General features: G+C 38.4%; 29 protein-coding genes, 2 long non-coding RNA genes and 4 pseudogenes across 41 annotated transcripts in view; 16 read left to right on the top strand and 19 right to left on the bottom strand.

The window, feature by feature from the left end:
• Positions 1-4,580, top strand: part of LOC126604835 (LRR receptor-like serine/threonine-protein kinase ERECTA) — a 7,239-nt gene extending 2,659 nt beyond the window's left edge. The window contains exons 9-27 of one of the 2 annotated variants that reach the window (XM_050272150.1): positions 76-147; positions 244-312; positions 417-488; positions 597-668; positions 873-944; positions 1,087-1,158; positions 1,243-1,314; positions 1,394-1,465; positions 1,623-1,694; positions 1,770-1,841; positions 1,922-1,993; positions 2,104-2,175; positions 2,303-2,371; positions 2,477-2,548; positions 2,640-2,713; positions 2,863-2,991; positions 3,081-3,431; positions 3,526-3,896; positions 3,987-4,580. In XM_050272150.1, coding sequence (XP_050128107.1) covers positions 76-147; positions 244-312; positions 417-488; positions 597-668; positions 873-944; positions 1,087-1,158; positions 1,243-1,314; positions 1,394-1,465; positions 1,623-1,694; positions 1,770-1,841; positions 1,922-1,993; positions 2,104-2,175; positions 2,303-2,371; positions 2,477-2,548; positions 2,640-2,713; positions 2,863-2,991; positions 3,081-3,431; positions 3,526-3,896; positions 3,987-4,364 — 2,305 coding nt within the window. In that variant the 3' untranslated portion in view covers positions 4,365-4,580. The remainder of the gene's footprint in view (positions 1-75; positions 148-243; positions 313-416; positions 489-596; positions 669-872; positions 945-1,086; positions 1,159-1,242; positions 1,315-1,393; positions 1,466-1,622; positions 1,695-1,769; positions 1,842-1,921; positions 1,994-2,103; positions 2,176-2,302; positions 2,372-2,476; positions 2,549-2,639; positions 2,714-2,862; positions 2,992-3,080; positions 3,432-3,525; positions 3,897-3,986) is intronic. The other variant, XM_050272151.1, reaches the window with a different exon arrangement.
• Positions 4,581-6,718: 2,138 nt separating this feature from the next.
• LOC126603769 (myosin-15-like) lies at positions 6,719-20,556 on the top strand. The gene is made up of 38 exons (XM_050270726.1): positions 6,719-7,094; positions 7,199-7,345; positions 8,033-8,178; positions 8,305-8,467; positions 8,801-8,859; positions 9,358-9,514; positions 9,774-9,923; positions 10,027-10,163; positions 10,525-10,671; positions 10,767-10,868; positions 11,266-11,323; positions 11,411-11,512; positions 11,959-11,996; positions 12,088-12,214; positions 12,298-12,471; positions 13,076-13,207; positions 13,533-13,642; positions 13,943-14,003; positions 14,089-14,266; positions 14,383-14,588; positions 14,868-14,987; positions 15,073-15,171; positions 15,634-15,855; positions 16,249-16,388; positions 16,587-16,698; positions 16,857-16,904; positions 16,992-17,081; positions 17,250-17,420; positions 17,672-17,815; positions 18,016-18,192; positions 18,785-18,910; positions 19,113-19,183; positions 19,279-19,378; positions 19,464-19,520; positions 19,606-19,662; positions 19,779-19,859; positions 19,942-20,024; positions 20,144-20,556. Exons 1-38 carry the CDS (start codon positions 6,975-6,977, stop codon positions 20,265-20,267), a joined length of 4,536 nt encoding a protein of 1,511 aa, XP_050126683.1. The 5' UTR covers positions 6,719-6,974; the 3' UTR covers positions 20,268-20,556.
• A 102-nt stretch (positions 20,557-20,658) lies between these two features.
• On the bottom strand, positions 20,659-21,918 carry LOC126603768 (protein OXIDATIVE STRESS 3 LIKE 1-like). The gene is made up of 2 exons (XM_050270725.1): positions 21,435-21,918; positions 20,659-21,328 (listed from the first exon to the last, which is right to left on the bottom strand). The coding sequence occupies exons 1-2, from the start codon at positions 21,704-21,706 to the stop codon at positions 20,854-20,856; spliced, it is 747 nt and encodes a 248-aa protein (XP_050126682.1). The 5' UTR covers positions 21,707-21,918; the 3' UTR covers positions 20,659-20,853.
• A 3,894-nt stretch (positions 21,919-25,812) lies between these two features.
• On the bottom strand, positions 25,813-28,491 carry LOC126602055 (endoglucanase 16-like). The gene is made up of 6 exons (XM_050268867.1): positions 28,040-28,491; positions 27,645-27,854; positions 27,339-27,539; positions 27,170-27,247; positions 26,919-27,068; positions 25,813-26,598 (listed from the first exon to the last, which is right to left on the bottom strand). Exons 1-6 carry the CDS (start codon positions 28,256-28,258, stop codon positions 26,011-26,013), a joined length of 1,446 nt encoding a protein of 481 aa, XP_050124824.1. The 5' UTR covers positions 28,259-28,491; the 3' UTR covers positions 25,813-26,010.
• Positions 28,492-29,618: 1,127 nt separating this feature from the next.
• Positions 29,619-33,709, bottom strand: LOC126605958 (fatty-acid-binding protein 2). 2 transcript variants are annotated; one of them, XM_050273412.1, is made up of 11 exons: positions 33,428-33,709; positions 32,305-32,879; positions 31,990-32,197; positions 31,812-31,887; positions 31,609-31,711; positions 31,303-31,371; positions 30,776-30,812; positions 30,621-30,695; positions 30,483-30,534; positions 30,240-30,284; positions 29,619-30,089 (listed from the first exon to the last, which is right to left on the bottom strand). In XM_050273412.1, the coding sequence occupies exons 2-11, from the start codon at positions 32,772-32,774 to the stop codon at positions 29,992-29,994; spliced, it is 1,233 nt and encodes a 410-aa protein (XP_050129369.1). In that variant the 5' UTR covers positions 32,775-32,879; positions 33,428-33,709; the 3' UTR covers positions 29,619-29,991. The 2 variants fall into 2 exon arrangements, with proteins under 2 accessions (XP_050129369.1, XP_050129370.1); XM_050273413.1 differs by lacking the exon at positions 33,428-33,709 and adding an exon at positions 33,190-33,410.
• Positions 33,710-36,625: 2,916 nt separating this feature from the next.
• LOC126605936 (guanine nucleotide-binding protein alpha-1 subunit-like) lies at positions 36,626-40,846 on the bottom strand. 3 transcript variants are annotated; one of them, XM_050273390.1, is made up of 14 exons: positions 40,484-40,846; positions 39,858-39,962; positions 39,672-39,744; positions 39,306-39,343; positions 39,138-39,227; positions 38,898-38,969; positions 38,600-38,707; positions 38,353-38,454; positions 38,136-38,191; positions 37,705-37,839; positions 37,487-37,580; positions 37,310-37,369; positions 37,144-37,223; positions 36,626-36,996 (listed from the first exon to the last, which is right to left on the bottom strand). In XM_050273390.1, exons 2-14 carry the CDS (start codon positions 39,942-39,944, stop codon positions 36,819-36,821), a joined length of 1,173 nt encoding a protein of 390 aa, XP_050129347.1. In that variant the 5' UTR covers positions 39,945-39,962; positions 40,484-40,846; the 3' UTR covers positions 36,626-36,818. The 3 variants fall into 3 exon arrangements, with proteins under 3 accessions (XP_050129347.1, XP_050129346.1, XP_050129345.1); XM_050273389.1 differs by having other exon boundaries at positions 39,858-39,994; positions 40,503-40,846; XM_050273388.1 differs by having other exon boundaries at positions 39,858-39,994; positions 40,484-40,845.
• Positions 40,847-43,873: 3,027 nt separating this feature from the next.
• On the bottom strand, positions 43,874-46,156 carry LOC126605347 (uncharacterized). Of its 2 annotated transcripts, XM_050272720.1 has the most exons (4): positions 45,275-46,149; positions 44,410-44,508; positions 44,239-44,306; positions 43,874-44,093 (listed from the first exon to the last, which is right to left on the bottom strand). In XM_050272720.1, the coding sequence occupies exons 1-4, from the start codon at positions 45,917-45,919 to the stop codon at positions 43,979-43,981; spliced, it is 927 nt and encodes a 308-aa protein (XP_050128677.1). In that variant the 5' UTR covers positions 45,920-46,149; the 3' UTR covers positions 43,874-43,978. The 2 variants fall into 2 exon arrangements, with proteins under 2 accessions (XP_050128677.1, XP_050128679.1); XM_050272722.1 differs by lacking the exons at positions 44,239-44,306; positions 44,410-44,508 and having other exon boundaries at positions 45,275-46,156.
• A 2,384-nt stretch (positions 46,157-48,540) lies between these two features.
• Positions 48,541-49,386, top strand: LOC126605351 (uncharacterized). Its single transcript, XR_007616923.1, has 2 exons — positions 48,541-49,052; positions 49,154-49,386. It is a non-coding gene; the product is annotated as an uncharacterized LOC126605351 (long non-coding RNA).
• Positions 49,387-57,185: 7,799 nt separating this feature from the next.
• LOC126605344 (serine/threonine-protein kinase RIPK-like) lies at positions 57,186-59,469 on the top strand. Its single transcript, XM_050272718.1, has 5 exons — positions 57,186-57,904; positions 58,175-58,310; positions 58,398-58,537; positions 58,756-58,879; positions 58,969-59,469. The coding sequence occupies exons 1-5, from the start codon at positions 57,506-57,508 to the stop codon at positions 59,373-59,375; spliced, it is 1,206 nt and encodes a 401-aa protein (XP_050128675.1). The 5' UTR covers positions 57,186-57,505; the 3' UTR covers positions 59,376-59,469.
• A 2,183-nt stretch (positions 59,470-61,652) lies between these two features.
• Positions 61,653-64,731, top strand: LOC126605350 (G-protein coupled receptor 1-like; annotated as a pseudogene).
• Positions 64,732-66,926: 2,195 nt separating this feature from the next.
• LOC126605346 (disease resistance protein RGA2-like) lies at positions 66,927-67,954 on the bottom strand (annotated as a pseudogene).
• Positions 67,955-69,327: 1,373 nt separating this feature from the next.
• Positions 69,328-72,803, top strand: LOC126605345 (G-protein coupled receptor 1-like). Its single transcript, XM_050272719.1, has 9 exons — positions 69,328-69,608; positions 69,987-70,018; positions 70,122-70,291; positions 70,497-70,591; positions 71,173-71,274; positions 71,374-71,430; positions 71,643-71,786; positions 71,944-72,014; positions 72,167-72,803. The coding sequence occupies exons 1-9, from the start codon at positions 69,426-69,428 to the stop codon at positions 72,270-72,272; spliced, it is 960 nt and encodes a 319-aa protein (XP_050128676.1). The 5' UTR covers positions 69,328-69,425; the 3' UTR covers positions 72,273-72,803.
• A 305-nt stretch (positions 72,804-73,108) lies between these two features.
• On the bottom strand, positions 73,109-73,883 carry LOC126605348 (copper transporter 5.1-like). Its single transcript, XM_050272723.1, has one exon. The coding sequence runs from the start codon at positions 73,732-73,734 to the stop codon at positions 73,276-73,278; it is 459 nt and encodes a 152-aa protein (XP_050128680.1). The 5' UTR covers positions 73,735-73,883; the 3' UTR covers positions 73,109-73,275.
• Positions 73,884-76,151: 2,268 nt separating this feature from the next.
• On the bottom strand, positions 76,152-77,950 carry LOC126605349 (uncharacterized). The gene has a single exon (XM_050272724.1). It carries the CDS (start codon positions 76,852-76,854, stop codon positions 76,438-76,440), a length of 417 nt encoding a protein of 138 aa, XP_050128681.1. The 5' UTR covers positions 76,855-77,950; the 3' UTR covers positions 76,152-76,437.
• Positions 77,951-80,621: 2,671 nt separating this feature from the next.
• On the top strand, positions 80,622-89,606 carry LOC126601090 (pentatricopeptide repeat-containing protein At4g33170). Its single transcript, XM_050267757.1, has 7 exons — positions 80,622-81,011; positions 81,635-82,493; positions 82,748-83,195; positions 83,294-83,364; positions 83,864-83,988; positions 84,393-84,693; positions 86,439-89,606. Exons 2-7 carry the CDS (start codon positions 81,720-81,722, stop codon positions 89,568-89,570), a joined length of 4,851 nt encoding a protein of 1,616 aa, XP_050123714.1. The 5' UTR covers positions 80,622-81,011; positions 81,635-81,719; the 3' UTR covers positions 89,571-89,606.
• A 14,480-nt stretch (positions 89,607-104,086) lies between these two features.
• Positions 104,087-114,807, top strand: LOC126605342 (endoribonuclease Dicer homolog 3a-like). The gene is made up of 25 exons (XM_050272715.1): positions 104,087-104,340; positions 104,426-104,615; positions 104,719-104,832; positions 105,362-105,496; positions 105,610-105,679; positions 105,848-105,912; positions 106,036-106,167; positions 106,269-106,421; positions 106,804-106,933; positions 107,341-107,446; positions 107,523-107,715; positions 107,807-107,967; positions 108,120-108,338; positions 108,435-108,685; positions 109,105-109,376; positions 109,485-110,014; positions 110,092-110,186; positions 110,763-110,989; positions 111,080-111,289; positions 111,396-111,872; positions 112,074-112,343; positions 112,807-113,133; positions 113,517-113,751; positions 114,161-114,272; positions 114,409-114,807. Exons 1-25 carry the CDS (start codon positions 104,249-104,251, stop codon positions 114,605-114,607), a joined length of 4,965 nt encoding a protein of 1,654 aa, XP_050128672.1. The 5' UTR covers positions 104,087-104,248; the 3' UTR covers positions 114,608-114,807.
• LOC126605343 (uncharacterized) lies at positions 114,781-118,584 on the bottom strand. 2 transcript variants are annotated; one of them, XM_050272717.1, is made up of 10 exons: positions 117,740-118,584; positions 117,530-117,615; positions 117,270-117,378; positions 116,866-117,137; positions 116,558-116,689; positions 116,220-116,342; positions 116,004-116,132; positions 115,644-115,861; positions 115,395-115,548; positions 114,781-115,305 (listed from the first exon to the last, which is right to left on the bottom strand). In XM_050272717.1, the coding sequence occupies exons 1-10, from the start codon at positions 117,966-117,968 to the stop codon at positions 115,087-115,089; spliced, it is 1,671 nt and encodes a 556-aa protein (XP_050128674.1). In that variant the 5' UTR covers positions 117,969-118,584; the 3' UTR covers positions 114,781-115,086. The 2 variants fall into 2 exon arrangements, with proteins under 2 accessions (XP_050128674.1, XP_050128673.1); XM_050272716.1 differs by having other exon boundaries at positions 117,270-117,372; positions 117,524-117,615; positions 117,740-118,583.
• A 2,714-nt stretch (positions 118,585-121,298) lies between these two features.
• On the bottom strand, positions 121,299-152,181 carry LOC126602484 (3beta-hydroxysteroid-dehydrogenase/decarboxylase-like). 3 transcript variants are annotated; one of them, XR_007616134.1, is made up of 13 exons: positions 151,834-152,181; positions 151,648-151,737; positions 151,338-151,471; positions 151,073-151,243; positions 150,826-150,951; positions 150,311-150,390; positions 149,982-150,180; positions 149,550-149,655; positions 149,228-149,402; positions 148,952-149,108; positions 148,708-148,774; positions 147,991-148,227; positions 147,835-147,946 (listed from the first exon to the last, which is right to left on the bottom strand). XR_007616134.1 is itself a non-coding variant. In XM_050269366.1 (12 exons), the coding sequence occupies exons 1-12, from the start codon at positions 152,063-152,065 to the stop codon at positions 148,082-148,084; spliced, it is 1,683 nt and encodes a 560-aa protein (XP_050125323.1). In that variant the 5' UTR covers positions 152,066-152,181; the 3' UTR covers positions 147,835-148,081. The 3 variants fall into 3 exon arrangements, 2 of the variants coding, with proteins under 2 accessions (XP_050125324.1, XP_050125323.1); XM_050269366.1 differs by having other exon boundaries at positions 147,835-148,227; XM_050269367.1 differs by lacking the exons at positions 147,835-147,946; positions 147,991-148,227; positions 148,708-148,774 and adding an exon at positions 121,299-121,350.
• On the top strand, positions 125,999-129,105 carry LOC126605571 (probable flavin-containing monooxygenase 1). The gene is made up of 5 exons (XM_050272977.1): positions 125,999-126,481; positions 126,869-127,109; positions 127,614-127,792; positions 127,906-128,255; positions 128,509-129,105. Exons 1-5 carry the CDS (start codon positions 125,999-126,001, stop codon positions 128,843-128,845), a joined length of 1,590 nt encoding a protein of 529 aa, XP_050128934.1. The 3' UTR covers positions 128,846-129,105.
• On the top strand, positions 129,202-132,845 carry LOC126605569 (dehydrogenase/reductase SDR family member FEY-like). The gene is made up of 9 exons (XM_050272976.1): positions 129,202-129,340; positions 129,930-129,997; positions 130,250-130,575; positions 130,798-130,918; positions 130,999-131,116; positions 131,216-131,352; positions 131,604-131,705; positions 132,207-132,299; positions 132,503-132,845. Exons 1-9 carry the CDS (start codon positions 129,202-129,204, stop codon positions 132,590-132,592), a joined length of 1,194 nt encoding a protein of 397 aa, XP_050128933.1. The 3' UTR covers positions 132,593-132,845.
• A 139-nt stretch (positions 152,182-152,320) lies between the features above and the next one.
• LOC126602483 (DNA cross-link repair protein SNM1) lies at positions 152,321-156,228 on the top strand. 2 transcript variants are annotated; one of them, XM_050269365.1, is made up of 10 exons: positions 152,321-153,192; positions 153,275-153,418; positions 153,523-153,921; positions 154,085-154,148; positions 154,353-154,570; positions 154,667-154,780; positions 154,945-155,050; positions 155,240-155,451; positions 155,717-155,820; positions 155,935-156,228. In XM_050269365.1, exons 1-10 carry the CDS (start codon positions 152,515-152,517, stop codon positions 156,077-156,079), a joined length of 2,184 nt encoding a protein of 727 aa, XP_050125322.1. In that variant the 5' UTR covers positions 152,321-152,514; the 3' UTR covers positions 156,080-156,228. The 2 variants fall into 2 exon arrangements, with proteins under 2 accessions (XP_050125322.1, XP_050125321.1); XM_050269364.1 differs by having other exon boundaries at positions 154,085-154,570.
• A 1,320-nt stretch (positions 156,229-157,548) lies between these two features.
• On the top strand, positions 157,549-160,759 carry LOC126602485 (3-ketoacyl-CoA synthase 10-like). The gene is made up of 3 exons (XM_050269368.1): positions 157,549-158,007; positions 158,656-159,284; positions 159,839-160,759. Exons 1-3 carry the CDS (start codon positions 157,579-157,581, stop codon positions 160,428-160,430), a joined length of 1,650 nt encoding a protein of 549 aa, XP_050125325.1. The 5' UTR covers positions 157,549-157,578; the 3' UTR covers positions 160,431-160,759.
• Positions 160,760-172,503: 11,744 nt separating this feature from the next.
• On the top strand, positions 172,504-175,506 carry LOC126606059 (probable flavin-containing monooxygenase 1). Its single transcript, XM_050273528.1, has 5 exons — positions 172,504-172,986; positions 173,373-173,613; positions 174,130-174,308; positions 174,423-174,772; positions 175,089-175,506. The coding sequence occupies exons 1-5, from the start codon at positions 172,504-172,506 to the stop codon at positions 175,429-175,431; spliced, it is 1,596 nt and encodes a 531-aa protein (XP_050129485.1). The 3' UTR covers positions 175,432-175,506.
• Positions 175,507-176,054: 548 nt separating this feature from the next.
• Positions 176,055-178,562, bottom strand: LOC126602486 (uncharacterized). The gene is given in 3 exon segments (XM_050269369.1): positions 176,055-176,103; positions 177,327-178,537; positions 178,539-178,562. Coding segments are annotated over 3 exon segments (1,284 nt in total).
• Positions 178,563-200,829: 22,267 nt separating this feature from the next.
• LOC126606051 (disease resistance protein RGA2-like) lies at positions 200,830-201,764 on the top strand (annotated as a pseudogene).
• Positions 201,765-204,167: 2,403 nt separating this feature from the next.
• Positions 204,168-205,724, bottom strand: LOC126604483 (E3 ubiquitin-protein ligase AIP2-like). Its single transcript, XM_050271757.1, has 3 exons — positions 205,179-205,724; positions 204,594-205,009; positions 204,168-204,478 (listed from the first exon to the last, which is right to left on the bottom strand). Exons 1-3 carry the CDS (start codon positions 205,549-205,551, stop codon positions 204,329-204,331), a joined length of 939 nt encoding a protein of 312 aa, XP_050127714.1. The 5' UTR covers positions 205,552-205,724; the 3' UTR covers positions 204,168-204,328.
• Positions 205,725-206,343: 619 nt separating this feature from the next.
• Positions 206,344-209,107, bottom strand: LOC126604482 (F-box only protein 13-like). Its single transcript, XM_050271756.1, has 2 exons — positions 208,730-209,107; positions 206,344-207,855 (listed from the first exon to the last, which is right to left on the bottom strand). The coding sequence occupies exon 2, from the start codon at positions 207,828-207,830 to the stop codon at positions 206,583-206,585; it is 1,248 nt and encodes a 415-aa protein (XP_050127713.1). The 5' UTR covers positions 207,831-207,855; positions 208,730-209,107; the 3' UTR covers positions 206,344-206,582.
• A 1,877-nt stretch (positions 209,108-210,984) lies between these two features.
• On the bottom strand, positions 210,985-216,222 carry LOC126604846 (ubiquitin carboxyl-terminal hydrolase 18-like). The gene is made up of 11 exons (XM_050272161.1): positions 215,646-216,222; positions 214,825-215,029; positions 214,628-214,716; positions 214,340-214,425; positions 214,081-214,243; positions 213,832-213,955; positions 213,225-213,382; positions 213,008-213,092; positions 212,365-212,577; positions 212,164-212,225; positions 210,985-211,978 (listed from the first exon to the last, which is right to left on the bottom strand). Exons 1-11 carry the CDS (start codon positions 215,903-215,905, stop codon positions 211,273-211,275), a joined length of 2,151 nt encoding a protein of 716 aa, XP_050128118.1. The 5' UTR covers positions 215,906-216,222; the 3' UTR covers positions 210,985-211,272.
• A 16,546-nt stretch (positions 216,223-232,768) lies between these two features.
• Positions 232,769-237,599, top strand: LOC126603683 (histidine kinase 5-like). Its single transcript, XM_050270620.1, has 11 exons — positions 232,769-232,915; positions 233,332-234,194; positions 234,366-234,422; positions 234,556-234,783; positions 234,874-235,174; positions 235,262-235,392; positions 235,490-235,892; positions 235,990-236,093; positions 236,187-236,993; positions 237,094-237,273; positions 237,371-237,599. Exons 2-11 carry the CDS (start codon positions 233,475-233,477, stop codon positions 237,494-237,496), a joined length of 3,057 nt encoding a protein of 1,018 aa, XP_050126577.1. The 5' UTR covers positions 232,769-232,915; positions 233,332-233,474; the 3' UTR covers positions 237,497-237,599.
• Positions 237,600-237,847: 248 nt separating this feature from the next.
• On the bottom strand, positions 237,848-238,637 carry LOC126603704 (splicing factor 3B subunit 6-like protein). The gene has a single exon (XM_050270657.1). It carries the CDS (start codon positions 238,505-238,507, stop codon positions 238,133-238,135), a length of 375 nt encoding a protein of 124 aa, XP_050126614.1. The 5' UTR covers positions 238,508-238,637; the 3' UTR covers positions 237,848-238,132.
• Positions 238,638-245,222: 6,585 nt separating this feature from the next.
• Positions 245,223-250,835, bottom strand: LOC126603687 (glutamate receptor 2.8-like). Its single transcript, XM_050270624.1, has 5 exons — positions 250,555-250,835; positions 247,106-248,448; positions 246,721-247,033; positions 246,175-246,581; positions 245,223-245,954 (listed from the first exon to the last, which is right to left on the bottom strand). The coding sequence occupies exons 1-5, from the start codon at positions 250,829-250,831 to the stop codon at positions 245,454-245,456; spliced, it is 2,841 nt and encodes a 946-aa protein (XP_050126581.1). The 5' UTR covers positions 250,832-250,835; the 3' UTR covers positions 245,223-245,453.
• Positions 250,836-263,632: 12,797 nt separating this feature from the next.
• On the bottom strand, positions 263,633-264,384 carry LOC126603705 (splicing factor 3B subunit 6-like protein; annotated as a pseudogene).
• A 345-nt stretch (positions 264,385-264,729) lies between these two features.
• Positions 264,730-270,520, top strand: LOC126603697 (uncharacterized). The gene is made up of 2 exons (XM_050270651.1): positions 264,730-265,303; positions 270,351-270,520. Exons 1-2 carry the CDS (start codon positions 264,797-264,799, stop codon positions 270,489-270,491), a joined length of 648 nt encoding a protein of 215 aa, XP_050126608.1. The 5' UTR covers positions 264,730-264,796; the 3' UTR covers positions 270,492-270,520.
• A 569-nt stretch (positions 270,521-271,089) lies between these two features.
• Positions 271,090-272,491, bottom strand: LOC126603715 (uncharacterized). Of its 2 annotated transcripts, none has more exons than XR_007616355.1 (3): positions 272,388-272,491; positions 271,961-272,042; positions 271,090-271,147 (listed from the first exon to the last, which is right to left on the bottom strand). It is a non-coding gene; the product is annotated as an uncharacterized LOC126603715 (long non-coding RNA). The 2 variants fall into 2 exon arrangements; XR_007616356.1 differs by having other exon boundaries at positions 271,096-271,147; positions 271,961-272,027.
• A 1,779-nt stretch (positions 272,492-274,270) lies between these two features.
• On the bottom strand, positions 274,271-278,154 carry LOC126603685 (glutamate receptor 2.8-like). The gene is made up of 5 exons (XM_050270622.1): positions 277,846-278,154; positions 276,133-277,469; positions 275,747-276,059; positions 275,201-275,607; positions 274,271-274,980 (listed from the first exon to the last, which is right to left on the bottom strand). Exons 1-5 carry the CDS (start codon positions 278,120-278,122, stop codon positions 274,408-274,410), a joined length of 2,907 nt encoding a protein of 968 aa, XP_050126579.1. The 5' UTR covers positions 278,123-278,154; the 3' UTR covers positions 274,271-274,407.
• Between the last annotated feature and the right edge of the window lie 1,729 nt (positions 278,155-279,883).

The following is a 279,883-nucleotide window of genomic DNA, read 5'->3' as shown; positions in this document are numbered from 1 at the left end:
ACCTTAACGAATGTTATATTTTCTAGTACAGAAGATAGTTTAACAGTCTAATGCTCTTTCCCTACTATTCTTTAGTGATGTGCGAAACAACAGTTTGACCGGTAGCATTCCTCAAAATATAGGGAACTGCACTGCTTTCCAGGTTTTGTACGTATCTTATCTCACATTCTCACTAGTGAAGACATATTTCTACTTTGCCGTAGTTTGGTTATTCAAATATGTTTCATCCCTTTTGATTGGCAGGGATCTGTCCTACAACCAGCTAACTGGAGAGATTCCATTTAATATCGGGTTCCTGCAAGTAGCCACCTTGTAAGTGATTGGAATTTTCTTTGAGATTCCTCAAATCTTTGATATGTCATAAAAAATTTCAATTTTATTAGTTTATCAAATGTTGGTCTCCTTGTGCTTGCAAGATCATTACAAGGTAATCAACTTTCTGGGCCAATCCCATCTGTGATCGGCCTAATGCAGGCTCTCGCTGTATTGTAAGTGCTTAATTGTATACTTCTGAAGCTTGTGGAGTTTTAACAAGTCCCCTATTTTTCAATTTATTTTACATTTTGTGGCTTATATCTTCATTGTCTCCATTCCAGGGATTTGAGCAGCAACGCGTTAAGTGGATCGATCCCTCCTATCCTGGGGAATTTGACTTATACAGAGAAATTGTAAGTATGTTGGCGTATGTCTTCATAAATTTCAGATCATAAACCTCCATCTAATGAGCCACAAATTATTAAAATTTTTCTATCAATACATTTGTGTATTTATTGGGCGTTAAGTTATGTGGTTATACTTTACTACTTAACACCTTATTGAAGAAAGTACATGTTGCTTGTATGCAAGTTCTGACTCCTAAATATTCTGTATAGGTATTTGCATGGTAACAAGCTTAATGGATCCATTCCCCCAGAGCTTGGACAGATGACAAAGCTACATTATTTGTATGTGAACTTTCTTACTGTCCCTCCTGAATGTATTTCTTTCATAGCTACTGATATGGACTGTTTATGCATCTCTTTTGTAGTTATTTGCACATATGATTTTTTGATTCGATGTATGGTCCCATTTGTTTTGTGTATGCAGGGAATTGAACGATAACCATCTTACGGGATATATTCCACCTGAACTTGGGAAGCTTACGGATTTGTATGACCTGTAGGTTCTCTTGCCATGTTTCTTTTAAGTGAGAACGGTGTCTGCATGCCTTAAATTTTGAGTTACTGATCAACATCCTTGCAGAAACGTTGCGAACAACCATCTTCAAGGGCCCATTCCTGATAATCTTAGTTCGTGTACAAATCTGAACAGCCTGTAAGCATATAAACCTCAGTTATTAGTTTGCTTGATCAACTGGCTTAAGTTGCTCATCCCTAATTATTTCTGATATCAGCAATGTGCATGGGAACAAGTTGAATGGAAACATTCCGCCTGCTCTTCAGAGGCTCGAGAGTATGACTTATCTGTAAGTTCCATCAATATAAACGTTGGTTTATGGTTAAAACATGCTCCAGTTTTTGTTTTACATTTATCTTTCATGTTCACGTCATGAAGTCAGGTATTATGAATTAAGGTTTCTGTCCCATTGCTCTGATGAGAAAAAACTTATTTATCATTTTCAGAAATCTATCCTCCAACCATCTTCGTGGCCCAATTCCTATCGAGCTGTCTCGGATTGGTAACTTGGATACTTTGTAAGCATCAAATGTCCTAGTATTTTTTTCCCGTGTTCCTTTCTTTTAATAACGTATGTGATTAATTTCGCACAGGGATATTTCAAATAACAAACTAAGTGGAACCATTCCTTCATCACTTGGGGATTTGGAACATCTTTTAAAGCTGTGAGTTCAACTGCTTGATTTTTGTTTGCAATGGTTTTTCGTTTCTTTTTATTCTGACACCTGATGATATTATGTGGTAGGAATTTGAGTCGAAACCATTTGACGGGATTTATTCCAGGGGAGTTTGGTAATTTAAGGAGTGTTATGGAAATGTACGTATTTGGTTATTCGTTAGATACGTAATTTTAATGAATTGAATCGATAATCTGTTCTATTCTTTCTGCTTTTTCTTACATAAACTCAAAAGCGTTTGCTTTTGCAGAGACCTTTCAAGTAATCAGCTCACGGGATTAATTCCTCAAGAGCTCAGTCAGCTGCAGAATATGAATTTATTGTAAGTTTCCATGTACCGATCTCTATAATTTTGTCCAGTAGTCATTGAAAGAAGTGTAGAATGTTACTGTATACGTCACTAATTTGCATATTGATTTTCTTTGCGTCGTTAATGCACAATATAACAGGAGATTAGACCACAACAATATATCCGGGGATGTGGTATCGCTGATAAACTGCTTCAGCCTTTCTGTATTGTGAGTCACTTCTAAGCATTCGAATTTCTATTTTTTGTGTTCAATCTGATGGCAGGGTTGTGCAGCTTTTATTTTGAACCACTAAATATCGCTGAATCCTCGCAGAAATGTATCTTACAACAACTTGGCAGGCGATATTCCCACGAGCAAGAACTTCTCAAGGTTTTCACCAGACAGGTTAGAGATTCTGACTATATTTCCGAAATTTCATAAACATTTAGCTTAATTTTTTCCCCCATCTTTGGCTGATGTAACCTCTTGTTTTCAGTTTTATTGGAAACCCTGATCTTTGTGGCTATTGGCTCAATTCTCGATGTCACGAGTCTCGTCCAACGGAGCGAGGTAAATATGGATATCCAGTGGCATGCTGAGCTTCAAAGATAACTGATACAGTTTGGACCACAATTTGACGTGACTGACTACATAATCTGCTATTTACTTTAGTATGAAGAATTTTCACTTTTTCTCCTATCTCCCTTCTTCTTTTGCAGTGACACTATCTAAAGCTGCTATCCTGGGAATCGCTCTTGGTGCCCTTGTGATTCTTCTCATGATTCTTGTTGCTGCATGCAGGCCATATAATCCAACTCCCTTTCCTGACGGTACATTTGACAAACCAGGTAATTTCCCCGTAAGATAATTATTCTGTACTCCAACACTTACAGTAGTAGAAACTTAAGCTAATCAATTGCATTTGCTTGTGAAATAGCAGTTAATTACTCAACTCCGAAGCTGGTGATCCTTAACATGAATATGGCACTTCATGTATACGAGGACATCATGAGGATGACCGAAAACTTGAGCGAGAAGTATATAATTGGTTATGGTGCATCGAGTACAGTGTACAAATGTGTTCTGAAAAATTGTAAGCCAGTGGCTATCAAGAAACTTTACTCGCACTATCCTCAGTGCATGAAGGAGTTTGAGACTGAACTTGCGACAGTTGGAAGCATCAAGCATCGGAATCTGGTGACCCTCCAGGGGTACTCCTTGTCTTCCTCCGGAAACCTTCTCTTTTACGATTACATGGAAAATGGCAGTCTCTGGGATCTCCTTCACGGTAGGTTCACACGTTTCTTAAATGTTGCTGGCCTGTTGGTGTTACAAAGTCCCTAATTTTAATTCCTTGTCTACCGAATTTTTTTTACATTCAGGCCCTTCCAAGAAGAAAAAGCTCGACTGGACAACTCGTCTCCAGATTGCTCTTGGAACAGCCCAAGGGCTTGCCTACCTGCATCATGATTGCAGCCCCAGAATCATACACCGGGATATCAAGTCGTCCAACATTCTACTGGACAAGGATTTTGAAGCTCATTTAACTGATTTCGGCATTGCCAAGAACTTATGCCCCTCAAAGACCCATACGTCTACTTACATAATGGGCACGATTGGCTATATAGATCCTGAGTATGCGAGAACGTCACGCCTCACTGAGAAGTCCGATGTGTATAGTTACGGCATTGTTCTGCTGGAGCTGCTGACAGGAAGGAAAGCCGTAGACAATGAATCCAATCTCCATCATTTGGTAGGACACATTATTTCTTTTCTTGTATTCTCACAATGCATTCAAATTGAACAATTTTTCTCACATAATGCTTCATATAATTTGACTCAGATATTATCTAAGACGGCAAACAATGCTGTCATGGAAACCGTAGATTCTGACGTCACGGCCACATGCACAGACCTCGGAGCAGTAAAGAAGGTTTTCCAGCTTGCCCTTCTGTGCACAAAGCGGCAGCCAACAGACCGGCCAACAATGCATGAAGTAACTCGAGTGCTGGGGAGTCTCGTGCCTTCCCCTGCACAACCAAAACAACCAGCCTCCGCCAACCCACCATCGACACAACACCCGTCTGCCAAAGCGCCGTGCTACGTGGACGAGTACGCGAATCTCAAAACGCCGCACATTCTAAATTGTCCATCCATGAGCACCTCAGATGCCCAGCTGTTTCTCAAGTTTGGAGAGGTAATTTCTCGGAACAGTGAGTGAAAAATGAAGCATTTGAAGAGAGGAAGAATTATTATATGATGCTACATGTCATGAAAACATCTGAGAAAAATAGTAGTGGGAAAGTAAGGAGGCTCAGGGGATTGAAAACTGTGTACAAAGATTTGGCTTTCAGCTTGTTTGTAAGTGAAAAGATGGGCAAAATATGAACAACCTTTTATTAATAGCTTTATAAAGTTCAGTAGCTTTTTCGTTTTACCTTCTTGTTCAAGCGAAATTCCAATTAAGAAACTTTGTTTTACCTTCTTATTCAAGCGATATTCTAATTAAGAAACTTACGATAAAAATCAAAAGTTTGATATGGTTTGAAAGATGATTGTTTAGGTCAATTTTCCGTTCTAATTCGAGGGTGGGGAGTACCCATTTTTCGGAAAATATGGTCGGATACTGTTTTAGTCACTAAACGTGTATACGTGAGTATGGTAACTTTGACTTAGACTTGCCCGACCGGGGCCCATCAGCGTAAGGGGCCGGAGTGGGGGTCACACAGGGTCAGGTGCACCAGGGTAAAATTAGCGGGTGGTCCTGCGGAGGTGCATTATATGCCTGGCGACTGCCGAGCAATAATGCAGTCCTTGAGAGGACAGTGTCAGTCTGAGAAGTTGAAAACTCCGAGCAGGTTTTGCCTCTTACCATTATTGATGGTGCAAATTATTTTTTAATATTTGAATTGTGGGTGGTGAAAACTAACGGAAGGATGAAAGTGAAATCTCGGATAAGCAACGGGGACTTGTGCTGCAATTTTGCCTATAATGTTGTGAACATTATGCATCATTGTTTGTGGGCATTATTTTTGGGGTAACATGTTATCAAGAAGGATTATTTGGTCTTAAACTTGAGATCCAAGACTTTTTTAGTATGGAGAAATTATTGGATCCGAACGCTCGAACCTCGTGAACCATCCAGCCCTCCTCATAAAGAAGATGGATGGAGTCCTTGGTATCTAATCTCTAATCCCATCGAACGCCACATCTCCGACCCCCTTTGAGTCAGATGCTCTACATGGGCGTCAGTACACATGAATCTCTCATGAATGTGAGCTTTGAACTCTAAATCGGAGACCTGCAACCCCAATTGGTCCTCGTACCCTACATTTAAGATCTCAGAAGTTGTAATGAAAAGAAATTATCTTGAATTTAGGATCTTGAAAGTTAAATAAAAAATGATCTTGAAAGTTCATTAGTTGAATCTCATCATACTTAATTAATTGGTTAACCAAAACAAGAAAAAGATCTATTCTAATACTAATTTATCATTTAAACAATTTTCATTACCTCCAGACACATTAATTCTACAAGGTTTTGGGCCACCTGAGGCCCGCCATCAACATATGATTCTACACGGGCCTTGGAAAATGTCGGCCCACAAATAATCATATTTGTTAAATTTTTAGTAAATTGCTTTTATGAAAATAAAATAGAAAGTGGTCTTCCATGCAGAGGAAATGGTTTTACTCCTTTGTTTGAAAATATTGGGGACAACGGTAACAAGGAAATAAATTAAAGTTTGTTTTATTTTCCAATAATACCCTCCTCCTTATAAAGAAAATATCAAAAATAAAAATTTCAATAAATGCTTTCATAGGCAAGGGAATTTAAATCCTAAGAGGGGATAAGGGTTTCAAAATTCCCCCCTCGATTGGATTTTGAAATCCATGTACCATGTCTAGCCCCTAATTTGCAAACCAAGTTGGCTTCAAGAGGTGCATAATTCAAGTTAAGCTACACAAGGCATCCATAATTATTTAAGCATCGAACTCATCGTCTAAATGAGCTAGACTTGAGACTTCAAACTTAAAAGTAAGAAGAATAGCACTACACTGTAGTGTTAGTGAATATGATGACAAATAGTTATTGAATTTTTATCTTAATTCAGTCTTCTTTGTTTTATTGTAATATGCCCACAATAAGATAATATGGTAGTTTTATTCAACTCCGTTGTAGTTTAACTTTGTTTTAAAAAACATATAACGTCTTTAGCAAGTCAAGATAGCAGACAGAAAATTAAACATCTTGTAACTCGATTGATCAAGAAAATTACCTTAAAAATTCGAGTTGGATTCTCCTACACATCATTGCTTGTTTAGAAATAACAAATAAAATCAGTAGACGGATATGTCAGTTAAAAAACGATTTTTCTCGGAAATGAAATTGAAAGATTGGCAAAAAGTAATTTAAAAAACGGAAATTTCGTAACGTCTCTCACTGTAATACAGGGAGAAGCTGCCCAAAACAAAAAAACTAAAACGGCCAAACTTCCTCTCTCTCTCTCTCTCTCTCTCTACCTGCCGCGTCCAGAGTCATTGGAGGGTGACGTGTCGAGTACGCTATATAAACGTCCACAGTCATTGGAGGGTGACGTGTCGAGTACGCTATATAAACATATTTCGGACTCCTACTCTGTAGCTGTTAGGGCGGGAACCCAAAATTTTCACCCAAAACTCTCTCTCTCTCTCTCTCTCCTCTCACTTTCTCTACGTTGTCCTTCTCTGTTTCTGTCGACTTCCGCTCTTCCGCCACTTGTCGTCTTCTCCACCGAATTCTAGGGTTTCTGACTTCCCGTCACTAGCTCAAGGTATCGGTTTCCGCCAAGATGAGCCTCCGCCGGGGCTCTAAGGTATGGGTCGAGGACCGGGATTTGGCCTGGGCCCCGGCTGAAGTCGCCGACTGGAAGGGGAAGCAGCTTCAGGTCGTCACCGCTTCCGGAAAGAAGGTGCACTGAAACATTTGCCCTCGGTTTTTGTGTGTAAATTACTGGCTAGTGTGTTTGAAATTTGGGTGATTTTTGTGTTGACTGTGGGGGTTTTGGGTGTGTAGGTTTTGGCGTCGCCCGAGAAGCTGTTTCCGAGGGATGCGGATGAGGACGAACATGGCGGAGTGGACGACATGACTAGGCTGACGTATTTGAACGAGCCGGGTGTGCTGTATAATCTTCAGAGGAGATACGCTCTCAATGAAATATATGTGAGTCGATTTTCTTGTGCACTTGGTATATTTGGAGTGTTACGGCTAGTTTAATTAAAGGGCTTTCTTTATTTGCGTATCAACTGGTGTTAATTGTGGACTAACTTAAGGTTTCTGGGCTTCCCATTTGGCGGAGTTCCAAATTTTATGGAAGTTATGTGCCACATTGTGTTTATGTCATCAAGGACTGATGATGACTTGTTACTCTGTTGATCGGTTTAAATGATTCAGAATTTTTCAAATTGACTATTGATTGTCTCATTGATGGCTTCCACTTGGCGTGCTACTGGTTTTCCGTTACCCCCTAGATGAGGCTTAGCAGTCAATGAGTTGACGCGAATTGGCTTATTCTAGAAATGTTAATTATAACACAAATAAATCCTTGGTTTCAACTGTTGAGTTGGGATGACTGAAATTGTCTGCTGTTAAATTTATAGGAAAATGCTCATATTGAGTGTTATAATGGATTTGGTTATTCACTTGCCATGTTTGGCTCCTTCATTTCCAGATGAGATAAGGATAAATGGATGATATCATAAATTGCTGTAGAAAATGCGGTACATTGAATGTTTATGTTTCCATATGGGATATACAAAAGCTTTTCCTTTTACATTTTCATACTACTAAAATTGGTTTACGGCACCTACTTTTGGAATTGAAGTGATTGTTTTCTTTTATTGATGGTAGACATATACGGGGAGCATTTTGATTGCGGTTAACCCATTCACAAAGCTTCCCCATATATACAATGTCCATATGATGGAGCAGTATAAGGGAGCCCCATTTGGTGAGCTAAGCCCCCATGTTTTCGCTGTGGCTGATGCATCTTATAGGTATGTCAACTTTATGATTATTGAGTCTTGACCTTGCAACTTTATGATTATTGAGTCTTGACCTTGGTTGTATATTGCTATTCGATTGAATGACTCAAGTTAGTTTCTCTTGATTTTGTAATCTAGAGCAATGATGAATGATGGACGAAGCCAATCAATACTGGTCAGTGGTGAAAGTGGAGCTGGAAAGACGGAAACGACGAAACTGATTATGCAGTATCTTACTTATGTAGGAGGCCGAGCCGCTGGTGCTGGTGATGAGAGAACTGTTGAACAACAAGTTCTTGAAGTAAGTTCAACCTCTATTCAAACAAATACCAACTCTGTATAAGAGTAGCATAAATTCACACTGTTATAGATAAGGTTTTTTCATTTTTGCCATTAAATTTTGGCAGCGAAGAAGTTATGGTTGAGGTAAATTTATTTATTTATTTATTTTTTTTTTCCGGGACCAGTTTGGTCTTTGTCGTTGTCCAACGCTTGGGAAAAGGATTTGATCTTCTTCATTTTTACTGAGAATATTGGTCAACTCAGTGTTCTATATATTTGTTAGAGTTTGTTTTTGAATTTTTTATCTTGTTGCTTTAATGTGTCACTGATTTTTTTTTTGTGCATGGCTCAGTCGAATCCCCTTTTGGAGGCATTTGGTAATGCAAGGACTGTTTGGAATGATAATTCAAGGTGTGCTATATGTTTATTCTTCTCCTGAAGTATTACTAATTTGATATGTATAAATTTGAAATTCTCACACTTTTTGTTGAGTTTTATGTATGCTTTCTTGATGATAGAAGAATGGGGTAAAAGTTATGATGGTTAATTGAGAATGAAGGGCAATGCAGGAAGAGCATGGCATAATGAAATGAACTAGGTCTTGGCTCTTAGTATAAAATAAACGCCTTGAGGGTAATTATTGCTGGATGATGTAGTAGTGGTTACAGAATATCATTACTGAACTTTTTCTGCCCTTTCAAATAGGTAATAGTATTCATTAATGAACTTATTTATTGTATCAAACAATAATTAGGGTTATATTTATTGTAATCATTAATCAGTTTAGTAGTATATGATTAACTACTTTGTATATCTTTTCTGGCAATTGCTCTGATATCATGTCAATTTTCATTTTAGTTTTGGAACTAAAAATGATATTCCTTCCATTTTCATGCTTCTCTGAGGCAGTCGTTTCGGCAAGTTTGTTGAGATCCAGTTTGATGCAAGCGGTAGAATATCTGGAGCTGCAATTAGAACTTATCTACTGGAAAGATCCCGTGTTGTTCAGATTACAGATCCTGAAAGGAATTACCACTGTTTTTACCAGTTGTGCGCATCTGGAAAGGTACTCTTTGTGTCTTTGATTGGATGGATTTATCACACGGTTACCATTTTAAATATCTAAGCATCTGTAGTCATTTAGCTGTTTATCACCGAGTGCATGTGTTTTTCTTATGCATCTTAGGATGTTTCAAGTTGTGTGTGCGTGTACGTGTGTTCTTGCACCATTTCTATGTATCATCGTGGTTCACATATGATCATCAGTATTATGTACTCTATTGAAGCTTATGGATATTGTTATTTGGATGTCTCTATATGTGTAGGATGCAGAGAAGTACAAGTTAGGCCACCCAAGCCACTTCCATTACTTAAATCAAAGCAAGACGTATGAACTTGCTGGAGTGAGCAGTGCAGAAGAGTATACGAAGACAAGAACAGCAATGGACATTGTTGGTATCAGCCGTGAAGATCAGGTTTAAAACTTAATCCAAGTAGATGGCGCTTTAAGATGAATATTTTTTTTTCCTTCACTTCCACTCTTGGATGTTTCTGAGATTCATTTTTCTACCTTTTTAGGAAGCAATATTCCGCACCTTAGCTGCAATTCTGCATTTGGGGAACATTGATTTTTCTCCAGGGAAAGAGCATGACTCTTCAGTTCTAAAGGATCAGAAATCAAACTTTCATATGCAGATGGCTGCTAATCTTTTCATGTAGGTGATTTATGTAGCTTGAACTTGAACTTTTACTTTCCCCAACTAACTTTGAACAAACTGAAGGGTTAATTTTAATATCCTGTCGGTTTCTCTAATACTTTATGAGTGAATATTCAATTCAGAGATTTTCTTTGTAATTTACTGAGGGGGTATCTTCATGGAATATTTAATGCAATCTGTGCATATTATGAGTCAGGAGATATTTCTCTGGAATACCTCCTGTAACTGAATCATTCAATTGCATTTTGTGATAGGAACATGCTAAAGAAAGTTCCTGCCCAAACTTTATCATGAATATAATTTGCATTCAATAATTTAACTTAGAGTTGCTTGATACAATCCAAACTCGTACAATCAGGTGTGATGTGGACCTCTTATTAGCAACACTGTCTACTCGTACAATCCAAACTCGTGAAGGAGTTATTGTTAAAGCTCTCGACTGTAGTGGTGCTATTTCTAGTAGAGATGCATTGGCAAAGACTGTTTATTCGCGGTTGTTTGACTGGTATGATTTCATCAACAGTCCCTTTAGGAACTTTATTTTCTTCACTTGTCTGGGAAGATCTTCTCTACCTTATTTGGGTTCGGATATTTTCACAGGCTTGTTGATAAGATTAATACATCTGTTGGCCAAGATGTGACTTCCCAATTGCAAATAGGAGTCCTGGACATTTATGGTTTTGAATGCTTTAAGGACAATAGGTAAAATCTTTACCCATATCTATTTCCATTAAAATATTATGAGTCTTAAATTTGGCATTGGAATACTATCTAATTGCCGTTGAAAGTTTGAATAGTAAATGGTCATGTTGCTCTGAATTTTGCTTGAATTGTCCAGAGGTTCTATAAATCTATTATAAATTATTTGGTATCATGTGTGTTTTTACATCTTGTTTGTCACTGTAATTCATAAGGTGATTGGACTTTTGACATCCCAACTGATCTCTCTACTTAAGTTTTACTCTTTCATCCTATATCATCATTGTTACTATTATTGTTTTATTTCTGTCTTGTCAAAAGTCAAACTCTAGTCTTATTATTATTAGATTATCCTTGCGTTTGTACATTATTCCTCTGGTTAAGTTATTCTTTTCCACAGTTTTGAGCAATTTTGCATTAACTTTGCAAATGAGAAGCTGCAGCAACACTTTAATGAGGTCAGCGTTGAATATTTTTTGAAATTAATATATGATTTTATGCAATAATTAGTCATTGTATTCTAACTTCGTTCCCACTTGCTCCAGCATGTGTTCAAGATGGAGCAGGAAGAGTATAGCAAAGAGGAAATTGATTGGAGCTACATTGAATTCATAGATAACCAAGATGTTCTAGATTTGATTGAGAAGGTTTTGCCTCTGTCTCCCATTTTTTTTTTGGACAAATTTGTATGAAAAGCTGCAAAGCCATCTTCTTCTTTGCTCCGTTTTAGTATATGAATATGATTTTAAAAGGATAATTGGTATTCTGGATTGATTTCGTAGTAGCATGTGTGCAAGGAGTGGACCTAATTTTAGTCGTATTTACGTGCTAAGGAATGACCATGGTCCGGAAGTTCTACATATTTTCTGAACTAATACATGATTGAAGCTACCACCCTGCTTTTAGGAAAAATGCATGACGGGCGTTTGTGGTCTGACTTTTGGTGGTTCTATAGTATGACAAAAGCTGAAAATAACTGTTTTTCTTTTCATTTTTAATAACATTTTGCCTACTGTTATTTTCCATAGTGTTCTGTTTTTATATGCCTTGAGAGGCCTGCGTGGACCTTATGTTCTCACTCATTGGTTTGCAGAAACCTGTTGGGATAATTGCTCTCTTGGATGAAGCTTGGTACAAATAAGTTCACTATAATTTGGTGCGTGTTACTCTATATGGTATTTTCTGGAGATTTATCCTTATCCTGATTTTCTTATTTTTGCAGCATGTTCCCAAAATCGACACACCAAAGTTTTTCAACTAGGTTGTTTCAACTTTTCCGGGCCCACCCAAGGTTGGAAAAGGCAAAATTTTTGGAAACAGATTTTACCATGTCCCATTATGCTGGAAAGGCATGTTATATGTCACTACATATTTGTGTGCAGCATCTTGATATTGAATCATTTATAATATAGTCTATTCACTTCTTGTTCAGGTTACTTATCACACTGATACCTTTTTGGATAAGAATCGTGATTATGTTGTCGTAGAACATTGCAATCTGTTGTCTTCGTCCAAATGCCCTTTTGTTGTTGGTCTTTTCGGTTCACTACCTGAGGAATCTTCAAGATCATCCTATAAATTTTCTTCTGTGGCCGCTAGATTTAAGGTACATTCCATCTCTATCCTTTCTGTGATGTGTTGTTTTTTGGTTGCAACTGCTTAAAAGACTACAGAAGCTGATACTCAAAAAGATATTAATAGGAGAGGCTCCTGCTGGAGATTTTTCTCTTATCTCTGTTTTATGCGATGATAAACTTTGTTCAAGAAACTTGCACGAGATCATTAACCAATCCAATTGACGGTTCAGTGAAGAAAAAAAATTGTATGTTGTTTGCTGTTGTGCAGGATTTTGGGCTTCAACTTATCTTTCCACAAATGAATGTCAATTTGAGGATGTCATTGTTTTCTGATATGGTCTTAGATTTTGTGTAAATAGCATTAGGTTGAATCTCTACCTTTCTTTTCCTCAGACAGATGCGTCCAACAACATCCTACTTGTTGGATATTGTTCGGATAATACTTCATGATGTGGTTATCATTTCTGCTTGTATTCAACTGATCATTTACTTTGACCTGTATTGGGAATTATTACTGCCTTCTAAGATTAGCCTATTTGCGTAATGTACCTCCTGAAAGTTTTGCATTTAATTACTTGTTTGATGGTCTTTAAGCTGATAATTCGCCCCTTTCCTCTGTTTTGGTTATTGTAGCAACAACTTCAAGCACTGATGGAAACCCTCAATTCAACAGAGCCTCATTACATACGCTGTGTTAAGCCGAACTCATTGAATCAACCACAAAAGTTTGAGAATCTGAGCATCTTACATCAGTTACGCTGTGGGGTAAGTGCGATCAAAATTTTTAAGTTTCTTTTATGTTGGATCTGTTGTCATACACAGAAAAAGCCTACTTTTTTTCTTTTAGGTTTTAGGTTAAATTAAAAAAACTTTGAATTTTCATTTAAGAGAGTACTTGAATGATATTTGAAATTTAAAGAGTTTATATGCGAACAAAAAATAAATAATAAAAGAAGGAAACAATTCATATATATGGATTTTTGTTATCTTCGTACTTGTTTGGTTTCTGCTCTCACCCGCATTCGCATTGCGTAGTGTTTCTTATCGAATGTCATATTTTTTACGCTAATGATTCTCTTATTCCGCTTAGGGTGTTCTAGAGGCTGTTCGGATAAGTCTGGCAGGTTATCCCACACGTAGAACTTACGCAGAGTTTATAGATCGATTTGGATTATTAGCTTCTCAATTCATTGATGGAAGGTGAGCTACATTCATAGTGCTTAATCTTGAAGACTGCCTAATAAATATTGAAGATGTTCTGAAATATTTACTTTACATTTTATTCTCCTGCAAACTGGTGTTGCAAACTTTAATCTGCCTATTATTTTGAAATGGTTAGCAAAAGATGCTGTTCTCTGTTTTGTTTTGTTTTGATTCTAACTTTCTAGTTCTGTTTTATTCTTCAAATATTTTTCTTTTAAGTCTCTGAAGCAATTCCTTTTTCTCCCTTTCCTTTGTTCTAATATCTTTTGTCCTCTTTGCTTCTCTATGCTTATGCAGCTATGATGAAAAATCACTAACTGAGAAAATTTTGAAAAAGTTAAAGCTAGAGAATTTTCAGGTACGAATCCTACGATCCAGTAGGATGGTATTCACATCATATTATTGCTCACTGAGAATTTGACAAGGTTGTTCTTTCCTTGAAGTTGGGTAGGACCAAAGTATTTCTTAGGGCTGGTCAAATTGGTGTTCTGGACTTCCGACGGGCTGAGGTTTTGGACAATGCTGCAAAGCGCATTCAATGTCAATTGCGAACGTTTGTTGCTCGCAAAGATTTTGTCTCCAAACGGGCTGCTGCATTTGCAATCCAAGCTTTTTGCAGAGGTCAGATGTTTCTGCCAGACTTTCATCAGAAATGCAAATTCTTATCACCAACATTTTCTTCAGATCCATTGTATTTTTTTTGTTTTGTTGATGTTTGATGTTTATTATGGTTGAAGGATGCCTTGCTCGAGCGCTGTATACTTTAAAACGGGAGACGGCGGCTGCTATTTTAATACAGAAACATGTCCGAAGATGGCTATTAAAGTGTGCTTATATGGAATTATATTCAGCTGCTACTGTCATACAGTCCAACATTCGTGGTTTTTCAATTCACCAAAAATTTTTGCATGGAAAGAAACATAAAGCTGCCACCTTGATTCAGGTAAACTTATTTCATGGACTTTTGCTGTGTAATAATTTGCAGTGGGCAAGCATGTAGAGTGCTGTGTTATGATTCTTTTGTTAGAAATTTAGGGTGTGTTGGAAATTTTTTATATGCGGGTGGAATATTTTTAGGAATAGCAATATGTTATTCATTATGAAGTTGGGTTCTATTTGTGCATAAATGTATTTCTTCTTTGTAATGATTATCTGGCTGGTTGTCTACTTGATTGTCACTGCCACTTCGTTTCTGTTTTGACATAAAGTATGTACTTGTTAGGCTCGGTGGAGGATGTGCAAGGTTCGCTTGGCATTCCAACATCACCAAGCTTCTGTTGTAGCAATACAATGTCTTTGGAGGCAAAAGTTAGCAAGGAGATTGCTTCGAAGGCTTAAACAAGTGAGTCAGTTATATTGCTGCTCCTGACGAAACAATATGCATGAGAATTTCTTTATATGTTTATTTAATTATTTTCATTTTGCAGGAGGCCAATGAGACCGGTGCCTTGCGTTTAGCTAAGGGTAAACTCGAGAAGCAGTTAGAGGACCTCACATGGCGGTTACAACTTGAGAAAAGATTACGGGTATTTTTTTGGCTGTGTTAAAATTTGTGTTGGTTGGTTTGTGGATTCATCCGTTAAAGTATTAGGTGACCTGCTTTTGGGGCACTTCTGTTATTACTCTGCTTGTGCCATATGTATGTCAATAGAGTTTGTAGCTAATTGGCAATATTATGGCTCATGGACTAATGAAGGTTTTGACCTTACCTCCATAAAATAGCTTCAGCACTTGCCAATTTCTCTTGATAAAAAAACTGTATATATCGTGAGTTCCCAATTATTGATTCCAATATATCACTTGATACTTGTAATTTGCTTTATATGCTTGTCACGTTTCCTCAGAAAATCATTATAAAGGTGTTTAGGTGCTTTTGTGTAAATTATTAGTTTCAACTTAACCTTATTTCTTTTGGTTGAGCAACTTGACAGACTGTTGTATGGGTGCATAGAAATTTCTTTTCTTACTGCAAGCTGAACTGAATGCAGATATCGAACGAGGAAGCTAAGTCAATAGAAATTTCAAAACTTCAAAAAGTGTTGGAATCCTTGAGTCTTGAGTTAGATGCATCAAAGTTGGCTACAATTAATGAGTGCAACAAGAATGCGGTGCTTCAAAATCAATTGGAGTTATCAGTGAAAGAAAAATCATCTTTGGAAAGAGAAATCATTGGAATGGCCGAATTGAGAAGGGAAAGTGCATTTTTAAAAGTGAGTCTTCTGATGTTTATTAAATTTATGTTCTTAGGTCGGTTTTACTTTGTGGGCTTTTGTAAGCTGCATCTTATCTACTCAGAAATTATATATCTCTCAGGCAGGAAATCTAGAGACACGGTATATAATTAGTTGAATTCTCGAAAATTTGATAAATACAAAGTTACAAACTCATTTTTTCACTATTTTTTATTCATTTTAAACTTTACTTTGCTTTTCTTGACCTAAACAGGTATTTAACATTTACTGAAGTCTATTCTCTCTTTTTCTTAGCATGTCTTACTTTTTGAGAGTGTTTTTTCTTTTCCTCTACACTATCCCTCCCAACATTTGGGGATGGTTAAGACATTTGCAGTGTCCTTTGAAAATTTCCTTATTTGTTGTTTCCAGAGCTCTTTGGATGCCTTCGATAAGAAGAATTCAGCTCTAGAAACTGAACTTCTCAAGGCTCAAAGTGACAATACAGACACCATTCAGAAGTTGCAGGAATTTGAACAGAAGTGCAACCAGCTCCAGCAGAACGTAAAGAGGTGTTTTTCCGAAATTCATAATTATCTTTTGAGTGTTTATTTCAGCCTTGTTAAGTAGTTTTAGACATCGGTTTTAGATTTGTTTATCACTTCAAATATGTTTTCTTCAGATCGATTATGCTACAATTCAAATATGTTTTCTTCAGATCGATTATGCTACAATTCATTGATAATTATTATATTGTATCTAAATTACAGCCTTGAGGAGAAACTCTCAGTATTAGAGGAGGAAAATCTTATCATGCGACTAAAGGCCCTTAGTGTGCCTGCAAAGAGCACTCGGCGTGGTGTTGAAAAGTCGGTTCCAGAGGTAAATGATTATGTACAAGCGACATACAATTAAAGGGTTTGATCTAAAAAGTCGGTTGAAAACCTCTTTGTATGCATTCTGATTTTACTGGTGTCAAATTTTGTTGCTTCATAAAATCTTATAACATAGATTTATGGTATTTTTTTTAATGTAAACAGAAAAACTCTGGTGCGCTTGTTCCCATCACTGACCAGAAGCCTATATTCGTAAGACAGGATCTCTCTCTCACTATGATTTATTTTTCATCTAACCGTCACAGTAACACTTCTTCATGTGTCATACCATCTATGCAGGAGTCATCCACACCTACAAAAATGTTTGCACCTTTTTCACATGGCTTGCCAGAATCACGCCGATCAAAGTTAGCGGTTGAGAGGCACCAGGTTTTGTCCCTTATTGTTTATTTGAACCTTAGCTTTAAATTTTGGTATTCACTGAATCTTCTTATGGACTGTAACTGCGGTTATCTTCACAGCACCATAAAGTTTCTGTCATTTCCATTCTACGTAGTTGGGCTTATAAGTTTAAGCATGTCGCTTTGATATGTACAGGAGAACTATGAATTCCTATCAAGATGTGTTAAAGAAGATTTAGGGTTCAAAGACAGCGAACCATTGGCAGCTTGTATCATATACAAATGCCTTCTTCAGTGGCATGCCTTTGAGTCTGAGCGTACAGTTATTTTTGACCATATAATTGAGGGAATAAATGATGTTCTGAAGGTAATTTACTTGCTTCTGTCAATTTTCTTTGGGCTTGTGATTTTGTTTCTGCTTAAGGCTCGAACTGATGTTTTACTGGCTTATGATTTTGTTTCTGCTTAGGGCTTGAACTGATGTGTTACTGTACCTGAAATAAATTATGTGGAGAGATACATATATTATGTAAAAGCTATTCTCGATCAAATGTGAAATAAACTACTTGCATAATGTTTTAGAATATTTGAAAAAATTCTGTATGGCCATTGTTTCAGGTTGGGGATGAGAACATAACATTGCCTTATTGGCTGTCCAATGCCTCAGCGCTTCTATGCCTTTTGCAGAGGAATTTACGACCAAATAGTTTCCCAGCAACTCAACGTTCTGGGTCTTCTGTTTTAGCTATCAGGATATCACAAGTAAGTTATATAATCAAATGATGGGCTTGTTGAATATATAGTCTTTGTATACGTAATTGTTCGACCAAAAAATAATCTCTTTTGATCTCCTTTGAACTTTACTGAGTTCCACACTCATGATGAGTTTATCATGTCGTTTGCTTTACTTTCAATATTTCATTGTAGTTTATTAAATGTCCTCCCCCCACTTTCATTTTCAGGGACTGACATCTCCTTTCAAATATATTGGCTATGAAGATGGTATGTCACATCTTGAAGCAAAATATCCAGCTATATTGTTCAAACAGCAGCTAACTGCTTGCGTAGAAAAGATCTTTGGCTTGATGCGCGACAGTTTGAAGAAGGAATTGGCTCCGCTCTTGGGCTCATGCATTCAGGTGAATCTGATTGAGTCTGATCTGCTTAAGTATTCTAAGTCAATGTATGGGTGCAATTTCACGCTGTGACATATGATGACTTTTATTTTACTATTGTTAGCATTTGGAAAAATGGTAGTTGGTCCAGAATGTTTGTGTATTCATTTAGTGGTTACTTGCTATAGTTTAGTTAATTTAAAGCAACGAGACAACAGAGAAATGGATGAATTTGAGTTTTCCTTCGTTTTTAGTTGTGATACACCATTGGGGATAGTGAAAATCATTTAACTCTTTTGCTTTGAATCAATCACAAGCATTGACCTGCCATTAGCAAATCTAAGCAAGAACCCATACGTCAGTTGGTACTTTAGCCTTCCCAATTATAGGAAGGGGGAAAAGAGATGGATGGTTGCACAGCTCACTCACAGAGAGGATTTACCAAAAAAAAAAAAAAAAAACCCTGAAGATTCCCACTTCCAATTTCTTTTAGCTGATATTTGATTTTCACGTCTGAATGCTATCTTTTGGCTATTCGGTTTTGTTTTATTTGTGTTTGATTGATCTGCATACTATTTTGACTAACATGTTACGAAAATTCATGGCAATTTATTAGGCACCCAAAGCTGCGCGAAAGTCATCTAGATCCCCTGGTAACGCTCCTCAGCAATTACCAGGAAGTCAGTGGGACAACATAATCAAATTCTTGGATACCCTTATGAGTCGGTTACATGGAAATCATGTATGTGGGACATTTTTCTGATTTGTTTCTTTAGATCTACATTGCTTTCTTTCGATCTAAATAACCAATTTCCGTTAGTTGATGTCAAAGCTTCATATCTGAGATCATGTAATTGTTTGCTAAATTGAAGCTTAATATTTATTCCATAGATCCCCTTTGTCGACTTTTTCTTATTCATTTCTGACCTAAACACTCTGCTTAGGTACCTTCATTTTTTATTCGCAAGCTAATCACACAGGTCTTCTCTTTCATCAATATGTCACTTTTCAACAGGCAAGAGTTTATTGCTGTTCCAGTTTTTCATTGCTAATAAAATGACATTTGCAATGGTTTATGTATTGACATCGACCTTTTCTTTCCCTGAGCAGTCTACTGCTGCGACGCGAATGTTGCACATTTTCAAATGGTGAATATGTAAAATCAGGTCTTGCTGAACTGGAGAAATGGATTGTCAACACTGGGGAGGAGGCAAGTTTATAACTACGATGCTGCAAGTGTTTTCTGTTTAAACGAACTTTATAGGTTTGTTGGTCTGACTCTTTGTACAATGCAGTATGCCGGAACCTCCTGGCACGAGCTAAATTATATCAGACAAGCTGTTGGTTTTCTGGTATAAGCTAAAGCTATTTCTTTGATTTTTTAAAATGTATAATTTATGAAAAGTTATGAACCGTTTCTGTGTGCGATTGGTATAGGTAATACATCAGAAGAGGAAAAAGTATCTGGATGAAATTAGGCAGGATCTTTGTCCGGTATGATCCTCTTGCATGTTTATTTGTCTCAATTTTCTCTTTTTCCTATCACTGGCTTCACAAAAAGTATATTTGAACTCCGAAATTAATTCATTGACATTGTGATCAATGTTCAGGCGTTGACTGTCAGACAAATCTACCGAATAAGTACTATGTACTGGGACGACAAATACGGCACTCAGAGTGTGTCCAACGAGGCATGTTTGCGTATTTAGTTTTGTTGTTGTGCCATCAACTCTGATTAGAGTCCCATTGTTTTCTGAACGTCATTGCTTGCAGGTGGTTGCTCAAATGAGGGAGAATTTGAACAAGGACAACCAGAATCTAACTTCCAATTCATTCTTGTTGGATGACGATCTGAGGTAATCTGCTTCTGTTCCAATTATCTGGTCTTATTTGCACGCGCAACAAGATATCGCTCTTTGTATGATAAAAACAGAATAGCAAACCTTACCCTATTTACTTCACTTTCTGATTGCAGCATTCCATTCTCCACAGAAGATATTGATAAAGCGATTCCTCTAATCGATCCTTCTGAAATCGAACTTCCATCTTTCTTGTCTGGTTATACTTGTGTACAGTTTCTTGTCCAGCCCCAGAACTAAATGGTGTGCGAAGCTCAAGGGGTCGCGGTGTAAGCTTATGTCGGATGGATGTAAAGGGAAATGTCTTTTACGAAGTTCGGCAAATGAGCAGCAGTCATCTAAATATTAAGAGGGATGACTCGTTACATTGGTCGAATTTGTTAATTAACTTTTCGGGGGTTTTAGGGTTCATCCAGTCAGTTGCAGGTTTAGGGGACGAGTTCAGCATCGCGTTCGCGTCCATGTTATGTAAATAAGAAAACGCAGTCGTTGATAATTAATTATTAATGAGTGTTGATTCTTTGTAAAATTCGTGTGCGCGAAGTAGTTGTGGTAGCTGGGTTTTTCTTCTTAAGAAAAGATAATGTTAATTGTTTGAGGAAGATCGGTGGAGACGGAACGCGTAACAGAGTGCAGGCGTGAACGCCGTAATATATGGTCCTTTTAATCATTAAACGTATGTACAAATAACATCAGATACTTCAAATTGTTCTACCCTTGCACTCTCAATTTAAAATTAGACAAGAAAAAAACCATATCTCCTGACAACATCATGGCAAACTCCTCCGATGCAGGCAAGAACACCGGCAAGATTCAAGTTAGGTTTCTACACGTTCGGTTTAGTGGTGGCCGCCGAGAATCGCGAACTATTTACAGTAGTAGCGGTGGTACATTCTTGCAGATCAGCCAATGAATACGATCTCCAGGCTGCATAGCTTCCTAATGGACAGGCGTAACCCGGTGGGAGAGGCGGCCGCGGCGACGTTGGATTTGAGCTCGAATTGGAATCCTCGCTTGCGCTACTAGTACTGCTTTCCGAGCAGCTGCTTAACTTGACAGCCAAAGCCAATGCGCTTCGACTGGACGGAATCAGTCTCTTTGAAATTCCGCCGCCGTTGCTTCTCAGCGGGAAGGAGGTTCGGTTCTTGTCCCACATGTGACTGGAAGCAAGGACGTTCCTGCGTTTTCGGGTGTAGGCATTGTCTGGTTTTGCAAGCTCCTTAATGTTGGAAGAAGATGAAGCTTCTGCTAGACTCGTAAAGGACTTGGATTTGTAGTTGTAGTATTTCGAGATCCCTCTCCTGCATTTATTCATAATTTCATCAATCAAATCGCACTCTGAGAAACCCCAATATACAAAAGTAAAAATTGCAGTAAAAAAAATGAGAAAAGGGTTTAACCGCTAACCTCACGGGTAAAACTTCCTCGAGCTCGTTCATCATATCCAACGGACCTTTATACGAGCTCTGAGCCTCGTCATTTTCGCCGCCGTCGTTGCTCTCCGATCCATCGTCGCTGTTCTTCCCAATCGACGACGAACTCGAAGAACAAACCGTAACCTCACCGGCGGTAACTCTCCGGCGGTTTTCCGGCGAATCGAAGATCAACCCACCTCGCGCGAACCCAGACGACGGCGCGACGCCGATCCTGGCGGCGGCGCTATTCAATGCGATCGACATTAATCACAAACGCAATCTAAATCTCACAAATCAGGGGAAAAAAGGATTTGGGATTTCAACGGAGAAATGGAATTTGGGACTTCAACGGAGAAATGGGATCGATGAGCGACGGCGGATCTTGAGATTGATCGTCGAGAGCGCGTTAGATTTGCCGGAGAAGGAGACGCATGGTGTTTGTCTTATCATATTCTTTGTTGTCTGTGCATTAATATTTTGTATATATAGCTTTGGCCTAATCGGATAAATGGTCCCCGTGGTCAACAGGTATTCGGATGATAGCCCCTGTGGTAAAAAAATTCGGATTTAAACCCCTGTGGTCTAAGTCTGTTAGGATTTATGCCCTTCGGTTAAATAATGCTGACGTGGTTGCCACATATATGCCACGTGGCAAAAATAATAATTTTTAAAATACCTGAATTAAAAAAAAAAAAAAAAAAAAAAAAAAAAAAAACGCAGAAACCCAGAAAATCCCCCCCGCCCTCCGCCCTCCGCCCTCCGCCCGTTCCCCCACCCCGCCGGACTTCTTCTCCTTCTTCTTCTTCTTCTTCCCGCCGGAGACCAGCTCCCCCCCCCCGACGGAGCCCTCTCCCCGCGCGACCCTCCTCCCTCTCCTTCTTCCTTCTTCTTCTTCTTCCCGCCGGTCTCCCTGCGCGACTTCTTCTTCTTCTTCTTCTTCTTCTTCTTCTTCTTCTTCTTGTTCTTCTTCTTCTTCTTCTTCTTCTTCCCGCCGGAGACTAGCTCCCCCCTCGCCGGAGCCGTCTCCTCGCGCCCTCCTCCCTCTCCCTCTTCCTTCTTCTTCTTGCAGATCCGGTTTGTTTGTTTTTTTTTTTTTTTTTTTTTTTTTTTTTTTTTAATTCAGGTTTTTTTTAAAAAAAAATTAAAAATTATTATTTTGCCACGTGGCAGCCATTTGGCAGCCACGTGGCAGCCACATCAGCATTATTTAACAGAAATGTTTAAATCCTAACAGATTTAGACCACAGGGGTTTAAATCCTAACAGACTTAGACCACAGGGGTTTAAATCCGAATTTTTTTACCACAGGGGCTATCATCCGAATACCTTATGACCACAGGGACCATTTATCCAATTAGGCCTATAGCTTTAAGGCAGTTGAGATTAACAGGATGGATATGCCTTTGATTAATTAGTGCTTGATTATTTGATTAGGAGAGGATAATGCTCCTAATTAATTATTATTATCAATTTATATTATAATTAGTTTAAAAAATGATGGCAGTGCACAGCCAAGGCCAGCAAAGACTTTAGGCCTTATCCTCAATCCCTTTGCCAATTAAGATGTACCTTTCAATATTTTTTCAATGAGCTGTCATCCTCTGCTTCACATCCTATTCTACTTCCAATGTTTCCATCTCACTTCCTTATTCTTTACATTTTCTCAATCCTTTTTTTCGGTTTTTCTGATTTTCGATTTAATAAATCAAAGATGAATTTAGATTTTAACCACTAAACAATAACATAATATGAATATGTTTAGTATCGTCACATTATTTATTGTGCAAATTTAATTATATATATTTTGTTTTCACATGTGATATTGGTGAATGAGAAGATTAATTTTTGTATGAATTTGATTATTCTGACATTATTATTTGTATTGTTAATCTTTTTAGTTGATGTATGATTATTACTAACCTTAGTTGGTGAACTTTCGAACTTTAAATTTTCAACTTCAAACTTCAAAAAAATTTTGAGCCCTTAAATCCAATCGAATAACACTAAAAAAAAAGTTTAAATAGTCCTTTTTTTATAGATAAAGTGGCCTAAAAAATACATATGTTGAAGAAATCGGCCTCTAAGACCATCTCAAGTGGTTGGGTTAAAAACCAAATATTTTAGCCTGGAAAATTTAGCTTTTAGCCCAGAAACAGTTTTTCTGCTCTAACCATTATAGCCTAAAATTTTAACCCGAGATTATTAAAGAATGAACTTAGGCTTTTTTTTTTGTTAAATTAATTTTTTTTAAATAAATATGTAGACTATCGTAAATTAATTTTATGAACATTTTAATCTAAAAAAAATTTAAATTCCGATAAATATTGAAAATTTTAAATTCTGATTTCTGGGCTAAATTTCGAGGGGAATCTGGTCTTAATTTAGCATTTAGCATTTAGCCCAAATTTTTCCCTTGGGTTGGAGTGGGTTTGGGGGGAAATTTTGGGAAGTAATTTGACTTTTGACCCATCATTGGAATTGGTCTAAGCGGTTGGAGAATTTAAAAAAAAAAAAATCAGTTAAGATTTATTTTCCAATAAATAAAAGCTCAAAAGGATTTTTATTGGTTGAGAAGATTTGAGCCCACGAAGACAAGGGTACACCGGATCGAAAGGAAAGTCCGTTTCCCTGTAGACATCAGCGACTCGGGGCGCCATCCGATAAGTACCTGCCCGAAACCGCCCATAGTTTCCGCTTGCCTCGTCACGTGGAGCCTCTAGAAGCTCACACGTCGTACGTGGTCGGCCCTAGGGAGGGAGAGACATTTTATTCACTTTAATTTAGGTTTATGTCGGTGAATGACGTGGCAACGTGAAAAGCAATTGGTCCTCCTCCTTCTCCTTCCCCTCCTCGTGAGTCGTGACTGGTGAGGCTTATCCAAACCGGGGTGGGACCCGCCCACCATCTAATCTCTATACCCACCTTTCGAAAACGAATTCGGATAAGATATTGCTTTGTCCACCCACTTTGACAAAGTTAATTAATCCTAAGGGTAAACATTTTTACTTTGCAGGTGGCTCTTTATTATAGTCAGATGTTGAATTTTTGTACGACGGACGTGGGTTTAAATTTTAATCTAACATATAAGTTGGCAAAATTTATCTTTATTATAATCAAATGTTGAATTTTTATACGACGGACGTGAGTTCAAACTTTAATCAAACATATAAGTTCGACAAAATTTATCGCTTGATGAAAAAGAAAAATATTTTTACTTTATTTCATTATATTTCTTTTATCTTTAATTTTCGATGAATTAATTCGTACGCGTACGGATTTAGATTTGGATGTCTGATTTTGTGATTTATCTTCCAAGCATCTTTCTACCTAATTAAGCTAATTAGATGGTTGGTCAGAACGTGTTAGGGAGATAATCCAATGATTAAAAATTAAAACGGATTTAAACTTTACTTTTTCTTGTCGAGAAAGGCATCGGTTGAAATGATGATGTTCCTTGTTGTGGCATCTTGGCGATGCTTGCGGACAATGATGGAGTTTGTATATATAGTTACTTTTTGTTGAGGTCCATGTCAATCAAGGAGATTAATTAATTAATTTATTGAAATATTTTATATCGATCGGATTTTTGAGATAAGAGTTTAAATATTTTAGCTCCATTTCAACTAATACTGAATTTTTTTTATAAAACACCACACATGACGGATAACGCAGGTGGTAATTACTAAATTTGAGATAATATATGTGTTGTTGAAAGTTGACATTTAGTTTGTCTCTTTGACAGTTACACAATAACAATGTATCTTATGTAGAATTAAAAACTTATATCAATTAAAGACCAAAGAGAAGAAAGAGAGACAAAAACAAGTCCAGTTTTAACCCAATTGAGCATGTCATATTGCTTCACAGCTGTGAGATGGGGAGCATTTTTGCTCACTATCATAAACTATGGTGTATGCTCACCATACATCTAATCAATTGACACGTGTCATTTCATTTAATCTTGGTTAATTTTTTTCAAAATTGAAAAACTAACATTTAATGTGAAAGTTAACTATAGTTAAGTGAAATGACACGTGTCAATTAATTAGATGTATGGTGAGCATACACCATAGTTTATGATGGTGAGCAAAAATGTTCCCTGTGAGATGAGGTTGTTGTTATGGAGACTCGATTGTTACACCAACTTGTTCAACACTATTTTGATTATCCTTTATGAAAGAAACATTAAATTAATAACTTATTAGGTCAGTTGATTAAGTTAATGTGTTTCTCTCTTTTCTCTTTTAAGTTCTATCCTATAATTACCATATAGTTTGGATAGTTTAAATTTCCTTTGTCACTTATAAATAAAATAAAGGAAAATATATCAACCATTAGTTGAGAGTTTCCGAAGGAAGAGAACAAAAGAAAAACAGTTTAATAACTATTTTATATAACCATTTTTCCACCCCTCTTTTTACAGCTTTCTCTCAACAAACGGTACGTTTTGGGTTTCCAAAAGTTTACATTTAAATCCCCAAAACCTCTTCCTTTCGTAAAAATATGTAGCACTAGATTGGGATTAGGGTTTTGGGCAACACGTATCATAGGCCGTGCATGGTTCTTTTCTTAGACAGCAAGCTTCGCCAGCGGTCCGACCGCGAGCGAGTTCACGTAAGTGCATGGCTCGGTATACGACGACGCCCAACGTTTGTCCTCGAAATTATCAAACCTATCGGGCCCCCCGACGATGGCACCAGTCAACTCATTAGGGTTTGGCACGTCCTTCTTGAACCAGTTCACGAAGCTCATGGCGCAGTTAACGATGCCGTTTTCCCCCTTCGGTACCGAAGCTCCTCTGTGGTGGGGCTGTTGGGGCGCGTTGGGTCCGAACCCGACCATGTAGGATCTTCCTTTTGGGTTCTCACCCAACAAGTAGTCCATTTGCTTCTTGGCAAAAGCGAGGAGGGCGCCTGAGTCCAACTCTTTGCCTCCGCAGTTGACTTTTTGGTTGTGCTGGGCGAGGATATCGCTGTAGACGGCGAATAAGTGGGCGGTTCCGGTGACGTATTGGGTGTTGGCTCCGTCTCTCAAGTGGATCATGCCGCCCGGTGTCATTGTGACTTGGTTGTAAGGACTGTCGGGGATGTTTGAGCAAATGTAACTGTCAGCACCGTTTTTGTAGTTCTCTAGGGATTTTTCACCTTCAAAGAACAGCTGCAATAATACACAAAATAAAATTTTCAAATTAGTTGTATTAGCTAGTATTGTTACTTTTACGATCATGATAATGCAATGTGTAATGTGTTGCGAAGAAATCTTGTTTAGACAGTAAGACCTAGTCTCGGATCAGGTTGACTGTCTAACTTATATATTTACAAAGGAAAGGTGGACAGTCCGACAAACGAATCAAGTAGACTATCTAACTCATGCATTAAAAAAGGAATGGGTCAGACAATTCATCCGGACACAAGAACTTTCCATGCGGTACAGTGAATTATCCGTTAAGATGGTATAATTTATTTATAAATAAGTACCTTGGCCAGGAGGACTTGTGCTCCGGCGTATTTAAGGTCCCAGCTGAACTCAGACACGGTGGCGCTGATGGCTTCTTCCTGAATGTACTTGAGATACAAGGGCCTCTTTGTGGCAATGTACAACCATGTTGCTGCCCACAACAGCTCATCCTACATTTTCCAACAATTCAATTTTGTATTAGTACGAGAAAAAACAGTGAACAAGTTAAACTAAATTTGGATTTCAGGGGGAGAGAGTTGAAGAAAATTACATTATAGCCAGAGTAAGAGCAGTAGAAAGGGCACTCTCCATCGTAAGTTCCCTTATGCGCCTTAGCCATTTGAAAGAGCTACAAAGACAAATAACGTTAGAAGAAATTGACATATGTAAACCCGTTCTTTTTGTGCATATATATGTTACGCCTAAAAAATAATACGTACACGTTTGGCCTTGTTGAGTAGACTACGAGCATAGACACCATCTGTTTTTCTGAACACAATTGAAGAGGCAGCCATGGCGGCTGAAGTTTCAGCTGCAATTTCAGTTCCGGGTGTGCTATCATCAATCTTCAACACTGTTCTTGGTGTCTGCATATCTTCTGGTCTAGTCCAACATTGATGGTCTTGATTTGGGTCTCCAACCTTTAAGAATTTGATAAATAATTAGCAATTTAATTATACATGCATCACCACTAATTACTTTGTAGTTTTAAAAGTAAGGAATACCAACTTAATTAATTCCTATACCTGAACGTATAATCTGTTTTTTCGAGTGGCTTTCAGAAAATAATCAGTGCCCCATTTGATGCCGGCAAGAACATTTTCCAGTTCTCCAGTAGCTTCGAGCTGTTGCCTGTAAAACATGGCAGCCCACGACAGAGTTGTGACGGTGAATGCCATCGGAAGACCGTACTTGACGTTGTCTCCGGCATCATAGTATCCTCCGGCAAGGTCGACCTGCGTTAAAAACAAAGTTCAAAATACAAAAATTTAAACAAAAGTCGAGAAATTATTGTATTTGACCGTCGTACATGACTCGCTCACGTTAATGTGACATGAGGTGCATTCATGTCACGTCACATGTGATGGTTAGATACAAACGATAATCTTCAATCATAGAAAGAGGGGGGAGAGAGACGAACATTTGCTTCTTTTCCATCGTCGAGGGCGGAGTCGCCTCTCCATGCAGGTCTATGATTGGGAGGGAGTTTCCCTGATCTTTGAGCTTCAAGGAAAATAATGGACTTGGTGAGAGCGTCCTTGTAATTAATACCAGTGCCATGAACGCTAAGAACAAGTCCTTGGAAGAGAGCAAGGCATGCCACAACAGTGGCGGCGACGCCTCTTCTTCCACCAAACATTTCCTTACAAATTTTCGAAAACTCAGATCCCAAAACACTTCTGAGAAAACCCAATTTTACAATTGAGAAAGCTGAAAAAAGAAGGGATGGGATGAAGAAGCCCACAAATGCTGTACTTTAATAACCAAATAAGTAAGGAGGGGAGGGGGGAAGAAGAAGAAAGTGTTTGGTTGTGTTTTGCTGTTTGGTGGTTAATTTGTTTTGGAAAAATGGTAATTTTGTGAGGTGGTGTTTAACTGGCTCTGGTTAATCAGTTTAGGTTTATGATGGCGGGAAAGTTGAGAGGAGTTGAGTCAGGTTAGAGGTTTAGAGAAGAGAAGCTAATTTTGTGTGTGGTTGTGGGATTTTGGGTGGAAGAGGAAAATTGTGGGGTTGGAATTAAACATTCTTAACTTAAGGTTTTACTATACTTGAATATACGGTAGATGTGTAATTGGTTTGGTTGGTTTTTTGTTTTTTTGCTAGCATTAGAGGGCTCAAAATAGTAAAACTAGCATCCATTTTTTATATGGTAGTGCTATCCACACCCCTCTTTACCTTTCACACACTCTTCTCAATTTCCAGCCGTCTGATTGAATGAATTGAAGAGTATCAAAGAACAAAAATTGACAAGGAGTGAGTAGAAGGTAAAAAGAAGTGTGTGTAAGAACCTAGTTTTGGTGTAATTCCACTCGTTTTCTTCTTATTTTTCTTCCCTCTCCTTGAGGTTTTCTTAAGTTTTGGAGATTTACTTCTCCTTATCGTAAGCTTATATAGGATTCTAGGAATCAAGTTACAGGGGAGTTTGAACTTTGACATAAAGGAATGAAGATATGTTTTAACTGACGGACCCAACTTACAGAAATTTTAAAAGGAATATAATTGTATGAAAAATTAATTTAAATTATGATTTTACCAATCTTCAATTGGTTTGAGGAAGGCCAATGACCTAATAGCTTAGTGGTATCTCTCTAGTTCCTTGCATGATGAATTCAACTCCTCGTTAAAAGGTGTAAAACACATGTTTAGTGCTTCCATATTTGATGTGACGGCAACCTTCAAATTTGACAAAAATTATGATTTATGGAGAATTTAGCCCATGAGAGGCACATGTAACATGATGGACGGCAAAGTTTCGACTGAGATGGTTCACTCCAACTTGTTTTGTACAGTGGTCTTAAGTTCAAATCTTCTTTACCTAGTTACTTGAAAATGCTCGAGTTTGAGTTACTGTATAATTATATTATTACTTTTGTATCGTTTTGCATGTTGATCAACCAGTGATACCGGCATAAAACCGTAAACCCAAACAAGACCCCTTTCCACCAAATAGAGCAGGGATGAAGGAAATAAGAAGTCAAATGGAAAACCGAGAAGCATGTAGTAAAAATATGTATATATCATTAAGAAGAAACCAAACTACTCTCATGGGATACTTTCAGTAGCTACAATTCGAAACTGATGATTTTTCTTCTAGGGACTTGTCATCTAACATATGCTAAGCTACAAAGAATGGCACATTCCGTAAGAAAATAATCGCTGTTCTAGAAGCCGGTGAGACCCCAGCCAAGCCTTAAAACTTTTGCAGCAGGCTCTGATTGCTCTTGTGAGGCTTTCCAGTCGAATCAACGTCTTCAGCATCTGGCACTGCTGAGCTTCAGTGCGTGTGAACAAAAAATATGGCTGAGCAGTAAGCAGTTTCACCGGATTGGCAACCACTTGCCCTTTAAAAAGTTAGACAAGGGAGCCACATTTCAGCAACTTTGAATAATATTGGCGACGTTTCTGCCAATCTCTTCTTTTGTTTGCTCTGACACGGGCACAGCACCCAGGTACATGTCAAAGAAGGCCCCTGAGAGTACGATTTTGGGCATTAGAAATCTATCCCCGCAAAAGTATATGACTGGATCCTCTTCACCATATTCAGACATGATGAGATATAAAAATGTACCATGGAGAGTATCAAAATAAAACAGATGGTTCAGAAGGAAAATTCACTTACTGCATAGATCCTTGCTATGGACTGCTCCAATCTGATTACCTTCAACTGCAAAATTTCAAACAAAATACTAATCGATCACCAAATTTTAACTTGAAAATTAAAGCATTAAAAGCATGTAAACAAGAAATGTGAAAGGACGCGTGGAACAGTTTTAGGAATGTGAAAGGACAGTTCTCGGGTCTTGTCAAGTGTGTATACTTTGTGCTCAATTTGACATTATTTGTTTAAGCAACCACCACTCACTTTTAGTAATTAAGTTTCCATCAGCTGTGCGTTGGAAATCAATTGTCGTTCCCTGAAATATTCGAGAATGTTAATGTAATTCAGAGAACAATTGGTATAAAAAAGGAATACAAGAGCAATAATGTAATATAGTATTACCACTGGCAAAGGAATATCTTGTGTGAAATTTGAACCAAATGTTCTTATGCAATGAAAGTCAGTCTCTGGGTTCACCTAAAAGAACCAAAGGACAAGAATTAGCAAATACCAGAACAGAAACAAAAAGGGAGATTCTAGAAAGGGAGATGATTTACCTTCACCAATCGAGCTCGAAGGGATTTCTCAAAGGCACTGCATCCAGTGTAATCAAAAGCACATAAATGAGAATGATCAACACTTAATTCCAATTTTCAACATTGTTGTAACACATATCTACTAGGACACCTAGCGAGGAAGGAACAAAGCTAAGCAGAAGCTAAGCTCACGTAACGCATCAAATTAACTTGCAGAATCAGTTTTTGGGCTTTAGATAGTGAATGAGTGCATAACTTGTAAAACTTCTAGCTTATAAATGTAATGCCTCACAACAACAGCTGGTTAAGCGTCAAGTTCACTCAACTCACATTCACACCACCCATTTGAATGTGAACTTATCCAAGCCACTATGAAATATGGAGCTAACTGAGATGGTCTCCTAATAGTGATAACAGGAATTATGAATGTTTGAGAACAGTAATCATAACGAAAAAGCCTCAAGAATGTCTCTTATCTCAATTAAAATAGAGACATACAAAACCCAATTAAATATCAAAGGGTATGCTGAAACAAAGATATAACTTACTCTCTCACAGTATTGATTTTCATCCCGTTGCAATTAACCACAAGCCTAACTGTCATATCAATATCCGCCCTGTAGGCAAAATGGAAAATGCAATAAGTAGCAGCAAGTTAACCAAATCCATGAAACTTAGCAGCAGAGCCAATAAAATTAATTTAACAGTAACAATATGATGACTCATATGCTAACTCAGCTTGGAACGAAATTGCAAAAAAGAAACATAAAGTATTTAGCATCTATGGATTAGATCCAGAAAAAAATTTAAATTTCACTACACCGTGTAGCATGGATCATGATATTTTTCAATACCTGAGAAGATCTTCATAGAAATCATGGCACTTGTTTAGTTCATCTACTGAAATGGAAGCATATTTTTGCCCCAATTTCTTGCAAACAGAGTGAGGATGGATATCTACATAGGAAGAATTGATACATAAATAAGAGAGCAAGTAAGGTACTGGATGCAAAAAGTAATGCAGATCGGAAGTAATATATAAATACTAATAACTTACAGAACCCAAATGCATAGACCTTCAGAGATTTTATTTTGATTATTGTCATTGTTTTGGATCCAGTTCCCACAAGGACCTGCAACAGTACACAATTTCGATATTAAATCATAATTAACTGAGAAGAACTGAACATAAACATGGCTGCCTTGCACTAAAGAACAAAAGTACAAACACCAACCTCTGAACTTAAACTGGAATTACTCTCCCTTGTCAAAACGTCGTCCAAAATCATAGGAAACTCAGTGCCAGTAATAGGTTCCACTGCATGTCTTCTCCAGTTCAAGTTGGGAATTGGTAATCCTGCACATCTGTGGTGCCCAACCTCACAAGGCCTTTGATCCAAGACATCCGTAGTCTCCAATGGAACAGCTAGTACATTTGAAGATCTGGTGGTAATAACAAATAAAAAGGTATGTAATCAACACCAAAAACAGAACAGATCAGGAAATTTTACACTTTAATCCACTCCCTCGTGAAGGGTTTAAAGACTTACAAGCTGCCGAAAGGAGGTACAAGTCCAGCAGCTAACGAGAGCAAGGGATGTGAATGTAGCTTTTCAGCTTCTCTGTGTAGTAATTGCATTACAAAAGCCGAAATCTTTCCAAAAACCACTGCATTAGCAGATTCTCCTCTTGATGCAAATCCAAAGTCAAATCCTCTAAGATTATGTCGACCAGAAGTAAAATGTTTAACTTGTGGGTAAGACGTGGAGCTTCCAGGTTCAGAATCATGCAAATTACCCTCTATATCTCTAGTAGCATTTGTATTGGGTCCACTAGAGAAGAAGAATAGTAAAGAACCAGCAAGTTTAGAAATGTGGTTAAATGCTCCTTCAAGAGCTAAACTTCCGGGAACATGAAAGTATCTACACCGTTTCAATGAATTATCGGCAAATGAACTAAAATGTGAATTGTATGGAGACCCTTCATCGAAATCCATGAACCCGAACCGCTTAATCCTCATGTTTTGTTATGTCCTAAAATCCTAACCTAATTGGCACTTAAAACTTCATCAACACAAAAATTGGGTTTAAGATATAAATCAAGACGGATACGATATGTTATACACCTGCAGAAATTCAAAGGGCAGTTCAGAAGATGAAAAAGAAAACATTCATACGTAACAATATTAACAATAAATGCAACAGCAATTCCATTGAAAAAGAAAACATTCATACGTAACAATATTAACAATAAACGTTCATAAACATTGTCAATTTATATAAACATTTTCAATCAATTCCATTGATATAAAGCACATAATTCGATATTAACGGGTACAATTCATAATTTAAGTCCCAAATTCCTAACCATTAGTTTCAACATTCAATCAAAACAATTTGATAAATTATGACAAATTAATGACAGCAATTTCACACCTTTAATCAGATGTCAATTAGTTGTTCTTGGAAAGAATCACAGAAAATTGGAAAAGGGAAATGGGAAAGCGAGGAAATGCAGGCAAATGGATTTGGGAAAAGCACTTTTCTTTGGCATTCGCTTTTGGCTTTCATGCTTTCTGCGTTTGCTTTTCCTCATTTTTCTCAAGAGTCAAGATCCAAACAGAAAATAAAAAGCACCCAGAAAAAAGAAAAGGAAAATCACAAGATTAAGAACCTGGGATTGCAACAATCGAGCTTCTGGGGCAAAATATCAATTGGGTTCCGTTTGATCTTCGGTGCTTCTTCTGCATTCAAAAAGTCGGGGTTTTTCTGCGAGATTTTTGTGTGTAGTTTGTGTATTTTTAAATTCCGCAAGAAAGTGGGGAGAGAAAGGAATATGCTTTGGGTGCGAAATGCGAACAAGTCACAGTCGATGAAAAGTTTTCCCGGGTCAAAAACGGTAGGAACCACTCTCTTATGAGAGTGCCTAACCATCTAATTACCTACTTGTTATATGATTATATGATCCAAGTTTGTCTTTGCATCTGCCAAAATAGGCTCCTGTAAAACCCCAATGTAGAGTCTTCCCCTTATTTGGTGTCCTCAAATACATAAACTAATAACATGATACATAAGTTGAGGTGAATGGGGTAGGCTCAGCGTCATAATGGGCTATTAATAATTTGGTACAAATTAGCATTTGGACTTCTCACTTACAAGTAAAGAGGAATACTACTATACCTGTTTGGGCCCAAAATAGCAGTTTGGGCCGAGGGAGGTATCACTTTCGGCCCGGGAAGACTACGGCGAGAAAGTCATGGGGGCTTCAGCTCATGGGCTTCTAGGCCTAGATCGGTTAAATCAGAGTGCAAGTCGAGTCCTAATACAATAGGGACCCTCGACGAGATCAGTAAAACTAGAAGGCGAATCCGGCTCAGTTAAGGACTAGATTCGTAGTCCTAGCAGAGGTAGGACTGATTGAGGTAACGTTAATCCGGAGAAGGAAACCTAGTTCGAATAGGATTAGAACTCGGGCTCGGTGTTCTGCTTCTATAAATACAAGACATTCAGCAATGGAAAAGGCCCCACAAAATCAATACAAAATTGCCTTGCGCAAACTCTCACAACTTGAGATCTTTTTCTTTTCCTTTTTTCGCTGACACATCTTCCGTTGGCATCAACAGCACTGTGGAAGCAACCGGTGATATCTTAAGTCAGCATAGATAGCTCTGTCACCGTAGAGTCGGTCGGTCTCGCAGTATCTTCCGTTGGCATCAACAGCACTGCGGCGAGAACGGTCGATTACCTATCCAAGTCTCGGTCGAGAAGGGTTTTCGAATCCTTGTTGGTCGAGGTCATCTCATTAGCCTTCTCGGCGAGGTGAGGTGTCACAGTTATTACATTCGGCACATTGCAAGCCGAATTCGGTTCGTGAACTTTGTAAGAAATAGCAGCCTTGTCTTCAGGCTCGAGAACCCAAGAGGCCGAGACGTGTTCCTTTCTCGGCCGCAATCGCAAGACGCAGAAGTCAGTAGCGCGACCCAACGCAGCATCATCAAATTTACTCCTCGGCCGAGCCTCGGCCGACGAGTTGGCACGCCCCGCAATCACCGAAGGACGTAGTTAGCTTAGAATATACTCGGCCTGCGCGCCACGTAGGCTTTGTAATTTCTAGGGTCAACAATACCATAACACTAGGTGACATCTCTTTTATATTTAGATAAAATATGTACTCCTTTCATCGTTTTTCAGTGAACAAATAAAAATTCAAGTTTCAAAAGAAAATAAAGGAGATTTCTTCACTCTTTTTCACTTTCCATATACCATTTTTAATTATGTTGTTTGGTTTATTTATTTTTTGAACAAACTATATTATCTATATTGAGAGGAGGGACTTGATAAGTTTGGTCTGACAATGAGCTAACAATAATAAAGTTCAAATTCGTCATTGCACAAGAATCGAACTAAAACCATACTACTAAGTCAAAAAATTAAAAATTAAAAAAAATTCAGTAAAACCATTTTCCAAGACAAATTGGAGCATTTTTCTGTTGGACGGCAAGTGAATTTTCGGCTAGCGGAATGACGCTTATGTCCTTGGGGAGTTAGTGCCAAAATTGTCTGCGACCTTCTGTATTCTTCGCACACGCGTGTTCAAATCCCAGTTGCCGGGCAGGGTCGGCTGACGAGATCCCTTTTCCTTTCAACAATTAAATAACTACCTCCCAATAAATTGGGAAAATGATCATCGCCGAATCCTTTTTATAAGGATCTGTGAAATAAATCAATCACGTTTGTTCATCGTATATCGTACGGTTAGTTTTTGTTAGATATTATTTATATTTAATTTTAAATTTTAAATAATTTTTTACCTCACGATATACGATAAACATATATAATTGATTGATTTCGGATCCCCACATAGAGGATCCAACAAGGATCCTTTTCCAATAAATTGGAACAAATACAGAGAACTTGGGGAATTATGAAAAATAAAATATTCTTTAACTACAGTTTTGGATTGGACTTGTGGATGTTGAGAGTTTTTTCATATGCTTAGAATACAAGTGAAACAGTATTATTGTTATCCAATTAGAGTAACACTTAAAAGGAAATTTAATTATATAATGACATGTGATGTTCGGTCCATATTCCAGGCACAAAAAATTTCTCGTGTGTGTCACATAAAATATTTTCAAAACTTTGTTCCTTTTTCGAAAAACAATCAATGTGCATGGATGGCAAAGTAATAAAATCCTAATACATGACCATGCAACGAGTAGTAAACTCAAGCTGTTCATGTTTGAATTTTCATAAATAAAAGGGCATGTGTTGTTTCAAATTCTCATCATGCATTTGAAGCTAATGTTTCGTGAGATTGTTTTGTTTCTCAGATAGCGAACTATTGATTCTATGTAGTCTTTGGTGATGAATTGACCGCAATGACTTTTTCGTGAGATAAAACTTTGTTTTTGTCGTATTTAAGCACAAAATACAGTTTTGGTAAGAAAAATGCTTGCCAAGCTTTCTTGGTGGGGTCTTTTTCTGTTGAGTCTTTGACCAAAATACGAGTTGGAATTATTTGGTCGGAATCTGCCTGCAGCGTGCTACAAGCAGCTTACAACTACAAGTCTCGAAGAATCATATGATATTTGATAAGTACAACATATGATATGACACAACTAACTTTGTTTTGTTTTACTTTATTGGTAAATGAAATGAAATGGACCTCCTAATTACGTCATTAACCAACTAATTCCAGTGGCATCTGCTAACCTCCTGGTAATAAAAAAAATGAGAACCAATGATATTGATCTTCAAAACTACATGGGAGGGCCAAAGACGTGTTTTTCTTTTTTCTATACAAGCGTTACGAGGGAGGGAAGAAGCGAATCGGGACCTCCGGCATTCTCTTAACCAACTCAGCTATAAATCATTTGCAACAATTATTTTTATATATTAATATATTATAACAACTGTTTTTGACACTCGTTAAGTGGAACAGGATTTTAATTGACATATAAAAGCTAAAAATCAAGGAATCTGATGCTTGTGCTCAAGATGTGATGTCCTTCAAAATACAATCTTGTGGTTTGGCCGTGAAATCTGGTGTGTCCCCTCCCCGGTCACAATAAACCGGCCTCGAAGAGATTTCTCCGTCTCAACGTCTCGTCCACGAGCTTGAAAGTCTTCTTCACGAGCTTCTGATCAAGGGCAGTGGTTTTGTAGATCTTAAACACCCGGTCTACGCGATCAGGGGCCGTGCTCTGGAAGTACAATTCCTCAAATTTCTTCTTCACATACCTGAATGCAAACATTTACGATGTTTAGGTTTCTCGTTTATATTAGACAGTTTGCCAGAGTCTTCGGAGGGTTGTTAAAGCTAAATACGTTTGAGTATTTTTCCTTACTTCCAAAGCAAAGGACCACAATAAAGATGTATATGCTTACTCATATGCATGTTCGATCTCTTGCTTTCCTGTTGAAACCGGCTGGTAATCTTTGAACCACTCGCAGACGTTAAGTGGCGCCTACACAAGGAAAATTCAACAGCCCTTACCGGATGTTAGTTTGTTGTCAATGATGAATAACTGTACAGTGATGTACTAATGCTTACATTTAGAACTTTCTTCTCGAATATATCAAACTTGTTTAAAAACAGCATGAACGACGTTTTCTGCACCAAAATATAAAAGAAGAGAAGATGAAATGTTAAAGAGCCAACTGGGTTGGAAGAAATCTGCACAGCCGCACATGCGACATACGGGCACAAGAAAATAGAAGAAAATAAAACCTCAAAACACGGTTGCTTCAAAACCCACTCAAAAAGTTCCCTTGTCTCCATCATTCGATTCTTGCTTTCATCCTCAAAGAGTGTTTGATCATACCTGAAACACAATTGACAATCGAGAATACTTCAGCTCAGCAGAGGTCTATTTGAAAAAAATCATCGCTACCACACTGCATGCAAATGATGATATAGTGGGTAACTGAAAGAAATGATGATCTTACTCGCTAAGGGCAGCACAAAATATTATGGCTGTAACGCCTTCAAATAGATGGATCCATTTCCTTCTCTCATTTCTCTGGCCCCCAACGTCAAAGAGTCTATATACTTCCCCACTTCTCTTATTTTCTCCAACAGGGCTGCAATCATAGTCATTAATGAGTTGTTTGTTCGAAATTTTCAACCGCTCTATAAATGAGTTGCACAACATAGAAATTTATTGAAAATAAATGCATCATTCTAAAATGTGCACACGTCATTAGAAAATCATGAACTCGATTAAATTCTAAGGGCACCCCTAGGTTGAATTTCTACAAGTTCAAGAATCATTTGATTTAGAACTGATCATTGGCACCAGTACAGCTATAAATAAAATATCATAGTTCCAACAAGAAGTCGTGACAAGTCTTTAAAAAGTAAAAAACAGAATAATTACCTGAACTGGATCTCTACGACACCAGTTGTACGAACTCTCGCATGAAGAACATCCTCCTGCAACACAAAAAGTGCTACTTTAGAGCTACACATTTGTAACATTTCCACATTAATGCAAGAAGTTCTTGCCATGCTCAAGCTACGAATCAAATACATATAAAATATTCTGGTGCTTTATTAAATTAAAACAATGAGTTACAATTGTGAACTTTAGGTACCTTGGTTGGAACGTAATCTGGGTCAGCTAATCTTTGAAGATTTTCCATGAAATAGTGGGCACAGTCAGGAACTTGGAGTTCATTACCACGAGCACATGTTTCCTACAATTGTAGAGAAGGGGTGCTTCACTTAGAGCATTGGACAAAAGGCAGAAGCAAAAGCAAAAAATATCTTCTGGATTTCAAACACTAGGATCGATGTCAAACAAGTGGTATATGTCAATCAGTTGCATGAAGTAACAGCTACCTGAATTGCTGCATCTTTCCAAAGAGTCTCTATATCCTGTGCAAGCTCTTTAGTGAGACGTGGATAATCCAATTTGCTGCCAATTGTTGATAGTTTCTCTCCAATTTCCTAATAACGAATCCAAATTTCAGAAAACACTCAAGCAAAGGACTGAACAAACCGAATCTCGTGCATTAATTTCATGTATAAATCAAATGTCATAAACAGTTAAACCAAATTCCATCAAGTATTATTTGCTAAATTAAAAAACAACACGAGAGAAAGCGATGTAATAGACAATCAAAAGATGAGCTCCAACCTTATTTTCAATGGATATTTCAAACGTTTCTCTGTCATTCTGTGCAAGCTCCTTTGACCCATCATACAGTACCTATTCAACCATATCATGCATACGTTATATAGAAGCATTACATTCAGATTCTTTTTCTCTGAATACAAATCCACAAGATGTATTTTCTTCTATGAAGAATGGACTCTAATACTCCTTGTATAATGCAGAAAGGGAAATAACCAACACACCCTTTCAAGTATTGCGTACTTTTATGGTCTGATATACGTTGGCGTGGATGACTGAGATGTAGCTCTTGAGCTCTGACTCTTCAAATCCAGTTTGAAACAAAAGCTTTATCTGCAAATAGATCATATGTAACAGAAGTATAAATATTTACATTGTTACTTAAATAGAGAAGCGTATACAATATCTTACCTGCTTAAAAATTGTGGACTTCCCTGACTCCCCAGCACCTTAAAAAAATAGGTTGACCACATTAGTTGTAGAAGTGATAACCATGGTTAATGAGAAAATTAAAGCTGAAATTCTCAAAATGACCAAGGTATAGATGCAGCAGGTGCAAACTCTTTTAACATCAGACAGAGTTACATATCAAAGTTATATTTTTTACCTCCCCAAAATTGGAAATCATCGCCTCACAAACAGTACAACACGTACATATGCTACTCTCGGTCATAAAAATGAAAGTTTGCAACCGTACAAAGCTCAAACTAGTAAGTGCATGATTGTTGAGCATGGAAATCATAAAAGGTAACAAGAAACCCATGAAATTTTATGTACCAAGTAGGAGAAGTTTCTGAATATGCTTTTCGGCCTTTGTTTCTTGTTCAATTCGCCTTTCAATTTCTGCAGTCTGTAAATACATGCATTGACAATAAATTAGAGCCTGATCGTAAATGCAAAGTTGCTCCAGCAACTCTTGGTTAATAGCATTACAAAGATTGTATTCAATCATGCGTAATCCACCTGAGCATTCTCTTCATTGTCCTCTTCGTTGTAATGCTTGTTTCTGCTGCAGAGTAATCCCATATTTTCTATCAAAATAGACAGCATATACGGTGCACGAGTCTTCTGCACGATGTGTTGAATGTAACTTCAAATCCCTTCATATCAAATTGACCCAATCACAAACCTAAATGTCAGGGGGGGACTATATAACACGGGCAGAAACCTCAAAACAAAACATGGCAATTAAGACACAATGCCACCGTCGATATGAAATTAAGAACAACCCATCAGCCAAGTTAGGCAAACTAGATAATTAGTTAGCAAATATTAACTCCAGATTTGCATTTGATCTACCTTTGAATTGACAAATATTTTACTGTTTTCCTAAGAGTTTAGCTGGACACAAACAAATCACCCACCAACTAAAATATTCACATTTCACAAAAATCAAAGATTTCGAAAGCAACCATCAAAGAAAACTAAATCCAAAAACAACCCAAAATTATATTCAAACTAACATCTCAATCCAGTCCGGCAAGATCAAAAGCAGAGATCTGTTTTCCAAAAAAAAAAAAATCCCACAAAGCAAAAGGCAGCAGAAGAACAATACAACACATAAAGTACGAAGCTTTAAGTAAGCTCACCCGATGAAAAAGAAACGACCTTTCGTTTATAGGCTGTGGAGTTTCGCAGCGAAGCCGCAGCAACAGATTGAGCTGAATCGCAATCGCTTTTTGTATAAGTACTTTTGTGTTAAACGTGGACAATAAATGGTGACTTTGGGTGTGTATTTAAACTAAAATTTTATTCAAAACAGCGCAGAAAATTGGCTAAAACTTGAAAGCAATGAATGCTGTGCGATTTGTATATAAATGTATGAACAGTGTTACGAGGAAGCGAAATGGGTTACGAAGTGTTTGGCCAAATCTGAAAACAAAAACAAAAGAAAAAAGAAAGAGCGCCGAAAGCTGCAAAGCTCTGTTTTTCTTCTCGGTTGATTCTTCTTTCTTCTCTCTTCTCTCACACTTCTCGGTCAAAGTTTGAAAAGGCAGGCCCCAATTAAAAATTAAATTTTGGGTTTATTATTTATTGGATTTAATTTTTCATTAGAAAAAGGATATTCTAATTTTTGGAATTTTTTAAAAAACCATATTATATTCTTGGGGGAATAGACGGTCTGTTGTGTTGACTGAGCTACTAATTTGTTTTAGATTAATAAAACGTCTACTTAGTACTTACTTACCAATAATACAGTTCAGTATCATTCTTTAGGTTTCAGATTCATCTCACATGTGATAATAAATGCTTAATCTGGTTGAAATCGATATTTAGTTATGACTTATGATTAATTTATTATTTAGCTTAGCATCGTCTGATTCATAAAATAAAATATTTTTTTCTTTTGAAACATAACGCCATTAAATAAATACAAAATAAGGCTAAATTGTATGTAAAAGTCCCTGATCTATACCACAAGCTTAGTTTTCGTCTCCGAACTCTACTAATGGTCCTTTTCTTTTAACTCCGTCAACTTAAAAGTTGATGGATAAAATAAGAACTTCATCTTAAACTAACTCGTGACATATTTATAGAACTTTGTGCTTATAATCGGAACTCCTTAAGAATTGACTAAACAATCTTAATTTTAATTGACTTTTTGTTCATTAATTAAAATACCCACTTTACCCCTTAAATTAACAAAAAAGTTGATAAAAGTTATGAAAAATGACCACAAGTACAACACGGGGCATAACTCGAGAAAAAGAGCAACTATTAGCAAACTTCATGGATCAAAATTAGAAGGGATAGTATAGTTTAAGGATCCTTGATACAATTTAGCCAATAAATAAATAAAATGTGTATATTTTAGGAGTTTGGTTTGGAGTTAGGGACAAGACCGCCGGCTGCCACCAAATGGTGGGTCATGGATTCATATGGGAATGCTTCATTGCTTCATGTGTCTGCTACTTGCTACTCCCATCCTTGTCAATGTCGTCCCTAAAAAGATTTGTAACAATTATTTGCTTTTTTAGCATATTATATGCCAGCCTATCCAACATCCATCATGCATGCATGGAATACAGGTGATACAACTTATTGTGTTCAACATCTTTGTTTATTATTTTTGTCCACGGGGCGAGTAAAATTCAGATTCCATCAAATATCGAGAAGAACTCATTTTTATACGACGGAAATTTAAAATAATTATGCATCGAGCTCCGTTGAAATATTGTTAGTCTGGTACATCTTGCTGAACATGCATAAAAAATGAATCAAAAATGAAATTGGGCTCACTGAATGATAAAGAGTATTGAGCCCATAGTGGGGTTGGGAATAAGCCCATACGTTTGCTGGACTGGTATACCTCTCACGCCATTACCGGGTACAATGGCCCTTGGGTATCAAGGAGCAAGGAGTACGAGTAAAAAAAGTACATACGTGCAAGAAATAAAATATTTTATGCCCAAAAACTCATATCTAAGAATTATAACATTTATTAAGGATAAATAAATAATCTTTTTTTTTTTAACTACACTTCTATTAAGTAAGTTATAAAATTGGTCTAGTCCCAATTTCATATATAAAAGTTTTACTGTACTTGATGTAACATCCCACATCGTTCAGGGGAGTGGATCATCTAAGCCTTATATGTATATTTCCATCTCTACCTAGCAAGAGGCTTTTTGGGAACTCACTGGCTTCGGATTCTATCGGAACTCCGAAGTTAAGCGAGTTCGGGCAAGAACATTCACATGATGGGTGACCCCTAGGAAGTTCTCATGTGAGTTCCCATAAAAAAAACTATGAGGGCATGGCCGAGGCCCAAAGCGGACAAAGGGAACAATATCGTGCTACGGCGGAGTCGAGCTCGAGATGTGATTGTTGAAATAAGTAAGCTAGGTGAATTAAGGTAAAATAATATATCAGTCGAAGTCACCTGACGTGATATGTACGGCTGAGCCTATAACTCATAAACAAACTCCTGCACACGAGTCAAAACCACCGTATGTGGTCTGTACGACAAGCTAGGTGTAAATAATTACGCTCAAGTGCTACGATCATGTGAAGGTTGTGCGAAGTATCGCAAGTTACCTACGAGTCAGAACCACCTAATGTGGTCTGTACGATAGGCTGGCACCTGCCTTGGATCCAAGGTGAGTGTATGGTGCGAGAGGTGAACGATCACGTGAAGGCTAGGCCCTGGCCTCGGGCAGAGCACTAACACTAGGGTGCAGGATAATAAGCATTAAATTTATCTCGACACAACCACATACACTACCATCACTATCATCAATATAAATATATACTCACCTGGTGTTTACCTAAGCGTCTGCATCGCCAAACAACAATATGCATAACTATAATAATGTATATACTAACATGTAATGTAATTGACATGGCAAATACTTGGTTTTCACTGTTCTCAAGCATGATTTCTATAAACATATATAATATTATTTTATGGGAAATTATACGGATTTTACGGTGAGAGGTTATTATTATTTTGGAAAGATAAATGATTTTAAAAAGCTTTATTTTTGCCCACTCACATTTTCGGTTTTGCGCCCCTCTAGGTTTCAGCTGCTGAAGGTTCGTATCAACGAGGATTCATGACAATTCTTTGTATAGGTGGCTACTTCTGACGGTATGATTCTTGCCCACACTACTGTATTTTACATATGCTCTAACATCGCATGTGAAATAGGTTCACACCAGCTCACCGCGCACTCTGGTAATTAGACGTTTTAGGTTTAAATTTATTTATTCACATTTTCCACATCATTATATTTTATGGTTTCGTCACCTTCTAGATGTCGGTCAGCACAGCTCGATTTTGAGTCCTAGTGGACATTTCGGGTCGGGGTGTGTCACTTGACGTCTAAGGTCAATTAATAGTAATTTAAAATTGTTTGGTAAAAATCTGTTTGGTAAAAACTGAAATAATCACCAAACGAGTTTTCAATTTTCAAAAAAAACAAAAAAAACAAAAGCTGAAAATTATTTGCAGTTTTTAATTAAACTAAGAATGTGTGTTAAGGCAAACATATTTGTATTTGTATTTCAAGTGATATGGAGTATTGTACTTCTCCAGTTAAATATAATATAACAGTTTCAAATCCTCCAGGCCAAAAAAATATTCAAGAGTCACACAAGAAACTTTTTACAATGTTGTTAAATTGAGCGGGATTTTCAACTTGGGGTACATGCGCTGTGTTCTTTATCACTTCCAATTTCGTTTTCGGTCCAAGAAGCCTGCATTGTTCGGAAAAAAAAAAAAAAAAGTTAGATAATTAATCAAGAACCCTAATGTTAATTACTCACCAGAACTACCAATTAAACTGGTTAATTATTTATAGATAAAATTAATGATAAAAATGCTGAACTTGGTGACACATACTCCTTGAGTTCAGTAGCCATCTCCAAAGGAAAGATCTGGTCTTTCTCTCCCCACACTATCAACACCTCCTAGAAACCAAATTGCAATATTAATTAAGTAAAACTGATTTTCCAAACCCCTTAAATTAATTAATATCAAATTACGCACAAATTAATCGATATGTAATATGACCTTGTTAGGAAGAGGAGATATGTTTGGTGTGTCTTCTCGTCCAAGAGTGAGTCCCTTTAGAAGCTCCATCTTTTCTTTTCTCTTATCAGAGTACAATTTCTACATTCAACACTATTAAGTTACAGGTCTATTACATGTTTTCACTGTATACATGAGTGATTTATAACCGTAAATACATATCATTCTCGCTATATTATTTATGCATGAATGATTTTTAATCATAAAGACATGCGGATATCTTACCATGAAACTCATATGCATCAATGACCAGAACTTCATCAGGCACAACTGCACTCACACTAACATTTTCTCTCTTAATTGAAGATACTTGTAACAAATGTTTGTCGGATATGATATGCAGTTACGCGTACAATAATTGATTACTCAATTAATACCCCTAGCTAAAATCAAGACTAAATTTGTTATTAACTACTAATTAAGCATTTGTCATAGGTCCCATCTAATCTAATCCCACCTAACTTACCAAGATTGAAGAAAAACACGTATCTATACGTATGGACCACATGACACATCCAACAAAATTCATTTGCCGTCCATATTAAACAGACAACTATAATACCAAGAAAAAGAGGTGTAACGGTGACTAATTACTGTATATAAATCTGAATTAAATTCACAATTAAACTAGTAACACTATTTAGACACGTAATGTTGATGTGGATCCACATGTATTAGAGAATGTATTATTAAGTTTTTTGTGCAAAAATGCTATTAAGTCACACAAAATCAATGTAAAAATGCTATTAAGTCACACAAAATCAATGTAAACGTGCCCATATTGATTAGAGCATTGTGTATCATATCTGTTTTGTGTGTCTAAATGACATTATTCATTTCTACTTACATGTATTATGTCGCTTAAGAAAAAGTCGGGAATGATGTCGAGCCGCCGGGCCATGGCGAGGGTGAGTAACTTGTTGAGCTGAGCCGCCGTGGAAGGCAACATGAGATCTTCAATCTTTTCCAACTTTGCCCTCTTCAAGAGCGCCTCGTGATCTCCTCTCCTCATGTTAACCCCAGAGCTGGCAATCACCGCCTTCTCCACTCTCTCCGGCCACATCCTCGCCAAGTGGTACGCCACAAAGCCGCCGTAGCTCGTCCCCATCACACTAAATCTCTCCACGCCGACCTTCTCCATCATCTTGGCGACCGAGGATGCCTGAAAGACCTCGGTTCGCTCTGGGGATCCGGTGGTGGAATTCCCGAAGAAGACAAGGTTGGGGACGTAGACGTTGAAGTGGGGGGAGAAGAACTGGACTTGGTTCCGCCACTGCCACATGGCGGCGGGGCCAAAGCCGTGGATTAGAACGAGTGAAGGTTTTTCGGGGTTTTGGGTTTGGTTAGAAAGTTTAGGGTTGGGACCCCAGAAGTGGAGTGTGGTTTGATCATTGTCGAGTTGTAGGGTTTGCTGGGAGAGGCCGGAGCCTGCAAAGCAACGGCGGACATAGATGGCGTATAAGGAGACGGGGCTGAGAAAGAAGGGTAACATTTTAGGAGTTTTTGATCATGAGAGAGAGAGAGAGAGAGAGAGAGAGAGATTAGTTCTTTCTGTTTTTGAGGTTGTTTGGGTGGTAAGGTATATATAAATCACAGCTTATTACTAATTTATCCTAGAATATGAGCTTTTGCACTAATTTTGGAAATTGATTGGTGAGAGAATAAAAAAATTTTACCGTGAAGATAGTGTGTGTGTGGGTGTGGAAATTATATGTTGGGTGGTGCTTTTGGGGGTTGGTTTGGTTGGTTCCCTTTCGTGGGTGATGGTGATGCACATGTACTCTCTCATCAGCCAACTTCCACCAAATTTTGGTGCGTCTTAATTAGTTAGGGTTTTTTTAATTTGTGTTATATTTCAGTAGTGAATCTTGGCGTGACCCACATGATCAAATTCACACCAAAATGGCAACTTCATCAAATTCACATCAAAGGACAATTATACAAGATATTTTGTTGCATTTAACCGTACTATAGACACATACACGTGAATCTTCGAAAGCATATACACGCTCACATGTGGTTGATCTTAGCAGGGATAGCATTTTACAATATATATGAGCTAGACTATGTCCTTCTCCAATCCCTAGGTTTATGTGTGAGGCGATTAAGCTTTAATTTATCGTATTTTATCAAGTGTTTCATCGCTTACATAATATACATAAAACATTCCATTATATGAACTTAAGAAAGTTGACTGGCAGTGTGGTTGTTTAAATCCAAATTGATACGTACGTGCATTATTACCATTCGTTCATGCATATTTCCTCGTTGCTCAACTCTGATTGTTTGTTAGAGCAGGTCTTCAAATCAATGATGAATGAGAATAAATTTTATGTGTTGTAGGGTTTATATATGTACTCCTACCAATACTTTGATAAATCGAGTGTGGATTTTGGTCCAAAGAATTTTGAAAACCTCAATTAGTCTTATTACATGTACTTTAATAAATAAAAAAAATATATATATATATATATATTTATATTTAAGAACCAAGTCGCTTATTTTTTAACATTTAATTGATGATTTAATGTGTGACAAACTAAGAGCCAAATGTGGTCGACATATGGCAACAACCCACTATGACTTAATTCTGAGTCTCGAAACAATATGGGTTCTGTACACCTACTGCAAGTTTGAATTCGAATTTAGTAATGGAAAAAGGAAGAACAGGAATCAAGGGATGGTTTTGACCAAATCAAAGAGAAAACCTAAACCGATATTGCACGCAAGGAACTTATACATTACTTGTTTTTCTATACAAAGATTTCAGTTATGTGTAGCTACCACGACTCAAATCGTTTAACTTTGTGGATAGCGATTCTTAATTGTCAACTTATTATGAGCATTTTGCGTGTGATTAGTTCTGGACAATAAAATCTTATGTGACTCACAATGAATCTTGCATGAATTGAATTATGCAGGTCTAATTCTAGCATTTTCTTTGTAAAAGTGTAAGAAAATCGTTTCTTTAGATCATATAACTAAATTATTCTTGCAACTGGTTTAATAATTTGTGGCTTATTATTTTCGGTCCAATTCCCTTGCACTGCATTGGGTTTAATCCAGGTATAACTCATACGAAGTTGCGGTCCAAATGATAAGTTATAAATCATTTAATCATTAATTAAGGGGCTTATTATTGTTTGTCTGCTGTGAAATCCATAGTTTTATATTATTATGTGGTTGGCTGTAGGTTATGAGAGACTTTTCAGTGTGTTGGCCGGTATACTAAAAGTCATAATACAAGTGGTTATAAATTTTATTTAATTTTTATTGACCTAAACTGATGTATAAAATGTCATGAATTAGGTGATGTTAGAGAGATTATCTACTTGAATCATATTTTTTAGATTACATAACGTGACAATTGATGGTTGGAATCCTTCTTTAATGATTTAAATAAAGAATAGTATATATATGATAACTTTTTTAATGTGTAAATCGCACAAGTTCACTAATTTAGTTCATGAAAGTAATACATGCTTAATTACTTGAAATAAAAAAAAATCATGAAAGGCGGACAACACCTGAATATTATATGTAGAATTTACTTTATTTTTCTTCTAATTCTTTGTTTATTATGATGTGTAAAATTAAAATGAGAATACGACCGGTACATCAAAAGTCGTCAATGCAAGTGCTAGATGCTCGTGCACTATCATTTCAAAAAGCATGCACGCGAGGAGTTTGGTAAAATTCCCACGAATTAGTGTACAAGTTGCATCTGGTAGATTGATTTGTTCACCCCCCTTCCTCCCTTTTGACCATGAAATCTGGTACCTTTCCAGTTTTTACCTTCTTCATCAATTAGCATCCATGGTTCGACTATGACTCCATGAGATCAGTTGCGAGGCATATGCTAATTTTATTAGCCCTTTTTTAATAAAAAAATTTCGCAGCATTAGAAATTTTTTATTCATTTTAAAATAAATTATACAAAATTATCTTAATTATGAATCGAACCACAATCTCATACCTCATATTTTAAAAATTAAAATGTCATACTTTATTTTATGAATTTGTTGCAATGTTAGACTTCGGTCAATTTTTCTGTTAGCTTCTCTATTAAATGCTGACGTGATTTGAAGTTGATCCTACTCCCTAGACCAATTAAATTTAAAATTTAAAATCATTTAAATATTTATATAAAAAAAATATGTGACCCAACCCTTACAATTAAAAATAAAATCACCCTTCTTCCTCTTTCAACCCAAAACCTCGCCCATCTCCTCGCGCCCCATCCTCACCCATATCCTCTGCAACTCCCACCTCTCTCCCAGAGACACCACGAGTTTTCTCTGCAACTCCCATCTCCTCTGCCTACAAGCAACGCCAAACCCCATAAACCCAGCTTTTCTCACTATTCACACCCACCCAGTAAATCTCGTATACAAAATTAGGGTTTTGTACATTGATCGCCGACGAAATGACCGAAAAGACGTCAGAGCGAGTGACCTACCTGCACGGCGACCTCGACCTCACAATCATCGAAGCCCGCTACTTTTCCTATGTCGATCTAATTGTAGTCATGGGCATGAGTTCCTTAGTCAAAACCTTGGCAATTTGAGGCACCTTTGTGCTGGGATTTAGTAGAAGATGAGTAATAGGTGGACTATTGGCTAACGGTGAGAAGGATAGTGAGATTTTCTTGTTCGAATTGGATTTGACGAATTTGGGTTTTCAAAAAATTTATCTGTTTTTTTTTTTTTTTTATGAAAATGGACAGAAAATTTATCTGGGTTTAGGGTGGTGGTGGTGAGGCGGGTGAAGGTCATGGGGATGGTGGCGAAGGGCGATTTGCAGTTGCAGAGGAGATGGGTGAGGTTGGGGTGCCCGGAGATGGGTAAGAACGATGTCGTCGGGTAGAATGTGATGGAAGGGTGATTTTATTTTTAATTGTAAGGGTGGGTCCTACATTTTTTATAAAAATATTTAAATGATGTTATTTTTAATTTTTAATTAATTTCTTAATCCTAGGGAGTGCGACCGCTTCATGCTCCTTTAGCAGAGGAATTAATAAAAAAACCTGATAGTGATTTGATATTACAATAAATATGAAATTGTAATTTTAAAAACATGAGAAGATTGTGGTTTGAAATTATTAATCCTTGAATTAATTCAGCAATGTCGACATGTGTGAAGGTAAGTATTAGGCGAATTTTTTTTTTTTAAATTTTAACGAAAATCTTTTAGTTTTATTTATTTTAACGAAAAATTATATTTTTATATTAAAAATTAATTCTAATAATATTTACTTTTTTTTATTTTACCATTTTCGTTAAAACTCAAAATTTTCAAAATTTTTTTATTAGTATTTTCCTTTTTTTTCGGTGAAGATACTTGGTGTGGAGCCAAAAATATTCACAAGGCGACACGTGGATTTTTGGACAAAAAGGACAAAAATACCCTTGCAGTACAACGAGGTTCCTACACGCAAGCAGCGGGCAACCCTCTTTCAACCAAGACAGAAGTGCCCAAAATAGGTAACAATTCAAAGTCCATCTCATCAAATCCTATCTACAAGGTAATTCCCAAACACATTCCTTTTAAATTATGCTAATTGGCTAATTAATGGGTTTATTGCCTAATTAACCCATTAATTGTCAATTAAACCATCCATTATATCCAAGTAACCACAAAATACATCAAATTCAACCCTAAAACACCACATGGCCGGCTATCCCCATTCAAAACCTAATCCATCACTTTTTCTAGTCCATTTGAATATTTTTCATACGTTCTTATTATTAGAATTTTTTACTTGCAAAGGTTCTTTGATAAAACGTATAAGCAAAATATAATGGCTAGAAATTTAGAAAATTCCACAAGTGAAAATTCTAATGTTCAAGAAATAGGATTGCGGAGATCCGTGAGGCTAAATGTGACAATAAGTGGAGCAGCACCACCACCACGAGTTTCCATCATGGGAACTACCACGGTGGCTACCTCGGTAGCCACCCGTGGCGAGGTCCATGGTGCCTTCACCACGGCTCGAGCCGTGCCATCCAAGCCTCGCATTCGCTTGCATCACATTCTAAGCAGCCTGCTCCTGCCAAGCAACCTGCTCCCGTCAAGCAACCTGCTCTCGCGGCCCAGCATGCTCCTGCCAAGCAGCCTGCTCTCGTGACCCAGCCTGCTCCCGACGAGCAGCCCACTCCCGTGGCCCAACCTGCTCCCGCCAAGCAACCTGCTATCGCGGCCCAGCTTGCTCCTGCCAAGCAGCCTGCTCTCGTGACCCAGCCTGCTTTCGACGAGCAGCCCACTCCCGTGGTCCAGCCTGCTTCCGTCGAGCAGCCTACTCCCGTGGCCCAACCTGCTATTCCCAAGCAGCCTGCTCTCGTGACCCAGCCTGCTCCCGACGAGCAGCCCACTCCCGTGGTCCAGCCAACTCCAGTCGAGCAGCCCACTCCCGTGGCCCAACCAGCTCCAGTCAAGCAACCCACTCTCACGGCCTAGCCTACTCTCGTGGCTTTCCAAGTAGCCCAAGTCGGCCCAAGACTATCTCAACCATCTGGACCTAGCATCGAGCCGGGGGCATTCTCACCATATTTTTTCGCGGATTTGACATTTCCCAACTTAAATCTCGCGCCCGGAGTCTACCACCCTTCCACTGCCCAATGAGGCGCATTCCTTCCAAGCTCTTCCAATCCAAATGGCGAACAACATTTGTCTCGACAAGTCATAGAGTTGACGAGCGCCCTTGCATAACAGACAACCTTGGTGAATCAACTTTTGCAACGCATCGGGATCCAACGTGCCCCGAACGAGGTATCCCGAAGTAGGATAAGGGCAGACAGACCTTTCCAGCAGCGTCCCAGAAAGCAGCCACTCGACCAGCCACGAGCCAAACGTTTGGGCAGTGTACATTCCCGTCTTAGCGCGCAGATGAGCATGCACTCTCGATTAGGGCCACGAATGAGCATACATTCACGGTTGGGGTCATACTCAGATAGTCAACATGAGCAACCTTCCAGGCAAAGTGTCTATTTGCGGCTAAGCCCACAAAGAGCATCATCCACCTTACATCAGAGTAGGCAGCACGACGGACGAAGAGAAGCAGTCACTCAATCCCGCTCAAGTTCAACCAGCAGCCTGCGAAGAACTCGCTCGCCTGCTAGGAACGCACTACATGCACTGCATTCGCGACATAGACGAGCCAAACACATGGAAGAGTAGCCTAGACCAGCAAGTCATGGCTGGGGGCAGCCGAGAGCTCCGCTACCCCAACAAAGGCAAATTCAGGAAGAAATAGAGGGACTATTGACCAAGCGATTGCATGATTTTCAACGCAACGAGGTCACCGACGAGGCACTACGACGGAACATGACCAACATAAGCAGGTCACCCTTCACGGACGAGATCGAGCAGGCAGAGCCTCCACGTGAGTTCAGCATGCCACATTTCACATCTTTAAAAGGGGATGAAGACCCGGAGAGACGCTTAAAGCGCTACCGAACCGCAATGATCCTTTATCGAAACAACGATGATCTCATGTGCAAGATATTCACCACCACTATACAAGGCGAGGCGCAAGATTGGTAAGATTGGTTCTACACCCTGCCGCCATAATCCATCCGGAATTTTTACGAACTTTCTTTGGTTTTCACCAAAGAATATTCATCTTATCGCTCGATCAAAAAGAAGTCTGACCATTTTTTCGACGTCAAGAAGAACCCAAAGGGAGTCGATTCGCGACTATGTAAGGAGGTTCAAAGTAGAGAAGGCAAAAATAGTCGGATGCAACGACTCGATAACTAGAGTAGCCTTCCAAAAAGGACTTCCAGCAGACCACCCACTACTCGGAAAATTGATCATGAAAGAAGATCTAACTCTGGCAGACTCTTTTGCTTTGGCAGAGAAGCATGCACTTTGGGATGAGGCTTCGGCAATGCACATTCAAGGACTTGAAGAAGTACCCGACATCACATCCCTAGAAGCAGCGGAGGACTTATTCGCATGTTTGACGGTATCTAAAGTAGCAATAAGCTCTACCATCTTGCGAGAATAGATGGGGGCCCGACTACCTGTATTCTACAGTTCATAAGCTCTCCTCGATGCTACTAAAAATTCAAAAGCTAACTTTGGCGATAATTGTTGTAACCCAAAAGCTTAAGTTTTACCTTCAAACGCAAGCAGTCATCATCATGACGCACTATTCCGCCGAATCCAAATCGACGACGATAAAGGCGTAAATCTTGGCAGATGCAAAGTTTTTTTACGAACGCAACAACTCGGCCCAACGATTCCCCGAAGGCAGCCAAGCACACTTTAGCCATACCTGCTCCCTCAATGGAGATTTCTGGCGTTTGCATGTCGACGACGCATCCAACTACGAAGGCTCGTGAGCAGCCGTGGTTCTTGCCACCCCAGACGTTTCAATGCTCAAGCAGGTGATCACTTTAAGCTTCAAAGCATCTAACAACGAAGCAGAGTACGAAGCCCTACTAGCAGGCCTTCGAATGACAAAAGACTTGGTGGTGAAAAAGCTTTCCATTCATTTCGAGTCCTAGCTAATCACCAGCCAGACTACCAGGGGCAAAGGCATGATGATCATGGCAACCGACTACTTCACCAAATAAGTAGAAGCAGAGCCCATGACGATCATGGTTCAAACGGACATAGAGCGCTTCATATGAAGAAGTATCATTTGCCGATTTGGCATCCCTTAATCCATTATCACCGACAACAGCCCGCAATTCGTGGGCAAAGATTTTACGAAGTTCTTCAAAAAATATGGCATCAAGCAGCACATATCTACGCCAAGATATCCTCAAGGCAATAGGCGGGCCAAAGCATCCACTAAGATGATCCTCGACTGCCGCAAGAAATCCCCCACCAATAAGAAAAGAAAATGGCCAGACGAACTCCAAGGATGTCTATGGGCATATCACACAACCAAAAGACGAGCAACCGAAATGAGATGGCCACAAGCTTAAATCTGGAAGAAGAGATGCGCGAATAGACTATCACTCGCATTGTAGCCTACCAGCATCAACTCCTCTCAAGCTATAACAAAAGGGCCAAGATCCAGCAGTTCCAGCCCGGAGATCTGGTCATAAGAAAAACCTTAATCACTGCCAGCAAAAAAGGCTCCAAAAATATGGATCCCATATGGGAAAGTCTGTACAAGATCAGCAGAGTATGTGGCAAGAACAATTACACCCTCGCCACCATAAAACGACAAAAAGATCGAAAAACAGTGGAACGCCTACAATATGAGGAAGTACCATGTGTGACCTTTCGCTACATCAAAGCCCGAAGACTCAAGCAGCTCGACGGGCACTACCTCACCAGCCGAGGATTATCCAGTTGTTATGCAGTTCTTACCTTACATCTAAGTTCTCGTTCGTTTAACTCGTTTTTCAATGAGGAATTCAGAAGTAATCACGACTTGGCTTGGCTGCATGCTTACAACAACTGATCACTCATGCACTTCAAAAGAAGACTGCGCATTTCTTAGGGACTTACCGCAAGAATTGCGCCCCCTGAGATACCAACCATGTTCTCCAGTGCGAGAGGGTAAACTAATTGCTCTCCAACGCGAGAGGGTAAACCAATTCCCCGACACCCACATGGGTTAGCTCTCCAAGAACGGGAGGATAAACTCTACACTCCGAATATCTAGACGTGGATGAGCCAGGTTGCCCTAGTATAACTAGATGCACGATGGCTTGCGCCAGGATTCCTAGAAGTAGCCGCAATAGTCTTTTTCAAGGCTTAGCTAACTGAAGGATTTTGGGTCTCTTGGCCTAATCTGTGGGGAATCAGGCCGTAGAGACGGAGAGGGCACATTACGCAGTACATCCGATAGACGGCTACCCTGGAATCCTAAAGCTGCTACCGAGTGCACTAAGGTAGCCTACGGATTCCGGAAGACTGCCTACGGCTTGCCCTTCGAGCAGTAAAGCCGCACTAGACTTATACAACCACACATTCTTGTGAAAGGTTAAACAAGCTAGCACGCATATACGAAGTTTTATCCACTGCTGACATGCTACGTAGTCGATAAGCTTCACCTCTGCCAAGCGCAGAACAACCTACACCAAGTCCTAAAGTGTTGTGATACTTGCTACGCAACCTACGGAATTGGAGAAAGTCAAGGTTAACAGCCTAGTGGTTACGCGGACTTGTCTGCTTCTGTAAGTAAGGCATCCGGCTGCCAACCCAATGGCTAACAACTTTGCAAAGTTCTACACCAACACCTACGGCTGTATAGGCTACGCGAGCTTGTCTGCATATAAAAAAGTAGCATGCTTGCCACTGGTCTATCAAGTCTAAAGGTTAGGGCATGAACAAAAGAAGCAAAAATGAAGAAAAGCTAAGGAAAACATGTTTATAAACGACTAGCAAATGCCGAATGAGTTCAAGCAAAACAAGAGCTACAAGGAAAAACAAAGAAAATCTTAAAGGCTACCTAGATGACTACATTTTAACAGCCTGGACATCCCACGACTATTTGGTCGCCACACCTTCAGCAGCCGCGAAGCTCTTAGCAGCGGCATCACCCCTGACTGCTCCAGCCTGGACACCAACTTCTCCAACTACTTCACCAATACCAACATGGACACGTTGCAGCTCATCCACTTATTTCTTCAAACTTTCGTTGATCTTCAGTACACCTTGAAGTTCCAACACTTGGGGTTCAAGCCTATCGACGATTATCTTGAAGTGGATCATTTGATTATAAGCAGCAATCAACTTTTCATCCTTTGCATAAGCAGCGAAATAAGTCTTTGGTTTTTTCTCAGTCGGCATCTCTTGAGCAGGCAGGGAAGATCCATTTTCCCACCTTCACTTGCAGCAGGATCCACAACGGTGATTGGACGAGCCAATGCATCTGCCTTGATCCTATTCACCTCTTATTTTGGGAGCATCCCACGTTTCTCCTGACGAAGAGAGTTAAAGTAGCCAACGCCATTCGTGCTACCCAGCAGGGGAGTTCAACCCAACATTCCAGCAGCTCATGAGGCCCGCAACCTCTTCATTTCTCTCAGTCACCTGCCTAGCTCGCATCATGTCCAAAAGCCCAAAAAGACATGAGCCATGTGACTCGCCTAGCACTGCGCCACAATCCGTGGCCTCAGCCATACAAGCTGTCATTGGTTCTAGCCAAGTCGAGCAGCTTAAAGTAGTTGTCCCTGCCACAATACCTCATCGGCCCATGCCGAGCCGACTCTTGGCCCATGCCAGCCGACGTGCCGCACCACCCCGACGGCTGCCCCGAGGTTGCACCATCCAAGAAGAAGACAAGGAAAATTAATTTTTTCTTACCTCAGTGCGGCACGAAGAAGACGAAGAAAGCAACGAAAGACGGTCATTTGCACGGGCAAGATGTAGAAGATTGCTAGAGGAGAGGGAACAAATATCCTCTAAGCTATCTCTCTCTTGTAGGGTAGAATAAATCGCTTTCCAAAGTTGATTTAATAACCCATTTAAGGTGGACTTAAATAGGCTTTGAGAGAAATTTATTTCCCTTTCCTAGAAGGATCTAATTTCCTATTAAAGAGAGAATCTACATCAAAATAGGAAGCAGTCATAAGTTTCCTAAAGCAAGAAGATCTCTACACCTGCTGCCCTTTTCTACGAGCAATTCAACAGGTGTGGGGGCATTTGTGGAGCCAAAAATATTCACAAGGCGACACGTGGATTTTTGGACAAAAAGGACAAAAATACCCTTGCAGTACAACGAGGTTCCTACGCGCAAGCAGCGGGCAACCCACTTTCAACCAAGACAAAAGTGCCCAAAATAGGTAACAATTCAAAGTCCATCTCATCAAATCCTATCTACAAGGTAATTCCCAAACACATTCCTTTTAAATTATGTTAATTGGCTAATTAATGGGTTTATTGCCTAATTAACTCATTAATTGTCAATTAAACCATCCATTATATCCAAGTAACCACAAAATACATCCAATTCAACCCTAAAACACCACATGGCCGGCTATCCCCATTCAAAACCTAATCCATCACTTTTTCTACATTTTTTCACCATTTCTTCCTTTTTATTAGCCAATTAATTCTATAACCACAAAAATATTTCCTTTTATGTTTAATTAGCCAATTAATTGGCTAATTAAACCAAAATAAAACCTAAACCAACCTAGCCCTATAAATAGGCTCATAAATAGGCAAAAATTCCAAAATTCTCTAAACACTCTTTCTCTCTAAATTCTAACTTTGGCATCGGAGGTTCTTCGGCCAAACCCCCCCCATTCATTGTGGGCGCGTGAGGCTCTTGGCCTTAACCTAAGGTGTTAATTGTTTTGTAGATGCAAAATTGTCCAAGATCAAGGAGGAAGAAATTTGCATCCACACTTGACCATTTTTTCAGTTCCTTCCTGCATGTCAATGCTTATCTGTACGTATACAGTTTTTGGTTTGTTTTATATCGTTCGTCGTGCACATGAGTTTTCAGTTCGCCCAAAAGACATGTTTTAGTTCTACAAAGTATATTGACGAAATACACATTTGGTATATTTGCACTCCAGCTGGCTGAAGCTGATCTTGACCCGCTAACACCTTATTAACCAAAATATATAATTCAGCACAGCCAATTAATCACACCTACCCCCACTGGACATGATAATGAAATTGATAAACAAATATAACCCCATATATAGGTTTTAGATTAGAGCTGAAAAAAAATTGAGGTTCCATTAATATTAATATAGAGACTGGCTTAACTACTTATAATCAAATGTAAAATCTCTGTTTGTTCCGATCTGGGATTGGTACTTTCAACACGCCCAACTACTTATGGCCATTTTATTATTGAAAAAAATGAGAGTTTTAAACTGTAACTTGTTTGGTGCTGCTGTAGTTTGTGCTGTTGGTTCATAATTTTCTAAAAGAAGTTAGTGGTGTACAAGTCAAAAAGGTAGGCAAGTGATTATAGCCGTCCCCAACAAAATACGAAGATGTGCAGATGGCTTGGTAGAATATATGCATGCACATATATATATGTATATGTACATGTATATATATAAGCAGCCTTCACATTCATATATACATAACAACTTCCTCATCATTACAACAAATTAATTAATTTCCAAGTCTTTTTTTTTTCTCAAGATATATGACTGAAAAGAAAATCCTCACATGGAAATGCATCATCCCAGGCTGTTACAAGAGCACTACAGATCCAGAGAGCCGCCTGCAGCAGCCAGTTCTTAAGCAAACCCCATCACTGCAGAAGAGACTCTCCATCTCGGATATAAGCAATGATCTGAGCTCGGCTCTCTTTGCAGACGATCTCTCCAACCCCCTCATCAGCCTCAACCTTCACGTGTTTTCGCTCGCGGAGCTTGGAGTTGTCACAAGAAATTTTTCATGGAGTAGTCTGATCGGGGAAGGTGGGTTTGGACCCGTGTTCAAAGGGTTTGTTGGTGACAAGGTTAGGCCTGGATTGAAGGCTCAGCCTGTGGCTGTCAAGCTGTTGGACTTGGATGGTTTGCAAGGCCACAAAGAATGGCTGGTTCGTTTCCTACATGTGTATATATTGCGCGTCAAAAATGATTTTTGCACTCTCATTTCTCCTACTGTCCTTCTTTCTTTTTTCTTAACTTTATGATTGAATAAAATGAAGGGAAATAACGGAAAAAATAAAGGGAGGAGAGTGTTGATAAAGGAGAAACTGAGAATGTGAAAATTACTACACTTAACGTTAACGTTTGAATTTCAAATGACCATAATGGCCTTCTTCATATAAATGGCATTGCATTTTTTTCTTTCTCTTTGTTTGTAGGCAGAAATTGTATTTCTTGGGCAGCTGAGGCATCAAAATCTTGTGAAGCTGATTGGATATTGTTGTGAAGACGAGCACAGGCTCCTAGTTTATGAATACATGGCAGGAGGAAGCTTAGAAAATCAACTCTTCAGAAGTGAGTTGTTTTTCCATTTTTTCTCGATAAATTTGTGTTAATTAATCACCTGCAAAAAGTTTGTTTAACAAGTACTCACAAATGCAGGTTATTCTACTCCTCTGTCGTGGTCGAAAAGAATGAAAATCGCCGTTGGGGCAGCGAAGGGCTTAGCGTTCCTCCATGAAGCAGATCACAAGCCTGTCATATTCCGAGATTTTAAGACTTCGAATATTCTGCTGGACTCTGTATGTTCTTCTTTCGGAGCTCCCTTACATCTTGCCGAAGTTATGTGATCTTTTTCACTTCTTTTTCCGTGCTACATAAGTCGAAAAAAGTCCAACACAACTAACCAAAAATCGAAAGTGACTTGATCATCATAAATAATTGGACGCATTCAGGAGGCTCATTCAAAAACTGCAAAGTTGTAAGGTTGAATTTTTGAATCAATTTTTTACCCTTCCAGGATTATACAGCTAAACTTTCGGATTTCGGGTTAGCAAAGGACGGTCCAGAAGGAGAAGACACACATATAACTACACGTATAATAGGGACACAGGGGTATGCAGCCCCTGAATACATCATGACAGGTAAGCCAATCACGTTTAGTACTTAATTAGTTGTTTAGACTCTCATAAGTCAAACTAATCAAGTTTAGTACGTACTTAATTGAATACAGGTTGCTTGACGACCAAGAGTGACGTCTATAGTTTTGGAGTTGTTCTGCTAGAGCTATTGACAGGTAAACGGTGCATAGATAATACCTGCCCCAGTCGTGAACAGAAACTTGTGGAGTGGGCAAAACCTCGCTTGAAGGATAGGAGAAAGCTCGACGGGATTATAGACCCAATGATGGAGGGACAGTATTCGATCCGAGGGGCTCGAAAGGCGGCTGCATTGGCTTACAGTTGCTTGAGCCACAATCCAAAGCAAAGGCCTAGGATGAGTGATGTGGTTGTGATCTTAGAAGGTCTTCAAGACTTCGATGAAGGGTTAGTTGTCAGGCCATTTGTTTATGTAGCACCAAATGAGGAGGATAGTAATAGTAGCATCAAAAGTATGATAACAAGTGAGGCAAAAAATTAGGGCAAAGAAAATTGGAAATAATTAATACGAAAAACAATTTGTATTGATTAAAAGAAAAAAGAAAGGAATTCAAATATATTATACTTTGTAATGATGTCACATCCCGACCCGGACCCCCATCACATCCGCGTTCGACTCCGCCGTAGCACAATATTGTCCATTTTGGATCCTGACCACGCCCTCATGGTTTTGTTTCTGAAAACTCACACGAGAACTTCCCAGTGGGTCACCCATCATGGGATTATTCTCGCGCTAACTCGCTTAACTTCGAAGTTCCGATGGAATCCGAAGCCCATAAGCTTCCAAAAAGTTTCGTGCTAGGTAGATATGAGAATATACATATAAAGCTTACAAGATCCACTCCTCTGAACGAAGTGGGGTGTAACAAATGAACACTGTTTGGCTTTTTTATAGTAAGAAAACTGCAACTTTACAAGTTGACATATATGAGTGACCCGTACAAAACCTAAAGTTTATGTACTCGTTCAAAACACAAAACGAAACACAAAGGGAAAAGTTTAAGCACTCGTGTCAAAATAAATATTGCTTGGCTTCTTTCATTTAATGAGTGTCATTCTTCATGACATGCAAATTAAAAACTGACATAAATACGCACTAAAACCACTCGTTAAAAATGTGAAAAAATTTATGCATATGTGTCAAACTGTGATTCGTAATAACAAAAAAATACTTTTTTTCTTTTTCCAAACTGTTTTTAAAAAGCGGATATCATGTCTATTAAAACTGTGATTCGTAATAACAAAAAAATACTTTTTTTCTTTTTCCAAACTGTTTTTAAAAAGCGGATATCATGTCTATTAATGATCCATGTGGTTGGATTAAAGAAATGAAACACTTGATTGATAATAGACAGAAACCTAATCCAGGTAGACTCCCAAGTTCCAACACCAATATTATACAGCCCCACTTTCTCCCTTTCTGATTACGTCCTCACAGTAATCTCAGGAATTTCAACAACTGCCCCAACGAAAATTTGAAAACTATCCATCTTGAAGAGCGAATTTTCAATGTGACGTGAATACGGTTCGATAAATTAAGTATAATAAATTTATAAATCAAGTATAATAAATTTATAAAAGGTTTTTCCTACGAGCCTAACTTCAAAATCTTTTAGTATTCACTATAATATAAAATAAAATAATTATAAAAATGAGCATGTCTTATTCTGAATGTTCTCTCGTGTAGAATTAAGTTAACAGCGAAAAAATTAGTTAGAAATTATTATGGGTATCCTTCAGTAGGACAGAATATTCTTTGAGGACTAAATTGAAGAATTGGTTAACTGCCACTTTATGTGAGATAAAAGCACTTGAGATGACATTTCTTTGAACCAGTGTTTAAAATATCAACATACTAAATATCAATATGATATCGGTTGTTTTCGATGAAATTGATGAAAATTTAAAATAAAACTTTAGGATAGTCAAACATTGGTTTGGACGAAATATAAAAGTTTCTCTGATATTTAACATATGTTAGAAATATTGACGAGTATCTGTCCATTTAAGTCTAAACACTGTCAGGTAAAGTTTAGACTTCACTTCGCATTTCCATATTGTTCTTTGATTTTTTGGATATTTCTGTAGAAATATCGACCGTTTCGAATAAATTTTAAACAATACTTTGAACAAAGTTTCACATGGTATATATTCCCTTTTCAGAAGTCTAAAATGGTGGAATTTCGGGCTCGTTTGGCTATAGTAGAAAACACTTTTGCTCATAAGTGTTTTTACTATGTATTTTAGGAAAAACTTGTTAAAATGTTTATTCAAAAGTCAAGTGACTCCTTGAGAAATATCTAATAGGTTTTTTCTTTTTTCATGGAGAAGAGCATCTACTAGGCGATTTATCTGAAAACAGTCTCACACAAGGTCATTAGAAGTGGGTATGCATGGAGTTTTTTAATCCGCACAAGGTTTTTGTTACAAGTGTTTGTGGTAGAAGCAAATTGACACTTTTAAAAGCATTGAAAGTGTTTTTCATCTATAATTTTTCTATATGACGAATCATAAAATATTTTTGTTTGACGGTAAAATTTTTAGTTATTTTGAAAACAGTGTTAAATAAGACGTAAACATAAACATGATATAATCATAAAAAACACTAGTTGAAAATTAGAACACCAAAAATGGTCTCAAGAAAATTGAATTTGACACATTAGCCATCATGAATCATGTTGGATACAAATCAATAACGCTCCAAATTTGTAATTAAACATGTAACAAACAACTCGTATCCTTCGCCCGTCACACGAAATTAAAGCAGCAGACCCCTATACCGACCACTGCCGTCAAGACTCAAAATACGAAAACGGAGCGTTTTGAAGTTTCTGTATTCCGAGAGAATGAGGGCGAGTATTCGAAATTTAATTGGCGCGATCGAGAGAGAGTGAAAGAACAAAAATGGCGGCGACGGGGCAAGTCGCCGGAGGTCTGACGGCCTACGATCGCGAAGTCTTGACGGCAGTTAACGCCGGAGAGGCGAGCCTCTCGTTTGTCGGGTCGGGGTTCATCGTCCTCTGCTACGTCCTCTTCAAAGAGCTCCGCAAGCTCTCCTTCAAGCTCGTCTTCTATCTCGCGCTCTCCGTACGCCATCTCTCTCTCTCTCTCTCTCTAAACTTTGCTGAAAATGATAAGAGTTGATTGCGTTGTTGGATCTGATTGCTCGATTGCCGGTGACATGGTGTGTTCTGTTTCTGGAAACTTGTAAAAACTCGGAAATTGAACAAAGTCTATAAAACTTTGGATTTAATTTCTTTAAAATCGCTAGAAAAATGGGAAGCTCTTAGCTTTATATAATGGATTTACCTTGATGACTTGAGCCTGAAAGATTCAAGATAAATTTTAGGGTTTAGGGCTTTGTTGTTCTTCAGTGTTTAACTTAAATTTTGAATAAAATGGAAGTTAAAAAAAAAATGGAAACTTTATTGTTATTGTTATTTTGGAATGCAGGATATGCTTTGTAGCTTCTTCTGGGTAAGCTCACTTTTCCCTCCCAGACAAGTGCATTTGGATAATGTAACAATTTTATCTGATTCGGGGTTCTAAGTGATTATAAGGTAAGTTGCTTTCGTGCTCAGGGATCCATCCAGACAGTACTTATTTCTTCCTTGTAGTGTCTTTCTTATGGACTAACACTATCGCTTTTACACTCCACCGCACAGTTGTTAGACACAAAACTGATGTTGAAGATATGGAGGCAATGTTTCATTTGTATGTTTGGGGTATGACATTTTTACCTGTTGCAAAAGATCTCTCGTTTTACTTTAAGTGATGTAGAGGTAGCTTCTTCTTCAGTTCCTCCGGTGAGAGATAGAAAAAGGGTTTTAGAGAAAGGAGTTATTTCTACATGCTAAATTCTGTTTTCATTATGTATAATTTGTGAAGCTCATTAGAGTTCATTTGCTTCTTTTTCTCCTCTTCACTGGTACTTCATTAGTTGTGACAGTTGTGTGCTCTATTGGGAATAACCATAGCCACCTAGGTACATGGTGTTGGTCACAATCAGGGCGTACTGGAAAGGTAAGGACGCAGTACCTATTAGTTGCGATGTTTTAGTTTCCTAGACCATAGGAATTTCTAGAATTCTTTTGCAAAAGAGTTTGTCGTGTGCTTATTATTGTAGTGCACCGTGCTTATAAAAAAAATAGAGGGGAAGTGAGGATTTTTTTATATGATATGTGGGAGGATTTTTACAGGGGGGAATGTGGAAGCTGCTGTCATCGATACTATATTTATCGATTTGTTTGCAATATACCATAACTTTAGATTAAAAATGTATAACCAATGATAATGGAGTAAAATCTATGCCCTACTCATGGTATAACTGCATGAATAACAATATCTACACTGTGTTGTATATTCTAAACAAGTTTTATCTGTACAAATCAAAGCATCATTTGTACTAGAACTACCTCAAGTCATTATTGCACAATTCGGTCATTTGGAGTTCTGACTATAGCTGCCTGATGTAATTAAGTTTTCTTCACTGAGCTCTGATTTTTCCACCCATTTTTACAGGCGCTTAACCTCATAACATTTCACATGCCACTTTGGGGTGCAGTTCTTTACAATGGTTTTTACATATTTTCAAGTGATAAGCATGCTGGAGAATGCAAGACATGTATGTATTGGTGCTATCATATATTTTTTCGGACAAATAATTCCACTCACTTTTACACTTGTTGAGATCATTATTCTGGTTCAGAAATTATAGATGGCGGGTGGCATGTCATATTTGGTTTACCAATCAGATTCAAGAGCAGAAATGAAGGTGTATTGTGCTGCAACTGGTTTCCTAGGGTGAGACTCAAACTGTGTTATAGACCATTTAAATGTACATTCAATAGCAGTTCATGTCAATTGTTTTCCATTGCTTTCATTCAACAGGCTTTGAACCGGTGGGGGTACTATCCACTTATCCTGATAGGATCATGGGCTTTTGGCACAATCAACCGCATTCATGACTTTATTGAACAAAGTCATAAAATGTTTTGGCTCTCAGTTCTTGATGTTGGGACAGCTGGACTCACGGTATCTTGCTAATTTTCTATGGCAAGTTAGTACCTTTTTCTGGTATAATGGGCATTTTGTGTTCCAAAGAACATTGTTCATGCATAATTGTGGTCTAGTTTACTAGTTTTTTTTTTAATTATCCTTATGAAATCTTATTACTTTTATACTTGTTATAGGACCTGTTCAACTCCCTGTGGCTTGAACTCCTCAGTGCGACGGGCAATATATGAAAGATTGGATTTGTAAGTCACGGTTGTTTTGTGTTTTTTTTTCCAATATCAATCTCTCGATAGTTAAGATCGGATTTTATGGTGATCATTGTTGTTGAGTTTTAGTCTTTTAGATATCGGGTTTAGGATGCATTGTTCTTAACTGAATGGTTGTGTTTGGAAACCATTAGGTTTTGGCCAGACAGGCTTAAAAGATGGTTCCCCAACAGTTCAGAGTTTAGGAACCAACAGCTAAGGGGTGAACTAGTGGCGCTGAAAATTGAAGATCCGCACCAGCAAGTTGGACGTATTTTGAGTTGCCCATTTTTTCAACATTATCTCATTAACTTAACCGAGGATGGAATGAAGAAACAGAAGAGGAGCACAGCAAGGTACGTCAGTACAGAGTCGATTGCGCTCCTCTACATGGCAATTCCGATCTGACTAACATCTTCAAATTCCACTTGTTCCATATTAGGACTGATTGAAATTGTTCTGGTAGATTTGTCCCTAGATGGTTTGGTTAGAGTAGAATTTCGTGCAGAAGCTGTGATTGTGCAAAGATGGAATTTTACCTGTAGAGAAAAGTCTTGATTGATCTTTGATTAGGAATTTCACAATGTTGTCCCAAGAACAAGCGTCGACAAGAGATACATAGAGGATGGGGTTGGCGCTTCTTACCTGAGCCAACCTGCGTCATTATCAATCGATCAAAGAAAAGGTGAAAATTGATCCCATTTTTTACCAATCTCTAGTAAGCTTTTGCTACGCAATTATTCCTAAACTCACTTTCTTTTTAGATAAACTTAACTTAGGTATCGAGAGCTATTGGCCAAACCCTACACTCTCTGGGTGCGTCTTTGGTCGTTGATCAAAGATGTTTAATTGTTTTGTAGGTATAAATTCGTCAAGAATGAAGATGACAAATTTTTGCACTTAACACCCAAATCTTAGACGAAGTATTCCTTGTGCTTAGAACTCAAGCAACGTGTAAATTACAAACAACATCAATAATACAAGATTTTTATAACAAGCAAATGCAAATTAGCAAAAGCAAGCTGCAGCATTTGTAACTGTAACATAGATAAATGCGTAAATAAGATAGATAGCTTAGTTACCAGATTTATGATAAGATTTTGATGTTTGGAATGCGAGAAATCTTGGACCTCTCATCTCCATTGCCTTGTTCAAAACGCTCATAAAGAATTGGACAAAACTGAATAATAAGCTCTTGCAACGGCGTTTTGCAGAGGAATTCTGGCAGTGTTTTGAGGAGTCGACAATGCTCAATTCTTAAGGAGGAAAGGCATGGCATGATTGAAATGTCAGAATCCTCTTTGTTTCACCCTTCCATGCCTACTTCCCACTCTTCCAACGCATTCATGTGGTGAATTTCGAGTTGTTTCAACTTTAGGAAAAATGAGGATGATGATGATGATGATGAAGATGATGATTTCAATGACGTTGCATAATCTTGGTCTACTATTCCCAAAAACTCACCACCAATCTTTTCACCTTTTGCATTACCCACAAAGTCAGTTCTTCAAGATATGGCAATTTCCCAAGAGGAGGCAAAAACTCACAATTATTCCACCAAGTGAGAGTGATGATTCTTAAGTTGTGTAAGGACATCATCCAATTGGGGCAGGTGGTGCCTGAATGATACCAAATTTCTAAAGATTCCAGATTTTCGTGCGGTCGTAAGACATTCAGTATTTCAACAGTGCTTCTTTGTTCTCCTCCTCACCACAAACCACAACACACTCATCAATTCTTTTCAATTTCTTTAATCTACGAATCCCTTTTGGCAAGTACTCCAGCGTATAACAGCAATCAACATAAAGGTGCTTTAAGCTAATCAACCTTCCCATGTTATCAGGTAGTTTTTTAAGTGAATCGCAGTAACAGAGGCGTAAGGTATACAAATTGTACAACTCACAGATACTGTCAGGTAATGTCTTCACATGATTCCGTGACAAATCAATATGCCTCAAATGTATCAATTCACCAATTTCTTTTGGGACTTCACTTATGCCAATGTTACTCAAATTTAATGTCCTGAGACATTTCAGTTGTAAAATAAAATTGAAATCTATGGTCATGGGTTGAAAAATGAGTGGAAGAAAAAGAAGAATTGTGATTGTACGCAGATTTTTGAAATTGTAATATGCATTAGAAGGTGGGAGTGGGTCATTATCTTTCATTCTTAAGGTCAAATGGCGAACCTTTTTACTCATAACCTCTATTTCATTGCCAACACCCTCAACATCGATAATCAAACATTCATTATTGGTGAGAGATTGCACAAAATCGTGAACAATATCATGCATCTTGCAACTTCTAATTTTCCCACTGACACTATCTTTCACCAAATCTTGAAAAAAAGATCGTGCTACTAAGTTGTCAAAAAATGCTTCACCAACTTCTCTATCTTTATTCTCTTTTGAATTAAGATAATCTTGTGCCATCCATAGATCAATCAATTCATCTCTTTGAAACTCATAATCTTTAGGAAAACTAGCACAATATAAAAGGCAACATTTAATTGACGGGGCCAAATCATAATAACTAAGTAATAGCGGTTCGAAAACTTTTTGCTCCACCTCTTCTTGATCCCATATCTTACCATTCAAAACATTTAGCCATTCCCTCCCTATTCTCTTGTTGTGCATGAGACTACCTAAAACTTTTGCAACAAGAGGCAAACCCTTACATTTTCCTACAATTTTCTTACTAATATCTTCAAACGCCTTAGACTCATCTGCTCCTCTACCAGAAAATGCCATGTGATTGAAGATTGACAAACAATATTCTTCACTCAGCTCTCCCAAATTAATCATGTCACTTGCTGCTCTCATCATATCAACAACCTCATGCTTTCTCGTGGTCACCAATATTCTACTACCATGGGCACCACTTTGGATTAGTGGTGCTCTTAAGAGTTCCCACTTTTCACTTTCGTTGCTCCACACATCATCTAGGACAAGGAGAAACCTTTTGCCTTCGATGGATCTTGACATGCATTGCAAGGCATGATCCAAATCATTTAAACTTGGGGCATCATCACCACTTATGGATTTGGCAATCTTAACCTCATCAAAGGGGTCTGAGACACAAACCCACACTCTCTTTTCAAAATAGGCTTTAACTTTGACATCATTATAAACTAGTTGGGCCAAAGTTGTCTTTCCCATTCCTCCCATCCCTAGAATAGGGATGATAAGGAGCCCCCTCCGATCACTCAACAACTTTGTTATCAGAAAGTCTTTTTCCTTTTCTCTACCAAATACCTCTGACACGACGACAAAAGACGAAGTCTGCTGTCGATCACGTAATTCTTGAATGACTCTTTCTATGTGTTTAAACTTATACCTTTTTCTTTGCTCATCAATCGCACTTAGGCTACCATTCAAATTTTTATCTTACTCGCAATGTCATGATGAAAAGTTACCTCTCTGGCTTTGCGAAAACAAAAGTAACTACGGGAAACATAGAGAGGTACCTTTTTCTTCTTCTGCTTGTTAGGAACAACATTTTCACCTTCTCGTTCTTGCTTCTCAACCTGCTGTCTCAGCATGTCAGTGTTCCACTCGTCCAACATGTCCACCATCTCGAAGGATATGTCCTTGAGCTGATCCAACCAGGTCCTCACACTGGCCTCCTTGACTTGCCTTTGCTCTGCATCTTCGAGAACGGCTTGAATAGCCTTGAGATTGCCAGCAAATTCTTCAACATCTTTCTTGGCATTCAAAACAAGTTTCACCTCCCCGTCAACGTACTCATACACTGTTGAAGCCAGCCGATCCAGTAGCATGGAAATGATGCCGTCAGCCATTTTTTTCAGCCTCAAAAATTGGTTGACAGTGGAAGAATAAATGATGAACAAGAAATGCAGGATGGTTTGCGGCATTGCCTCTCTTCTATCCAGCTGATATATACATGATGATTCCAAGTTAATCAAGCAAAATAAAGGAAGCTTAATTATGTGATGATTCCAAGTCAATCAAGTCAAGTCTAGGAAGCTTGTATGATGATTCCCAAGTCGATTAAGCCTTACCATTTAAGAAAGACAAAGCGTTCAATTATTATTCAAGTTGACATATATGTGTGAATCCATAAGAATACAAAATATAAAGTTTCTACACTAATGAATATTGTTTGGCTTTGTTATCTGCAATGAGTCATTTTTTATGACTCGCAAATTATTAATTGGCATATACTAAAAATGACTCGTTAAAAACACAAAACGAAAAGTTTAAACACTTGTTGTCATAATAAATATTGCTTGGCTTCTTTCATGTATGAGTGTCATTCTTCATGACATGCAAATCATAAACTAGCATAAATACGCAATGAAGTCATTCGTTGAAAAATTTATGCACATGTGTCAAACTGTGGTTGGCTACAAAAAAAAAAAAATTCTATTTTATTCACAAACTATAGTTAAAATAATGATATCATGTGCATTAATGATCCATCTAGTTGGATTAAAGAAATAAAACACTTGATTGAGAATAGACAGAAACCTAATCAGGAATTTTAACAACTGCCCCAAACAATTCCTTGCTTGAAAACTGTCCATCTCCAAGTGGGACCCTAACTTCAATATTTTTTAGTATTTACTATAATATTACTTAGAAATTATCATGGGTTTCCTTCATAAGACAGGAATATACTTTTGAGAACTAAATTGAAGAATTGGTTAACGACCAGTTGAGATGACAAACAACCATCTAATAGATGTTTTTCAAGGAAAAGTATCTAATAAGCAATTTTTCCAGAAGCAGTTCTATAATTTGTAAGTGCTTTTAGTTTTTTGGAAACGCAATTAGAAAGTGTTTTAGTCTACCTAAAACCAATTCAAACAAAATTATTAAAAATAATTATGCATGAGCTTTTTGGTTGGATTGGACCACGTTTTTGTTAAAAGCGTTTCCGATTGAACCGCATCCAGTGCTTATCTAAAAGCATTTGGAAAATGTTGTCTGCCTATAACTTTTTCTATCAAACAATATTATAAAATATTTTTATTTTAATATAAGACTTTTAGTCGTTATAAAAACAATTTAATGGGCCTCAAACATGAACAGAATGCAATTCAAATTGACAGATTTGCCAACGGGAATCATGTTGGATACAAATCATTACGGGTCTAAATTTGTAATTAAACACGTAAAAAACAAGTCATTTCCTTCGTCTGTCACGTGGAATTAATGCAGCAGACCCAACAAGCGACCAAAACACAGTACGGAGCGTTTTGAAGTTTCTCTGAGGCCGAGTATTTGAGACTCTATTGGCGCGATCAAATGGCGGCGACGGGGCAAGTCGCCGGAGGTCTGACGGCGTACGATCGCGAAGTCTTGACGGCAGTTAACGCCGGAGCGGCGAGCCTATCGTTCGTCGGGTCGGGGTTCATCGTCCTCTGCTACGTCCTCTTCAAAGAGCTCCGCAAGTTCTCCTTCAAGCTCGTCTTCTACCTCGCGCTCTCCGTGCGTCCTCTCTCTCTCTCTCTCTCTCTCTCTCTCTTAACTTTGCTGGAAAATGATAAGAATTGATTGCGTCGTTAGATCTAATTGCTCGATTTCCGGTGGCGGGGTGGGTTCTATTTCTGCAAACTTGTAAAAACTCGGAAATTGAACAAAAATCTACAAAATTTTGGATTTAATTTTTAGTTGAAAAGCGCTAGAAAAATTTGAAGCTCTTGGCTTTGTATAGTGGATTTACCTTGATGACTTGAGCTTGAAGGATTCAAGATAAATTAGGGTTTAGGGCTTTGTTGTTCTTCAGTGTTTAACTTAAATTTTGAAGAAAATGGAAGTAAAAAAAAAGGCTGGAAATTTTATTGCTATTGTTATTTTGGAATGCAGGATATGCTTTGTAGCTTCTTCAGCATGGTTGGGTAAGCTTACTTTTCCCTCCCAGACAAGTGCATTTGGATAATGCAACAATTTTATCTGATTCGGGTTCTAAGCGATTATAAAGTAAGTTGCTTTCGTGCGCAGGGATCCATCCAGAGGATTTTTCTGTTACTTGCACGGCTACAGTACTCATTTCTTCTATGTAGCGTCTTTCTTATGGACTACCACGATCGCTTTTACACTCCACCGCACAGTTGTTAGACACAAAACTGATGTTGAAGATATGGAGGCAATGTTTCATTTGTATGTTTGGGGTATGACCTTTTTACCTGTTGCCAAAAGATCTCTCGTTTTACTTTTAGTGATGTAGAGTTAGCTTCTTCTTCTGTTCCTCCGATGAGAGATAGAATAATGGTTTTAGAAAAAGGAGTTATTTTCTATATGATAAATTTGGTTTTCGTTATGTATAATTTGTGAGGCTCATTAGAATTCATTTGCTTCTTTTTCTCCTCTTCACAGGGACTTCATTAGTTGTGACAGTTGTGCGCTCTATTGGGAATAACCATAGCCACCTAGGTACATGGTGTTGGTCACAATCAGGGCGTACTGGAAAGGTAAGGACATAGTACCTATTAGTTGAAATGTTTTAGTTTCCTAGGCCATTGGAATTTCTAGAATTCTTTTGTAAAAAAGTTGGTCGTGTCCTTATTTTGTAGTGCACCGTGCTTTATGAAAAATAGAGGGGAATTGAAGATTTTTTTATGATGTCTAGGAGAAAATTTGGAATGTGGAAGCTGCTGTCATCGATGCTGTATTTATCGATTTGTTGGCAAGATACCATAACTTTAGATTAAAAATGTAAAATTGTTAATGGAGTAAAATCTATGCCCTACTCATGGTGTAACTGCATGAACAGCAATCTCTACACTGAGACTAAGTTGATCATGAAGATTTATCAATGTTTTAATATGTCGTAGTTCTAAATTTTGATAGCTGTATTTCATTAATTCTTGATATATGTGTTGTAGATTCTAAACAAGTTTTATCTTTACAAATCTAAGCATCATTTGTATTAGAATTTAGAACTACCTCAAGTCATTATTACACAATCCGCTCATTTGGAGTTCTGACTATAGCTTCGTGATGTAATTAAGTTTTCTTCTCTGTGCTCTAATTTTTCCACCCATTTTTACAGGCGCTTCACCTTGTAACATTTTATATGCCACTTTGGGGTGCAATTCTTTACAATGGTTTTACATATTTTCAAGTGATAAGCATGCTGAAGAATGCGAGACGTGTATGTATTCATTCTCGCTTGCATTTATTTTTTTCGAACAAATAATTTCCACTCACTTTTACACTTGTTGAGATCATTATTCTGGTTTGGAAATTATAGATGGCCGCTGGCATGTCAGATCGGACTTACCAATCTGATTCTAGAGCAGAAATGAAGGTATTTTGTGCTGCAACTGCTTTCCTAGGGTCAGACTCAGACTGAGCTCATATATATATAGACACAGAAATGTGGAAGTTTTATATTTATGATGTTTTAGTGGTCTCAGGTTTCATGTACGTTAGATTGTTTAACTGTACATTCAATAGTTTCTCTTTAAAAAAGAGTACCTTCAACTGTTCATCTTAATTGTATTCCATTGCTTTCAACAGGCTTTGAACCGGTGGGGGTACTATCCGCTCATCCTGATAGGATCATGGGCTTTTAGCACAATCAACCGCATTCATGACTTTATTGAACCAAGTCATAAAATATTTTGGCTCTCAGTTCTTGATGTTGGGACAGCTGCACTCATGGTAACTTACTAATTTTCTACGGCAAGTTAGTTTTTTTTTTTTTTGGTACAATGGTCAATTCATGTTTCGAAGAACATTGTTCGTATCTAAATGGGTTCTAGTTTATTAGTTTTTTTATTATCCTGATGAAAATTTATTACTTTTATACTTGTTACAGGGCCTGTTCAACTCCATAGCCTATGGCTTGAACTCCTCAGTGCGACGGGCAATATATGAAAGATTGGATTTGTAAGCCACAGTTGCTTTGTGTTTTTTTCCAATATCAATCTCTCAATACTTAAGATCGGATTTTATTGCGATCACTACTGTTGAGCTTTAGATATCGGGTTTAGGATGCATTATTCTTACTTAAGTGAATGGTTGTGTTTGTAAACCATTAGGTTCTGTCCAGACAGGCTTAAAAGATGGTTCCCCAACGGTTCAAAGTTTAGGAACCAACAGCAAGAGAGTGAACTAGTGGCGCTGACAAATGAAGATGAGCACTAGCCAGTTGGACATATTTTGACTCGCCCATTTTTTCGACATTATCCCATTAACTTAACCGAGGATGGATGAACGGAAGAGGAACGAACACAGCGAAGTACATCAGTGCAGAGAGTCGATTGCGCTCCTCCTCTCCACGGTAATTCCGATGTGACTAACATCTTCAAATTCTACTTGTTCCATACTGAGACTGATTGAAATTGTTGTGGTAGACGGGTTGGTTAGAGATGGCTTGGTGTAGAAGTTGTGATTATGCAAAGGTGGCTTTGTCAAGTTTGTACATTTTATGTGTAGAGAGAAGTCCTGATTTGATCGCTTATTAGGAATTTCATAATGTTGTTCCCAAACTTTCTTGGCTTGTGTATTTGCCTGTATTGTGACACGTGGAGTATCGCTTATGTAGAGAGAAGTCTTGATCCAAGGAAGGCTCAAGATTGACCTTCGCTTGTATTATGACATATGGACGGACATGAAAAGGCATATCCTTTCTTGGCTTGTATTATAACACATGAAGTATTTGCTTGTATTGTGACACGTGGAGTATCTGTTTGAATACTGGGTACTTCGAAAAATCTCTCCGGAAAACGTACTATAAACCCCGGTTGCGTGTGTTATTAACGACTTAGTTTCTGTTTGGGCTTCAGGCCCACTATTACCAAACGACAACAGAAGGCCGAAAACAACAATTAAGCGCGACGTCTTCATCCCCGCTAAAACCCGGAAAAACTGACCAAAACCCGCCGGCGCCAAAACCACAGCCCCGCCGAACGACGGCGTCGCCACCAACATCATCAGCACAGCACAGCCGATCTGAAAATTCAAATTTGAAAAGAAAAAGATGAACAAAATGAAAGCAGATCTGCCGACTTAACATTAAATACAAAGCAACGCATAAATTACAAACAACCACAATCATACAAGATCAGACAATTACATGTCGATAGAGACATATGGCTAATCCTTTCGAATCGTATCTAAAAAATATCCAAATCCACCCAAAAAATTTCTAAGCACACGCACACGGATTATCAGTCTCCACAACCGCACCCACCACGTCATCGTCCCCACTCCGAAACGCCAAGTAACCAATCGCCAGCCCCACAACGATGGCCACGAACACTCCGCCGTTAAACGACATGATCGCCAGCATAATCATGTACCCGATCGCCGAGTTGACTCCGAAAAGCATGCTCTCCGCCAGCCGCCACGCCGAGAACCTTCCTCCGGCACCGCCGAGCTTGGCGGCGAGCAGCGGGGTCCGGATCGGCGAGTCGGACTCCGATTTCGGGGAAGACGAGGAGGCTGCGCGCTTGATCCGCACCCGCAGGTTCTCGAGGTACTGGTAGAAGGCCGGGACGATGAGGCAGGCGAGCAGCGTGAGGGAGTAGCTCGTCCACGTGTTGGTTTTCCACGAGTCAAAGAGGAGCGTGACCTGCCGGCTCCAGTAGAAGGTCATGTGCATCATCTTCTCCGATTTCTAGAGAGAGAAAGCGAGAGAGTTTAGAGGGAGAAAGTAGGAGCAGCAGAATTTTGGGGGGATTTTGGAGAAGAAAACTTGCGAGAGGCGTATGGGTAAGAAATTTACAAAAACAAAAATTATTGGACGGAAATTTCGATCCGTTTGGTGCGTAGTACAACTATATTGTTTGGTACCAACGTGCGTTGGATGTACCCTCGGAGTTGTTATTATTTACGGTTTTATCTCTGTGGGTATCTGGAGTCCGTTATTTTATTTTGTGCATGATTAGTGTCTCGATACATTGTAACAGTGGGGCCCCGCTAAACATGGGTTAAAAACGAACCCCCAGCGAGAATGATTTTGACCGGTTGTTGTTTGTTTTTTCATTTTTCATTTTTCATTTTTCATTTATTGCAATATTTTGGTTGGAATTAGTTAATTAATTATAATATCGATTTGGGCTTGATGGCAATTTTGTCCTCAGCAAAAAACCCAAATTGCAGTACGAGGGTCGAAGATGCTAAAGACTGTACTGCAGACGGTACACTTTACGGAACACCCCAAACAAAGGCCCAAAGTAGTTTCATTTCATCCTCTCTCTCTCTCTCTCTCTCTCTCTCTCCCCTAAGCAAAAAACCCAAATTGCAGTACGAGGGTCGAAGATGCTAAAGACTGTACTGCAGACAGTACACTTTACGGAACACCCCAAACAAGGGCCCAAAGTAGTTTCATTTCATCCTCTCTCTCTCTCTCTCTCTCTCTCTCTCTCTCTCTCTCTTTAAATGTCAGTTTACTAATCCGTAATTAAATTAAATTGATCAGGAATTAAAATAAGGTGGAATCAGAATCGGATTCTTATTTGAGTTGTTTACTAAAACTATCTGGAATCGGAGTAGGAATGATGTTGAGTCCATATAAGTTGTTTACTAATTCACTTCTATATGAATGAAAACTAGGTTGATTACTGTATTGCCCTTACATAAATAAATTATTTTCATACTAATTAATTAAATTTATATAATAAAATTCATCATATAAAAATATGTAAATAGGTTTTATTTATTTATTAAAAGATGGCATAATGAGAGTTAAATGAAGGACAATGTTGGGATAATCAGAAACAAGTGAGGACATAATTGGTAAGAGAAATTCATTCCAAATTCCTCAAGTGTCAAGGAATTGAAATACCTCTCTCATGTAGGGAGTCCAATTCCTCCAAAATTAGGAGTTGGATTCCTTAATGCGTGTGGATCCCACATGTATTTTGATTCTCTAAGATTACTTAAACAAAGGTGTCTGTAATCGAAATCTATTCCGTAAATTAATTCTGATTACGGGTACGTAAACGTGTCATAATAGACAAGAGAAAACAATTATACTTATTCATCTTATGCGAGTTAAATTTTATAATGAACTAACTATAATAATATCATTTAAATTCGTTTTTTAGAGGAGAATCAATACGATTGTGTGGTAGGATTTTATGATTTGCACATGCGAGTTTGGTTGGTTCGATGCAATTATTTTCAAGGAATATCCACTATCCAAATCTTCCATCATGAAAAACAATACCTTAAGCGAAGCCGTAGACAAGGATAGCACTCCATCGTTTATCCTTCCACTTCAATGATGATTTCTTCCAACAAATCAAGGTTGGGGGCCCGCTAAGAGTGTCGTTAGGATTTATTTTAGTCTTAAAATTGTATATTATTATGGAAAATAATGCTCCAAGCCTACATGAGTACAACCACCAATCCACCCGGCATCAGATGACCATGCTTAACTCATACCCAATGACCATCAGTTCGTATATCGTTATCATCACATGACTTATTATAATTTATAATCAAGGGACATGCTATCGACACATTTATTTTTATTTCTCATACGCTTCTTGTTAATTTATATCGTTTAACATTTTTTAACTCTTTCGATTCGACAGTCGTAAATTAATAGGATGAATGAGAAGTAAAAAAATATATATATGAATAACTCATCCCTATAATCAAACATTGGATATAGAAAAGTAATTGAATGAAAACGCGAGAAATAAGTACATAATTGTATACAAACCATATACTCGAGAGCCTCAAATCACCACGTAACAAAACCGACCAAAATACTCACTTTGCTTGGCCACAGAACTTACACTCCAATGCACTCTCTTGTATCTTGTGATTCTAGTTTAATTACCAAAAACAAACAAAGTGTTTTTAAAATGATTGAAGACGTTTGTAAATAAAATGTCTTTTTTGTTTCCAAAAATATTTTAAGTGCTTTCTTAGGGTTCACTTGTATTTTTACTAAGAATTTTGTTCCACCAACATTTATATCAAAAACTATTTCAATCATTTTAAAAGCATTTCCGCACATACTCTAATTATAAAATGTGAAAAAAGAAAATAACATATATGTAAAGGAACTTGGAGAAAGAAGTTGTACATGTAGATTTGATAATATTAATGAATACGAATGGAAAACTTGCTCTCTCCGTCCCTACTCAATCTCAATGTCTGTCAATTATCAGAACTAATCCACAACATTAATCAAAACAAAAACCACTTAAATCTAATTAATCAAGTCAAAAAATAAAAAATAAAAAATATTCTTACCGTATCAGTTGAACCAATCCCACTAATCTCATCACTAATCCTTATTATTAGTTTCTCAGTCAACTCCTAAACTCCATTAATCTTGCTTCTCGGGCAATCAATCTCCCTGCGCCTTCCCCACCGTCGCAAAGCAGCTCTTTGACCTCACCATCCCCGGCCGGCAGCCACCCAGTCTCTCCCTCCTCTGCGAATCCTTAGTCCGCCGCAACAGTTGCTTCATCGCGGATATAAGATATTCCGTCGGCTTCGCCGGAGGACTCGACATCCGGAACTCCTCGCAGAAGCTGACGTGCCGCTTCATCGCCTCCTCCGTGCTGATCTTCCTCGACGACCTCGAGTTCTCGTCCTTGATCGCCTCAGCGCAGAGCCCGCAAATCCACCGGTCCTGGTGCCTCTCCTTCACCGTCGCTACGTATGCCGGCGTGCACTCCTCCGTCAAACCGCAGCAGTAGCACTTCACCTCCACCTCCTCCTCGTCCGGCTCCGAAATCCGTTTCGCCTCCGCCGACTCCATAACAACAAATGCTCTCGATAGAAAAAAAAAATTGGGAATTTGAACAAGCAGCAATCAAACAATTTTAAAGTTTTAATTATGTAATTAATCAATGCGAAATTTGAAAGTTTGAAACTTTTCCGACGCGATTTTTTACGTTACGGCGAGATTATCTCAGAGACTTGAAAATTTTACTGTGAGAATTTGCAGAGTGGCTTGATTGGCTCTGCATTTGTCGTGAACTGTTTCGGAGCCGAAACAGAACACTTTTCGGATTTGGACTCCGAAACCGAACACTTCTCGGATTTGGATTCCTGATTTTTGGATTCCCAATTCCCGAATCAGTTTGCGTGTTTCGGGGCGCGGTAAATTTCTCAGTGGATTTGGATTTCGGGTTCAGTTTCGGGCCTTTCGTATATGTTTCGTCAATTTGTTACTGCTTAGTTTCGGGGTAAATACTTGGGAAGGATGACATTAACTTCCAGCACCTGTATTCAAGGATTTCGTCCATCGATTTTCAATTTTAAATTCTATTTTAATTTGGGAGGTCAATTTCAAAGATCGTTTCTAATAAAACCCTAAATATAAACGTATCTATCCGCTGGTATTTTTTAACTCAACTCTTATCGAAACATTATAATTAAAAAGCATATTACAATTGTTGACTAGCTAGTTTTGTGTCACATCCGGCTCGAACCCCCACCACACTCCGGGTTTCCCTCCACCGTAGCACGATATTGTCCGTTTTGGGCCCTAACCACGCCCTCACAGTTTTGTTTCTGAGAACTTACATGAGAACTTCCCAGTGGGTCACCCATCCTGGGATTGCTCTCAGGCGATCTTGCTTAACTTCGGAATTCCGATGGAACCCGAAGCTAGTGAGCTCCCAAAAGACCTCGTGCTAGGTAGCTATGAGAATATACATATAAGGCTTACAAAATCTACTTCCCTGAATGATGTGAGATGTAACAATCCACCCCCTTAGGAACCCGAAGTCCTTGTCGGCACACATTCGGCCATGGATTAGCTATGACACCAAATTGTCACATCCTAACCCGAGCCCCGTCCACATTCCGAGCTCAACTCCACCGTAGCATAATATTGTCCGTTTTGGGCCATGGCCATGCCCTCATGGTTTTGTTTCTGATAACTCATACGAGAACTTCTCAGTGGATCACCCATCATAGGATTGCTCTCACGCAATTTCGCTTAACTTTGGAGTTCCGATGGAACCCGAAGCTAGTGAGCTCCCAAAAGGTCTTGTGCTAGGTAAAGATGAGAATGTAAATATAAGGCTTACAAGATCCACTCCCTATAAGATGTGGGATGTAACATTTTGTATCTTGATGTACTTGTCAAAATCCAAATACACCAATTATCATAAAATAAAAAACTAACCAGCTGACATTAATTACTGTTTATTTAGTTCTTTGATTATTAGGAAAACTAATGAAAATGGCTTGAAAACTTTGAGTTTTAATGATAATGACAAAATAAAGGGTAAAGTGAATAGTACCAGGATTGACTTTTTAGTGTAAAAATGTGGTTTTTCGTTAAAGTGAACAGTACCAGATGCTTTTCGTTAAAGTTCCCTTGATTATTTAGTTTAAAGACCATTCCAACAAATAAAATTATATATTAAAGCATAAAATAAGATTTGCCAACATGAATTTAAATTCAAGTACTTGGAGAATTAATAATTGATATTTTGATAATAAAAAGTTATAAGCTGTACTCTAGAGATGACTATTTAGTATTCAACACTATAAGGGTGCGTTTGTTACACCGGATTGTCTTGGACTAGACTAGCTGCAGAGATTAAGCTGGATTGACTTAGACTAGACTAAACTGGACTAGCTTAGTGAAGCGTTTGGTGTAGTGTCGGATCAAAAAACATGATTATGAAAACCCATTCACAACAAAGCAACCATCAAAAATTTTCCCAAAAGAAATTAAATTCACACAAAAATAATCAAAGTGGATTTTGCGAATAAGGATATAAAATGTACCAACAAGAACAAATAATGCTAAAGTTGTATACCAGATCAAGCAAAAATATACACATTTATACAAACTCAGCCAAATATATATGTGTGTGTGTGTGTATATGCAAACCCATTATACCGAACGATGCAATTGGTCATTTCATCTTAAATTAGAAAGAACCCACCATTTTAAACACCATCACACTAAACAAAACATTTTCAAAAATCTGAAATTTCATATTATATTTACCAAAAAATAAGTAAATCTAAGAAAAATTAGGGAGGAGATCTGATGCATACAATTCTTGCGTCTCTTGAAGACGCGTCTTTTTATCAATTTTTGGTGCCTAGATGGCCTTGACGGCCAACATCATCTGAATGTTAGCCTCCTTTTGAGACAGCCGAGTCGGTGATGTGGCGGCGATAGCCATCGTTGAGACTTTGATAGAGAAAGCGGGAGATAATCTTTAGAAGAGGAGTGGGTGGCGCCAACAACAATTTCACACTCGGATAGAGCAGACCCATCGGTGGGTGGTAATCGAATTTTGGAATTTAGGTGGTGGGTGGGGCTGTTAGTGCAAAGATAGAGCAAGGGAGAGAGAGGAATATTTGTGCGGGGAAGGATTGTGAGGATTTGACGGCAAGGTCGTGGAGCAGGAAGAGGACACGATGCGAGCAGATGAAGCAGACGACACGAAAAGCAAAGGTCTTAGCAGTCCACTTCGTTTTGGGGGGTCTAGCTAAGACCCTCTAGTGAGCTTTCTAGTCAGGACGAGTCCCACCTAATTCCACTAATATTAGTCCTTGTGATCAACAAACACAATATTGCACTAATTTTTAGTCCAGTCTAGTTTAGTCCCACTTAGTAAGGGCAAACAGACGCCCCCTAACTCGACTAGAAAATGACAAAAATAAATGGGTTTCAGTTGACTATAATTATGCTCAAATCATAATCGCATCAACTAGTTTTGGTCAACTCAAATATAACACGCTAAAATAGAACTTAGTTTCATCATTTCTTTATCATGTAACGTGTTAAAATCGTGCAGTGTTGGATTTGAAATAAACAACATAGTTTATAATCAATCAAGTTAATCACCACAGTGTGACTTAGTGTTTAGGAATGAATTTCAATATTTATTTCACAGTGCACTCCTAAACCACCAACTAGTCAATTTTTCATAAAAAAAATAATTTTGTCGGGTTAGACCTAGTTTGGGAGTGAGATGCTTAAAAAAAAAGCACCCATGAAAAAAAGCTATGAGGGTTTTAGGTGTTTGGTAAACTGAAAAAAAATGGCTTATTTTGGAAGCTGCTGTGAGAATAAGCTGAAATCAAAGGAAAAAGCTGAAGCTGCTATTTGTAGCTTTGGAAAACTGGCTTTTTTTCAAAGCACACGGAGCTACAGTGCTTCTTTAATGAAAAGATTCACTATTAGACTGTTTTTTTTCCCAAAAGCACTTTTACAAAAAAGTTTACCAAACACTGATTTATTTCACAGCCGCTTATTCTCACAGCACAGCTGCTTATTCTCACAGCAGCTTTTTTTCAAAGCACAGCAATACCAAACCAGCCCTTAATCTCATGTATCGTGTCAACACGAACCCAACAACCAAACGCGAATTGCCAAGTCTCTTGAAACAAAGTCCTAACCATTTTTCAAAATTGACACTAACAATAAAGAAAAAAAAAACTAAAATATAGAGCTAAAAAAGTTGTGCTCATCCCCTCCTCCGAATCCCAATTACGTCAAATAAATATTAAAATAAAAGCAATAATGCGTATAATTTGGACAGAGATAGAGAGAGAAAGTAGAGAGAGAGAAAGTGGAGAGAGAGAGGTCAAATCGAGTGGCGAAGGGTTTGGGTTGTCCTTTCCAAGTTTCTGTGGTGGTGGAAGTGGTGATATTTCTAATTAGCCCTTTTCTTTTTCTCTTCTATCTTTCTAGCCCACAGAGGGTTTCAAACAAAAACACAGAGAGGAGAGAGAAACTAGATAGAGAAACCAGAGAGAGAGAGAGGTAGCCTTGAAAGCTTGAAGATAATACAGGAGACACAGCTCTCCAAGCTCTCCGTACAAAACCCCCAAATCTTCGATTCTCTCTCTCTCTCTCTCTCTCGAACTTTCTCTCTCCTCTTTTTTTTAGTTGGTGTAATCTTTAGCCGATGGATCCCTTCGATTTGGTACGAAAAGGTATACTCTTGCTACTTCATTCAATCGGATCTTGAGCTTCTTCTGTTCAATTTTGCAGCTTTATTGTTTTCGTTTCTCTAATTATTATTTTATTTTTATATTTAATGGCGTTGAATTTGTTGAGATCTATTGAATTTGGTTGCTTGAGTCATTAGGGATTTGGTTGCTTGAGTCATTAAGTAGTCATGATTTATTGTTTATTTTTTAATCTTGATTTTTGTCTAGATTTTGCAGTGGAAAATAGTAGTAGTGTCCAAATCAGGTCTTAATTAATTGAGCTTTGGATACAATTAATGTCTGAGATTTTATTTTTTGTGTTATACTGTGGCTCTGAAAATTGAACTTTTTTGTTTGATTTTTTAATCAAATTGAATTTAGGGGTTTAAGCATGTTTTTCTGAACAATAATTTAGGTTTGTTGTATATTTGAAAATGGTGATATACGTATGATTTAATTCTTAAAAGAAGTAGATTTTCTCTTCCTGTTTTGATATTATTCTCGATTGCTTTATAGCTTAACTTTTCGCAGAGTGTGACGGACTCGCTGAATTGCGAGTTGGTTTTCAGGAAGGGGAAGTTTGGGGTCAATGGACTAATTATAACACTTGATGGATGGTTTTGCAGGGTTTGGTTGAAGCTTAATGTAAATCAAGTTGATTTTTTATTCAAAGCTGTTGTAGACTTCTAGTTATTTCCATTTCCGTAAATAATGAGCTTGTCCAAGAAAGGATCCTTTACCAACGACACCAAACTAAGCACTGCAAACAAGGCAACTGCATTGAATCCCAATGCAGCAGAGTTTGTTCCCTTTTCCCTCAGATCCCCATCATCTGGAAGCACCAGCGCAGCTCAGGTCACAACAAAGTTTTCTTCTTCTGGAACATTTGGAAAAGCAGTACTAGATCGAACAGAATCTTCCACATCAAATAATTCCGATGATGAGGCGCACCAATATTGGCGCCACCAGCTCCCTGATGATATTACCCCTGACTTTAAGGTCATGGGAGAAGATGAGTCGCAAGGCCTTGGGAACCTCTCTTTAGCGGGTTTGTCCTTACACGAAGATGTTGAAGCAACACGGTTTCCTGCCTCTACGGGCAGTGGATACTTATTAAACGAGTCACATATTAATGGCAATAGCTTTTCTGAAAAGTTGAGAGCTTCTGCACCTCCCTTTGGGGGGGAGGATCTTTCATCGGCCAGTTTCCTTCATATGTCACCTAAGCCTTGGGATAAGCAGATTCTGAACAGCAATCAGTTTGTCAGCAATGGTCAGGAGGAGTATCCGTATGATGGCATGTCTAGACACGGGTTCATGAATGATATGTTGGGTGAGCATGCAATTGTGGAAGGTGCGGATATTAACCCTGCTGAGTTTTTGGCTTCACAGTTCCCCGGCTTTTCTGCTCAGAGCCTTGCTGAAGTTTACTTTGCCAATGGTTGTGACTTGAACCTGACTGTTGAGATGTTAACTCAGTTGGAGGTATGCTTGTGTCTGTTATTCGAATTAAAGAATAGGTTTTCGGCCCTCGAATCAATGCAGCTTGCATGCCTTCTGTTACATTGGATTGTTGTCAATTAATAGTTCTCTTTAAAGTTAAATATTGTGTTTTTCAAAAAATCTAGTCTAAGAAAACATGTTTATGAAACTGTTCATGCTAATTCTGTATATACTATATATCCTTTTCATTGTGTGAGTTGAATTGTTTGATGCGATATTTTTGTTTTGAATTGTAGCTTCAAGTTGATGGTGGTTTTAATGAGAATCTGAACTCAAAGACCTTGTCAGTTCCTGATCTTAGCTCAATGGACTTCCCTGCACTTACACCAACAGATGGTCAGCATGGTCATTCAAAATATGCCGGAGATGATGATTTCCAAAGTGGCAATCCTTATCGATCTTCTGACAAGGACAACATGCTTTTGTTCAAGTCTAGCTCATCAATTCCTACTAGAGGTGCAATAGATTTTGCTTCAGCTGTCAGGAAATTGGCGACCCAGGATTCTGGATGGAAGTATGAGAGAAACGGTTCTGCTGATGCTGCTATTGGCTCAAGCAGACGTTCCCAGCTTTTGAATAGCACTTACAGTACTGGACATGGAAGAGGCATGTACAGCGACAGGTCACAGAATCGTGGTTCACCTCGGACTGCGCCTGTTTGGCTTGAAACTGGAGATGCAGTTGGTAATGTCCCTTGGTCAACCAAATTACTTCTGTTTATGTCTATTTAGTTGTGGACATCCCTCTCGATCTATATGTTTTTAACATTGTTGAGGTGACAGCAAATATGTATTCTGATCTGCGGGATGAAGCTCGGGACCATGCACGCCTACGTAATGCATACTTTGAGCAGGTTTGTACTTGATGTTCTTAAATGGTCTGTTTCTGTAAACGCGAGTCCCTTTCTGCCACATCCTTCTTACTTTACGTAAAGAGTGAAGCCTTAAATTGGTTAAAAATTGTGTTGGTGCGGCATATGGACATCTTGGTAGATTTAATTTTCTGTTGTGATTTGAGTTGACCAGCAATGCTGTTTGGCTAAGTTTGATGTCAACATTGAAAATCAAAATATGTGGCCAAGAAACAAACCACAGCAGCACATGGGGGGTGTGCACCTTCCATGGGTTTGAAACAAATGTGTATATAACCGATAGGTATTTGTAGGAGTGTTTTTCCTACATGATACTGTCATGCCGGCATGGCACTGCAGTTTCATGTTTTTCCTTTCTACTATGCATGTTGAACGTTGAGCCACATAAGATTTGTGGGTTCACTCCAATCCCTGCTACTAATTTTTCACATAAAGTTGCTGTGAAACCAAATTTACCCTGATTGTTCCTATTAATAAACAGGCACGGCAAGCATACGTTGTTGGAAACAAGGCTCTAGCAAAGGAGCTGAGCGTTAAAGGACAGCTGCACAACATGCATATGAAGGAAGCTCATGAAAAAGCTCAAGAGTCTATATATCGTCAGAGGTTTGTTATCCCCCACTATTTGTGGTTCGTCTGGGCAGAGGATGCCCTGAGTATTAATTTTGTCGTTTGGATAAGATTGAAATTTTAGGGAATATATGAAAATCGTGTTTGACATTTTACCACCTCCTGAATTTGGAGTTATTTTGATCTGAGAATGGTTCTTAGCATCGATGTTCTGTGTTTGTATGAGACAACTTGAACAAGGGTCTCGACGAGTAGAGTGCTACTTACTCATACTGAGCATGAGTTGATAACGGAGTTAACCCTGTTGACCTATTTCCTCATTCAACGTCAACGACCTTAGTTTTCATGTTTATTTCTTGTTTTTTGGTAAGTTAATTGGTTGTCTTTTTTTTTTTTTTTTTTTTTTTCTTCTTGTTGCGTACCGTTTTCTGAAAACACAGGAACCCAGTTTCTCCAGAGATGCAGGGCAATGGGAGGTCACAAGAGAGGATGATAGACCTGCACGGGCTGCATGTAAGTGAAGCCCTTCATGTCCTGAAGCACGAGCTGAGCGTGTTGAGGAACGCTGCCAGAGCAGGAGAGCCTGGTATTCTGGTTTATATATGTGTGGGAACTGGCCACCACACCAGGGGCTCTCGCACACCGGCAAGGCTCCCAATAGCTGTACAGCGATACCTACTCGAAGAAGAAGGCATTGACTACACTGAACCACAGCCAGGGCTGCTCCGAATTCTGTTATACTGAGCCACGAAGATGACGTGTGAGGTATAGTTTTTTAGCACAGCACAGTCCGTGAAGCCGTAGTCGTCATAGCGATTCTTGTATCTGTACATGGGAAGAAAACAAGTTTAGTCCAAGTCTGAAAAACGAAAAAAACAAAACAACAAAGAGAAGGATCGGAAATTTAGAGGGAAAAATTCCGACAAAACGAAAAGAAAAAAAAAAAGAAGTTGGAGTAGTTGATCGAGGGATTACGTTTTCTGTAGCCAAAATGATCCTAAATCTTTTGCCTTTTTTGTATCTTAAAATTTTATTTCTTTGTTAAATTCCTTTTTGATCCTCAGATGTAACTGATAGAATTGAATTACATGATAGAACAATTCACCTTGCCAGTTATACCCTGTGCTATTCTGAATGAAACTACATGTTTCCCCATCGATCTGGAGCGGTTTTTTAATTTCCCTTTTCCGGTTCCTTTCCCGGCTTACCGGAGTTCGACCGGCTTCGTCAGCTCTGTACCTCTTGACAAGCGAAATCTTCACATCCTTTCTAAGGCATTTTTTATTCCTTTTCACTTGGAAGTGAAATGTCCTAGATTCGAATCTCGTGGATGGCGAATTCGACATCAAATTAGGCTATCTATTGAGTGGCTTAACCAAATTTCTTTTTTTTAGTATGAAAATATTGATGTATCAAAAAAAAAAAAAACAACAAAACAACCAAGCTCTAAAGTTTTAAGTTGTGACACAACCATACCTCCAATGAAATTAACTGATGCTAGCAAGTAAATCGACAATAAGTCGTATGCAAATTATGGTTTAGACCATCACCAACCGAAGGGTTCAGAGGGTCAAAAGGTCGAAAATAGTCCGAAAACTGTTTTCAATCTAGAGTTAGGCCATATGGCTTGTGGGCCCCACGAAATCTGAAAGGGCCAAAGGGCCAACCGATTGGCCCAATCCAGCCAGCCCTAGGCTAGCCCAGAAATTCTAACATTCCTGTCAGCTAGCCGTTATTTTTGAATTTTTTTTTACAGTTTTTTATTTTATTTTATTTTTTACACAATTTTTTTCCTATAACTTCTATTTTACAAAATTTGTTTTATATTTTTTTCTAAATTATGTTTCATATATTTTTTAAATTCTATTTTTTTTCCTATAACTTCCTAAGCCATTATACAACATTAAATTAAATTAAGTAACATGAAACAACATTATACAACATAAAACTTAAACGCATACTCCATGTGACGTCACTTAGCCGTTGAATTTGAATTTAAGTTGTAGTTTTTAAATAATAAATTATGTTTGGCCCTATGACCCTCAGTTGGAGACGGTTTTTTGTGACAGGGCTAAAACGAGCCCTATGGCCCTTTGGCTCTTGGTTGGAGACAGAGGCAAATATGATCCGATACTGTTAATTAAAATATTAATTTCTTAGAGTGTTAGATGGTTAAAACTAATCCTCTAGGCAGCCTTCGGTTGGAGATGACCTTAGTGCTTCTTTATTGTTGGTGAGTGTTTGAGTTTTATTTTGAGTGCTGCTATTCTCACTCTTTTGTCTTATTTTCCATTCCCTTTAAATTAAGACAATAAAATGAGTCTAACAGTCAGAGTTTGTAACTTGTATGCAAATGAGTTAGTCCGGTTGGTCATGAGATATGCGCTTGCTCCTCTTGCACTTGATTTCGAAATCTCTAAGTAGGTGATGGGATATGTTTGTCTTATTTTCCCTTCCCTTTTTATTTGTGCATATATTCGTGAAATAAATACTGGACACCTCTGAGTTATGTCTTCCGAAGTACAAATACCAGAATCTTGAGTTTCGGAGGGAAAACCAGACAATGCAACCAAGTAACGATAATGCAATTGCAACCCCACCTCCGTCCCAAATCCATTTCCCTCCTCACCAATTCTCCACACCCACTATCTCTCTTCTCTCTCTTCGCCTTCTCTTCTCTTTCCACTCCCCTCTCTCACTCCTCTCCCATCTGCCCGTCTTCTTCTTCCTCCTCTCAATGGTTCTCCGTCCTCCGCGCTGCCATTGCCGCCGCAGACTTGCCGCTCGGGAAGCGCGTTCACGCGCTGATTATAACCTCCGGCGACGACCCGGGCCATTTCTTGACCAACAACCTCATCACCATGTATTCCAAATGCCGGTGTCTGTCAACCGCACGCCGCGTGTTCGATAAAATGCCCGGCCGAGACCTTGTCTCATGGAACTCCATTCTAGCGGCCTATGCGCAGGCTGCGGGCTCTGATGCTGACAATGTTCAAGAGGGTCTTGGCCTTTTCCGGCGTCTTCGTGAATCTGTTGTTTTTACCAGTCGGCTCACTTTGGCGCCGGTTTTGAAGCTGTGTTTGCTCTCAGGGCATGTTTGGGCTTCAGAGGCGGTTCATGGGTATGCTGTTAAGATTGGATTGGAGTGGGATGAGTTTGTTTCTGGTGCTCTTGTGAATATATATTCTAAACTCGGACGAATTAAGGCTGCCCGTGTGTTGTTTGATGGGATGATGGAAAGGGATGTGGTGTTGTGGAATACAATGCTTAAGGCATATGTGGAAATGGGTCTCGAGGAAGGACTTTCTTTCTTCTCTGCTTTTCATCGAAGTGGATTCCGTCCTGATGATGTTAGTGTGCGCTCTGTTCTCAGTGGGATTGACAGAATTGATTATTTTGAAGGCAAGAGGCACATGGAGCAGGTTCAAGCATATGCAATGAAATTGTTTTTGTATTATACTAAGTCGGAATCTTTGGACATATATTCATGGAACAAGACATTGTCTGAGTATGTTAAAGCTGGTGAAAATTGGGCTGCTGTAGAATGTTTTATAGATATTGTAAGATCAAAAGTAGAGCTTGACAGTGTAACATTAGTTGTTATTCTGTCTGCGGTTGCAGGTGTAAATGACTTGGACTTGGGGAAACAGATTCACGGCATTGCTTTGAAATCACATTTTGATTCTGTTGTTTCTGTTGCAAATAGCCTTATCAACATGTATTCAAAGGCTGGTTCTGTTTATTCTTCAAGAAAAGTGTTCAATCGCATGAAAGAAGTGGACTTAATTTCCTGGAACTCGATGATATCATGTTGTGCACAAAGTGGTTTAGGAGAGGAAGCGGTAAACTTGTTTATGGGCTTATTACATGATGGTTTGAGACCTGATCAATTTACTATTGCAAGTGTTTTAAGGGCTTGCTCCTCGCTTGAAGAAGGGTTGTCAGCCAGCAAACAGATTCATGTTCATGCTATAAAATCCGGCATTGTTGCTGACAGTTTTGTTTCGACGGCTCTTATTGATGTTTATTCTAGAAGTGGAAACATGGAGGATGCAGAGGTCCTCCTTGGAAACAAACTTAAATTCAATCTGGCGTCTTGGAATGCAATGATGTTCGGATACATAATGAGTAATGACTGTCACAAGGCATTGGACCTTATGAGGATGATGCACGAAGGTGGACACAGGCCGGATGAGATATCTTTAACAACTGCGGGTAAGGCTGCTAGTAGCCTGGTAGCTTTGGGACCAGGAAAGCAAATTCATGCTCATGCCATAAAAACAGGGTTTGTTTTGGATTTATGTGTTAACAGCGGAATTCTAGATATGTATATCAAATGTGGAGACATGGGAAGTGCACACACAGTTTTCAATTACATCCCTGCACCCGATGGTGTTGCATGGACAACTATGATCTCAGGATGTGTAGAAAATGGAGATGAAGTGCTCTCTCTTTCTATATACCATCAGATGAGGCAGTCACGAGTGGAGCCTGATGAATATACCTTTGCCACCCTTGTCAAAGCCAGCTCATGTTTGACAGCATTAGAACAGGGAAAACAGATACACGCTGATGCTATAAAGTTGGATTTTTCCTCGGACCCTTTTGTCGCGACATCACTTGTTGACATGTATGCCAAGTGTGGCAACATAGAAGATGCTTATCGTTTATTCAGGAGGATGGATGTTAGGAACGTCGCCCTGTGGAATGCCATGTTGGTCGGTTTAGCTCAGCACGGAAATGCTGAAGAAGCACTAAGCCTTTTCAGAGTCATGAAAATGAAGAACATCGAGCCTGATAGAGTTACTTTCATTGGAGTCCTTTCTGCTTGCAGCCATTCTGGTTTAGTTTCCGAAGCTTATGAGTATTTTTCTACAATGCAGAAAGATTACGGTGTTGAACCTGAGATTGAACACTACTCTTGCCTAGTTGATGCCCTTGGCCGTGCAGGTCGAGTCCAAGAGGCAGAAAAGCTGATAGCATCAATGCCCTTTGAAGCTTCTGCCTCAATGTATAGAGCCCTTCTAGGTGCTTGTAGAGTTAAAGGGGACACCGAAACTGGAAAACGAGTTGCAGCACAGCTCCTGGCCATGGAGCCATCTGACTCCTCCGCCTACGTGCTTTTATCCAACATCTATGCGGCTGCCAACCAATGGAATGTCGTAAATGATGCCAGAGCAATGATGCAGAAACAGAATGTAAAGAAAGAACCCGGTTTCAGCTGGATAGACGTGAAGAACAAGGTACATTTGTTTGTGGTAGACGATAAATCCCATCCACAAGCAGATGTCATACACGACAAGGTGGAGGAGATGATAAAGCGAATCGGGGAAGAAGGGTACGTCCCGGATACGGAGTTTGCACTGGTGGATGTGGAAGAAGAGGAGAAAGAGCGGTCTCTGTACTACCACAGTGAGAAGCTAGCAATAGCTTATGGACTCATAAGCACTCCTCCGTCGGCCGCCATTCGGGTGATAAAAAACCTGAGAGTTTGTGGAGATTGCCATAATGCAGTGAAATACATATCAAAGGTTTATCAGAGAGAGATTGTTTTGAGAGATGCAAATCGCTTCCATCGGTTCAAGGATGGAACTTGTTCTTGCGGTGATTACTGGTGACATTATAAATTCAAAATTCGTTTGTTTATCAATTAATTACAAGTTTTCTTTAAGTACTTTACAAACATTAAATTTTAGGGTTTTGCAAATTCCGTACGACTACCTTCACTTCAAGCAAATTTCGTATGAAACCCTTACTATTCGAAATGTTTATTTTTTAAGTTCTTATTTATAGATAAGCTTTCCTTCATTTCCACGACAGAACCTCCACCTTCTCGCTGTACAACCTGACAGAAGGAATACTTCACATGGTTTCTGGCACTTGTATTATTTATTGCATGCGTGTATTAAACTTGTATATAAACCATGCTGTCAGTACAGCAAGGGTTAAGGACATTATTATTATTTATTGCATGCTTGTAAACTTATATAAACCATGCTGCCATTGCAGCAGGTACAGTAGTGAGTAAGCTTGATTATTCATCAGTAAAGACCATATTATTCATTGTATTGAGCCCTACCGTCTAACGACTCGATCCACCCTTCGTTTTATTTTTTTTTCTCACGCTTCCATGGCTGACGAAAATGGCACCTCCTCCCAGTCCACCATCACCACCCCGCCTACCACCAATCCCTTCCATCCTTTCTCCACAGTGGTCCATATTAAGCTTGATAGATCCAACTACCCACTGTGGTTGGCTCAAATTCTCCCAATTCTCCGAAGTCGAGATCTGATGGGATATGTGGATGGTACCTCGGTGTGTCCTCCAAAACACTTGCCTGGTATCACCACTGTCAATCCACAGTATGCTGCTTGGGTCCAACAGGATCAAACGATCCTTAGTTGGATAAATGGCTCCTTAACTGCTTCTGTCTTGTCTACTGTGGCCAGCAAGAGGACTGCTCGCGCCACTTGGGAAGCCTTGGAGCAGAGGTATGCCTCGACTTCCCAAAATCGAATTTTGTTCCTGCGAAATGAATTGTTGCAGACCAAGAAAGGTGATCTCTCTGTTGCGGATTACCTGGATCGCATGAATGCGATATCTGATAACCTAGCCCTAGCCGGGCAACCTGTCTATGATGATGAACTTGTACAGATTGTGTTGAACAATCTAGGACCTGCATTTGAAATGACAGTGAGTGCTGCTCAAGCTCGGGATACTCCCATTACTTATCCCACACTTGAGTCACTACTGTTGACCACTGAACGCCGAATGGTGGAACAAGCAGCTTCCTTGGCCGAGACTGCATCTGTGAATGCCTTTGTTGCTGCTCGCGGTCGTGGCGGTGGAAGGTCGAGAGGAAATGGGAGAGGTGTGTCTTCCCCCAATCGTGGCATTCCATTCAATCCCCGAGGTTACAACCCTCGTCCCAACCATCAGCGTAACCCGCCAAATGGTGATCGTCTTCCTTGTCCCGGTGAGCGCATTGTTTGTCAAATTTGTGGCAAACCAGGTCATCCTGCCCTTGATTGCTACCAGCGAATGAATGCCGCGTATGAAGGTAGGATTCCTACAAAAAAACTTTCAGCTATGACCTCCTCTCCTAATACTCTGAACAAGCAACAGAATTGGCTTCTGGACACCGGTGCTAATGCACACATTACTCCTGATCTTCACAACCTTATCAACCCTAAGGAGTATACTGGTAATGAAACTATTGGAGGTGTAGGTAATGATTCTGCCATCCCTATTTTGCATTATGGTTCAAATCAATTACGTACTAAAGCTTGCTCATTTAAATTAACCAATATTCTCCACTGTCCCACTGCTTCTCAACATATAGTTTCTGCCCATAGGTTTACATTAGATAACCGATGCTACCTACTAATATTTCCATATTTTTTCCTTGTTAAGGACCTCAAGACCCGGAAGACGCTTTTCCGAGGGAGATGTGAGAATGGGTTATACCCATTTCAAAGTGGCAGTGGACAACTCCAGTATCCCATTTCATCATTTGTTGGAGTCCGGTGTTCTGTGAAAACATGGCATGCCCGTCTAGGTCATCCGTCTCATTCCATCATTAAGTTTTTAATTTCAAAAAAATTAGTACCAATTCATGGTACTTCTGATGTTAGTTTTTGTGAGACTTGTCCCTTAGGAAAGAGCACTAGATTGCCTTTCTATGCGTCTGAGTCTGTTTCTCAATTTCCTTTGCAACTGTTGCATTCTGATGTGTGGTCTTCTCCAGTTATTTCTAATGAAGGTTTTCGTTATTATGTTTTATTTGTGGATGACTATTCTCGCTATTCTTGGACTTTTCCTATGAAAAACAAAAGTGAAGTTTTCGAAATTTTTGTTAAATTTAAAGCTTGTGTTGAGAAAATGCTTAATCTTTCCATTAAAACATTTCAATGTGATGAAGGAGGTGAATATAAGAGTCGTGCATTTCAAAATTTCCTTAGTACAAATGGTATTTCTCAACGATTTTCATGTCCTTAACATCCGGAACAAAATGGACTTGCCGAAAGAAAACATCGACACATTGTTGAAACAAGTTTGGTTATGCTTTCCCAATCTCACTTGCCCAATCGTTTTTGGTTTGATGCGTGCTCAACTGCAACATATTTGGTGAATCGAATGCCCACAAAACTTTTGTCTCATGTGTCACCGTATGAGAAACTGTTTAACAAAACCCCAAAGTATGACATGTTGAAAGTTTTTGGTTGTCGATGCTTTCCTTGGTTGGTACCCTACACAAGCAATAAACTTCAACCCAAATCCAAATCTTGTGTTTTCTTAGGATATTCACTCAATCATCAAGGCTATAGGTGTTTGGATGTGTCCACACGACGAGTGTACTTGTCACGCCATGTCCTATTCGATGAGGACTCCTTCCCTTTTAAGGGACTCACATCTTCCTCTGCAGACGTCATTCCACCAGGTAACCATGTGTCCCCTGAACTTTTATTAACCTTTAATATGCCTGCTAGGTCAAGTCCTTCCCCACCCCACGCATCACCTTCTCCATCAATTACTTCCTTTCAACCTCAACCAACCTCTACCCGTGACCGAACATGTCCTTCAATCACTACTCAGTTGCAACTGATGCGAGAATTACTTGACACACAAATTAAACCCTCTTTTTGACAATTGTAGTATAGATGTAAGTAGGGTATCGTTCTAGGCCGGGGATTAGGAGGGATTGCTAATCTATTCTAAATTAATTTAAAAATATTAAATAAGACTCAAGGACACAAAACTAGGCTAAAAACTCTAATAACTCGAAACACACTTAAAATGACTCAAAATAATGAAAACAATTAAATTATACACTAGGAACTGAAATGGACGGAAATTAAATTAAAAGACTAACAATAAAGAAAACTAACTAAATAATATAATTTAATAATGGATGGGTGTTTGGTTTTGATGAAAAGTAAATTAAACTTAATTAAATTACAGAATTGACAAAAACATAAAATTAAGGTAAAATGATAAATGACGGACTAGCTAGAGGGTTCTTCTCCACACATGTTATACTTGCATACAAAATGATTTCCAGTTGTTCATTTAATAAATTGTAAATTTCAATACTCCAGATTAACCGTGAACAGCACTTTTTTAATCTTCAAGTTTTCCTTAAGTTATTGAATTGGACGGGAAAACGCATACAACAATTCAAAACATTCTTCAAAAGTCCCCTACGTGAAAAGCACAATAGAGATACAATCAAAGATCATTAAACTTTGTGAAAACTATAAGCATTGACGAGGCATTCGTAACTATGAAAAGCATGATACTCTTGCCAAGAATTTACTTAACGTGATTGTGACTAGCAACCTTTACTACTTGTGAAAATAAGTTCATAACGATTAGGTGAAATTCACTTATATTCTAGCATCAAATTCATGCATGTAAATTAAGCGTGCACTCTCAACCAACATACACAAATCAGTTTTTATACGAACGGATAAGTAAATTGAAATCACAACTTATGAAATCACAACCGAAGGTAATCAATTCATATTACAAATATATTCATGGCTTTGAATTAACCTCTAGCCAAATTAAATTTAGTTACACATTATTAAAACAAAAATAAAATAAAAGTTTGGAAAGATTTAACCGAAAGAGAGTGAAGCCTCTGCTTCTGTGCTACTGCTGCCCCCCCTGGACTCTCCCCGCTGTCTTTCCCCGTGCTCACCTTTTCTCCCCTTGCTCACCTTCTTTTCTTTCAGCTGTCAGTACGTGCTGACCTCTGACCTGCCTCTCCTCCAATCCCGTGCGCTGCTCAACTGCAAAGGCAGCTTTTCTTTTCTCCTCTGTCCGCGCCTCACTTTGCACTCCCCTGTCAGTTCTCTCCTCTTTCTCTCCCTCTCTCTATTTTTCTTTCTTTCCGTGCCTTCTCTCTCAAGCTGCCAAATGCAGCGCCTATCTCACTCTCCCTCCTGACTCCCTCGCTCAAGCTGCCAAATGGCAGCCTTTCTCTCCTCCTTACGTCAGTCTCAGCTGCCAAGGGCAGCCCGTACCTCACATTTCCTCCTGACCCTTTGCGCCCCGTTCCTTCCTCTGACTGTCTCGCTGACAGTCCCTCCTATCTCTCCCCTATTCTCTTTTCTTCGTCCTTCTGCGAGCTGCCCAAAGGGCAGCTCCCTTCTCCCGCTCCAAGACCCCCCTCTCTACATACCTCAGATTTCCTTTTATTTCCTCCCCTCTAATTATCCTGCTTTCTTCTTTGGATTCCCTTTGTCGCAGTCTTCTCATTTCCTCTTTCTCTCGCCAGCTGCAAAGGTTTTCTTTGTCTGCCTAATCTCCCGCTGCCCTCCTTGGATTCCTCTTTCAATTCTCCCCTTAGCTGTCTTGGGCAGCTTCTTTTTATTATTATTTTTTGCTTGTCTTTCAACATATAGACATAGAGAGGGACAAACCTTGTTTATAAAATGTAAATTAATATTATCATGTGACAATAAAAGGTAATATTGCATAACAGATCCTATAAACACAAAAATAACGTAAATAGCTCAAAAATATAAGGAACTAACCAAGAAAAGACGAGTGAATTCGAAGTAAAAATATATATAAATATGATCCGATCAGCAACCTGAACAAAATAACTCCCTAGCCCAACCTCATTCTATTTCTACGACCCATTTGTCTTCCTCGCCCATCCAATCAATCTTCTCATTGCCACCCACCCTACCCTCAAATGAGCAAGTCACGGTATCCACAGAACCGATACCAATGGTGCCTGAACCTCAGGGCAATCGTATGACCACACGTTCACAGTCAGGAATTCACAAGCCCAATCCTAAATATGCCATGCATGTCACTGTTGACAAGTTTCCTCTTGAACCCAATTGTTTTAGTCAGGCTGTGAAGTCTCCAGAATGGAGAAATACTATGGTTCATGAGTTTAATGCGCTGCAGCAATGTGGGACATGGACCTTGGTTCCGTTTCATCCCAGCATGAATTTGCTTCCTAATAAGTGGGTTTTTAAGCTGAAGCGACGTGCAGATGGCACGATTGAACGTCATAAGGCGCGTCTTGTGGCAAATGGGTTTCATCAGAAAGTTGGTGTGGATTACACAGAAACATTCAGTCCTGTTGTGAAACATACAACTATTCGGCTTGTTCTCAGTCTTGCTGTCTCAAAAGGTTGGCATGTTCAACAGCTTGATGTCCAGAATGCCTTTTTGCATGGGTTTTTACGTGAAGATGTATATATGAAACAGCCTTCGGGGTTTACTGACAAGCAATTTCCCTCTCATGTTTGTAAGCTTCAGCGGAGTATTTATGGTCTTAAGCAGGCACCGAGGGCGTGGTTTGAGAGATTCTCGGACTTCTTGCTCCAACTTGGTTTTCAGGAATCAAGCTGTGATTATAGTTTATTTGTCTACAGTCACTCCGGTGTTTACTTAATCCTTCTAATCTATGTGGATGATATTTTAATCACTGGCAACAGTCCTCATCAAATATCTAGGTTGATTAAAAGGCTCGGCACCTTGTTCTCGATGAAGGATTTAGGACCCCTTAATTATTTTTTGGGTGTGGAAGTCAAGTATGATGGCACGACTATGCATCTTTGTCAAGCAAAGTATGCGTTGGACTTGTTGTCACGTACCAAGTTCACAGATGCAAAACCAATTTCAACGCCTGCTGTATCTGGTCAGAAACTCAGTGCACATGTTGGTGATCCGTTCGAACACCCCGATCTGTATCGGAGTGTGGTTGGGGCCCTACAATATCTAACGGTTACACGTCCTGATTTATCCTATGCTGTTAACCAAGTCTGCCAGTTTATGCATGCCCCCACTACTCATCACTGGATGGCGGTGAAACGGATTCTTCGTTATTTGAAAGCCACACCTAGTCATGGTCTTCTGTATAAACCAGGCTCGGCACAACTTTCAGCATACTCTGATGCGGACTATGCGGGGAATCCCGATACTCGACACTCTACTGGAGGATTTTGTATTTATCTCGGCTCCAATCTTGTTTCTTGGAGCTCCAAGAAGCAGAAAACCGTGTCTCGGTCGAGTGCTGAGGCCGAGTACCGGCAGTTAGCCTACACAGCCGCCGAGCTTTCATTGTTACGTTCCTTGTTCAAAGACCTGCAGTTGTATCTTGTGTGTCCACAGATATGGTGCGACAATGTCTCTTCAATTGCCCTTGCTTCTAATCCTTTGTTTCATTCACGGACAAAGCATTTGGAAGTTGATTATCACTATGTTCGAGAGAAGGTCGTTCGTCGTGAATTACAGGTTAATTATATTTGCTCGCAGGATCAGCTCGCTGATATCTTTACCAAGGGCTTGTCTTCGTCTCGCTTCACATTATTAGTGTCCAAGCTACCCGTTGTTTCCCCACATGTTCGCTTGCGGGGGGGTGTTAGATGAAGTCATGAATCCACGTGACTCCAAACCCTAAAGAAAGGTCCAAGACAGAACCTCCACCTTCTCGCTGTACAACCTGACAGAAGGAATACTTCACATGGTTTCTGGCACTTGTATTATTTATTGCATGCGTGTATTAAACTTGTATATAAACCATGCTGTCAGTACAGCAAGGGTTAAGGACATTATTATTATTTATTGCATGCTTGTAAACTTATATAAACCATGCTGCCATTGCAGCAGGTACAGTAGTGAGTAAGCTTGATTATTCATCAGTAAAGGCTTTGGTGTATTTAACACAATACGTTGAAATGAAGGAAAGCTTATTTATTGATATCCCCGATAAGCTACAAATATGTACATATACATGAGTCAAATAAACACACAAGAGGGAGCCTTCACAAAGGTTGCTTAGGAGAAGTCTCAGCAGTCGGTAGAGCCCCAGAAAGAGAAGGCACCGGAGGGGGATCATTTGGAGCCTTAGTACTGGACAGAACCCTAGAAGGAGGAGGCATCAGAGGTTGATCATTTGGAGCTTCATTACATGGTACAGCCCCAGAAGACGAAGGCAATAAATGCCTTTGGAACAAACCCACAAATCTTTGATGATCAAGTAAAACCTGACCATCAGTTTCCTTCATCTGGTCAAGCTTCCTCTTCATGTTTGTAGCATAGTCATGTGCGAGCCGGTGCAACTGTTTATTCTCATGCTTGAGCCCCCTAATCTCCTGTTTGAGAGTCATCACTTCAGCCGCCAATGATTCAACTTGGCGGGTTCGAGCAAATAGGCGTTGGGCCATATTAGACACAGAACTTGCACACTGAACACTGAGAGCCAGCGAATCCTTAACAGCTAACTCATCAGACCGTTTGGAAAGTAGTCTGTTATCTTTGGGAGTGAGAAGGTTCCTGGCCACCACCGCAGCGGTCATATCATTCTTCATCACGGAATCCCCAACGGTAAGAGGACCAGTAGGGGAGACGAAGGATAGGCGCCATATGTTGTCTGGAGAAGGCGGGGCTGCCTCTTCAACAAGGTTCAAGTCAAAAAGACGGTCGGAGGGGCCAGACATTTTCAAAGGTGTTGAAGAGAGAAGAGGTCGGACAAATCAAGATCTTAGAAGTGCAAGAATGAAGCTTCTACTGGTGGAGATTCAAGTGTGCTTTGGAACTTAATGCCAGCCCCTATAAAAATCTGCACTCGACGGAGCTTCAGAAATCGAAGAGGCGTTTGCTTTCTCAAAAGCTGGGCTGCTTAGAGATCACGAGGGTTGATCTCAGAAATCGAAGAGGCGTTTGCTTTCTCAAAAGTTGGGCTGCTCAAAGACCACGAAGGCCGATCTCAGAAATCGAAGAGGCGCTCGCTTTCTCAAAAGCTGGGCTCCCCAGAGACCACGAGGGCCGATCTCAGAAATCAAAGAGGCACCTACTTTTCCAGCCTTGTCAGCACCTGTCACACGCACACTCAGCTTTGCGGAAATTATGGGCATTCTGTCAAAGACTTCTGGGGAAGTAGAAAACACATGAATCTTACTGTTCAATCACCCACTTCCCACACGCAACAATAGCTCATGGGTACCACAGATAACTTTGCCAAAGTTCTCTGCCAAAGTTGAGCACATGAAGCTTGCAGCTCCCACTACATCGCTCTGACCAAGAAGGGTAAAAGAATAGCAAAGAAACAGCACCAACAAAGTTTAGACCTATAAATTTTGAAGGTCTAGCTACCATATTATTACCCACAAGGGTAAAGGAACAGTACCACTGCTGGATAATTGGAAAGTCCCTGTGTGTCAACCTCTGTGCTTCGTGGCAAGGTAGACTAGCAAACATACCCAACCTTTACTCACATTCGAGAAAACACTCCCAATAAGATTGCTTGCTCCAAAATCGAAGAGGCACCGTCCTCCGAATCTCAAGAGCCAGACTCCCAACATGACTACTTTCTTAAAAATCGAAGAGAGGGTAAAGGAACAGTACCATTGCTGGATAATTGGAAAGTCCCTGTGTGTCAACCTCTGTGATTCGTGGCAAGGTAGACTAGCAAACATGCCCAACCTTTACTCACATTCGAGAAAACATTCCCAACAAGATTGCTTGCTCCAAAATCGAAGAGGCACCGCCCTCCGAATCTCGAGAGTCAGACTCCCAACATGATTACTTTCTCAAAAATCGAAGAGACACTGCTCCCCGAATCTCGAGAGCCAGACCCCCAGCATGATTGTTTTCTCAAAAATCGATGAGGCATCGTTCTCTGAATCAATCGAATAGGCGCTCGCTTTCTCAAAAGCTGGGCTGCTCAGAGACCACGAGGGCCGATCTCAGAATTCGAAGAGGCACCTACTTTTCTAGCCTTGTCAGCACCTGTCACACGCACACTCAGCTTTGCAGAAATTATGGGCATTCTGTCGAAGACTTCTGGTGAAGTAGAAAGCACATGAATCTTACTGTTCAATCACCCACTTCCCACACGCAACAATAGCTCATGGGTACCACATATAACTTTGCCAAAGTTCTCTGCCAAAGTTGAGCACGTGAAGCTTGCAGCTCCCACTACATCGCTCTGACCAAGAAGGGTAAAAGAATAGCAAAGAAACAGCACTAACAAAGTTTAGACACATAAATTTTGAAGGTCTAACTACCATATTATTACCCACAAGGGTAAAGGAACAGTACCACTGCTGGATAATTGGAAAGTCCCTGTGTGTCAACCTCTGTGCTTCGTGGCAAGGTAGACTAGCAAACATGCCCAACCTTTACTCACATTCGAGAAAACACTCCCAACAAGATTGCTTGCTCCAAAATCGAAGAGGCACCGTCCTCCGAATCTCGAGAGCCAGACTCCCAACATGACTACTTTCTCAAAATCGAAGAGAGGGTAAAGGAACAGTACCATTGCTGGATAATTGGAAAGTCCCTGTGTGTCAACCTTTGTGCTTCGTGGCAAGGTAGACTAGCAAACATGCCCAACCTTTACTCACATTCGAGACAACACTCCCAACAAGATTGCTTGCTCCAAAATCGAAGAGGCACCGCCCTCCGAATCTCGAGAGCCATACTCCCAACATGATTACTTCCTCAAAAATCGAAGAGACACTGCTCTCCGAATCTCGAGAGTCAGACCCCCAGCATGATTGCTTTCTCAAAAATCGAAGAGGCATCGTTCTCCGAATCTCGAGAGCCAGATACCACAGACCACTTTTTCAAAGTGCTCTGACAGAGTTAAAACATGTGAAACTGGCAGCTCCCATTACCGTGCTATGACCAAGCAGGGTAAAGGAATAGCATTACTACTTGTTGTTAGGGAGACTCCTATATATGTCGACCTCCATCCCCAACGGACAGGCAGACCTGCAAAAATGCTCAACCCTTCATCATATCTGAGAGGGCACTCCGAACGAAGCCTTTCGAAATATTCAGCTTTCTTTCCCCCCGATAATACCTCTGCAAACAAGCTATACTAGAGCAAGAATATCTCATATCATCAGGGTTAAAAGCAAGAGTATCCCATATCATGCTTTTGTTGGAAATGTGCCCTAAAGCCAATCATGTGATGATACTTTACGGACATTTCACATGTTAAACTAATCTAGTTTTACATATAAAGGGCATATATTATTGTTTGAGCTGTCTCATATAAATGTTATATGCTTAAACGATAAAGTCCAAGGAATATGTGATTGGGAGAATGTAATCTAACGAAGTTAGATTCATGAGACCATTCTTTCGTAGACACATCCTAAATGTTCCTGATCATAGGATTGTCAATTGGGCATTGACAGTCCGTAAAGATCGGTACGTACTATGTCTTCTCTCAGGGAGAGTGATTAGTCTCGAGTCATTGGTGTGTGTGACATCAAGACAAGTACGTAGGTGCTCAATAGAGAATGAGTACACTGAACGTGATCAACGAAGAGTTCTCATATTCCATGTCACATAAGAACTCATGGTTGGGATAATGCAAAGTAGTCCTTTGACCTGAGGCATCACAGTTGTCTTGTGGTTAATTCCTTGATCTTTGATTATGTCAAAGTCACCCCCTCGGGGTGTCCACGGCATCGTTGGGGTTAAGCCACTTAGCTATGGAGACAAGTGAATGCGCAACAAGGGATCTCTAACCTTCAAACAGTTGAGGGAGAATACTCTATGATATGATTTGGAATCTCTGGCCAGAGTATGAATGAGATTAGGGAATGCGTTCCAAATCACATTTAAGGAAATCATATAAGCACACGAATCACATTGGATAGTAGACATGAATAAATAAACTATCATACCAAACAATGTGGTCAAGAGTATTAGATTAGAGAAGGACCGTATTGCATTTGTAATCCCGAACTGAATAGGTTCTCTAACCTCTTCTGATTAGCTTGGGTAACCATGATATGCTGCTAGGTGTCACTCATGGTTTGTGGAAGCCCTAAACGTGTGTAATCACTAAAGGGAGAATTGAAAATAGTTTCAATTCACAATCGATGTAAAATGGTTTTAATCGCCCACTACCTCGCTAAAAGGAACCTAATGGATCGCACACCGTAAAAGGTAGAGATTGGAGATTAAACGGAAATGAGTAAGAATGATTAAATGGTTTAATCATTTATTTATGGCAAGGATTAATTAATATGTTAATTAATCAAACGAATAAGTTCGTTAAAGACTTCGGGATAGTTTTGGACCTTAAGGCCCAATGAGCTTCGAACGTCAAGCCCATTAACTTAAGTTGTATGACAATTTAATGAATAAAGATTCATTAAAGCCCAAAAGCCCAAATCCCTTTAAATGGCCGGCCATATGTGTATGAATTAGGGTTTTGGTTGTTTAGGTCACTTAAAGAAGTGACTATATAAATGATTTTATAGCCAAATATTCATGAAGTAATTAAGGGTTTATTTTGGGGGAAAATTGGTGAGAATTGTCTCTCCATTTTCTCTCTAAAGAGGCCAACACCTTGGAGGGTACATCTAGCAATCCTACTACTCCAAGGTCACTCATTTCTTCTACAATCAAACCTTGGTGAAGAGACTTAGAGGTTCCCTATTTTGGGAACTTGGAGAAACCTATTTTTCCATCCAAATCCATGGATCTAAGAAGCAAGGAATGAAGGACATATCTCTTTGGGTGATTAGCCTTTGCTTATGCAAAGAGGAATATACAAATGTAATAATTTCAACTCACTTTGTTTTGAGTTGATTATTGGTTCACCAATCTACTAGGCTTTGAATTTCATGGTAATGTTTTGTTTTTGAGTGCATGCAAGCATGATTCCGCCTTTAATTGTTAATTGCATGCTATATGATGTTGCTCAAATGAACATGTTTTTCAAAATAAATCCTTCAGCTTTTTCCCTGTCTTTTCTTTTGGCCTTGTTTTTACCTGCAAGACAAGGAGAAAGAGAGCAATCAGTCAGCACTTGGAATCAAGCTTCCAGCCAGGAACTGACTGCCTGGAACCCCTTACCTGATTACTTACCTGGCATTGCTCTCGAGTACTCATCTTCAACATCTTATGTTTCCAGGGAAGATTCCGCATCTGCTTGAGGAACAGATAGGGCAAATGCGAAGGATACAAGGAAGCATGTGGAGACAAGCGTAACAGCACACGTGCCGATACATCTATTACTCTGTCAAAAGCAAAAGTATCCCATATCAGCAGGGTGGAACGTACTCTAGATTTGATGGACTTGTTTTGACCCTCAAATTCTTCAGTCGGCCTTATACTCTGGAGGAAACCAGAAAACCCTCCAGCTCAGTTCAAGAATAAGCCTGTGGAAAGTTACTTCTTCAAAAGCAAAAGTATCTCATATCATCTCTTCTCATTTTTCTTCTCTTTATCCTTCATGCTGCTGCAAGATGGGGAGAAGGTGAACAATCAGTCGGAGCTCTGATTGCTTACCTTGTCTGTCACCTCTTTCAGCAGACCTCCTAGCTCGGCGACTTGGGGGACTCCTACTACATGGTTTGTATCGCGCTTGACCAAGCCTGAAACTACAAGTAAGCTTCAAGTGAAATTGATACATTACCTTGTGCATCTCCACCAGTTAAAGATACCACCCCTGGATGGAGGAAGAGTACTTCCAGAGAAGATGCCACATCTACCTATGAGACAGATAAGGCAAGTCAAGACGACACCACACTCCGATACTTAGAAGTTTCGTGATTACGAGATCTTTCTCCCACAATATTTCCTAATGTCATTTGTACTAAATCATTCACTTGTACTCACTAAAGGAGAGCTTGAACCTATGTACTTGTGTAAACCCTTCACAATTAATGAGAACTCTTCTATTCCGTGGACGTAGCTAATCTGGGTGAACCACGTACATCTTGTGTTTGCTTTCCTATCTCTATCCATTTATATACTTATCCACACTAATGACCGGAGCAATCTAGCGAAGATCACAAAAAGCGACCGTTTTCGCTACCTAGGATCTATCTTGCAAGAGAACGGAGAATTAGATGGAGATCTCAACCATAGAATACGAGCTGGATGGAAAGAGTGCATCCGGCGTGTTGTGTGACCGTCGTAGGCCACTGAAGCTCAAGGGAAAATTTTATAGGACGGCAATAAGGCCAGTGATGTTGTATGGCACAGAATGTTGGGTGGTGAAGCATCAACACGTACACAAAATGGGTGTAGCGGAGATGAGGATGCTTCGTGGGATGTGTGGGCACACGAGAAAGGATAAGATTAGGAATGAGGATATCCGAGGTAACGTAGGAGTAGCCGAAATTGTAGGAAAGATGAGATAAAATCGGCTCCGGTGATTTGGACATGTGCAAAGAAGGCCGACTGACGCTCCGGTTCGAAGATGTGACTACGGGACAGAGGTTCAGGGCCGAAGGGGTAGAGGAAGACCTAGGAAAACTTTGGAAGAGACTCTAAGAAAAGACTTAGAGTACTTGGATCTAACGGAGGACATGACACAAAACCGAGCGCAATGGCGTTCTAGGATTCATATAGCCGACCCCACTTAGTGGGAAAAGGCTTTGTTGTTGTTGTTGTTGTGGTGAAATTTCCATGTTTTATTATTATTATTTTTTGAATAAACGATAATATCTATTAGTGGGAGAGTGGGCTAAACTCCACAATGAGTTAGTAATAATGTTGTTTAAATTTGCTTTTAGCGAGAATCGAATCTAGACCTCTTACAAGTAAATAAGAATATTATTGGACCATCAATTTATGATTTTATGAACATAATGTTCGTCAATTTCTTTGAACTTAATTAGATACCTCAAACGTTTAATTTAACTAATATTTACTTCATCAGGTGATTAAAATATTATGCTTGTGACGCAACAAATAAAAATCCTTTGAACTTTGAAAATAAAATAAAATAAAAATCAGGAAAACTAATGAAAAGGGTTTGAAAACTTTGAGTTTTAATGATAAGGACAAAATAAAGGGTAAATTGAATAGTACCAGAATTGACTTTTTAGTGTAAAAATATGATTTTTCATTAAAATGAACAGTACCGATGCTTTTCGTTAAAGTTCCATAAAAATCCTTTGAAGTTTTCTGTCCCCGATTTTCCCACCAAATCCTGTGGAGGGCCCGCACTGGAAAGCGGTCACCGTCATAACAATTTCCTGAGTGACTTGTCCTGTCAACTAAAGCGCGGGACACCACTAACTCACAAGACGACACCGTCTAATACGAGGTCGTCTCCCGCTACGTAACCGTTGGCGGATTTTAGCAAAACCCGCACAGAGCTGCGAGAGACAGAGAGTACAGAGAGTGTCAGCTCTCCACTGTACGTTACTCTGATGAAGCACTTAAGAGAGAGTACCATATTGCTTGGGCTCACTATTTCCGTGTTCTTCACCTTCTCCCCCTCTTCGTCTGCCATTGCATTCTCGGCTGGAATCCGAGTCAGAATCAAAGGACGGAGCTTTTCACGGAATGGAAGTAGAAGAATCCAATTCCAACCCACTCGATCATGCCGCTGATGATGATCAGTCACCGCAATCTTCCAAGAACTTCAGTCCCAGAAGGTCTCTCTCTCTCTCTAATCCTTTCTCTCTCTAAATTTAAAGGCTTGTTTTCGACGATGTGAATTTCTCCGGCCTGAATTTTTAGGTATCAGTCGGAGGTGTACGAGGTTGCGAGGCGAAGGAACACGATAGCGGTGCTGGAGACCGGTTCCGGGAAGACGATGATAGCTGTGATGCTCATCAGAGACTATGAAGGCTGCCAAACTAATAATTCAAGTGGTGGTGCCAAAAAATTGATCATCTTTTTGGCTCCAACTGTTCATCTTGTTCACCAGGTACTATTTCCTAATTTTGTTCCTGTAAATTTGTGCTTTTTATGCAATGTGGCTCGTTGGTGGTCTTGTAACCCATTGGGATTATGTGTTCTTGTGATTGCAGCAATTTAAGGTTATTAAAGAAAGCACAAATTATAACGTAGGAGAGTATTATGGTGCGTTGGGAGTTGATTCGTGGACCATGGAGCGCTGGGAAAAGAAAATGAATGAGCATGATGTAAGTTTTCTTTTTTTTTTTTTGGTCGAAAGTTTTCGTCTTTTTATGGATTCACTGCAATGTATCACACATTGAGCTAAAGAGTTTGAAGAGAACAAAACCGGATGAAACAAAGCCACCAATTGGCAATTACAAGACAATGGGAAAAAACTAATTAAGTACATAAATCCATAACACAGAACAAGATGTAAAAAAGGGTAATGTTCTAAGTGTACTTTTTGGTTCATGTTGATTGTTGAGTAATATTGAAAACTATCACAATCTGTATCAGTTTACTCTTCTTTCCAAGGATTTGAGCCTTCTTATCTTTCTAACTAATAACATGACATTATTACATTGTTTACTTACACTATGTAAACTAGAATTCTCGAAAGATTTGCATTCATGTTGATAAAAAATATTTGCATTCATGCACAACATGTGATAGTCATGTTAGATTCCTTGAAATAAAATAGTTTTCTCAATTTTTTTTTTTTTTTGGCAGAGGCTATTAAATTAATGCATATTTGTTTTATATATTATCCTCTAGGTGCTAGTTATGACCCCCCAGATTTTTTTGGATGCCTTAAGAAAGGCATTCTTGAGTTTGGAAGCAGTATGCTTGATGATTATTGACGAGTGCCATCGGGCTACTGGAAACCATCCTTATACAAAGATAATGAAGGTTAATTTCACTTTTGTGGAATTTTTTCCAATTCATTTTTTGTTATGCATTTCGTCTTCTTTATATATTTTATAGTCAAGGGTCATCTTGACAAATTGTTTGTTGTGGTGAAGGAGTTTTATCACAAGTCTGGTAATAAGCCAAAGATTTTTGGCTTGACGGCATCACCTGTTATAAAAAAGGGTAATCTATAGCTATTGTTTATTATTTGTGCTCTCTCTTCTTTCAACCCGTTGCTGTGGTTTTTGTATGTCTAGAGGATCGCTTTTTTTTCATGTTCATTGTTGAGTCCAAACCTACTGTTATTATAAATCTTATATGTGCATATTTATATACAACATTGTGTGTTAGGTGTCTCATCCACCAAGGATTGTGAGGGCCAGTTATCAGAACTTGAAAGCATTTTAGATTCTCAGGTATACACAAATATTCCAGTTAGATTACTATAAATATATCAGTTACTGATGGTGATTTAGATTACTATACATATATCAGTTACTGATGGTGATGCTTTAATATCATTAAATTTGCTTACACAGATTTATACTATTGAGGACATAACAGAGACGGAAGTATGTGTCCCTTCTGCAAAAGAAACTTGTCGATTTTATGGCCAAGCATGGTTTCTGAGTTCGGATTTGAAAGAAAAGATGGAAGCCTCTTGGTCCAAGGTATTTCTGCTGTACATGTATGTTAACAAATTTATCGTTCATTGTTACCTTACTTTCATGTGTCAAACTTGTGTGAATACTAAAAAAACTTCCATGTACAGGTTGATGCTTCATTATCAAAGTTGCAGGTATCAGTAGAAAGTAATCTGAGTGACATGGATGATAAAATTAAGACATTGCAGAAACGAATGTCTAATGACTACACAAAGATCTTGTATTGCCTTGACGAGCTTGGTCTCATATGTACTTACGAGGTATGACTAAGTATAATGCATGGATGAAGGGTGGTTTTTCTAGGAAATAAACAACCGATTGATAGTCACCCTCAGACTTTTATACAAATTCAAGCAGGTCTAACTGCATGATGGTGAACCTTAATGAGCTTCAGGTCACGCCAAATAGTTACTTCTGATACACATGCTGTTAGCCTGTGACAAATTATTGAGGCTCGGTGCTTTTTATGACTCTGATTATAAGCACTCTTATATAGCCATGTACTGAGAGTCTCAGATATATCATATATCTTAAGATGGTAATGCAGCAGAAAGGTCACTTTGGTCTTCTCCAATTCTAGTTTCTTTATGGTCTTTCCTTCTGGTTCTAATTATGAGAATATATAACCTTATTCTCTTGTAGGCTGTTAAGATCTGTTTAGAGAATGCTCCGAAATGCGCGAAGGCGTGTGAACTTTATAGAGAGGGCTCTTTGCAGTGCAGACGTTTTCTTGAGGAAGTGTTTGGTATAATTAGGGAATCGTTTCTGCATGGTATGCAATTCTGTAGCTATCTATCATAACTCTTTTTTCAACTTCTATGCCACTCAGGTCTAACTTTATGTATTAAAAATCGGCTGTTAATAATGTAGTGAAATCTCTCTCTCTCTCTCTCTCTCTCTCTATATATATATATATATATATATATATATATATATATTTATATCATGTCTTTCTCTCCGTCTCTCTTTATCTTTTCTGACACTTTGTTATCTGTTCAAATTAATAAGGACTTAACACTTTGCTCATTTCTGATAGTGTTTTATCGTTGAGATGCTTGAGAGTAGATGAATAATGCCTTATTTTGCCGACATACTTTTTGTCACCATATAGTTTTGATGATGCCTATAACTTTCAATTCTGTTTTAGTAAAATGAGCTATTATTTCCTTCTCTCGTCAGGTTCTGAAAATTTCTTGGATTTCGGGTTTGACCATTTGAAGGCAGTAGATGTGGGCTACGTATCTCCAAAATTAAATGAACTTGTTCAAATTTTTCGTTCTTTTGGGTAAGACAATAACTTTGTTGGTCAAATTTTTCATATCATTGCAAAGTTGCTTATCATCCATAATTTTTTATTGCAGAAGATCTAGGGAAGTGCGGTGCCTCATATTTGTTGATAGAATCATCACGGCTAAAGTGATTGAAAGATTCATGAAGAAGGTTACTTCTTTGTCTCATTTTACGGTTTCCTATTTGACTGGAAGCACTACATCAGTTGACTCTCTGGCGCCAAAAATACAAAAGGAGACATTGGAGTTATTCTGCTCTGGGGAGGTATATGATCTTTTATATTGTAGGAAAGGAACTGATTCATGAGAAGTTTTGACATTGGAAACCTGATACTCAGTTGACCCCTTCTGGATAGGTCAATTTATTATTTGCTACTGATGTAGTTGAGGAGGGAATTCATGTTCCGAGCTGCTCCTGTGTGGTACGTTTTGACCTGCCAAAGACAGTGCGTAGTTACGTCCAGTCGAGGGGACGGGCTCGGCAAGATAACTCTCAGTTCATCACAATGCTGGAGAGGTGAGGCCATGTCTTTATTGTTTCACTTTATCAGCATATGGGTAGTGGATATATATAGTGTGATTGTTCAGTGAGTAGAAGATTTTCTCTATAGGTGTCCCTATTGTGTGTTTATCAAGTGTACTTATTTTCTGAATATTCATAAAGTACAGGGGAAACAAGAAACAAAGGGATCAACTATATGAGATTGTCAGGAGTGAGTTTTTGATGACAGATACAGCTATGAAAAGAGATCCTGAAGCATGCATTTTGAAAGCATGTCCTTTGGAGGAAACAAATGTATATACTGTGGACTCCACTGGAGCATCAGTCACTGCAGATTCTAGTGTCAGTCTTGTACATAAATATTGTGAAACGCTGCCAAGGGATAAGTATGCATCTGTAAACTATTCACTACTGTTTCTTGAATTTACTGGTTAAAAAAAAATTTAATTCTTATTGAACCCTTATTTGATTACCGTGTTTAGGTACTTCACTCCAAAGCCAACTTTTCATATCTCATATCTTGGAGAGTGTTACGAGTGTAAGATCACATTGCCTCCAAATGCAGCTTTCCAAACGTTAGTTGGCCCTGTATGCAAGAAATCTTCTTTAGCAAAGCAGCTTGTCTGCTTGGAAGCGTGTCAGCAGCTACATCAAAATGGTGCCCTGAATGACCATCTTCTCCCAGTCGTTGATGTGCCTGATGTGAAAAGAAAAGAGCAAGCTTCTGGTGCAGGTACGTTGTTCTGTACATAATATTTGAGAAAATCAGTGTCTGAGTGTTCGCTGATGCACAATGAACTTAAGTTGCTTTTTATGAATCGGTCATTCTTTGATTTATGTTTATGAATAATCACTTTCTATTTGTTTTCGATTGTGGCTCAAAGTTAATAACTGTTCCTTGGCCTAATGCTTGGTGTCATTTGCTTTGAAATTTAACTGCTGAATGATATAAACAGGGCTGCCAAAACGTTTTGGTTATCAAATCTGAATTCACTCTCTAAACCAGCTTTATCATCTCTGTCTTACTGCATCTTGATTTTTGTTTTGGCACCCCATATTCCATGTGGCTATGTGCTGATGCAGTTTCTGTTCCTGCTTTTCTTTTTTGGTTTTCATCTTTGTAATATAAATAATTGTATTTGGTCTTTAAAGGAACTACTAAAAGGAAGGAACTACATGGTACAACTTGCATTCGTATGCTATCTGGAACTTGGGGGGAGAAACTTGATGCTGCCATTTTTCAGGCATATAAGTTTGACTTCTCCTGTAACATTGCCAGTGAGTTGTATTCTGGATTTATTCTTCTCATTGAGTCGAAGCTTGCTGATGATGTGGGGAATCTCAAATTGGACCTTTACCTGATTTCGAAAACAGTTAAGGCTTCTGTTTCTTTCTGTGGGGAGGTTCATTTAGACGGGGAACAGGTACATCTTAAGCATTTGAACTCAAATTTATGTTTTTTCTTTGTTGTACTCACTGGAACTAGTATCTTTTTGGGGTGGTACTTACTGGAACTAGTATTTTCTTAACAGATGGAAAAAGCAAAGTGCTTTCAGGAATTTTTCTTTAATGGATTGTTTGGGAAATTGTATGGAACCAAATCAGCTCGAAAACGTAGAGAACTTTTACTGGAGAAAGAAACAAGAAAACTGTGGACCCCATCGTGCTTATATTTGCTTCTTCCAGTTGAGACATTGAATGATTCAAAAGATGAATCTTGGAGAATAAATTGGGCAGGGATCAATTCTTGTGTTTCTGTGGTAGAGTTCTTAAAGAGAAACTCGTCTTTGAGCAGTCACCAGTGTAACGTTGACACAGGGAACTCAGTTCCAAGAACTGTATCATCTGAGACTGAGTACAACAGTGCAGGGATAGTTCACTTTGCTAATTGCTCTGTTGATGTAAAAAATCTCAAAGATACGGTGGTGGTGGCTATCCATACTGGAAGAATCTACTCTGTTGATGAGGTTATGAGTAACACTTCTGCTGAGAGTCCTTTTGATGTAAAGAAAGACAATGTATCATCACAATATACTTCATTTTCTGAGTACTTCAACAAAAGGTAAGTTATTTTATGCCTTGTGTGATGTTTCAGTGATATTACTGTACAGTTTTCTTAATGATGCTAATTCTGTTTAGATACGGGATTGTGCTCCGGTATCCTGGTCAGCCTCTGTTGCAACTGAAACAAAGTCATAATCCGCACAACCTTCTTGTGAACTTTAATGGTGAAGGTTTGTTGATTTGCATGCTTGATCTTTTAGCAATATGGCTTATTCCTTTTTGTTAAGCACCCATTCTATAATTTTCAATTGTATCTTCAAATTTTTTCATGAAACTGTTGTTCATGACCCTTCTATTGTATCTCCCTATGTTATAACATTGATTGAAGGAGAAAATTGGCCTAACAGTGCATATATGTATTATGTACTCAAGTGAAAATACTATCTCAGTTTTGCATCTTCAACTCCCTCTAGTTATTAAAACTTCAAATCAGACAGCTGCTTCCGTGGTTTCTTGCAAGTAATGGTACTCGATATTATTAATTTATTATGAAGTATATTGTTTGAAAGTTGTGGTCGTGCGGGTAGTGGGATTGGGTGTTTGACTTATTGAGCATGTGGTCCTTCTACAATTATATTAATAAATCTATTTGATGCATGTTGTTGAAGAGTAAATGGAGATGACAAAAGGTTGTGGGTGTGAGTAATTGACTCGTTGCAGTGTTAGTTACGTGCTGTTGAAGCTATGTTGGCAATACAATCTCATTTTTTATGTTTGGTTGCTAATATTTTCTCTCAACTGGGCAGGTGGTGGTGGTAAGACATTGCAATCTGGCGTTGTTATTGGAAAGCAGATTATGTATGCTCACATGCCGCCTGAGCTTCTAGTTGCTATTGGTATCCCAAGAGACGTTCTAAAGTCATGTTATTTACTACCATCGTTGATTCATCGCTTGGAGTCCTTGATGCTAGCCAGTCAACTTAGAGAAGAGATAAATTATCATTCTAGCAGCTTTCGGATATCAAGCTTATTGGTATGTCATCCTTTTAGACTCCGTGACTTGACCATTTATCTTTCTAATAGAGTAAAAAAACGATTTATCTGAATGTGTTTTTGTGATCAGATTCTAGAAGCACTTACAACACTAAGATGCAATGATGAATTTTCTATGGAGCGCTTGGAATTGCTCGGTGATTCGGTTTTAAAATATACTGTGAGTTGCCACCTCTTTCTCAAATATCCCAAAAAGCATGAAGGACAATTAACTAGTTGCCGCACCCTGACTATCTGTAACTCAAACCTACATAGATTGGGCATAAATCGCAAGTTACAGGTATTTCCCTTGTACTACATGCTATCTATGCTTATATGTATTCACTCAGGTACTGATGTTCAAGGCTTCAAGCTCTTGTAATAATGGCTTTGCATTTTTTTAATAGGGATACATCCGTGATTGTGCGTTTGACCCATGTCGTTGGGTTTCTCCAGGGCAGATTTCTCTACGACCCATTCCTTGTAATTGTGGAGTGGAGACTTTAGAAGTACCCGTAGATGGAAAATTCCAAACTGAAGACCCTAAAGTTGTGGTTGGGAAGAGCTGTGATAAGGGCCATAGATGGATGTGTTCCAAAACAATCTCTGATTGTGTTGAAGCCCTTATAGGAGCATACTATGTTGCTGGTGGATTGCCTGCTGCAATTCATATGATGAAGTGGCTTTATATTGATGTAGAACTTGAGCCTTCCTTGGTTGCTGATGCAATTACTATGGCGTCTCTTCATTCGTACACCCTGAAAGCTAATGAGATTGCAATCATGGAGTCAAAGCTTCACTATGAATTTTCTACCAAGGGTATCTTACTTGAGGCCATAACACATGCATCTGATCAAGAATCAGGAGGTGGCTACTGTTATGAGGTATGCTGAGAGTTCTATTCCAACAACAATAAGAAGGAAAATTGTTGTGAGCTTGGAAACAGAAATTGACCAATTAATCTACTATGAAAATGAATGTTTGATAGATTATTCATTTTACCTAGAAGTAATAAATTACCAAGTATAGAACAAACAGTGAAAATTCCATATATTTACTATTCTTAACTTCTTGATTTTCAACAGCGACTAGAATTTCTAGGTGACTCTGTGTTGGACCTGCTTATTACAAGGCATCTCTATCATAGCCACACAGATATTGATCCAGGCGAGTTAACTGACTTGCGTTCAGCTTCTGTTAATAATGAAAGTTTTGCACAAGTTGCTGTTAGACGTGATCTTCAGCAGCATCTACAGCATGCCTCTATGTTACTTCTAAGTCAGATAACAGAATATGTGAAGTCTCTTTCAGAACCTGACAGTGGTACCACACTTCAAGGCACAAAGGGTCCTAAGGTAAGATCTTGCTCAATGTTAACTGTTTTTCTCTTCAATAGTGTTGAAAGATTAGCTTGAGCTTTTGTTTTCAGGTTTTTCTAAAAGACTGATTGTCTGCTTGTTTTTGGCTGCAATCCTTTTATCTTTATTTGGTTCTTTCAGCATTCTAATTTACAATTTCTGTTCTAGCGGGGTGCTTTTGTATACTTCCCGCGTATTTTAGCCATAATTCCTCTTCAAGTAAATAATTTGCCGTGACTAAAAACTATCATTGCTTTAGAGTTTAAACTATGTGCAGTTCTGTAGGTTCCTTGACTGTTAAGCTCTCCCCTTAGCTTGATACTTCATTATTATTGGTAGGCCACCTTTTATATAAGGAGAAGCTTCCACCCTCTACCAAATATCATCACTTTGTTATCCTTGTTAATATAATTGTTTATTACTATATATTGTTTTTGTGATCTGAATAGTATCTCTGCAGGCTCTCGGAGACATGATGGAAAGTATTGCAGGGGCAATTCTAATTGATACCAAACTTAACCTTGATGAAGTGTGGAGAATATTTGAACCATTATTATCTCCAATTGTGACTCCTGACAAACTTGAGCTGCCTCCACTACGGGAGCTGATTGAACTATGCAACTCGCTTGGGTACCATAGAAAAGAGAAGTGTACCAATAAGGGTGAGATGTTTCATGCCGAGCTTACTGTGCAGCTGAAAGATGTTCTGTTGACTGGAGAGGGGTGCAATCGGACTAAAAAAGGTGCAAAAGGAGAAGCAGCTCGTCGTTTACTTAAAAAACTTGAGGTTTGTTGGTTCTCTAAATGTCTGTCTGTCCGTTATTTGGTCGTGGGCCTGAAAATGAAAAAGGGATTAAGAAAAAAATGAAATTGATTCTAATATTTGTTGTAACTTGATCTCAATTTTGGAAATTTGGGCTCACATTTCAAGCTGAGGCTCCGGGTTTTGGGATTTCTGGGTTCTAGGGTCAAAACCAGGGGTTCATGAGTTCTAGGTTTGGAATTCTGGGGCCCGGAGCTACTGTTTGGGGTCCAGAATTTTTGTTCACGTACCTTGGTTCAGATCTGAGGTTCCAAATTGTTGTTAACGAGTAGTCTGCTGCATCTCTCTGATTGTTAAGTTCCCATCACTAAATGTTGTTAAAGCTCTACTGTTTTGTTATGGAACAGGAGAAAGGTTTTTCATTTTCCAAGAAGAGGAAACTTGATGCTGACCAAGTAGGCGATTCAACTTCCCGTGACATCAACCATAAGGTCGGCGACCAAGTAACTGTCAAAGATTCTTCAGGGGTAGTGGTCTATAAAAGGCGAAAGATAACTGAAGTGCCTCTTGCTGCACAGACAACTGGAGTTTCTCCTTCAGTAATTGACTGGAAAACCTCTAGCCCCAACAATGCCGCCCCAGGTTTGCACCATTTTATCGTTCTCATTTTCTCTAGTTGCATGATTGAGTGCTTATACACTCTACCTACTTTTACTCTCCTTGCGAACCTCGCTTGTACTCCCTATGGGCTACGACTAGAGTCTAGAAGCTTGATAACCTCTTCCTGTTTCCTTTCAAACGGGTGAAATGCGTTCCAATTAATGTTCAAAACTGTTTTTTCACAAATGAAATGGTGCATTGATGAATCACTGGAATGCAAAAAGCATTTGTTTTTCTTAATCTGCTTCATGCTCGCTGACAAGATCACGGGAAATTGCTTTAAGTGGCTTCATTTCTGTAGAGATTCGGATAGGAGCCTTGGCTTATACTATGTTATTATCAAGCAATACTATCATTTAATCGTGCTGCGGCTGCGGGTGCTTTTATGCAGTCATTGAAGCAATCAACATAAAGAAAGGAGGACCTCGATCTGCTCTTTTTCAGCTGTGCAAGAAACTGCAGTGGCCAAAGCCGGATTTTCAAATAACCGAAACTCAGTCAAGGTTAGTCCATAACCAACTCCTACAAATCTACTAACAAATTGTGTTTTGTTGATTCAAGATTCTAGAGAACTTGGCCACTACAAAATTGTGTTTGAATTATTAACTTTTGGCCTCACAACCGTCTTTCTTCCCGTAGAACTCCAATCAGATTTGGTGAAAGCTCAACCAAGTACTTCAACAGTTTTGTCGCACAAGTAACCTTGCACATACCCAACTCCGGCATCATTGACTGCTCAGGAGATGCTAGACCCGATAAGGGGAGTTCAGAAGATTCTGCAGCCGTCGTCTTGTTTTACGAGCTTCAACGGCAGGGAAGAGTTATAATTGGCGGGTGATGAGACAACATATCTATCTTCTGCTGGCTAGTTTCATAATCACAGAAATCGAAGGGTTGGGTAATTTTCGAATCCACCATCCCAGTTATCTTTCGACTATACAAAATGATAGTAAGCGTAGCAACGATACGTAGTGTATCAGACTCTTTTCATAAAAGAAAAATCAATCAAGGTAATGAAACTTGGTATTTTGGGATAAATATGTATCAATTCATATGTTTTCTTCGGTAAAGTTAAAAATGTTGAGGAATTCACTCACCCAAAATCGTTATGCACACAAATTTTATACATTTGAAGTAGCTATAAACTCCTAAAATCCTATTAAAAAAAACGAGTGGAAAATTTGTAGCAAGACGGTAGAAGTTTCGAAATCATGGCCTTGGAGTTCTAAGCCCTCGAGTTCGAGCTCCTTCAAGAGTTTGCCATATCACAAAACATGCTCTCTCGACTTGCAACAAGTGAGGGGAAGAAGATGATCTTTAGGCTCCAATTAACAGCTCATACACATTGCTGTTGTTGTCTCCGTTGACGCGCTTCAACATTTCAAAACTTTTACGACTGCCTAGAAACTCAATCCGCCTGAAAATTGCATACCCGCATTCTGCTGTTTCTTTACTGGAGTACACTGATCGGAGCCGATCAGCATGCCTTGAGTCGGTGTGGATTGCAGCCTCAATTTCATGGGCTGACATGTTCTCCTGCAATATAAGTACACGAGACTAAACGACCCTCCCTTCATTAAGCCGATGACAGAGGATTCTGAGAGGGGAATGTCTTTATTTTGTACCTGATAAAATGTATAGATATGATCCAACACTTGCAAGCATGTAAACCCGTTGTCGCTGAAAAATGTCCTAGAAGATGGCCCCATCTCAGCAAATCGATCGACAGGGAACAGGATGGTAAGAAAATGGTTTTTGAATATCAATTCACATTTCTCACTGCATACAAATACATAAAAGAGAGGTGTGAGATGATATAACATTTGGCAATCATTTTTCGTTTTTGGGAATAGGAAGGAAGAGAGTTCAATAACCTTTCCTTGAGCGGCGTAGTTATGTTTGCAAACGACGCTTCTGAATCCTTGCCATCACCTTTTGCATCGAAGAATACAGATGCATGATGTTCACTACCATCTTCAGCACTTACACTCTCGGTGTAGATTGAAGCCGTTGATGTTGGTTCAGAAATTGACCAGCAGATTGAATCCAAAAGGCTGCTGGGGGTTATTGGTCGCATTGGAGTTTGGCAAGTCTGCAAGAACAAAGCACATAAATAAGAAGGTTTACTGTGAAAAACTTTTCGCAACAAATGTAACGAATTCACTTATGAGGCACTAAAGAAGAACCATAGATTGATCAAACACCACAGAGAATCAAACAAAATTAATCATTACCTGCATACGAAGACCACGACGATTTCTAACCCCAGTTTTAGCAGAATTCACAATCTGTAGTCTCTTTTCATGGCTTGCTTTATTTCTATAAGCTTGAACATCTTCGGGGACTTTTCCCTCATCAGTTCCCTGTTAGATAAATAAAAAATACTGTTAAAATATGAACTTATAGATACCAAAATTATATGACTACTCATCCATCGTGTAGAAAGATACCCCATCTGCAATGCCATTCTGCAACTCTTCAAGCATCGTACCAACTTGCCTGGCCAAATCTGCAGACATGTGCACAAGCCGTTGCACATACTTCTCTTTGGCCGTTTTCAAAACCCACAGTGGCTGCGATACATCAAACACCAAATAAATTTCATCGCATACAATAAATACACAGAGCACTCCCTAATCTCAAACATTGCAAGTGATTTCATCAGCTGTCTACGATACAAGGACAACCAATATGAAGACAGCCAAAAAGTTATTGTCGTATAAGCGCTTGCTGATTCAAGTAGCGCTTGCTGATTCAAGTAAACCAGAGAATGCCTTGCAGGACTCACTGTAACAATATTGCTAGAGTGGCCAAGATATTTACGGCTTGAAGACCCTTCACACACTACATGACTGGCTTTGCAACCAACAAACCATTGATCTACAAATGTGGCACCCTCTCTACGAGCAGCCTCGGTAACCTACCAAACAGACACAATGATAAACGTTACAAACTGAAAGACAGGTTTACCCTTATCTATTTTTTCTGGCATTGGAAAATACATGTCACTAGTAAATCTTTCTTTTAAAAGTAAAACAAGGATAACAAACTTGTGTTTTGAAAAAACAAGCAACTTTTTCCTAGAAATAACTTTACCTTATTAGACAGTTCAGATGAAATGTCTAAGTCGACATAAATGGAGTGACCAGACAAAGCAGAGTGACTAGAGTCAGTACTTCTGATAGCCTCCCTTCCACGAAAAGATACACGTGGTTCGTCATTCGTGTCCAATTGCTTGGCTCCACGAACACCAATAGGCAGACAAGAATTTTCGGTGCCACTAAACCCAACGAGCCTATTCAACTCATCCAAACGCATACCATTCTCTCCAAAACTCTTGATACTGTAAAGTGATTCACTCAGCCTCACTGAAACAGACAAAAGCAACTTGATTTAGATTAATCAAGTAATATGTACCAATACCAATGGAGCGTTTCTAGCCAAACCTATGTAAAACTTAAGAAATGAAGGTAGCATGTATATAAGATGGTCTCTCTTACCATTCTTCCTTACACTATCTACAAACCATCCAATGGTAACAATAGACAGACCATTTTTTGATCCATGTTTCAGAGCATGCTCAAACTTGTGTCCGCCGAAGCTGTAAAACTAGTTAAAGATTGCACTCAAGCCTTGCAATTTACATAAACAATAACACCAAATGTATCAAAACATTGATTAATTCCTCCCCAATATACTAATATACCAAAAACAAAACAAAACAAAGTACTATAATTTCGAATATCAAGGATATTTGGACCACCAAATGAGTACATTGAGGATGCAACTGAGAGCTGTACTGGCCGCCTAATCTCTCAGTCGCTTCCTTGACTTGTTTCCTTGCTTCTGCCAAAACAACATGACAAATATGAACAGCTACAAATTAAATATATTATATATATTATATATAAAAGCACTTTCATCACAGAGAAAATTAGCAGGCAGAAGTTAAAACTTTGTCTTCTTTTACCCTTGGATAGACCAGTAACGCAGATAACAAGGCCGGCGAAGGGTCCGCCGCCTGATCGAGCTACCGCCTCCGATCCAATAGGGGATGCGGCCGGAGATGCAGGCTCAAATGGTTGCAGAGCTTTAGAGGAAGGCGATTGAGATGGTAACCCAACAGACAGCCGAGAGCAACCGTGGCTCTTCACCACTTCCACTGTCCCACCCCCACCGCCACCACCACCACCCCCCATTACAAATTCACCATTACCCACCAAGTCTCCATTCGACTTTCCGATAAAACAATTACAAAATTAACATTACAGACGGTGAAATTAACACCAGCGTTCCATGAAATCAGAGAAAACTCTGAAAAATCTCAAAAGGGTAATTAAAGAAAAGGACAACGAACAAGAATTTGATTGGCGCGCGGGAAAAGAAAAGGGTTTCTTAATGAAGTGAAGATTGATCAAACCCAATTGAGAAATGGAAGAAATGATGCGACCCAGAAGCAGAAATCGAAGAAAGACAAGAGGAAAAGTTTGCAGAGATGGAGGAATAAGAATCGTATTGGAAAGGGAAGAAGATAAAGCAAACAAAGTGGCAGGCAGTGAGAGGAAGAGAGACAGATTCAGAGAGGCTTTCGAAAACGAAACAAATGGAATGACTGAATGAATCTGAAAAAAGATGGATTCTTTAGAGACAGAGAGTGCGAAAGCAGAGAGATTTTGAATTACGGGCTGTTTGTGTGAGATTTTGAGATTTTAATTACTTTATTTGCCTTTTTTTTTAACAAAAAGAGTGAAGAGAAACGGGAGTTGCAATGCAAGTGAATTCAAAGTGCCAGACAGGCTTTGGTCAAACGCTTTATGTTTCCTCTATCGGGCCTGTGATTTTGTTTTATGGGTTTTGGGATTTTCAGTATCTGAAATGTTACGGTAACAGTATAATACAAAAAATTTAGTGTTTGATTGATAATTTTGTGCATTGAGGCCACAAATACGTACGAGAAACGTTAGTCTTGCGGAAAACAAAATCCCCACAACAGTGTAGTTGATTTGCTTAAAATGTCTTTATTTTGTCATCTATGCGTAGTAAATTTATGTCGAAGTTTCAATTTGAAACTTGAAATATCAAAGAAAAGATAAATTCTCTTGTAACAAGATGCACCAATTATTTTTCTTAACTTAAATGCAAATGTTGTTCATTATTCATGGGGACACCCGATTGATCCATACTCATTTTAACTTGCACTAGGCTCTAATAATGCCGTAGTCTCAATCAAATGGACAATCCCACCCTTTTTTCATGCCCTTCCATGCCTTTCTGTTTGTGTAGTTACGGTTAAACCACGTCAACATTTTATATTACCATTCATTTTTGTCTTATTATCTTTATAAAAAAATAATATAAAATGTTAACGTGGCTTAACCATAACCACACAAAACAGGAGGGCATGGAAGGGTATGGAAAATTAGAGGGCAGACAATCCTTGTCCCAATCAAATAACCAAGGCAAGTAGTCCAACGGTACAGTGACCCTCTTAATTGTGACGAGACCAGTAACACGTGTTGACAACGAGATCAAGCCAATTAAGACGATATATGATCATCAAGTGTTGTGTCTCTATACAAAATTAGCCTCTAATTATTAACGCATCAAAATAGTTATCATACAAACTCCTCCATCTCTTTACCTTTCTTTATTAGAAAAGAGGGCAAGATGGTTGCAAAGGGCAGGATGATTGTTAAGCGTTAGTAACAATTTTCTTACCCTGTTAGTGTTTAACTTTCTTGATGTGCAAATATAAGTTAAGTCACTCAATCTAGACAATATGTCCGTCTCTTTGCACCTGAGTTCGAATCTTTTATCTAAATAACTTACTTTCGGCATTAGACATTTTGACAATATATCCGTATCTTCGCACCTGAGTTTGAATCACTTACCTGAATTTCGATATTAGGACCTTGGTGGGGGATACCACAAAGTTGTATATAAAAACTTAGGCACAATGCATCACAATTGCCAAATGGTACCACAATTGAAAGAAACAATGTGGACATTTTATTGAAAACTTAATAGCTGTCGTTTCTGATGTCAATCATTTTCCATGAATTAAATGACACCTTTGGCTTTGGGTCACCAAAAAGTTGACACTTAATTTTTTATGGAATTAACTTGGCTGCTGAACAATTCAGCAGCTATTTCTACTTATACCTAATTTTGTCTAAATATGTGTTCAAAATTTGATTAAAAAAATCAAAATTTGAACACGTGTTCATCCGGAATTGGGTGTGACTGTTAAAAATTCAACAACCAAGTCTTGTTCATTTTTTATTAACTAAACTCTAATATGAAATTAATTTTAGAGATGTAACATGCAGCCAAATAAATAATCTCACGGTTGACTTGACTCCGTGATGGCAACCTCTAAGCTAAACAATTAGCCACGTCATTATAATTTTGACTATAAATTATTTATGGTCTTGGATGACTGTGTTCTTATAAAACAAAAATAAAATGAGTATTAGAATCAGTCGTTTACACTTGAAAACTAATCCTAACTTATGGGTTCCACAAAAATAACGGCCAAAATCAACTTTTGTGGGCTCATGCGCTACTAACCCTAGCATTTAAGCTCAGAAAGTGACATTACATAATCAATAAGATAACAATAAATGAGAAACTAAATACAACGTCAGGTAAAGTTAAAAGTTTGAAAATTACAAGATGTGTCAAAAATAGCGAGAAACTACATCAATACACAAAATCATACAATGTAGTTACAAAAAATAAATCAAATGGGATCTTTCTTCATTTCTTATATTTTTCGAGGGATGTTCGGGTTGAAGAAAAAGAAGTAAATACAGGGCATAACAATCGTATCAAACACCGCAATTCTATATCGATTCTCAGGCAAGCAGTGGCAGGTAGCTATCAGCAGTCAGTCACTCAATCTCCTTGGATGTAGAGAACTTTTTGACAACATCAGATTTCAATTTGCATCCACGAGAGATAGCTTCTAGGACCATGTCATCAATTTTTTGCTCCTCCTTCTCGTACACGTAGAAAACTATAAAGGCAGAGGGAACTCGTGGAACAATAAGAGAACAAAGAATCTAAGAGTCAAGGTGGAGCAAATCGAACTTTTTGATGCAACTACTAAAAGAATGAGTAATGCCGGTCCAATGGAATATAAGAGTACCCCGTGACCGATCCAATCAAGTCCGTACATGGCTGAAATATAGCGTGTAAGAATATCAAATGATGGGTTCTTTAAAATTTACACCATATCAAGCTGAGAGCCTGAGACTAGTACCAACAGTTTCTCCCAAAAACAGGAAATTGTAAGAAATTTAAATATTATAAATTAAATGTCCTAAACATTGGTTTGTTCGTTAATTACCCAAACCATTTTTTCACTCCCAAAGTTCCTTCTATTTTGTGCATGAATTTTAATGTTTTTCTATATAAAATTGGACAGACTTTTAGAATGTCAGACCTTAATATTATTCAAAGTTCAAATGAACTTCCGATGCCTCGAATTTTATGAGTGAGTGAAATGGAGGAGAGACACCTATAACATATAAGTTATGAAGTGAAAACGCTCCAAGGAAGCTATAGGGTGAGAACAACCTACAACATCACCAGTAAATATAAAGTAAACGTTAAAAAAGAAGAGAACAAAGGAAGAGAGATGCAACTCTATAACTTACTAGCATCACTGTAAATAAGTTGCAACGCGTAACAATTCCGTAATTAAAATTGCATGCACACACATTCTTGCATCACTGTAAATACATTAGGAAATACTAGTACGGTGGATATGGCAAAGACTCATCCCCGTCAACAATCCCATGAATCCCATCGAAAACAACACTCGGGGAGCTAGTATAGATTAGTCTCTTTACTTTGAGCTCAGTACAAGCATCAATCAAATTCTGAGTTTTTTAACAAAATCAAAGCAAAGTTTCAAAAGAAAAAAAATAAAACTTAAAAAAACCCCCAAAAAAACTCAAGGATCAAGCATCAATCATATCCATTGACTGAACCCGAACTACGAAATTATTTACTGAACTAAAAACTAAACTTATAAAAAACAAGAAGCAAAAAAAGCACAAATCTGATTGTATACCTTCTACATTAATGACCGAGTGGTGGAGCTTGTAATTGTTGATGGACAAATTCGGAGCCGCCATGCGGAACACAACCTCCGCACCTTGTAACGCTACAAGATTGAATGCATAACAATAATGTCTACGTATTCTGGTGCAAGTTCGATCTCAATCAGCACCCTCTCTCCAACATTTATTTGACCCACTATTGTTTGTCCAATAAAAAACAATTTCTCGCTTCTTCATTTTCTTGGAAAAAGGAACAAACTGATAAACAATACCTTTTGAACATTGTAGTAGCTGACCCAAGACATCCTCTGGTGATCCTACTCCTCGTGTTTCATGCACATTCTTGGACTTGAATATCTGGAAATTGTTAACAAAGACCAAAGGTTCCTTGTTTTGAAAATTAAACCGAGGAAGGGATCCTGGAAGTTTAATTAGCAAGTGGTTTAAGGTCAAAATTACAAATAAAAACACGTTAGTTTCTTTGACGTAGTTTTTTATTTTATTTTATTTTTTTGAAGTTTCTCTGACTTTAGTATTAATTAATTACAATATTTGCATGCTCAACTGAATCAGGTAACCCAAAGGGCCATCAAACCAGAATATATTATGTGAGAATTATCAAATTTTACGTATATTTTTATGCAAATTCTACGTATATTCTCAAGTCAAATACCTGTTTACTAGTGGGTTATATTTTATTTTAAAAAAAAAGAAAAAAAAAAAGAAATTCAAGTTCTTAAATCTTGACACAGTCGCATCGTACTGGACGGGACCATATATATGGTTGTTGAGAATCCAGGCTAAATGAATTCATATTCGAAATTTAATAAATGGGGAAGTGAGAAAAAACATATAAAATTTAAGACAGAGTACTAGAAGCCTAGAAGATCGCCAATTTCTTACGCGATTGGTTGATTTTTAGCTACGAGAAACACCGAACACCACAATTGATTTGTCAAGTAATTCCAAATAATAACTTATAGAGCTTAGTTTGAGACGAATTCCAGACCTTTATCTCACACGGCAGGCCTTGAGTTCGATTTTTGGCGCTGGTGAATCATTCAATGGTTGCTGGGAAGGTTGAAATGTCTCTGCGAGTATTTTTGGCTTCCGAAAAGATAGACCGTCGTGGCGAAACCATTCGTTGATCCCTCTTTAAGAAGTGAAAAGTACTCTATATATTATGTGAAAAAAATTCCATGCCACGGTTTATGATAGCTAGGGGCCATTTTTGTTTAGACTTGAGTTTACGAACAAGAAAAAGTTATGTGATTAGTTTTATGTTCGACATAAATCTATATGTTGTTTGATTGATAATCTATGGCATGTAATTAGGTGATTTTTTTATTATTTATTTAATATAAGAGTTATTATTTTTTTTACAAACAATATAATATTTTACATTGAATTTCTCTTAAGTACGGAGAGAAGGATTTAACTTAGGTGTAGATGGGAGAGCACATTAAAAGGTCGTACCCAGTGCACAAGGCTCCCGCTTTACGCAAGGTCTGGGAGAGGTGAATGTCGGCTAGCCTTACCCCCATTTATGGAGAGGCTGCTCCCAAGTCTCGAACCCGAGACCTACCGCTCATGGGCGAAGGCACTTGCCATCGCACAAAGTGCGACCAATTTGGTTGAGCCTATTTTTGTATTTATAAGATAAAACTATTGCATAACCTCAATTTTATTTGTTAACATAGTTGATTATTTAGGGATGTAAATTTTGTTGTGAATAGTTCTTTGTGTGTTCTCGATGTGGTACATGAGGAAATTGCTTCTCCCGGTCTCTTGATGAAAGGTTTGCAAAAGAATCATTAGCCCATTGACAAGTCTGTGAGGCTCTTAGGTAGATTACATGAATTTTTCTGAAAGACAAATTTCGGATTCGTCATTATCTTTTGGGAATAGAAATACAAAGTTTTTTTTTCACTCTATCGTGAAATTTGAAAAGTTTCAAGACAATATTGCTGATAAATTAAAATGTTAACTCTTGACTTAAAAAGGTCTCATGCTTTCTCAAGTAGGTCCTTTACAGCTTATTATCACGTCTGTCTTTCGGTGTCATAATTTTTTTCCAAAAATTTTCTTGTAGCCTTTTCAAATTCTACTAAGAAACTTTGGGTCATTGTGGTTTGTACTTTTGTATTGAGCGTTTGGTTTTTCCGTAATCAGATTTGGTTTGAGGACAAGTCTGCTCCCTTGAATTATTTAGTTAAGGTATAAAAGTTTACTCTTAGAGCTTAAACTTCTACTTCTAATTAAGTACACCAAAATTTGACATGAAATTTAAAATTTGAAGGATTAATCTCTAAAACCTAAGCTCTAAATAGTAATTCTACACCCTTAAAAAGTATAAAGCTAAAAAAAATTGAGTAGAAGTGAGAGCTTGTCGAAGCTTAAAAGAACAAATATCTTATATTGAGAAGAATTTGGAAACAAATGCACTTGAAGCGAGTGTTCAATGTTCCTAACAACCTTTTACATATGCATGAGTAACTGTTAACCGTTGATTAGTCTAAGATCCATGCCGTTCTTAGATGTACTTTACCTAACAACAGTGGAGTGTTGATCTGTGGGGCCAAGGCAACGCTCTACCCGTATGGCAGATATCGATACTCAAATATTGGCATGTGGTCTAAGCCGCGGCAAAATTATTCGTACTCGCTACTAAGACTCCTGATGATTAGTGAACGCGGCCTTATACTGAGTACTAATAAAAAAAATTAATCATTCAATATGAACTCTTAATTTGTTATTAGCCAATAAGTGCATGCACTTGTAGCATAAAATCACTGATACACGAAGAGTTCAAATAATTTCAGTTAATTTGGTGAACTGATCAGATCTCGATTTAACTATACGTGCATTGACCTAAATTGATTGTCATTTCATCACAAACGCCCACACATGCATGGTCAACTTGTATCCATGGGAACACAAGGAAGTCAAACCACGGTTATGCTTAACTAATCCCATATAAAATTACGTTTCTCCATTAGTGAATTGATTTTTTTCCCTAAAATAAAATAGAAATGACAAATAATGGCTCGTAAGTCAAGTGGTTAAGAGTAGTATTTATATACTCAAGAGTATGTGTTCTAATTCTTAATTTTGTGGTTATGTGTCATATTCCCTAATATTGTTCATAACATAAATGAACGATACTACAAAATAACTTATCAAATTTTCATTTCCTTTTGATCTAACACTAAGGTAGTGGTTGTTAGAGAGAATTAGCCTGGATATGATTACTCACTATATTAAAGGATTCGAAAGAAGAAACAACTTCCATATGTCTAAGTTGAAGGTAAAAAAGTATTCCTACTATTTCCCACAAGAATAGTAGAATTATACTAAAGAATAACTTTTTCTTCTTGAGTATCTTCAACTTAGACAAAATATTGGCATTGTCATCAATTTTTCCTTCAAAATATGTTTAAGATAATGAATTATCATATCCAAGTCAATCCTCTTAACAAACACCATCTAAATTTCTTATAGCATAATTACTATTCCAGCTTACACAAACAAATTGAGAAATGAAACCGGGCTTATAATTATTAAAATCAAGTGGTATAAGTTGAGTGCAATGGAAAGTAATAAGATATTTGTTTCAAAATTTAATTGTGCAAGATTACTATTTTAGCTGTACATTATTACAGTAGAAATTCGTTTTTAAGTATTGAGTATTTTTTTGAAAAAGAGATATTTTAAATTATTTTTATTTATAAATAAAAAATTCGAACTCAAATGCAAGAGAGCGGCTATACTATCTTAACAAGTAATCTAACTCAAACATGCAACTACTGGGTAGTCTTTTAATAAAGCAAAAATCATTGGTTCATAATTGAAGACAAAGTTAGAGATGAAATTTTAACCACTGGGGTTTGAAGATACAGATATAAAATAATATACAGATATTGAAATGGACTAAGTTATGAATCTACACCAACAACATTTTATAATATAATATAATACCAATATCGATAGTAGTATACAAGGTTAGTTGAAGAAAAAGTCAGCCTTAATCTCTATAAATCGGCCTCATTTCTCAAGTCCATAACACATGCATATTATCGATTACAAAGTATTCATACATACTTTTTTCCTTTAGCCACCTTATTGTTGTCCTACTTAGCCAGCTATACCAAATTTACGAAATGGCTGCTGCCAACGCCCACCACCTTCACTCAGTATCAAAAATTGGGATTATAGGGGCTGGTATTAGCGGAATCGTCGCCACTAAACAGCTTTTAGGACACAATCCGGTGGTCTTTGAGGCCACTGATTCCATCGGGGGTGTTTGGAAACAATGTTCTTACAATTCTACGAAACTTCAAAGCCCTCGTTGCAATTTCGAGTTTTCTGACTACCCTTGGGCTGAGAGAGACAATTCATCTTTCCCTTCTCATGTAGAGGTTTTGGAGTACTTGCATGGCTATGCCACACACTTTGACCTATTGAAACATGTCAAGTTTGAGTCCAAAGTGGTGGAAATACGTTATGTTGGTGGTATTGATGACCATCAAACCATCACCCAATTTCCCATGAATTCAATCTCCGGGGAGTATGGTAGCCTTTTGAGTGGCCATCCTGTTTGGGAGGTTGCTGTTCAGATGTCCAACATTCCAAACATCATTCAGGTTGTTTTTTCTGTAGATTTGATTTTACTCAAGTTTTAGTCATAATGTTCACACATAATCCTTGATTAATTCTCTGAAAACAAAGCATGACTCTTAAATATGATGATATCCGCTATCAATATGAACTTCTATATATGTATTAAGTAGTTAAGCATTAGTATTATAGGTGATCAGTGTTGTACAATCATATCCAATTCATTGATCACATTATTGTTGATTACATCTCTCACATGTTTAACGTAGTATTCATTGAAAATTTTATGTACACATAATCCACCTTATGCTAGTAAATGTTACACATAAACATGTGTAACTTTTAGTTATTAAGCCTTGGTAATATTCGTTAGTTCTTAGCTAATTGTTCGTACTTTATTTTGGACCTAGCAGTGGTATGCATTCGAGTTCATCGTAGTTTGCATTGGGAAATATGGAGACATACCACGAATGCCGAGTTTCCCGCGCAACAAAGGTCAAGAAGTATTTCAAGGCAAAGTCTTGCACTCCATGGATTACTCCAAGCTTGACCAACGAGCAGCTCGTGAGCTCCTCAAAGGCAAGAAGGTTGCAGTTATTGGCTACAAGAAGTCAGCTATTGACGTGGCAGTTGAGTGCGCAGAGGCAAACCAAGGTATATATAAAATAGAAAAATCTGATCCGAAATCTCTAATCATATTATTAAATTCCAAAAACATTACAAAACCTAATTAACAATGATGCCGGACCCCATATTTCTTCACTTCAGGAGACAGATATGGTCAGCCTAGTGGGAACTGTCAGTGTGAAAAGTAACATAAGCAACATAGATTATGTACTAAACTCAGTTGACCACACGTTATCCGTTTTACCGATCGTAGCTTAAGCACCTATTTAATTACCCTTACCCATAATGAGCATCAATTTATAGTACACCATGACCACTTCAGATAAAATAAAATCATTGTAACAATATTAATATGGATGCGTGAAACAAATTTGTGATATCTATCGACATTTAAAAGAGAAATATTACAAAATAAGAGCTAATTAGTAATTTTTGTTTCATACAATGAAACGAGCTTATTCAATATAATGCTCTAAATCATTGAAACATGACATTTTGGTTTGCTTTCTTTTTTATTGTGGTGAATTCAAGGACCCGATGGGGAGGCATGCACAATGGTGATAAGGACTCCACATTGGACAGTTCCATCTTACTGGATTTGGGGGCTTCCATTTTTCCTTTTTTTTTCGACAAGGTCTTCTCAATTCCTCCACGAAAGGCCAAACCAGAGCTTATTCCGAGCCTTGTTTTGCCTTCTTTCATCGCCTATGGTAAATTCCATGTTTCTTAACACACTAATTTAACACCCTAGTACTACTCTTAATTATATATGTATTGCTAGTTATTCGTTTACTAACTATATTGCTACTTGCTTTTTAACCAGAGGATGATAGTTTCCAAGTTCATAGAGTCGTACTTGGAGTGGAAGCTTCCCCTTGTGAAGTATGGACTAAAGCCTGATCATCCATTTTTGGAGGACTATGCTTCATGCCAGATGGCTATTTTACCCCAAAATTTCTTCGCCGAGGCAGACAAGGGCAAAATATTGTTCAAAAGGTCATCGAAGTGGTGGTTTTGGAGCGGAGGAATTGAATTTGAAGACAATAACAAATTGCAGGCTGATGTTGTGCTTCTTGCAACTGGCTATGAGGGAAAGCAAAAGCTCCAATCCATATTGCCTGAGCCTTTCCGCCGCCTCATGGTTGACTCCTCTGGCACTATGCCCTTGTATAGGTGAACCCTAATTACTTGTCAAATATTTGACATGTTATATATTTTTTCTGCTAACGTGACACACTCCATTTTATTTTAAATTGAGATTGTATTGTTATGTCGTCAAATATGTCAAGCAGTATGAACAAAAACAGCTTTAAGATTAAACCAAAGTTGTAGGTACCCTTATATTTTTAACTGATTACTCACAAGTGGTAGTGTGTACATATAAAATATGTAACTAATTGTATAATGATTGTACATGCTATTTCAGGGGTACGATTCATCCATTGATTCCCAATATGGCATTTGTGGGATTCGTAGAGAGTGTTTCTAACCTGCAGACAGCAGAGTTGAGGTGCAAATGGCTAGGAAGATTGGTTGACAACAAATTCAAGCTTCCCACTGTCCAAAAAATGCTTGAACAGATAGGCAGAGAGATTGAAGTGATGAAGAAGACGACCCGATTTTACAAGAGGCACTGCATTTCAACTTTCAATATCAACCACAGCGACGAAATTTGTGAAGAGATGGGATGGAAATCTTGGCGGAAAAGTAACTGGCTTTCAGAAGCTTTTAGCCCCTATAACAGCCGAGACTACCAAGAATAAGATTAAAACCGAAACATGCAATTTGCACTACAAAGTGGGCGAAGTTTGTTTTAAAGCGTCAATATCAGCTCCCTTTTAAATTTTATTAAGTAATTAACGTAGCTATTCGTACGTTCGGGGACTTCGGCTCTTAAGCCTCCCATATGCTGGTTTAAGCATTTCTTTTTCATATTCACGTTATTCATAGTAAAGATGTGTTTAGCTGTTTGTTCAATAAAATAATAAAATTAAGCTTTTGTTATTATATTGCTATATACAAATCTCATATTGTTCAAAAAAAAAAAAATCTCATAAATCATTGGCTCACATAGTGCCCATGGAAACCAAATCTTCTAAATATCTTATCATACAAGCGAATGCAGAGTGATTGGTTGGAGAAGTTTCGGCTAGAATTCAGGCAGGAGCAACACTCTTGGGGAATTCAAGGTTGGCAGCCCAAAGCTTGGGAAAATACCATTGAAGCCAAAGCTGAATCATCCAAGTTGACCTATTCAGGTTGGTTTCAAATGGTTCACCTTTGGTAATCTCATACAGGAGATGATAGAGATGAGCAAGGAGAAGGGGGCTCGTTGCCACGTCATCAAAGTTGTGCAAAGCTTCCACTAGAGAGATCCATTCAACTTTCACTCCGTTGGACTTGTTTGGGAAGACATGTTTATTGAGCCACTACAGGAGAAAGTACATATGCTCTTGGTCCTTGTTGGCGTTGAAAGAAGAGGGACCAAACTCCTTCTTGGCAAACGGGATAAAACTCGTGAAGGAAGTTCCATAACTCTTGAAGGTCGCAGAGTTATACACCAATTAAAGAAATGGGGTAGAGCTGCCTGAGCTCTCAACGGTCGGGCGAGAGGGAGGAGCCCAATTGTGGGTAACATCCACGATTCTACCCGAGGACCTTAGCCCAAAGACCTGCGCCATATCCAGGATAGTTGGGGATATTAGACCCATCCTAAAGTCAAAGGTATTCGTGCCCGAGTTCCAGAAGATGATGCCTGTAGTGAGAAGTTCAGGCTTAACGATCACGGTGTTCTTAGAGAGCATTATCAGCTCATAGATACCGTTGTTCATCCATTTTTGCTTGAAGGTTGGCTCGAGCTCATCTATCCATTGTGTCCATCCTTCATCCTTCATCAGAGGGAACCCACGACGATGGTTTGACCATTTGGATGAGGAGATACCTGATTCGGCCAAAAATGGGTTCGGGGTGAACCATTTCTCCTTGGGCATGTTGTTTTCAACGGCAACAGAGACCCGAGAGGTCCATGTAGGTCCCAAGGAGTGCACTCCTCTCTCCTTGAAGAAGAGTTTGTTGGAAAATATTAGTATTTAGTTTATTTAAATGTTTAGTTTTCTAGGCTTAACCCGTTAGCATTAGGGTTTTGATTTCTTACATTTTAGGATTAGGGTTTAGGTGGGACTCGCTCGGATTACACGCCTCCTTACGAGTTCTTAACGAAGAACCCCAATTTTGGGCGGACTCGTAAGCACGGAGAGAAAACCGCGAGGATCCCCAACGTCCTGTTCGTCCTCATCTCTGCGAGGATCCCCAACGTCCCTCGTCCTGCTCGTCGCTCGTCGTCGATCTTGCCCTGCTTCCTCGTCGTCGTCCTCCTCACCCTCATCGACGAAAGCTTCTCGTTGGTGCCCAACCCCATGCCTTTGCCTCCCATCAACGATCTCACTTGCATTGTCACTGGATCCACCAGCGGCATCGGCCGCGAAATCGCCAGGTCTCCTCCTTCTCCTTCCTTCAAATCTCCAAACATTGACGATTTCAGTTTTCTTGTTAGCTTGTTTGTTTAGTATAAATAAATCAACTCAATTTGCAAGATTGCATTGGGACTTAGGGGTCCCACCGTTTGGTTACTGAGAATTTTGATAACCTGGTGCCCATTTCTCAGTTTCAATTGTGAATTTTGAATTAGTTTTGCTTAAACATGAAAACTGAACAGGCAGCTGGCGGAATCAGGCGCGCATGTTGTAATGGCGGTGAGGAATACGAAAGCAGCTAATGAGCTGATCCAGAAGTGGCAAAATGAATGGTCTGGAATGGGGCTTCCTCTCAATATTGAGGTAACTTATTAACAGGGCCAACGCTAATATCTACATTTCATTAATTATATACAAACAATACTATTGTTTAACTTTAATAGGTAATGGAACTTGATCTGCTTTCATTGGATTCTGTTGTGAGATTTGCCGAAGCATGGAATGCTCGTTTAGGACCTCTCCATGTTCTTATCAACAATGCTGGGATATTTTCAATTGGAGGTTGATCGCTTTGTTGACATTTTTACCTGATTTCAAATGTTCATCCCTTCAGAATCTGATCGGTCATTTGCTGGACTACTCTGTCTTTGGTGTGTTCAGAGCCGCAAAAGTTTTCTAAAGATGGTTACGAAGAACACTTGCAAGTGAATCATCTGGCTCCAGCGTTGCTATCCGTCTTGCTATTGCCTTCCCTTATTAGAGGATCTCCGAGTCGAATTGTTAATTTGAATTCCGTTGTAAGTTCCATGGTCATCATGCATAAAATTTTACACTCTTCTGCTTTTGCTTTTCTGGGTATATATGATATATATAACATTCGCACACCTACGTACACACACATGGAAAGAAAAACTAGTTGGCATATATGCTAACTAGTTGTAGATACATCCTTAGGTTTTTAGATTGGCACTATAAATGTATTTCACAGTTTGATATTCTTGTTTTATTGTTATGTTAATCTGAGAATGCTCGTTCTTTCTTTATATAGATGCATTATGTTGGCTTTGTTGACACAGAAGACATGAACGTTGTTTCCAGGAAAAGAAAATATACAAGCTTAGTGGGTTACTCAAGCAGCAAGTTGGCACAGGTGGTCTTGAAAGTCTTTATTGTTTGATGGTTTCCATATTTTAGCTGGAACAAGCTTGTAAGAGCTACAAGCTTTTCTTCCTATCCATCTTTGTGGAAATGAATTCAGGTCCTCTTGATCTGTAAAGTTTAACTACTTTGTGCGATATATATATATATATATATATATATATATATATATATATATATATTTGAAATACAGGTGCCTCTGTCTTTATTTAGATCTTTTTAGTTACTTGGACCTGTACATTGATCAAGTGCTTGATGATTGGGTGCTATAATCTGCTTGTGTTTTTTTTTTAATTTTGTTTTAATTTTTTTAATTTTTATGGTTTCAACTTCTGCTTTGATCTCTCTTTTCTATTAGTTTGTAAAAGCTGGTCATCTATTACCCAAGGCTGGACACTTGCACATAATTAAATGTCAATTAACTGCGGTGGTATGTATATAATTTTCGAAGCTAAAACAAGACTACTCTAACCTAGTCGTATATGGATTGCAGATTATGTTTAGTAGTGTCCTACATAAGCGGCTGCCTGCTGAATCTGGCATTAGTGTAGTGTGCGTTTCACCTGGAATTGTCCAGACTAATGTTGTAAGTATCTTGACGCGTTCCCCTCCCTTCCTTGTTATCTCGAAGAAGGATGTGCCTTCAAGGTTTCTATATGAAAGTTCTAATTGACAGTCTTGCATGTTATTATTTTATGTACCTTGAAGATTTTACGTTCAAATATTATTTACATATACAGTATAGTATATTGAATTTTATGTATCATTTTGGATTTCAATTAATTACAGGCAAGGGATCTACCCAGGATTGTTCAGGCTGCGTATCATCTAGTACCTTATTTGCTGCAACATTCACTACTTTGCTGGCGGCCGTCGTAAGCACCCCAGGCGCCGCCGCTGGTTTTCTGTTAAATGGGTTTTTTTCTTTATTTGAGTTATTTTTGTTTTTGTGGGGAAGAAGATTGGTAGATGATGTGGTCCAATCTGGGAACCAATGCATTTTCTTAAACGGCTGAGATTGAAAGACTGATTTGGCCTGGTAGAGCATCCAAGTAAAAATTTGGGTGTGTAATCTGTGTGTGTGCATCTGTGTGTGTGTGTGTGTAATCTGTGTGTGTGTAAGTGTAATATGTGTGTGTGTATGTAATTTGTGTGTGTATACTCTGTGTGTGTGTGTGTGTATGTAATCTCTCTCTCTCTCTGTGTAATCTGTGTGTGTGTGTGTGTGTAATCTTTGTGTGTGTGTGTGTGTATGTATGTAATCTCTCTCTCTCTCTCTCTCTGTAATCTCTGTGTGTGTGTGTGTAAGTGTAATATGTGTGTGTGTGTGTGTGTATGTAATATGTGTGTGTGTGTTTGTGTAGTGTGTGTGTATTGTGTGTGTGGGTGTGTGTGTTTGTGTATTGTGTCCGTGTGTGTGTGTGTGTGTGTGTGTGTGTGTGTGTGTGTGTGTGTGTGTGTGTGTGTGTGTGTGTATTGTGTGTGTGTGTGTGTGTTTGTGTAGTGTGTATGTGTATTGTGTGTGTGTGTGTGTTTGTGTAGTGTGTGTGTGTATTGTGTGTGTGTGTGTGTGTGTGTTTGTGTATTGTGGCCGTGTGTGTGTGTGTGTGTGTATTGTGTGTGTGTGTGTGTGTGTGTGTGTGTGTATTGTGTGTGTGTGTGTGTGTATTGTGTGTGTGTGTATGTGTGTTTGTGCAGTGTGTGTGTGTGTGTATGTATGTATGTATGTATGCAGGGTGTGTGTGAGTGTATGTCCGTGTGTGAGAGTGTGTATGTCCGTGTGAGTATGTGTGTGAGTGTGTATGCAGTGTGTGTGTGTGTATGCAGTGTGTGTGTGTGTGTGTGTGTATGTATGTATGCCGTGTGTGTGTGTATGTATGCAATGTGTGTGTGTGTGTGTGTGTGTGTGTGTGTATGCAGTGTGTGTGTGTATGCAGTGTGTGTGTGTGTGTGTGTGTGTGTGTGTGTGTGTGTGTGTGTGTGTGTGTGTGTGTGTGTGTGTGTGTGTGTATGCAGTGTGTGTGTGTGTGTGTGTGCAGGGCAATCAAACCGGAACTCAAGAAAGTGTTCGTCCAAAGGCTTTTAAGCGACAACCCAAACGGATGAGGATTTTGGCTAATGTTAACATGGATGTATTTTATTAATGTTAACATGGATGTATTTTATTAATCATACAATCTTATGTTATGGCTTATAACTTAGCTTTGCACTAGTATTTTGGCTTATGTTAACTAGCCATTTTGTAAATTAAGGAGATTTATTTTGGCTAATGTTAACTAATGTTAACTAAGATTTTCTAAATTATGGAGATCTTCTTATGTACTTGTATTTGTTGAAGTTGCATGTATTGGGCACTATTATTTTTCTTATGTTGGGTGATAGAGTTTAAACCAAGCTACATTTGCAAATTAAACCCAATTCTATTAGCAGGTAATAGAAACAAAACAATTGTCAATTTTTTTTAAGATTCATAATATACATGGCAAAAATATGCTCCAATTAACCCATATCATGAGATTTGTAGCATTACTCTATTACACAATGGCAAAAATTTGTAGTCCTAGTCTAAGCAAACACAAATCTGGTGAACAATACTGTTTTTCTTATCCTGCTTCTTAGTCCGACATTACACCAAACGCTTCACTAAATTAGTCCAGCTTAGTCCAGTCTAAGCCAGTCCAGCTTAGTCCCGGCAGCTAGTCCAGTCCGAGACAGTCCGGCGCAACAAACGCACCCTTAGGGTTTTGTAGCCATTCTGGCATTCTCAGTTAGTTTAATAATATTCCTATTATTTTGTTAATCTCGTTCGTTGCGCACTCTGATATTCAACTTGGTATCAGAGTGGGTTCAATCCGTTCTCGTTTGTATCAATTTGTTTGTATCAGTTTTGTTTCCGTCATCTTCCGCTGTTTGTGTTTTTGTTTTAGATTTGTTAGTTGGTATTGATTGTTTTCAAGAAAAAAAAAAGGAAAATAGAAAGGATCCTGCTGTTGCTGTTTGTTTGCACAGAAGAAAAAAAAACAAGGAAAACAGAAAGGTTTTGCTGTTTGTTCGCATGAAAGAAAAAAGAAAGAAAGGAAGGAAATGATAGAAAAAAAAAGCAAAAAGAGAATGAAAAAGAAAAACAATTGTTTGTTGTTAGTTTAAGGTCCACGGGCAACAAGAAAAAAAATGGTTAAGTTTGTTTTTAGGTCCACACGAGTTGTTGGCCTGTTTGGGATTTTTTTGTGACCGTCATTCGAGTACTTTGAATTGTGACCACTTGAGTGATAGTATTTGTGTTTGTTTGTTTGTTGCTACAATTGAGATATGAAAATCTCGTCCGTTTAGTGACGGGTTCTTTCCATACTCTCAACACTAGCTAGTTTAAACCAGAACCAGATTGCCAGCCAGAATCAAGTCAAGTCAAGAATCAAGAATCAAGAACCAGTTTGCCAGTCAAGTCAAGTCCAGTCAAGTCAAGTCAAGTTTGCATGCCTACCAGTTTGCCTAACAGAGCCAGTCCGCATCTGCTTGTTTGCAAACCCATGTCGTATACCACCATGAGTTTGACAAGGGGTGTTAGAAAATATTAGTATTTAGTTTATTTGAATGTTTGGTTTTCTGGGCTTAGCCCGTTAGTATTAGGATTTTGATTTCTTACATTTTAGGATTAGGGTTAGTTTATTATAAATAGCATGCTTGTTATTCATTTGAGAAAAAGTTATTCACAATGTAGTCTCTTAGGGTTTTGTAGCCGTTCCGGCATTCTCAGTTAGTTTAATAATATTCCTATTATTTTGTTAATTTCGTTCGTTACGCACTCTGATATTCAACTGAGTTCAGTATGAAAGCCTGCCCGAGGGCGATGCAGACCGTTAAGCAGGGAATGACTGAATGAATTTGAAAAAGATGGATTCCTTATAGACAGAGAGAGCGAAAGCAGGGAGATTTTGAATTACGGGCTGTTTGTGTGAGATTTTGAGATTTTAATTACTTTATTTGCCTTTTTTAACAAAAAGAGTGAAGAGAAACGGGAGTCGCAATGCAAGTGAATTCAAAGTGCCAGACAGACTTTGGTCAAACGCTTTATGTTTCCTCGATTGGGCCTGTGATTTTGTTTTATGGGTTTTGGGTTTTTCCGTGTAGATGTCACAGAATTAGTATAATATGAGAAATTTAGTGTTTGACTGATAATTTTGTGCCGTGGGGCCACAAACATGTACAAGACACATTATTTTGAACATAAATTCTTCGAGTTCTGCATTGTCATGAGGAAAAATAAATCCCCATAACAATGCTTGATTCGTTTAAAATATCTTTATTTTGTCATTTATGTGTAATAAATTTCTTTCGAAGTTTCCATTTGTGATATGAAATATCAAAGAAAAGATAAATTCTCTTGTAACAAGATGCACCAATTATTTTTCTTAACTTAAATGCAAATGTTGTTCATTATTCATGGGGACATCCGATGGATCCATACTCATTTTAATTTGCACAAGGCTTTAATAATGTCGTAGTCTCAATCAATTAACCAAAGCAAGTAGTCCAACGGTACAATGACCCTTTTAATTGTGACGAGACCAGTGACACGTGTTGATAACAAGATCAAGTCAATTAAGACGATATATGATTATCAAGTATTGTGTCTCTATACAAAATTAGTCTCTAATTATTACCGTGTTAGTGTTAACTTTCTTGATGTGCAAATATAAGTTAAGTCACTCAATTAAGACAATATGTCCGTCTATTTGCACCTAAGTTCGAATCTCTTAGTTGAATAACTTGCTTTTGACACTAGACATTTGGACAATATATCCGTTTCTTTGCACTTGGGTTTGAATCTCTTACCGAAATTTCGATATTAGGAACTTGGTGGGGGATACCACAAAATTGGTGGGGGATACCACAAAATTGTATATAAAAACTTAAGCACAATGCATCGCAATTGCCAAATGGTGCCACAATTGAAAAAAAACAATGTGGACATTTTATTGAAAACTCAATAGCTGTCGTTTCTGATGTCAATCATTTTCCATGAATTAAATGACACCTTTGGCTCTGGGTCACCAAAAAGTTGACACTTAATTTTTTATTAACTAAACTCTAATATGAAATTAAGTCTAGAGATGTAACATGCAACCAAATAAATAATCTCACGGTTGGCTTGACTCCTTGATGGCAACCTCTAGGTTAAACAATTAGCTCATTATAATTTTGACTATGTTGTAAACATTCATAGTTTAAGTATGATTGTGTAAATCTTAGATAAGATTTGATTCTAGTTATCCTTTCCTATTACAACTTGTATTACTTGGAGGAGAAGGAATATCTTCTCTCCCTTTACTACTATAAATAAAGGCACAATGTAGGAGGGATAACAACACACACATTCCCCTACAATTCTACAAACACACATCTCTCTCCTCTCTCTCTGCCGCCGGCCCTAGTCCCTCTGTCAGAAAAAATAGACCACAACACGTTATCAGCACGCTCTTCACGCTGTGCTTAGAAGAATTTAAAGAGAATTTATTCGTCTACAATCAGGGGAGTATTACGTTTCAATTATTTTTAATTGATTAAATCTTGATTTTATTGAATTCATATATTGTTATTGATTCAATTTATTTTTCTTCTTATGTTGAACGTGATACAAGCTTGAAGATGAAAGCCGAAATTGAAGAAATAATTTTTCTGCATCAAACCAGTTCATCTATATCATCACGCAATCAGGTTCTTTCTAAACAACGGCTTTTAACTAGATATTTTGCAAGCCCTGATAGCATGAACATTCACCATGATGCATGACCCAACTTTACGTTTAACGTATTTTAGATTCTACATAAATTGTGTATGCTTCATAATCAAAATTGCTACAATTATGTGAATTTGATATTTGTCATGAATTGAATCCTACATATGTACATGCATTGAAACTATTATTTGCATATGCATCAACGTAAATATGTGATTCATTAACATTATACATGCATATAATATAATTGAATTGAAAAAAAAAAAAAAAAAAAATTCTGGGCTCGCCTGGAACGGCCTGAGAAAAAAAAATATATATATATATTTTAGGGCTGCACACAGCAGCCCATTCCCCTCTTCTCACCCCGTGGGCCTGTAATCCCACCCGAGGGTTCTTGGCCTATATTTTTAGGCCCCGAGATTTTATCATTTAATTTTTTTTTAAAATAATATGGGTTTTTATATTTTCACCCACACTTTAATTTGGCCCCGAAGACCAAAAATAAATTAATTCACTTATCATTATACAATATCTCTGCATATATTCTTTGCATATTTGTTTGCATATATATTTGTGTTTGCCTGCAGGAATATATGAACCTGAAGTTCATAATTACTTTGAAACCCGAAGTTTCTTCTAAACATGCCTTGTTAGAAAACCCGAAGTTTTCACTTAAATATATCACCCATGAAAACCCGAAGTTTTTCATGCAAAATTAAACCAATACATGTCTATTAGAACCTGTATGTTCTACTCCTATGTGAATGGATTGATTTTTCTCCATTACACTAACCACATCTTGTCCATCTATTTTGATAGGACCATGTCGAATTTGAACAAACTCGACTTCACCGCTTTGGAGGTTTCTGGAAGGAACTACCTCAAGTGGGTTCAAGATGTGAAGCTCCACCTCACTGCAAAGAACTTGGGTCCTGCTATTGAAGAAGCAACAGATAAACCTGTTGGCGAGGCTGAAAAAGCCACTGCTATGATCTTCATCCGAAGATATATCCATGACGCTCTACAAACTGAGTACCTTGCTGAGGAGGATCCACGTGCATTATGGGTCGCTTTGGTTGATCGTTTCGATCACCAAAAGGACATATTCTTGCCTGAAGCAAGACACGACTGGCAGCACTTGCGCTTCCAAGACTTTAAGTCTGTGAATGAATATAATTCTGAAGTTTGTCGAATCCGATCACTTCTCAAGTTTTGCAATGAAACTTTGACTGAAGAGGATCTCCTGGAGAAGACCTACTCGACCTTCTCTGCTTCTAATATTGTCCTGCAGCAACAATATAGAGCTCAGAAGTTCACTAAGTTCTCGGATTTGATCTCTGTTTTACTTCTTGCTGAAAAGCAGAACCAGCTGTTGATGAAGAATCATCAAGCTCGACCTACTGGGGCTACTGCTGTGCCTGAAGCACATTATAGCACTCATCAGCACCCAAAACGCCAAAAGAGGCGTGGTAAGGGCGGCCAGAAGCCATCCCACCAAGGTCAACAGAGCCAAGGCCCATCCAAGGGAGGAAACAAAGCCCAGAAGCGCCCAAACCTCGCTCCCCAGGCCCCGAACTTCAAGAATAAGGGCAAAGCACCTGCCACAATGAATGACGATATGTGCTATCGTTGTGGTTCCAATGACCATTGGTCCCGTATTTGCCGTGCTCCCAAGAAGGTTGTGGATGCATATCATTCTCGTCGTACGAAGTTTGAATCAAACTTCCTGCAAGTGGACGAACCGGAGACTACAAAGATGGAAGTTTCTGATTTTCAGGAGGATACCACTCCTATGGAAGATTAGAATCTTAGACATAGACTTATTTTTCAGTTAAAATAAGACAATTGGGGCCGAATTCCACCTTGTGGCCGAACCCCACCTTGTTTTTTGGTTGATTTTGAACAATTTTCCTTTATGTTTTGGATTATTAGTTGGCGATTTATTTTGGATATTCAGTTTTTTCCTTGAATAAATGAAATTATTTTGAATTGATACTTGTTTTTATAAACTTTTATGCATGTGACCGATTCAAATTAATTTTTCATTCTAGGTATGACTGGTGGGAAAGTTAGTTGTCTGGCAGATAGTGCAACCACGCATACTGTTTTGCGTGAACGCATCTATTTCACTAACTTCGTACCTAAGAATGCACCTTTGACAACCCTCTCAGGCCCATCCAACCTAATCGAAGGATACGGTAAGGCACGTATAATGTTGTCCAATGGTACAATTTTGACCATTGCTGAGGCACTCTATTCTCCACGTTCCGGAAGAACGTTACTAAGTTTCAAGGACATTAGAGATAACAATTACCACGCTGAAACCCACGTAGAAAACGGAGTTGAATTTCTGTGCGTAACTTCCTACGAATATGGCCAGAAGCGTATTCTAGAGAAGATGGAGCGTAACCCGAGTGGTCTGTATACTACGACCATACGCCCCATAGAATGCCACTATGTGGCCGGCCCTACCACAGGGACCGCGCACGAAATTACACTTTGGCATGATCGTTTGGGACATCCTGGACGAATAGCGATGCGCCGTATCCTCAAAACTTCACACGGGCATCCACTAACCCGAAGCTTAGGTTCGATCCATGAAATTGCATGTCAAACATGTTCTATGGGAAAGCTTATTACTAAGCCTTCTTATGACAAGATTCGTTCGAATCCTCCCATTTTTCTACAACGGATTCAGGGGGACATTTGTGGACCGATTCAACCTCCCTGCGGACCATTTAGATATTTTATGGTTTTGGTTGACGCTTCTACACGTTGGTCACACGTGTGCTTGTTGTCCACAAGGAACGCTGCATTCTCCAAACTGTTGGCTCAGGTTATCAAGCTCAGGGCTCACCACCCTGATTATCCGATCAAATCTATTCGATTGGATAATGCTGGAGAATTCACATCTAAAACTTTTGATGACTATTGCATGTCGGTTGGGGTTGAAGTTGAACATCCTGTACCCCATGTTCACACCCAGAACGCCCTGGCAGAGGCTTTCATTAAGCGTTTACAAATGATTGCTCGATCGTTGGTCATACGTACCAAGCTCCCGATCGCTGCTTAGGGCCATGCAATATTGCACGCAGCAAAGTTGGTCCGCCTGAGGCCTGTTGCGACACCACCATTTAGTGCCCTTCAGTTGGTCACCGGATGCGAACCCGACATATCGCATCTGCGCGTTTTTTGGTTGTGCGGTCTATGTGCCGATCTCGCCGCCCTTACGTACAAAAATGGGGCCTCAGCGAAGGATGAGAATCTATGTCGGATATGATTCTCCTTCGATTATTCGTTACTTAGAACCTTTGACAGGCGATCTGTTTACCGCTCGTTTCGCGGATTGTCACTTCTATGAGACAGTCTTCCCGTCGTTAGGGGGAGATAAGAACGTCAACGTTCCTAATGAACGACGCGAATTATCGTGGACGACTCCCACTTTGTCTCATTTAGATCCCCGCACCGCTCAGTCTGAAGCTGAAGTGCAGCGCATATTAGATCTCCAGAGCATAGCTCAGAGCATGCCAGATGCTTTCACCGATCTAGCGCGCGTGACAAGATCACATATTCCAGCTGCGAATACGCCTGCAAAGATGGATGTACCAAATGTACGACGGACTACCCTCCTGGAAGCCCGGGACGCCAATTCTGGTGATCCACGTACATTAGCGGCTAGCCAATCATCTGCCCCTACACAAAAGCGTGGCAGACCCCTTGGTTCAAAGGATTCACACCCCCGGAAGAGGAAAACCACGGCACAAGGTCCTGAAGAGCCTACCGTGAATCCGACTATCGCTTACTCATTTTACCCAACTCATGAGGAAATTCTAGATTATGGAAGCGTCCTTGAAGAGACGAATCCTCCTCCCGAGAATCGTGAGATTTCGGTCTATTATGCTAGCTTAGATGATGTGTGGCGTAGAAATGAGATGATTGTCGACGATGCATTAGCATTTGCAGTAGCTACTGAGATCATGTTGAGCGATGACATTGAACCGCGTTCCGTTGATGAATGTCGACGTAGAGCTGATTGGTCAAACTGGAAACAAGCAATCCAAGTCGAACTTGATTCACTTGCGAAACGTAAGGTGTTTGGACCTGTAGTTCCTACTCATCCACATGTGAAGCCCGTTGGCTACAAGTGGGTTTTCGTTCGGAAGCGTAATGAGAAGAACGAAATTGTGCGTTACAAAGCTCGTCTTGTAGCACAAGGTTTCTCACAACGCCCCGGGATTGACTATGACAAAACTTACTCACCCGTTATGGATGTGATTACTTTTCGATACCTTATCAGTTTGGTAGTTTCCGAAAAACTGGATATGCAGCTGATGGACGTAGTAACCGCGTATCTCTATGGGGATCTTGATACGGAAATTTATATGAAAGTTCCCGAAGGACTTACATTGACTGGTTCAAATATTTCCAAACCCCGGAACACGCTCTCAATTCGGCTGAGACGTTCACTATACGGTTTGAAACAATCCGGAAGAATGTGGTATAACCGTTTAAGTGAGTATTTGACTAGTCAGGGATATGTGAATAACGAACTATGCCCTTGTGTGTTCATTAAGAAGTCACATTCCGGATTTGCGATTGTTGCAGTATATGTCGATGACATGAATCTCATCGGAACTCCTGAAGAGCTCGCGAGAACTGCTTCGCACCTGAAGTCGGAATTTGAGATGAAAGATCTAGGTAAGACTCGATACCGTCTCGGCCTCGAGATAGAGCATTGTTCGGATGGAATCCTAGTACATCAATCGAACTACACCTAGAAGGTGTTGCGCCGTTTTAATGAGGATAAAGCGAAGCCTTCGAGTACTCCTATGGTCGTTCGTACGCTAGATGCAAAGCGAGATCCCTTCCGTCCGAAGGAGGATGATGAAGAGATTTTGGAGCCTGAAGTTCCTTATCTAAGTGCGATAGGCGCTTTATTGTACTTAGCTCAATGCACTAGACCCGACATCTCCTTCGCTGTTAATCTTTTGGTAAGATACAGCAATGCACCAACACGCAGACATTGGACTGGCGTGAAAGACATCTTCCGTTACCTTAAGGGTACTACGGATTTGGGCTTATTCTATCCCTACGAATCCTCGAGTGATGCCGCACCCTATGCTCATCGGGTTGATTCTCGCCTTGTTGGTTATGCCGACGCTGGATACTTATCTGATCCGCACAAGGCGCGTTCTCAAACGGGTTATGTCTTTACCGTTGGAGGCACCGCAATATCTTGGAGGTCAACTAAACAGACCTTAGTTGCCACTTCGTCTAACCATGCTGAAATTCTCGCCTTACATGAAGCAACTCGGGAATGCTTTTGGTTGAGAGCAGTAGTGGGCCATATTCGAAGCTCCTGTGATCTTCATCCCGCCGTTAATGCCCCGACGACGATTTTTGAAGACAACGCAGCTTGCATCGAACAGCTCAAGAAGGGTTACATCAAAGGAGACAACACCAAGCATATTGCGCCGAAGTTCTTCTTTACACATCAACAACAAGAGCATCAGAAGATTGAAGTCACGCAAATCCGATCACAAGACAATCTGGCCGACCTCTTCACCAAATCACTACCGAAGGCGACGTTTCAGAAGCTTGTTCATGGAATTGGTATGCGTAAACTTTATGAGTTGTAACTTTGCTATTTCTCTTTGGAATTATGTCAAACTCAGGGGGAGTATCTTCTAGATACTTGCTTGATCTTAATGTACTCTTTTCCCTACGATTAGGAGCATTTTTCCCACTGGGTTTTTGCTACCTAACTAGGTTTTAACGAGGCACCCACCTTGGGCTGGTCATATCCCTGATGACGTCCTGTAGACGTTTCTTTTGACTTTGCATTTCTCACGCATTTTTCCTTAGACTATGGATTTTGTCCCTACTTGGGTTTTTGCCATAGCCTTAGGGTTTTTTAGTGAGACTTACTACTTATGCAAGTTCCTACCTTATTGAGAATAAGCGTTGTTCCTTGGAATCAATGCCAACGAGTCGACTTCCTCAACTTCTGCATGATGCTGAATCTACCTTGAGTATTTACCCACTCAAGGGGGAGTGTTGTAAACATTCCTAGTTTAAGTATGATTGTGTAAATCCTAGATAAGATTTGATTCTAGTTATCTTTTCCTATTACAACTTGTATTACTTGGAGGAGAAGGAATATCTTCTCTGCCTTTACTACTATAAATAAAGGCACAATGTAGGAGGGATAACAACACACACATTCCCCTACAATTCTACAAACACACATCTCTCTCCTCTCTCTCTGCCGCCGGCCCTAGTCCCTCTGTCAGAAAAAATAGACCACAACAGACTATAGATTATTTATAATTATGGATGACTGTGTTCTTATAAAACAAAACTAAAATGAGTAATAAGATCAATCGTTCACACTTGCAAGCTGATCCTAACTTATGAGTTCTGTTGATGCACAAAACCGGAGGTCTTGGAACAACGTAAATCCGACCATGAATCTGCAAGAAAGTAAATAACACAAGATGTATCATGGTTCACCCCAATGTTTGGGTTACGTCTACACTGATATTGTATTTCTGAGAGAGAGAGAGAGAGCTCTGAATATGAGAGTGAGGGCTTTGAGAGAGCTTAGAGCTTAGGGGAGTGAGGAGGCTTCTGAGCCTTTCAGTTTGTGAGGGTGAGGGCATCCCCTTTATAGAATAAGGGTTCGCTCTTCAATACAAAAAATGATAGGCTAGAGTTGGTGCTCGCGGCGAGGCGGTTGCTCAGCTGGCGGGGATGCTCTCTAATGATGGTGAGGGAGTCCCTTTTATAGAATAAGGGCTTGCTCCTCAATACATAAGTGATGGGTTATGAATGATGCTCGCGGCGAGACGGTTGCTCAGCTGGCGGCGATGCTATCTAATGAAGGTGAGGGAGTCCCTTTTATAAAATAAGGGCTCGCTCCTCAGTACATAAATAATGAGCTAAGTCCCCCAAGTATTTTTTTATGAGGCCCAATATATGGTACATAGTGTAGTCCCCAAAGTCTTCGGTCAATAGAGTCTGTTGGCTGGAGACTTCAAATTGAATCCATGTATGGGCCGAAGTGGCGGTTGTTCGGATGCGGTATTTGCATACCCTACACTGAAGCTTTGTAGGTGAAGCTTTGCAAGTGAAGCTTTGAAGTTGGAGCTCTGTAAATGAAGGTTTTGAAGCTAGAGCTTTTGTAAATGAAGCTTTTGAAGCTGGAGCTTTGTAAATGAAGCTTTTGAAGCTAGAGCTTTTGTAAATGAAGCTTTCGAAGCTAGAGCTCTGTAAATGAAGCTTTTAATGCTAGAGCTAGAGCTTTTGTAAATGAAGCTTTTGAAGCTGGAGCTCTGTAAATGAAGCTTTTGAAGCTATAACTTTTGTAAATGAAGCTTTCAAAGCTAGAGCTCTGTAAATGAAGCTTTTGAAGCTAGAGCTTTTGTAAATGAAGCTTTTGAAGCTAGAGCTCTGTAAATGAAGCTTTTGAAGCTGATTGACGTGAGTGATGCTCATGAATGTTTATGTTGATTGACATGAGTGATGCTCATGGATGTTGACATGAGTGATGCTCATGAATGTTGACATGAGTGATGATCATGAATGTTTATGTATGATTGATATGAATAATGCTCATGAATGTTTATGTATGATTGACATGAGTAATGCTCATGTATAATTTGAAGTACTGGGCGTACTTTTGATCACCTGGTTGGCGATAATAGAGGGCTTGGCTCTTTTGGGCATATGGGCCTTCGCCCTCCACATAACATTCCCGTCCATTATTTTGGGCTTGCCGTTTTTTTTTAAATTTTTTATTACTACCCTCTAATGGGGTTTATGCAGATGTCTGCAAAAGATAAGAAAAGTAAATTACATCACTTTAAAGTAAGGAAACCTTATCTTCCTCATAGGTCTTCCCTTTCTTTTTCTTTTGCATTGTCCCCCATGTGCTCTCGATGAGAGCCTCATTTTTTCTTTTTCTTAAATATTCTCACAGCCCACGTTTAGCCCATCTTCTGGTGAAAAGCACGCCTTCACTTGCAGGACCCATGTGCAAGACCCACGTTTAGCCCATTTTCCAGCCAAAAGTGAAGACGATGTGCAGAGCACCTTCGACGGAATTCGATGTGCAGAGCATCTTTTCTGACTTGAAAACTCTTTGATAAAGTCCTCACTGATTCGACAACCCACATCCCCCTTTTGATATTCCCAAGAGGTATGAAATCGAGGAGGTTGAGGGCAAGATCAGAATGAGCGTTTAATCTGGATAATATGTCATCCGGGTCAGCTGGGAAGTAGGTGTCTCGGATGAGGTAAAGAGCTTCGGCAGCTCTTGCTGCTTTGCTGAATTCTGACCGACTCTGGCTTCTACATGATGGTATTGCTGCCAGGGCGGGAGACTTGTAGCGGCGTCGAGATGAGCCAGACTCGGTTTGGGCCCACCGGAGTTGGGTGGCGGCGGTCGCAGTCTGGTGAGGATCGAAGTCACAAATAAGTCTATTAATCACATCTCTAAGGTAGAGCCCTTGGGGAGAGGTTACAGGAGCTTTCATGAAATGCGGGTGTTTAAGTTGCCGATTTCAAGAGAGATAGTAAACCACAGGAACTTTGCGGTTCTGATGGTACCTGGGCGACTTCTCAGTCCACACTTTTGCCCTATTCGGACTCACTTGGCTATACTTCTTCATTCTACCCTCCATTGCTTCCTTTGTTTTCTGAAAAAAATTAAAGCTTTTGGGTTTTGGGTCGATTAACCGGATTTTCTCGCGGGTCGCCCGGAAGTCGTATGGGGTTTGGGATCCGAATCCATGGCAGATAAGAGCTGGCCACCGAGCCATGCACCGCCATCGGGGCTGACGGACTGCTCTGTTATTGCGACCTGAACATCGGGGTTCTTGCTGAGCTTATAGGCCCATGAGAGCTCGGCGGAGCCAGCACAGACTAAGACGACGCCGGTGTCAGCGTAAGTGATCATGTCAGTCATGTAGTGCCTGGTCATCTCCCTGGAGACGATGGATTCCTTGATGGGGTCGAACTTGAAGACGCTCAAGTCGTACGAGGAGTTCAAGCCGTTGGTGGACGTGGAGACGGAAAGGCCTCCGTTGCTAGCAGGAGCCGCCTTGGCTAGCTGAAGGCGGACCATGGGAGCGCCATGGAAGGGGAGTCAAGGAAGGAGGGCTTCTGGATCTTGGTGGTGAAGCTGGAGTCGCAACACTTGGCGCAGATAGTGAAGCCGAGTCGGCCTTTGTGGTCTGATACTTGGTTTCCATTGTGAAGTCACGGCCTATGATTATGGAAGTACTTGGTTTGTGGCTGCAATATGCTAATACGAGGGGGAGAGAGAGAGACAGAGACAGAGAGAGAGGTTCTGTCTCGGTGGATTTGTAGATCTGGGTCCTTATCTCCCCTAAATATCCGGGTTCTCCTCTGCCATTCTGTAGGTGTTTGGTTTCTTGGATTTTGCAGATTTTGCAGATCCACGCTGGAGGTGAAAAAGTGAGAGAGAAACTGACACAGCTTTTCGTGTCGTTTCCCACAAACGGCGCCAAATGTTGATGCACAAAACTGGAGGTATTAGAACAACGTAAATCCGACCGTGAATCTGAAAGAAAGTAAATAACACAAGATGTATCGTGGTTCACCCCAATGTTTGGGCTACGTCTACACTGATATTGTATTTCTGAGGGAGAGAGAACTCTGAATATGAGAGTGAGGGCTTTGAGAGAGCTTAGAGCTTAGGGGATGTGAGGAGGCTTCTGAGCCTTTTCGGTTTATGAGGGTGAGAAGACCATTTTATAGAATAAGGGCTTATCCCCTTTTTACATATTTGCCCATTCCATTATTACATAATTACATTTGAGTCCCTCGAGTATTTATACGGAGACCTTAAGTATGGTACAAACAGTAGTCCCCCAAGTCTTCAGTCAAGAGAGTCTTTTGGCTGGAGACTTGAAATTCAGTCCATGTGTGGGCCGAAGTAACTAGATGTCGTCTTGAACTGATACTTGATATGAGACAGTGCTCAAAGTGAAATGATGCTTAACCAGAAGTAGCACATGTTGCGAGGCTGCTCTGTTTGTGGCTTATGTTGCTTTGGTTGGCTCGACTTGTGGCGTTTGAGGGTGAAGGAGTCCCTTTTATAGAATAAGAGTTCGCTCCTCAATACAAAAAATGATAGGCTAGGTCCCTTAAGTATTTTTTTATGAGGCCCAATATATGGTGTGCATCAACAAGTTCCACAAATATAATGGCCAAGATCAACCTCCGTGGGCTCGTGCGCTACTAACCCAAGCATTTAAGCTCGGAGAGTGACATTATATAATCAATAAGAGAACAATGAACGAGAAACTAAATGTAACGTCAAGTTAAAAAGTTTAAAAATTACAAGATATGTCAAAAATAGCGAGAAACTAGAGCAATAATACACAAAATCATACAATGTAGTTACAAAAAATAAATCAAATAAGATCTTTCTTCGTTTCTTATATTTTTAGGGACGTTCGGGTTGAAGAAAGAGAAATGAATACAGGGCACAACAATCGTATCAAACACCAGAGAAATGAATACAGGGCACAACAATCGTATCAAACACCGCAATTCTATATCGATTCTCAGGCAAGCAGTGGCAGGTAGCTATCAGCAGTCAGTCACTCAATCTTCTTGGATGTACAGAACTTTTTGACAACATCAGATTTCACTTTGCATCCACGAGAGAGAGCTTCTAGGACCATGTCATCAATTTTTTGCTGCTCCTTCTCGTACACGTAGAAAACTATAAAGGCAGTGGGAACTCCTGGAACAATAAGAGAACAAAAAAACTAAGAGTCAAGGTGGGGCAAAATCGAACTTTTTGATGCAACTACTAAAAGAATGAGTAATGCCGGTCCAATGGAAAATAAGAGTACCCCGTGACCAATCCAATCAAGTCCGTAAACGGCTGAAATATAGGGTGTAAGAATATCAAATGATGGGTTCTTTAAAATTTTAGGAAAACTAACGTAAACTCCCAATACCAACGGTTTCTCCCAAAAACAGGAAATTGGAAGAAATTTAAATACTATAAATTAAAAGTCCTAAACATTGGTTTGTTCATTAATTACCCAAACCAATTTTTCAGACTCCCAAAGTTGCTTCTATTTTGTGCATGAATTTTAATGATTTTCTCTATAAAATTGGACAGACTTTCAGAATGTCAGACCTTAATATTATTCAAAGTTCAAATGAACTCCCGATGTGTTGAATTCTGTGAGTGAGTGAAATGGAGGAAAGATACCTATAACATATAAGTTCTGAAGTGAAAACGCTCCAAGGAAGCTAAGAACCAATAGAGTGAGAACAACCTACAACATCACCAGCAAATATTAAGTAAACATCAGAAAAGAAGAGAACAAAGGAAGAGAGATGCAACTCTATAACTTACTAGCATGTGCATTCTGCACCTCTTCCGTGAACTTATACACTGTCAAAATAATATATAGCTGGAAGCACAAAAGAAGATGGGAACGGCAGAGAAATACCTTAAGGAACAATATCCCGTCATATCCCTTGGCAAGAGATTTCAAAGTTTTAACAGATGCATTCCATGATGAAGCCAGAGACTTGGCAATTTGTTGCGATGTCTCTTCTGATAAGCGGAAATGTGATGACTGAAGCTTCTCAATTTTGTATCCTAATCTGGAGCAGTGAAATTGTTGTTAGTAGTCAGTTTCACTTAATAATGAGAGCTGAGGAAAACAGCAGCTTTCAAACAAAGAAGCTAAGGAATATAAATACAAGAAGGGCATAGGCAATACATCTTTTCAGGTAAACCGGCATGAGTGAACACAAATACTGAAGCTACCAGGAGCACCTTTGAAAGCATAGTAATAATTGTAGATTCTGGTACAATGAAGTTGTAGTAGATTGCAATCAAAACAATTAACGCCTTCAACGTCTGTTTTTTATCCTTCCATAGTAATGTGTCAGCTACTGTCAAAACCACAAGTGCAATACATGAGTGCACATATACTGTAATTTCGCACATACTGAGTCAATCATAAGGATGTCATTATGCCTGATTTTAGTCAACTTATAAGAAACATCAAAGTAAGATGAGTAGAAACTGAGGATTCGTACCCCTTCCGCTTCCAAGATATATTGACGCTTTAGATGGTCCTTCTCTTTTCGGTCGATGTTCAGCCCTCAAATGTGGGTACGCCTCAATTGTCCTCTTCAGACCCTCCTGAAGAAAGTAAATAGCAGAGTGTCACAAGAAAGCACCTTATCTAGAATTTGAACACAAAATGTACAATGACATGATGAGAGTGCTTAGACCTTTTTAATTCCGAAGTGCTTACCAATAAGAGATAAAGTTTAACTACACATTCTGTATTCCAATATAGCACAAACAACATCCTAATCACAGGTTCAAATGTTCAAGGCGGTGAAGGTGTGAAAGAGAAAAATATAAATGTTGGACGCTCTGCCAACTGGAGTGCTAAGTGCAATTCTCTTGTATTAAGTTATTACCAAAGGACTTATCACTCTTTTTATGAAAAAATACTGAACCTGAAGTGATATGATGGGTGTGTAGCCGATTCGATCCTGAGCTTTCGAACACTTCAAAGATCGGGTGCAAGAGAGGAGTCTAATTCTTGAAGGCGTCAACTGTGGAACCTTCATCCCATATGGACCTAACAGCTTATATGTCAACTCCACCATATGTGCAATTGGCATCACAACAAAGGCAGGGATTTTTATTCTTGGCCTGCAAACAACATTCATTCAGGGAAAACAAAAGAGAATGGACATTGAACAATCACTATATTAGGCATTGAGGAGTACAGTGATTACATTTAAGGTCTGCTTAAAACGAAAGGATTACGAAAAGTGAGTACCTTTCATAGCCAAGACCTTCCAGAATAAGTGAGACAAACTCCCAAAACTTGATAGGTTCCATATTGGTTATAAAATATGCCTGCAAAAGCAGTATCATTTTAGGCCTTTAGCTAGAAATGCCACAATCTGTCTCCGTATAGTTTAGCTTGACATCAATCAGACATGCAAAGTAAGTTTCAAAAGCATGACTATCCCATGTTTTAGAGCAAATTCAAGGTAACAAAACGTGAAGGAATGACTCAGTAGAAAAGATGCATCTTATTATTACATCTACAGTCAGATTATTCAATGCATCTTTGAAAGTTTATTTCCCCAGAAACCTTTGCATCTCCCGTGAACTTCAGAACATGTATCGAACCAGTATCCAATAAATCTTTCTTGTGGTACTAAATAAATCATGGCAGTTGAATAATTCAATCCTATTTCATCATCTATTATACATTTATACTTTAACACCACCCACCCTATCTTGTATTTATCTCAGGTGTCAAAAAACTTAATAATATATTGGTACCTGCCCCGCAGCTTTATCTGCAACCTTCCCTTCTGATGCAAGAGCTCGCTCTGCACATATATGCGCGTGTGCCACATTTTCAACATATGTGAAATCATAAATGTTGTTGCCATCACCAATGATGAACTGTTCAATTGAAATAAAGAGGAGAAACAATGAGCATCAGATATTGTGAAAGAAGGACTTAACTAATAATGGTGTAAGGGAGATGCAAGAAAAAAGCAACAGGGACCACCAACTTACTTACCTTGGATTTCCATGTCCTGGCATTAACAATCAATGACGGAACCAGCAACCTATCGCCAGGTCCAAAAATGCTGCTAGGGCGAATGCAACAAGTGAGAAGCCCCTTAACACCATTTGCCTTGATGACCAATTCTTCCCCTTGGGCTTTCGTTGCAGAATAGAAATCATTGTGCTGAAATAAGTTGCAACGCATAACAATTCCGTATTTAAAATTGCATCCGCGCACATTCTTGCATCACTGTAAATACATTAGGAAATACTAGTACCTTAGGTGGATATGGCAAAGACTCATCTCCGTCAACAATGCCATGAATCCCATCAAAAACAACACTCGGGGAGCTAGTATATATAAGTCTCTTTACTTTGAGCTCAGTACAAGCATCAATCACATTCTGAGTTCCTGAACAAAATCAAAGCAAAGTTTCAAAAGAAAAAGAAAAAAACTTTGCATAAAACCCCAAAAAAACTCCAAGGATCAAACATCAATCATATCCATTGACTGAACCCGAACTACGAAATTATTTACTAAACTTATCAAAAACAAGAAGCAAAAAAAGCACAATTCTGATTGTATACCTTCTACATTGACCGAGTGGTGGAGCTTGTAATTGTTGATGGACGAATTCGGAGCCGCCATGTGGAACACAACCTCCGCGCCTTGTAACGCTACAAGATTGAATGCATAATGCAGAAAATCAAATCACGCACACAAATCAGCCGCCATTGATGCAAACTCAAGACTGAGAGAAAAAGAAAGATGACCTTGAAGAACTTGGCTCTTGCTGCGGAGGTCGAGGGACACGTACTGGGCGCGACCGGTGCTCAGGGCTTCGGCTAGAATGCCGTTTTCTTCGGAAGGTTCTAGATCAACGGTGGAGCCGAGGTCGGCGATTCGGACCCGGAACACATCGCATCGGATCAGCATCTGGACCAAGTGGCGCGCCGCGAAGCCTCGGCCTCCGGTGACCACGCACCATTCTTCGTCGCCGGACATGGCAGGAAGATGGCGGCGATCGGTGGAGGTGAAGGTGACGAGGATCGGAGAGAGAGTGGAAGTGTCACTGTGTGAGATAGTCAGCAAAGAAGGTGAACAGAAATTTACGGTGGGAGTGAGATGTAAAAGATGGAAAACCAGAGGAATCTACCTGACGGTTAGACCCGCCAATCTGCCCAACAGAAACTTGGGCTTTTTTTGGGCTTAGTTCAAAAATTAAATTGGGCTTTTCTGCTGGGCCCAAATTTTGACCCAAATTTGCTTGCTTTTCCCTCCCATTTCCATTGCTCCAAACAAATTTCAAATTGCTCCCCCCAAAAATAATTCCTTTCAGCTTTTCTGCTTCCACATTACATTTACTGGGCAGATTACAGAGAACCCACACATTCTCTCGACGGAGTGAGAGCAGTGATAGGCACAGAATACTCAACGGAGAAGAGGAGCTAAACATGTCCTCAAAGTCGCAGCCTTTCTCTTCCACCAGGTTCAACTCCATGATCGCCGCCGCCGCCGCTGACGACGACGACTTTCAGATCCCACTCACCCAAACAGCCACAGCTCCCAAGCCTTCCAAAAAGCTGAAGCGCTCCAAACCCGTCTATCGCGGCAAGGAGAATATTCCCCCCAATTGTTTAGGCAGCAAAGACTCGACTTTGGAGCAGACCCAGGGTTTCAAATCCTCGATTTTCGAGGACTGCAGCTTGGATTCGATACCCGCAAGCTTCGATTGCGGGACCCTCGACGGTGGCGGTCTCGCTTCTTCTTCTGCGTGCGTTGACGAGGAAAAGGAAAACGAAAAGGGGTTGAAATCAAAAGGGGGATATCTGTGCAATTCAATCGAATCTAGGTTAATCAAGCCTCGACCCGATTGGGATTTCGGTTCGGGTGATGGCGAAAGCCAGGATTTTGAGGAGCTCGATGTGCTGCTGAAGCTGTGCGATCGAGCAGAAGGAGGAGAGAGTGTTGGCGTCAATGGAATGGAGGAAGGGTTTGGAATTGTGGAGGACGAAAATGGGGGTTTGGTGCTGTGTCCTCTGTGTGGGGCTGACATTTCGGATTTGAGCGACGAAGAGAGGCAGGTCCATAGCAATGAGTGTCTTGACAATGAGGAAGTTCAAACGCAAGATGTAAGTATAAAGTATTAATCTTTTTGAAGATTTTGGCTATTGATTGTGAATGCTAATTGTGGTAGTGTTTTGCTTGGAGCAGGCTCCGCGTCCCGATGAGGAAAGGGAGCATCAAAATTCCGGGCAAGTTCTTGAGTGGCTGGGCAGCCTGGGATTAGAGAAGTACAAGGATGTTTTTGTTCGAGAAGAGATTGATTGGGACACTCTACAATGGCTCACAGAAGAGGTATAGAACGTAGGATATGTCTGCCTATTAACTCACCCTTTTGGTTACTTGATTTGGATTTGGATTGAATTTCTCTTTCTTGTTGGTTTTTATTTGCTGTGAAGGATTTGTTTAGCATAGGCATTACTGCACTTGGTCCGCAGAAGAAGATTGTGCATGCCCTTGCTCAACTTAGAGAAGGTGCCACTACTACTACTACTAGTTCAACAGAAGCACAACCAAGAAAAAAGAGAGCCAATGGAGTCGATATGCCCAATGATGCTTCAGAAGCACCAGTTAATGATGTTAGTAAAACAGCTGCAAACAAATTGATCACAGATTACTTCCCGGGATTTGGAACTGCTAGGAAGCAAGTTTGCACCACCTCTAGAGAACAGCAAAGGGTAGAAAAACGGGTGTCAGGTTCTGGTCAGAAACGTGGTGTGGCGAACAATAATGCCACAAATCGGAAACTCAGGGATATTCCCTCATGGTGTTGCATACCAGGAACACCATTTCGAGTGGTAAGAGGCCTTGCAGGCGATTGTGAATGTCACTGTGTACTACACTTTTTAGTATGTACTATGTATTGTTCTTCAGCTTTAGCATAAGTTATGGTGTTTTCATCCTCTTCATTTATAAGCCTGAGGCTGATTTTCTGACAAGTTCATTTGTTCCCATTTGCAGGACGCTTTCAAATATCTTAGACGGGATTGTTCGCATTGGTTTCTAACTCACTTTCATATGGATCGTAAGAATGCTTTTTCTAATTTTTCCATTTATAACTTATATTTAATCTTGCTTGTTAGTCCGGAAATGTACCTGATTTGGAATGATGTTAGTCCGGAAATGTACCCCATTTGGAATGATGGAAGCCACTACATAGGGCTAGTTATTTGCAGACCTTTGTGGGTCAAAGTTATCTGGTTCGATATGATTGCATTTGTTACTGCAGATTATCAAGGTCTAACGAAGTCCTTCTGTCACGGAAAGATTTATTGCTCCTCCATCACAGCTAAGCTTGTAAATATGAAGATTGGCATTCCATGGGACAGCATACAGGTTGTACCCATCAACCAAAAGATGAATATTGCTGGTATTAATGTGACCTGCTTGGATGCAAACCACTGTCCTGGTTCGATAATTATACTTTTCGAACCACCTGCCGGTAAGGTGTGGTCCAAACTTACCTTTTAACCTCACTCCATGGTATTCTTGTTTTCTTTTCTATGTTTGTTGGATAATGGTCCCGGTTCCATGTGTATCTAGGCTGTTCTGCATACAGGGGACTTTCGCTATAGCGACAGCGCAGCAAGCATGTCTTTTTTGCAAGCATGTTCTATCCATACTCTCATCCTTGATACCACTTATTGTAATCCACAGGTGAGCCAGCCACATAGAATACGGCATATGTTATGAAGTTCATGTCTTTCCTTTATCCCCTTTGAAAATAGATTGCTCGTCATTTTGTTGTTGGAAAGTATATACTGCATACTACAAATTTAGAAGCGAAGTGACGTTTACTCTCATTTCATTATGCTTTGCAGTATGATTTTCCAAAGCAGGAGGCTGTAATACAGTTTGTCATTGATGCCATTCAAGCTGAAACTTTCAACCCTAAGACTCTATTTCTGATCGGCAGCTACACTATTGGTAGAGTTCACTGCTTATCTCGTTTCTATCTCCCTTCCTTTTGCTTTTACATATCCATTCCAATGTGTTGCTCTATATCATTGGATTACTCCATAAAGTGGTCATTGTATTTCATTTCTGTTATCTCTTTAACCCCCAGCTCATTTATTTCTGTCTCCCCCCATGTGTTTTGTCTCCATTTTGCAACAGGAAAGGAACGACTTTTTTTGGAGGTTGCTCGTGTGCTCCGGAAAAAGATTTATGTTAATGCAGGAAAGCTGCATACATTAAAATGCTTGGATTTTCCTGAAGAAGATATGCAGTGGTTTACATTAAACGAACAGGAAAGCCATATCCATGTGGTCCCTATGTGGACACTTGCAAGCTTCAAGCGACTGAAGCATATTTCCAATCAATATTCGGTGAGGGATTTACCCTTTTCCTTATTATGTTACCTTGGTATGTAGACATATCCAGAGAAATGTGTTTTTGAAGAATAAATGTAACTCATGTAGATATATAATGAAATTTTTTACTCTGAGATTTGTGAAGTAGCATCATATCATGAACTTACATTTCTCGATTAAGCTACCCTTTCCATGATCTCGAATTCCACTTCATATTAGGCCAAGGGCAAGACTAAAGTTTCGAAGTGCTTAACTAGTTGCTTTGTTCTTTAACTCTCAGAGTCGATTCAGCCTTATCGTTGCTTTCTCTCCAACTGGTTGGACTTTTGGTAAGGGAAAGAAGAAGTCCCCAGGAAGAAGATCACAGCAGGGTACCGTTATAAGGTGACATTTCCTTCTCTGCTACAATACTACATTGCCTCAGATGAAACTTTTGACTATATCAAACATTACAGAGTAGTGATTCTCGCACTCCCGCTTTCTCCTCTTGCACTGCAGGTATGAGGTGCCATACAGCGAGCATTCCAGCTTTACAGAACTCAAAGAGTTTGTGAAGCTTGTTTCTCCTGTGGAAATAATACCTAGTGTGAATAATCACGGACCAGATTCTGCCAAGGCCATGGTTTCCCTGTTGTCATCTTAAATTTTTATTTATTTTATTTCCCACTAACTTTACAAATTTTGTAATTTTACCCTCAATAGTAATGGATAACGTGATTTGTATTAGGGCTCTAATAATGGAACTTCTGGTTGTGCAAAGGTCCCATGCGTAATAAAGAGAGGTTGACAGTAGGGAACCAAGAGTTGGTGTTAGTTCTAGCATTCAAGACAAGTCATAATTTGGAGTCTTTGTTGTGATTATCGCATAATTACATAGTCGTGGTGTTTTATATATTGATACTAAGTAAAATATGAGAAATTGTTTGATGTGAAATCCCACTTCCCACCTCAAGTTATTAATCTAAATGTTATAACATGGATGGATGACATGTTTAATATGTTTTGGACTTGGGATATAGTATTAATAAATAGATTCACTTGTTATAACATGAATAAATTATTAATATCACATAGTAGTGAGACAATCACATTCGAATAAATTCTCCGCCAACTTATATTGTAACACATAACTTAATAACACCAAATAATAACGTGATGGTATCACTCAAAGTGTTTTTAAGGTAGAACTTTGCTCATTGACTACCAATATTAAATACAGATTGAGACGCAGCACCAATGAATTTTGATCAACACATTAATATCGTTGCCCCATTTGAAGGAAGAACAAGTGAGTTATCCAACCGAATGAGCATCTTCAGCAAACTTTACCCATATTCCTCTTCTTCTTTTTTTGTCGAGTCTAGTAATTGAATTCTTCACGAATCCTCTTAAAACTACATTTTGAAGATGCAATTCTCCAGACTAAACTGTTACTGCATCTGACTATTATTAATATTACACTCGACATTAACAAGTGATACATGAAGAGTCATTTTCTATGATTTTTCCCACCGATATTAACAGTTGTAAAGAGGACTTCACTAATTAAGCATTCCATTAACTTCTCGTACCACAGATAAATATAATTAAATGGTGATGACCATGGTAGATGAATAAAATAACAAGCCTCTCTTTTGAAATTTTTTTTCGATGTACCGAGAACACGGCCTGATTACCGGTACACTTAAAAACTTCTCCTTTGGTGAAGCCAGCTAATGGCCTTGAAGGGCAAATGCCCCCTTCCCTCAACTACCTTCTTTAAGTTTCCTTTGTTTTTGACTCATTAATATTCACAAGAAACACAACAAAGTGTGTGACACTATCACTCGCATCATCTATAACCAGAACCAATTAATTTTCCATGTTCACCAAAAAAAAAAAAAAAATGTTAATCAAATTTTTTACAAAATAGAGTAAACCAAGAAGAAGAAGAATTGGAATTGCACACTCCAAAAATTCCATTCCATTATTGTAAAAAAAAAAAAAAAAGGAATATGCAAAGCTCTTAAAAGCTCTCAACTAATGGTTGTTCGAGTTGGTTCTAGTTGGCGTTTGCATTAACTATTTTCCACCCACCACTTTTGATGCTCATATATATTAACACTCCTTTCATCTCTCTCACAAACCAATCCAATCCTGTCCATGCCAATCCCACCCACCATGGCCAGTGAGCAAGATCTCCTGTCCACCGAGATTGTCAACCGTGGGGTTGAGTCGTCCGGCCCCAATGCTGGCTCCCTCACGTTCTCCGTTAGAGTGCGCAGGCGGCTGCCGGACTTTTTACAGTCCGTAAACCTAAAGTATGTGAAGTTAGGGTACCACCACCTCATCAACCATGCCATATACTTGGCCACCATCCCTGTGCTTGTGCTGGTTTTTAGTGCTGAGGTGGGAAGTTTGAGTAGGGAGGAGCTGTGGAAGAAGCTTTGGGATGATGCACGTTATGACCTAGCAACTGTGCTAGGGTTCTTTGGTGTTTTTGTGTTCACTTTGTCTGTTTACTTAATGTCACGCCCTCGATCCATCTACCTCGTTGATTTCGCTTGTTTTCGGCCTAATGACGATCTTAAGGTAGGTTTTTGTTTAATTAATGGATTAATTAGTAACTTTTTCAATGACTTATTTGCATTGGTTTTCCATGTGTGTGTATATAATATATGACTTTGACGACTTAATTTCAACATCTAATCTTTCATGGTTTCGTTGATTATGTATGGTGGCAAGTTATAATCATTAATTAAAACATTCTTATATTTGTGTTTTTTTTTTGTTGATTTTATGTTTTTTTGGTTTAACTTTTTTTTTGATAGGGGAAAACATTTTTGGATTTGATTTTTCTTCATTTGACAGATTCACGAGACTTGAACTTTAAATCTCTAATAATTAAAGCAAATACTAAATTTCGCTACACCTGTCAGAATATTTAACTTTTATTTCCATAATTAGCTTATTTTTTCCTTAATAAATTAAAAAAAAAATGTGTTTTGTAATTGAAGTTGAGATGAATCTATTATGTTCTCTCGCTGGTAGCTATATATTTCAAAATAAATACATGGGATATATGGTGCTTTTTTTATGTCCTTGGTCATTTGTAAATTGGAAAGTAATCTCAAATTAAATGATTGAATTGTAATTATAAGGGGGTCGCGCGCAATTTATTTATTACTGCAAATGAAAGTAATTTATAAGTATATGTTACTTTGTGATATTCTTAATTAGGTCTCTAAGGAACAATTCATAGAGGTAGCAAGAAAATCGGGCAAATTCGACGAGGCGAGCCTAGAATTCCAAAAGAGAATTCTAAACTCATCAGGCTTAGGAGACGAGACCTACATCCCAAAATCCGTCATCATGTCGACTGAAAACACGGCAACCATGAAAGAAGGCCGAGCTGAAGCCTCAATGGTCATGTTTGGAGCACTCGACGAGCTCTTCGAAAAGACTAGGGTCCGTCCGAAGGACGTAGGAGTCCTAGTAGTAAATTGTAGCATCTTCAATCCCACACCCTCATTGTCTGCAATGATCATAAATCACTATAAAATGAGAGGCAACATTTTGAGCTACAATTTGGGTGGAATGGGGTGCAGTGCCGGAATCATAGCCGTTGATCTGGCTAGAGACATGCTTCAAGCCAACCCTAATAATTATGCTGTTGTGGTGAGTACTGAGAGTGTGGGGTATAATTGGTACCCTGGTAGTGACAGGTCGATGCTCATTCCGAATTGCTTTTTCCGAATGGGATGCTCCGCTGTGATGCTCTCCAACCGCCGCCGCGATTATCACCGTGCCAAGTACAGGCTGGAACACATTGTTCGGACACATAAAGGCGCTGATGATCGGAGCTTCAGGTTTATCAAATTTATTTATCTTGCTTGCTGATTAATATGTTTTTACACTTGCATCACAAGTCATAATACATTTTAATAGAAGCTTTGAAATTTGGGACCCAAGTCCCATAAACTAATTAATCTTTCGTCCTAAGAAATGATACAGAGGTTTAGAGATTTGGATCTGCATGTCACAAAAGTGGTTCATGGACTAGCATTAATAGGTGTCGTTGAACTTGAACTTGGCCCATGACAGATAATATTTTGGTTCAATATATTAATCATTTTTGGGTACGAATTAGATGACATGACAAAAGGAGAGGACTCCGCTTTTGGACGTACTAAGAAAGAAATGTATGGCATCGGGTACCAATTGGTACAATACTCATATATCATAAAGATTTGATGAACATTTGGTAAATATTGTATTGGCTGATTTCGACTCTGTTAAAAACATATAATATTGGTATTCCCCAATAAAAATTACGTATACACCTTAATTTATTTCATTAGATAGGTGAAGTGTGAATTAACTTTTTTAGGTTTTGACCTAACCACAACATGTGATGCAACAGGTGCGTGTACCAAGACGAAGATGAACAAAGATTGAAGGGGCTGAAGATCAGCAAAGACCTAATTGAAATTGGTGGTGATGCCTTGAAAACCAACATCACCACTTTGGGGCCGTTAGTGCTGCCTTTCTCTGAGCAGCTCCTCTTCTTTTCCACATTAGTTTCAAGGCACCTGTTTTCCAGCGAAGGCACTTCGGAGTTATCTTTAGCGTCACGCAAGAGACCCTACATTCCGGACTTCAAGCTGGCTTTCGAGCGCTTTTGCGTGCATGCAGCGAGCAAGACTGTGCTCGACGAGCTGCAGAGGAACCTCGAGCTGAGTGAGGAAAACATGGAGGCCTCTAGGATGACGCTACACCGCTTTGGAAACACGTCGAGCAGCAGCATATGGTATGAGTTGGCTTATTTGGAAGCAAAAGAGAAGGTGAAGAGAGGAGATAGGGTTTGGCAGTTGTCATTTGGTTCTGGATTCAAATGCAACAGCATCGTTTGGCGGTCGATGCGCCGCGTTAGGAAGTCCTCGAGGAATCCATGGCTTGACTGCATTGAAAAATACCCAGTGAATCTCTACGCTAACCTTGGAGATGCATGCTAAAGAGAGGAGGCCTAGGGTTGTATTAATGTATTTATCTGGTGAAAATGCTGGAGTGACTCTATAAGTTTCCCTTTTCTTTTAATTTGCTTTTGTTTTTGTTTTTCAAATTACTTTTTTTTAACCGAAAATAATTATGATATTGGCAAGTGGGGACTTTTAATTTGTAAAGTGTTTAATTTGTAAGTATTTGAATGTTTATAGGCTTGCAGTACTTCTGCATTTCTTTGTGGATCAGTGTTATTTTTGCACTGCTGCAAAGATTTTCAGATAGTAATTTGGAGAATATGCAAACCTTGAATTATTGTGATAAAAGTTCCTTCTGAGTTCTATTTTTGCATGCATTAAGTATTATAGTCAGTTCTTCAATTTAATTAACTTACTTTTTCTAACAAGCTGTCAACACCTTTCAAGTATTCAACATCCGAAGCGTTACCGTTAAAAAAATTATGTTTGCTTAATAAAAATTGGAGAATGAAGGAATAAGAGAACATAGAAATAGATGAAGGAAAAAGAATAAGATTAACTAGTTTTTCTACTTGATATGATTTTAATTTTAAGATATTTGATTACAAATAAGTTATCTCAATTCATATTCTCGGCAAGTAAACATACCCACGTAATAAAAGGAGCCTTTTGATGTAGACTCAGTCAACAGCCCGTATTTTAGAGAAGACCCAAATTAAATATTTTTGTAATTAATAATGTCCGTTGCATTTACTATGTTAGGGTTTAATGTTGAAAGGTTGCAATGGCCGTCATAAAAACTTGAATACATAAGAAACAATTTATCGGTCATAAACCTATTGTTGAGGTGGAATAATATATCTATTAAACAAAAAAAAACCCAAAAATCATTAACACATGGTCAATTGAAACCTTACGGAGGTGAGCAATGTTGACTTATATTAGGATTCCTATAATTGTGGGATTCCTACTGTAATTGGTTTCCTAGTTTAGGATGTAATTATTCTTCCCTTATTCTTTCCCATATCTGTATAGGGTTGTATATATACCTTGTTTTGATATGAAAATAAAATATCATTGAAAAGCATTCTTTCTTCTTGGCACCAGAGCCGAGTTAGAAAAAAAGGAAAACACCAAACCCTAACTGGGTTTGGATTTGCCCGTGACTGTTCAATTGCAGCGAGCAAGAAATTGTTGCTGCCCGTGTCTCTATTCAATTGCAGCGAGCAAGAAATTGTTGCTGCCCGTGTCTTTATTCAATTACAGCGAGCAAGGAATTGTTGCTGTCCCTATTCTGTCACTTTGTCCCGCTGCCCAGTTTCTGTTGTCAGTCAATTACTGGGTCCAGATTCCAATCAACACTGCTGCAGATTTTAGGTGATATCGACAGGAAGACTGATGACTGAAGAAAAGGGGACCGGTTCTCAACTTATTCCCGCTGCTGCCCCAATTATGGTGCAGTCAGAGAATTCAAGCTTTAATATTGGTATGGTTTTGGATGAAAAGAACTATGATTTATGGGCTCCTCTCATTCAAATCCATATTGCTGGAAGGAAGAAGATGGGATATCTTCGTGGGTCTATCAAGGCACCTAACGAAGACGATCCTAAATATGATGATTGGTTCTCTGAAGATCAAAAGATTAAGAGTTGGCTTTTATCTTCAATGAAGCCAGAGATTATGAAACGGTACATTCGGTTGTCTACTTCGAAGGAAATTTGGGACTCTCTTAAAGCAGCCTACTTTGATGAGAATGATGAAGCTAGAATTTATTCGTTGAATCAGAAGGCATCACGGCTTCGTCAGAATGGCCGGCCTTTGGCTACCTATTTCGGGGAGCTAACTGAGATTTTCCAAGAATTGGATCACTTTAATAAAGTATCCATGGAGTGTGAAAACGATGTCAAAGCGTTTCAAAAATCCACTGAGAGACAACGAGTCTATGGGTTTCTTGGTGGTCTTGATGATGGGTTTGATCAGGTTCGTGGAGAAGTGCTGAGGAAGGATCCCCCGCTTGGCCTTCAAGCTTCTTATGCATATGTTCGTCGAGAAGCTGATCGAAAGGAAGCAATGAAGACGGAGGCTGACAAGAGTGAACCTGCTGCCATGGCAGCAAAGGCCCGTGGACCATCTTCTTGGTCGAACCGAGACGGATCAGAAAACAAGTCAGGACAAAATCGTCATAGCCAGACAAGCCGGGATCGTCCCCAAGGTAAGTGCCCACACTGTGGCATGACAGGACACTCAAAGAGTCGCTGTTTTGAGTTGATTGGATATCCTGAGAATTGGGATAAGACACGTGATCCTCGGTGCAACAAATCTCGAGCCTCCATTGTCGAAACCAAGAATGATTTGGATCAGATAGCGGACAAGGCATCTGCCATGATAGCTGCGGCAGGAAGTGATGGTAAGGCACTCAGTACTTCTATCTCTGTTATGAATAATACATGGATAATTGATTCCGGAGCTACTGAACATATGACTTGTGATTCTAGACAGGTTCCATCACTAAAAACATCCACACAAACCGAGGTCAATGTTGCTAATGGTAATGCCGTCCCTGTTATTGGGGAAGGCGTTGTTTCCCTTTCTGATACCATGAAACTTGACACTGTTCTTGTGGTTCCCTCTCTAAATTATAATTTGTTGTCTGTTGCTCAAATAACCCTTGCCTTACATTGTTTGGTTATTTTTTGGCCATATTTTTGTGTTTTTAAGGACATCCGGACGCGGAAGACGATTGGTTATGGTATTAGAAGAGGGAAACTTTATTACTTGGAGTTGACCACCAGTAGTTCTAGCTTGCTGACTCAAGCTCTTTCCGTTGATGATTCTCAAGGGGTTACTAATAAAGTGTCAGACATCTGGATGTGGCACCGGCGACTTGGGCATGCTTCATTTGGTTATCTGCATAAGTTATTTCCTAGTTTGTTTGTCAAGACTGATGTTTCTCAGTTTAAGTGTGATGTTTGTGAAATGGCTAAGAGCCATCGAACCTCTTTTCCTCCCAGTTTAAATAAAAGTACTGTTCCTTTTATGATTGTGCATTCTGATGTATGGGGACCGTCAAAAGTAGCCACTCTTGGTGGTGCTCATTGGTTTGTTACTTTTATTGATGATTGTACCCGCATGACTTGGGTTATTTTGTTAAAGTCAAAGAGTGAAGTTAGTTCGGCCTTCCAACGGTTTCATAAAATGATTGCTGTACAATACAACAGGAATATCCAGGTTCTTCGCAGTGACAATGGGGGAGAATATGTTAATATGGAACTTCGTTCATTCTTAGAGTTGCACGGTATTGTTCATCAGACCACGTGTCCGTATACTCCTCAACAGAATGGGGTTGCAGAAAGGAAAAATCGACACTTGTTAGAAATGGTTCGTGCTTCCCTACTTGCGGCACATCTGCCGCTCCATTATTGGGGAGAGGCACTTACGTCTGCAACCTATCTTATTAATCGCCTTCCATCTTGGACTCTTGACTTCCATACGCCATTTCAGGCTCTCACATCTCAGACTAGCAGCCCCCCGACTCCCAATCTTCCCCCACGGGTCATCGGATGTGTTGCGTTTGTTCACCTCCATCCACCTCAACGGAAGACTAAACTTGAACCTAGAGCTCTTCGTTGTGTTTTTTTGGGGTATGCTACTACTCAGAAAGGGTATCGTTGTTATCATCCTTCGAGTAAAAAGATGTTTATTACTCAGGATGTGAGTTTTCACGAGAATGAAATGTTCTTTGGTTCCTCCCCGTCCTCACTTCAGGGGGAGTACTGCAATGATGAAGTTCTGACTCGCGATGATAGGGACGTGTTGAGCTTGGAGTACACGGCTTCTGGGGAAGGGCAGCAGCCCACGGCACCTAGGGAAGGGCAGCAGCCCGTGTTTTCTGGGTTTAGTCCTACCGAGCAGCCTACTGAGGAGCAGCCAACACGTCAGGAAGAGGAGCAGCCCACGGGTCTCACGGGTATTGAGTTGGAAGATGAGATGCAGCCGCCCAATTGCAGTGAAACAGAGCAGCAATTACAGCATGTGTCACGAGATACTACTTCTCATAACCAATCGTCTTCTACACCGGATGCACCTCCACTTCGTCGCCTTCCAGAGCGTATTAATAGAGGTATTCCCAAACCCACTTATGAGGCAGATCCTGAGTGTAAACACAAGTATTCCATGAGTGAGCCAAACTCTGATTCCAGAGTGAGATACCCATTAAACCATTATGTGTCTACCTGTCACCTGTCAGAATCAAATAAGTCATTTGTATATCAATTATCTACTGTATCTATTCCTAACAGTGTGCAGGAGGCTTTAGCAGATTCCCGCTGGAAAGATGCAATGAACGAAGAATTGAGATCGTTGAAGAAGAATGCTACCTGGGACATAATAGACTTGCCAGCCGGAAAGAAAACAGTGGGATGCAAATGGGTTTATACAGTAAAATATAAAGCCGACGGAACGATAGATCGCTTTAAAGCAAGATTGGTGGCAAAGGGGTATACACAAAAATATGGCATTGATTACACTGATACATTCGCACCAGTGGCAAAGATCAATACAGTTCGTGTTCTACTGTCCTTAGCAGCAAATCTGGATTGGCCTTTGCAACAGTTCGATGTAAAAAATGCTTTCCTCCATGGAGATCTGACTGAGGAGATTTACATGGATCTTCCACCAGGGTGCAGTGATTCGGACAGACGGAAACAAAAGGTATGTAGGCTCAAGAAATCACTGTATGGATTAAAGCAGTCTCCTCGAGCCTGGTTTGGTAGATTTACCAAGTCCATGAGGGCATTTGGGTATATACAGAGTAATTGGGATCACACGTTGTTCCTGAAACACCAGAACGGAAAGGTTACGGCTCTAATCGTGTATGTGGATGATATGGTGGTTACTGGTGATGATCCTATTGAGCAAGCAGCCTTGAAAAGTTATTTGTCCACAGAGTTTGAAATGAAAGATCTTGGTCCTTTGAAATATTTTCTTGGGATTGAAGTATCAAGAAGCAAGTCCGGGATATTTCTATCACAAAGGAAGTATGTTCTTGACCTGTTGGAAGAAACCGGTATGACAGCATGTAACCCGGTGTCTACTCCTTTGGCCGAAGGAATGAAGTTGGGTATAGATCAGAACCAAGTACCGGTTGATAAAGGGAGGTATCAAAGGTTAGTAGGAAGATTAATGTACTTGGCTCACACTAGGCCTGATCTTGCTCATGCCTTAAGTGTGATTAGTCAATATATGCACAATCCAGGAGAACAACATATGAGTGCAGTTATGAGAATATTGAGTTACTTAAAGGGAAGCCCTGGTAAAGGAATTTTATTTCGGAAAAATGAGCATTTCAGAATTGAGTGCTATACGGATGCTGATTGGGCAGGGTCGACGGATGATAGACGCTCGACATCTGGGTATTTCACCTTTGTTGGGGGAAATCTAGTAACGTGGAGAAGCAAGAAGCAGAATGTCGTATCAAGGTCAAGCGCAGAAGCCGAATTTAGAGGCATGGCACTCGGTATTTGTGAACTCTTGTGGCTTAAGTTTCTGTTGCAAGATGTGGGGGTTAAACAAGATCTACCTATGAAGTTATTCTGTGACAATAAAGCGGCACGGGATATTGCTCATAATCCTGTGCAACATGATCGGACCAAGCATGTAGAGGTTGATCGGTTCTTTATTAAAGAGAAGCTAGATAGTAAAGTAATTGAGGTTCCTCCCATAGGAACGGATGACCAAGTAGCAGATATTCTCACGAAGGCGGTTTCTAGTAACAAGTTCTCCAGATTTCTAGACAAGTTGGGCATGTGCAACATCTATGCACCAACTTGAGGGGGAGTGTTGACTTATATTAGGATTCCTATAATTGTGGGATTCCTACTGTAATTGGTTTCCTAGTTTAGGATGTAATTATTCTTCCCTTATTCTTTCCCATATCTGTATAGGATTGTATATATACCTTGTTTTGATATGAAAATAAAATATCATTGAAAAGCATTCTTTCTTCTAGCAAATCTTATCTACATCACCTCCCCGATAGGTTTCAAAACCTATATATTGACATTACCAATAGATTTGGTATCAAAGCCATCCACATTACCACTACAAAATAATAATAATAATAATAATAATAATAATAATAATAAGTATTTTGCGGACAATATACCTACACATTTGATATTAAGCTCATCCACATTATCCATATATAAGATTTAAATATAAAAAAATTTAAGCTAAAAAAATTAATTTGTTCCACATAAATAACACTAAATTAGAAAGATGATGGACAAAATAAAATAAAATATAGAGGGTAAACTAGGCATGAAACAAAATAACAAATGAGAACCCTAGCTATTAAGTGACCTCACAATCTCACTATGGTAAGTTTTTAACATTGAAAGTTTCGACAAAAAAAAGGGTTTTTAACATAGAAAGATAGTAAAAAAATGTGAATTTTTCCTAAAACATTCCAATGAAATTGGGTTGATATCAACTTAATGGAATTATGGCTAACGGTTCTAATGCGACCCTCTTCACAATTAACTACCAAACATTGGATTGGATTAAACTAATCTGATCCTATTACTTATCCTAACCACCAAACAAGCCTTAAACGATAAACTGTTATGGACTTTGTTTCTGGTATGAAATTATTATGAGCCTCTACTTTTTGTTAGCATAAATTTAGGCCACGCACTTATTGCAACTATGTGATTAGTTCCCATACTCAACAAGCTTAGGCCATGCCAAAAGCACCTATTCAACCTAACACCTCCCACATATCATAGTATAAAACGGGAGTTTTACTACACTATTCCGACACTTGCATCAGAAACCTTAATCCACCACTTGAAACGGTACCATGGCAACTAAAACTTGGCTCATCACCTTGATTCTAAGCACCGTTTTTGTAGTTGGTGCAGTAGGTTCACACTATAAGGACACCAAGAGCGAGAGACTGAGGTTGGAAGCTCGTGACGCCATAACATTAACTGTCAATGAAGTTACCAACACCCGAAAATTTGTCAACACCATTCCCCGGCTCAAGACTCTACAAACCATCGACACACCAGTGCTAGTTGATTGTGTAGTGGGCTTGATCAACGACTTAAGTGATACACAAAGCGTGCTTAAGAGGCTTCGACATCTTAATAAACACACATCCATCACAACAGATGCTAATTCTTTGAAGAATATGGTGATTCACTTTGGAAGGTTCGATAATATGTGCCAAGCTGCGCTGAGAGATGTCGATCGGACCATCCTGACGATGCTGAGCCAGAAACTTGACGACGTCAAGCTGCTTAGTGATGATGTGATTCATAAGGTTTCTCAACTCAAGCTTAATAATTGATCATTGTAATGCAGCTATGTAATACAATAAACTGATGTCCTCCTAATTAATTGTGATCATAACGTTGGTTGAGAGTTCAATTTACAGAAAAGGCTCACGTACGGCTCACAGTCTGTTGGGCTATAATAATTTAACCCTAGACCGGTCCAAGCTTGATCTTACATTAGAGTGCATGTGCACCAATAGGAAACAAATCATGCATTAATATGCCTCCCATAGTGGTAGACGAAAGTTGTCAATTTGGACTTGATTTGTGAACGGAATCAGGTACGGTGATGAAATTGATAATAAAACCACACTGACCAAACTCAAGGCAATCATACGTTAAAAAGTTACCATAATTGTTAAAAGAAGGACACAAAAGAAATAAAGGGATTTTAATAGCCGTAAAGATTCTAAGAATTGTCTCATGCTGAAAAGCTACAAAACCTTGTAAGACCTTATAAAGGGATAAGTCACTCCCTCCTTTACCGATTGGTTCTAGGGTTGGACACTTTTTAGCAAAAAAATCCCTTAGTTATAAGCCGTTAACTTGTTTTGGTAGGGGTGCTAAGTAGTAAGACATCAATTTTTGTTGATTAGTTCGCAATTAAACCCCAAAAACTTATCATTGATCACCAACTAGAGCCTACACAATGAATCCGTTTTTTTCTTCACTAAAATCATTATAATAAGGGCCAAAACCATGAAGCAAAGATCAATTTAATATACAAGCGGGAAAATGAGGATTCGAACTCAAAATCTCAAATGTAAAGGAGAATACGTTTAACCAACTAAGTTACAAATTATTTGATGCAAAGATGATGACATTGATAAACAACTTCTCTCTTCTGCATATGACACTTTACCGCAATGCTGGATAACAATAATGCATACGTACTCTGCAGGTTCGATACCTACCGCCCCCTCTTTAACATTTATTTGACCCACTATTGTTTGTCCAATAAAAAACAATTTCTCGTTTCTTCATTTTCTTGGAAAAAGGAACAAACTGACAAATAATACCTTTTGAACATTGTTGTAGCCGACAGACTTGGATTGTCTACCCTTCCCATCTCATACCCTTCTCATGTCCTCCTATATTCTATGGTTACGGTTAAATCACGTTAACATTTTGTATTGATTTTTTTATAGATATAATAAGATAAAAAGTAACGAAAATATAAAATGTTGACGTGGCTTAACTGTGACCACAAAAATAGAACTGCATGGAAAGGGTATAAGATGGGGAGGGCAGACAATCCAAGTCCGACCCAAGACATCCTCTGGTGATCCTACTCCTCGTGTTTCATGCACATTCTTGGACTTGAATATCTGGAAATTGTTAACAAAGACCAAGGGTCCCTTGTTTGGAAAATTAAACCGAGGAAGGGATCCTGCAAGTTTAATTAGCAAGTGGTTTAAGGTCAAAATTATAAATAAAAACACGTTAGTTTCTTTGACGTAGTTTTTTTTTAAGTTTCTCTGACTTTAGTATTAATTAATTACAATATTTGCATGATCAACTGAGTTAGGTAACCCAAAGGGCCATCAAACCAGAATATGTTATGTGAGAATTATCAAATTCTACGTATATTTTTAGGCAAATTCTACGTATATTCTCAAGTCAAATACCTGTTTACTAGTGGGTTATATTTTATCTTAAGAAAAAAAGAAAAAAGAAAAGAAAAGAAGAAAATCAAGTTCTTGAATCTTGACCGCACAGTCGCAATGTACTGGACAGGACCATATATATGGTTGTTGAGAATCCAGGTTAAATGAATTCATATTAGAAATTTAATAAATGGGAAAGTGAGAAAAAACATGTAAAATTTAAGACAGAGTACTAGAAGCCTAGAAGTTTGCCAATTTTCTTACGCGATTGGTTGATTTTTAGCCACGAGAAACACCGAACGCCACAATTGATATGTCAAGTAATTCCAAATAATGTCTTTATAGAGCTTTAGGTTAGAGATGAATTCCAGACCTTTATTTCACACGGCAGACCCTGAGTTCAATTTCTGGCGCTAGTGAATCACTCAATGATTGTCGAGGAGATTGAAATGTCTCTGTGAATCTTTTCAGCTTCTGAAAAGATGGACTATCGTAACGAAACCACTTGCTAATCCCTCTTTAAGAAGTGAAAAGTACTCTATATATTATGCGAAAAAATTCCATGCCGCGGTTTACTATAGGGGCCATTTTTGTTTAGACTTGAGTTTACGAACAAGAAAAAGTTATGTGATGAGTTTTATGTTCTACATAAATCTATATGTTGTTTGATTGATAATATATGGCATGTAATTAGGTGATTTTTTTTACATTTAATATAAGAGTTTTCTTTTTTACAAACAATATAATATTTTACACTGAATTTCTCTTAAGTACGGGGAGAAGGATTTAACTTAGTGCAGATGGGAGAGCACATTACTCTAACCAATTTGGTTGAGCTCATTTTTGTATTTATAAGATAAAACTATTGTATAACCTCAATTTTATTTGTTAACATAGTTGATTATTTAGTGATGTAAATTTTGTTGTGAATAGTTCTTTGTGTGAACTCGATGTGGTACATGAGGAAATTGCTTCTCTCGGTCTCTCTGATGAAAGGTTTGCAAAAGAAACATTAGCCCATTGACAAGTCTGAGACAAATTTCGGATTCGTCATTATCTTTTGGGAATAGAAATACAAAGTTTTTTTTCACTATATGGTGAAATTTGAAAAGTTTCAAGACAAAATTGTTGATAAAGCAAAATGTTAACTCTCGATTTGAAAGGTCTCATACTTTCTCAAGCGGATCTTTTACAACTTATCATGTCTATCTTTTGGTGTTACAATTTTTTTCCAAAAATTTTCTTGTAGCCTTTTCAAGTTCTACTAAGAAACTTTGGTTCATTGTGGTTTGTACTTTTGTATTGGTTTTTCCGTAATCAGATTTGGTTTGAGGACAAGTCTGCTCCCTTGAATTATGCCAAGGGTTGGCTAGTAGCTTGGTTTTGTGAAATCAGCTTTATTGTATTTCTCGAGTCCTAGTTCCTCAAAAAATAGTTGATTGTTTAGTTAAGGTATAAAAGTTTACTCTTAGAGCTTAAACTTCTACTTCTAATTAAGTACACCAAAATTTGACATGAAATTTAAAATTTGAAGGATTAATCTCTAAAACCTAAGCTCTAAATAGTAATTCTTCACCCTTAAAAAGTATAAAGCTTAAAAAAATTGAGTAGAAGTGAGAGCTTGTCGAAGCTTAAAAGAACAAATATCTTACATTGAGAAGAATTGGGAAACAAATGCACTTGAAGTGAGAGTTTCCTAACAACCTTCTATATATGCATGAATAACTATTAACCGTTGATTAGTCTAAGATCCATGCCATTCTTAGATATATTTTACCTAACAACAGTGGAGTGTTGATTTGTGGGGCCAAGGCAACGCTGTACCCGTATCCGTATGGCAGATATCGATACTCATATATTGGCATGTGGTCTAAGCCGCGGCAAAATTATTCGTACTCGCTACTAAGACTCCTGATGGTTAGTGAACGCGGCCTTATACTGAGTACTAATAAAAAAAAATTAATCATTCAATATGAACTCTTAATTTGTTATTAGCCAATAAGTGCATGCACTTGTAGCATAAAATCACTGATACACGAAGAGTTCAAATAATTTCAATTAATTTGGTGGACTGATCAGATCTCGATTTAACTATACGTGCATTGACCTAAATTGATTGTCATTTCATCGCAAACACCCACACATGCATCGTCAACTTGTATCCATGGGAACACAAGGAAGTCAAACCACTGTTATGCTTAACTAATCCCATATAAAATTAGGTTTCTCCATTAGTGAATTGATTTTTTTTTCCAAAAAAAAAATAGAAATGACAAATAATGGCTCGTAAGTCAAGTGGTTAAGAGTAGTATTTATATACTCAAGAGTATGTGTTCTAATTCTTCATTTCGTGGTTGAACGATGCTACAAAATAACTTATCACATTTTCATTTGCTTTTGAGCTAACACTAAGGTAGTGGTTGTTAGAGAGAATTAGCTTGGATATGATTACTACTATATTAAAGGAATTTTCCAAAGAAGAAACAACTTCCATATGTCTAAGTTGAAGGTAAAAAATTATTCCTACTATTTCCCACAAGAATAGTAGAATTATACTAAAGCATAACTTTTTCTTCTTGAGTATCTTTAACTTAGACAAAATATTGGCATTGTCATCAATTTTTCCTTCAAAATATGTTTAAGATAATGAATTATCATATCCAAAGTGATATTTTAAATTATTTTTATTTATAAATAGAAAATTCGAACTCAAATGCAAGAGAGTGGCTATACTATCTTAATAGAAAATTCGAACTCAAATGCAAGAGAGTGGCTATACTATCTTAACAAGTAATCTAACTCAAATATGCAACTACTGGGTAGTCTTTTAATAAAGAAAAAAAAATCATTGGTTCATAATTGAAGACAAAGCTAGAGATGAAATTTTAACCGCTGGGGTTTGAAGGTACATATATAAAATAATATACAGATATAGAAATGGACTAAGTAATGAATCTACACATTTTATAATATAATATAATACCAATATCGATAGTAGTATACAAGGTTAGTTGAAGAAAAGGTCAGCCTTACCCTCTATAAATAGGCCTCATTTCTCAAGTCCATAACACATGCATATTATCGATTACAAAGTATTCATACATACTTTTTTCATCTAGCGACCTTATTGTTGTCCTACTTAGCCAGCTATACCAAATTTACGAAATGGCTGCTGCCAACCCCCACCACCTTCACTCAGTATCAAAAATTGGGATTATAGGGGCTGGTATTAGCGGAATCGCCGCCGCTAAACAGCTTTCAGGTCACAGTCCGGTAGTCTTTGAGGCCACTGATTCCATCGGGGGTATTTGGAAACACTGTTCTTACAATTCTACCAAACTCCAAACCCCTCGTTGCGATTTCGAGTTTTCTGACTACCCTTGGGTTGAGAGAGACAATTCATCTTTCCCTTCTCATGTAGAGGTTTTGGAGTACTTGCATGGCTATGCCACACACTTTGACCTATTGAAATATGTCAAGTTTGAGTCCAAAGTGGTGGAAATACGTTATGTTGGTGGTATTGATGACCATCAAACCACCACCCAATTTCCCATGAATTCGATCTCCGGGGAGTATGGTAGCCTTTTGAATGGCCATCCTGTTTGGGAGGTCGCTGTTCAGATGTCCAACAATCCAAACATTATTCAGGTTGTTTTTCTTGAAGATTTGATTTTACTCAAGTTTTAGTCATATTGTTCACGCATACTCCTTGATTAATTCTCTAATAACAAAGCATGACTCTTAAATATGATGATATCCGCTATCAATATGAACTTCTATATATGTATTTAGTAGTTAAGCATTAGTATTATCAGTGATCAGTCTTGTACTATCATATCCAATTCATTGATCATAGTATTGCTGATTACGTCTCTCACATGTTTCATGTAGTATTCATTGAAAATTTTCTGTACACATAATCCACCTTATGATAGTAAATGTTACACATAAACATGTGAACGTTTACGTATTAAGTCTTGGTAATATTCGTTAGTTACTAGCTAATTGTTCCTACTTTATTTTGGACCTAGCAGTGGTATGCATTCGAGTTCATCGTAGTTTGCATTGGAAAATATGGAGACATACCAAGAATACCGAGTTTCCCGCGCAATAAAGGTCAAGAAGTATTTCAAGGCAAAGTCTTGCACTCCCTGGATTACTCTAAGCTTGACCAACGAGCAGCTCGTGAGCTCCTCAAAGGCAAGAAAGTTGCAGTTATTGGCTACAAGAAGTCAGCTATTGACGTGGCAGTTGAGTGCGCAGAGGCAAACCAAGGTATGTATAAAATAGAAAAATCTGATCCGAATTCCTAATCATATTATTAAATTTCAAAAACATTACAAAACCTAATTAACAATGATGCCGGACCCCATATTTCTTCACTTCAGGAGACAGATATGGTCAGCCTAGTGGGAACTGACAGTGTGAAATGTAACATAAGCAACATAGATTATGTACTAAACTCAGTTGACCACACGTTATCCGTTTTATCGATCGTAGCTTGCTTTGAGGCTTAAGCACCTACTTAATTAGCCTTACCCATAATGAGCATCAATTTATAGTACACCATGGCCACTTCAGATAAAATAAAATCATTGTAACAATATTTGGATGCTTGATACAAATTTGCGATATCTATCGACATTTAAAAGAGAAATATTACAAAACTAGAGCTAATTGGTAATTTGTTTTTCATACATGCAATCAAGTGAGCTTATTCAAATATAATGCTCTAAATCATTGAAACGTGACATTTTGGTTTGCTTTCTTTTTTACTGTGGTGAATTCAAGGACCCGATGGGCAGGCATGTACAATGGTGATAAGGACTCTACATTGGACAGTTCCATCTTACTGGATTTGGGGGCTTCCATTTTTCCTCTTTTTTTCGACAAGGTCTTCTCAATTCCTCCACGAAAGGCCAAACCAGAGCTTATTCCGAGCCTTGTTTTGCCTTCTTTCATCGCCTATGGTAAATTCCATGTTTCTCAACACACTAATTTAACACCCTAGTACTACTCTTAATTATATATGTATTGCTAGTTATTCGTTTACTAACTATATTGCTACTTGTTTTTTTAACCAGAGGATGGTAATTTCAAAGTTCATAGAGTCGTACTTGGAGTGGAAGCTTCCCCTTGTGAAGTATGGACTAAAGCCTGATCATCCATTTTTGGAGGACTATGCTTCATGCCAGATGGCTATTTTACCGGAGAATTTCTTCGCCGAGGCAGACAAGGGAAAAATATTGTTCAAAAGGTCATCAAAGTGGTGGTTTTGGAGCGGAGGAATTGAATTTGAAGACAATACCAAATTGCAGGCTGATGTTGTGATTCTTGCAACTGGCTATGAGGGAAAGCAAAAGCTCCAATCCATATTGCCTGAGCCTTTCCGCAGCCTCATGGTTGACTCCACTGGCACTATGCCCTTGTATAGGTGAACCCTAATTACTCGTCAAATATTTGACATGTTATATATTTTTTTTCGCTAACATGACACACTCCATTTTATTTTAAATTGAGATTGTATTGTTATGTCGTCAAATTGTCAAATCTGATACAAACCCATTTTATTAATAGTTGAGATTGACAATACAATTTACATAACATGTCAAGTAGTATGAACAAATACTGCTTTGAGATTAAACCAAAGTTGTAGGTACCCTTATATTTTTAACTGATTACTCACAAGTGGTAGTGTGTACATATAAAATATGTAACTAATTGTATAATGATTGCACATGCTATTTCAGGGGTACGATTCATCCATTGATTCCCAACATGGCATTTGTGGGATTCATAGAGAGTGTTTCTAACCTGCACACAGCAGAGTTGAGGTGCAAATGGCTAGGAAGATTGGTTGACAACAAATTCAAGCTTCCCACTGTCCAAAAAATGCTTGAACAGATAGGCAGAGAGATTGAAGTGATGAAGAAGACGACCCGATTTTACAAGAGGCACTGCATTTCAACTTTCAGTATCAACCACAGCGACGACATTTGTGAAGAGATGGGATGGAAATCTTGGCGGAAAAGTAACTGGCTTTCAGAAGCTTTTAGCCCCTATAACAGCCGAGACTACGAAGAAGAAGATTAAAACCGAAACATGCAATTTGCACTACAAAGTGGGCAAAGTTTGTTTTAAAGCGTCAATATCAGCTCCCTTTCAAATTTTATTAATGTAACTAGCGCAGCTATTCGTATGTTCGGGGAGTTAGGCTCTTAAGCGCCCCACATGCTGGTTTAAGCATTTCTTTTTCATATTCATATTATTTATAATAAAGCTGTGTTTAGATGTTTGTTCAATAAAATAATAAAATTATGCTTTTGTCATTATATTGCTATATACAAATCTCATATTGTTAAAAAAAAAAAAAATTCTCATAAATCATTGGCTCACACACAGAGAGCAGCCCATGGAAATTAAATCTTCTAAATATATTATATGATGCAATAGCCCTGAAACTTACAAAAACTGAAGATTTAATTGAGGAAAGATTTGTAAAAGTTTCCAATATATCAAGCCAATAAAATTGATAAAGGCATACTCCTTTCTTACTCCATTATTTTACTCTATGGCCTGCCTAATATATTTTTTTGCAAGCCTTAATACTCAAAGGTGAAAAGGAGACCGAAAAGAAAAAAAAGTATTTAAAGAATTAATAAACAAAAAAAGAGCCAAAGATTTGATTAATAAAAACACATCAATCCTTGTCATGCTCAGGCTAACCACTCCCCGTCAACACCTTCAATTTCTCCAATGTCCATGCTACAAGAAAATGAACATTAGTTAAACTTATCAAATTGCGTTTTTTAATTGTACGGCCATGTAATAATATGGATTTCACTAAGTAAAAGTAACAACCAATTATTCAAAGAAGTGAAAATAATTTCTCTAATTTAGTCAAACTAAGGGTAATGCTAGATACACGAAAATTTTAAACTAAATTTGCAATTAATGTGTCGTCAATAGGAAATAAGCATGTTAATCAACATTTAAGTAATAATTCAATAATCAACAACCACATCAAATGATTTATAAAGTTTAGTTTAAAATTGGGTGCATTTTTGCTTACCGCCATAAACTATGATGTATGCTCACCATACACCTCATCATCTGACACGTGTCATTTTACTTAACCATTGTTTTTTTTTTCTTTTCAAATTGGAAAATAAATATTTAATATTAAAAGTTAATCAAAATTAGTTGGAAAGACACGTTAGATAATGAGGTGTATGATGAATATACACCATAGTTATAATGATAATAAAAATATTCTTTAAAAATTTAATTGCCCTAGCATTACCCGTCAAACTAATGCAGCCATCAAAGAAAAAGCCTATGACTAGCTTACATGGGCATGTAGACTTGAACAAAAATTCCATTGGGCTAAGGCTCACAAGTTTGATAATTTTATGCCCTTGTGCTTTACGTTCATTTTTTTTATACAACAATATTTTATAATACAGAGTAAAAAATAAATTATTATCAAGCTTATTATTTACGAAATTCGAGTCTAACTCCTCTTATTTAATACTTTTATACCATAATAGTAAGTGGCTTGAAAAATTTCTACCATTTCTCGCTCAAACTGAAGGCCTTAACATACTCGTACTTTCATAATTAAACTCACACAGCTCTCGGCAAAGCTTTTTTGGTCAGAAGGGAAAAAAACCTCTCAATTGATCAAGCTGACTAGAAAAATGAAAAAAGCGAAGCTGATGAGAGACAACAAAACCCGTGGCAACAACACGTTCTCTTCGCCTCCCTCGTATTTTAATGGCTAGCTCTACGAATGACAGCAACTTCGATCCAAAAAAAAAAAAAATCCAATTTACTAATTTTCAGAAAAATCCAAGATGGAACAGATTTTAATCATACAATCACTCACTCACAATATTTTCAATTCAGAAGAAAAAAAAGAAAAAGAAATGGAGATGAAAAGATAAAAACAGTTTTCCGAGTTTGCAAAAAATCTGTTGGGTTCTTACCAAGGCAAGGCAGGATCTTGAAAATAGTCGCCTGAGTAGCAAGCATTCAAATGATCATTCTGAAAACAGCTCTCATTTGCATTCAACCAGGCTGGAAGTTCCATGACTTCATCAAACGGATGGTGGTATCCATCGCCATCGTCCTCATCCTTCACTTGTGGGCCCCCACGGAGCTCCACAGCCTTCAAAAACTTAAACCACCATGCTGACGTGACCAAGTTCATGGTGTCGTTCCACTCCATCTGGTGCTGCTCCCCTATCGATCTGATCTCCGCCATCTCCTCGTCGTCGATTGCTGCATGCATGCCATCTCCGCCATTGATTGTGATAACCCCAGCGGAGTCAACAGCATCAGCCACCGCAGGAGCATCCTCCGCCTCAATATGGAAAGAGGAAGAGGCTCCTGCAGCTGAGAGAATTTCAGGATCGGTAGTGGCAGCAGAGAGAGTGGGGGAAGAAGAAGACGAGGGAGACGAGGCGGAGGTGGAGAAAATTGACGGGCTGTTGGTGTTGTGGTAAAGGGTTGTGTTTATGTTGTTGAAATCTTGGAAGTTGAGGTTGAGGCCAAGGGTTTGGTTTGGAAGTGTGAAATCAAAATTTTCGTAAGGTAGTGGAGGTGCAATTGTGGAATGAGTCCAAGAATATGGATTTGAATATTGACTTGGGTTTGGATATTGGAACGAAAAATCAGATGAGAAGGGCGGAGTTTCCTGATAATTTGACGTGCTTGACGGGTAAATCCCAGGGTTTCTCCTCAATTCGATCCTTGCTTCTTGTTCGGAGCGAGGTCGGGATTGTGGCTCAAGTGCTTGTTGGTCTTGTTGTTGCTGTTGTTCACTGGCTTGTTTCATAGCTGCCCTATGAAACTTGAGAGCAGTAACAATCTCTCTCCTAGCCTCAGCCATGTTCAAAAGCCTCTCTTGGTAGGGCCTGCTGGTGTGGAGTCTCCGCCTCACTTGTTTTTTGTGTTGTTGAGGCTGGTGGGGTTTCTGGGTTTCTCCAAATTTTTTGATGCCAAATTTGGCAGTGTTGTGGCTTGAGATACCATCGCAGCCCAGTGCGATGTCCTGGTTGGGATTCATGGGCTCTTTGGTTCTTGAAGAGGTGAGTTGTTTCATTAGGCTACGGATGTAAGCACCAGAGAGATTATGAGGCTCCTCTTTGAGCTTACTGCGTTTATCTAATTCCATTAATTGTTTGGTTTTTTAGTTTTGAGGATCGACTCAGCTGCCTCATCTCTCTCACAAATTTTAGCTGCAAATAGTGGGAAATGTAGGAGGTGGGTGGGTTGAGTGAATCATGGTGTTTTCCTAAATTCTGAAGAACAAAGTACACACTGTACAGATAAGCACAGGTTGATCCGGAGAAGTCCGGAGGTGCTCTTGGGTGTTATAAATAGCTGGGGACAGTCTAGTGTTTTTAAATTTTCTTGGATTTTTCTCTGATTTGGCAAACCTCTCATTTGTTACAGTTTTATTAAGGATAAATTAGGTTCCATCCTCGTTTTCTCTTTTCCCATTAGTTAAAAGGTAATTGTTATTAGCATTCCAAAAATCTCATTTGGCACTCCAAACTTTCTATAATTAGAAAGGAAAATACACTTGTGAGAAGTGTAGAATGAAATTTTTGGAGTGCTAATAACAATTCCCTAGTTAAAATATGATATCTTTTTTTTTCAAGGTCTTTTGAATTTTATCCTCGTCACTACTGAAATATTAAATGAGTTATATATAATGCAAGTAATTTTTATTAACACTTCAAAAATTTAGTTGTGTACAATAATTCCCTAATGCAAATTAAGCTAGTAGGTCAAGATGAATTTTTTAATCTTAAGTTGTATATTTATTTTCGTAGGGTAATGCTAGGAATACCAAATTTTTAAATCAAATGACATGGTTGTTGATGATTGGATTGTTAGTTAAGTATTGATTAACGTGTTTATATCTTATTAGTGACACATTATTTGGTTTATAAATTTGGTCTCCTAGCATTATCTTCTTTCTTATTACTTGACATAATGTGAATAAAAATAGACACTAAAATATTTAAAAATAATAATAAAAATACAAGGCACACTCCACCACTAAATCGTCATAACAGTACTAAAGAAATCACAAATGAAGAAATCAATGGAAGCAAGAAAGGCTCGAAAGCTTATAGAGAGAAAGAGAAATGAGAGTTTGTTATTTTCTGAAATGATTTACCACACTTCTTACATTGTTATCTCAGCATATATATAGCTTGAGAATACAACAGATTATCCTAACCATTCTAACTACCTTGATAGAGTAGTTATAACAGTAATAACCATATATGCCATGTCATCAATCTTTAACTGCAAATCTGCCATGTCATCAAGTCATTTGCTATAGTCAACACCCCTCTCTCGCAACTAGGATTTCCTAGTTGCAGATTGTAACAATGCTTAGCAAACAAAGGACTATGTAGACATTTTGTCAAAATATCAGTTGTTTAATCATCCGTTGGAACATACACTACTTCCAAATCTCCTTGTTGAACTCTTTCTCGCACGAGATGATAATTGGTGTCCAGATGTTTTATCCTATAATGAAACACTGGATTTTCACTCAGTGATATTGCATACATGTTATCACATTGAATTAGAGGATGATTAGGAAGAAATACATCCAGGTCTTTCAAAATATATCTCACCCAACTAATGTCTGCAGCAGTATGTGTAAGAGCTTTGTACTCGGCTTCTGTTAAGCTTCTTAAAACTGAGTTTTGCTTCTTTGATTGCCAAGATATAGGGTTATTTCCCAGAAAAACAACATACCATGTCACTGATCTTTATGTATTAAGGTCTGCAGCCCAATTTGCATCTGATAATGCATTCAAATTCATTTCTACATTTGCTGAATAACAAATTCCAGACTGAATTGTCCCTTGAAGATATCTTAATATCTGCTTTACTACCCCCAAAATGTACCTCAATTGGTGTAGTCATGAATTGACACACTAAATTTACTGCAAATGCAATATCTAGTCGTGTGAAAGTCAAGTATTGTAGAGATCTAACTATACTTTAATAAGTGCTAAGATCTTGTAAGGGATTGCCTTCAGTCATAAGCATTGAGGTATGAGGCTTGCAAGGTGTTGTTGCAGGCTTACAAGATTTCAAACATGCCTTATGAATAAGATCTTTGATGTATTTAGCTTGATTCACAAAGATATCTCCATTCTCTTTGTATTGTATTTGTAGACCAAGAAAGAATGTGAGTTTTCCCAGATCCTTTAAATTAAAGCCTTCAGATAGTTCTTGAACAACCTGATTAATCTTCAAATTCTTTAAGCCTGTGAGGATTATGTCATCCATATATAACAACAATATAACAATGTATGAACCATCATTCCTCATGAACAAGCTTGTATTAGATAAGGATGCATGAAACCTCATTGCAAGAAGGTAACTTGTGAACTTGGAGTTCCAAGCTCTTGGTGCCTGTTTTAAACCATATAAAGACTTTATCAGTTTACAAACATGATTAGGGTAGTTAGGATCAACAAACCCTTGTGGTTGTTTCATGTAAATATCCTCTTGCAAGTCCCTATGGAGAAAGGTATTTTTGAAGTCTAGTTGCTTTAAATCCCAATGACTTGTTGCAGCAATAGCTAAAATAATTCTCACTGGTGTATGTCTCACAACAGGACTGAAGGTTTCTGAATAATTCACATCATGTTCTTGTGAATAGCCTTGTGCAACTAGTCTTGACATAAACCTTGGAACACTGTCATCGGGGTTCTTCTTCACTTTATAAACCTATTTACTCCCCACAATTGCTCTGTCATTAGGCATAGGAACCAAACTCCATGTCCCTTGTGCTCTTAAAGAATCATACTCCTCTTTCATAGCTTGCTGTCACTGTGGTATGCTAGAAGCTTTTCTAAAGCTTGATGGCTCTGCTATATCAGTATTTTGTGTAACAAAAGAGAAACCCCCTGTGAATAGTTCTTATTCACTTAATTGTAATGATTGCAGCTTTGGAAATGTAGCTAGTAAAGCTACATAATTCTTATTCTCAATTGCTCCACTCTTCAATCTTGTTGTCATGGGATGATTTGAAACAGAATTTATCACAAAGGTTGAAATAGCACTAGTATTGTTATCATGAGTTATTACCTCTAACTGGGAACTGTGATGGATAGGCATCAAGGGTGACATTGTTGAATCTGGAATAGAGTGATGATGATGAGGAATTCTATTTTCTAAAGAATCTTACATTTCTGAAGAACCAGAACTATATGAACTTGATTGTTGTTGAGCATCTGATATAATCATAGCCTGAGTTTCTTGAGAATTCCAGAGTATGATATGGATACATCATTGCCACTTGGGATTGGTAACTGAACCATAACCATAGGTTATCTAGAACACTGTGAATGTGACATACCATTTGCTTCTGAAACAGATTTCTTTTTACATAGACACACAGTCTCATCATGAATCACATGCCTAGATAATATCAGCCTCTCATTCTCCCCATTATAACATATTACCCCTTTATATCCAACAGCATATCGAAGAAAAACACTCTAAGTTGACCTAAATTGTAACTTGTTGGCATTAAAAGGTCTAAGAAATGGATACACAGATGTTCCAAAATTTTTGAAATGATTAACTTCAGGTACTCTTCCAAACAAACACTGATAAGGAGACTTCATTTCAAATACTTTGCATGACATTCTGTTAATCAACAAAGTTGCATGAGCACATGCATGATACCAAAACTTTGGTGCTAGATTAGCTTCTGCCATAAGTGTGATGGCACTTTCCACAACATGCCTGTTTTTCCTCTCAGCAAGACCATTCTGTTGAGAGGTATATGGACATGAAACCATGTGTTTAATTCCTTTATTTGCCAAGAAATCTTTAAATATTTTATTCATAAACTCTCCTCCACCATCAGACTGAAAACACTTAATGGATGCATTAAATTGAGTTGATACAAATGCATGAAACTTCACAAAAATAGCAAAAGCATCTGATTTATTTATTTATTTATTTTTGGAAAACAAGCATGCGATTTATAAATCATGGGAAAACCCCACATAAATCTTGAATATTCATCTACAAAATTCATATAGTATCTATACCCCTTTATAGACTTTGTTAGAGATGGACCCCATACATTAGAGTGAATCTTATCAAACATATTTCTAACCTTATCATGTTTTACAGGAAATGGTTGTCTACTTATTTTGCCTTTGATACAAGATTGACACATAGACATACTTGAACTAAGATATGTACTAACAGATATACTTGAAGCTTTAATCATAGTAGCTAATATCTCCTCAGATGGATGTCCAAGCCTCTGGTGCCAAACTGAAGCTTGAACCTTCTTTCTCATAAAAGCAGCACAATTACTCAACTTTGCAGCAAAACCATTTGAAAATGTATTGACTGGTATCTTCAACAATTCTCCATCATCACTCATTCCTTGGTATAAAATCACTCTTGTGGCCTTGTCTTGTATAAAAAAGTTCACATCATCACAAATAAACCAGCAAGCATTGTCCTTACAAAATTTCTTAACTGACAGTAAATTAACAGTGATTGTAGGCACATGTAAAACATTGTGTAATATGAAGGAATGATGTGATGATGGAGAAATAATTGAGGAGCTTATATGCTTGACTATCAAACCTTCCCCATTTCTAATTATGATATTTTCATTCCTATTGTATGTGGTGGCTTGATTGAGATTATTAACATTGGCTGTCATATGATGGGTAGCTCATGTATCCATGGTCCAGGTATCAGCTGTAGAAAAACCATGACCATTTGATGTAGGTCCTTGTTGCTCAATATTACCCTGTAGTCATTGCAGTCAATGAAGGAAGTGGTGAAGTCCCTTGATGAAATTATTCCTATGGTAGCATTCCAATGCAATATAACCTCTTTTTTTCCACATATTTGACACACTATAAACCCTAGAGAAGAGCCACCATTATCAGTTCTATAGTAACAATTAGGTGCAGTGTGACCCTTTCTTGAACAGATTTGACATTCTAGAGAACTTCTAGACTTGTAACCTGTGTTACCATTCCAATGACTACCTTTTGTACCCTCATTTCCAGAGAAAAAAACCATTATTCCCAAAGTATAAACCTCCAAAATTAGAATTGCCATTGTGAGACTGTTTGTCAGTACCGAAGAAATGTGCACTGTTGTTGTCATCCATATTTCCATTTTTGTTGCCAAAATTTCCATTACCAGAATACTGTTTTGAATTAGGATTCCCATTATTGAACCTCCTATTGTTACCAGAGAAATTCCCTCTTTGTTGATAAGACCTATTTCCATTGCTAACATATCCATTTCCTCCTTGAAAACCAAAATGATCTCCATTATAATCTTGTTGACTTCTCTAAGTATTAGAACTTTCTCCATGTTCATATTACCCTTGAAATCTCTGAGAACTAGATCATTCTCCCTGTACCACCATTGCAGACATGGACGTACTCAGTGAATGCATTCTTGATTCAATACTTATTTCGGCCCTAATCAGTTGTGCTTGAAAATCTTTCAAAGACATAGTTGTTTCTCTAGTAAGAATCATTGTCTTGATTATCTCAAACTCAGCAAGTAGTCATGATAGCACATCAATCATATAGACCTTTTCACCAGTAGAAATTAGCTAATCCCTTATAACCTTCAATTTTAACATAAACTTCTCAACAGATTCTCCACCCTTTTACTCAGTCTTCAATTGATTAATTTGAACCACAGAAATAGATGCAAACTTGTTCTACAGGCATGTTCATGCTTCTTGGGAAGTCTTACACCTAATGACATACTTCATGACATCATCAGACAGAGTTGCAATCAATAAACTGAGCAATGCCAAATCTTTCTTTACCCAATTCTTATATGTTGCTGTGATTTCTTTTGTAACACCAGTTTCTGTATTGATTACAAACTTTGGAGGACAAGGTGATTCCCCTGTAAAGTAATCAAACATATCATATCCCCTTAGCACCGATTGGAATTGATAACTCCACTTAACAAAATTATCATCTTGGAGTTTCACTATAAGCATACCCAATAATCCTTCAATCTTCACATACTCAAACATTGTTGAACACCAAGAAAATGTATTACAAACCAAGCACAAGAGATTCCTAGAAAATTCCTTCAAACAAACTTATGAATAACAATACACTTCGGCTTCGGCCTTATGAAATGCAGAAAAACCTAGAAAAACTACAGAAAACTTTTGAATGTTCCTTGCAACTTTGGCTTCGGCCTTTGAATGTTCCTTGCAACTTTGGCATCGGCCTTTAATTCATCAAGAAAATATATGCGAAACCCTGAAATTTTCTCACTTAGACATTTAATCAAACATTTGATAGACGTAAAAATCAGAGAACAAGAACTGATGAACCTGAGAAAATCTACAACCTTGAACTTCAAAAACACTAAAATCTTGAACGCGTGAGATGAATGCACCCAGAAATCCTTTCAAGAAGCACAACGGAAAGCGATCCTAGGATCATACCTCGGCAAATGATACCATCATAACAGTACTAAAGAAATCACAAATGAAGAAATCAATAAAGAAATCACAAATGAAGAAATCAATGGAAGCAAGAAAGGCTCGAAAGCTTAGAGAGAGAAAGAGAAATGAGAGTTTGTTATTTTCTGAAATGATTTTCCACACTTCTTACATTGTTATCTCAGCATATATATAGCTTGAGAATACTAACAGATTATCCTAACCATTCTAACTACCTTGACCGAGCAGTTATAACAATAATAACCACAGGTGCCATGTCATCAATCTTTAACTGCAAATCTACCATGTCATCTGTTAGCTGCCAAGTCATCAAGTCATCTACTATAGTCAACAAATAGGTCATAATTCTTACCCTCAAGTGATATAGAATTATGTGCTAAGTCGTTTATGAATCTTGGCTCAAGTGACTTGAAATGAATAAGAAAAAGATACAAATCCTACATTGGAATCATCGTATAAATTTAGAGAAATGAGAATAATAAGCTTGTTAATACTCATTAAATCAACACTAAGATAGAATCAAAATCTATTCCAAATTATTGTCAGTGGATGGAAGCCTAGCAGAACAAATTCTGATGTGAAAGCGATGGCCATATAAATTCGACCATATCTTTATGCAGCGATATTTGCCGTGCACAACTAGGACATTGCTCAAAATATATATATAGCCTACTCACTCGAAAATGTTTATTTTTCAAAAATTGATCCACAGTCCATAGACAGACACCTCCGTAACAATTGTTGTATAACGTATGCTAGTAAATAATCCGTAAGAGAAAATAAGAAAAATGAAGAAGCAAAAGGAGAAAAGAGAACTCAAATTCAATTGAAATCAGTAAGTAGAGTATATACTATGTTTGGATTAGAAGTTTTAAGAAATTATAGTTTTAATTGTCAACATTGCACTCCAAAAAACAACTAGAAAGTCATTGCAAAGAAGCTAAACAAAGGACTTTCTAAATGACACCTTACAAGTTCCCTAAAAAGTATTGCATATATCCGGTTTCAGTTCTCTCCATCTTAACTTTTATAATGCATTCTTAACCAATTTGATCGAAGTTTCATACAATTTCAAAGTCCTTCGTCTAAATGCACGTATACTGGATGATCATTGGTACTGTAATTTTTCTAGTAATTAACTCAAGACATTAAGGACAGACACTTTAGGCATAAAACAATTGGATGGTGTTCTAGTATATCTTGTCTGCAAGTAAAACGGGACCAGGTTCTAAAAACGTCACAGCAGAAGCCTACACAAAGATTGACAGAAGAATCTCCACTACCGTTGTAACCTTCCTATTATAAATTTCTGGTTTTTGGTGGAGAAAGGAAACCATATAAATTTTCTGTTTTAAACAAGTTGTTCAACTTGATTTGAATCTGTTTATGAAACAAAGAACTTGGACCTCTTGGCTTTTGCAAAGGCATGCCACAGCATGTTACAGACATAAATTCTCCATACCTCTCTCTTATCTCTGTAAGAATATTTTAATATTCTAAAGTGGTCCATATGACACGGTCCATATGATATGTAGGGTTTAACTGATATTATCATTTATAAATAATCCTATTGGTCAAATTATGAGAAATGTTTCCTATCGAATTACTGTGATGGGTGGTAATTGATTATGGGCTTTAAATGGAAACGGGTCCTCTCTCTGCCTCACTTGTATATATTGCATATACCCATCTAATATGCATTTGATAGAAAAAACACGATTAGGGTTTTCACGTGCAAATAGAGGCAAGAGAGAGAACACCTATTTCCTCCGCCGTTGACAGAATCCGTTTGGGATCTCATAGCGTTCGTTGTCATGGATCAAGGTACGCTTGGTTGTTTAATGTATTTCCGTAAATTCTTTGTATGTGAAAATCATGAAGTTCGATGATCTTGGCTTAATTGTTTTAAGACTCACATGTGGTATCAGAGCCTGGTTGAGAGCTCTCATGATTTTCCAATTACGATTATGAACTTTAACTGAATCAACTTGATTAAGGTTTTGTTTCGAAATAAATTATGATCCGCTGTGCTATTTTGAAATAACCTAATCGCTGTTTTGAATTGTGAATGTTCTTTATATATTGTAAATTGCACTCGGCAAGAATATTTTTCATTATGATGTTGCTGCTTACTGTTAGCATTTTATTTGTATGCTTGCTGGTTAATAAGGGTTCAATGTTGGATCAAGACATGATTATATTTTTTGCCGAATTGCATATTTGGGTATGGATGCAATCTGGGCGATTCTTTTTAAGTTGGAATTAGTTAAAGTAATTTGAATACCTATGACCGATCATTACGATTATAAACGTCATTCATTTAATTTGTAATTCGTCTTATGGAAATTATTTGTTAGTCACCAAAGTGGCCAAACTAGAAAGATCACATGGATTCAAATTAAATGATGATTAATCAATTACTCATGGTAGGATGATGCATATGAACGAACAAAATCTTATTATGTTTTAAAGGTTCGTACGTGAGTAATATGTTTTTCATTTGTCATAAGTTCTTAAGGGTCACCCAAAGGTAGACTAATTGCTCATATGATTGATGATATGAATGTGTTGAGAATTGTATATTTCATTTTTATTTGTTCGGATATCCAAAGATAACAAAACATGTCTTATTAGAGATGTACAATTATCAATAAGGTATTATGCATCGATTATTGTTTGTATTGTTGTAGTATCTACCCAAAGGAGAATATGATAATACACTTATTGTTATTACACGTGTTTTTTATTACTCAAAGCATTAATGTTGTGAGCACTTTTGAATTGCAGTGTCAGTGCCTGTTTCTCTTCATTCGCTTGCTCCATCTATTCCCTCACTTAATGGAACAAATTTCTCAGATTGGAGTGAGCAAGTTCAGTTTCACCTTGGTGTTCTGGATCTTGATTTAGCACTCCGAACTGATAAACCTGCTGCTCTTACGAATACAAGCAGCACTGAGGAAAAATCTCTCTATAATGCCTGGGAGAGATCGAACAGATTGAGCATAATGTTTATGCGAATGACTATAGCGAGCAACATAAAGACTGGCCTTCCTCAAGCTGAAACTGCTAAGGAATACTTGAAAAATATTGAGACTCGTTTCAAGACTGCTGACAAGTCTCTTGCTGGGACATTGATGGCTGAGCTTACCACCAAGAAATTTGATGGTATGCGAAGCATGCATGAGCATGTCCTTGAAATGACTAATATAGCAGCAAAGCTAAAGACTCTTGGAATGAATGTGGATGACTCCTTTCTTGTTCAATTTATTTTGAACTCCTTGCCTCCTCAGTATGGGCCATTTCAAATAAACTATAATGCTATTAAGGACAAGTGGAATGTTGATGAATTGGCCACTAAACTTGTTCAAGAGGAGGGAAAGCTTAAGCAGCAAGGAGAGCATTCCGTTCATTTAGTAAGTCAAGGAGCTGAAAGAAAATTTGGAAGAAAACCTGGAAAGGGAAAGAAAAGAGGACCACCCAAGGTGCATGGACCTGCTAATGCTACTCAGGCTCATGATAAGGAACAGAAAAGTGATTTATGTCGCTTCTGTAGGAAGCCTGGGCATTATCAAAGGAATTGTCAGAAATTCAAAGAATGGTTCGAAAAGAAAGGTGAGCCATTGGCTTATGTAAGTTTTGAATCATATTTAACTGAAGTTCCTTATAATACTTGGTGGGTTGACTCTGGTGCTACGGCTCATATTTCTAATTCGATGCAGGGATTCCTTACGACCCAAACTTTAAATCCAAATGAAAATTTCATTTTCATAGGGAATCGAGTCAAAGCTCCAGTTGAAGCTGTTGGAACCTTTCGTTTAATTTTGGATACTGGATATTGTTTGGATTTATTTCAGACACTTTATGTTCCTAGTTGTTCCAGAAATTTGGTTTCAGTTTCGAAGCTTGACCGTAATGGATTTTTTATAAAGTTTGGTAATGAATGTTTCAGTTTATATAAGAATACCTCTTTTGTTGGTTCTGGTATTCTAATAGGTGAGCTGTATAATTTAAAGCTCAATAATCGTTTTGCTGAAACACTTTTGACCTTGCATCATAATGTTGGAACTAAGCGTAGCCTAAACAATGAAAATTCTTCATTCTTGTGGCATAAACGACTGGGTCATATTTCCAGAGAAAGGTTAGAAAGATTAGTAAAGAATGAGATTCTTCCGAACCTAGATTTTACTGATCTCGGTGTATGTGTGGATTGTATTAAGGGCAAACAAACCAAATACACCAAGAAAGGAGCCACAAGAAGTTCAGAGCTTCTTGAAATAATTCATACAGACATATGTGGACCTTTTGATGCTCCATCTTTTGGTGGAGAAAAATATTTTATCACCTTTATAGACGATTTTTCACGTTACGGCTATATTTATCTATTGAAAGAAAAATCTGAAGCAGTGAATGCTCTTCAGATATTCATTACTGAAGTTGAGAGACAATTAGATAAAAAGGTGAAGATTGTCAGGTCGGATAGAGGTGGTGAATTTTATGGAAAATATGATGAATCAGGACAATGTCCTGGTTTGTTTGCAAAACTCCTTGAAAGGCATGGCATATGTGCCCAATACACTATGCCAGGTACGCCACAGCAGAATGGTGTTGCTGAAAGGCGTAATCGTACTCTTATGGACATGGTTAGGAGTATGTTAAGTAATGCATCTTTGCCTATATCATTGTGGATGTATGCTCTTAGGACTGCTGTATATTTGTTAAACCGGGTTCCTAGTAAGGCAGTTCCCAAAACTCCATTTGAACTGTGGACAGGAAGGAAACCTAGTTTAAGGCACCTGCATGTTTGGGGTTGCCCAGCAGAAATAAGAATTTATAATCCGCATGAAAAGAAGTTGGATTTTAGAACGATTAGTGGTTACTTTATTGGTTACCCAGAAAAATCCAAAGGATATAGGTTTTATTGTCCTAATCATAGTACGAGAATTGTTGAAACCGGCAATGCCAGATTCATTGAAAGTGGTGAAATCAGTGGGAGCGAAAAACCTAAAGAATTGGTCATTAATGAAGTTAGGGTGCAGATTCCTACAACTATAATTTCTAAGCAAGTTGTTGTTCCTACACATGTTGAACCGTTAGACAATGTTGAACAACAAATTAATGACCATCCACTCCAAAATGAGATTATCACAAATGAACATGTAGTGGAAGAACCACAAGAAATAGCATTAAGGAGATCTCAAAGAGAACGGAAAAGTGCTATTTCAGATGATTATGTGGTATATCTACAAGAGTCTGACGTTGATATAGGAATAAATAAAGATCCGGTTTCGTTTTCACAAGCCGTTAACTGTATTGATTCTAGTAAATGGTTTGATGCCATGAGTGATGAGTTAAAATCAATGGACAAAAATGAAGTCTGGGATCTCGTTGAATTGCCTAAAGGTTGTAAGAGAGTTGGGTGTAAGTGGGTTTTTAAGACCAAACGCGACTCTAATGGCAATATAGAACGATATAAAGCCAGATTGGTGGCCAAAGGTTTTACTCAGAAAGAAGGCGTTGATTACAAAGAGACTTTCTCACCAGTTTCAAAGAAAGACTCTTTTAGAATCATTATGGCATTAGTAGCTCATTATGATTTAGAGTTACATCAAATGGATGTGAAAACAGCATTCTTGAATGGGAGTTTGGAAGAAGAAGTCTACATGGATCAACCTGAAGGCTTCGCATTAAAGGGAAAGGAACACATGGTCTGTAAACTAAAGAAGTCAATATACGGACTTAAACAAGCTTCACGACAATGGTATCTTAAGTTTGATAATATCATTGTATCCTTCGGTTTTAAAGCAAACATCGCTGATCGATGTACATATCTGAAGGTCAGTGGGAGCAAGTTTATCTTTCTAATTCTGTATGTTGATGACATTTTGCTTGCTAGTAGTGATCTTGGTCTATTACATGAGACCAAGCAGTTTCTCTCGGAGAACTTTGAAATGAAAGATATGGGTGAGGCGGCCTATGTGATAGGAATTGAAATATTCCGAGATAGATCACGTGGAGTGTTAGGCTTGTCTCAGAAAGCATATATTGAGAGAGTTCTAGAGAGATTCGGTATGGAAAAATGTTCATCCAGTGTTGCTCCAATTCAGAAAGGGGATAAGTTTAGCCTTATGCAATGCCCACAAAATGAATTGGAGCGTGCACAAATGGAAAGTATTCCTTATGCATCTATTGTAGGAAGTCTGATGTATGCACAAACTTGTACCAGACCAGACATCAATTTTGCAGTTGGGATGTTAGGCAGATACCAAAGCAACCCAGGAATGGATCATTGGAAAGCTGCAAAGAAAGTGATGCGGTATTTGCAAGGAACGAAAGACTATATGCTCACGTATAGAAAATCTAATAACCTAGAAGTTATTGGTTATTCAGATTCAGATTTTGCTGGATGTATTGATAGCAGAAGATCAACTCTTGGTTACTTGTTTCTCTTAGCTGAAGGAGCAATTTCTTGGAAGAGTACAAAGCAAGATGCTATTGCTATATCCACCATGGAATCTGAATTTATAGCATGCTTTGAGGCTACAAATCATGGATTATGGTTACGAAATTTTATCTCAAGGCTTGGCGTTATTGATTCCATTGCTAAGCCGTTGAGAATTTTTTGTGACAATGTTGCCGCTGTCTTCTTCTCCAAGAATGACAAGTATTCTAATGGTGCTAAACACATGGATATAAAATACTTGACTCTTAAGGAGGAGGTTCAGAAACAAAGAGTGTCTATTGAGCACATAAGCACAATGCTTATGATCGCAGATCCCTTGACAAAGGGACTGGGCCCGAAGGCATTTAATGATCATGTTGAAAGAATGGGTCTTGGTCGTAGTCCATGATGATTGTCATTTTTATTTTGTTTATGAGAATTTGTTTAATGACAATATTGTGCTTGACACTCTGAGCTCGATAATTGAACATGTTTCTGGTATTTCCTGTTTTCCATTATATGTATACATTTATGAGATTGGATGAATGATAACAGGAATGTCTCTGACAAAGACATTATCGGACCTATATATGTATTTCTCACTAACAGACTGTTTTAGGTAATTGCTAGTGCTGTGGTGCATGGAAGGGACTATGTCGCTCGTTGATGTACAACCGCCATGACTCACACTAGTGAATTACTTAAGATCAGTAATTATGTTGACCAATTGATAGTAAGGATTATTTCGAACTTTACAGCGCTCAATGTTTATTTGTTAAACCTGAAAAGGAACATGTGTCACTATGGACCAAGTGGGAGAATGTAAGAATATTTTAATATTCTAAAGTGGTCCATATGACACGGTCCATATGATATGTAGGGTTTAACTGATATTATCATTTATAAATAATCCTATTGGTCAAATTATGAGAAATGTTTCCTATCGAATTACTGTGATGGGTGGTAATTGATTATGGGCTTTAAATGGAAACGGGTCCTCTCTCTGCCTCACTTGTATATATTGCATATACCCATCTAATATGCATTTGATAGAAAAAACACGATTAGGGTTTTCACGTGCAAATAGAGGCAAGAGAGAGAACACCTATTTCCTCCGCCGTTGACAGAATCCGTTTGGGATCTCATAGCGTTTGTTGTCATGGATCAAGGTACGCTTGGTTGTTTAATGTATTTCCGTAAATTCTTTGTATGTGAAAATCATGAAGTTCGATGATCTTGGCTTAATTGTTTTAAGACTCACAATCTCTCCCTCAAAACCTTCTCTTAAATTATTAGTTCTTTCTTTTCACTTGTTACTGCCTTTTCTAATCAACTTTTTCACTGTCATTCTTTACTCTGATTGGTGGTGACGAGACATGGCTGATGTGCTGTATCTCATATAAGAGTTTACCAGAAGCCGTTGTTGGGACTTAAAAAGGCTTCACTACTTTGGAGATGTTTATCTCATAAAGAAGAATGAAATGCAGCGGAATTGATAGGCAAGAGAAAGAACACTCAAAGTGTTATACAAAAAATTTTATTCTCACACAAACTTAGTACAAGAGGAAACACTCTCACACTTCTTGCTCTCTTACTTGCTCTCACTTCTTCTTAGTTCTTACTTCACAACACACACACATACCTATATTTATAGGCATACTTTGCCGACTTATACATTCACTAGAATTTTCTAGTGCATTGATCATGCACACTTTTCCAATTTCAGCCAATATGTTTCTAGATTCTACCACAAACAAAAACATTTTATATTTTCTTAAGCATAAGGCGGTGGACTTGACTATACCACCAATTGCTGCACTTGGCTAGAGTTTTCTAGCATATCACTTCACCGACAACCTTTTGCTAGCATTTTCTAGCACATTTCATGAGTTTTCTATGGGCTGGATCATCTTCTTAGGCTAAGAACAAGATTACATTTCAATAGCCGTGACAGCGGGGAAAAATAATTTTTCCCCATATCTTTTTTTATTTAGTTTTTGGATTAAACAAAATAAAGGAGAACTAAGGACTAAATTAAGAGATATATGCGTAAAGTGAAATAAAGTGTGTATAAATCACTTTATATTACAACGAAAATGAAGTTTGATAGAAACTTAATTACATCTGAAATATCAGTCATGTAATATATCATAATAGGCACCTGAGATATCATGATGCCAATAATACATCATAAGTTGAGATATCATATCTCGTATGAAAATTATTCTCGACATAGATAATTTAACAAATCAACAATACATAGTAGATATAGATCTTTTAAAAATCCTACACTGACAATGTCTGCTCTAAACACTATGCTATAGACTGAGAAAGTTTTTTAAACTAGAAGTTATAATTGTTAAATCCACAAGGAGAGGGAAGACATCTTCATATGATATCTGTTCAAATAGTCCCTTAAATTGTTTGACTATGTCAGAAATGTCTGCCAGACTATATGCATAAAGAGCAACAATGTAAACAGATGGGTGTGGCAGCAAGTTTTCATCTAAACTGAGTGAAAACCAATTGAAAGACTGCAAATATTTTAAAATCAGCTAATTTTTTTTTCTTTCAATATACTTATATATCTTAGTTACCATGAATTTTATGATGTATAGCCACCAAAATTCTAATGTATACCATCACGAAAAGCAGTTTTTGAGTAGTATATATGGTTCTAAATAAAATGCAATCATCCAAGTAGATCATTTGACAAGCTTCTGACTAGCTAGCAAAATTTATAGGGTCATTCCAAATGTAAATTATGCCACAGAGGCTAAAATTGATCTCCACATGGTGTTTTCATGATTGGAACATAGCAAATCTCACCATAGAAATGGGAAAGGGATCCTCTCCTGATCCCTTCCTCCTAATCCATTAAGTTCGAGAATTCAGACTATTGAAATTTGATCTAACGACTAAAATTATTATAACTTTTAAAACGGGCATCTGTTTGTAATCGTTGGATCAAATTTCAATAGTTCGGATCGTCGGACTTGGTGGATTAGGTAGAAAGGATCTAGAGAGAAGCATTTTCCATAGAAATAAATATAAATATGCTACGCAAGCACTAACGTCACTAAATAAAATAAAAAATCATTAATTCCAACAAGTGTGCTAGTTTACCACTTTTCTAAACAAAATAGAAACTTCGAATAAGTCAAACCTCTAACTTTTAACAAATATAAATCAAAATAAATATCATCTTGGAGCAAAATACTTCAGCAGATGATTAATTCACAAACAAATGAGATGGATTAACAATAATTGTTATGGTAAAAAAGATACGCTTGATACAGATAGATCAGCAAACTATATCAGAAGGTAACTTAGAAGAACAACATCAGATGATTTACAAGTGTACAGGGACATGAGTGGCATAAAAAATTCGGAATAATAAAAAAATAAAATGCATAATACATAACAAGGTATGAAGGTGGGAGAGAGAGAGAGAGAGAGAGAGAGAAACAGGCCTTTTCCTCTGCGGTGTTCTGTGGATAACATCAGAGTTGAATGGGTGGATGGATGGATACATGTGGGCTTTTGATTACTTGATGAGTTTTTTTTTTCTGATAAAATCAAAGACAAGCAGCCAGCTTCTACCAATCCCCTCGCTTAGCAGCAGGTGCAGATGTCTTCGAGATAAAATCACAAAACAGATGGCTTTTGACGAATCACATTCACCCACCAAAACCCTAACCAACCGCCTCACACCTCTTTCTCTCTCTCTCTCTCACACACTGGGGATTCCATTCATTTCACATTTCACACCGCTGTGTTTTTGAGAGAAAATAAAACTTCTTATCTCTTGAGAGTCAAATGGTAACATCAGCTCTAGTTTTTATATTACCCTTTTAGGTTTTACACGAAAAAGAACTCGCACTTGTGCAATCCATTCAGACCCACTAGTAGCTCAGTTTTTTTTGTCTGCCCTTACTGCAGTCACTGCAGCAAAGGCATTTGATTTGCAGGCCCCTGCTGGTCGTGCCATTTTCTCTCTGCCCTCTCGTTATCCTATTAACAAAGATATATATAACCCCTCAAGTCTGAATTAGGGTTGTAGGCTGTACGCTGGACTTGACTGCCTTGTAGTATTAAATAAGGACCTAACTCTTGCCGACAATGGACCCAAATTAATATCATTTCAAAGAGAAATCTATCTGTACATGTAATTGGGTAGAAACAGTATAAGGTAAATGTCAGTCACAACCACCGTGCAGTGATGGAACTAGGGTTTTAATATGGATTGGGCATGGCCTAGAACACAGTAAAAAGTTTGTGTGACCCTATCACCATCATGCAATTTTGTGATTGATAATTCATATCATTCAATTCTACAGTTTATTGATAAGTTTTAAAAGTGTAAATTTTGATGAGTAATACCAGGGAGGTAAAAAATATAAACTCACTGATAAGTAATAAACACATTAATCAGTATTTAAATATTAATTTAATTATTAATAATCACGTTATTTGATTTATAAAATTTGTTCTCTCTAACATTATCTAATTTTGACTTTAGGTTCGACTCTTGTTGATAAAAATTAAAATACTAATTTATTATAGCCAGTTCATTATTTGATTTTGCCCAAATCTCCTAGACCTCAATGCAATTACATGAAAAAATTGAGACTCAAATTTACATAAGAGAACGAAATTTTTGGGTGACCGTGAGTTATACAACCCAGCCATAAACTAGTTCTGCCCTTGGTCATCCACATGTGCATATATAGGCGACATAAGAATAAGTAATTCTCAAAATCACTCACATGTGCATAAGCACCGTTAGAATTATAGCAAGAGCAATTACGGTAGGAGTGGACTTGATAATTGACAAACAATACTAGCAATGCTCGAATGATAATATTCTACGTAAATTGCTCTTAAACATCAATGTCGTTTCAAATTATTGTTCAAGAAACAAGGTTGTAGTCAAATCGTAGCTCAAATCATTAAGAATTCTTGCTCTTTTCTTTCTTCAATATCACTTGTGAAAAAGAATTGAATAATCTCCTCAATTCCTTAGTAGTATATCCAAAATTTACAATATTTTCAGTACCTTTTTCCCCTCTCCACGAAGAAAGTGTGGAACCGTGGAGGTGCACAACGCATTACGGAAAATTTTCTCAGCTTAAAGAACGGGGGGACCGCCCGTGAAGGCACTGACGGGTATGATGTGACGGATCGTAATCAAACGGCTTTCCACTAGCGGAGCTCACATGTGGATGCCACGTGGGTTGAGGTCCAAGGCTCCAACAGAGCGAGGCTGCCACGTGGGAAACAACGAAAGGAACATGAAATCGGCAGGAATTGAGCCTGGCCCACCTGGCCATAAAAGCCTGCGCCATCCATCAATAACCTTATTTACCGTCCTGGTATTTGCCAAAACCATATAAAAAACGAAAAGGCATATTCTTGTTCAACCACCACGTTCACGAATTTCAGACATATATTTTATACGGTACGTTTTAAGTGTGATCTGGCGAAATGTTTTTGTAAATCTTTCAAAACCATCATCTAGCCCTCTTAAATATCATTTTTTCTGGATAATTGAAAACTTAAGAGTTCATGGTGAGATTGTGGATTTGTTGCCATGAGAAATTTTCATGGTGATAGTCATTCACTATGCCATGTTATTAATCTCTTCATGCTATCACATTGTGTGCAATTGTGCATGTATCAACATTATGTTTTAATTTTATAATATTATTCTTTATCATAATTCATAACACATAAATAAATAATAGCACCTAATGGTGTAACAACTCAGAAAAGTCTTTTGCAAAAGAATATATTGACTTTAATTTACTTAATTGGTGGCAAAAATCTGCATAGTTCCACGTCAACGCTATTGAAGCCAATAGAACTTGTGTAATCTCCTCTATTGCGTCCTGAAACCCCCGTTCAGCACTCGTAAACACTGGCTTAGTGTAAAAGTCATAATTATAACAAAAATAATGTAAATCGCGTGATCTTGAGGAGTTTATTTGCTTTCAATTTTTAAAAATAGATTTTATTTTTAATTATTTTTGCTTTATCATAACAAAATTATATAGGGAAGTACAAAATATTGGCCGAATGGTATTGAATGTAGTAAATTAAATAGAAAGCTGTTCATTTATTGGACTTGGTAAGCTAGATAGGGACCTCTCATGAGATGAGAGGGTGGGAGGAGTTCTGCATGCAATTGCAAGTAGCTGCTGCTGCTGCTGCTGTTGGTAGCCTCTTGAGTGACACAGATTGCTGCAGGCAGCTCATCTCCCATTTTCATTTAACCCCAAATTGTATGGTCACTTTCCGCTATAAGTGGGGGTGGCAGTGGACCATAACATTTTTAATCTGCCGTCGTCACCTACAACCCTCACCCTCTCTCTCTCTCTCTCTCTCTCTCTCGTGTTCTAGAATGGTATAGAGAAGCTGATAGCCATTTTCAGAAGAAAAAAAAAGATCTAAATTCAAAGGAGCTAACTTTGGTAGTCAAGGTTTCATACGACAAGTTGCAGCCAATAAAAACCAAGTACAGCCAATCCTCCATCCTCATGTTACCTACCATACCAACATACGTGTGTGTATGTGTATATTCACTCACGTATATATATGAGCTCTTTTTTTAGGATAGATCTTCTTTCATGTAATGAGTTCATTACGTGTCAATTGGTTATTAGTCAAGTAATGCATTTTCTGAACAAGTGACCTATAAGGATCATATATACACTTGCGCTGTAGAGTCAAAGAAAAGACAAAATTACTGAATTTTGAACAATCACTAAATAATCATAAAACGGTGAATGCAAGAACATTATCTTTATCTCGTTTTCGCTCTGGTTGAGCAAAATCTCATGAGAAAACTAGTCTTATATATGATAATATTTAGGAGAAATTAGGTTCTCATCCTTCATTTTGCTACTCTATTGATTAAAATTTTATTCCTTTTCAATTTTTGATCAAGGTCCTTGTGTATTAATAACATCATTAATTATTTCAATAATAAAATATATTTTTTATTTCTAAATATATTCACTTAATGTTAAAAATGTTACAATTAGTATATTTATATTTATGACTAAATTTTTTATCATATATTTTTAGTTTTAGTTTGTATCCATTTTTAATTTGTAATTCTTTTTTAACTTGTACCAATTTTCTTTTCAGTTTTAATTTGTACCCATATATTAATTTCTTTTTGTGCCCATATTTTTTTAAAGTTTATTTGTATTAGTAACCATATATTTTTTTTGTGTTTGTACTTTTTATTTTGCTAAATGTACCCATGCTAATTATATGTACCCATTCATGTAAAACTTTTTAATCTTAAAATGTACTCATTGTTAAATATACAAATTTGTTATATGTAAAATGTACCCTTTTTTTATATAAAATCTATTCAATTTTTTTCTAATCCATTTTTAAACTTATATGGGTACATTCTTTTTTCTTTGATTTTAAAATGTATCCATGTCAAGTTTAATCGAAGAAATTTACTAATGTTATTAAGCCTGATATCCTTTTTTTTTTTTTGTGATTTTGAAGAATGTACCCATGTTTTGATACAATAAATATTTTGGTTGATTTTGATGAATGTACCCATGTTTATATATATATACACACACACACACACAATGGTATATTTATTTTTTAATATTTTTAATCCCACAAATTATGGTTTTTTTATTTAAAATCTCATTTATATAAACAACTAAAATTTTTAATTTTTAATATAAAAAAATATAGTAATGTACATAAAAATAAATTATCACATTAATTTCAGGGACCTCGATCAAAAATTAAAAACCAACAAGGTTTCAATCAAAGAATATTCATAACTAATGACCGCATCCAAAGTCTCCCTAATATTTATCTACTTGTCCACCGTCGATTATTGATCGTTATCATCATCAAAATGTTTCTTAACCGCTTTTCATATAAGAGGATTGAGATGAATTTTTATGATCTATCTATCTATCTAGAAAGTCTTGTTTTTGTTTTTCAGAGTCAATTAAATGTGGGCACATGAGAATTTGGTGACATGCATGCAAAAAGGTAACAGAATTTGCATACAGAATTAAAATCAAACTATAGGTTGCCCTAAAGTTGGACAGTTGGTCATATTAATCTTGCAAGCAGCTTCTATATATCATGATTCTTGCTGAATATACCAGAAGAAAGTCACAAACCATTTGGAAGCAGTCTATTACCACATGAGTATTTTTTGCCATCTGTAAGCGACTACAACTTATTGGGTCACCAACGTATTTCTTGTTGAACTTTTAAGCCTAAAAATGAAAATTAGATTAAAAATATTAGCGGAGATCGTTGGCTAGAACATTTCTAGAGTATCCACGAATTTTACAAGGCCTATATTGAGGTAAAATATTTCACAAAAATAGGTTTGGTGGTGGTTTATAGTTTTTTCCAAAATATATTATAAATACAAAAATGCGAGATCACACATTTTATATGCAAAATTTATATTGTTTTTGTATTAAAAAAAAAGTAATACAAATGCGATACACGAAAAATATGTTACAAGTCATTCTTGAAAAGTTTGGGTTTCTCCTAACAAGCCGACGCCAATAAAACATGAACTGCTTCTGGTTGGTGGCCCAATTATGTATTCCAAAGTAGCATAAAATTTACATCACAACCTATAAGCTATTGGGCTGAACAAATGTTGTGCCCTCTTGGAGCAAACAACACGAATTCACAGAAGCCATGGCAGCTCAATCTTCAAAGCCTTTGAACCACTCGCTTATAGTTCTCGAAAGGACTCTAACGTCATTTAGCGAAAGCGTCTTAAGACTCCGAGCAATAGCATCTGCTGGAGTGTACGAGTAACCTGTTTGCCACCTGGGTTCCTGATCAGGCCAAAGAAAAAACAAAGAGAGGAGATGCATATTTCTTAACTTCTTATGACAATGCAGATCGTGTAATGCCGGAAGCCTGAAACGACTGTTGCTTATTAGCTTGCAGCGATATGGACATGAAGTCCCTATAAGATAAGGGGTTCACATTAGGATATGGATGAAGATACAAGTCAAATGTGATTCCTTGATCTGTTTTCCCGGGCTCTTTGCCTTGTTTTTGAGGTGTGGTAAGCAGTTCAATGATCACAATTGATTCACCATAAACATGACGTAGATTTGAGGAAAGAAAAGATCTAGTTCCGCCAATACATTCCACACGAGGCTTTAACGTCTCTTCAAGCTGCATTTTCATTCATTGCATGATGATGCAGAATAGTGGGACATCATGCGTACCAGTAGCGTGTGTTTGACATTGTATGAGCTCTTCACAAAAATCACGGTTTTTAGAAGGGAACGATTTCTGCCAAGCCAACAAGATACCTCATTTAGAAGGGACGGCAACTGATCGACAAATTTAGACCGAACTTAAATAAATAAATTGATTGACTTGGTAATTGGAATCATCATATAAGCTGGATCAGAAGAGAGACAATTTCACAAACCATCTGCATTTCTTGTTCATCATTTCCTTTTCCACTGTCAACCAATTTTTGAGGCAAATGGCTGACGGGATCATTTCCATGCTACTGGATCGGCTGGCTTCAACAACTTATGAGTAGGTGGACGGAGAGGAGAAACTTGTTTTGAACATCAATAAAGATATTGAAGAATTTGCTGGTAATCTCGAAGCTATTCAAGCCGTTCTCCAAGATGCAGAGCAAAGGCAATTCAAGGAGGCCAGCGTGAGGATCTGGTTGGATCAGCTCAAAGGCATATCCTTCCAGATGGTGGAGGTGCTGGACAAGTGGAACACTAACATGTTGAGACAACTAGTTGAGAAGCAAGAACGAGAAGGTGAAAATGCTCTTGTTCCTAACAAGAAGAAGAAGGTAACTCCCTGTTTTCCCTAGCCCGTTTTTGTCTCCACAAAGCCAAAGAGGTAATTTTTCTCCATGACATTGCGAGTAAGATAAAAGATTTGAACGATAAGTTAAGTGTGATTGATGAGCAAAGAAAAAGGTTTGAGTTTCAACACATAAAAAGAGGCATTCAAGAATTCCCTGAACGACAGAAGACTCCATCTTTTGCCGTCATGTCAGAGGCATTTGGTCGAGAAAGGGAAAAAGACATTCTGATAACAAAGTTGTTGAGTGATCGGATTCGGAGGGGGCTCCTTATCATCCCTATTCTAGGGATGGGAGGAATGGGAAAGACAACCCTGGCCCAACTAGTTTATAATGATGGCAAGGTTAAAGCCTATTTTGAAAAAAGAGTGGGTTTGTGTCTCAGACCCTTTTGATGAGGTTAAGATTGCCAAATCCATAAGCTGTGATAGTGCTCCAAGTTCAATTGAGTTGGATCGTGCCTTGCAGTGCATGTCAAGATCTATCCAGGGAAAAAGGTTTCTCCTTGTCCTAGATAATGTGCGGAGCCACAATAGTGAAAAGTGGGAACGATTAAGGGCACCACTAATCCAAAATGGTGCTCTTGGTAGTAGAATATTAGTGACCACAAGAAAGCATGAGGTTGTTGATATGATGAGAGCAACAAGTGACATGATTAATTTGGGAGAATCTTCAATCACATGGCATTTTTTGATAGAGAAGTATATGAGTTTAAGGCGTTTGAAGATATTAGTAATAAAATTGTAGAAAAATGTAAGGGTTTGCCTTTTGCTGCAAAAGTTCTAGGCAATCTCATGCACAATAAGAGAACAAGGAAGGAATGGTTAGGTGTTTTGAACAGTAAGATATGGGATCAAGAAGAGGTGGAGCAAAAAGTTTTCCAACCGCTATTACTAAGTTTTTATGATTTGGCACCATCCATTAAATGTTGCCTTTTGTATTGTGCTAGTTTTTCTAAAGATTATGAGTTTGAGAGAGAATGTTTGATTAATTTTTGGATGACACAAGATTATCTTAATGCAAAAGGGAATAAGGATGGGGGAGACATTGGTGATGCTATTTTTGATGACTTAGTAGCACGATTTATTTTTCAAGATTTGAAGAAAGATTGTCAGTGGTAAAATTATAGGTTGCAAAATGCATGATGTTGTTTATGACTTTGTGCAATCTCTCACCAAGAATGAATGTTTGATCATCGATGTTGAGGATGTTGGCAATGAGATAGAGGTTTGGGTGAAAAGATTCGCCATTTGACCTTAAGGTAAACTTGGTGAGCCACTTCAACTGCAAAAGTCTGCGTACACTCAGTATTCTTTGTTCATCCAGTCCTACAACAATAGACTTCAATTTCATTTTACAACTGAAATGTCTTGGGACATTAAATTGAATAGACTTCAATTTCAATTTCATTTTACAACTGAAATGCCTTTCCTCCTTAAATATCTGTTACTGCGAAAGCTTAACAAGACTGCCAAACTTCCTCTGCAAAACACCTCTGCAGGAGCTTACCATCTACAAATGTTCGACGCTTTCAGTGCGCTGTGAACAAGGCAAAGGAGAGGAGTAGCCCAAGATTTCTCACATCCCAAACATCAACATCTCATCCTGGTAACTGAGCTCTATCTTATTACACATTTATATATGTATCAAATTCAAATGCTATCATCATATTTGTTTACTTTGCTTCTTTTCTTCTTCAGAATTCAGATGATCTTCAAAGGACATGAGCAATGTGGATCAAGTGGTGACTCGCGAGCTAGGCGTATGGATTAATCTTCTTTGGAAAGGTAATTCTCTTCTTTTATATATATCAAATTAGTAATGATTGTTTAACTTCTCACGCACATCTTGCTAATTTATGATGCGTTTTTTGATAATTATTCATTTGTACGTGCCACATTCAATAGTAAATTTCCACGGTGCAGGGATTCGCTAATCTTAGTTGATCAAATTTTCACACAGCAAATGAGAGACTGAACGGATGTGAGCCAAATTAAGGAGCATCAGTTGAAGTCACCTTTAGATTTCTCGTAAGGTTTGTTGTTTGGCTTTAATCAAAATTTCGTCTATTAGTTTTGGAATTCTGTAGAAGCAAAAAGCGTGATGTCGACCATCAACATCCCCTACCGAAGTTTCAACAGAAATTTTGATCAGCTTCACAATGCCATGAGAACTTGCAGGCATTGGAAAGTGATTCCTCAAAGCATTCCTCCGGTGACTCCTCATTGTTTGGACCTGTGCTTAATGATCCTTCATGCCTTTTTCCAACCGTTCAAATACAATCATGTGAATAGGGAAGCTAATTGTTAGCCCATTGTGAAATTTAGTCTACTCCCCCACCCTTAGTGTAGTAAATTAGTAATATCGTTTGTTAAAAAAAGAATATCTCCTTGTGAAGGGTGTCATACTGTGTAAATTTGGTGTGTGGCGCTCTTCTCTCCTTTGATCAGGTTGAAATTCTCGACAAGGTTTTTACGGAACCCCTTTCAATGGAGCACCCTATTCTCTCTTGTATGTATTCTTTCATAAAATCGTACTTATTTCCAATAGAGGAAGAAAAATGGTGTTCAGAAATATATGAATGTTACTATTTAGACCAGAATGGTGTATGGTATAGTTGGCCAGCGTGGAATAAAAGCCCAGAACCTGGCAGAAATGATTAGCACTCTATCACCTATGGCCTTGTCTAAAGGTCTCTTTGGATACGAGACCGTGAAAATTTTCGAAACGGACACTCAAAACTCACAAAACCAAGTATTTCAAGGGAAATATAGCATCCAAGTCTTCATTTTCAAGCAAAAAACTTCACAAAATAGTCCTAACCGACGCACTTTAAACAGTATTCGTTGTCTGCACGCTTTTAGCTATTCTAGAAGCACTTGAAACAGGCTCATACCGCTTAATCTGATTCCGCCAAAGTTAAGAACGCAAATACCATGTGATTATAATACATTTATTTTCTAGGAGATAAACATAAACACGATCAGAATCGGTATCTGCAATGTGCTTCGTCATAATCTCGAAAGTCTGTTTCCCCAATGAAAATGCCATTACAGAAAAAGAAACCACACTCATAGACATGCTTAATGTAACGAACTGAATAAGAATTTATGAATGAAGCTGCAAATTTGACAAATTGTTGAAGATGTAAACATTAAACATACATATATTCACCACCACGAATCGCATTCGCAGCCCCTTTTCTGTCTTCTTCGGCTTCCTTCTCCCTCTCCTTCCAACTCTCGTACGCATGATCATCCGTCTGCAGCTCATGCCGGCATATCGGACAAGAATTGTGCTCATCCTGCCACAATCAATACCACCCAAAAACCCCAGTTGGTGAGTCACTCTAAAATCTAATTGAACGCAACCAATGAGACACAATAACAATATAGCAAATGTTCAGAAATTCGAGTTACCAGCCATGGCTTTAGGCAAGGAGGGTGGAAAGTGTGCTTGCAGGGCAACTCCTGCATCTTGTCATTGACAACCAAGTTCTCCTTACAAATGCAGCAGTCCGCGTCCTCTCCGAGCTTCTTCAACACTTCCTCCGTGATCGTGACTACCGGAAGATTGGCCACCACCTGTTTGCTCGCAGGCGGGACCCTTGGAGCCGCCCTCACGTCATCCAAAACCCCCGGCGGCAAAACGCTGTCGAGGTTGTCGATGAGTGACTGAAGCAGATTCACCGCGCTTTCCGAGTTCTCTTCGTTTCCGGGACCCGACTCAGAAGACGACCCCGCCGCCATGGCCGCCGTCAATAGATTCGACTGCACCAGCCACTGCGGCTGCGGCGGCTCCCGATCCACCGTCAAATGCCCCTCAAACAAATATCCTAAAAAACCAATATTTCAATTCCAATAGGAGAAAATAAATTTTGGGTTTTTGTGAATTTCCACCAAAATTCAAACAAATTTCCCAAATAATTACATAAAATTTTCAAAAAATCAATAAAAAGAACGAAGCGTTTCTGTAATTTTCAGAAAAGGGAAGATCTTTCATACCTTGATTTGGAGAAGACGACGGCTGCGGGGGGTCGTTTTCCTGATGAACGACCTGTCGTGCCTCTTCGATGCAAGCGAGTAAGTGGGCCTTCTCGGAGGGGTCGGAGACGAGGGAATGGGCGAGCTGAAAGAGGGCGAGTCCGGCGGCCCAGAAACCCAGCGAGGTGTACCGGGTCTTCAACACCGTGGCGACTCGGCAAACGACGCCGTAGAACAGTTTCCGGAGCGAAGGAGAGGCGGAGGAGTAGTGGTCGCGGAGCAGCGAATTCAAGGCGGCGACGGCGTCTTCGAATTTCTGCTTCCTCGAAACGTCCTTGTGGAGCTCCTCCAATCGCTGCTCCAATTTCTTTTCGTCTTTGAAACTGAACTCCATTTTTCGGATTCGGGTTGAATAGATTTGTATCGTATCGGATTTGTATCGGTTTTTTTTTTTCTGCGTTTATGGGTTTCGGATTAGTTATATTTCTGGAGTTTGGCTTGGCGAGGAGGTCACCGTGGGAGACGAAGGAGGGAACGGATCGTCTGCGCGCCGGCTCATACATTACCTGTTTCCCACTGTCTTTCCACGTCACCGCGTTCCCACGCCTTCTCGTTACTTCACGAACGACACCAGTATTAACGTCGTTTGTTTTACATTTGGTTGCTTGCCTGAGTTGCCTGGTGGGTTGGATAAGTAGTGGGGTAGGGTTCATCCAATCCCATGTTTGACGCTCAAAAATTAATATGAAGCAAAAGATTACCAAAGAGTTGGGATCGGTAGCAAGATGTTTGTAGTTTAGGTGGTTAAGAGTATTACACCTACTTACGTTAGACAGATTTGGTTGCTCTCATTTAATCTATATATAAAAAAAGTTAAGATATTGAATCTCACTATTGTAATTTGCTTGAGGCATACCAATGATCGTGGACCCAAGATCCAAACCTAAGACATCGACGTTAGTGAGGTAGACTTTTCCTTCTTAATCCATTCTTATGAGCTTAATACATTCCTACTTGCTTAATCAAATCCAATCCTAGTAGCCAAACATAACCCGTATCACACTAGACAAAATACATTATTTAAAGAAGTCCGCATACTTCTCCCACCCACCATGTTGATATCCGTCATTTAAATTGAATAAAATCAAAGAAAAATCAAGAAACGACCTGCGAAAGTAGAAAAGGGTGAGCATAATCATTTGCCTTATTTAACAAAGAGAGAAAATCCACCAGAACATGAAGAGTTACAAAGCCAATATACATTGTGCTACCTCATCAATCTAAAATAATTTCCATTGTAAAATAAAATCAAAGCCAATTTTCCATTTGGCTCTAAAAAATGCAAATACAGAAAATACAATGCAAGACAAATGCTAAAACAATAAGAAGCAAAAAATAAATAAATCCAAGAACACAATTTGCAAATCACACAGAAGCCTCGATCCTTGGCTCAAATGAGAAGGCAGACAAGAACTTGATGGATTCACCATCCACAAAACATTTGGGCAATTCAATCCAATCATTGGCAGCCAAATCACACAGAACACACCTCGAAATCTCGGCAGAGCTTAAGCAGATCAGTATCTGGTTACCGGCACCAACACAGTTTATGTCCACATTCTTGCCGTACCACTCGTGTGACATCGCTGGAGGCATTGCTGCGATGTGTTGCCATGATCGAGCTTCCTCATCGTAGCACCACACCCTGAGGTTCGCGCTTTCAAAGAATTCTGAGAGAAGAACCACCAGCATTCTGCCTCCGCATTCTACCAAGTCGATGGAGTACTCGAAGAAGACAGGGAGTAGCCTAGGGTACTCGGAGAAGCACTTGGTGGTCAGGTTGCAGGCCACAACTGAGCCTGATGAGCTGAGGAAATAGACTGTCTCCTCGCCCTTTTTGGAAGTGATTACGGATGAGTATTGCTTGGATGGGCTTCTTTGCATGTTGGTTGCCACTACATTTCCAGCCCTGCTAAGGAAGTAAACAGCACTGTCATCGGTTGAGTCAGATTCTGTAGAATCATCATCCTCGAAGTTTTTACGCAAGGCAGTCTCTTCTTCCCAACAGGCAGTGCTTGAGTTATACACTCGGAAGGACAAATTTGGAAGCTCGCCAAAGACAACAACAAGCTTGTAAGATGATTGATCATACTTGGGACTTGAGCTCATCACAATGGCATGGAATGTGAGATTTTGTAAGGATGGATCCAGCGGAGGGTGTTCATTGCAAACCCCTGTCACAGGGTTGGATACAATGAAGTTGCCCTGTGAATTGCGGAAACAGATCAAGCCACCAGAAGCTGAAACAGGCATGGAATTGCAGTTGGATTTTGTCTGGAGGAGAGGCGGATGATTGAGTTTCTTCCAGCTTCTTTCAGCGGAGTCAAAGACAATTGACCGGTTAAGAAGGGGATCGACCATGAAAAACCAAGGATCCCGAGAAGGAATCTGAGAGCAGGCAAGCTTGAAACTGGGAGAATATGCAACTGATTTCCATCTTTTGCATACCGAAGTAAGGCGGAAGAATGCAGATGTTGGTAGCCTCGAAAGTACCCTTTCAAGAAGGTCTTCGTTAACCTCATCCATATAAAATGTGTTTGAAATGCCATCATCTTGTTCTTGGGATTTTCTCTTCCGATTCATCTTAAAAGCTGGGGAATTGTTGTGCTCCATCAACTAGAAATTAGTAATAAGACAACTGTAGTAACAAAAAAGGGAAGGAGGCGTTACTTGTGAATTTATATCAAAGCTCGGAACAAATACATGAGGAATGTGATGGGAATCTAGCTATCAAATACTCATCAAAAGACGCTGGTACTTCAAACATCTACGAAAAATGTTGTTCTTAACTGTTTTAGGATTCGTTTGGGACTAAATTTGAAGGAAGCAGTCTAACAAGTACTTCTGCTAGACGGTTTATAAACATGTCGGAATTTTTATCAAAAGTTCTGAAGAAGGTGTTTCTACGGACCAAAAGCACTTTTGGTTTTTAGAAACCACCTTTAGCCATCCCAGCCGCTATCCCTCCGTTTCTATTTCCTATCTGCTGGTTATGTTGTTGATCAAACAATTCGTATAGCAACGAAGAAGTTGAAAAACAATCCAATCCATCGAGTAAAGATTCTGACTTTCTTTCGACATTATAAACAAAAATGCGAGGATAGAAATCACAGTTCAGTCGAAAGCACTGACAAATAAGCATTGAGGAAAAGGTATGAACTGAGATTGTTGAAGCTAAAAAAGGATTGAAATTTGAAACCACCCATAAGAAAATGCATAATTTGGGACTCAAAAAAACCAGAATTTGGAAACGTAGTCAAAATTTTCAGACCCAAAAGATGAAATTGGACCGTTGGTATGTCCAGAAGCAACAGATCTCGCCACAAAGTCATAAAATTTGCCCAAATCACAGTAGAAGAATCGTTGGACTTGGAGTTAGTAGAAACAACGTTGTACCCATCAATCAAAATGTCACATTTAGACAGATTAACAGCAAAAATCCAATAAAATTGAGGCAGAAAAATGAACAACAAGAAGACAAAAGAGAAGATGAACACAGAAAGAAAATGTACCTTCCCCTGCTGCGGCTGCTTCAGCGGCGGTGCTGCTGCTTCAAAGGTGGTGCTGCCGTGAGCTCTGAATGGAAGACAGTGAGAGCGACGGAGTGAGGTTGGTGGGTCTTTGTCCTCGTCTTTAAATTGGGCAGTGTTTGGGAGAAAAGAGAAAGGGAAAGAAAGGAAGGAGAAAAATAGCTATGGAGGAAGGAAGGTGGGAAGCTTCGTGGGAAGCTCCTTTTGTAGGGGTTGACGACCAAAAACACACACAAACACACGAGGGGTTGGTTGGTGGTTAATTTTTCTTTCTTTTCAACCCAATATGTATAAAACGAGAGAGAGAGAGAGAGAGAATAAATATTCAGTGAGAAAGTAGAGAGAGTAGTCGACTCCCTGCTCTCACAGCTCTTGGCTTTGGATTCCCGAGCCCCAAACAAAAATGGCTGCACTTGAGAGTAGATTTGGTATTGACCACAAAACAAGGGAAAAGGATCCTTTTTTAGGGAATCCGAGAAATTCCGTGATTATGTTCGTTCATCGTACATCGTGGGTAAAAAATCGTTTAAAATTTAAAAATATATATAAATAGTATTTAAAGAAAACTGACCACATAACGTACGATGAACGAATATGATCACGGAATCCCTTGGATCCTCAGGAAAATGATCGAGAATCCTTTTCCCAAAACAAACATACCTATGCCTAAGAATTATATGAAGATGTTCCAAGTAAATCACGGGGTACACGTAGCGGTTTTTAATTAGTTTGATAAGTTGAGATATAAGCACGATGACATTTTAGGTATATATAATGTATAACAATTCGTGATTGACTTAAAATATAAGTAACTCTTTATGGTGACAAGAAACGTATCAATGTGTGATTTCCTTATAGACAGTCAAAAATGTTCTTTTGATGTTGTCCCACGTTAGTCAAGCATTGGTATACACCAACGATGAAGCTAGGAAATTACATAGGGGGTTGACTGAACTATTTATATGGAGTGAAATTTAGATGTTGACTTGAGAATAGGCTAAATTTATGTTCTGGATTTTTCCAAAACATGCTTTTTTAACACCAAATTTTTTTATCTTTCTCCGTCGTTGATATATGCAAAGCAATACTGAATACACTTTAAATTGGTCGTCTGTTTTTTTAATATTTTAAACACAAAAGAAAGAAAAAGAGCATCCAAGCATGGTTGCAAAGAAAGACAACGACACGGTTGGGAAATACAATATATGCCAAGAATAATATTACGACATTGTCAAAGGCTCAAACTGCTTAAAGAGTTTGGCTTTGTCATTTTTCTGCTGCTGCTGCTGGAAGCTGACTTTTGCAGTTTGCAAAAGCAAAAGCAGGAACTTTAGTGGTGCTTTTGGCTTCTGCATTTGCCTCGTTGCGGAATCTTGCTGCTCGTGAGCCTTCAAAGTCAATGGCCAGACCACATTCTTCGAGTCCCAGAAGCAAGCATTTTTCCAAACTAGAAAAATCAAGGAATAAAAGACAAAGCAAGAGAGAGAGAGAGAGAGAGAAAGCCGCTGATTACGTTCTTTTTTTCACTTTTTTATCCACACTCTCTCTCTCTCTCTCAAATCCGTCCGAAGTCCAAGGCCTTCGAGGCCGGCTGCCATGGCAGAGATCTCGATGCATTCAATCACTTCACACCAAGCTCGGGTCTCCAAGTTGGCGTCGTTCTTTCACTGTTTTGGTAAATTCAAGTTGGCATCTTCAATGAACTTATTTAATATTCTAAAGAAACGATCTTATAGCACGTTCACGAGATTGTTTTAACAACAACAAAACGCTTGTGGGACAGGTCAATCACTTGCCAGTTGCTTCAAGACACAAAACACGTATTCTCAAATAACATCGTTTTTAACAAAAGCGCTTATGGACAAGAAATTTTTTATTATGATAAGAATACAGATAGTACATCATTCGTTTAACTTTTTAACACATATTTTATTATTTGTATAATGACACATGATATACCACCTCGTGTGCCAATCAAATTGAAAAAATCTCTCCTTATTGACATGGTAAGTACTGGTTTGGTACTGATGTGCTTTTATAGAAAGTGGATATAAAAAAAACTAAGCTCAAAAAGTTATTTGATAAACACTTAAAAACAGCTTATTTTCACAATTTTAGGTGAAAAAAAAAAAGCTGAAAACGTGAAGCAACAAAAATGATTTTATTCTCACATCACAGCAAAAACAATTTTTTTTCAAAGCACAGAATGAGCTAAAATTCAAAACTGTAAGACGGCATTTTGCAAGATTCGTGGTTCTTGAATAATAAATATTAACTGAAAAATAAGGATACAAAGAAAAGAACTAATCTTTCAGCTCTTCTTATGAATTTATGCTTCCGACTACATTCTGTCACCTTAAATTACTAATGACTCTCCCAACTAAAATGTTAATCGGAGGTCTCTGCAAATAATGAAACCCCGGACCAAAATTCCCAGCCTCGATCTTTTTCCTTATGGCGACGATGAGGGGATCTAAAGAATTATGAACAAAATAATAATTGCTAAGAAATCCACCTTCGATTATTTAGCCGTCATCTACTTCTATTATGTGGATTCCGTTCCCATTCAGAATACCAGAATTCACAACCGGGTAATCAGTTCCATTTGCACGAGTCGTCGGCCCATTGCTCCGGTAAATTTCAATGTCCTCTGCAGGGGATGAACTTGACTCACAATGACCGATATCCATATCTTGGGAATCGCCATTTTCAGCTTCACGACCTGAAGAAGAGAGATCCTTCACGCAGCGCGCTGATACATCGTCCAGAACAGGCCAACATGACTCACCATTAGACAAATCGATACCAGCTGGAGCTGGAGTTGAATCACCTCTTACAGTATCCAAATCCAATTCACCAGCAGGGTCCTTCTCGCAGATAGAAATCTCCCTTGAAACAGATGGACTAGATGGGGAATTAACAGTACCATTTTCAACCATGCAAACCTCTTTTGAAACAGTTGGAAGTAATTTAAGCTTGAGATCCGCATTATCAGAATGTTCAATTGCAACCTCACCGTTGATTACAGCAGCCGAGTCTGTTACACAGCTTGGAATCTGTGGTGGCAAACTTGTGTCAGATGGCACAGACCCAGAATTGTGTGTAGGATCTGCAGACTCAGCGACGGAACATTTATGTTGTTTCTTTTGGCAAGGCTCTACTTCGCCATTCATCATTTCCTCCTTTTTCTTTGGAGGTTCGGTCCTTAGGCATGATGCTCGTGGCTGCACCCTGTGCAGAAACAGGAAACAAAAATTATTTTAGAGTATCTCACATAATGCTTCTCGCCCAAAATAAAATGTGCAAACCAGTTTGAACTAGGGTCCAGTCACACGCATTGCATTCGTCTAAGCCACTATATACAATTTAATTTAGAAACTTGAGAATGACACGTAAGAGTACACACATATACGCACCTGCTATATAATAGCATATATGCTCCCTGGGAAAGTACCTCTTCCAAATTTACAGTCCCAACCTGTGAAAATGGCAAAATAAGTCGGAGAAGAAATTAGTTGCTTGGTTACAATGTGCATATTAAATAGAATTAGCAGAACCATTTTAAAAGTCTGCACTAGGGAAGGCCATAACTATGAGAGGGAGAGAGATATTCTCACCTTACAGTCGTCGATTTTGTACCAGTTTCCGCTGAAATCCTTGGTATAACAGATATAGTGTCCAAAATATGAAGCATTTAGCATATCGATATGGACCACAACGGCATAAAGCTTATAGATATTTGTACCGTCTCCCACTTCACTCATGTAGGGGTTAAGATCTAATGTTTCAGGAAATGTTACTCTCTTGTTAATTTTCCCAAACCGCCCACTCTGAAAAGTTTTGCCAACATAACAATTTCAGGAATCGTCAGAGTAACGATAGATAAGTACAACTTCATTATCAATTACGTGAAATATAATATCAAATATATGAGTGTGTGTACATACATTTTCAAGAAGGAATCTGACAAGGTCCCGAAAACAGTTAGTGAACCAACTTAAAGATGATGTGTTATTAGTCACTAAAGATACAGTAATCCAGCATAAATAAGAATCTGTAAATAACTCAAAGAATTTCTAGATATGTACACAACGTAATTCCAACTGAAAACACCTAGCATCTAACGAGTTGGAAGAAAAGGTTTTCCTTATTGTGATATAAGAACTCTTGATAACAATTCTAATTTACAGATGGATCCACTTTAACTGTAACATGAGCACCAGTTAACAAAGCAACATGTAAAAAGAGTATAGTTGAAACCTGAAATCTCTTCAAGGCAATTGTGAGTATGTTTGGAGCCCGTTTAACAGTAAGACGTTTCCAAGCCTTGACATAGTCATTGCACCTGTTAACAGAAACAATGTATCTCAAACCTCATAGGAGACCATACAACAGAGAAGAAACTACACAATCCAGAACTGAAAAAGACAACAAATATAATAAATGGAATTGAAAAAAGAAAAAGTAGAGATCGTACCCATCGCATTTATACATATTATCGCCATGAAGCCACTCCTTGATGGTGAATTGATCAAGACACTCCTCCAATGATGAAGCATCCCCATGAATCTCAACAGTTAAATCCATCATATTTTCGTATTGATTTGATATATTCTCGCATTTTGTACAAATCACCTGAAAAATATTCCAAAACGAGAAAATGCATTAGAAGGGAACTGATGGGGAAAATAAGAATGGTATTAAACATCTTTTACCAAAAAAAATAAGTAAAAAATTCATACCAGCTAATTGGCTCAGTTGTTCAATGAAGGAAAGAATAACTTAAACAAAACTCAATAGACTCGCTATTGAAAGCCCCAAAAGGGATGTAAAATTCCAAAACAGGCATATGCCATAGCCAAAGTTTGAAGGTTAGGCATGTTGAAAATATTCCAAGTAACGACACCAGAACCAAAAAGGTAAAGCTCTACAACTTATCTAGATATAGAATACAAAACTGTTATGACATTCCATTTAACATATGTAATTTGACATGATTGTAAGCATCAGTCTAGCTGGCCACAAAAATTAAGAAATAATTGATGTCAGAACTGAATTTACACTTCACCATTAACATGCATAACCTGAGATTGTAGCTGGCCACCAAATATATGTTGAATTAACGTTGTCTCTTGAGAGCTTGGAGTCACAGCTTTCTCTCCACCAAACTCGTCAAGACAGACAGACTGCATTGTATCAATGGCAAACCTACAAAACAATAAAATTCAACAACCATCATATACCACAAGAATTCAAAAAGATAGTTAACAATGTATTCAATAGAACACCCAGTAGATAAATACAGAAACTAGATCAAGTGCATGTAAAGAAACCTCATGAGTTCATGAGCATCCTCCTGCCTCCCATAGCCAAGATTACCACCAATATTTGGTAATCTAGAGATAATGTTGGTTGGTGAAAAGGACTGCGAACTTTGGCTTGCTCTTTGAAGATGGATTTGGAATTCACAAAGGAAGCACCAGTCTTCACGTATGCCTGAAAAACGAAAAGACAATAATTGTTTGATGAGTCAAGACTTGCTTAAGCACCTTTATCCTAAAAAAGTAGCACTGAATGGTTTTAAGACTGTACACTCTCTCTGATGGCCCTTCTCTAACAAGTAGGCAACAAGCGGTCGAGTGGATGAAAGACACTGTAGAACCACATTGGCAAAGCAACTGCAAATAAAAGGGAAATTAGAAGCATAAACAAAATCATAGGTAGTACAAGTATGATAGGAACGTCAGTGAAAGTGTGAGTGCTCGCGGGCTAGAGGTGTGTATAAAGAATGAAGACATCTGTAGTCAAGTTTGCCGCTTGATCAAATGGAAGCACCCAATTAGTGGTATTAAAATGAACCATAAAAAGGTAAAGAAAAACCTGTTTCCACAATTTAAGAGTCCACAAGGAGGAAACCCTGGCTTGTCCCAATTGAAAAGTTCAACAAATTCATCGTAGGGAAAAAGAATCTGAAAAGTATTAAGCATTTGTTACTACTTCTATGTATCAGATAAGAATTACAAAAAAAACTGTAAGCAGCATTCCTTATGAAAAAGAAAAACTAAACAAAAGTTCACCTCTTTCGGCTTCTTGATACGCTTAGAAATTCCATGAGCAGGAACAAGAGCAAGTCCAGGGAATGTTTTGCCCCCAACACCAGAAGTTTTAAATCTCCGATTAGTCAATGTGTTCTGAGCTGAATTCACTCTGCCAGATGGTTGAAAGTCCTTGCATTCAGTCTTATGCCCTGACTTCCAATGCTTTTCTTGGCATTTCGATGAGCTGAAAAATTATAAACGTTAGAACCAAATTATTATGGAAGAATATACGCTTATAGGAATCTCTACCATTGTCTGAAAAACATTCACCATCATACAAGTATTGAATTGATAATACTAAACCACTACTTTTATAACATTAGATTGATACCACCAAATCACTCATTCAGCAAAGTTCTAACATCTCAATATTGTTACTTCATGTGTCTCCTGTAAACAGCCCCATATATCATTGCAAGTATCAACACCGAAAACAAAGTTATCCATGTTAGGGATCAATCCCGAGCCTAAACATAGGATGCTTGCAACACATTGACTGCCAGCATAACACTGAACATCACGAATCAAATAGCATACATGGGATCAAAGCCTAACTAAAAAGAAGTTAAGAAATAACTGTTGCGAGACAACATGATTAATGGAAATAACTAACTGTATTATATTCGACAACGTATAAATTTCACCAAAGATTAAAACTTCGCCCCTAATTCATTAAATTACCAATACTTACGAAACTAAAATCACCATAATTAAGTGCAAAGACGCAACTTTTACATACAATGATTAAAGCGGCACATAAATTCACTACAAAAATTAACAAGTTAATTGAAGAACAATACCAGTATCTAACGGCCTTGCAGCGAGAGCACCTCCTGGAACCCGAATTCCCACAGACGACACAAACCGGATCCTCCATGAGCGCGCCAGGAATTGGGGTCTGATCACCACCGTCACCTCCTCCCTCGAAGCTGGCGTCGACCTCAAAGTACTTCGAGGCCGTGTTCTTCACCAGGTGCAGCAAACAGAAGGCGATTATAAACACCGTAAATATGAAGTGCAGGAACCAATTCAGATCCAAGCTCACTCCCGCGACATGCATCTACGCCTCCTCAGCTTTGATCTCAGATTCCTCCGCAACCTCAATTCTTCTCATCGATAATTTATCCAGTAATCGACGCAATTCAGTGAATTCACAGCTCGATTTGGGGATTTTCTCGCAATTTCGTTCTCACTTCGCCCGAACGGAAATTAGGTTTTTGTTTTTTGGAGCAGCGGAGAGAGAGAAAGGGTTAGAAATTTGGGTTTTAAAATCATTGATAATTTGAGAGTGTTTAGAGGAGACAAAGGCAACTGCTTTATTTTATGGAGGGAGAGAGAAGAGAGAGAGAGAGAGAGCTGCTTTTCTTTCCCTTTCTGTGTTTCTTGTACTTCTAACTTCGGGGTTACGTTAACAATAATTTGGAGAAAATTATAAAATTTTCAAAAATTTTAAAAGATGAAAACTTTATTTATTTATTCCACCCAATCAAGAATAAAGTTTAAGAAACTTCAATTTTTCTCTCTTTCTTTTCTTGAATCATCTTTCTAGAATAAACAAGTTTAAATTTGGATGAAGACTACTATTTGGACTCTTAAAAAAGTTTAAATTTGGATTCCATAGCACGGATACAAAAATTCTTGTATCATGTGCAGTGTCTTCCCATCCGGCATAAGCAAATGTGAATTACATGTCAAAATTACATGCAGCCATAACATTTTGAGTCGGCATTCCTTTCCTACCAATGTATGGAAATTGATCCGGATGTGGTATTGAAGCCTCAACATGCACTCCATCTATGACACCAATACAATCTTAAAAATAATAACATAGAAGAAAACCGTCAAATGGATAGGTGTATGGTGAGAGCATACATTACAATTATGGTGTCAGCAAAAAAAATTCTAAAAAAAAAAAAAATTGGAATATGTTATTTTATTAGTCTTTTTAATCACATAGCTTGTTCGATCATTTAATATTTTAATTATGCAGTGTGTTCAACCTTTTAATAATTATGATCATATTAACACTTGGCGACTGCTAACATGTTGTTCATGATGCTAATGCTATTAATATTTTGATTAATTTAATAAAAAATTCTAATAAAAACATGCCCAAAACAAAGATCATATTTATGATTGTTGAGTCCATAAAGTATCAATTGATGAAGGATTCATTGGTCATGAATTTCGATCGATCAACTAGACAAACTCTAACTTGATTACTTGTCGTGGACATTTAGGTTTGAACATTGGTGCGTCTTGGGACTTGCCATTTGAAGGCATGTATTCACTGTTCATCAAGCAAAAGACGTGGATTTATTGTCTTACTTTTCAGCTTTTTACAGATATGGCAAAAAGCAAAAGGGAATGAAGAAGGACCCAGCTTCTCTGCCCTTCCATTTTTCATACACTCTCATCTCTTCTTATTTTATGCGGTCACGGTTAAATCACGTTAATATTTTATATTGATTTTTTTATAGAGATAATAAGACAAAAAGCAATAGTAATATAAAATGTTGACGTAGCTTAACCGTGATCGCACAAATGGAGGGGATGAAAGTGGATGGGAAGTGGGAGGGCAGAGAAGTCAGGTTCAATGATGAAACCTTTGATTGAATAATTGGGTTGGGGGTTCAAGTTATAGATGCTACCACCGCCAAACATCGATCCAGCCAGTTTCCTTTTGTTGGATATGTTGACTTTTTGTGTATATTCCTGTAATATTGGGATTCTTAGTTTAATATGTTTTTTATGTAAATTATTTCTTTCCTTATTAATAGGATTGTAACATCTTATAAACCCCTCATTGAGAGATGAATAGAACACACAATTATTCCAAAAGAGCATTCTCTTCTTGGCATTAGAGCCTAGGTTAGAAAAAAAATAGAGAAGTTGCGCGCTGTGCGCAGAACTGAGAACCACCAGCACACCGTCAGACCAGCAAGCGACGCCGTCATTGCTGACCTAAGTTCACCGAGCCGATTCCCGCATCCGCCCAGACCAGCGAGCGACGTCGTTGTTGCTGACCCGAGTTCACCGAGCATACATTGCAACCACCCACCACTACCCATTGTTGCATCACGTGGCCACTAACCGAGGTTCAAAACCCATTACCGCTGCAAATCCCGATTGAGAACCACCACATGTGTATGCAATTCTATTTGTACCAGAGACGAGACCCGCGAAACGGTTGCTAACCATCTTACCAATTTGCAACCCAACTCGTGTTCTGCAAAACTTTTTTTTTTGTGATCTGCAATTTTCTTTGTCTTGTTTCGAAAGAAGTTTGCTTCGAAGGAAGTCCCTAGGCGTAAGGAAAGGAAAAAGAAGAACCAGGCGTAAGGAAAGGAAAAAGGAAAAAAAGAAAAAGATAAAAGATAAAAAGGAGAAATAACAAAAGGAAAAAAGAAACAAAAGGGAAAAAAAATAGATTGTCTTTTTTTTGGGCTACTGTATGTTTTCCAAGGGTTTCACATTGTTGACCTAGTTGGTTTGGAATCTTGGCCCTATCAATCACCTCAGACGTTGCACTCAACTCACGCAGAGCAATGACACGTTGGACTCGTCATCCCCGCTGTAATGAGTCATGTGCATTGATTGCCAAAGCTAAGGTAGCTTCTGCACATACAAACAACGATGGTAAAGCTTTAAAGGTTTTTGCATTTGTTACGAATAATACATGGATAATTGATTCCAATGCTACTGAATATATGACCTGTGATTCTAGACAAGTACTAACCTTAAAACTATCCACCGAAACTGTTGTAAGTGTTGCCAATGGTAATCATGCCCCCATTATTGGGGAAGGCACTGTCTCTTTTTCAGATACCCTTAATCTTGATATCGTGCTTGTTGTTCCTTCTCTTGATTATAATTTATTATCGGTTGCTCAAATAACTGTCGCCCTACATTGTCTTGTTATTTTTTGGCCTTCTTTTTGTGTTTTTAAGGATATTCGAACTCACAAGACTATTGGTTATGGTATCAGAAAAATGAGGCTTTACTACTTGGAGATGACATCGAACAATACCCAGATGTTGACTTAAGCCCTTACTGTCAAAGGATCTCGGGAGGGGCGGAATAAAGCTTCGGAGGTTTGGTTGGGACATCGTCGACTTGGACATGCTTCTTTCAGTTAGTTACAAAGGTTGTTTCCTAGCCTTTTTGTTAAGAATGACGTTTCTAGCTTTAAATGTGGTGTTTGTGAACTAGCTAAAAGTTATCGTACTTCATTTCCGTCCAGTTTGACAAAAAGTTATGTTCCATTTATGATAATCCATTTTGATGTTTGGGGACCATCTAAAACTGCTACATTTAGTAGTGCTTATTGGTTCATTACTTTTATTGATGATTGCACGCGTATGACTTGGGTTTGTTTGATGAAGTCAAAAAGTGAAGTTACTTCCTTATTCCGGCAATTTCACAAAATGGTGCAAGTACAATATATGTCACAAATACAGGTTTTCAGGAGTGATAATGGTGGCGAGTATGTGAACTCTGAACTTCGTGCCTTTCTGGATCAACATGGTATTGTTCATCAAACTACATGTCCATACACTCCACAACAAAATAAGGTTGCAGAGCGCAAGAATCGTCATCTTCCGGAGGTTGTCAGTGCTTCCTTACTAGAGGGGTGTCTCCCGTTATCCTATTGGGGAGAAGCTCTTACCTCGGCTGCGTATCTTATTAATCACGTTCCATCCCAATCAATTGATTTTCAAACACCTTTTCAGGCTCTTTCCTCACATGTTGATGCTCCTGCAGTTCCAAATCTTCCACCTCACGTGTTTGGCTGTGTGGTTTTTGTTCATCTCCATGAACAGCAAATGAGTAAGCTTGAACCTCGAGCTTTACGGTGCGTGTTTGTGGGGTATGCCTCTAATCAGAAAGGATATCGTTGTTATCATCCTCTGACACAAAAGTTGTTTGTCACTATGCATGTTGCATTTCATGAAAACGATATGTACTTTGCCGAGGAGAATCAGACAGAAGTTCAAACTCTTGATTATACTATTCCTGATGTGAATCATTTGGGTTTAAATGGTGATGTATTGGAAACAAGTGGTGATGATTCACAAAAACATAATGATGTGAATCATTTGGACTTAAGTGGTGATGTATTGGAAGCAAGTGGTGATGATTCACAAGAAAATAATGATGTGAATGACTTGAAATTAAGGGGTAATGCATTGGAGTTAAGTGGTGATCATTCACATGAAAACAATGTTGATGAACCGACATTGTCGGAAAATTCATTGCCTTCCTCACCGTTGGACAACTCACTGCCAACCTCCTCACCATTGGACATCTCATTGTCGCTAGCTAACTCACAATCAATCTCACCACCTTTGAGCCTCAATAACCATAATCAATCATCTTTGATCCCAGATGCACCACCACGTCATTTCCCTAACCATGTCAACCAAGGTATTCCTAAACTTACTTACGAAAATGACCCTAAATGCAGAACTAGTTACCCGGTGAATAGACCCAACCAAGAATCTAATGTGTTTTACCCGTTAGATAATTATGTGTCTACCAACCACATATCAGAATCAAACAAGTCATTTGTGTTTCAATTATCTACTGCATTTATTCCTAATAGTGTGCATGAGGCTTTAGCTGTTCCACGTTGGCAAGCAACAATGAATGAAGAATTGAAGTCGTTGAAGAATAATGCTACCTGGGAGATCACGGACTTGCCAGCTGGCAAGAAACTTGTGGGATGCAAATGGGTCTATACTGTTAAGTACAAAGCTGATGGGAGAACAGTGGATCATTTCAAGGCAAGACTGGTAGCAAAATGGTACACTTAAAAATATGAAATCGATTATACAGATACATTTGCCCATGTGGCCAAGATCAACACAGTTCGTGTTTTGTTGTCATTGGCTGCGAATCTTAATTGGCCCTTACAGCAGTTTGATGTGAAGAATGCCTTCTTGCATGGAGATTTGATAGAAGAAAATTATATAGATCTTCCACCAGGATGTAGTGCTCCGGATAAATACAAAAGAAAGGTATACAGGTTGAAGAAATCCTTGTATGGTTTGAAGCAGTCCCCTTGAGCATGGTTTGGAAGATTCACAAAATCTATAAGAGCATTTTGTTACACACAAAGTAATTCCTATCATACTCTGTTTAATTTTTTTTTTTAAATGGTAAAATGGGAAGCTTACTGCACTCATTATGTATGTAGATGATATGGTTGTAACAGGAAATGATCCAGAAGAACGTGCGGCCTTGCAAGGATACTTGTCTACAAAATTTGAGATGAAAGATCTTGGATCCCTAAAATATTTTCTAGGGATTGAGGTGTTGAGAAGCAATTTTGGAATTTACTTATCTCAGATGAAGTATATTATTGATTTGCTACACGAAACTGGCATGTCAGCCAGTAGCTACACCATTAGAGGAAGGATTGAAGCTTAGTGTTGATCCTAATCAAGTACCAGTTAACAAATGGAGATACCAAAGGTTAGTAGGTTGTTTAATGTACTTGGTACACACAAGACCAGACCTTGCATATGCCTTGAGTGTAGTGAGTCAATACATGCATGATCCTGGAGAACACCATATGAATACAGTGATGTGGATTTTGAGATATTTGAAGGGAATCCCATGCAAAGGAATTTTGTTTAAAAAGAACAATCATCTTAGAGTTGAAGGTTATACTGATGCAAATTGGGCAGGATCAGTGGATGACAAACGCTCAACAACAGGTAACTTTACATTCGTTGGGGGAAACTTGGTTACATGGAGGAGTAAGAAAAAAAATGTGGTTGCCCGGTCTAGTGCAGAAGCTGAGTACAGAGGTATGGCCTTAGGGATTTGTGAAATTTTATGGCTTAAGCTTATGCTAGGGGATTTGGGTATAAAACATGATCAGCTTATGAAATTGTTTTGTGATAATAAAGCTGCCCATGACATTGCACATAATCCAGTACAAACACGATATAATAAAGCATGTTGAAGTTGACTGGTTCTTCATCAAAGAAAAATTGGAAGGGAAGATAAATGAGGTACCAGCAATAAGAACAAAAGATCAATTGACAGATATCCTCACAAAGGCTGTTTCAAGTCATAAGTTTTCAAGTTTCCTACATAAGTTGGGCATGTGTGACATATATGCACCAACTTGAGGGAGAGTATTGGCTTTTTGTGTCTATTCCTGTAATCTTGGAATTCTTAGTTTAATATGTTTTTTTATGTAAATTATTTCTTTCCTTATTGATAGGATTGTAACATCTTATAAACCCCTCCTTGAGAGACGAATAGAGCACACAATTATTCCAAAAGAGCATTCTCTTATGGATATGATTAAGAAGTTTTATGTAGTAATTAAAAAAATACTATGAATAAGCCAACAGGGTTAGTTAAGTTAATAAATATCTTTATTTTCGACAGACCATGGCTTAAGTTTGAATTTTGCTGCTGATAATCCTTCTTGGTAGGCAGTCTGTAAAAACTAAAAAAAAAAATGAAGATCTCATCTATTAGTCTTCAAAAAAATGTGTAGTATATCCGGCTCTGAGATTGGGAAGCCTCCCCTCCCCCTAAACATCGGTTAGCAGAAAAAATAATATGAATAAGGGAGAGTATTGATATAAGGTTAGTTGGAAAGAAAACTATGAAGTAGGTGGAAAGTATGATTAATTTAGTTCATTTGGCAGCAAAAAATAAAATAATTGATCATAATCAATAATCAGACACATAAAAATCCAGCCAACAACAATTGGGCACGCATGAAATAGTGAACTAAAAATATGTTAGTAAACAAAAATGCTACTTTTACCACCTATTTATATAATATTTATAATAAAGATAAGACCTACATATGTTGGCGAGTCTTACCTCTAGTAGAGAAATGATAATAGATGTTAAGTGTAACATTACTCATTAATAAAACCTAACACATCATCAATTTTGCATGACAAATATTCGAGAAAACTTTACATGCAACATGTGTCTCGTGTCTATGTCATGCGTTATAGACATAATATTGTAAATATGGTACACCCGATCTCAAATGCAATATACTATGATTGTGAAACAATGTCATTATCTAAAAGTTCTAGGATGCTCCATAGTATGAAATATTGCGGTTGTTTAAACTATTTCATATTCTGGAGTATTGTAAAATCTCTTTCATTATCATTTTAATATGTTATTAAACCAAAGAATGCCAAGCTTTGTATTGTGAATTGATGCCGATTTGTGTAGTTGCTGTTAGTCTCAGGTTTTGCAGAAGAGGAACTCTGATTGTAACCTCAAAAAACTGACTAACAGACAGACAGAGAGAAAAAGAAGCACTCTCTCTCTCTCTCTCTCTCTCTCTCTCTCTCTCTCTCTCTCTCTCTCTCTCTCTAACCGGTTCAATACCAGTGAAGGCTTTTGAGCAAATCAGTTAAAACTCTGTTCTTCTTCAGAAGGTATCCAATTTTGCTTCTGTCGCACTCGCACAAAACGAAAGGTCAGGTTATAATTCCCATGATCTTATCATGCACGTTTGCTTTCACTCAGAAATTTAATCACTTTTGGAACTTGCTGTTGATGATTTATGAAACAACACAATTCATAGAACAATATATGCATTTTATGTTTACGACAACTTACTTTTTGTGCCACTAATTATTATTAGTTTCAACATTGAACAATGCAATGGATCGGGTTAAAACTTACGCAGTGACATATCCATATATAGAGTGTGTAAACGATGAAAGATGTTATGATCAAGATGGTTGTGGTATGTTTTCTTTGTTATTAGTCTTTCCGCTCATGCCCATGCGCATGCGAGAGGCCTCCATAAAGATGAATTGCTTTAATTGTTTGTTTTTGTTCAACATTGCTATTTCGTAAGAGATTGTTTTATAAATTGTGTACGCGTGAGTAACACTTTAGAATCCGTTGTAGCACAACTCACAACGGAAAGGAATTTAATCCCGACTCCATATTTGGGCCGTCTTATACTTTTCTGGGTTCATCATCCATATTTTAGCAAGTTTGTCACTGGACTGTGGGCCTGTGGGTTTGGGTAAGAGCTTTGTTTGAGGAATTGTGATTAAATCTTGGACACCAAATACCAGGCTCAATATAAAAGTAAGAAAATCCTAAAAGATTAATTCTTTTTGGGTGGAAGAATACCAGTGATTAAAAATTGTTAACAATTTTTTTTTTTGGGTATAAAGAAAACAATTATATTTTTTTGGTTGAAAGTTTTTATATTTAATAATTTCTTTTGGCTATAGCATTATTTTTGTTTCATATGGAAAGGGAAACGATCCAAAATTAAAGGCTCTCTTCCTCTCTATTTTTCATTGATAGTGCTCCATTATAAGAAGGGTGGTGCTATCTACATACTTTTTTTTATTTTTCGAGCATTTCATTAAATTTTTGACAGTCGGATGACCTATGATGGGACGTTAAGGAGATGAGTTCTCTCTGAACATTTTTATGCGTAGACGACGGCGTAAAAACTCTAAAAAATAAACCCAATTATATTACGCGGATTGAGAGAAATGGAAGTATATGAATTAAACAGATAATTAAGCTAAGAGCACGTGCTGCTCTCTAACTTGTCACACATTAAGAAATATATATATATATATCAAATGGTTGCAAAAACACTTTCAAATGAAACTATGAAAACGACATGCATTTTATCTTCTTCCTTGCCCATAGATTTACCTTTTTTTACATTTCCATGGCTAAAGGTAGATTAATTAGCTTTAGTAGGGTTTGGATATGGGGAGGCTAAGTAAGAAAACCCGGAGTGGTGTTGTCCACCTTCTTTTTATCTTCTTCTTCATATGCAACAAAAAATTATTGATTAATTAATCATAATTTTGATTATTAATATTATTATTTGGTTTAATCGTGTTAATTTGGGTAATTTATGAAATTTAAGTGCAGAAACTTGATAGTCCATTTTGTCGGAAGTTGTCTGTGATCCTATTAGCTAATGACAAATACATCCAAGGTTATTAACAATACTAAGTAGGGTTAGCTAGCTCCGGACTTTGTGGATTGTGGTTGTTCTTGGTGTTTTCTAGACCTCCTCCTCCTACGTTCCCAAATCCGGGAGTGGGAGATCATACATCACAATTCATCATTGATTTCATCCTCCCGTTGTTGAATAGTACTTGAACGGTTAATTGTTTCTCGATCTTTTTCTTTTTGACTTTTACTTAACTCTTTGATGTGATGTTAGACAATGAAAATGCAACATAAATTGATATAAGAATGTTGAGAAAATAGTTGAATTTTAAAACAATTGATGCGAATGGTACTCTATCTTTTCCTTTTCATACGTTTTACTTAACTCTCTAGCATGATGTCAAACCATAAAAATGCAACACTTATATTAAACTCAATCTACGTAACAAAGTTGACGAATAGTTGAATTTTAAAACCGTTGATAGATTTAGTATTACTCGTTTCCTCATTTTAAGATAGTGACGGAGTCGTCATGAGGTCATTAGTTGCTTTTGACTCTAACAACTTCAAAAACCTCATGTATATTTGTTTATGTATTGTATTTGACCCCTATAAACATAAGGCAACTAAATTCCAACCTTCTTCTCCTACTTCTTCTATTTTCTTCAATCGTTCTTGTCTTCCTTATTCTCTCTTCTTGTGTGTGACTCTATTGTATGCATCATGTGCTCGATAAAATACTTTAGTTGACAAGTCTTGACAGTCTTCAATATTACTCCATAGTATATTGCATCCACTATCGACAAGCCTCTATAAATAATAGTAGTTCGACATATGTTAGCATAAACTTTCGGTATATATTGGCAGAAATTGGCAAGGGTCTGCTAAGCACTTGATGAAATAACCTAATAAAACTTTTTTTTTATTGATATTATGAATTATTTAAAAATTCTGACTCCGTCGTTAACGTATATATAACTCAAAAAAGCCTCTTTCCCTTACCATCTTTCTTTTTTAGGTTAGAATATGCTTGTCATTGTTTTTTTTTTTTTTTTCATTCTTTGGTGCATGGCACATGCGACTTCACACATCCAACTCCACAATCGTTGACCTCCATTGAATTCGAACCCTAACAACTCTCTTTTCTCTAACTACAATATCTAATTATTGTGGTCTTTTTCGACAAAAAAAATTATTGTGGTCCTTGCTTTATTTAGTGGGATATTATTAATATTTAACGAAAATATAAAGAATTCAAAAAGGAAAATAAATGTCAATTTGCATCAGCAATGCAATATTTTTTAATTTTATGTTGGAAAAATTTGCAGTAGCAAAGCTGGTTTTATATTGAGAATTGAGAGATAATGGATTAGCTAGCTGTCTCGAAAAAGTGCGCACTAAATGGGAAAGCATGCGGGTCCCGCACTCTACGTGGCCAATTTGCTGGCTGAAGTAGCATGAAATGTGGAGCCCCCGTCCACCAGGCACCTGATTGCTGATGGAGTCTGAGACAAACATAAAAAACTGTTTGTTTATTTGCATGGAACCAAGATCAAACGTAGTCTCGTAATGCCTCAACGTGCATGGCGTCACAAGCATGAAATTTTGCTAATGTCAATCGCTCATACTATGCACGTGACTAATTTTCAGTCGTTAACCAAATGTGTTCTCCAATCTTCATGTAGATGTATAGTCATAACTTGTTCACTCAAGCATATTAGCATATTACTTAACGAATATTTACTAATTAAGATCAGTTCTTCAAGCGATTCTCCATTATGGCCATTAACAACATGCGCTTCTAGTCTGTACGTAAACCAACAGTCCGTTCACGCACATTACCAAATTGACTACAATAACGAGAAACTTTTTAGTATGCCAATAATACGGCCCGATACATTAAGTGTTATAATACAAGTGTTTGATTTTTTTTAATTTTTAATTTCAACCAATTATATTATTATACTTGATGTATTAGGCTGTGTTTCTAGTACAGTAAAAAATCTTACTACAACAACAAACGCAAATTCATTGCATATGTAGTAGAGGGAATTATGAAATGATGAAACTAGGGTTTAGTAATTAATCAAACAATGTGTTATAAGCATGGGAAAAGGATCCTCGTCGAATCATTTTCCTAGAGATCCTGTGAATTCCTTGATTATGACCGTTCTTCGTATATCGTTAGAAATTATTTTAAAATTTAAAATTTAAAATTTAAAATTAAATATAAATAATACATAACAAAAACTAACTGCACATTATACAATAAACGGTCACGATCATAGAATCTCTATATAAGCATGTGTCTATGAATTTGACATGAACGCGTTGATTAACTTTTGACCGACATTACCGACCGCAGGACAGATGGCGAAGAACTGGTGGTTAAACCTGGCTAATTCCAATTGGCACAAAAATTTATGGTGGATTGCATGTTGGGGTCAGAGCAAAGTCGCCAATGATGCAGTTAAATATGGACAAGGATTGTCTGCCCACTTCTTGTGTCATTGGTTACGGTAAACAATATCAATATTTTATATTACTATTTATTTTAATTTTATTATCTCTATAAAAACCAATATAAAATATTAACATGACTTAACTGTCATCACACAAAACAGAAAGGCACGGAAAATGGAAGGGCAGCCAATCATTGTCTGTTAAATATTGTGTATTTTAATCACATCACATGTTTTGGTCTGTGTTTGTGTACGTATTATATGCTCACCAATTCCCTTCCCCCGATTAGATATATCTAATGTTGCAGAGAGAACAGACCCAAGCCACTTACCATACAAAAAACAATGTATGAAAACCCTAAAAAAATGTCAATGCAAATTAAGAAAGGGCAATCCTAAATCAATAAAACTTTACGTTTTGTGAGAATTGAAGAGGAAACGTATGTCATACTTGGCTTTATTCTTGTTTTTGTAAAGAGGTTTTTTCACAATTTGAACTCGTGATCTTTCGATCACAAAGAAACGATATTTCAGTTGCTTTCCATTGTGCCAAGGTCATCCTTAAGAAAATGTCAATGTAGATTAATTACAATAATATTTTGTTAGGGAAGTGTTATTGATATTCCAAAAATCTCATTTTACACTTCTCACAAATGTATTTTTATTTCCTAATATAAAAAATTTGGAGTGTAAAATAAATTTTTTGCAATGCTAATAATAATTCGCTTTTGTTAAATAAGTTTCTAATGATCTACTCAAAAAAAAAATAAAAATAAAAAACCCTAAAACGCTCTAATGGTCTATAAACCAGCAGAAAGGGGGGACTGTATCACATTGACTTGTATATTTATTTATTCGACTTAATTAATCCTTGTTTAAGGGTGTAGGAAGCTGCCTAGAGCATTAATCACTGCGAAATGTCAATATTTCTTGGCGTAAATTTAATTTTCGTGCCACTGATAATCTTTCTTAAGGGTAACGGAAAACCTTAATTAATCTGTATATTATGTGTTTTTTACACGGTAATCTAGATTTTTTAATTATACTTGAAGTGTTATACCTATGTTACAGTTAGAGTGCAAAAACAACACGTTTATTTCATATCTGAATGTAATTAGAAAACAAAACAAAACATTGTACTTTTACATTACAAAAAGTCATATGAGTAGAGTAGCGCAGTAGTTAGAGATGAATTTTAGGTCCGTATTCCACACGACACTTTCTGGGTTTGATTCTTGGTGCTCATAAATCACACTATGGTGCCCAGGAAAAACCTAAAGTAGCTATGTGAGTCTTCCCAGCCTCAAGAGTGAACTGCCGCGGAAAAGCTACCAGCTACTTCTCTTCTTAAAAAAAAAAATATATATATATATATATTTATTTATTTCATTAGACAACTGTCTAATCTAAGATTTTAATTGTTGATCCATATATTTAACATTTTTACTAATGCTTATAACTTTCGTGGAAGAGTATTTTGGCATGAATGCTAGTCTTCTTCCTCTCCACGACATGATGTGAGAGGTGTCTTTGAGGTACGATTAGTTGCTGTAGAGTGCAAGGCACTAACAATAAAAGAGATCTGACCAGACTATATGCAAGGGATCCCACCTTATTGCCAGTGTGATGGCATATACAATGAACACAACCTAGACTTTCTCGCGTTAGGTAAAGCCAATATGTGTACACCAATTTAATTCGCACCCATACCCTTGCTTCCAAATGGTCAGATTATTTGATGGTATGGTCTCTCATAAAATAATTGGCAAGATTATTCTACCTGTTTTAATTTTTGTGTTTATTAAGGTACTATAAGTGACGAGGAATCTATTTTATTTTCCAACTATTTTTTTTCTTTTTTTTTCCCAGTCTTTCCAACTACTTAATATTCAATTTAAAATATAATAACACTAATGTGACAGCCTGTTCCGGAAAATAATTTCCGTTGACGTGAAATTACTAGTTTACCCTTGGACGTTAAGTTGTGTGGTGTATGACTTGTATTTAAGTTGGATTTAATTATGATTTCCTAAGTTTTTGGAACCACTTAGGAACTAAGAAAGACTAAATTTTGATTGGTTGGAGAGATTTGGTCCACACACTACACCTCACTTTCTCTCTCTCTCACTCCCGTGCCCCCTTTCTCTCTCAGACTCACACTCTCCCTCTCTTCCTCTCTTGTACGGACACAACCAGAAACCCTTGTAAACGTGACAGATCAAAGAAGAAAAATGGTACCATTGTGTTCCTAAGATCCTCACAAGTTCAAAGGTACCAATTACAGGTAAGATTACCTTCGATTTCACGTCAAACCACAAAACCCGATTTGGGGTACTATTCATGCTCACGTAAAATGTTGATTTTTAGGGAATTTAAAGGACATAGGGAGCTTAAGGAGATCCTTACGAAGCTCTGAGTACTTTGTTTGAAGAAATTGGACGTCGGAATCGTGAGAACGATGAGTTTTAAGGTTTGTCGGATTATCGAAGCTTTATCCAGCTGGATTCCTATGGTTTCAGAGCTCGAATCAGGTATGGTTTTGTTCGTCATTGTGAGATCTTTAAATTGGTTCAAGTTTCATAAATTTTTGGTTAAAAACGAAGAAGATATAAGGAAATGAAAATTTCCTAGTTTCCGGTGACGGCGACGGTCGCTGGAGCTAAAGGTAGAAGACAAGAGGATATTCCGTTAAGTTTAACGGAATATTCTAACGGCGTTAGGTCATGCCGTTAAGTTTTGTTAAGGAATAAACGGAATATTCTGAAATATGCCTGACGGCGTTAGTTGACACCGTCAGTGTGCTTGGCACATGGCCGTGCGTGGGGGCGCATTTGGCCGTGCCTTGGCCGGCGCGTGGCGGCACGTGGGAGCTAGGAAAAATATTCTAAAAATTTGGGGATGATCCTGAGGTTGTGTAGGTCACTGTGGTATATTCATATACTCAAATTGAGCAATATATGAGAAGTTAGTACCTATTGTTGGTTATGTGCGTTAAATAACATTTATTCTGTTATTTCACCTATAGGTGAGACCTATTCTCAGGACGTGCGTAATCAATCGAAGCTTGGGGACTACGACCCATCGACATATCTGTGAGTGGGCAGTTATTTTCAGTATATATATATACACTTGACGTTTTTCCTAGAAAATGTATTTAAAGGAAATGTGATTTAAATTCCATGCTATGCCAATGCCTATATTTTATTTTAGTATATGCATTATCATAATTATGCATATTGTCGCATGGTGCTGTGGAGGCCCAGGTAAGCTCAGGTGAGTTATGTTTTGATTATGTGAATTGTCAATGATGTGATATGTGATTGAATAATGTTGAGCTCATAAAACTGCACCTAGGGTGATTGTGATTTAGCCAGAGATGTGAAGTACATGCTTGTTTATTTACGTTACCTCCTGCACTATATGCTTATATTGGATCCAACTTAAGTGCACAGTCTTGTCGTACAGACCTTATTTATGGTTCCGACTCGTAGGTGACTAGCGATTTATCGCCCGACTATTATGAGAGAATAGAATTGAGCATAATTACATTACACCCAATCTTGTCGTACATACCCTTTTTTTGTGGTTCCGACTTATGTGCAGTATATTGCCGTATAGGTCATTGTAGTGACTCCGGCTAGATTGACTTTTAAGCTATGAATTCAGTCGTACAGACTACCACAGGGGTTTCGGCTAACATATCATATTTATATGAAATCATTCTTACCTGGATTGTTTACTTTGTTATATTTTGGCATGTCATACATATGTTTATGATTATGTGAAGCATGATTGAAATGATATAATTACACATATATATATTTATGTATATTCTTATATATTAATTTGGAAAAATTTATACTTGTTTTACGGCGAGGGGTTAGTATATTCAAAGGAAAATAAGGTTTTCTTGTAAATGTGTTTTACTGACCCACTCAACTTTGTTTTTCGCCCCTCTAGGTTTTAGTTAGCAGAGTTTGGTGGCCACGAGGAATTCAACGGTGTTATGACAGATCCCGAAAAAGTAGGATTCACCCTCTGGTGTTGTATCTTAGTAATTGTCCTACTTGACTGCAACTAGACTTTCTTATTGCTCTGAAAGTGTATTTATACACTTAAACTCTCACTAGTATCCTTTCTTAGTTGGGATTGTTAATTTTTTGGTTTTAAATTGTTAGTAGTTTTCTTACTTTTTATCGCTTCCGCTTTGCACTCATGGCTACGTCATTCTCACATGACGGCCAGCACGTCTCGACTTCAGTCGGGGTGTGTCACTAATACCATCATCATATTGTAAGTAGTTTTTGTGAGAAAGTTTTATGTACGTAGTGACGTGTGGTTTAATATCTTAGTGGATAGGATGTTGAGTTTTCATCATATTTTTCAGGTTCGAAACTCCCCTCTTCTAAACTATAGTGGGAGTTTTAAACACATGACACATGGAAAGAAACGTAAACATCCAACACAGGATATTCGACCACATGCGAATCCTTCCACTCCCCTTAATTATAATAAATAAAAAAAATTATGTACGTAGTGTACTGCTTTATATGTTATAATAAAAGTAAAATGACATGTGTAAATGAAAAATAATTCATGCATTACAATTTAAGTGAAATAATAATATGCGGCCATGTTCCAACTACATTGAAACATTACTTTATTTTGGGTGACCCTCACACGTCCTGTTTGTTCAATAATGTTCATTATCCTTAAAAAGATCTAACCTTTGTTTTGTCTTTTAAAAGCAAAGCAAAAACAAAATTAAGTCTTAAACCACAATTAAGACCACCAATTAATTAACTAATCCAAGCATAAAAGCTTGGTTTATAAATAAGAAGGTTCCAGTCCTTTTTACCCTCCGCTTTCCTCTGTATTTATTCACTGTATTTTCATTTTTTTTTTCAAATTATTTTCCATAATCTTTTCTTTTCTTTTTTTTTATATATATTTTTTCCAGAATATTTAAAAATTTAATGCATAAAAAATTAAAATTCAGATCAGTGACAGACACAGAACTTTGTATTGCGTCAACCCCCTCAGCCGTGCGTCCCCCACACGTCACCCGCCTAGGAAATGGCGGGGAATAACATAATCTCCCACCCATATGAAAACCTCCAAACTCCCAAACGCCCCTCTCTCTCTCCTCCAACTCCCACATTTTCTAGAGAGAGAGAAGAACAGAGAGAGAACAACAAGCTTTTTGTATGAAAGATCAAATATTTTTTAAGGGGTTTTAAGAGGAGGAGGAGGAGGAGGAGGAGCTCTGCATGTAAACCTCCAAAAAAAAAAAAAAAAAAAATTAAGAGAAAGAAAAACTAAAATTTAAATATATGCATTTTTTGTTCACTAAGATTAACTTTTAAATTAAAAAATTGGCCATCTTAATAGGAACCAATATAATTCTCTAATATTTTTGACCTCCAAATGCACATGGCTTCTTGGTTTTCTCTCCTCTCTCAAATATTTTTCTTTTGGTTTTCTTTTCCCTCACATGCTCTCCTCTCTCTCTCTCTCTCTCTCTCTCTCTCTCTCTCTCTCGTTGATTCAATCACAGTAAAATTATATTGACTAAACAGTTGATGATATTCCTCCCCCAGATCTACAGTAAAAGCTTTTTTCCATTCTCGAACTCTGTTCATCTTCTTCCTCCTCCGTTTCGGTGCGAAAAGGTTAGTTCTTTGACAATGGCCGTCATTAATTCGCTGTTTTGGCCTTAATTTCTCGCTTGGTTATGTTCGTTTTTCGAATTGTGCAGCTTGATCAACTCCATTGATTCATTTGATTTTCTAATCATGTTTGACTTGTTTTTGTTGATGTCATGGATCTCGGCTTCATTGTGTGCCGAAAATCGGGTTCTTGCCTTGTCTTCTATTGTAAAATGACAAATTATTTAAGTTTTAACTTAGAATTGAGAGAATTAATGAAGGAGTCTGTTGATTTTGATACTTTTGTTCTTAGTTTAATTAATTAAGACTAATCCAAGAATTTTGTAATGCAATGATTTATTTATTTTTTTAACAATTAATTTTGGGACTTTTAGTTTCTGCGTTCTTCTCTTGAATACGATTTAATTTCATTTTTTCAGCATCTGGGTTTTTACCAGAATCGGGATTCTTCTTCAGGTTCCTGGGAAAGCGGTCATTTTTTTTTTATGTTGCAGAAAGTTAAAAATTGTGATTTACTGAAATGCAAAGAGTGAGAAAGTGGTAAATTTTGGAAGTGAATTTGATGGTTTGGGATATGGAGACCGACAACATCGACGACATGGACATGGAAGTCCTCCGTTCCATGTGGCCTGACGACATCGGAGCTGATGGCGGAAAGCAATTCAACATAGACAACCCGGGGCGAGATGAGGACATGTTGGAGGAGGTGACATTCCTAGAGGAACCAACAATCGTTGATTTTCAGCGTCTTGTCGAGCTGACAAACTACACCGATAAGGGCTCTTCGCAACTTGCATTCCTCGTAAAACACTGGGAGTACAAGCAGGCAAACGCCGTGCGCCTTCTCAGAGAAGAACTCGACAGCTTAAGCAAGCAGAGGCAGGAAGTTGAGCTCAAGAAGTTGGAGATATTGGAAGACCATCTCTTTGAGTCAGAGAGTTATGGAGGTGACAAGCGCCCCATTTCGATTTTGGATGAAGTATATGAGATATGGCCGGAAATTGCCCCGAAGAAACATGATGCTGTTGTGCAGACAAAGAAGGTTGAGGTAGAACCCGAGTATGATACTGTTGCGTACTGGAAGCAGAGGGCAATGCAATTGGAGAAAGTGTTGGAGGCGAGCGCCGAGAGAGAGCAGATTCTTGTGGAAAGATTGCAGGAAAGCATTCAGTCTCTGGAAAGGCAGTCATCGCCGGTTGAAGAACTGTCTCAGATTTTGAAAAGAGCTGATAATTTCTTGCATTTTGTTCTTCAGAATGCACCTGTTGTTATCGGCCACCAGGTACATCGATAATACCATGTGAATCCTATGTTTTAATTCTTCTTAACGACAAAAGTGAGAGTATGAAGGATTAGGCGAGCATAACTACAAGGCTTGGTCATCGGACAACTGCAGCTTACGTTTATGTTCGAAACGGTCTTACGTTTCCATTTCTTTTTCTTTCTGGTTTAGGATAAAGAATTGCGGTATCGGTTTATCTATAATCACTTCCCAAGTTTGCAAGAGGAGGTAATTAATTGCCTCTGAAGTTCTTAATCCTCGCCTCTTCTTCCATCTAATCTCGCTTTTCGCAGCATTGCTCAAGTGAAAAGCGTGATACTAAACTACTTAAAAATTCATCGCTTTCATTGTTTTTCTGTAGGACATTATAGGAAGAACAGATGTTGAAATTTTTTCCGGGGCCGGCGTTCAAGAAGCTCAGGATTTCAAGAAAGAGGTTCTTGAGAAAGGCATACCTGCAAAAAGGGAGATGACATTTGAAACGCCGTTGTTCGGGACAAAAACGTTTTTGATATATGTGGAACCCGTCTTCAGCAAGGCAGGAGAAACAATTGGTATAAATTACATGGGGATGGATGTCACTGATCAGGTATTTGCTTTGTTTCTAGCTTCAATGCAAGGCTTTTTCTTCTGATAACTTATAAATCGGGGTCTTGGTACATCTTCGTGAACGATTCAGGTGAGGAAAAGAGAGAAGATGGCGAAGCTTCGAGAAGAAATCGCAGTCCAGAAAGCCAAGGAAACAGAACTGAACAAAACAATTCACATCACAGAGGAGACAATGCGAGCGAAACAGATGCTGGCAACAATGTCTCATGAGATAAGATCGCCTCTTTCCGGGGTTGTTAGCATGGCTGAGATTCTCACCACCACGAAACTTGATCGCGAGCAACGCCAGCTTTTGGACGTCATGTTATCTTCGGGAGATTTGGTCCTTCAACTGATAAACGACATCCTTGACCTTTCCAAGGTCGAGTCAGGTCTGAAAACTCATCCTTTCCCTTGTCTATCACTACCGAAACAATCAATCTCGCGTCATCTGATAATCCTTAACTCACCCGGTGCAGGAGTAATGAAGTTGGAAGCTACGAAATTCCGGCCACGAGAGGTAGCAAGGCACGTACTACAGACTGCGGCAGCATCATTGCAGAAAATTTTGACCCTGGAAGGGCATGTATCTGAGGATGTTCCTGTGGAGGTAAGGGCTTTAGATTAGATTGCAGCGCCTGCATCCTCTGCATTGCTAAGGACATCTATAAATCATCGTGTTTTTGGTTTTTATGTTTCGATTTCAGGTCATCGGCGATGTTTTAAGAATTCGTCAAATCCTAACCAATTTGATCAGTAATGCAATCAAGTTTACTCATGAAGGCAAAGTTGGGATAAAACTTTACGTGGTATCGGATCCGTCTTTTGAAGAGGACGAAGGATGCCCTCAAAACCCGAATACAGTTCAATCGACGGTTTCAGAGAATGGACCGGAAGCAGAGAAACCAACATCTCAAACTTCTTGTGACCAAGAAGGTTTCGATGGAGACCGACCACACCAAAATCACTCACTTAACGACGAACCTAGAACCCCGGCTAAGCGTGAAGTTTCGATGGATGCAGCAGATCAAGAGGATGAACCTCGTTTGCCCGAAACGAAAACGGTTTGGTTACGATGTGATGTCTACGACACCGGAATCGGAATACCGGGTATGCTTTTTAAGTGGTAATCTCTTCAATGACCGGAAAAAGGAAGCCCCCAAATCTGAAATTTCTAATTATGTTCTTTTGAATTTTCATGCATCAGAAAATGCTTTACCTTCTCTGTTCAAAAGATACATGCAAGTCGGTGCAGATCATGCTCGAAAATATGGAGGGACAGGATTAGGACTAGCAATATGCAAACAACTGGTAAAACACTTACCTACCATTACCTATTGTCCTTTTTTTTTACCCAGTTTTTTTTCATGGCTTTCTTAGAAGTTTGTATGTGTTTTGGTGTAGGTTGAGCTAATGGGGGGTCGGCTCACAGTATCTAGCAAAGAGAAATGTGGGTCGACATTTACGTTTGTTCTACCGTACAAGGTTTCGACATCATCCGAAAAACATTCCGAAGACCCCGATGATTCTGATGAAGTGTCGGATATGGCGAGTCAAGACGGTGCAACTGATGAAGTAGCCGACAGCTATTTCCAGTTCCAGCCGCGAACTTTAGGTTCTCTGTTCTCTTCTAATGGAGCTGCCAGGACCCAAAACTTGGGGTTTACCGGTTCACATAAACTCGATGGGTTTGCACAAAACTCATACTCGTTTCCAAACGGTAGCATCAGATCGGAGGAGATAACTTTGGTTGAAAACTCTTGCCCAGAAGGTGATTTTGCTGAGACATTATCAGAGCCAAAGCGCTCCTCAGCGAGCCACATCCGAGATCCAAATAGTGAAAATCCAGCTAGTACAAACAAACAGGGTCGAGGTGACATGGATAATCGATTCCAAGACTCTACAAGTACAAATTCAAGTCATCCTTCAGAGGAAAGAAGAGAACCAGCTGTAGCAGCACCCACAAGAGAACCCCAAGGAACATGCAAGAGGCAGGAGAAACCCGACGCAGACTCAGAGAGTACTAGCAGCAGTTCAAATTTACCAAAACCAACATCGAAACCTAGGATTCTTCTTGTTGAAGATAACAAGATTAACGTTATGGTGGCACAGAACATGATGAAACGGTTAGGCCATAGCATTGATGTTGTGTACAATGGAATGGAAGCTGTGCGTGCCGTTCAACGCTGTAGATACAATCTCATCCTGATGGTACATAATTTCTACAAAAATCCAAAGGCTGTGTTCGTTTATAGAGACAAAAGGATCACGCACATCTTGGTATTCATGGTTGTCGTAAATTTTTATGCAGGATGTTCACATGCCAGTTATGGATGGCCTTCAAACTACAAGAATTATACGTTCTTTCGAAGAAACCGGCAACTGGGATGCAGCGGAGAAAGCTGGAATTGAGCTTCCTCTGCCTTCATCAGAAACATTACAGAACGGTCATGGGTACACGCCTTCTAGAAAGCGAATCCCCATCATAGCGGTGCGCCTATATTTACAGTCCTATTGATCTAATCTAAGTTTTTCGCTTAAGCTACTAACAACACAATCTACTAATGCATCATCATGTTATGATACAGATGACAGCAAATGCATTTTCAGAGAGTGCAGAAGAATGTTTCAAAAGTGGAATGGACTCATTCGTGCCAAAGCCTGTGACATTCCAAAAATTGAAAGACCGTCTCGAACAATACCTACCCGATTGATATAAACATCTATTGTAAATCCCATGTTAGTGTACAAAGAAAATGAGGTTTGCTTGTGCTAGGAAAGTTTTGTAATCAATGTATCATGTTCTTCTTCTCAAAACACTAGTAGCATCTAATTATTAATTGTACATATGCAACAACTCCAAACGATCAATTGTTCAAAATTAAAACCCACTGTTTTCACTATTCCAAGCCAAGGACAACAAACAAACGCATCTAAAAGCTAAATCCCAAATGGCATATTACATATTCCAGAATAAAGATAATCCGGAATATGATAACAACGCCTCCAACACTACCTACCCGATTGATAAAAACATCTATGATAGTTTGCTTCTGCTATGAAAGTTCCGTAATCGATGAATCATATTCATCTTCTCTCAAAATATTATCAGCATTATATGGTTATAAAATTGTACATATACAACAACTCTAATAGATCAAATTGTTCAAGATTAAAACCAACTGTTTTCTCTACTCGAAGCTGAGGATAACAAAGGAACTAACACCTCTAAATCTAGAATCCCAAATAGCATATTACACAATCCAGAATAAAAATAATCCGGAATAGTATAATGAGATAATCCCAGCATCCAAACAGCACAAAATTAACCAGAAGAGCGGCCGGAGAAATCACTTATCTTTGGTGGAGACGCCGTACTTCTCCTGCATCCTGGCGATCTCGTCCTCCTTCTTCTTCGTGTCGGACTTCTTGCCCATCTTCGCCTGCTGGTAGTAGAGCACGATGAGGTACCGGTTCGCGACGTTGAAGCCGGAGAGGTGATCCACCGCCGTTTTGGCGTCGTAGATGTCCTCGTAAACGACGAATGCGGTGCCTCTGGTGTCCTTGTTCGTCCCGATGTGAATCTGCCGTATTGCGCCGTACTTGCCGAAGATGTCGTACATCTCCTCGCTCGAGATGTTAAAGGGGAGGTTGCGGACGTAGAGCGCGCGGTTGACTTCCGGAGGGAGGCGGGTGTTGACTTTGCGTAGGCTGATTGCGCTCATAGTGGCGGTTTCGGGGGTGTTTGGATTGTGGGAAAGTGAGGGAAAGCGAGGGAAAAGTTGGGAATTTTGATTTGGTACTCTCTGACTAAATTAGGGTTTCGGATTGTCGAAAGAGGGGAAAAGGTGGTGGTGAAGCCGACTTAAAATATGTGGGCCTTACATTAGAAAACCTAATTTACATGTGGACCTTATTTATGTTGTATTTTTTTTTAAGGTAAAGATGATTTTTGGTCACTATGTTTTGTCCCTAATTTTATTTCGGTTACTGTAATTTTTTTTGTTTTTGGAAAACTGGTTGCTATAATCTAGAGTAAGGTGAACTTATTTTAGGGCGGAACCCCGTGACAAAATATGTAGGTGACTTTTTATTTATTTATAAAATATCATTTCTATCTTTGAGAAGCTAAAAAAATGATATATACAATGCATAATGAAACGTAAGTCAAAATTTCATTTTACTCTTAAAAATGACAATGATCCACTTTTAATTCCATTGACATAATTTTTTTGCCCTTAAAGGTCGTAATTTTTTTTTTATCAAAACTGCATAAGAACTTATATGATCATATTTTAGTTTTTCAACATTATTAATATTTCTTTGCTTTTCTGTTTTTTTTTTATCAAGGTATTTTGTTCTAAAAGGTTAATTGAAAAAACAAAATATTGTAAAAAAAAAATAAATAAATAAAGAGTAGCATATCTGATGTCGGTTAGCCCTTCAAAAACATTTTGGTGAAATATTGTGATATATATTTTCCGGAAGGGAAAAGGAATCCATGAAGGATTTGGAAGTAATTGTACTATATATTGTGTAATCACCTTGAGCTTTTGTTTTTTTGGCAAAACTCGTCTCTTTGCACCGAGTTACACCTACCTTGCTTTGCCTTCTTCTTCTCTTCTCCCATGGATTCCAAGTTTGCACTGATTTGTTTTCTTCTCTCTTTAATTCTCTTTGTTACCAGTCAAGCTGTTCAACCATATGAACAAACGAGCCAACCGGAACAGTCAGGAATCAACATGGGGAAGGTATCCAGCGTACTTTCCGACAAAGTGTATCACGCCATGGCACTAACCCTAGGCACTATTCTTGAGGCTGTGACTTTTCAACCATAAACTTAAATCACAGCACCAATCTCACCCTCTTTTGCCCTAAAGACCAAGCTTTCTTTAACTTCAAGTATGGACAGCCTCTGTTGACACTATTTAAGTATCATGTTGTGACGTTCAAGATGGACAAAGATTCAGTAGAGGCGTCTTTCGATCATGGTTCCAAGGTCGACACTCTTCTGCCCGGTCATCCTCTCGTTCTTACTTCCCTGCCCACCGGCACTGGCGAATACGCTTCTCTCAACCTAGTCAAAGTCACCGAGTGGGATGTGTACAATGACGGACGACTGATTGTTCATGGGGTTAAGGACTTCTTTGATCCGGCTTTCCAAACCCTAAGGTATCCGCAATATGACGTGATGAACGTGAAAGAGGAAACTTCTCAAGGACTTTCGGGGCTGAAAGGTGTATTAGAGATTATTAGTCGGTTTCTCTTTCTGCAGAATTAGGTTCTTGGCGTTTGAGAGGTTTACTACAGTTATAACAAAGGTTTTGCCTTTATTAGAGAGAATCTCTATTTGTTTTCTGTAAAATCCGTGGTATATATTGTTGGAACCCTCTGTTTGTCCCACATCGGCTAGGGGAAGGAAAGCAAAGCAATTTAAATAGGATTACCCCACTCTAACTAATACTGAGGCATTTTGTGATAAAACCCCACACCTGAGGATTGTGCAGGTGGTTAAGTGGAGATAATATCGGTGTTGTTGGAGTGGGCCATCGGCCCGTCGACCTGAAATTCCATATGGTATTAGAGTTAGGACGCGGGCCTGTACATCCACGTGATTGGGTGGGTCCGTATTGGCCCTGCGTGATGGGTGAATCCTGACATGAATCCACGTGGTTGCCGATGTGGATTTTCAAGTGTGACCCATAAATGAGATCTCACATGCGTGGGAGTGTTGGAACCCCCTGGTTAAGTGGAGATAATATCGGTGTTGTTGGAGTGGGCCCTCGGCCCGTCGACCTGAAATTCCATATGGTATTAGAGTTAGGACGCGGGCCTGTACATCCACGTGATTGGGTGGGTCCGTATTGGCCCTGCGTGATGGGTGAATCCTGACATGAATCCACGTGGTTGCCGATGTGGATTTTCACGTGTGACCCATAAATGAGATCTCACATGCGTGGGAGTGTTGGAACCCCCTGTTAGGCCTGTACATCCACGTGATTGGGTGGGTCCCCGTTGGCCCTGCGTGATGGGTGAGTCCCGACATGACTCAACGTGGTTACCGATGTGGATTTTCACGAGTGTTGGAACCCCTTGTTTGTCCCACATCGACTAGGGGAAGGAAAGTAAAACAAGTTAAATAGAATTTACCCCACTATAACTAATACCGATGTCTTTGTGATAAAACCCCACATTTGAGGATTGTGCAAGTGGTTAAGTGGGGACATTATCAGTATTGTTGGAGTGGGCCATCGGCCCGTCGACCTGAAAAATTCCACATATTGAAAGTCAAGAGTGACTGATTCTGCATATGACTGATGTTGCATATGTTTTTAGGGTTATTAGACGATATGGGGTGACTGATGCTGCCATATTTTATGTTTCCTCTTTCCATGAGATTCTCTATTAAGTCTAATCCCATAATTTGAGGAAGATTGACATCTAAATGACTTGTTGATAATGCTAGCTACTTGCTGCACTCCCTTAATTTAAAGAGTGTTAGCTTTAGGGTTTACCGGGTTAGTAGGATTTGCCAAGGTAATGTTGCTTGTAACCTTTTACCTCATTATATATCCCCCTTTGTACATTCAATCAATCTATGAAAAATACATTCAAATAAACTTAAAATTTCCACATGGTATCAGAGCAGGAATAACCTGTCTCTGTGATACTTGTTGCTTTGTTCTTCAAACATGGCTGACGAAAACCATATTCTCGAGTCCGAGGTTGATAGCTCTCTTGGAGCTAATCATCAAAACCAACCGGAGATCGATGTAAATCCAAATCAAAGGTTGAGTTCTGTGCTTCTAAATGAGTTTGCTGCGTACCTTCAAATGAAGAATAAAGTATCTGAGAGTGATGAAGCTGCTACCTTTGGGCATGGCAACTCAACTGCTTTGTTGGGAAAATTTGCAGGTTTTTTGGCTGACTCGAAAAAGCTCACTCAGGACGACATGCAAGGTATATTGACAGTTTTCAAAACTACTCTAAATATAAATCAATTGTATGATTTGGGGGTCATAGATTCCGGTGCCACAGATCACATGACAAACCAACCTTACAAGCTCCATGATTTAAAAAAACTCTCTACACCTTCACATGTTTCAATTGCTAATGGGGAGAGCTAAAGTGTTAGGAATGAGAAAAATACATCTATTATCTGACAATGTAGAGTCTAAAGCCTTATATGTTCCTTCATTCCCTTTCTAACTTCTCTCAATTGGAAAAATCACACATGCCTTAAACTGCAGTTACTTTCTCTCCTTACACTGTCATTTTTCAGGATTGTATCACCAAGAAGAAGATTGGTGAAGGTTTTTTTTTTGATGTTCTCTATTACCTATCCAAGGAGACTCCATTTCTCTAGGGATTTCAAGTCAAGTATAACCTGAGTCAAGACCAAAACCTATGACATCAAAGATTAGCTCATCCATCCGAGCTTATTTTGTCAAACTTGTTTCCAAATCTTTGTAAATGAGTGACCCAATGTGATACTTGCCACTTTTATAAATACACTAGGTTGCCTTTTGGTTCATCATCAAATAGGACCAAACAAGTCTTTGAAATTGTACATTCAGATGTATGAGAGCCATTTTTTGAATCTTTTGAAGGGTATAAGTATTTTGTAACTTTCATAGATGATTTCTCGAGAGTTACGTGGTTATACCTTTTGAAATCTAAGAGTGAAGTTGTTAAAGCATTCACAGACTTTCATAATCTTGTCAAAATCACTTCAATTCCCAAATCCAAACCTTGAGATCTGATAATGGCTCGAAATATATGTCACACGTCATGAAACAATATTTAAGCAGTAATGGAAATTTGCATCAAACTAGCTATGTTGGTACCCCACAACAAAATGGTTTAGCCGAGAGAAAGAATCGTGACCTATTTGAAAAAACAAGAGCTCTAATGTTGCACATGAATGTCCCAAAAAGATTTTGGTCTCAAGGGGTCATGATAGCTGCATGCATCATAAACAGATTACCAAGTTGTGTCTTGGAGTTCAAATCTCCAATGACAATGTTAAAAGGAAGGGATGTTAGTATGTCACACCTTAAGTCTTTGGGTGCACATGCTATATTCATATTCAATCTCAGCATAGGGATAAACTGGACCCTAGAGCAAACAAATGCTTGTTTCTTGGTTATTCATCTACTTAAAAAGGTTACAAATGCTATAGTCACGAGTTAAAAAGAGTTGTAGTTTCAAGGGATGTACGATTTGATGAAACTAACTCATTTTACAGCAAGTTGTCTGATGATCAGTCACAAGGGGAGTCATTCTCTGAGTTTTTTCCCTTACCAAGGGCTGAGGAACTTTCTTTTGAGATACAACCTCTTAATGCACATGCTGCAGCTGATGAAACTCAAGTCAGTGATCACAATCCTGACTAACAGATGCACACTGAAAAATCTTCTCATGAAGAGACAGAAAACTAAACATAAGAAACACAACAGATCTAGGGCAAAAGAAATCCAGTGCATGCTCGGCACCCTCCTACAAGGCTTCAAGATTATGTGAATTATTCAGCCAGGCATTCAATCAGTGGTTTCATGTCTTATTAGAAAGTTTCAAAATCTTATGCTGCCTATTTGAACACCATCACCAGTCATTGCGAGCCTTAAACTTTTCAAGAAGCAAACTGCCAAGAAGTGTGGAGGAAGGCTATGAATGAAGAGCTCAGTGCGCTCACCAATCATAACACATGGAGTGTAATTAAACTTCCACCAGGAAAAATGGCAGTTGGTAGTAAGTGGATCTACAAGATCAAATTCCACTCAGATTAATCGATTGAAAGGCACAAAGCTAGATTAGTGGCTAGAGGATTCACTCAAACTTATGTCATGGACTACAAGGAAACATTCGCCCCAGTTACCAAGATGAACATTGTGAGGGTGTTATTATCTGTTGCTATGAATAAAGGATGACCTCTATACCAAATGGATGTAAAGAATGCATTCTTACATGACGACCTTGAAAATGAAGTCTACATTAAGCTACCACCGGGACATCCTCAATACAATGAGCCTTGCACAAATCCATTTATGGATTGAAACAATCCCCAAGAGCTTGGTATGCCAAGCTCAGTTCAGTTCTTGAAAAAGCTGGGTTTCAAAGAAGTCATGCAGACTCATCCATGTTTGTTCGAACAAGAATGGTTGGAAAACTTGTAGTGTTATCTATGTTGATGACTTGATAATCATTAGGGATAATGCAAATGAAATCACAAACCTTAAGGCCTCCCTACTACAGAAGTTCTCCATCAAAGATCTTGGAAGGTTAAAACATTTTATGGGAATAGAAATGGCCTCATCAAATAAAGGGCTATTTCTTAACCAAAGGAAATATATCTTCGATCTCCTCAATGAATCAAACATGAAGGATGTCAAGCCAGTTCAAACTTATCTCGATAGCAAGCTTAAGCTTAGCTTGGAAGGCAACCCTCTGCCCAATGTTGGTTACTATCAACAGCTTGTTGGTAAGTTAATTTATTTAACTATCACAAGACCATATATTATGTTTGCAGTGAGCTTAGCTAGTCAATTCATGCATGCACCTACCATAGAACACTTCAACATTGTTAAGAGAATACTTCGTTATCTCAAAGGTTCTATTGGAAGAGGAATTCTCATGAAGAAGAATGATAACACTCAAGTTATTGGTTACTGTGATGCTGATTGGGCAGGAAACCAAATAGATCGAAAGTCTACCACTGGTTATTGTACGTTTGTGGGAAGAAATCTGGTAACATGGAAGAGTAAGAAGCAAAATGTAATTGCAAGATCTAGTGCAGAGGCCGAGTATAGATCGGTGACATCCACTGCATGTGAATTAATATGGCTTAAGGGTATTTTGAGTGTCTTGAGGTTCCAAACTCGGCAACCTATGTCAATGTAAAGTGATAATCAAGCTGTAATGCACATAGCATCCAATCCAGTGTTTCACGAACAAACAAAACATATTGAGGTTGATTGCCACTATGTTCGTGCTCAGGTACAAACTCAAGTGACTCAAACTCTCTACACAAGGAGTGTTGATCAGTTAGCAGACATTTTCACCAAACCATTACCTCTAAATCAGTTTCAGCGTCTTCTGGGGGAGTATTGAAAGTTAAGAGTGACTGATGCTACATATGACTGATGTTGCATATGGTTTTAGGGTTATCAGACAATATAGGGTGACTGATGCTGCCATATTTTATGTTTCCTCTTTCCATGGGATTCTCTATTAAGTCTAATCCCTTAATTTGAGGAAGATTGACATCTATATGACTTGTTGATAGTTGTGTGCTAGCTACTTGCTACACTCCCTTAATTTAAAGAGTGTCAGCTTTAGGGTTTACCGGGTTAGTAGGATTTACCAAGGTAAGGTTGCTTGTAACCTTCTACCTCATTATATATCCCCCCTTGTACATTCAATCAATATATGAAAAATACATTCAAACAAACTTAATATTTCCACATATATTCATTTGTTATATATAATCGTCATATTTCTAAACCAATTTACAATATTTTTTACCCATGTACAATCAAGTCTAACGATAAGGTGCTACATCTATAATTAACACTGACTATGTGAAACTAAGAAACTCTGTCAATTGCTTTATTGGGCAATCTCATGAGGTGTTGGCCTCTCAGTAATCTCATTGACTGATTCCATCTCTCTTCATTTGAGTGAATCATCACTGGGACTGAAACCACCATGCTTAGTAGAAGGTGTTCTCATCTGCTCGTCGAAAACCATGCGTGATTCAGTGTTGTTTGAGTAGACTGATTGACTTGGGGGGAAGATGGCGTTCATTTCCAGTTCACCCTTCTTAAAAGTAAATGACTTTAAGTCCTTTTTGTCGTAAATTCTTAACATGACACAAAATTTTCTCCACAATGAGGCTTCTGGATCGAGTCGCAAGAGGATTTCCTTGTGTTCGTGCAAGAACGTGGCAGCATATATGAGGAGAGCTAATGTTGAAGCAAGACCGGCTATGAGAAAGAGGCCCCGAAAGCTCTCAAGGCTGAGACTGTTGAAAGGGACTAGGCTGTTAGGGTCTGAACAACTTGATTCTTTGTTGAACCATTTCTTCTCAATCTTTTTCATTCTGTCTCCCTCGTTCACGTTTAGGATTGCCCTCGAAACGTCACGAGCAAGAGGTGAACCTTTTGGGAAAACCTACAAGTCACAAATGAAAGAGTCAAAAGATTGTATTCGGAAGACATTTTAGGAGTTAAATATACGCCAATGATAATTCAAACTATAGTAAGTAACCACTAAATTCTCCGATGTAAAATTCACACTCTCAACTGAAAGAACACCGAATAATCCCACATGACATGAGAAAACATGTATTCGAACATGATAGAGACGAATGAGAGAAAGCAGGTGAACTTACAAAGCCAAAACCATCGGCTTTAAATGTCGGCTCAACCATGGTGTATTTCGAGCAATACTTTGCAAGAAATAGCTTCATGTAGGGGTTCTCATCGAATGCTGCCGAGATACCATCTTTTTTACCCCCGTTTTGAAAAAGTTGATTCAACTCTTCTAGGGAACGAAAAGTCTTAATTTTTTCATCTGGAAATCCTAGTTGTTTCAGAATTCCAAGAACAAAAGAATCTGATTGGTAGGCAACATTGTCCCCATTCTTGAGGAGCAAGTTAACATCCGTAACAGTTGGTTGGAGGTGTTGAACTGTTAACAGCGTTGTCAAACTTGCAGTATAACTTTGGGTCAAAATGAGGACCAGAAAGCACCAGATTATCACCACGAATCGAGCCAAGTTGCTCACTACTCGCTCCCCTGTAATGAAAATTTCAAAAGATGAAAGAAATGGAGAATAATGAGTCATGGATGTCATAAGTTTGAGGCATAATTTACAATGGAAAGCATGAAATTTGCATAGTTTATGTGGAGAGTAAATTAAGACGAACAAACTTACTGGGTGAAAAAACCATGGTTGAGAACGAAAACCAAAAACTTGTCCCGATTTGGTGATGTGGAGGCCCTCGAAAGGCTTCGTTGATCCGATGTTCAAGAACCCAAACAACGAAACCAATGAATATGAAAAAACAACCGCTCGTTACCCAAAGGTCCCATGTCAAAGGCTTCAAGAACACCCAAGCATTCTTGTTTTTGTTGTCTTTGATAGGCACAATCATGGACACACCAGATTCTGTGTACGGCAACGTGAAGTCTACATATAAGGATCTGTTTGCTCTAATAGTGATATCCCCTACTGCCGCGTCATAGTTCTATCAAGAAAAAAATGTTACCAGGTTAGTTACAAATTAGATAAGTTTGTTAGATTAGGGAAAAGGACTTACCTTGAGATACACCTCATTCACCAAGTCATTGTAACTGCCAGCGCTAGAACCATTAGGCATTGCATAGGGAATAAGCTCGTAAGAGACAGCGTATGGTAGTGCTTTAATTACATCTTCGAAGACGTCTATGCAATATCCACCATTGACCTTGGTTGTGTTGGTTATAGGGTCATGTGTGACATTTACAAATTCCGAAAACCCTTGCTTGACTGGGACTAGAATTCGTAGCTTCGTGCCAATTGTAGGAATCTGCCAACCTTTAGGAGCAGAGGTAGTGTCTCCCGGCCATATAATAGATCCAAGACTAGCATTGGAAATAGAATTGCTTGTGCTTCTCAAATTTAAGTTTCTTGCAAGGCCATTTTTGGGTGTCCAAAATCCAATCAGTTTTTCCCCACTTCCAATCACATTAACAATCTCAAAAGTTGATGATTGTAATTGGCCGTTGGAAAGATTGAAATCTCCCGAAAGGCCTTTAAAATTTGTACCTGATAGTTCTTGGACAAGTTGAGGACCATTTTGTGAGACCCCAAATCCTTCTAGATCAGCAGTACTAGATTTTCCGGAAGTATTCGTCTTTTCGAAGCTAAAGTTTTTAGCCCCAACTTTCTCAGCAGCCATAGCCAGTGCCCTAGCAGCATCATACGCCCACAATCCGAACACATCCAGTTTAGCATCCTGGACAGTTGGATTGTCTTGTTGGAATTTCCTCTTCCATTCAACTCGAAAATACTCAAGAGCTTTTGAATTTGGGTAATAAGTTTTTATCCCCAAAACCCCTTGCATATTTTCTATGCCAGATGAATTTATGGCACTAAACTCATTAGTCATCCCATCAGTCATTATCCAAGCATACCCTGCCTCCATCATGCCAATCTCTTTCGCCTTGTCGAAAATTCGCAAACCAAGAGATGTTCGCATATGCACCACGAAGACCCTTGTTTGCATTGCCATCAACTTTTCAAGCTCAACAACAATTTGGTCATCAGTGGCCGCCGGAGGAATGACACTTCGGTAGGCAATTCGAGCATCAACTTCTTGCAAGGCATCAGAGAGGTAAGGTATGACTCCTTCCCCAAACTCGTCGTCAACATAGATGGGCACTACTTCTCCCCAGCCAAAGGCGTGGATGATAGCACTAATTGCTTTCACTTGGGATGAATCATTTTGTGAAGCTCTGATGAAATATGAACTTCTGATTGAAGTAAGAGATGGGCTTGTTGCTGAGTAGGAGATTATGGGAACTTGGGATTTCTCTCCAAGGCTGATTAGGAATTTGGCCTGCATTGATGATGCAGGCCCTATGATTGCTTGCACTTGAACATTCTTTATTAGGTCTAAAGCTGTTCATTCAAACAAGAACATGTTAAATTAATAGAAAACTAGATTTTAATCCTTAAATGAGATGAAGTTTTAAAAAAATGTCTTATACAAGATTAAAAATTAATTTTAGTCCTTGGACTCCATTTAATGCTAGCATATTAAATTTCTCTCTTTTTTATTTATAATTTTATCGTGTTCAAAAATTAAATTTTATGAAATTATTATAAATTTTAGGGTTCTTTAGATATAAGCCTAGACAAGTTGCATTTCATAAACAAAAACCCACATAAATTTAAATCTCCAAATAAAACCCAATTTTCAAATAAAGTGACAAGTAGGCAAATTAGTGACCTATTATTACAATATATATACAACTTATGCCATAACTCCCTAATTAAGTCAATAAAGGTTATCATAACTCACCCTAATTATGATGAGCAACAAGCCCCTATACTATTAATATATTATACCAACAAATTTACCTATATTTTGTAGATTAAATAATAAGTATATTTATATGAGAAATATCGATAATATGCCTACTAATAGAGGCTCGGAATGCATGATAAACATGTATGAAATATTATACTAATTTACCTATATTTTGTAGAATCACTAATGTAAATAATAAATATATTTTATATAAGAAATATTAACAATATGCCACCTTGTACAGTTGCTCGTGAGTTCCCAGAAATAAAACCGTGAGGGAATGGCAAGCCTAAAGCGGACAATATCGTGCTACAGTTGAGCCAAAATTGGGATGCGGCAACATTAATCTTTTCAAAACAAAAAAAAATAGGTACATTGATATTCAAAAAATAAAACAAAACATACTAGACACATCATTTTTTTTACCCTTTTTGTTTTAAAGAGAACAAAAGCATGGTTTTTATTAAATCAATAGGGTACATTAATCTGAAAATTTATTATTGAATTCAAAACGTTTTGAATTTTTATTCCTACGTCAATTAAAATTTTAAAGCCATTACACACGTTACAAGAAAAAAAAAAGCTTTCCATTTAAATTTTGATGTCAACATAAAATGCTATAATGACTTAATTGAGGGTAATTTGGGAAATCCGAATAATATTAAATATGACGCACAATCTCGATTATGTAATTTGCTTAGATGGAGCCTAGTCATCGGGTATTTTTTTAGAAAAAATATATTATTGTGGGTTTTTTGTAAACAAAATTGAGTTTGAAAGGGTAAAGTTACATTTTCAGTAAATTTTAATTCTCATTATGGTAAGTATCTTATATAAGAGCATTACAATATATTTAGGTACGAACATTTCGATACACTAGGTTAGTATATATTTAGGTACAGACATTTTGGTATACTAGTTTATTATAATATATTTAGGTACCGACATTTCGGTACATTAGTTTAGTGTCATATATTTAGGTACAGAATTTTTCGGTACACCTGTGTTTTTGCATATTTTCTTATGTGTTACTAGTTCACTACAATATATTTAGGTACAGACATTTCGGTACACTAATTTAGCAAAATATATTATGATACAGACGTTTAAGTACACTAATTAGAGGAAGTAAAATAAATATAGTGAATTAAAATATGTAAAATAATAAATAATTTTAATTTTAATGTAATGACATTAAATAAGATATCTATTAAATATTAAAACAAAAATATAATACAAATTTAAATTAAGTAATCATTAGAGGACTAAAATCAATATCCAATCTAACACCAGGTTTTTATTGAATTTTAATCTTCTTCAAGGATTAAAGTTCAAAAATCCCTTAAATTAATCTCCCTCGACGTGGATTCATGCTTTGAAAACTAGTTGAGTATTCAAAATTTCAAGGGCAATTGTTATACTCAAAACTCATTGACAATGAACATGAGATGCCCAAGATTTCTTAAACTATTATGCAAGGCTATTATTCCCCGACGTGAGATTCATACTTTCAAAACTAATTGAGTATAATAAAAGGATTCATGCTAGAATGTGAGCGTCTAACTCAAAGTTGATGAACAATGAACTAGATAAGCACCAACATCATTTAAAATATTATGCAAGGCTGTCAACAGACGGGGATTAATTGGAACGATCAAAAACAAAACATGAACAAGGAGAAGAGAGAAAATTACCTGCAGAAGCGGTGACAACAACATCTGAAGGGGAGCTCCTTTTGTCCAGAACAAGCCTGGTTTTATAGTTAGGATTAGAGGCATAGAAATCGGATAGGGCGACTTCGATGCAGCTCAGACCCATCTTCCCATGCAAGGCATCAAAGTCAAGAACCAGACCCACATGAACTGGGATAGTCGTATTGTTTTGTGCCATGACCAAGAAAGTAGTCTTAGAAAATAAGAACAAGAAGAACAAAGCCAAAAGGGAGCTGCTGCAGCTAGCTTTCTTAGCCATGTTTTCAAGCTTTGCAATTTATGACTTCAAGTAAAAAGCAGTCTTTATTTATATAGACTTAAAACGGTGGATTGAAAACTCTAAACTAAGCCAATTAATTGTTCATTACGTAAAGGCTTTTGAGCCAAAATGGTCTGTGAGATTTGACAAAATTAAGGACCAAAATGATTTTGATCATTCATTTTGATCATTCCTGGAAAAATTAAGGACCAAATGACAAAATTACCCTCAATTTAATAAATAATGGGCCAAAATGATTTGACAAAAATTAAGGCTATTTTTGTCATTATATCTTTATTTAATGAAGATTTTTCAAGGAATGACTAAAATGATAATGATGGACATACTCAGGTACCACTTCTATTAATTTCAAATCTTAGAGACTAAAGTGAGGAGTTATGCAAATTTTAGAGACAATTTTAACTAAAAAGCTTTACATAAATTAATACAAGTAAAAGGATGCGAACTACGGATCTCAATATCCTGGGCCTAGGGATCAAATCATCCGGATCGTTGAAATTTGATCCAATGGCTACAAATAGTAGCATGGATTTTTTTGTGCACCCTTTTCTTATTGGTGAAGCTTTTAATTGGATTTTCCAAATCACTGGGAAGCAGATGTCTCTAAAAGTTGAAACATTCAAAGGCACTAATTGTCTCATGTTATATTGTCCAAGTCTAACTTTTACAAATCAAAGATGCATTTATATTTGGAAGCTTTAATGAAAATGGCTTCTCTAAAAGTTGAAACATTCAAAGGCACTATTTGTCTCATATTATATTGTCCAAGTCTAGCTTTGACAAATGAATGATACGTTTATATTTGGGAGCTTTAATGAAATTGGCTTGGGCCAACAAATATTTAATCAAAAATCATCCCAAAATGTTATTTAACCAAAATGACTCAAAGTTTAATAAAAAAACCATCTAAAACTATTGTCCACGGGCCAAACTTACAAGCCAACAAATATTTAATCAAAAATCATCCCAAAATGTTATTTATGTTGTGGTCTATTTTATCTGACAGAGAGACTAGGGCCGGCGGCAGAGAGAGAGAGGAGAGAGATGTGTGTTTGTAGAATTGTAGGGGAATGTGTGTGTTGTTATCCCTCCTACATTGTGCCTTTATTTATAGTAGTAAAGGGAGAGAAGATATTCCTTCTCCTCCAAGTAATACAAGTTGTAATAGGAAATGATAACTAGAATAAAATCTTATCTAGGATTTACACAATCATACTTAAACTAGGAATGTTTACAACACTCCCCCTTGAGTGTGTAAATACTCAAGGTAGATTCAGCATCATGCAGAAGTTGAGGAAGTCGACTCGTTGGCACTGATTCCAAGGAACAACGCTTATTCTCAATAAGGTAGGAACTTGCATAAGTAGTAAGTCTCACAAAAACCCTAAGGCTATGGCAAAAACCCAAGTAGGGACAAAATCCATAGTCTAAGGAAAAATGCGTGAGAAATGCAAAGTCAAAAGAAACGTCTACAGGACGTCATCAGGGATATGACCAGCCCAAGGTGGGTGCCTCGTTAAAACCTAGTTAGGTAGCAAAAACCCAGTGGGAAAAATGCTCCTAATCGTAGGGAAAAAGAGTACATTAAGATCAAGCAAGTATCCAGAAGATACTCCCCCTGAGTTTGACATAATTCCAAAGAGAAATAGCAAAGTTACAACTCAGAAAGTTTACGCATACCAATTCCATGAACAAGCTTCTGAAACGTCGCCTTCGGCAGTGATTTGGTGAAGAGGTCGGCCAGATTGTCTTGTGATCAGATTTGCGTGACTTCAATCTTCTGATGCTCTTGTTGTTGATGTGTAAAGAAGAACTTCGGCGCAATATGCTTGGTGATGTCTCCTTTGATTTAACCCTTCTTGAGCTGTTCGATGCAAGCTGCGTTGTCTTCAAAAATCATCGTCGGGGCATTAACGGCGGGATGAAGATCACAAGAGCTTCGAATATGGCCCACTACTGCTCTCAACCAAAAGCATTCCCGAGTTGCTTCATGTAAGGTGAGAATTTCAGCATGGTTAGACGAAGTGGCAACTAAGGTCTGTTTAGTTGACCTCCAAGATATTGCGGTGCCTCCAACGGTAAAGACATAACCCGTTTGAGAACGCGCCTTGTGCGGATCAGATAAGTATCCAGCGTTGGCATAACCAACAAGGCGAGAATCAACCCGATGAGCATAGGGTGCGGCATCACTTGAGGATTCGTATGGATAGAATAAGCCCAAATCCGTAGTACCCTTAAGGTAACGGAAGATGTCTTTCACGCCAGTCCAATGTCTGCGTGTTGGTGCATTGCTATATCTTGCCAAAAAATTAACAGCGAAGGAGATGTCGGGTCTAGTGCATTGAACTAAGTACAATAAAGCGCCTATCGCACTTAGATAAAGAACTTCAGGCTCCAAAATCTCTTCATCATCCTCCTTCGGACGGAAGGGATCTCGCTTTGCATCTAGCGTATGAACGACCATAGGAGTACTCGAAGACTTCGCTTTATCCTCATTAAAACGGCGCAACACCTTCTGGGTGTAGTTCGATTGATGTACTAAGATTCCATCCGAACAATGCTCTATCTCGAGACCGAGACAGTATCGAGTCTTACCTAGATCTTTCATCTCAAATTCCGACTTCAGGTGCGAAGCAGTTCTCGCGAGCTCTTCAGGAGTTCCGATGAGATTCATGTCATCGACATATACTGCAACAATCGCAAATCCGGAATGTGACTTCTTAATGAACACACAAGGGCATAGTTCGTTATTCACATATCCCTGACTAATCAAATACTCACTCAAACGGTTATACCACATTCTTCCGGATTGTTTCAAACCGTATAGTGAAAGCCTCATCCGAATTGAGAGCGTGTTCCGGGGTTTGGAAATATTTGAACCAGTCAATGTAAGTCCTTCGGGAACTTTCATATAAATTTCCGTATCAAGATCCCCATAGAGATACGCGGTTACTACGTCCATTAGCTGCATATCAGTTTTTCGGAAACTACCAAACTGATAAGGTATCGAAAAGTAATCACATCCATAACGGGTGAGTAAGTTTCGTCATAGTCAATCCCGGGGCGTTGTGAGAAACCTTGTGCTACAAGACGAGCTTTGTAACGCACAATTTCGTTCTTCTCATTACGCTTCCGAACAAAAACCCACTTGTAGCCAACGGGCTTTACATGTGGAGGAGTAGGAACTACAGGTCCAAACACCTTACGTTTCGCAAGTGAATCAAGTTCGACTTAGATTGCTTGTTTCCAGTTTGACCAATCAGCTCTACGTTGACATTCATCAACGGAACGCGGTTCAATGTCATCGCTCAACATGATCTCAGTAGCTACTGCAAATACTAATGCATCGTCGACAATCATCTCATTTCTACGCCACACATCATCTAAGCTAGCATAATAGACCGAAATCTCACGATTCTCGGGAGGAGGATTCGTCTCTTCAAGGACGCTTCCATAATCTAGAATTTCCTCATAAGTTGGGTAAAATGAGTAAGCGATAGTCGGATTCACGGTAGGCTCTTCAGGACCTTGTGCCGTGGTTTTCCTCTTCCGGGGGTGTGAATCATTTGAACCAAGGGGTCTGCCACGCTTTTGTGTAGGGGCAGATGATTGGCTAGCCGCTGATGTACGTGGATCACCAGAATTGGCGTCCCGGGCTTCCAGGAGGGTAGTCCGTCGTACATTTGGTACATCTATCTTTGCAGGCGTATTCGCAGCTGGAATATGTGATCTTGTCACGCGTGCTAGATCGGGGAAAGCATCTGGCATGCTCTGAGCTATGCTCTGGAGATCTAATATGCGCTGCACTTCAGCTTCAGACTGAGCGGTGCGGGGATCTAAATGAGACAAAGTGGGAGTCATCCACGATAATTCGCGTCGTTCATTAGGAACGTTGACGTTCTTATCTCCCCCTAACGGCGGGAAGACTGTCTCATAGAAGTGACAATCCGCGAAACGAGCGGTAAACAGATCGCCTGTCAAAGGTTCTAAGTAACGAATAATCGAAGGAGAATCATATCCGACATATATTCCCATCCTTCGCTGAGGCCCCATTTTTGTACGTAAGGGCGGCGAGATCGGCACATAGACCGCACAACCAAAAACGCACAGATGCGATATGTCGGGTTCACATCCGGTGACCAACTGAAGGGCACTAAATGGTTGTGTCGCAACAGGCCTCAGGCGGACCAACTTTGCTGCGTGCAATATTGCATGGCCCCAAGCAGCGATCGGGAGCTTGGTACGTATGACCAACGATCGAGCAATCATTTGTAAACCCTTAATGAAAGCCTCTGCTAGGCCATTCTGGGTGTGAACATGGGGTACAAGATGTTCAACTTCAACCCGAACCGACATGCAATAGTCATCAAAAGTTTTAGATGTGAATTCTCCAGCATTATCCAATCGAATAGATTTGATCGGATAATCAGGGTGGTGAGCCCTGAGCTTGATAACCTGAGCCAACAGTTTGGAGAATGCAGCGTTCCTTGTGGACAACAAGCACACGTGTGACCAACGTGTAGAAGCGTCAACCAAAACCATAAAATATCTAAATGGTCCGCAGGGAGGTTGAATCGGTCCACAAATGTCCCCCTGAATCCGTTGTAGAAAAATGGGAGGATTCGAACGAATCTTGTCATAAGAAGGCTTAGTAATAAGCTTTCCCATAGAACATGTTTGACATGAGATTTCATGGATCGAACCTAAGCTTCGGGTTAGTGGATGCCCGTGTGAAGTTTTGAGGATACGGCGCGTCGCTATTCGTCCAGGATGTCCCAAACGATCATGCCAAAGTGTAATTTCGTGCGCGGTCCCTGTGGTAGGGCCGGCCACATAGTGGCATTCTATGGGGCGTATGGTCGTAGTATACAGACCACTCGGATTACGCTCCATCTTCTCTAGAATACGCTTCTGGCCATATTTGTAGGAAGTTACGCACAGAAATTCAACTCCATTTTCTACGTGGGTTTCAGCATGGTAATTGTTATCTCTAATGTCCTTGAAACTTAGTAACGTTCTTCCGGAACGTGGAGAATAGAGTGCCTCAGCAATGGTCAAGATTGTACCATTGGACAACATTATACGTGCCTTACCGTATCCTTCTATCAGGTTGGATGTGCCTGAGAGGGTTGTCAGAGGTGCATTCTTAGGTACAAAGTTAGTGAAATAGATGCGTTCACGCAAAACAGTATGCGTGGTTGCACTATCTGCCAGACAACTAACTTTCCCACTAGTCATACCTAGAATGAAAAATTAATTTGAATCGGTCACATGCATAAAAATTTATAAAAACAAGTATCAATTCAAAATAATTTCATTTATTCAAGGATTAAAAACTTAATATCCAAAATAAATCGCCAACTAATAATCCAAAACATAAAGGAAAATTGTTCAAAATCAACCAAAAAACAAGGTGGGGTTCGGCCACTAGGTGGAATTCGGCCCCAATTGTCTTATTTTAACTGAAAAATAAGTCTATGTCTAAGATTCTAATCTTCCATAGGAGTGGTATCCTCCTGAAAGTCAGAAACCTCCATCTTTGTAGTCTCCGGTTCGTCCACTTGCAGGAAGTTTGATTCAAACTTCGTACGACGAGAATGATATGCATCCACAACCTTCTTGGGAGCACGGCAAATACGGGACCAATGGTCCTTGGAACCACAACGATAGCACATATCGTCATTCATTGTGGCAAGTGCTTTGCCCTTATTCTTGAAGTTCGGGGCCTTGGGAGCGAGGTTTGGGCGCTGCTGGGCTTTGTTTCCTCCCTTGGATGGGCCTTGGCTCTGTTGACCTTGGTGGGATGGCTTCTGGCCGCCCTTACCACGCATCTTTTGGCGTTTTGGGTGCTGATTAGTGCTATAATGTGCTTCAGGCACAGTAGTAGCCCAAGTAGGTCGAGCTTGATGATTCTTCATCAACAGCTGGTTTTGCTTTTCAGGAAGAAGTAAAACAGAGATCAAATCCGAGAACTTAGTGAACTTCTGAGCTCTATATTGTTGCTGCTGAACAATATTAGAAGCAGAGAAGGTCGAGTAGGTCTTCTCCAGGAGATCCTCTTCAGTCAAAGTTTCATTGCAAAACTTGAGAAGTGATCGGATTCGACAAACTTCAGAATTATATTCATTCACAGACTTAAAGTCTTGGAAGCGTAAGTGCTGCCAGTCGTGTCTTGCTTCAGGCAAAAATATGTCCTTTTGGTGATCGAAACGATCAGCCAAAGCGATCCATAATGCACGTGGATCCTCCTCAGCAAGGTACTCAGTTTGCAGAGCGTCATGAATATGTCTTCGGATGAAGATCATAGCAGTGGCTTTTTCAGCTTCGCCAACAGGTTCAGTTGTTGCTTCTTCAATAGTAGGACGCAAGTTCTTTGCAGTGAGGTGGAGCTTCACATCTTGAACCCACTTGAGGTAGTTCCTTCCAGAAACCTCCAAAGCGGTGAAGTCGAGTTTGTTCAAATTCGACATGGTCCTATCACAAAATAGATGGACAAGATGTGATTAGTGTAATGGAGAAAAACCAATCCATTCACATAGGAGTAGAACATACAGGTTCTAATAGACATGTATTGGTTTAATTTCGCATGAAAAACTTCGGTTTCATGGGTGATATATTTAAGTGAAAACTTCAGGTTTTCAAACAAGGCATGTTTAGAAGAAACTTCGGGTTTCAAAGTAATTATGAACTTCAGGTTCATATATTCCTGCAGGCAAACACAAATATATATGCAAACAAATATGCAAAGAATATATGCAGAAATATTGTATAATGATAAGTGAATTAATTTATTTTTGGTCTTCGGGGCCAAATTAAAGTGTGGGTGAAAATATAAAAACCCATATTATTTAAAAAAAATATTAAATAATAACATCTCGGGGCCTAAAAATATAGGCCAAGAACCCTTGGGTGTAGGCTGCAGGCCCACGGGGTGAGAAAAGGAATGGGCTGCTGTGTGCAGCCCTAAAAAAAATTTCTCTTTTTTTTTTTTTTTTTTTTTTTCGCGGGCGGGCCACTTCAGGTTGGCCCAAAGAAACAAAAAAAAAATCTTTTTTTTCGGTATGGGCCGCTGCAGGCGAGCCCAGGAAATAAACAAAAAAAAATTTGTTTTCTTTGCGGGCTGGGCCGCTGCAAGCGAGCCCAGCAAAAAAAGTTGTTTTTTTTTGTTACACGGGCCGAGAGACAGAGCCCGAGTAGGGCTTGGGAAAGAGGTCCAAAGAAATCCCAGCCGTGCTGGGTGTGCGATGCCGAAGAAGAAAGCCGAAAAATTTTGACGGCGTCGGGGTTGTTGGGACTTGGGGTGAGTCACGGTTGTCGTGGACAACCACGGAGATAAGAAAATCTCAACGTTTCAACAACTATAAAACCCTAAAAAAAATTGAAATCGAAATTTTCAAAAAAAAAAAATTCCGACGAGATTCCGGTGAATCTCGGTTCAATTACCGACATGGGACGACTTCAGGTCGTTTATAGCAAGAACCAATAGGTTCGTGGTTGTGGCTGTAGGCCACTCCATGATCGGGGGACACCATGAAGGGTGTCGGGATTTTGGGTTTTTTTTTTCAATTCAATTATATTATATGCATATATAATTTTAATGAATCACATATTTACGTTGAGCATATGCAAATAATAGTTTCAATGCATGTACATATGTAAGATTCAATTCATGGCAAATATCAAATTCACATAATTGTAGCAATTTTGGTTATGAAACATACACAATTTATGTAGAATCTAAAATCCGTTAAACGTAAAGTTGGGTCATGCATCATGGTGAATGTTCATGCTATCAGGGCTTGCAAAATATCGAGTTAAAAGCCGTTGTTTGGAAAGAACCTGATTGCGTGATGATATGGATGAACTGGTTTGATGCAAAAAAAATCTCCAACGTCAGATTCCTAAGCGCAGCGGTAGGAGCGTGCTGATAACGTGTTGTGGTCTATTTTATCTGACAGAGAGACTAGGGCCGGCGGCAGAGAGAGAGAGGAGAGAGATGTGTGTTTGTAGAATTGTAGGGGAATGTGTGTGTTGTTATCCCTCCTACATTGTGCCTTTATTTATAGTAGTAAAGGGAGAGAAGATATTCCTTCTCCTCCAAGTAATATAAGTTGTAATAGGAAAGGATAACTAGAATCAAATCTTATCTAGGATTTACACAATCATACTTAAACTAGGAATGTTTACAACAATTTAACCAAAATGACTCAAAGTTTAATAAAAAAATCATCCAAAACTATTGTCCACGGGCCAAACTTACAAGCCCAACCCGCTACAAATCTACATTTTCGTAAATACCCCTAAATGATTCGATATTGTCCTGACTCTTCACCAACCTCAACCGAGCACGAAATTGCCATAATAACTCCATGTCTTCCTATCAAATTGAATTCCTCCATTTTAAAAACAACCAAATCAAAGTTGAAAAATGAAGCATTCATCGGAACAAAGCCGCCGAAATAAGTTCAAAGAAGTTTAATGGCAAAAACCGGTGAAAAAGTGTCTGGAAAAAAAAGAACCAAAACATAACATTGTTTCTGAAAAAAAAAATCAGATACAGTGTTTGTTTTGTCTGTACACAAACAAACACTGTATTTGGAAAGAAAAGAACCAAAATCTAGAAACAGTGACTTAAATTCCAAAAACAGTGACTTAGATTTCAGAAACAGTAACTTAGATTTCAGAAATAGTCTACGTTTTAACATTTGATTGTTTATTTTTTTTTCATGCATCAGTTGATTATATTTAAGAAACATGGTGCTTATTTTACTTTAAATCCAGATACATTGAATTTCATTATTTCTTTTCTAGCTTACATTTAAGAAATAGTGTGTCTATTTTATTTGGATCTAGAACCAGTTACTTAGATTCCAGAAACAGTAACTTAGATTTCAGAAACAGTGACTTAGATTTTAGATGTTACTTAAAATACAGAAACAATTTATTTTTACAGTTCAGAAACAGTGACTCATCGTTATTATTGAATAGCATGCAGATCTTAAATTTATTTTTTGGAGAAACAAACGATGAACTCCACTGACGAAGAAAAATTGAAAAACAGTACCTCGAATACACTATGAATAATAACGACGATCACATTTCAATGAAATAATACAAAATATAAATTAAATAGCATGAGGATCTATATTTTTGTTTCAAAGAAAAAGAAGAAGGTCTGCAAAACAACGATGAACTCCATTAACGATGAAAATCTGGAACTCAACCTAGAAAAGTTAGGGGTAAAATCGACAAATCATAATTTATTATAGTTTGGCCATTTTTAGTTGGATTGCTTTAATATGGGCATTGTACTAATCGTTAAACAAAACTTATAACTTTTTATTAAAACTAAAATTTTTCAAGCCATTTTCATTAGTTTTCCTTTTATATTTCCATGTGCACGTACTTGCTCATCTAGTATGTGGAGTTGTCACTACGTTTTCTTCCTCTAGGTTTTAGTCTTCGTGTTCAGTGGAGTGACTTAAAATTTATGTCATGAATTAATAATATTAGGTGACCTAAGTAGAAAACTTGATAAAATGATATGTCCAATCTAGGGCTTCTTTTGAATGCTTTTAAAATGGTTGAAAGTGTTTTTTGTGAAAATATGTTTGGTACCAATCTTTAGGAAAAACGCAAATAAATCCTGGAAAATAACATAATTGGCGTTTTTTGCAGGAAGCACTTTACTTTTGGAGCTCAAAAACATTTTCTCTAAAAACAAATTTATGTTATTTTAAAAGCACTTCCAACCAAACGGTGTTGAATATTTGCGCCTATATTTTCCTTTGGCAAATGACACTGCAATAAAAAAAAGGAGCAACAACTAACAAGCGGGAGGAGTCTTACAAGAACGATAAGAAGGGAAGAGATCCCAACTCCAAGGCGCCAAACCCAGCACCCAGAAAGAGTAATTAAAACCTAACTACAAATTAAACAATCCACATAACTAACAAGAAAATAACTAATTAATTATGTGAATACTTGTGAACGCATGGATGGCTGATGCTATCTTAATTCTGTGAATAAATTACAAACATTTTTTTTTACAGTAGTACAAGATAACTTACCATTGCTACGTTTACAGAAAGTTTATGTGAATTGAATAATGAGGGGTTTGGTTGATCAACTTGAAATTTAAGTAGTGAATTGCTCTAGTGGTTAGGTCTTTCTCTTTAATCCACTACATTCCGGTTTCAAATTCTTCCCTTCCCGTTAGTATGGATTAATGTACTAAAAAAAAAACTTGACAAATAAAAAAACAGTTGACTAAAAGAATTCAAATTAATTCTTCAAAACCATGGAAATTTGGAATTAAATAACAAACAATTCATTCTTCAAAACCATGATATAGAATTCTGCATTATTGTGGCCATGGTCTTGCCGACTATCGTCATTTTATTAAAACCATGAATGTCTCTTGACAAACTTCAGTCTTTGAAAACGATAAAAGTGGAAATTGCTGAAGAATTTATTGTTCCACTTTATTGATATTCTCTCACTTTCATGCATAAGATATTCTCTTCGATATATATATATATCTTGATGCTTAACGTATGAACAAATGCCAGTTAATGTGATCTTATGTTATGTTGTCAAATGTTAATACGAATTTTATTAAGTTCGAAGATTTACTTGGTTCCCCATGCTTAAATATATTTCAAGCAAAAACAATACAAAACATTTCTATCAATTTCCATGTAAATTGCACAACTCTGGTAGATAGGACGTTAGCCTTGCAATCACTGTAACTTGGGTTCGGAATTTTCCCCTCGCCTGATTGCAGCATAGCAATATCTTGTCTTAAAAGGAAGTAGTAATGTAGTATATTTAATATGTATAAGCAAAACTTAAGGTAGACAAATTAAAAATAGAGAAAGAAGAAGCAAATTAATCTAAGAACATGTAGGGACTGAAGTGAGTAATTTTCCTAGTCTGTAGATATGACTAGGTCAAGCATTCAGAAAAATAGTAAGAACAAGTAGGGAATGAAGTGAGAATTTTCCTAAAGTCTGTGGATATGACTATGTCAAGCATTCAGAAAAATAGTAAGAACTAGTAGGGAATGAAGTGAGAATTTTCGTAAAGTCTGTGGATACGACTAGGTCAAGCATTCAGAAAAATAGTAAGAAACGATCACTTCATCTGAATTGAGATTCTAGAAAATATTAAAGAATATATCTGACTTCCAATTCGAAAATAGACCCGAGATTCTTTAAAGGAAATTTTGGATACTTGTTGAAAAACCCTAGTTTACGAGAAATTGCTGGGAAGGAAGGTCAAGACTACTTGAAATCGATTGATGCGTCGCTAGTGAAATAAGGGTATTTCAGTACTCAAAGCTAAGAAGGCCGATATATTAAAACTAGAAGAAATAGAATGAGATGTATCAAATATTTTAGGAGATACTAATATAAGAAACCCTACAGAATTTCATTTATATACACAGCATGATGGAAATCAATTAGCAAGATTCAACACGTATAGGTCAAGTAGACAAATTAATAATGAAGAACAATCTGATCAGGAATAGATGTGCGAGTCCTATAGCTTTTATCCGTACCTATAAAGCCTACCCATAATAGGAAATTGTCTTTATTTTCTATCATATAATATCCTATCGATTTTACAAAAATCGGAATATCTTTGGAAAAGTCTTTAAATGAGAGCATCCTGTCGATTTTACAAAAATCGGAATATCTTTCGAAAAGTCTTTAAATGAGAGCTTCTTTAAATGAGAGCATCCTGTCGATTTTACAAAATTCGGAATATCTTTGGAAAAGTCTTTAAATGAGAGCATCCTGATTGACAATAGACTACTCTAGCATTTTCTAACGTATGAATTTCCACCATTCTGATAAAAGCCATCTTTAGTGACAGCTACGTACCTAGAGAAAACAAGGATGCTGGTTTATTTAATTTGTAATTCCCGAATTCTTTGCAACCACATAACAAATTTACAATTTGATTTGTAATGATGTCTATGTACTTGATGCGGTTCGATCCCTATCAGTCCCCCTCATCTTTAATAATTAATAAATTAACTCACTAACGTTATCGTTTGTCAAAAAACAAAAAACAAAAAATTTTGGTCCATCGAGGTATATTATGTTGCAAGAAAAAGCTCAAGGGTGTTTCATCAAAAGCTGCGGAAGTACCATATTTTCTACTACAATTTTGAAAGAGTTGATTCAACTCTTCTGCGAATTTATGAATCTTGAGATCTTCTTCCTGAAATCCTATTTGTTTCATAATCCCGTAAACAAAAAAACCTACTTGATAGCCAACATTGAGCCTATTCTTGAGGGGCACCAAGTGAGTAAAACATGTACACCAAGAGAGTGAACACCAACACACCTCTCTATATAATGAGGTAGAGAGAGCAATGTATAAGTGCATGTGCAGAAGCCATACGAGAGAGGAAGAACAAGTCTCCTCCCATGTGGCGTGAGAAAGGTCTCACCAAATTGATCATAAAATGAATTGATACAAGTCAAGACCTCATTGGAGCCAACCTCTGAGTTTCGACATTTATTTATCTTCTTCTCTTCCTTGTCAATCTTAATTAATACTGACAATATTTTGCGACCTTAAACAAATTACTCCTTAAGTTGATTGCAATGGATGGATAAGAATCTAGGAATCAGGTAGCCAAACTTGGCTCTAAGCAGTAGACCACCATTGAACTTAGACGATTGCACCAACAGGGTGAGAAATATTAAAGTGGCAACATGTGAAATTGATAAAAACATCTATGATAGTTTGCTTATGCTATGAAAGTTCCGAAATCGATGTATCATATTTATCTCCTCTCAAAATATTAACAGCATTATACGGTTATAATATTGTACATATACAACAACTCTAATAGATCAAATTGTTCAAGATTAAAACTAACTGTTTTCACTATTCGAAGCGGAGGATAACAAAACAACAAACGCCTCTAAAATCTAGAATGCCAAATAGCATATTACGCAATCCAGAATAAAAATAAACTGGAATAGGATAATCAGATAATCCCAGCATCCAAACAGCACAATATTAACCAGAAGAGCGGCCGGAGAAATCACTTATCTTTGGTGGAGACGCCGTACTTCTCCTGCATCCTGGCGATCTCGTCCTCCTTTTGTTCGTGTCGGACTTCTTGCCCATCTTCGCCTGCTGGTAGTAGAGCACGATGAGGTGCCGATTCGCGACGTCGAAGCCGGAGAGGTGATCCACCGCCGTTTTGGGGTCGTAGATGTCCTCGTAAACGACGAATGCGGTGCCTCTGGTTTCCTTGTTCGTCCCGATGCGAAACCGCCGTATTGCGCCGTACTTGCCGAAGATGTCGTACATCTCCTCGCTCGAGATGTTAAAGAGGAGGTTGCGAACGTAGAGCACACGGTTGACTTCTGGCGGGAGGCGGGTGTTGACTTTGCGGAAGTTGATTGTGCTCATAGTGGCGGTTTCGGGGGTGTTTGGATTGTGGGAAAGCGAGGGAAATTTTGGGAGTTTTGATTTGGTACCATGTTTTTGGATTGTCGAAAGAGGGGAAAAGAAGAAGGTGAAGCCGACTTAAAAGATGTGGGCCTTTTTTAACAAGCCGAAATATGTGGGCCTTACATTAGAAAACCTAATTTACGAGAGGTGTATTTAATTAAGAATTTAAGACACTTTAATGAATTTATAAATTTATGAATTTTTAGTTGTATTCAATTGAGATTTTAAGGGGTTTTAATTATTTTAATGAATATAGGGGCATTCAATCAAGATTTTAAGTGATTTTCTAAAATTCAAGGTGCATTCAATTATAATTTTAAGATAGTTTATTAAAATCCTTAGAAATTATGGTGTATTCAATTAGAATTTTAAAGAAGTTTATAACATTATGCAAAGCTTAACCTTTGAAGAGAAGTGTTGGAATCTAAAGGTCTTCGCCTAAGCCGATCAAAGACAGAATATATGGAGTGCAAGTTCAGTGCAAATGGAGGCCAAAACGAGTTAGGGGTGAGGATCGGAGATCAAGAAATACCAAAGAGCGACCGTTTTCGTTACCTAGGATCTATCTTGCAAAAGAACGGAGAATTAGATGGAGATCTCAACCATAGAATACAAGCTGGATGGATGAAGTGGAAGAGTGCATCCGGCGTGTTGTGTGACCGCCGTATGCCACTGAAGCTCAAGGGAAAATTTTATAGGACGGCAATAAGGCCGGCGATGCTGTATGGCACAGAATGTTGGGCGGTGAAACATCAACACGTACACAAAATGGGTGTAGCAGAGATGAGGATGCTTCGTTGGATGTGTGGGCACACGAGAAAGGATAAGATTAGGAATGAGGATATCCGGGGTAAAGTAGGAGTAGCCGAAATTGAAGGAAAGATGAGAGAAAATCGGTTACGGTGGTTTGGACATGTGCAAAGAAGGCCTACTGACGCTCCGATTAGAAGATGCGACTATGGGACAGAGGTTCAGGGCCGAAGGGGTAGAGGAAGACCTAGGAAAACTTTGGAAGAGACTCTAAGAAAAGACTTAGAGTACTTGGATCTAACGAAGGACATGACACAGGATCGAGCACAATGGCGTTCTAAGATTCATATAGCCGATCCCACTCAGTGACTTGGATTTTCCAAGTCTCCAACCAAGAAGTTTTCCTCACTCGGGAAATTAAGGGAACACTACCCCAACCTACATGCTCCACTCAGAAAGCTTCAACATACAAGCTTCAACAAAAGAAAATTCAAAGAACTTAGCGAAGAAGGCTTTGGTGTATTTAACACAATACGTTGAAATGAAGGAAAGCTTATTTATTGATATCCCCGATAAGCTACAAATATGTACATATACATGAGTCAAAATAAACACACAAGAGGGAGCCTTCACAAAGGTTGCTTAGGAGAAGTCTCAGCAGTCGGTAGAGCCCCAGAAAGAGAAGGCACCGGAGGGGGATCATTTGGAGCCTCAGTACTGGACAGAACCCTAGAAGGAGGAGGCATCAGAGGTTGATCATTTGGAGCTTCATTACGCTGTACAGCCCCAGAAGACGAAGGCAATAAATGCCTTTGGAACAAACCCACAAATCTCTGATGATCAAGTAAAACCTGACCATCAGTTTCCTTCATCTGGTCAAGCTTCCTCTTCATGTTTGTAGCATAGTCATGTGCGAGCCGGTGCAACTGTTTATTCTCATGCTTGAGCCCTCTAATCTCCTGTTTGAGACTCATCACTTCAGCCGCCAATGATTTAACTTGGCGGGTTCGAGCAAATAGGCGTTGGGCCATATTAGACACAGAACCTGCACACTGAACACTGAGAGCCAGCGAATCCTTAACAGCTAACTCATCAGACCGTTTGGAAAGTAGTCTGTTATCTTTGGGAGTGAGAAGGTTCCTGGCCACCACCGCAGCGGTCATATCATTCTTCATCACGGAATCCCCAACGGTAAGAGGACCAGTTGGGGAGACGAAGGATGGGCGCCATATGTTGTCTGGAGAAGGCGGGGCTGCCTCTTCAACAAGGTTCAAGTCAAAACGACGGTCGGAGGGGCCAGACATTTTCAAAGGTGTTGAAGAGAGAAGAGGTCGGACAAATCAAGATCTTAGAAGTGCAAGAATGAAGCTTCTACTGGTGGAGATTCAAGTGTGCTTTGGAACTTAATGCCAGCCTCTATAAAAATCTGCACTCGACGGAGCTTCAGAAATCAAAGAGGCGCCTGCTCAGAAATCGAAGAGGCGTTTGCTTTCTCAAAAGTTGGGCTGCTTAGAGATCACGAGGGTTGATCTCAGAAATCGAAGAGCCGTTTGCTTTCTCAAAAGTTGGACTGCTCAAAGACCACGAAGGCCGATCTCAGAAATCGAAGAGGCGCTCGCTTTCTCAAAAGCTGGGCTCCCTAGAGACCACGAGGGCCGATCTCAGAAATCGAAGAGGCACCTACTTTTCCAGCCTTGTCAGCACCTGTCACACGCACACTCAGCTTTGCGGAAACTATGGGCATTCTGTCAAAGACTTCTGGGGAAGTAGAAAACACATGAATCTTACTGTTCAATCACCCACTTCCCACACGCAACAATAGCTCATGGGTACCACAAATAACTTTGCCAAAGTTCTCTGCCAAAGTTGAGCACGTGAAACTTGCAGCTCCCACTACATCGCTCTGACCAAGAAGGGTAAAAGAATAGCAAAGAAACAGCACTAACAAAGTTTAGACCCATAAATTTTGAAGGTCTAGCTACCATATTATTACCCACAAGGGTAAAGGAACAGTACCACTGCTGGATAATTGGAAAGTCCATGTATGTCAACCTCTGTGCTTCGTGGCAAGGTAGACTAGCAAACATGCCCAACCTTTACTCACATTCGAGAAAACACTCCCAATAAGATTGCTTGCTCCAAAATCGAAGAGGCACCGTCCTCCGAATCTAAAGAGCCAGACTCCCAACATGACTACTTTCTTAAAAATCGAAGAGAGGGTAAAGGAACAGTACCATTGCTGGATAATTGGAAAGTCCCTGTGTGTCAACCTCTGTGCTTCGTGGCAAGGTAGACTAGCAAACATGCTCAACCTTTACTCACATTCGAGACAACACTCCCAACAAGATTGCTAGCTCCAAAATCCAAGAGGCACCGCCCTCCGAATCTCGAGAGCCACTCTCCCAACATGATTACTTTCTCAAAAATCGAAGAGACACTGCTCCCCGAATCTCGAGAGCCAGACCCCCAGCATGATTGCTTTCTCAAAAATCGGTGAGGCACCGTTCTCCGAATCAATCGAAGAGGCGCTCGCTTTCTCAAAAGCTGGGCTGCTCAGAGACCACGAGGGCCGATCTCAGAAATCGAAGAGGCACCTACTTTTCTAGCCTTGTCAGCACCTGTCACACGCACACTCAGCTTTGCAGAAATTATGGGCATTCTGTCGAAGACTTCTGGTGAAGTAGAAAGCACATGAATCTTACTGTTCAATCACCCACTTCCCACACGCAACAATAACTCATGGGTACCACAGATCACTTTGCCAAAGTTCTCTGCCAAAGTTGAGCACGTGAAGCTTGCAGCTCCCACTACATCGCTCTGACCAAGAAAGGTAAAAGAATAGCAAAGAAACAGCACTAACAAAGTTTAGACACATAAATTTTGAAGGTCTAGCTACCATATTATTACCCACAAGGGTAAAGGAACAGTACCACTGCTGGATAATTGGAAAGTCCCTGTGTGTCAACCTCTGTGCTTCGTGGCAAGGTAGACTAGCAAACATGCCCAACCTTTACTCACATTCGAGAAAACAGTCCCAACAAGATTGCTTGCTCCAAAATCGAAGAGGCACCGTCCTCCGAATCTCGAGAGCCAGACTCCCAACATGATTACTTTCTCAAAATCGAAGAGAGGGTAAAGGAACAGTACCATTGCTGGATAATTGGAAAGTCCCTGTGTGTCAACCTTTGTGCTTCGTGGCAAGGTAGACTAGCAAACATGTCCAACCTTTACTCACATTCGAGACAACACTCCCAACAAGATTGCTTGCTCCAAAATCGAAGAGGCACCGCCCTCCGAATCTCGAGAGCCAGACTCCCAACATGATTACTTCCTCAAAAATCGAAGAGACACTGCTCTCCGAATCTCGAGAGTCAGACCCCCAGCATGATTGCTTTCTCAAAAATCGAAGAGGCATCGTTCTCCGAATCTCGAGAGCCAGATACCACAGACCACTTTTTCAAAGTGCTCTGACAGAGTTAAAACATGTGAAACTGGCAGCTCCCACTACCGTGCTATGACCAAGCAGGTAAAGGAATAGCATTACTACTTGTTGTTAGGGAGACTCCTATATATGTCGACCTCCATCCCCAACGGACAGGCAGACCTGCAAAAATGCTCAACCCTTCATTATATCTGAGAGGGCACTCCCAACAAAGCCTTTCGAAATATTTAGCTTTCTTTCCCCCCGATAATACCTCTGCAAACAAGCTATACTAGAGCAAGAATATCTCATATCATCAGGGTTAAAAGCAAGAGTATCCCATATCATGCTTTTTCCCTGTTTTTTCTTTTGGCCTTGTTTTTACCTGCAAGACAAGGAGAAAGAGAGCAATCAGTCAGCACTTGGAATCAAGCTTCCAGCCAGGAACTGACTGCTTGGAACCCCTTACCTGATTACTTACCTGGCATTGCTCTCGAGTACTCATCTTCATCATCTTATGTTTCCAGGGAAGATTCCGCATCTGCTTGAGGAACAGATAGGGCAAGTGCGAAGGATACAAGGAAGCATGTGGAGACAAGCGTAACAGCACACGTGCCGATACATCCATTACTCTGTCAAAAGCAAAAGTATCCCATATCAGCAGGGTGGAACGTACTCTAGATTTGATGGACTTGTTTTGACCCTCAAATTCTTCAGTCGGCCTTATACTCTGGAGGAAACCAGAAAACCCTCCAGCTCAGTTCAAGAATAAGCCTGTGGAAAGTTACTTCTTCAAAAGCAAAAGTATCTCATATCATCTCTTCTCATTTTTCTTCTCTTTATCCTTCATGCTGCTGCAAGATGGGGAGAAGGTGAACAATCAGTCGGAGCTCTGATTGCTTACCTTGTCTGTCACCTCTTTCAGCAGACCCCCTAGCTCAGCGATTTGGGGGACTCCTACTACATGGTTTGTATCGCGCTTGACCAAGCCTGAAACTACAAGTAAGCTTCAAGTGAAATTGATACATTACCTTGTGCATCTCCACCAGTTAAAGATACCACCCCTGGATGGAGGAAGAGTACTTCCAGAGAAGATGCCACATCTACATATGAGACAGATAAGGCAAGTCAAGACGACACCACACTCCGATACTTAGAAGTTTCGTGATTACGAGATCATTCTCCCACAATATTTCCTAATGTCGTTTGTACTAAATCATTCACTCGTACTCACTAAAGGAGAGCTTGAACCTATGTACTTGTGTAAACCCTTCACAATTAATGAGAACTCTTCTATTCCGTGGACGTAGCCAATCTGGGTGAACCACGTACATCTTGTGTTTGCTTTCCTATCTCTATCCATTTATATACTTATCCACACTAATGACCGGAGCAATCTAGCGAAGATCACAAAAAGCGACCGTTTTCGTTACCTAGGATCTATCTTGCAAGAGAACGGAGAATTAGATGGAGATCTCAACCATAGAATACGAGCTGGATGGAAAGAGTGCATCCGGCGTGTTGTGTGACCGTCGTAGGCCACTGAAGCTCAAGGGAAAATTTTATAGGACGGCAATAAGGCCAGCGATGTTGTATGGCAGAGAATGTTGGGTGGTGAAGCATCAACACGTACACAAAATGGGTGTAGCGGAGATGAGGATGCTTCGTGGGATGTGTGGGCACACGAGAAAGGATAAGATTGGGAATGAGGATATCCGAGGTAAAGTAGGAGTAGCCGAAATTGTAGGAAAGATGAGAGAAAATCGGCTCTGGTGATTTGGACATGTGCAAAGAAGGCCGACTGACGCTCCGGTTTGAAGATGTGACTACGGGACAGAGGTTCAGGGCCGAAGGGGTAGAGGAAGACCTAGGAAAACTTTGGAAGAGACTCTAAGAAAAGACTTAGAGTACTTGGATCTAACGGAGGACATGACACAAAACCGAGCGCAATGGCGTTCTAGGATTCATATAGCCGACCCCACTTAGTGGGAAAAGGCTTTGTTGTTGTTGTTGTTGATGAAGTTGAGGAATTAGAGGGAATTTGAGAGATTTCGCAGTTTATTTTAAGCATCCACAAATCTCACATCTCTCTATGAGATTTTGAGGGAATTGAATCAAAATTTTATATGGAATCTCTACAAATCAATTAAACTCTATACATGTGGGGAGCTTATTTATGTTGTATTTTTTATATAAGGTAAGATGATTTTTGGTCACTGTGTTTTGTCCCTAATTTTATTTCGATTACTGTAATTCTTTTTTTGTTTTTGGAGAACTGGTTAATGTAATATAGAGTAAGGTGAAGTTATTTTTGGGCGGAACCCCGTGACAAAATATGACACACCCTGATCCTAGAATCAAGACGTGATGGCCGTCACGTGGACGTGACGTAACCAAAAGTGCGACGCAGAAACAATAGATAAGAAAAATACGAATAAATAAAAACTGAATACTAGCAGTAATAACTAAGTATCGTGCTAGAGTAAGTTTAAGTGTGAAACACACATATTCAGAGTCTAAGTACTAGGTGCAGTCAAGTAGGTACATTACTAAGTTACAACATCCAAATGTGAGTCCTACATGAGTAGTCTGTCAGAATGCCGTGGGGATCCTCGTGGGCCACCAACGCTGCTAACTAGAACCTGGAGGGGTGCAAAACAAAATTGAGTGGGTCAGTAAAACAAAGCTTTTCGAAAACATTTCTAACTTCTCGCTGTAAAACCTGTATACTTTCCCAGAAAAATAGTATATAATATGCATATAAATCTTCAAATATTTCAATTCACAAATCTTTATCAAAACCCAGAAAATATGCCATGCCACAAATGTCAATAATAAATTAAGAATGCATCAATATAATAGGTGACATAATGAATCAACCAGAGACCCTGCAGTTGGTCCTGTGCGGTTAATTCCATAGCTTAATATCCAAACCAACCGGAGTCACCACGGTGACCTGTACGGCACTACTCTGCACATAAGTTAGAACTACCTGAAGTAGTCTGTACGACAAGAATGGTGTAATAATACGCTCTAGTGCTTCTCTCATCAATCATCTGTGCACATAATCTAAGGTCACCTACCAGTCGGAACCACCTCTAGTGGTCTGTACAACTAGCATGTCGGAACCCTCTATCAGTCTGTACGACATGCACCTACTTGGATCCAAGGTGAGCGTGCGGTGTGGGTGAATAATATAAGCACTAACACCAGGGGTGCAGGTTATGAGCTCTCAATGCAATTCACATCATCAATAAACCACACGAATAACATAAAACTCACCTGATACTCACATGTACGTCCACAACACCAATTCACATATATGCATCAAATACTAATTCATATATTTCATATAATATGCATGCATAGCATTTCAAAACATACTTTCATTTAAATTCAATTTCTGGGAAATTCAGTAGTATATAGGTAATAACAGAAAATAACTGCCCACTCACTGATAAGTCGAAGGGTCGTAACCCCCGTGACGTCCCTGGATGTGCTCGTCCTCGGGATAGGTATCACCTATATGCGAAACAACTATAAAAACGTTAATTAAAGCACATAACCGACAATTCGAAATAACTTCTCATACAATGCTCAATTTGGGTATATGAATATACCACAGTGACCTACTCGACGTCACGGACGTCGAGGTATTTTTAGAAAAATTTTCCGAGGCCGCACGCGCCGGGAGGGCACGGACCCACGTGCCCCCATACATGTCTCCTTCTTCCTCCAGTCGCCGAAAACTGGAGATTTTTCAATCTCCTTGTTCTTCGTCATTTCTCAACCATTTTTCACGTATTTTATATCAAAATGAAGCCCTAAGCATGAAGAATCATGTTGTACTAGTTTAAGGCTCTAAAAATGACGAAATCTCACCGGAGAAATTCCAAGAAAACCGGCCAACTTCGAACTCAGTGATCCCGACGTCCAAAACCTTCAAACGAAACACTCTGAGCTTCCTTGGGACCTCACTAAGCTCCCTGTAAGCTTAGAATTCCCTGAAAATCAACGATTCACATATGCATGAACAGTTCTCAAAACGGACCTCAAGTTTTCAACATGATATCGAGGGTTCTAAGTTCTAAAAATTGCACCATTCAAATCAGGAGGTTGAAAGGATGAAGAACCTCACCTTTTCGACGTCGATCCGTGAAGATTGGAGGGTTTTGTGCTTTGGTCCGTACGGTGAGAGAGAGAGAGAGAGAAAAGTGACAGAGAAGGAGGAGAGAGAGAGCACGGGGTGAGGGTATCCCGTGTGTGTGTGTGGTCCAACCCAAAACAAGTCCAACTTCTTTCCCTAACCACACAAAACACATACAACCTTTAATCAAAATTCAAACTTTCCAAAACTTAGGGAAAATGCATTGTTCAATAATATGTCACACACCTACTTTAGTACCCGTCAAGGATAATTTCGTCATTTCACAACCTCGATAAAAAGAATCACGGGACGGGCTGTGACAAAATATGTAGGTGACTTTTTTTTTAATAAAATATCCTTTCTATGTTTGAGAAGCGAACGTTTAAAAAATAATATATACAATGCTGAAACGTAGGTCAAAATTTTAATTTACTCTTAAAAATGACAATGATCCACTTTTAATTCCTTTGACATAATTTTTTCGCCTTTAAAGTTCGTAATTTTATTTTTATTTTTATCAAAACTGCATAAGAACTTATATAATCATATTTTAGTTTTGAACATTATTAATATTTCTTTGCTTTTCTGTTTTTTTTTTATCAAGGTATTTTGTTCTAAAAGGTTAATTGAAAAAACAAAATATTGTAAAAAAGAGAGAGTAGCATATGCCATATCTGATGTCGGTTTAAGCCCTTCAAAAACATTTTGGTGAAATATTGTGATATATATTTTCCGGAAGGGAAAGGGAATCCATGAAGGATTTGGAAGTACTGGTACTATATATTGTGTAATCACCTTGGGCTTTTGTTTTTTGCAAAACTCGTCTCTTTGCACCCAATTATACCTCCCTAGCTGTGCCTTCTTCTTCTCTTCTCCCATGGATTCCAAGTTTGCACTGATCTGTTTTCTTCTCTCTTCAATTCTCTTTGTTACCAGTCAAGCTGTTCAACCATATGAACAAACGAGCCAACCGGAACAGTCAGGAATCAACATGGGGAAGGTATCCAGCGTACTTTCCGACAAAGGGTATCACGACATGGCATTAACCCTAGGCACCATTCTTGAGGCTGTGATATTTCCAACCCTAAACTTAAATCACAGCACCAGTCTTACCCTCTTTTGCCTTAAAGACCAAGCTTTCTTTAACTCCAAGTATGGACAGCCTCCGTTGACACTATTTAAGTATCATGTTGTGATGTTCAAGATAGACAAAGATTCAGTAGAGGCGTTTTTCGATCATGGTTCCAAGGTCGACACTCTTCGGCTCGATCGTCCTCTCGTTTTTACTTCCCTGCCCATGGGCACTGGCAGATACGCTTCTCTCAACCTAGTCAAAGTCACGGAGTGTACAATGACGGACGACTGATTGTTCATGGGATTGAGGACTTCTTTGATCCGGCTTTCCAAACCCTAAGGTATCCGCAATATGACGTGATGAACGTGAAAGAGGGAACTTCTCAAGGATTTCCGGGGTTGAAAGGTGCATGACAGATTATTAGTCGGTTTCTCTTTCTGCAGAATTAGGTTCCTGGCGTTTGAGAGGTTATACTACAGTTGTAACAAAGGTTCTACATTTATTAGAGAGAATAGTTAGTATTTGTTTTCTGTAAAATTCGTGGTATATATTCATGTGTTATATATAATCATTTTATTTCTAAACCAATTTACAATATTTTTTACCCATGTACAATTAAGTCTAATGATAAGGTGCTACATCTATAATTGGCACCAACTATGTGAAACTAAGAAACTGTGTCAATTGCTTTCTTGGGCAATCTCATGAGGTGTTGGCCTCTCAGTAATCTCAATGACTGATTCCATCTCTCTTCCGTTGGGCGAACCATCACTGGGACTGAAACCACCATGCTCGGTAGAAGGTGTTCTTATCTGCTCATCGAAAACCATGCGTGATTCAGTGTTGTTTGAGTAGACGGATGGACTTGGGGGGAAGATGGTGTTCACTTCCAGTTCACCCTTCTTAAAAGTAAATGACTTTAAGTCTTTTTTGTCGTAAATTCTTAACATGACACAAAATTTTCTCCACAATGAGGCTTCTGGATCGAGTTGTGAGAGGATTTCCTTGTGTTCGTATAAGAACATGGCAGCATATATGAGGAGAGCTAATGTTGAAGCAAGACCGGCTATGAGAAAGAGGCCCCAAAAGCTCTCAAGGCTGAGACTGTTGGAAGAGACCAGGCTGTTAGGGTCTGGACAACTTGATTCTTTGTTGAACCATTTGTTTTCAATCTCTTTCATTTTGTCTCCCTCATTCACGTTTAGGATTGCCCTTGAAACGTCACGAGCAAGAAGTGAACCTTTTGGGAAGGCCTACAAGTCACAAATGAAAGCGTCAAAAGATTGTATTTGGAAAACATTTTAGGAGTTAAATATATGCCAACAATAATTTAAACTATATTATGGAAGCACTAAATTCTCCAATGCGAAATTCAGACTCTCAACAGAAAGAACACAGAATAATCCCACATGACATGAGAAAACATGTGTTTGAACATGATAAAGACAAAGGAGAGAAAGCAAGTGAACATACAAAGGCAAAACCATCGGCTTTAAATGTCGGCTCAAGCATGGTGTATTTCGAGCAATACTGTGCAAGAAATAGTTCCATGTAGGGGTTCTCATCGAATGCTGCCGAGATGCCATCCTTTTTACTCCCGTTTTGAAAAAGTTGATTCAACTCTTCTGGGGAACCAAAAGTCTTAAGTTTTTCATCTGGAAATCCTAGTTGTTTCAGAATTCCAAGAACAAAAGAACCTGATTGGTAGGCAACATTGTCCCCATTCTTGAGGAGCAAGTTAACATCAGTAACAGTTGGTTGGAGCTGTTGAACTGTTAACAGCGATGTCAAACTTGCAGTATAACTTTGGGTCAGAATGAGGACCACAAAGCACCAGATTATCACCACGAATCGAGCCAAGTTGCTCACTACTCGCTCCCCTGTAACGAAAATTTCAAAAGATGAAAGAAATGGAGAATAATGAGTCATGGATGTCAGAAGTTTGAGGCATAATTTACAATGGAAAGCATGAAATTTGCATAGTTTCTGTGGAGAGTAAATTAAGACGAACAAACTTACTGTGTGAAAAAACCATGGTTGAGAACGAGAACCAAAAACTTGTCCCGATTTGGTGATGTGGAGGCCCCCGAAAGTCTTCGTTGATCCGATGTTCAAGAACCCAAACAACGAAACCAATGAATATGAAAAAACAACCGCTCGTTGCCCAAAGGTCCCATGTCAAAGGCTTCAAGAACACCCAAGCATTCTTGCTTTTGTTCTCTTTGATAGGCACAATCATGGACACACCAGATTCTGTGTACGGCAACGTGAAGTCCACATATGAGGATCTGTTTGCTCTAATAGTGATATCCCCTACTGCCGCGTCATAGTTCTATCAAGAAAAAAATGTTACCAGGTAAGTTACAAATTAGATAAGTTTGTTAGATTAGGGAAAAAAGACTTACCTTGAGATACACCTCATTCACCAAGTCATTGTAATTGCTAGTGCTCGAACCAGGCATTGAATAGGGAATAAGCTCGTAAGGGACATCGTAGGGTAGTGCTTCAATTACAGCTTCAAAGACGTCTATGCAATATCCACTGATCTTGGGTATGTTAGTTCTAGGATATGTGACATTTACAAATTCCGAAAACCCTTGCTTGACTGGGACTAGAATTCGCAGCTTCGTGCCAAGTGTAGGAATCTGCCAACCCTTAGGAGCAGAGGTGGTGTCTCCCGGCCATATAATAGATCCAAGACTAGTATTGGAAATAGAATATTTGCTTTTGTTTCTCAAATTTAAGTTTCTTGCAAGGCCATTTTTGGGTGTCCAAAATCCAATCAGTTTTTCCCCACTTCCAATCACATTAACAATCTCAAAAGTTGATGATTGTAATTGGCCGTTGAAAAGATTGAAATCTCCTGAAAGGCCTTTAAAATTTGTACCTGATAGTTCTTGGACAAGTTGAGGACCATTTTGTGAGACACCAAATCTTTCTAGATCAGTAGTACTCGATTTTCCGGAAGTATTCGTCTTTTCGAAGCTGAAGTTTGTAGCCCCAACTTTCTCAGCAGCCATGGCCAGTGCCCAAGCAGCATCACACGCCCATAATCCGAACACATCCAGTTTAACATTCTGGACAGTTGGATTTTCTTGTTGGAATTTCCTCTTCCATTTAACTCGAAAGTACTCAAGACCTTTCGAATTCGGGTAATAAGTTTTTATCCCCAAAACCCCTTGCATATTTTCTATGCCAGAGGAATTTATGGAACTAAACATGTTGGTCATCCGATCAGTCATTATCCAAGCATACCCTGCCTCCATCATGCCAATCTCTTTCGCCTTGTCAAAAATTCGCAAACCAAGAGACGGTAACATGTGCACAACGAAGACCCTTGTTTGCATTGCCATCAACCTTTTAAGCTCAACAACAATTTGGTCATCAGTGGCCGCCGGAGAAATGACACTCCGGTAGGCAATTCGAACACCAACTTCTTGCAATGCATCAGAGAGGTAAGGTATGACTCCTTCCCCAAACTCGTCGTCAACATAGATGGGCACTACTTCTCCCCAGCCAAAGGCGTGGACGATAGCACTAATGGATTTCACTTGGGATGAATCATTTTGTGCAGCTCTGATGAAATATGAACTTCTGATTGAAGTAAGAGATGGGCTTGTTGCTGAGTAGGAGATTATGGGAACTTGGGCTTTCTCACCAAGGCTGATTAGGAATTTGGCCTGCATTGATGATGCAGGCCCTATGATTGCTTGCACTTGAACATTCTTTATTAGGTCTAGAGCTGTTCATTCAAACAAGAAAATGTTAAATTAATCTCCCCTACGTGGATTCACGCTTTGAAAACTAGTTGAGTATTCAAAATTTCACAGGTAGTTATTAGAACGTGACCGTCCAACTTAAAACGCATTGACAATGAACATGAGATTTCCTAGATTTCTTAAACTTTATGCAAGGCTATTATTCTTTCCTACTTTCAAAACTAATTTAGTATAATAAACGGGTTCATGCTAGAATGTAAGCATTTAACTCAAAATCGGTGAACAATAAACTAGATAAACACCAACATCATTTAAATTATTATGCAAGGCTGTCAACAGAGGGGGATTAATTGGAGCGATAAAAAACGAAACATGAACAAAGAGAAGAGAGAAAATTACCTGCAGAAGCGGTGACAACAACATCTGAAGGGGAGCTCCTTTTTTCCAGAACAAGCCTGGTTTTATAGTTAGGATTAGAGGCATAGAAATCGGATAGGGCGACTTCGATGCAGCTCAGATCCCTCTTCCCATACAAGTCATCAAAGTCAAGAACCAGACCCACATGAACTGGGATAGTCGTATTGTTTTGTGCCATGGCCAGGAAAGTAGTCTTAGAAAATAAGAACAAGAAGAACAAAGCAAAAAGGGAGCTGCTGCAGCGAGCTTTCTTAGACATGTTTTCAAGCTTTGCAATTTATGACTTTCAAGTAAAAAGGACTCTTTATTTATAGACTTAAAACGGTGGATTGAAAGCTCTAAACTGGGTTAATTAATTGTTAATTACATAAATTAATACAAGTAAAAGGATGCATCCAAAACCCGGCTGTCACGGCATGTAATTTTCGTGCTACCAGCATCTCCAAAAAATGCATTTCGAGTTTGCTGTCCTCATTCAATGAGTCAATGTCAGATTGTCAATAGTAGCATGGATTTTTTTTGTGCACTCTTTTCTTCTTGGTGAAGGTTTTAATTGGATTTTCCAAGTCATCGGGAGGTAGATGTCTCTAAAAGTTGAAACATTCAATTCAAGGGCACTATTTGTCTCATATTATATTGTCCAAGTCCAGCTTCGACAAATCAAAGATGCATTTACATTTCCATGTAGGAAAAAAATAAAATAGTACCCGTACTTGCTCATCTAGCATGTGGAGTTGTCACTACGTTTTCTTCCTCTAGGTTTTAGTCTTCGTATTCGGTGGAGTGACTTAAAAATTTATGTCATGAATTAATAATAAAGAAAACTAACGAAAAATGTTTGAAAATTTTAGTTTTTAACCAAAAGGACAAAATAAAGGTGCAAGTGAATAGTATCAGGAGTGACTTTTTAAGCTAAAAATGTCCTTAACATTAAAAGTGAACAGTACCATGAGAGTTTTATTAAAACTCCCTTAATAATATTATGTGACGTAAATAGGAAACTTGATAAAATGATATGTCCAATCCAGGGCTTCTTTGTAATTAATGTTTTTAAAATGGTTGAATGCGTATTTTGTGAAAATATTTTTAGAATTCTGCATTATTGTGGTCATGGTCTTGCGGACTATCGTCATTTTAAAACCATGAATGTCTCTTGAAAAACTTCAGTCTTTGAAAACGATAAATCACTTTCATGCATCAGATACTCTCTTCAATATATATATATATATATATATATATATATATATATATATATATAAAATATATCTTGATGCTTAATGTATGAACAAATGCCAGTTAATGTGATCTTATGTTATGTTATCAAATGTTAATATGAAATTTTTTAAGTTCGAAGATTTACTTGGTTCCCTATGCTTAAATATATTTCAAGCAAAAACAAAACAAAACCTTTCTATCAATTTCCATGTAAATTGCAAAACTCTGGTAGATAGTAAAGAGCTACATAATAGCTAGCTGTAATACTGTTATAAGTTTGTTACAGCTGTCCATGTAACTAATCCTAGTTTAGTTAGTTAACTAAACTTAATTAGTCACTAAGCTATTTTACAGAAGTGTATATAAACCTGATTGTAATTCCTTATTGATTAAGAAATGAAATACAGAACATTATTTCTCATAGATAGGACGTTAGCCTTGCAATCACCGTAACTTGGGTTCGGAATTTTCCCCTCGCCTGATTGCAGCATAGCAATATCTTGTCTTAAAAATAAGTAGTAATGTAGTATATTTAATAGGTATAAGCAAAACTTAAGGTAGACAAATTAAAAATAGAGAAAGAAGAAGCAAATTAATCTAAGAACATGTAGGGAATGAAGTGAGTAATTTTCCTAGTCTGTAGATATGACTAGGTCGAGCATTCAGAAAAATAGTAAGAAACGATGACTTCATCTAAATTGAGATTCTAGAAAATATATTAAAGAATATATCTGACTTCCAATTAGTTGATAGACTCGGGTTTCTTTAAAGGAAAATTTGCAGCTCAAGACAAACCCTAGTTTCC

This window comes from Malus sylvestris, chromosome 15 (assembly GCF_916048215.2).
Source record: "Malus sylvestris chromosome 15, drMalSylv7.2, whole genome shotgun sequence".
Classification (NCBI taxonomy): Eukaryota; Viridiplantae; Streptophyta; class Magnoliopsida; order Rosales; family Rosaceae; genus Malus; species Malus sylvestris.
The sequence above is the reverse complement of the archived record's forward strand: the minus strand, read 5'-3'. Positions and strand labels throughout refer to the sequence as shown.

What these genes read in the sequence shown, in the direction of transcription:
- LOC126603769 (XM_050270726.1), top strand. Translation starts at nt 6,975, where the DNA reads ATGAGCCTCCGCCGGGGCTCTAAGGTATGGGTCGAGGACCGGGATTTG. An exon ending in TTGAACAACAAGTTCTTGAA is followed by an intron (nt 8,468 to 8,800) that starts GTAAGTTCAACC and finishes TGCATGGCTCAG; the next exon opens with TCGAATCCCCTTTTGGAGGC. An exon ending in ATGGCTGCTAATCTTTTCAT is followed by an intron (nt 10,164 to 10,524) that starts GTAGGTGATTTA and finishes TCGTACAATCAG; the next exon opens with GTGTGATGTGGACCTCTTAT.
- LOC126603768 (XM_050270725.1), bottom strand. Translation starts at nt 21,706, where the DNA reads ATGTCGATCGCATTGAATAGCGCCGCCGCCAGGATCGGCGTCGCGCCG. An exon ending in GAGGAAGTTTTACCCGTGAG is followed by an intron (nt 21,329 to 21,434) that starts GTTAGCGGTTAA and finishes GAATAAATGCAG; the next exon opens with GAGAGGGATCTCGAAATACT.
- LOC126602055 (XM_050268867.1), bottom strand. Translation starts at nt 28,258, where the DNA reads ATGTTTGGTGGAAGAAGAGGCGTCGCCGCCACTGTTGTGGCATGCCTT. An exon ending in AAAACAGATTATACGTTCAG is followed by an intron (nt 27,540 to 27,644) that starts GTATAGGAATTA and finishes AAATTCTTAAAG; the next exon opens with GTTGGAGACCCAAATCAAGA. An exon ending in TACTCAACAAGGCCAAACGT is followed by an intron (nt 27,248 to 27,338) that starts GTACGTATTATT and finishes TTGTCTTTGTAG; the next exon opens with CTCTTTCAAATGGCTAAGGC.
- LOC126605958 (XM_050273412.1), bottom strand. Translation starts at nt 32,774, where the DNA reads ATGAGGATTAAGCGGTTCGGGTTCATGGATTTCGATGAAGGGTCTCCA. An exon ending in ATTCCAGTTTAAGTTCAGAG is followed by an intron (nt 31,888 to 31,989) that starts GTTGGTGTTTGT and finishes GTACTGTTGCAG; the next exon opens with GTCCTTGTGGGAACTGGATC. An exon ending in AAAATCAATACTGTGAGAGA is followed by an intron (nt 30,813 to 31,302) that starts GTAAGTTATATC and finishes CACTGGATGCAG; the next exon opens with TGCCTTTGAGAAATCCCTTC.
- LOC126605936 (XM_050273390.1), bottom strand. Translation starts at nt 39,944, where the DNA reads ATGCTGTCTATTTTGATAGAAAATATGGGATTACTCTGCAGCAGAAAC. An exon ending in TCGAGAAGAAAGTTCTAAAT is followed by an intron (nt 37,224 to 37,309) that starts GTAAGCATTAGT and finishes TTCCTTGTGTAG; the next exon opens with GCGCCACTTAACGTCTGCGA. An exon ending in GAGATCGAACATGCATATGA is followed by an intron (nt 36,997 to 37,143) that starts GTAAGCATATAC and finishes GTTTGCATTCAG; the next exon opens with GTATGTGAAGAAGAAATTTG.
- LOC126605347 (XM_050272720.1), bottom strand. Translation starts at nt 45,919, where the DNA reads ATGTTACCCTTCTTTCTCAGCCCCGTCTCCTTATACGCCATCTATGTC. An exon ending in TATCTCCTCTTCCTAACAAG is followed by an intron (nt 44,307 to 44,409) that starts GTCATATTACAT and finishes TTTGGTTTCTAG; the next exon opens with GAGGTGTTGATAGTGTGGGG. An exon ending in ATGGCTACTGAACTCAAGGA is followed by an intron (nt 44,094 to 44,238) that starts GTATGTGTCACC and finishes CGAACAATGCAG; the next exon opens with GCTTCTTGGACCGAAAACGA.
- LOC126605344 (XM_050272718.1), top strand. Translation starts at nt 57,506, where the DNA reads ATGACTGAAAAGAAAATCCTCACATGGAAATGCATCATCCCAGGCTGT. An exon ending in AGAAAATCAACTCTTCAGAA is followed by an intron (nt 58,311 to 58,397) that starts GTGAGTTGTTTT and finishes TCACAAATGCAG; the next exon opens with GTTATTCTACTCCTCTGTCG. An exon ending in CCCTGAATACATCATGACAG is followed by an intron (nt 58,880 to 58,968) that starts GTAAGCCAATCA and finishes AATTGAATACAG; the next exon opens with GTTGCTTGACGACCAAGAGT.
- LOC126605345 (XM_050272719.1), top strand. Translation starts at nt 69,426, where the DNA reads ATGGCGGCGACGGGGCAAGTCGCCGGAGGTCTGACGGCGTACGATCGC. An exon ending in AGCTTCTTCAGCATGGTTGG is followed by an intron (nt 70,019 to 70,121) that starts GTAAGCTTACTT and finishes TTTCGTGCGCAG; the next exon opens with GGATCCATCCAGAGGATTTT. An exon ending in ATATATGAAAGATTGGATTT is followed by an intron (nt 72,015 to 72,166) that starts GTAAGCCACAGT and finishes GTAAACCATTAG; the next exon opens with GTTCTGTCCAGACAGGCTTA.
- LOC126605348 (XM_050272723.1), bottom strand. Translation starts at nt 73,734, where the DNA reads ATGATGCACATGACCTTCTACTGGAGCCGGCAGGTCACGCTCCTCTTT.
- LOC126605349 (XM_050272724.1), bottom strand. Translation starts at nt 76,854, where the DNA reads ATGGAGTCGGCGGAGGCGAAACGGATTTCGGAGCCGGACGAGGAGGAG.
- LOC126601090 (XM_050267757.1), top strand. Translation starts at nt 81,720, where the DNA reads ATGAGCTTGTCCAAGAAAGGATCCTTTACCAACGACACCAAACTAAGC. An exon ending in TGAAACTGGAGATGCAGTTG is followed by an intron (nt 83,196 to 83,293) that starts GTAATGTCCCTT and finishes TTGAGGTGACAG; the next exon opens with CAAATATGTATTCTGATCTG. An exon ending in GTAATGCATACTTTGAGCAG is followed by an intron (nt 83,365 to 83,863) that starts GTTTGTACTTGA and finishes ATTAATAAACAG; the next exon opens with GCACGGCAAGCATACGTTGT.
- LOC126605342 (XM_050272715.1), top strand. Translation starts at nt 104,249, where the DNA reads ATGGAAGTAGAAGAATCCAATTCCAACCCACTCGATCATGCCGCTGAT. An exon ending in AGAAAATGAATGAGCATGAT is followed by an intron (nt 104,833 to 105,361) that starts GTAAGTTTTCTT and finishes ATTATCCTCTAG; the next exon opens with GTGCTAGTTATGACCCCCCA. An exon ending in CCCCAACAATGCCGCCCCAG is followed by an intron (nt 113,752 to 114,160) that starts GTTTGCACCATT and finishes GCTTTTATGCAG; the next exon opens with TCATTGAAGCAATCAACATA.
- LOC126605343 (XM_050272717.1), bottom strand. Translation starts at nt 117,968, where the DNA reads ATGGGGGGTGGTGGTGGTGGCGGTGGGGGTGGGACAGTGGAAGTGGTG. An exon ending in CTCAATGTACTCATTTGGTG is followed by an intron (nt 117,379 to 117,529) that starts GTCCAAATATCC and finishes ATCTTTAACTAG; the next exon opens with TTTTACAGCTTCGGCGGACA. An exon ending in CATCTGAACTGTCTAATAAG is followed by an intron (nt 116,690 to 116,865) that starts GTAAAGTTATTT and finishes TCTGTTTGGTAG; the next exon opens with GTTACCGAGGCTGCTCGTAG.
- LOC126605571 (XM_050272977.1), top strand. Translation starts at nt 125,999, where the DNA reads ATGGCTGCTGCCAACGCCCACCACCTTCACTCAGTATCAAAAATTGGG. An exon ending in GTGCGCAGAGGCAAACCAAG is followed by an intron (nt 127,110 to 127,613) that starts GTATATATAAAA and finishes GGTGAATTCAAG; the next exon opens with GACCCGATGGGGAGGCATGC. An exon ending in GCCTTCTTTCATCGCCTATG is followed by an intron (nt 127,793 to 127,905) that starts GTAAATTCCATG and finishes CTTTTTAACCAG; the next exon opens with AGGATGATAGTTTCCAAGTT.
- LOC126605569 (XM_050272976.1), top strand. Translation starts at nt 129,202, where the DNA reads ATGCAGAGTGATTGGTTGGAGAAGTTTCGGCTAGAATTCAGGCAGGAG. An exon ending in AGAGGGAACCCACGACGATG is followed by an intron (nt 129,998 to 130,249) that starts GTTTGACCATTT and finishes TTTTAGGATTAG; the next exon opens with GGTTTAGGTGGGACTCGCTC. An exon ending in TTGTTAATTTGAATTCCGTT is followed by an intron (nt 131,353 to 131,603) that starts GTAAGTTCCATG and finishes TTCTTTATATAG; the next exon opens with ATGCATTATGTTGGCTTTGT.
- LOC126602484 (XM_050269366.1), bottom strand. Translation starts at nt 152,065, where the DNA reads ATGTCCGGCGACGAAGAATGGTGCGTGGTCACCGGAGGCCGAGGCTTC. An exon ending in CCACTCGGTCAATGTAGAAG is followed by an intron (nt 151,472 to 151,647) that starts GTATACAATCAG and finishes GATTTTGTTCAG; the next exon opens with GAACTCAGAATGTGATTGAT. An exon ending in GCCGGTTTACCTGAAAAGAT is followed by an intron (nt 149,109 to 149,227) that starts GTATTGCCTATG and finishes TCACTGCTCCAG; the next exon opens with ATTAGGATACAAAATTGAGA.
- LOC126602483 (XM_050269364.1), top strand. Translation starts at nt 152,515, where the DNA reads ATGTCCTCAAAGTCGCAGCCTTTCTCTTCCACCAGGTTCAACTCCATG. An exon ending in TACAATGGCTCACAGAAGAG is followed by an intron (nt 153,419 to 153,522) that starts GTATAGAACGTA and finishes TTTGCTGTGAAG; the next exon opens with GATTTGTTTAGCATAGGCAT. An exon ending in CCACTTATTGTAATCCACAG is followed by an intron (nt 154,781 to 154,944) that starts GTGAGCCAGCCA and finishes TATGCTTTGCAG; the next exon opens with TATGATTTTCCAAAGCAGGA.
- LOC126602485 (XM_050269368.1), top strand. Translation starts at nt 157,579, where the DNA reads ATGCCAATCCCACCCACCATGGCCAGTGAGCAAGATCTCCTGTCCACC. An exon ending in GGCCTAATGACGATCTTAAG is followed by an intron (nt 158,008 to 158,655) that starts GTAGGTTTTTGT and finishes ATTCTTAATTAG; the next exon opens with GTCTCTAAGGAACAATTCAT. An exon ending in GCTGATGATCGGAGCTTCAG is followed by an intron (nt 159,285 to 159,838) that starts GTTTATCAAATT and finishes GTGATGCAACAG; the next exon opens with GTGCGTGTACCAAGACGAAG.
- LOC126606059 (XM_050273528.1), top strand. Translation starts at nt 172,504, where the DNA reads ATGGCTGCTGCCAACCCCCACCACCTTCACTCAGTATCAAAAATTGGG. An exon ending in ACAATCCAAACATTATTCAG is followed by an intron (nt 172,987 to 173,372) that starts GTTGTTTTTCTT and finishes TGGACCTAGCAG; the next exon opens with TGGTATGCATTCGAGTTCAT. An exon ending in GCCTTCTTTCATCGCCTATG is followed by an intron (nt 174,309 to 174,422) that starts GTAAATTCCATG and finishes TTTTTTAACCAG; the next exon opens with AGGATGGTAATTTCAAAGTT.
- LOC126604483 (XM_050271757.1), bottom strand. Translation starts at nt 205,551, where the DNA reads ATGGAGTTCAGTTTCAAAGACGAAAAGAAATTGGAGCAGCGATTGGAG. An exon ending in GTCGTCTTCTCCAAATCAAG is followed by an intron (nt 205,010 to 205,178) that starts GTATGAAAGATC and finishes TTGGTTTTTTAG; the next exon opens with GATATTTGTTTGAGGGGCAT. An exon ending in CTTGCCTAAAGCCATGGCTG is followed by an intron (nt 204,479 to 204,593) that starts GTAACTCGAATT and finishes TGATTGTGGCAG; the next exon opens with GATGAGCACAATTCTTGTCC.
- LOC126604482 (XM_050271756.1), bottom strand. Translation starts at nt 207,830, where the DNA reads ATGGAGCACAACAATTCCCCAGCTTTTAAGATGAATCGGAAGAGAAAA.
- LOC126604846 (XM_050272161.1), bottom strand. Translation starts at nt 215,905, where the DNA reads ATGCATGTCGCGGGAGTGAGCTTGGATCTGAATTGGTTCCTGCACTTC. An exon ending in TGCAAGGCCGTTAGATACTG is followed by an intron (nt 215,030 to 215,645) that starts GTATTGTTCTTC and finishes ATAATTTTTCAG; the next exon opens with CTCATCGAAATGCCAAGAAA. An exon ending in AATATGTATAAATGCGATGG is followed by an intron (nt 213,093 to 213,224) that starts GTACGATCTCTA and finishes TTCTGTTAACAG; the next exon opens with GTGCAATGACTATGTCAAGG.
- LOC126603683 (XM_050270620.1), top strand. Translation starts at nt 233,475, where the DNA reads ATGGTTTGGGATATGGAGACCGACAACATCGACGACATGGACATGGAA. An exon ending in CCTTTCCAAGGTCGAGTCAG is followed by an intron (nt 235,175 to 235,261) that starts GTCTGAAAACTC and finishes CACCCGGTGCAG; the next exon opens with GAGTAATGAAGTTGGAAGCT. An exon ending in CACCGGAATCGGAATACCGG is followed by an intron (nt 235,893 to 235,989) that starts GTATGCTTTTTA and finishes TTCATGCATCAG; the next exon opens with AAAATGCTTTACCTTCTCTG.
- LOC126603704 (XM_050270657.1), bottom strand. Translation starts at nt 238,507, where the DNA reads ATGAGCGCAATCAGCCTACGCAAAGTCAACACCCGCCTCCCTCCGGAA.
- LOC126603687 (XM_050270624.1), bottom strand. Translation starts at nt 250,831, where the DNA reads ATGGCTAAGAAAGCTAGCTGCAGCAGCTCCCTTTTGGCTTTGTTCTTC. An exon ending in AACCATGGTTTTTTCACCCA is followed by an intron (nt 246,582 to 246,720) that starts GTAAGTTTGTTC and finishes TTTTCATTACAG; the next exon opens with GGGAGCGAGTAGTGAGCAAC. An exon ending in AAGCCGATGGTTTTGGCTTT is followed by an intron (nt 245,955 to 246,174) that starts GTAAGTTCACCT and finishes TGTGACTTGTAG; the next exon opens with GTTTTCCCAAAAGGTTCACC.
- LOC126603697 (XM_050270651.1), top strand. Translation starts at nt 264,797, where the DNA reads ATGGAGTGCAAGTTCAGTGCAAATGGAGGCCAAAACGAGTTAGGGGTG. An exon ending in GATGCGACTATGGGACAGAG is followed by an intron (nt 265,304 to 270,350) that starts GTTCAGGGCCGA and finishes ACAGAGGTTCAG; the next exon opens with GGCCGAAGGGGTAGAGGAAG.
- LOC126603685 (XM_050270622.1), bottom strand. Translation starts at nt 278,122, where the DNA reads ATGTCTAAGAAAGCTCGCTGCAGCAGCTCCCTTTTTGCTTTGTTCTTC. An exon ending in TGTTGTCACCGCTTCTGCAG is followed by an intron (nt 277,470 to 277,845) that starts GTAATTTTCTCT and finishes TTGAATGAACAG; the next exon opens with CTCTAGACCTAATAAAGAAT. An exon ending in TGAATGAGGTGTATCTCAAG is followed by an intron (nt 276,060 to 276,132) that starts GTAAGTCTTTTT and finishes TTTTCTTGATAG; the next exon opens with AACTATGACGCGGCAGTAGG.